This window comes from Lampetra fluviatilis, chromosome 34 (genome assembly GCF_964198595.1).
Source record: "Lampetra fluviatilis chromosome 34, kcLamFluv1.1, whole genome shotgun sequence".
Classification (NCBI taxonomy): Eukaryota; Metazoa; Chordata; class Hyperoartia; order Petromyzontiformes; family Petromyzontidae; genus Lampetra; species Lampetra fluviatilis.
In genome coordinates, this window is record NC_136308.1 from 5475511 (window position 1) to 5713033 (window position 237523).

Consider the following 237523-nt stretch of genomic DNA (forward strand, 5'->3'; position numbering starts at 1 on the left):
TGGTCCCTTTTGATGCCTCCTTGATTACACTGAACTGGATGGCTGCTGTACGAATGTGCACTTCATTGGAAATGTGTGATCTTCGCCGAACAATTTGCTCCCTCCGAAATGTTTAGCTGGGTTGTGTGCCTCTGCCGGGTGGAACTGGGATTCAAAAAGTATCCACTCCCGTGGAAGAAGGAAGGCTCCGTGTTATTCGGCACGGCGAAACTCCACGGATTTCCAGCCACACTCGCGAAACCGCCGATGGTTGCTTCACCAATAAACACCGCATGCTTTGCCACATGCTCACAATTCTTTCCAATGAATATGCTCGAATTGTTTACTCGGCTCCTCTTCTGGACGTGCCAAGGATCACAGTGCAGGTAATTCCAAGCAACATGTGTGGCTCTCTCAGCCACAACACACGACGTTACTGTTGCACATTAGGCATACGTTTCTGGCAAGTGACCTACTTACTCTTTAGAATGATGTCACATCGGGTTTTTTGTGTGTCCACTTTACACTCGACTGCACGTTTGGCACATGTGCAGACAGGTCTTAATTTCAGACCAGCCTATTCGGGGTTGCTGATCTGGGAAATATTCCCGCACCCGGCATATCACGTCCAGGATCCCTCTCAATATATTTGTGGCTACCAGTCATGTGCCTATTCTGAAGCCTAACAGCAATCAACTAAGCCCTCTGTACATGTAAATGTGTAAGTATACATAACATGTTATCAATCCACTGCTGGATAAGGGCCTCCCCACTCCGGTGTAGGGGGGGGAGTTATTTGATCATACCTCACCGTTCTGGTCAATGTATGTTGCTGAAGGCACGGGAGCATATGGAAGCAGAATTTAGTATTGTGCTGATAATGCACAATACCAATTACTGCGAGCCTTCCGACATCACATAGTTCACTTAGACCAAATAAAATACGTTAAGTACGTTTAACTCAGGTTAATTTTAAAGAAAAAAAATAGAAAGATCAGTCTGCAAAGCTGGTTATAACTTGTAGGCTCACTGTACTGCATTCCACTTAATGCTTAGGAAAGTGCTTTAAAAATGTATGCAATTTGTAATTCATAGTCGAAATGGAATCTAAATTCTTGGATTTAATTTCCATTCGTAAATCAATTTTCTCTCGTATTTATTATCTGGGGCCTTGGAAACGTCTTGGACATATCTAAGCACCTCCTAACAATAACAACGCTCAATCACTGACCCATGCTCGCTTGCAGCTGACGTGTCTAAGCAGGTTATTGCCTGGTTCAACAGATTAGAACCAAACGCTGCTGGAGGAAGGCCTCCCCACGCTGTATAGTCGGTCATGGAATTCGCTCGCCCATACTTCACAAAGCTGGTCACTGCAAGTTGGATAGTGCCGGATTAAGGTAGTGCAGGGCCTGTAGCATATATGTTATAAAGGGACCCTCAATTAAAAGAAACACGTAAATATTCAAAACACAATTTTTTACTTGCATAGTAAAGTAATTGTATTTTTTTATTTGTTATACAGCCAGATAATACAACAAATCGCTAACCTTAAACACCCAGTCGTTCGTAAAAGTTGAAGGCAGTATAGTACTATGGTAATAGAGCAAGTGCAGAATCACTGAACCGGAATTAATAGCTTGAAAGCGTTTAGCGCGGGGCCCTTGAAAGTTCGGGGCCCGTAGCTACTACACATGTAGCTACATCATATGTCGCTACTGTTGCTACGAGGATAATCCGGCACTGAAGCCATGATGCGACGCCCAGGATCAGTTCCAATCCAATTCGCCACCGGTTGATGTTGTTGTTGTTACAGCCGCTGCTGGGCATCGAACTCTGCTTGCCGGGTTTAGAGCGTAAGTGGCTCGAACCCGCTGCACCGCCGCCGCGCCCCGCTTCAAACAAATGACTCCACTATTCTTGAATACAATGACTCGCGTATATACGTGAACGCACGCTAGACCCTGTCGCCCGTCGTCACTTCGTGTGTACCGAGTCGTAAGCTGCAAACAGAACGTCCAAGCCCAGGCACGCTCAAATATGCACCTGCAATTACCGCACTTTGAGAATACCGCGGAAATATGTAACCGGTAGTTACTTGATTAATTGAAAAATGCCTGTTATGGAATAAGTCAACGAAGCGTTGCGTGTCCTTATACCCGGAGCGGGGCGGGCGGAGGAGTCGTGGCGCAGTGGTTAGCGCACCGCGCTATATATGAACCCAGCCGGCCACCTAAGTACGACTCCCGGCCACGGCTAACGTCATTAACAGCGTGGTGAAGTATGGTCGAACAACGCCCACGACCGATATGGCGTGGGAAGCCCTTAGTTGATCAGTGGGCTGACACGAGAGCTGTAATCATCATACTAACCTGGTTTCTAGGCAACATGGCTTCCCATACCTGAACTGGTTACATAACTGTCCACCTGACGTACCTGCTCGCAATATTAATTAGCACGTGTTCCCGCGACGTGAACTCGCTTTCATGGATTAGTTTTAACACGACAGAGCCAATGTACAACATAGCGTTCGTGATGCGAGATTCGTTTCCCGATAGTCTGCAGACGAAACAGGTATACACACAAGCACACACACACACACTTGTAACAGACCAGATCACGTGTACAGACCAACACACGTGTACACACAAACACACCTGTACAGAACACACCACGTGTAGGGACCAACATACTTGTACACGCCATCACACGAGTACAAACTAACACGTGTGCACATAGACACAAACTAACACGTGTACACATATAAAAACACACGAACCGACCAACTCGCACACACCAAACACGACACGGTTGTCAATAATAAGCAATAGCAAAGACAAAGAACCCCTGTATAACCTACACCGACTGCTTGGGCAAGTGCCGCGAGAAAACGCCCCGTTCACGCTGGTCCAGCGGGTGATGTGGCCAAACGCCGCGCCCGGCCGCCTTTGTCTCCCCCACGCTTATGTTTCGACCAACAACACCAAGCGCCCATTTGAAGTGGAGCCGACCTATGGGAAGCTAAGTTCTGATCTCATGAGTCACTGATGTTAGCCGTGACCGGGAATCGAATTCGGGTTATCAGCTTAGGAGCCCAGTGCCCTAACAACTGCGCCACCGCTCGTCCCCACCACCAAACGCATTCGATAGATGCATCGGTGACTATACAGCATATACTCAGCATGGGTGTACATATGGGTTGGTGTACATATGGGTGTTATTGCCAGTGTCCATACGTCACACTCACAATGAACGAGAGCTGAAAGGTGTTCAAAGGAACACAGATAGAGAGGGCGGGGAGGGGAGCAGATGCAAGCTTGGAATTACACCCCAGCAGACGGAGAAGAATGCATGGATCAGAGATCAAACGCAGGTTACAGACAACGTGTAACGCAAGGACGATATATACCTTGTAGATTACTCCATACAGCTCGCAGCTACTCTAAACATATATACAACACGCAAGGTGCTATACAGTATAAACTACGTGACATGCAAGTATGAACTATACAGCTTGTCAGTACTCCATATATCGAAACTGCGCAACGTACAAGTCCCACACATATATAGCAAGTATACTCGATAAGTATATTGCATTAAAGTACTACACAGCAGCGTAAGCGCCATGTACAGGTTACGCACGCAGCATGCAATGTCACTCGCATATCACGCGTCCCCTGCGCAGGTGTGCAGGTGTGCAGGTGCTGTACCTGCGAGGCTAAGACGTTTCGTGGACAAGACCTCCGCCGCTTCGCTGAGTGGCAGCAGCAGCACTACGACGACGACGCGAGGCGAAGTGCATGGGACGTCTCATTCCCGGTGCTTGCCTGCCCCGTGTGCCTGTGTGTGTGTATCGATATATGTAGGAGTGTGTGTGTGTGAGTGGGTATGTGCGTGTGTTGGGTGAGTGTCTCTGTACGTGTGTGTTTGTATATGGGAGTGGGTGGGTATGTTTGTGTGTGTGTGTATATATGGATGGGTGTGTATCTATGTGTGGGTGGGTATGTGTGCCTGTGTGTCTATATCTTCGTGCGTATGATTGATTATATCTGTCTGTATGAGTTTGTGGGTATGTATCTGCACGTGCGCCTGTGTGTATGTTTACATACGTGCGTGTGTGAGCGTGTCTGTGTGTTCCTACATATATACGAGTCTGTGGGTATGCGTGTGCGTGTGTGTGCCTGCGTGCGTGCGTGCGTGTGCGTGTGTGCCTGTCCTCGGCTCTGTTCTGGGATAATCGAGGTTGACATTTAAGAGGGGCTGGGACCCGACACCACGGGGCGGTGTGCGCGTGTGTGTGCGCGTGTGTGCGCGCCGCCCCTTGGCCACGTGGACTCGGCGAGGAGGAGGAGGAGCGCGCACCCAGGAGGAGGGAGGCCTTTCGAGCTAGCAAACACAAATTCGTGGGCTGGCCTGGCAGCAGCGGTTTCAAAAAAAGCGCTCGGGCATAAGCAAAGTAAGCAATAAAACACGCTCAATGGTCTCAAGTGGGGGCTCTCAATCGGGGAGAGGGGGGGGGAGTCCCAGATTTTGTGAAGAAATAAATAAAAACAAATTCACCATCAGCCGTGGTCAATCCACCTGCTTGATGAAAGCCACACTCAAATGTTGTACCACCCTTGCGATAACACATTCCTGCGGAGGGAGCTGGTAGGAACGTCAACGGCGGCGTGGTGTATTCCGCAAATATTCCCGACTGTGAGGGCGTGCACAAGCCGGCGTGAGTAGGTTAAACGTTGAGTTTTACAAGGGCACCACGGGGTGAGCAGCCCCTCCCCACCCACCCTCCACCCAGCCCCACCCTCCCCACCCTCCCACCTCTCCCACCCCCCACGCAGCCCTACCCTCTTCACCCTCCCCACCCAGCCCCTCCCCACCCAGTCCCTCCCCACCCTCTCCACCCAGCCCCTCCCCACCCTCCCCACCCAGCCCCTCCCCACCCAGCCCCACCCTCTCCACCCAGCTCTCCCCACCCTCTCCTCCCCACCTAGCCCCTCCCTCCCCACCCAGCCCCTGCCTGCACGACGGACGGACACAATAATCCTCTGTGGGCTGGTGGAACCAGTGGGTTCCTACCAGTATAACAAAGACAAAGATACTCGGTATAGCCTTGACAGACTGTTGGGGGAAGAGCCGTTCATGAGCAAATATGAGGTGGGTGACCAGCATCACGCCCTGCTGCCTTTGTTTCCCCGGTGGCAATGTTTTCACAGACCCACCAGGTGCTCATTTGAGGCTGAGTCGACCTAGGAGAGGGCCCATTACCGGTTCAGATAATCGTCACTGGTGCTCACCCGCTCCCCACAATATAACAATCCACCCATCACATGCACACGGCCAGATTTCGTCGCTCCGTCTCCCCGTTGGACGTGCCCTATCGAAGACGTTCCATTCCTTGGCTGCCACTCCCGTCTTCAGTATTCTTCACCGTCGCCCATCAACATCAACCTTCAAACGACGTGTCCTAACCCAAGACCACTTGTCTAAACAGTTTTGAATAACAGCGCCGTATATTTAATCTGCGCGTGTGTTCTCTTATCCCGTGCTTGGCACCGCTAATAATACATCCCAGGTGTGTCGCGGCACTTTCGAATTCATCAACAGACACGCAGACAATGAAATAATGTCATCAACAACAACGATAACAACAACCGCCGTTCACCGCTCACATGCACGTGACATCAACATGAAGCAATTGAATAGACAGACACAGATACATTGAAATGACCACAGTCGACAGTCACTGGGATCCAGATTAAAGCATGAAAACCGACGAACCATTCCTAACACTTACCAATAAAACACAGAGACACAAAGACAAAGATCCCCCGTATAGCCTTAACAGACTGTTGGGGCAAGTGCTGGTTGACAATCACCTATGAAGGCCGGCACGGCAAACGAGGTTGGTGGGCAGCACCACGCCCACACACAAAGATCCCCCGTATAGCCTTAACAGACTATAGGGGCAAGTGCTGTTAGCGAGCACCTATGAAGGCCGGAACGGTACACGAGGGGGTGGGTGGCCAGCACCACGCCCGACCGCTTTAGTCTCCCCAAGTGGCGATGTTTACACACCGCACCGGATACTAATTTCAGGCTTAGTCGACCTAGCGGGGGGGGCAGGACCGGTTCAGATAATCGTCACTGGTGTTGGCCGTGAGCGGGAATCGAACCACCGGGTCGCCGGGTTCATAGCGCAGCGCGCTAACCGCTACACCACCGCTCCCCTACTACACACGTACTGATACACACACCAAACACACAACTACCCCCCCTCTTCGTGATTAGGCCGAGCCGGGGAAGGAATTAAACCCAAGAGTTATAGGTATGCGGTTCTAATTTGAGTAGCGACGAGGTCGTTTTGATTCCGGTGCAAATTCAATAAGGGGCTGTCCATAAATGACGTCACGCGATTTTGGACGATTTTTGACCCCCCCCCCCTCAAATATGACGTCACAAAGCTCTGCCCCCCCCAAATAAAATAGGCTTCAAATCGCTTTAAACTATTGTCATTGTAGTGCGTATTTAATGTGGCACTGCACTCTGATGTTGTAGGAGAAACCATGTATAAAAAAGTCTATTTAAGTAGAATGTGTTGTCTATATTTATTTAAAGTTGCGCATTTTGATGTGACGTCACATTTCTCACCCCCCCCCCCCCGCTTGTCACACATCGTCACAAATGTCTGACCCCCCCCCCCAGGTGCGTGACGCCTTTTATGGACGGCCCCTAACGTAGGGCATGTTCTGCAAGTTGTGTACGTGATTTAACAGCTCAATTTTGTTCAGTGAACGAATTGCACTTCACTTTTATTTTTACTGTATTCACATTTATGCCAAGCGCAAATTTGCAGAACGCTTTATTACCTTATTATACTCTTTGGTTTTTACCTTATTAAAATATTTCCTGAAACTACATTTCAGTTGGACGTTAAATCGTCAGAAAATATGAGACGAATGAGGGTTTCCCAACATTATGTATCCATTTGTTTCCCCAAACCAAGTTTCGGAAGGTAAATTCTGCTGCTGTGAATACATTTAGCAAAAGCGTGACACTTTGCGTGACTACCCTTTTAGTATTTCCTTTGGTACATTCTTTATGTAATCTTCGTGTGGCTGTTGCTGTTGAGTACATGGTATTATTTCTACATTTATTTTACGTATAGCTTTGTGAGAGCTTGAATGATTGCATCAACTTCTACAGTTGAACTCTTTTTTCACAATCTGCAAATAGGAAAAATAGGAGTCCATCGATTCCATAATCTGATTAATAGTATTCAGTCGGTGATCAAGGAACATGTCTTGAGTCGTTCTTACTCACCTGGTTGGTTTTCATTGTTCCCAATGATCTTCGCGAACAATTTATACTGCACGTTTAAAAATAGGTAAATATATCTGTAAACCGTCACACTCAAGTTCCGTTTTTGTCACCTTTTTTAATAGAATGACTAATGTGTAATTCCATCATTGTGGTATGTAACTTCTATGTAAAGATTTAGTGAAAAAACAATGTTTGTTCGAACAATTAGTCCCTCTGCTTTGATGATGTCCACAGGTCTACCGTGATATGTATTCTTTACATCATGATAAATGTATCAGTTCAGTTTTCGCAGACAATATTGCTGACATCCCGGGTTTTCCTGAAGTTATTGGCATAAATTTTTATTTAAAGCTTTCGTGACTAAATGGATTCATATTATTGGTCCTTTCGGTATTTATATTATTTCATTATTTCTCTTCTACGTAACTTTACCGAAAGAACCAAGAATATTATTGGCATAGTTTCAAGAAAATAATCTAATAGCGAAATTTGGTTGAGAGAATTGTTCAACTTACCGGTGAGATAAAACAATTGGTACGTTAAATGCTTGTTCACTTGACAGTTTGTTTGGCTATGTTGGGGGGGGGGGGGGGCTGTCCAACCATACTTAACACAAATTCGGTCAGATCATCACGTGACCTAATTCAGAAATGTATCTATAATCATCTATTCATAAGCTCACGATAAGTCCATCAAATTGTGAAAGCATAACTTTTTCCGATTCATATATTGTACAAAATAAAACATTTATTTATATTGGAGGAATCCGATGAACTATAAAGCTCTTTTGTTGACAGATGTCCACTAATAGGTCCATGTGACCTCCGCAGCTACTAGGGGCCGATACATTCAATAGAATCGTAACAAAACAAAAAACAAATCATCCTCGAAACGAAACTGCGACAATTCATCGAATCGTCGACGCCGTTGTACATCCAAGCTCTCTCAGCACGTGGCCCCATGGTTCTATGCCCCCCCCCTCCCAGAGCAGTGTTCGCGTCCGCCCACGTGGTTGGAGGAATCCCACGAACTATAAAGCTCTTTTGTTTACAGATATCCACTAATAGGTCCATGTGACCTCCGCAGCCACTAAGGGGCCGATACATTCAATGGAATCCTAACAAAAAACACCAAATCATCCTCGAAACGAAACCGCGACAATTCATCGAATCGTCGACGGCAAGCTCTGTCAGCACGTGGCCCCATTGTTCCATGCGCGCCCCCCTCCCTCCCAGAGCAGTGGTCGCGTCCGTCCACGTGGTAGAAAGCGGCGCGTGGACCCGGAAGTCCGTGGAGCTCCTTCACGAGTCCCACCACGCAGCCCGCATTGTTGACATTCGCGGCCTCATTCTCCCCGATCACGACAGCTGCCGCAAACGCGACACGTCGCCGCCGCCGCATCCCTTGCCTTTTGTCATTAAACTCCTCATCCCCCGCAGCGCCTCCAAATAACAAACAAACAACAATCGCCAGCAAACGGTAATTCCCCACCAACCACAAAACCCACCTATGAACCCACCACATGCCAATTGCATTTCGTAGACCGGACGCGCAGAAGCGCGCTGTGATTGGTGGGCGCGGGCGCGAGGTGGCCCAACGCGCGCCTCCCATTGGTCAGCGTCTGCGCGCGCAGCCAATGGGCACGCGCTTCGCTCCGCCGCGCGCTTAAGCGCTCCAGTAAATACAAACGGTGGCAGCGGATAGCAACAACAAGCCCCACCATCGACCCATCGTCGTCTTTCTCTCGCCGCCGTCGCAGTCACCGCCGCCGCCGCCGCTTCTCATGGAGGACTGGGCGCTGCTATCGCTCATCGCGGCGCTCTTGCTGCTGCTGCTCGGCTCGCTGGTGGGCGTAGCGCTCCACTCGGGGCTGTGCGCTGCTGTGGTGGTGCGTACCGGGTCTCCGCCCGTGCGCGGCCTCACCGTCGCCTACAAATACCGCGTGGGGCCCTACCGACAAAGCGGCCGCCTCTACACCGAGGCGGCGAGCATCGCGCCCAGGCTGCGCTCCATAGGAGTCTACTACGACGACCCCGCGCAGGTGAGCGGGGCGGATGGTGCTGGGTTGAAGGTGGTGGGGGTTGACCGGTGTGTGTGTGTGGGTGTGTGTCCACCGCATGCCTAAACAGCTTTTGTTCGGCCGGATCGAGGGGGCTAAACGGGCGCGGCACGGGCTAGAGAAGAGATGGAGTGATGTGGTACAGGAGGACGTGGAGCTGAGTGGACTTGCCGATGACTGGTACCAGCGGTGTCAAGATCGGCCTCAGTGGAGGAGGCTCGTGAAGGACGCTACTGGGCAGTTGGAGGCAGTCGCCCTCCAACAACAACGGAGGGCGGAGGAGCGACGCTCACAACAACGAGCGGAGCGCCGGGTGGCTAAAGCACAGCAAGTTGGCACAGTAGGGGGCACAGGTGGTGCATCAGCCAGTCATCTCGGTCATCTCGGTCAGTCGACCCGTGGCACCTGGGTCTGCCCCGTGACCTCCTGCCAGCGGGCGTTCGACACTTCACGTGGCCTCAAGGTGCACATGGCCTGGCACAAGCGTCGTGGTGACGTCACCGCCACTTAGTGGCGAATGGCGGTTGTTGTTGTTGTTGTTGTGTCCAGTGGCTATAACACAGCTGGTTGGCACAGTAGGGGGCACAGGTGGTGCATCAGCCGGTCATCTCAGTCATCTCAGTCGACCCGTGACCTCTTCTGGGTCTGCCTCGTGACCTTCTGCCCAGCGGGCGTTCGACACTTCACGTGGCCTCAAGGTGCACATGGCCTTAAGGTGCACATGGCCTGGCACAAGCGTCGTGGTGACGTCACCGCCACTTAGTGGCGAATGGCGGTGGTTGTTGTTGTCCTGGGGGGGGGAGGGGGTTGAGGGGTGATTGTTCGTGCTGATGACCCTGACGACCTCCACGGGCCAGGGGCCTGGGTGGTTGTCGAGGGGTGTGGGATTGAGCGGTCAGGTCAGAGGTCGCAAACGGGTTTTGATTCCTTACTCGTACCCGTACCCGGCCGCACCAGGGTAGCCGGGTATCGGGTAGGGTACGGGTATCGGGTACCCGGTTGCGACCTCTGGGTCAGGTATTCGTGCGGATTTCTGATGCGCCTGCTCAACAAACCGCAACACGTAGGCAATAGCTTCGGTCACCCACTCAACAATTGGGCCATCATCTACTCATCCAGCCACCTGCCACCAACCCATAGTTCCAAACGCCTACCCACCCACCCACCCAACTTCTCAGTCGTCCTCTCCAGGCACTCACTCGTAGACTTAGTCACCTACTCATCCAGTAACCCACACCATACATGTCAACCCCCGTATCAGTGCCTAGCTTATTACAGGCCAATTCACACACCTCATTGGTCACCCCGTGGTGCCCTTATGAATCTCAACGTTCATCCTACAAAGTCCCATCAGAAGGGAGAAACACAAACAAATAGACAAAAATTGGTTTGCCCTTGCCCGTATTGAAACGGCTGTACGCCGTATGGACCTGAAAACTCAATATCCCTGCACAAGAATACGGGGTAAACCGTATGGGTTGACAGGTATGCCACCCCCACCTAATCAATCACATATCCATTAAATCAATCGCTTACGTACCTTCACACTCGAGCGTTTTTGCCCAACCACCTACCCACACACCTAACCCAATCACTCACCTTCCCGATCACTTAACCCCCCCCCCCCCACACAATGTCTGCTCACCAAGTCAATTAATTTACACACTATCCAATTTCCGTTATTCCACTCATATATTCACCTACCTGCTGACTCCCTACTCATCACCCACCCCTCCACCAACCTACGTATCTGCTAGACCATCCCTTCTCAGCTCCAGTGCTTGCGACCTCCCACGGTCCCGTCTTTTCGTAATAGTTAATTTTCATTCTCCAAATTGATCCGCTCCACCTGATGGTCCTGATGGTAATCACGGAAAGCAGTACCGTGGGCAGCATTGCACTCCGAACCGCCCACCCACTCCCTTAACCACTCAGCCAACCAATCAACCACCCCCATCCCCATGTCCTTAAGGGTCTCACAGGTCGACGCAACAGGCTGTTGTTGAGTCTCTGCCCTTAGGGAAAGACCTTTCGTGCTGATGACACACGTAATGGGTGTGATGAGCTGTCATGAGGTTCTTTGGGGCCAATCTGCCACACTGCAGTATTTGGCATGTGGTTTATTGCGGCCGCTAAAAAAGCCCCTGACCACAATTTCGTGGAACCACATGTGCCAAACTGCTGCTGGGCAATACTTAATCTATAGCCGTTTCTCATGACGTACTTGTGACATCTGTAATTTATGTGCAATCAAGAAGGGCCATTGCCAGAAACGTTGCCTCACTAGTCTAAGGCTGTGTTATTGAGGAATGCGTCCAGTTTATTTGTGCATATAATGGTTAAATGAATGGTGTAATTAGGAAAATGTACTTAGGAATAAATACGCAGCAATTGTTTATTGTTCCTTATTTCATATCTCGATGTGGTGGGTGAAAATATCACGTTGGTTATTTTTCCCTATGGTTGGGAATGGGAGACATTGATACGTTTGTGCCAAAATTCGCCAACGTGTGAATGGAGCTCACTGTTATGTTAATGCGCGTACGCATTAACAGCCGTGTGGGCATGAGCGCACAGAACCTGGCCTCTTGGCAGTTCAGAGTGCACGCATCACTACCTGCCCAACAAGTGCAGACGTTGCCTCAAATAGCTCGATCCATTTCCGCTCCCCTGGGCGATAATTAACTGGTAGGATTGAGCGTCGATTGCCACCTTTATAAAACGTGATCCGCATGTGTTGCGGTTGACGCGTTCCGTTTAATGAATGTCAGATCTTTAGCCACGAATGCATCCTTTATACGAACTCGATCATCGTGGTAAATCATGCTCCGTCAGCTGCTGGATTAAGATCTTACCAATCCCTCACAGTCTCTCAAAGTCTTGCGATGCAACAGTTCATCTCGCGCCTGGACATGCGCTGATTTCATCGCTTCTGGCCCAACACACCTGCGATATTTCAGGTGCTATATTTGCTCTCGAAAGAGTCTTCAAAGTAATAAAATAACCTTCCGGTGTAAAGCCACTGAGACATGTAAACGCAGTTTATAATAAACACGGAACTGACAATACACAACCGTATGGTCTCATTAACGCCATCGTGTGTCCGCTGCCATAATGCCCCCCTCTTTAACCGTACAGCATTCGACAGGCATCTGCCAATGCAGCGTGTGTGCGCATCGTGAGGTATGCTCGCTGCCTCTTTAAGTGCCACGCTGTACAGATGACGTGATTCCTGTTGGTGAGGCCCCCTTGGCATGAGGGCTCAGCGTGCGCCCAGCTGTGGCTAAGATTGAGGCCAAGTACTGCACATATTGACCTGTTTGCGCAGTCTCTACCACGCATGTGCACACGCACAACCCTTTCAGACACTGCTACTCATTTATAAGCCATGGAAAAAATTTCCATTGCCAACGTGCAGTGTTCATTTTTTCATGCTCTTGAAATCCGGTCAGGTGGTACTGTGGTCAAAGTTCCGGGCTCTGGTGCTGGGCATTTAGGGCCTTTCGGCCTGTGCCAAGCAACTTTGTAATTAAAAAAAACTAGGATGGTTGTGGTTTCACATCCTGTTTGGGATTTTATAGAAATATTTGAGGGGGCACCTCATGATTATTTATGTATTCATATATATATGAAATACAGTATAGTTATTTGAGGTGGAGTTGTTGTTCAGTGGTTAGCATACTCTGCTATAAATCCAGAAAACTGATTTCGATTCATGGCAGTGGCTGACAGCAGTGGCAAGTGATGTCTCAAACGGTCCTGGGCACTGCCTTTCACCAACCCGCACTGACCAAAGTGGTGAAGCATGGTCAGACAGCCCCCGTGATCGAAACTGCGTGGGGATGCCTACTTGCAATAAAAAAATATAGAGACCCTCCACTCGGTCAACCTATTCATGATAATGATCATCATCATGTATGGTTTATCCCGGAGAGTGTTTCTTGATCCTCAACTTTTTTTTTCAGAGGAACCTGCATTGGGAAGTTTGGGAAATGTCACTAATGACCCGCATTCCAGGTTGAGGGCCCACACAGCCCTCGTTCACCCCAGGGATCTATAAAATTAGTACCACTTTGCGGCAAGTCGACAGTGAGGTTGTTCCGTGGAATGGTTTATTCTCCAACCATAGGAATGTGGAATTTGCGCAACAGTCTCAGGGCTGTCGAACATATGTTGAGTGCCTCCCCATTCTAGTTGTAACAGGACACAACAGGTTATTTTTTTAACTATGAAGAAATAAACTCCTAAAAAAATATATTTTTTTAAAACAACGGTTTTATTCACAAGTTCGTTTAGCTCACGGTCGAGAAGTACATCGATGATGCGGCGCCTGCTCGAACATCAATGCTTACTTGAATTAATTGGTTATTTTATAAATGAATCTTCAATGTACAACTTTTGTTTGTGTGGAGTGAGGGTGCCCGTAACTCGTTCACACGGAGCAGGCGCGCCTGAGACACGTGGCGCCTGCTTTTTGGGTGAGGCGATTCGAGAGTTTAGGGACCGCGGCGTTTTTGACGTACACAAAAATATATAAATAATAAGGCGTCCATACAAAATGAAAATTGCTTTAAAGTAGCGAATTAACTGATTAATCGATGCCGATTTTGATACAGGCATGCATTGTCACCGCATCTGAGTACGTGTGCAAAATTTGGAATTGATTGGACAACAGGAAGTAGACTAAATTTTGATTACAAGATTTGACCACGACACACAGACAGGAGTCAAGTTATGTTAAACCGTTGAAAAAATGGCAGTTTCTATCACTCGTCAGAACGAGTGGTTTTGTTTGTTTTTTACATTGATTCCAGCTTGATTCTGTGTATATACGCCAAGATGAAATCTGAGCATATGCTGGGTGAATTTAATTTAAGTTTTTAAATCATGCGTTAATGCTTATTATTGTAGCACTCCTATATCTTTTTATTCTTATGTTTTTTACAATTGTAAATGAAGCTGCAGCCAGTGTACTATATTTAAGACCTAATGTTTAAATATACTTTTAAATGTATCCAGAAAAAGTGTCACTGAGTCTCACAGCTCGCTTTCAGAAGAGTCCAGCATTGGGCTGTTTGACCAGTTCCATTAATCAAGTGTTTGACATGTTTATCAACCCCACACACTTGGCAGGCCCTGGTGGGTCACCCATCCGTGGTGATGAAGCTTAGCTTCCGATATCTGATAAGATCGGATGCATTTAGATGGAGTGTTTTGATCGTAGGCATGACATCTTATGAATAGTTGTGAATGGTTATTTGCACCCATTCAATAATTTAATTTCAATGGAGCACAATTGCCCCGTAATATAAAACCAGTTTGAATATGCTGTATTACACAAGCAAATGTAATGAAAAGTGACCATACTGGGGGTGCTTTAAATGATTTTCGGTTATTGTTTCTGTCTTGTACTTACTCTCACACAGTGCTGCAGTCTGCTCAGATCAATGATCACAAGTCCAGGCCCCCCTTTAGCCCCACTTGTGGCCACTTGCCATGTGTGACTATATGACTGTGCACAGCGGTTTGGTCAATACGGGAAAGTGCATTTTTTTACTGCTTTATGCACGTGGCTTCACAAGCTTAAGATCCCTGCTGAAACTTAAGTGTCCCCCGGTGGAAAAAAAAAACCCTTTGTGCTTTAAAAACAAAACGTCTTGTAGCAAAATGCGATAGAAAATATTATCTTTGGACAAGTGAAATAAATCGTTAAATTGAGTGACATGTTGCATTGATGTTTCTATTTTTCAACTGAAGATAAAATTTAAAGTGCCCGGAGGTAGCCTTTGCATCGCCAAAGATAATCAATTTTTTTTAAATTTTTTGGGTTAAACAGATGCAACTTCTGGTCGGCATGTAATTATGCACACCTTCCCATTGATTTGATAATTAGTCATGGTTTGAGGCCACGGTTCAATTAAATAATCAATAATTTTTGTCTTTTTGTGTCGTTTCTTTTTCCTCCTGTCTTGTTGGTACATTTTTGTTTGCTCCGTTAGCCTGAATGTAAAATGTGCATATGGTCTGTGGATATTTTGCATAGGTAAACATTTAGAAACATGCGCTTAGAGTATTTGTCCGGAATAAATTTCCACGTAATAAGCCACTTCCTTGTGTTATCATTTATCGCCAGATCGCTTCTGAAAAAGAGCTTTCTAGCTCGGTGAGCCTTGCCTGGTAAAATTTAAATAGTTTATAGCTTAGTAGACATTGCATGTTAGTTCCCATTCTACGTAAAAAAATTACTCTCTATAGTGTAAGTAACTGTGAAGCCTGTGCCTTCAACTTCGTAGTACATCACTATTTGTATTTATTTATTGAATGTTGCTTCATTTAATCAAATACATATTAGCATTCTGTTTACATGATTAGATTATAGCTGTACTAGCTTCGCCCGAGACTTGGATTCTTCTCTTGGATTAATACACGGCCTACGCGGAGGGTGGGGGGAATGCGTGACGTCAGCAGGCACACTGCGTCACGCTGCCGCATGCGGGTGACATCACAGATGTGACGTCACCGCTCACTTGCCGTGCAAAATATATCCATTATTGTGCCCTCCCGCCCCCCCAAAATACAAAAGTCTATTTTTATACTTATTGCGTTGTGTACAGTCTGGAAAACTACCCACATGCCAAATTTCAAGTTTTTTGCATGTTGGGAAGTATGCTAAACATTTCGAACAGACACTTATTCACAAATTTCCCTTTTATACTAGCTGTATAACCAAAAGTACAATTATGTTTTCGTAGGAACAAGGATATAATACAAGGACACTAACTGTACATATAAGATGAACACATTAACAGCTCATTCTCATTGAACAAAGCAATAGCATTACAATTTAACTGTGTTAATACCCCAACACAGTAACTATGATATGATAATAAAACACCAAGACTGCAATAGCTATTGCAATTACAGTACTATAAAAGTACAATAAGATCAACACTACAAACAAAACAAACGAACATTTGCAAGTTTAATAGTTATTAATATTCTATACAATATAATCTGGGTTTTTGTCAACAGTGCATTTCGAATATATATTTTAATGAAAATAAAAACATTGCTTTAAAAAACTATAACAATTTCACAGACAGTGGTTCACGTGAAAATCACAATCACTTAGAAATTACTTCCCGCTAATAAGCGCACACTTGATTTACATCAAATGCAAATATATATATATGACGCCTCGCCAAAACTAAATGAGTGAATGACACTTTCAATAATGTGGGGTTTGAGTGCTGCCTAATTATAAATGATGCTCCCCGTGTCAAAGACCCCCGGGAGCGTTTGTGCGTTCCCGTACAGCTATGTTGCCCGCTAGGCGTGTTGACGATCGCGTGTCATCGGTTGGGAGCTTGAAGGCACAATCCTGGCCATTTATCTTCCCAAACAAGATTGCCCAACAGGTAAAAGGTTCATTTCAACGCGCCACCCCGCCGGGGCTCCTGTGTCTTATTATTCTTAGGCAGTGGCACGACAATACCGCTCGCTCGCATTCCGTCTGTAAGTGCATTCCCTAAATGATCCCACATTACCCCTGAATGAGGTGGATAACATTGCTGGTGTTTATAGACAACAGCGCAGTGGTGGGCCGCCTAATTGGAATACCATTAATTCTAGATTTGAAGCTTTCGTGACTGCAAGGAATCATCTTCTTAGGTTTTTTCGGTAAAGTCACGTAGGTAAAACATCAAAATGAATGAAAATAAAATAAAATAAAATCAAAATTCACCGAAACCTCGTGAATTTTGATTTTATTTTATTTTATTTTCATTCATTTTGATGTTTTACCTACGTGACTTTACCGAAAAAACCTAAGAAGATGGAATGCCATTGTCTTAAGGAATAAAGACAATGGGCATTTCTGACATATCTGAAACGTGATACTTTTCTCTGCTGTGCAGGCATGTCAGCAATAACTTGCATATCAGTTGTGACCTTGGGGTTAAGGGGTAGCCTGAAGTGCAAGGACCATGTCAAACAGACGACCGGTAATTATTTCTGTCTAACATTATTAATAGCTTCTTGGTTTTTTTGACTAGTTTCTACCAGTTTTTTTAAAGGTTAAGGACACTTGCCAGAAAATATCTGATAGAGAGAGTGTAAAGATGCCGACCTTTTAAAAGAGCTGCCAACTTGTTTAGCTATTTAGACTTAAAAAGCAAGATTTTATCTGGTTGATGAAGGTGGCATACCTTATAATTGTTACACCATAACTTTGCTTTTTTGGTCATGATGGGGGGGTTTAAATTTTCAGTCTATAGTCTGGCCAAAAATTCCTCAAGTAAGTGCTGGCTTTCAGAACAGGCCATATGGGAAAGCCAGCGCTAGTGCATACTGCGATATACGTGCTTTAGCTAGATAGCCATCATTCCTCGGTTGGGTTAACGCAGGATCGCGTTATACGTGTAATGAAACGTAATGGCAACGCAGTCCTCAATTAAGTGATGGCCTGGGGATGTAAGTTAGTGTTTTGCAAAGTTGACAAGAGGGAACTTAATGCATCGGTGCGTGCAGTGAGAGCCAATCAGGTTTCGATGAGGTACAAAGTGGGCGGAGCCGAGGGCACTGAAACCTTTGGAGCAGCTGCCATTGGTTAAGTGACACGAGTGGGAAAGTGACGAGTGATTAATAGAAGGCAGGGCATTGCCATGGCTGTATAATTTTACAAGACCTTAGTTCTAAGGGCACAAGAAAACTTAAACTATTCCAGAGACGTCGTTTTTATTTATCAAACTAGAGTTCACTGGACGTTTGTTGTGTGGGGGGTAGGAGATGTTGAAAGGCTGAGCATGGTCAATTGGAAAGAAAAGGTAATATTTTGTAATTAGTGCATTTTCTAAACACTTAGTGAGAGCGAATTATATTTTGCTGGCTGGAGGGAGAGGGAGGGAAGGACAGACGGATGGTGATAATAATTTGTGTAAAGGAACATTATTGTAATTTGTTGTGCGTGTACACATCAAGTTATCCACCATACGACCCTGAAGTTAAGAACCTACGCTGTGGTGGCACAAGCACGGTGTCGCGTAACACAAGGCATGTGACGTTCACTAAACCTGCCTAAACAAACCTGCCTAAACTCCTGTGAAGACCCAGCATTAGCCAGCGAGGTTAAGCGTAAGTGCTGTCTGGTAATTCCTGACATGCCTTGGCTTAATTGCACAGCCTGCCATTGTTATGTTTACACGAGATGGGTGGGGGGGTTCCCTTGTAATATAAATGCATGCCCTGCGCAAAACATCAACACGGCCCTACAACACAGAGCGTTCGTCGTAATGGCTTTCGAGAAGCCACATTTGTGAATTTGGTCACTCAGAAGAGCAGGTTCGCTGCCAAAATAATTTTGTTGAGAAGGTTAGACTTTAGCCTCGCAGCCTCTCGCTCGCTCCCGCTTCAGTGAATACACAAAGCCGAAGCTGCGGGGCTGTATTAGCAGCTTGATGAACACGGTGCTGACAGCAGGACGCTTTCCAGTAGCACAAATGTGAACAGCGGCGCTTGTTAAATTCCAGCCTCTCATAAATAACAGTCGTTTGGGTCCGGTTCAAAAATTCACTTATCTGTCACTTGCATCTCGCTGAATTTCCAGCAGCTGAATGTAAAGTTTCAGGAGTGGCGTTTCATTAGCAATGATCTATATTTGACCGGCCTCTGCAGGTTTTTGCAATTACGTGCATACTTTCTCACGTTACGGTTGTACTGTAATGAATTATGTAAAAATCCGTTTCCACAACACACATGCTGCGGTGCAACGCAAAAAGAAGGTATGATTGAGTGAATAGTGGAAAAGCGTGAGTGCGTTGCTTCCTCTCTCCTGTTAGTCAGCAGTGTGGACAGGAGAAACCCAAGGCCGACTCTGCCGCCCAAAGCTCTCGTAAATTGTCTGAAGCGGTTCCAACAGCTGGGGCACATTTCTATTGGTCACTTGTGCTCGGCCTGCCATGCACATTAAAAAACAACAACGCAAAAAAAGTTGCCCACGCTTGGATGGTGGTGGGGGCGATGGGTGGGGAAGCGGTCACCACAAACAGGGAGGTCACTATAAACCTGCCAAATATTTTGAGGCACTTCCGAGGCAAAACGCAAGCGAGCGAACGAGCGCGAGAACGCTCTATCCGGTCCAGAGCGAAGGGTGGCTGTGGGTGGAGGAGGGAGAGAGAGAGGGAGGGGGTAGTGCGGCGCATTGCTCTACACCGCTCAGAAGGTGAGGTCGCAACCGGGTACCCGATACCCGTACCCTACCCGATACCCGGCTACCCGTACCCGGCCGGGTACGGGTACCCGTTTGCGACCCTGGTGCGGCAAGGTACGGGTACGGGTAGGCCATGAGTCACTGGTGAGTAACCGTTTGTCACTCATTTCGGGTAGGGTACGGGTACCCGTACCCGGCCGGGTACAGGTACCCATTTGCGACCCTGGTGCGGCCAGGTACGGGTAAGGAATCAAAACCCGTTTGCGACCTCTGCTCAGAAGGTGACATGCAAAGCTGGGGAGAACACCTGCATTCGCGCCGTCCCAACCACAGTTCAGCCGACACGTAACGGCACGAACCTACTGCTCGGCAAAACGCTGCCCAACGTTGTCGGCACAAACCTCCGTAAATTTTTTCGTCTTTTTTTTTATCGCACCCAATGAGCTCTCGTGTTATTTTTCCATAAGCGTTGTTTATTTTGTTTTTGAGCACAGACCTCTCGTGCATTGTGGAGGCATGGCATGTGGGGCTGCCTGCCTGCGTTGTTTTTGGCAAATACAGTCTTTGCCATTAATGTGTGGACTAGCGAGAGTTGCTGCTCAGCCCAGAGGCATTCATTATACGTTGGACTCGCCTCTGCAAGGTATCCATATATAGCATTTCTTCAGTACTCTTGACTTCACTTCAAGAGATGATCGCCGGCGAGATGGAAAGATGAAATTCAGGGCGCATCGTTAAGATAATATACAGCTGTGTACTTAACTAGATTTATTCACAATATAGTAAGACCTCGTGTAGCCTGCCAGCTGGGTACACAGAGAGGTGAATGTGTGAAAAGGTCTGATATGTGAACATCTGTCAGGCGATGACGACAAGGGAGATGGAAAGAGGACTGCACACAAACGATGTATTCATGTTGTACGTATGTATGTTGAACTTATTTCGCACCATCCGTAGCCAACCGTGCCAATCATAGGTGGGAGGGGTGGGAAAGGACAACAAACTAAATAAAAAAAATAGGCTGACTGCGCAAAAAATGAAGCGCAAACTAGCGAACTTACGCGAGATTAATAGTACATGTATCTTTCTCAAATGAAAGCTACACCATGCACGAATACTACACTGGGTGTGGGCTGTTTATTTGTGTGACGGTCGGATATGCCACATTGTGCCGTCGCCAAGAGGTTAGGCGAGGGATCGCCGGAAGTAAAAAGCAATCGGATTGCCATTTCTTTCAAGGATAAAATAGTGTTCTCTGCCGATACCGGTGATCCATGTGAACAACAAAAAAGATCAGGTGGGCCAATAAAATGTGTCAAGTTGTCACTGATCTATGTCCTCCTGCTTTCGGGGCTGTGGTATTGACGGCCATGATTGTGCACCCGCTGAACTATGCTTCGGTGCGTCCTGCCAAGTCGCGGTTGTTTGGCCTGCCAGGCTGGGAGTGCAGCTCGTTGGGGTGTCCTTGCTACCCAAACATAAGTGGCCCGGCCCTGGCCCTCTGGGAAACAGACTTTTAAGAAGTTATGCAAAACACTCGCCCTGGCTTTTCACGGGTTCCATAGACCTTTCAACGATCGCCGTGCGGTATGAATCGTGTGGGATCGTTTGGCCGTACCCGAGCATGCTCATGTTGTGGGTTTGTAAAGGGTGTGGGCCCCAGGAATGGAGCGCATACCACTTGCCACGCAGATGTCAGCTGTGATTGGGAATGAAACTCAGGTCGCCAGGTTCATAGCTTAGTGTACAAACAACTATGCCAACCACTCTCCCTCCCCACCTCGGTTATACGTTCATCTTGACTTAAAGCTTTCGTCACTGCAGGAATTCATATTCTTTGGGTCTTTCGGTAAAGTCACGTAGATAGGTTCAAATTAATAAATAAATATAGAGGGGGGAAGCTGCTTAGGCAGTCTGCCTCTGCAGCTTTCTCCCTGTTTTTATCCTCCTGATGACGATCGCTTGTGTTGTGAACCTATCTATGTGACTTTACCGAAAGACCCAAAGAATTATACGTCCATGCTCGTGAAACAATACGTGCTTTGTTTTATATCTCTTGCCTTTTAAAAAAACGTTCTATTGTTTCTTAAATGTATTCGTGCAATGGGTGCCATTTTCATGAGACCCAAGCGTCAATTGAGAACTCTCACCGATCAATGTGCACCCTCTGTCAGAGAACGTCCCGTTGAAGATTTCGCAAGACTATCCGTGAGATCCATTCATGTAGCTCCTTTCAACCTGTCCTGTTATCTAATCATTGTCGTGTGGCGTACGATGTCTTTTCTCCAAATTGCACACAGAGAGAAAATAAGTAAAATTCTCGCAGGTTTTTTTCCGCGTAGTCATTGGTGACCAGTTTGACATTGATTTAAAGTCAGTTGAGAACCCATTTTGACACGGAGGCTTTCACGACCAATGTTATTCAATATAACGGTGTTTTTAGGAGTTAGATCGCGTAAGTATAAATTTGTCGTTAATCCGCCACCATCAGACACGGCCAACCAGTGAGGTTTGTCGCGTAAGCAAAACGTGCCGGTTAGTTACCACTTTTATAAATGTGTCGAATTGAGAGCAGTTCTGGCAAAATCGCCTGGTGATGCTGGATGTAATTTCCAGCGAAAAGTCGTACTCGCGTTGTAAATGTTGTGGATTTACTCTTTAACACACTTAAGTAGGAACTTATTTGCACATTTTGTTTACGTGACAAACCTTACCAATTAGCTGTGTCCGGTGGTGGTGGGATAACGGCACATTTATAGTTACACGATCTAAACCAAAGAAACTGTATTATTATGAATTGAGAACCCAGTTTAGTCGTGGGTGTCTGAAACCCAGATTCAAATCGAGGATCGCAGAGTGTCTTGACCCAGGATCTTAGCCGCTCTGCCATAACTTTTTACAATTCTAATTTTTAACTGCTTTCAAAAGTAACCTGGCAAAAATTAGAAAACACTAATTTCCACACACAAGTGATTTTTGAAACTCTTCCACAGTTTACATAGCTACGACGTACACCTTGTGAGTACTTGGCATTATATGAATAAGCCGCTTCAGAACAAAAATATTCAACAGAATGTTACACCGTGCACAGACTATCGTGTTATGTTTTCATGTACTTTACACGTGCAATGCGTTTTCCTCCAAAAACACAGAATCAAAAATTAATTACCTTTGCAAGGTTGACGACTTAAAACAATACGATTAACATGCACATACACTATTTTATGTGCCAGCTGTGTGTTGGCTATAAATATGAAATCCCAATTGCTCAGTTTTGTAGAAAACGTTTAATTCCCGAGGGCTATGTTAATTTGAAGTTCAAGTTGAAAGAGAAAAAAAAACACGTTCCGTTTATTTTTTTTCGACATCCAAACCTCAAGCCAAATTAATTTCTTGGCAAAAAATGAAAAACTCCCGATCCTTAGCAGCATGCGAGCAGATTGGGATTCCGTTCTTGCTTACCTTTACAGCGATGGAAACACTCTTCGAATCCAAACGGATCTCACCAAGGAAAACAAAACGAAAAACACTTGCACAATTCCAACTCGGGTTTCCAACCCCGGCTGGGTTTTGTTAAAGTTTACCTGCAGCCGGCGAGTCGAGCAGAGGAAGAGTCCCAGCCAACCCCCCCTCCCCTCTTTCTGTCAGCTCCGCTGCAGCGGCAACGCTCGTCGGCACCGCGTTTGGGAGCACAGTCACGCTGAGTGCTCGCCAGTTCTCTTGGCTGGTGCCATTTATGGAGCTTGGTGTGGGCTGATAAAACAACACCCGCCCCATCACCAACCACCACCAACCACCAAACCACCACTACCGACCACCAACCACCGTCGCCGCCAACACACAACCCCACCCCACCCCGAGGGCTCGGGCTGAGTGGCATTCGCACGTGCCTGCTCGCAAGACGGCACGTGGCTCTTTCTCTGTGGGCTCCAGTGAGAGCGCGGACTACGGCGCTGCTCGATGTGGCTTGGCAAGCAGCGCCGTAACTCATACCGTCGAGCTCTTTACAAATGTGCACGCGCACAGCTTGCTTAAATACAGCGGCTGCGAGTGGCAGCGTTGCTCGCGAAACAATATTTGTAATGATTAGGCCTGCAGCTACATGCGTCTCCACCCCCCTCCACCAGTTCCAAGGATTTGATGAATTGTCGCGATTCCATTCAAGAGTGTTTAATTTTTTTCATCGCCTCCGATTAGCCACGTACGGTGCGAAAGGAGTTCAACGTGCATACGTATGGTGTGGCAGTCACGCACGCATCGAAAATAGTCGATTGTGACACGCACTGTTCGATGCGTGAATCGTGACCGTACGGACGATCTGAATCTTAGAATCGTCACGTGTGATAACGATGGAGCGAGTGCACGTTTCGTGTGTATTGTACGCATTGCTTCAAGTGAGTAGCCGCATCTTTACAATATTTGATATTTAAATAACATGTCACATAATATTTAAAGAAATATTTGTATAGCCCCCCCTCCCTTGTCAGTTTACCGCAGCATGAAGGAAGACCTCCCCAGGACGTGTCAGTTATGGGGATTTGTTTGACTGTACTTATAATATATGCCAGTTGACATTTAATAGGCTATCCTATTAGAGCAGTGTACGTGCACATGGTGGATGCCAGGCTGTCGGAATAAACACAATGTGACGACGTTTGCTATGCCATCGGTTATGCATAACACAGTTACGTATGCTCTCGCGATTGTTCCTTTTTGTTTTTCTTTCTCCCGTGTATATTCTGCTGTGTGTGCTTTCGGCACCGTGTCGTGATATTCACGATTAATTTCATTCCGAACATGAGCCGCTTACAGCACACCACCACCTTGTGTCCGGGAAAGGTCTCAGAAAATGACACACGATAGAACTGTTTCTGAAGTCGCTTAAAAATAAAGGTATTTTTTCTTTCTGTAATCCACACTTTAGGGCCACGTTTTTATATACCCCGGAAAAAATGTTCCCCGGAGTTGGAATGCGGTTAATTCATGAAATAAATCATTTCATTGAACCCCTTCTTTTTTGCTCGGTCAACAGCGACCGAGCTGAGGCCCAATGTATTCGTCAACTCGGTGAAATTGCGGGTGGCTGCCCGGGTTTGAACTCTCGCGAGTGGTGACTCCACGATCTGAAACAGTATGAGCTCCCCTGAGCCACTCGTGTGCCTCCGTTCCCTATTTGTCGAGTCGGTAAACAAGGACCTTCTTGAGATTGTTGTGTGCTCCTATATTGTCTGAACCTCTTGCAAAGGGCGTGTTCCTAAAATCGAAAAAGTGTAACCCGTGTGAAACCCACGCGACACGCGTCGCGAGCAGTTGATCGGTGACGGTCAGAGATGTCACAATGTGGTTGGTTTTACAAAGTAAGGAAATAACACAACGCAGCTTTCGGTGAGTTCTGGCACAGCGTTATGGACTTTCCATTTCCACGTGCCCACAAAGACCACCCATAGTTGGTGTCAACAGCTACACATCGCACTGTCAAGTACGGCGGCCGGTTCTGTAGTGTTTAAAACATTTGTTAGAAATGAACCGTCGAAATCCGCTCGCGTCCGAAACATATTCCACAAAGATGCTTTAGTAGCCTTTACACAAAGCAATTGCAGTTCTTGAAGCACGATGCGGGCCAAGGGTTTTACATGAGTCCACGTTTATTTGTTTCTTCATTTTACAGGCCGTTAGAAACAAATGAAAAATCCCCGCCTTGGACAAACAGCCGTCTCTTTCATGTGGTTAGGGCCGGTGGTTGCTGGCCCCTTGCACCAGTATGCCAGTTGGCTCGCCAAAGGGAAAAAGACATCGGTTGCTTTGCAGCTCCTGCAGTCGCGTGCGATGTGCTATGCACTACGCCCCGGCAGTAAATTAGCGAGCGCAGCTAAGCAAAAAAAATAATTTTTTTTTTACTATGGTTTTTCTAACTAATTTTTTTGTTTTACCAGGTAAGGCCCACTTAGCTATACAGCTTTTTTTCTGAAGCGAGCTGGCCACAAATGATAGCCCAATATAGTTGGCTTATCACATAGAAATGTAACGCAACCAAATATTCTTTAACGCATGTTTCTAAATGTGGAGGGAAAAAGCAGTGGACCCGGAGAAAAATCGACGCGAGCACAGGGAGAGAGACATGCAAACTCCAAATATACAGCAGGCATCAGGGTCGGGATCGAACCCGCGATCTCCTGCATACCAGGCGAGGTAGTCAACATCTCCTAGCCACTGCGGAGCTTCAGTGAGAACCTTTGGGTTTGGGGAAGAAGAGGATGGTCAAGCAGCAGTTCAGTTGAAGCTGAAAGTGGAGAAACCCCTGTGTCCTGTCCTCCCAGGACCGAGCAAAAGGGATGCCATGCCCGCACCTCTTAAAAGTTTAACCCCACTTCGCCCCTGCCTGAAACCGTACCCTGGCTCAAGGCTCCGGGGCTAGCCTATGCAGCAGGACGAATGACTATTTAAGTGAAGACCTTTTACACGGCGCAAGCCCTTTTACCGGAACGGCGACGCCGGAGGTTGAGAAGAGAGGTTTTTTTACAAATTTCTATCAGGTTTGGTGACTTAAATTAATGCATTTATAATGCGGATAAGCTTATTTATTTTACTTGAACGTTTTAAATGTGTGGGGAGCTCACACGTTTGCGTTGGGGGGTGAAATTGAAACCGTTCCAAGTTTACTGTGGAGCCCTCCTTAAGATCACACTCTCACTGAGACAGCAGAACTGAAATTGACATGAAGCAGAATGGACATCGCCTTCGACTCACTTTTTAGCGCATTTATTTTTTACACGTGATGTGAATATTAATCAGTATAATAATGAGAGTGTTCTCTTAACATTGTGATATGCTGTGTGCTTTCTTCGGACCAGCAGCTCGATGCAGTAAAAAAAAACCCTAAGACGTGTTGACACCATATGTTAACAGGACATATGATCGCGATTGCTTTGAATTATATATATAGAGTGCTGCTGTGTGTGTATATATCGGCTGCTTACATTCGACACGGTCTTCGGCAAACACCAAATAAATCTACTTTTTTTTTTGCTGACAACGCAAGTCCCTCGATCCTCATCAATCTCAAAATGTAAGAGCCCATTCAGTTTAATTCATTTTTTCACTTAAATGCTTTTGGATAACCATGTTATCTTGGAAGTAAGCTTCCAAACCCCACAAATGCCAAGGGGATGCTTTTTGCCCAGCGGATTGTGTGTCTAAACACATTATCATTCTTTATTCCGTACATGTTTACATGAGATCCTTTCTATATTGGTTGTTGGCCAGCCTGTGCCAGACATTGCATTTTACCATCTGTTGCAAATGTCTTGAACTGTCTTTTTTTTTTAAGGCGGCGTACCAATGGAGAGTTCTAATTTCCTCTCCGTGATTCCTGTTAAGTTTGCCATGCCTCGGTACCGGGAGAATTCTCTGCAATATGCCGATGTGCTCATAAATCCTGACCTTTGTTTGAATGCCAGCTTTTTTTTCCCAGCAACCTTTTCTATTCTGTTCTCACAATTCATTGGCTTCGTTCCCATTGGAGGGTATCACCGTCTTCTCTTTGTTTTTGCCCTGGTTACGGAAACTATCCTTCAGTCTTGAGTTTATGTTCTCAATTAAATCCCATTGTATCTTTTATCACTCTCCTCCAGTTACCTTGGCCATGCACGGGGCTGGAATGTAGTACCCGAGCACGTGTTATCAGATCATCTGGATCAATGATCAATAAAACCTTCACTGGTGAGCCCTTTCCTCCATAAAGTAAATACAAGAGAGGAAGAATTAATCCTTGTGGACATTAGTGAGCCTATTTGCTCAAAGCAAAGCTATCCATTGTGGATATCATTGTGGCGATTTGATCGAGCAGCACAGCGAGATTTTCCACGTTTTGACACGAGTACAGTCACTAATTATAATTGCCGGTGATATTACGTTTGCATTATGGAGCCGGCACACAATTGACTTCATATTGAGGGCAAATTAAATCGCACCTCGTGTTGTTCGGCGCCGCGTCCGGCGCTGCGTCCGGCGTTTCGGTCCTAGCCGTACGCCGTGGCCATGAATGGCATGCGGTGAAACCTGAAAACGCCGTAGGAGAGCTACGCAGCACATCCGCAAAAAGCGGACGCGCGAGTCCTATAAATCACATCCGATTGTGAATCTACGAACGTTTCTTCTCCCTCGTGGCTTTGCACAGCCCTTTATGGGTTACCAGCTCTGAATATACAGCGATCGCTCGACCTAATGAGAGCAGGTGCCCGCTGCACTGAGCAACCCTGCCGCTAATTTCCAAAAGCCTTGACTATGTGGTATTTAGTGTCCGTGTAACAACAAGTGACAAGCTGTGAAACCACCGCCACAACCACCAGGAAATCCTGCAGCAGCTAATGAGCCGTTTGCAACTTTTGAATCCACAAGGACAAATTGTAAGTGCAAAAAATACATCGAAGAATCAGGATGGAAACTACACTAAAATTGTTATCAATATATCTTTTGGTGAAGAAGCACGGTGACAGTTCAGCGTCAGGATTATGCAAATCTAAACGGGCAAATATTTATTAATAACATGGCAAATGCATACACAAACCCGCACTGGCCAGCGTAAGGAAGTATGGTAAAATAAACTCTCATGTAACACACCGCTCGGTGAGGCCTCCATCCAGCAGTGGATTGACAAAAGGGATGCACATGTACGTGATGAGTTATGAGGCAAGGGTCAAAGAGAAAACAATCGGGAAGGTAATTGCGATGGCATCACGTGTCCATAATATTTTTTGTTTTAATCACGTGACATGTGACTCGGTTAAATCATCGCGCAGTCTTTTAAACAAATAGAGAGACAGCGCTGTACTGTTTTGCTGCTTCAGAGGACGTGAAGCCGAGCTGCGCTGCCGCGAAATATCGGTCACCGCGGCACCGTAAATCGCGGGGCTTGAGAGTCGCGTCCGCCGCTCGGCCCATCGATCTGCAAGTCGATGGGCGGTCGCGTGGGACTCGCTGGAAATGTCTCCACCGGCCCTCGTCGCAATGACCGGGGGAGACCCACGGCAGAGGAAGCCACGGGGGCGCAACACGGCGGCTCGGAAATCACCTTGACACGAGCGCCGCTTCCGACGAGCTTTATGGAGGAAGAGCACTTACGCGCGGCACGTGGAAATACAATTGGCAGAAGACCAAAAAAAATCTTTCCGCCGAATAGGAAAGAATGTACGGAGGGGTTTTTTTTCCCTCCGTCGGCAAAGAAGTTCTCTTATTTAGTCGTAAGGATGGCTCGTTTAAAAAAAAAAATGTCTTGCGATATATTTTTTTGCTTGCTAATAAAATAACATCTCTTTTCCTTTTTTTTCGATGGCTATTTTATTGTTCCGTCTAAAAATACAAACTTTTATTGGACAGAATGAGAAGAAGCCGAGACATTCCGAGAAGGGAAATGGTAACTATAATGCACCGTGCGGGCCAGTGTGCTTACTTCACAAATGTAGTGCTGCCAAGAAAGCATGAGATTGACGTCCCATAGAATAGGTACAATATTCTTGGTTCTTTCGGTAAAGTCACGTAGAAGGTAAATAATACAATAATAATAATTGAAAAAAACTATAAAATTCTCACGACGTTTTGGCGACAACGCAAGCAGCCGTCCTCAGGTGAAGAATATAGCTGTCCCTTCTACGTGACTTTACCGAAAGAACCAAGAATATGAATCCCTGCAGTCACGAAAGCTTTAAATCGAAATAGGTACAATGTCCATTGTCTGTCACATATCTGCCCTGGCCATTTAACTGCCTGCACCCAGTGCAGTGTTTATGCTCGGTGTAACCATAATTTTCAAACGGACGTTCATATATCCAACATTTTCACATATCCGCACCTATACCTCAGTACCCATCGAGTTGGATATGTCACATTGTACTGTATACAAAAGCGTTTTGAAACCCAGTACACACCAAGCATGATGTGCATGTGCAATGTACTTACACGAGTGGTGGCTAAATGTACATACAGCCCTTTCGTCAACCCACTCTGGAATATGGGCTTCCCCGGGCTTGTCTGGGTGGTGGGGTTACCGTGGGGTTATTTGACAAACTTCCCGATGCTGGCTGTTGAAGGCAGGCTGATGACGGCGGGGAGCATTTTTATGGGGAGCATAGAAGTACAGAACAACATTGTCGTTGCGCTGTCCTCGACCGCACACAGCATAGCCTCGCGGTCACCTCTGGCAACTTGTTTGTGCGTGGTGGTCGCCCATTCCAGCACAATCTCAAGCTTAACCCATCTTAGCTTCCGATGCTCTGACGATACCAGGCACATTCCGGGTGATTTGATCCTCGGCAGACAGTGAGTGTACTTGTGCGTGTATAGAAACATATGAAATATGCTACCCCCATCACTTGCACTGCAGCCTCAGCCGTGTAGAGCCAACCGTGAACGTCAGCCTGGCACTGGCTGACTTCCCTTCCTGCCACCTCTCGTTATATTGTCTGAGTTTGGTGGTCTAAATCCGAGACGTTTGGGTTGAAAAGTTAAGAATTCTAAAAGCAGAAAATCTAATCTCCTTGCTATATTTCCAGCAGCTACATGTTTTCAATAACCGCATATATATGTATAGATATGGCCGGGCAAAGCTTGGTAAACGCTTCAGCATGTCACTCTCGAGTCCAGTATGAAGCCACCGATGCACATATTGCCAATTATGGATGCTTCTCAGCCCGACGGTTTCCACCGCTCCGTTCCGCAACCGAAAACGTGGCTGCCACATACCCCTCTTGATGAAGCAGGGCTGCAAATCGATATCGACAATTGAACGTGAAATTGATATTGAGAAGCTAAAGTGATCCCGATGTGCCTTTCAGTTATTTGGAATGACGTGGTTTTGTTTTTGCTCCATTGACAGTGGTCCGGTCTGGTGGGCTTGTCTCCGCACGATGGTGTCTCTGCCGAAGCGTTAAATGTGATAGGACACTAAAGAGAGCAGCACCACCGTTGTGTTGTGAATATCATTTGTGAAGTGTTCTTGAAATGGACTTCTAAGGCGTACATACAGACACACGCGCGAAGGGGATTCTTTTTTGTTGCCATCACCATTGCTTGATAAAAATTTCTTCTTGCCAAAGATAAGCAATGACTTCAGTGCACTTGGGAATTTGGTTTTTATTAAATCCAGCTTGTTTGATGATCGCAGCCAAGTCATTCACCACGTGTTTATATACTGTATTAAACAAAAAAAAACTGCCGAAAATATGCGAGTCTACTGCATTGCCCGTCTTCGGTAAAAGCGAGTGTTTGTTTCGGTCGGGTATAGAGAAGATACCGCTCGAAGAAGGAATTTAATTTTCACGCGACGATCCGTCTGCTCGTGAAATTGGTGGCTTCATAGCCCCAACAGTTCAGCAAAATCACCCACGAATTGGAAGGCTTGAAAGGGTTCAGCGGTTCAGAACATCTGCCAGCCAAGTAAATGCAAAGCCGACGATGTTATTACGAAGTGGTCATTAAACAAGCCCGAAGGGCATGAGTTGTAATATGAAGTGAATTGTGTGCCGGCTCCATAATTCAAACGTAATATCAACGGCAATTATAATTAGTGACTGTACTAGTGTCTAAACGTGGAAAATCTTGCTGTGTTGCAAACTTAAATTCGGCGCATATGGCCGGTGCCTGTTCATCTTGCATCACTTATGATGGTGTAATGACGATCATCATCCTGATTATGATGGTTTTCATTGCCAGCATCATAATTAGACCTGTAACTATTGCTTCGCCCTCCCTCCCACCCACACCTCCACACTCCCTTCCTCTCCCCCTCACAATTCTATTCTATACGTTGCCACAATTGCATTGAGGAATAAACACATTCCTGCGGAGGGAGCTGGTAGGAACGTTGGGTTGCTCGTTCAATGGCCAGGGTCAACGGCGGCGTGGTGTATTCCGCAAATATGGCCGACTGTGAGGGCGGGCACAAGCCGGCGTGAGTAGGTTAAACGTTGAGTTTTATAAGGGCACCACGGGGTGACCAGCCCCTCCCCATCCAGCCCCACCCCTCCCACCCCCCCACCCAGCCCCTCCCCACCCAGCCCCTCCCCACCCACCCCTCCCCACCTAGCCCCTCTCCACCCAGCCCCACCCCTCCCATTTTTGGATGTAGGACGGACGGACACAATAATCCCCTGTGGGCTGGTGGAACCAGGAGGTTCCTACCAGTATTATTTTTGTATTTACATTGCAGTGCATGGTAGCAAACCTCTAGTGGTTGCAGGGGTCATGTCAACCGATTACTTGCCAAATATATATACGAACGAAACACAATTGATTATCGCTGCACGAGTCAATGTGTTGCATGTCATGAGCAGAATAATTAATATCAGATGACGACTTGATGAATTGTTATACCCCTGATCATCATCACCTTCAAGTATACTCTTTGGAATTTAGATTTACATTTTTATACCACTGTCTGCACAAGTTCTTGTGAATCTGTCAAAATGTAAACGTAGCTACGATGAGTGGCTGCAACTTTATATTATTTATTCGAAATTGCTATTCCTTCAAAACAAGTCCAAGTTTTAAAGTGATTTCCTGCTCGGATGAGCAGTGAGCTTGGTGCTTCTCTCCCATTTACAACCCTGAGCCAGTGGTGGACATTCCTCATTACTGTGACGGGAGCGAGTCTATCCACAGGACAAGCACTGTCGTCTTCCCCGACAAAGTGGCACCCAAATTTTGATTTAAAGCTTTCGTGACTGCAGGGATTCATATTCTTGGTTCTTTCTGTAAAGTCAACACAAGCAATCATTATCAACACCTGATGATGATTGCTTGTGTTGCAGTCGAAACGTCGTGAGAATTTAATCGTTTATTATTTTTAACATTTTATTATTTCCCTTCTACATGACTTTACCGAAAGAACCAAGAATATAAAGTGGCACCCGTTTTATCCACGCTGAAGGGATGATGAGCCCATCATCCCTCCAGCGAGGCGCTCGCTCTACCGCTGAGCCACCTGGCTGGGTTCCTTCAGTGGGCCTCAAAATTCGTAATTTGTAAGAACTCGTGGACAAGAACCCAAGCTTGTCAAAAGTTAAGGTTGTCTTGGAAGGCTGCTTTGACACGGGATCTCGAGAAACCGCACGATGCATAAATTTACCGCTCCACCTTCACTCAAGTGCATGTCACTAATTTAATATAGGATACTTCTACGCCATAATGTCCAACTCAATTTGTCTTTGAGAGCACGCTCTCTTGTGTGTGTTTTTTTATCCTCATCATGAAGAACAAAAATTTGTCATTTGATAAAAAAAAAATGTTATGCCACGATTATGAAAATGAGATTTTGCTAAATCTTTTCTTTTTATGAAGATTTGAATGTAACGTAGAGGAATACACCTGGCTTGGACACGGTCTTTTGTTCCTTGAGAATCCTGAGTAGGTTACGTAACTAAAAAAAAATACCAATCAAAAAAGCAATAAATACATTAACACAAGGTTAAATTGTAATGTTAAAACATACAACCAAAAACATCTGCCTTTATTTATATATTTTCTGTTGCGAGGTAGCATGGTAAGTTTTTTGTGCGTTGTCAAAAATACAAATGTTTCTGATATCTAATAACGAAAATAAAGCTTATTAAAGTATTAAGCAATACATACATTTGTTGCTTTTGCATTAAATTATTTTCTACAATAAGTTCCATATGTGTGGTCAACTTTTTCATCTGAACATGCGGTGTATAATTTCATTTCTGCAAACGAATTCTTGGCAAATAAATTTCTTATAAAAGACCCATGCCTATTACTACTACCACTACTACCTGTTGAATTCTTATCACGGGCCAAGAATTTATATTGAAAGAAAAAAAACACATGCAAAGAGCGGCGGTAGGATTTCACACACACACACGTGCGCGCGCAAAATATAGACAGACATGATTTTCAGGCAGAACGCTGGAAATTTATGACCCGGAGTTCACAGAATCGTGTGATTCAAAACGCCCCAGGAAGAGGGGGGGGCGGCTTTTCTCTCCGCGAAGGCAACCGGAGGGGTTCTTCGCGCCGATTATCCACGCCCAATGTTTGCGCGCGAGCGTGCGCGCGTTCCCCGAGCCAGCGGACGGGAATCCGCGCGCAGGCGCCGCGTGCCCGCTGGGTGGGTGTGCGCTCGACGGCGGAGACCACGGGGGTCCAGATGTCAGGGCCACGGCGCGCTCGCCAGAGCTGCGGGACGCGACTCGTCTCCTCCTCCTCCTAGGCCCGGGAGCCGTGCCCTCCGGGGGCCGGCCGCTGTAGCTGCCCTGCTAGATCATAAACAGCCTGTTCCCGCGTTTGCTATCTAAGCATTCGTGGATTTTTTTAACTTTCTTATTTTAACTTTCTTTAGGGGGTGTAACGTGAAACCACCGCTCACGTCTAGCGTGCCCGTGCACTGTAAGTAGTGCGCGTATAATAAAGTCGGCGTACGGAGCATTGCCTTGGAGCAGTTTGGCGCAAAAGCTGCTCCTAGCTTGGAGCAGTAAATTCTCGGTTCCTTCCAGAAGGCGCCCACGCACCGCACCGCATATGTTCGTTCGGCCGCGTGAAGTTCATGGCGTTCCTATCTTTTTCGCGCAAGTATCTGCTGTGTGAGGATTTTTTTAACGTGCGGAAATTGGATAAGTGCATCAGGTTGGCAACTTGAAAAAAATAAACTTGACAGGTTTTAGACCTTCCCATGCGGTAACTCATGAATGCGGTTCGCACATTCATGGCGTGCAGTTGTCTTGTAAAATCTAATATGTCTTCTTATTTTATTTCAGATAAGTCGTACCAATATAACGATGCTAAAGCCCAAGGCTCGGAGCTTGTTAATTTTGAGTGAATCCTCGTTTGGGGCCGCATTCATTTCACCTTCAGTGCTAAGACAACGTGGAGTAAGAAAAAGTTAAAAGCCTGTGTCTTTTGAATAATGTATTTTTACGAAGCTGAACGTCTTTAAATGTGGAGCACGACTGCCGTGGGTATAACATTTTTCCTGTTTTTTTGAAAATATTTTTTTCCTGTTTTTGCCTCTCGCTTGAGTTACAATTTTACTGTCAGCTTCATGTCAAGAGACATTTCTATTGGCAACGCTCGCAGCAAGGGCCGTGTCAACCTTGGGAAGGTGACGTCACAGAACTACTTCTGAAGTCCTGTCAATGGCCTCTTGTCCACACTAGGTGGTGCCTAATTATCACGTGGTCTGCGATAGATATGTTTATTCATAAAGCAATCACGCCAATGTGTTGTGTCCACAGAGCTGGGAGCATATATGGAATTAAGTGACAACGTGGTGTTATTCTTTGCAGTCATTTGTGGTCGGGCTGCAACGATGAGCTCTCGCTACACGTGAGAACCCGGTTTAATCACAGGTCGGCTGAAAGCTCGATTCGAACCCAGATTTCAGCAGCTCAGGGTGGCCCCCCTGAGCCAAACCTGCCAGCTCTGGCAGACAAGTAGAGAGTTAAATTCCATTTTATCCATACTGCTATTATCTTCCTGCGATCTTTATCCCTGAATAAGGCGCATGGACAAATCCTGTTCTTGATTACTGTATTCCTATTTATCTCTGCTTGTCTGGCGGATTAGAGGAGAGACCCAGAAGTGGTGGCAACTTTATATAAATGTCCACCTTTACGTGCATATATAGCCATGTAGGTAGCAGGATTGATGTCTAAATATAAAGCCACCAATAGCAACCCCATCTCGGCACGAATTTGAAAGGTTTCGCCACATTTGAAGTCCATACTTGAGCAAAACAAAAAATAGCAGTGACTCGTGGAGTTTATGGAAAATAGGCAGAAAAATATCGAGATTTATTTTGCACCCCAGAGTTTCACTTTGTAACATGTAAGCGGCATAATTGTGACTTTACCGAAAAACCCCAAGAATATGAATACTTGCAGTCCTGAAAGCTTCAAATCTATAATGTCCATTATATAAGTACACTTTTTCCCCCCCATCACTGAGCGTGTCCAAACTCGCGATAGCTTAATTAAAATACGCGTCGTCCTACGTTTTGTGGAAACAATTTTACTTTCGCGGTTCTACTGAGTCAGCACTTCCCCCTCTGCCCCCCCCCCCCCACAAAAAAAAAACGCGCTCACAAAAAAAGCGTCCACCTACGCGAGCGCGCGCCGTGCTCAACGCGCGCAGGAGAAGACGGCCCCAGTACTGACTTCGTGCTGGATCTCTCCGCTTATTGTTCTTGGCGGGCAGAAGCGTGCGGCCAAAACATCCAAAAGTGAGGCAGACCGTGGAGCGCTTCCTTGACGAAGGCTTTTCGCTCCAACGCGAGGCCTCCCACGTTTCCGCCCTGCTCCGATCGTTATGTGCGTGCGCACGTACGTTGAACTTCTTTCGCACCGCACGTCGCCCAACCGTGTGCCGTGCCGACCTTCGTAGGTGCTTGCTAACAAAATTTGCCCTAACAGTCTGTTACAGGCAATACGGGGGGGGGGGCACTTTTGTCTATGTATGCATGTATGCATGTATGCATGTAGGCGTGCTTATGCAATTTATGATGTATACATGCGTATTTGGGAGCGGGTATCTGCGCGCACACGACTGAGAGTACATCCACCGCAGAGCTGGAGTCATTAACGCCGCATGTATGCGTGTTGTGCTTTTTTTGCGCCGTACGTAGCCAACCATGCTAATCGGAGGTGTGGCGGAAGGACAACAAGCGGAATTGAAAAAGCAATTGGAAAGAAATGAATTTTCAATATAGATTTAAATATCGGAAGGAAGAACGTTCCAGATGGCCCCAGAAGCGCCTGGAATGCGCTCAAACCAGTCAGATTATCGAAATCTTAGCAGGATTGAGCACGATTAGTCCTCGGATAAGTGACGACCATGCGCAAGCAGGTTGTTTCAGGGCCTGTGGGGGTCCTAGCTGTCAACAGCAGAGGGCACTGCAGCAAAATCCATCACCGCTCTCTCCCAATGTCCGTGCCTGCCCACCGACGCGCGCTCGCCAGCGCGGCGAAGCATGGACACGCTGACCTCCTCGGAGCCACACGGTAGGCGGAGGCTCTCGTCGAGCGGTGGATCGTGCGAAAGGGCTGCAGGTGGTAGCCCTTCTTCTTGGTTCTTTCGGTAAAGTCACGTAGAATGGAAATAATAAAATAATAAAAATAAAACATAATAAAATAATTCTCACGACGTTTCGGCCACAACGCAAGCCGCCGTCCTCAGGTGAAGAATGAAACACCACCAAACATCTATACACTTGCATTGTTCACCTGAGGACGGCTGCTTGCGTTGTGGCCGAAACGTCGTGAGAATTATTTTATGATATTTTTTATTTTATTATTTCCCTTCTACGTGACTTTACGGAAAGAACCAAGAAGATGAATCCCTGCAGTCACGAAAGAAGCTTTAAATCGAGTGGTAGCCCTTGTTATAGCTCGCAGCGGAGAGCTCCCGTGACCACCGCAGCTCATTATGAAGAGACGGAGTGGACGCGCGTGGGCGGTGTGCGTCGGGAGCAGTGTGAGGGGCCACGAACCCCGCGGGAAATCTTCAGCGTGTCCTTGGCAATGCTGCTGGACCTTGGAGGATATTGGGGCTCTTGTTAAGAAGGCAAGGGGAGCGCCTAATGGCCCACAAGGCGTCGCGTTGGCTTCCAGTGGTGGTTGCGAGTCGTCCGAGGGATTTCAATCAGCGGGTGATTTTTCTCACCTCTCGTCGTGAGTTACAGTTGTCTCTCTCTCGGCCCCCTCCCCCCCCAACGATGTTTTCACGGAAATACTTCAAAATTACTATGACATTTTTTATACAATACCAACCGTATCGATTTAAGCGTGTCGATTTCTTTAAATCCACGTTTTCATTACCTGCGTACCGATTTGAAAATTAACGTACATATTGATTTACATTTTTTTATGCAGCTTTCGGTACATCCTAAAAAGGGGTGTTAAAATCAGCAGCCCACTGGTTAAATTGGTCAGGTTTTCAAGTATTGTATGCCTATGCCAACTTGCAAAGCTGTAAACGATCCCACTGTACAATCTAAAAACATCTATACACTTGCATTGTTGATTTACATTGAAGTTCTCAAAATGTTTTGACATATTTTTGCCTCGCTACACTGTTGTGTATTCACGGAATCTTGGCGTTCGCAGAGGTTGTAATCAGAAATAATTCCAAAGTGGCTTTGTGCTAATTTCTCCTAACTTGTTTCCCCCCCCCTCACGTTAAACGTTGGCACGTGTGTTCATTGTGATCGCGAGAGGGAGCTCGAACCTCAGCTTGCCTTTTGCTTTCTCTTGAAGCGAAGCCAGTTGTGGCAGCCACTCAGCCCGGCATTTAAAGTGTGCACTTTCAGTACGGTGTGCAACAATGACAACGTAGCAGGTTGTTGGTAAGAATGACGATCTTTGTATTGACGCTTAAATTCCTCGGCAACTCAAAGCCCCTTGGGTCACAACTCATCTCAAACATTCAAAGGGCACCCTCAGTGGCAGTTGTCTCTATGCGGGATATGGTGGCTCAGCACCGGCCTGAAAGTGGACGTTAGTCTGGCGGTAGTAGGCGATAATATCTATTTGTAATCTCAATTGAATTTAGAAAATTTGGACCCTGACACCCAAGCGCATTGCCCTGCTCGTTTCCAATGACATCACGGGATCTTTAATAGCCATCGTGAAGCAGACGGTGTATATATTTATGGTCAATGCACCCGTGGCATTAACCATGGCATCCTGCCGGGTTAGAATCTCGGACAATTGCAACAAGCGTTGAACACGCCTGCTGCTGCTGGGCCCTGCTTGTCAGAACAGAGGCATGTTCCAGCCAGAAATGTGATGTGCAAAGCAGCAGTCACTGTCCTGAGTAGTGGCAGGGTGGCACTGTGGTAAAGTTTGGTACCGCAGAGCAAAAAGGTTCTGGGTTTGACTCCTAACTTGGGCACCTTTCTGCGTGGAGTTTGTATGTTCTCCCCCGTGTTCTGCAGCATGGTTTTCCACTGGGTTCACCATCCCCCCCCCCCAAAAAGACTAAATAAATAAACAATGTAACTGCTTTTGGCTGAAATATCCCAATGATAAAATAACTGCAAATTACTCGATTGTGATTACACGGAGAAGTATGGCCCCCTACTGAGAACTTGGCAGGGCCATCCTGAAAGAATTGTAAATTATTGAAGCTTTCCTGGGAAAACGAGCATATTAATAATAAGAATGCCAGTTATGACTAACGCCAATCGGCACGTGTGTCTTTATAAGAACACTTTCTCAGTTGGGCTTGCGTAACAAGGATGTAATTAAATTCTGTCTCCCAATTAAGCTGCAGTTTTCTCACTGCAGCCAAAAACCATTATACTGTGAAAAAAATTACCCTTATTCTTTTTCTATGTAGAGTCGGAACATGCAATTACACTTCCGGAGATGAATGTGCTGCATCTCCAGTGAAGATTTGTACTTAAGATTGGAAGTCAGAGGTGCCACATTCACATTATAATTTGATAGAATGAGCCATTGTATTCCAAAATCAATTTGGTGGGTAGAATCCTGCAACATTTAATTTTTTTTCTTTGGCATGAAGCCGCCACTGAAGAGATAAACTGTGAGCGCCGTTCTTAACTAAAAATCCTTTGCATAGACGAACCACATTAAGTTCTGCCTGCTAGAGATAGTCTTGTTAATATTACTACAGCATATTCTTTGGGTCTTTCGGTAAAGCCACGTAGATAGAACAAATAATAAAAATAATAACAATATCACGACGTTTCCATCGCAACACAAGCAATCGTCATCAGGTGAAAAATATAGCTCCTGAGGCAGGAAAAAATATATGGTGGGAGCGCTGTTAAGGCCGGGAGTTGAAAAGGTTTGAGATGGGTGTAGCCCAAGGGTCAGCGGGCGGCGCTAGACATGAAATTTGCATGTAAATGTAAGATCGGAAAAATCTTGACAAACGAAGCTGTGGGGGTGGCCATTGTATCGTGAGAGATTATCGTGTCAGTGTAAGAAATGTGCTTGTAAATGTAAGCTCGGAGAGAGCTCCGAAAGAGCCATCGCCACACTACTACAGCACTGACACAGCATTCTAGACCACCAAGGAATCAATTGTACCCATAATGTGACAGTCAAACAAAAATTTCTTAATATTGCTCAAATCTGTAAAATTTTCCCGAGTAGATGAAAAGCCATGTTTAATATGATACATGTAATAAGTTTATGTGCTGAGATCATCAACACACTATGCTTGAGAACTCTATTTAATAACAGGGGGTTGCCTGGATTTTAACCCAGGATTTTAGTTGTGCCAGACCCAGCGCTCTAACCTCTAAGCCACCTGGCTCCTCCCTTGCACTCTCGACAGTAGTCGAGACCTCGGTTTCATCACTGGGGGCTTCAACGAGGATCCGAACTCAGGTTTCCAACGATGCAAGCATAGCGTCCTGACCCCCGAAACCACCCAGTCAACTTCCCTGAACCCGTCCAATGTTAAGTGCAGTCCACTACAGAGCTAACGGCACGAAAACCCTCTATTAATTGGTGCAGCGTGTCCGTTCCCCGTCTGTCTATCCCCTACCGTGTATAAACGGTTGAGTTTATGTTGACGGTGGTGTGTACGTGCGTCGCAACGCGATGTAACGGGCCCGCATTGCCTCAATAACAAAAAAAAATCCCTGCTAATTAACCTTCCCTCACCTCCTCACCACCAAGTCCACCGCCACCCTTCCTCCCTGTTTGACTATGAGGTCACGCTCACACCCCCACTCCACTCTCTCGCCCACACCAGCCCAACCCTCGCCCTGACCCTAACCGCTTGGGGGCGTCCTCGCCACGCGGCAAGCCTGACGCCCCGCCAAGCCATCGCCATTCTCTGCCTGCCGGATGAATTTCTCCACGGGTTTTATCCATTCATTAAAATCAATCGTGCTTGTCATTTTTTTAGGCTGCGCATCATTTTTTTTTACCTCTTCGCTCCCCACGGGAATGACAACCTCAGCAAGTCTTTTCGCTTTCGTCCCGTGAGGGTTTGGAAATTAGAACGGCGGCATCGCTCATTAGTGCAAAATTTCGATTTCTTGCAGTTTTGAGCTTTTGCGAAATATTTTCCTTCCAGATTTGTTTCTGAATTCTCGCCCACGAACAAATTACTGGGAATGCACCCCGTACCAGACGATAAGTAGATGTGAGCCTGGAATGGGCTTGGATAGGCAACCACCATACGGGACTGGGGGGCTACGTGGTGGGCAGCAGAGCACGTCACTTCAAAATGCATTGTTGTCCTGTACTTCTGTGCTCTCGCATCTTATCCCGCCACCATCGCCAACCCACACTGACCAGCATGTCGTGAACTATTGTCACATGGCTCCCATGACCCATACGGTGTGGGTAGGTCCCCAATGCAGCAGTGGATTGACTAATGGGCTGCACATGAAGATTCTCAGAGCTGCACGATGCCAATTTAGGTCTTGGATCCGGTCCCTTGTTATGACTCTTACGGATGTCCCACCGGGAGTGAGCGACGACTCTCGTAACCGTCACGCACGAGCGAGGCACGAGCATGGCCCGTGCTCGTGCGCCCTGATGGCGCAGCTGCCTGCCGACCCCCCCCCCCCCCCGGGATCCGTGGAGCGGGGAAAACCCCCTCGCCTTGCCTTCCCGCACCCCCCGCCGGCAGTACACGGCAATGCCCGCCGAGCCCAGCTGTCCTGCCTTGCCACGAATATGAGTGACCGCGCGATCAGTACAAAACTGGGCCCCACTACGTGTGGCTGTCGGGGCCGGCGTAATGACACGGAGCGAGCGAGCGAGCGATGCATCGGCCGGTGTGTTTGAGGAATGCTGCTGCAAATGAGTGCACTGCCGCTGCTGCACCTATGTGCTTGTCAGTAAAATTGACTTTCAGGAGATGGATGTCAAGTGAAATTACTTTGTTCCCTACGCGTTGCGTCCTTGTTAACGCCCGCTTCCTTCCTGGCATTGAACGGGGCAATTCAGTGAAAGGTGTTGTTGCTTGTTTACTGTTGGTGATGGCCACCTTAATGTGAACCTGTGCTCCCCATCAGTGCATCCAATCGGCAATAATAATAATTACTACGGCAATTTCTATAACGCCATAATGTGGCAAGCCATTTTAAGGGGCCAGTGACCTGGGAATCAAATTGAATGCAAGGAAACAGTATGTGTTAAAAGCGGTGTATAAATAGACTGCGGGGCTATGTTGTGGCCTGCAGAGGGCAGGTCTGCAAAATCCATAGTTTCACTGCCATCGACTTTCGCCAGCCCACGACCAGCGTGGCAGAACACGGTCGATTAACTCCCACAACTCTCACGGAGCAGCGAGGCCCTCATCTAGCAGCAGATTGACAATATTATCTGACTCTTCTTCTTGACTTCTCAGTCCAAAGCCTGAATCTTCGTCTCACGATACCACAACTCCACGCTGTGGTTGTTTTAGCCATAGCTCACGAAAAATGGTTGTTTCATATTCCTTCCCACCAATTTTAATGTGAAGCATCTGACCGAGCTAATTCATAATCATCATGATTCGCCATGATCTACCCACTGATGGACAAATGCCTCCCTTTGATGGCACCATCCCTAAAAATCATCCCACGAGGCCACAATCCATTTCGCTGCTGTGCACAAGCTGATCTCGTTGCTCCATACCCACCGAAACTAAATCACCGGCTGGAATAAAAGGCACATTTCCGTGATAATTAATCATTACTTATTTATCCAGGAAAGCCACACTGCATCGTAGGGCTCTTTTTCAGGAGGGTCTTGCATTGGGTTTTATTTTAAGATGTTTCCAAACAATTAATGATGAGTGTGTCCGTACAAGTATGGGAGGAAACCGGAACACCTGGAGAATACCCACACGAGTGAGAGGGGTGCAACGCTCTATCCACGTACAGATGGAAACAGATGGCAATTAGTCCACTTGCTCTCTTGCTTTCCCCTGGCGAGCCACGGTATGGCACCTCGAAGGCCACGGGAAGGGAGATTCACAACTTCTGCGCGACGATCCACCTACCAACCCTCGCTGACTCCATGGCGCAGGGTTACCGGCGTGCGCCACCCAAAACGATGGCTCGTTGTTGTTCTTGACTTTTCCCCCATACCCCCTGCACAGGAGGCCCTCGTGGTTGTCTCGGTTACGCCTGGCGAAACGAAGACGGCCCAACGCCTATGCGCAATCGCGCTCTTGTGAGCCATCGGTTGAGCTGCCACCTCTTGATGTATAACAACGACCGGGACATAGGAAGAAAGAATATCTCGCACAATACCCAGGAGGGTGAACCACGTGTAGATGCATTGTCTCGTCAAAGTCAACGTGATTTATTTTCAAATAAGCTTGGAGGCGGCGCTTTTCTCCTGTCTGTGGCCCTTAGCCAGTGGTGGAAATTCTACATTTCTTATTGCGAGGACAAGTATATCTATACGACAGTCACTGTTGTCTTCACCACAAATTGGTACTCGTTTTATTGACCCCTGAGGGATGTTGGACTGTGTCCACCCACCCCCAACCAGGATTTGAATGCGCTCGCTGCCGTTGAGCCGCCTGGCCCGAGTGGTGCATTAATACCGCGCAACAAACTAAAATCGGGGGAACCTGTAAACGTCCCGGGAAGATTGACACTTTTCCCTCGGGTCATCGGCCCCAGAAAACCAAAACAGGCGGAAATGCCACTCGAGATTGTGCGGGCCGCTGGTGCCAAGTTGGGTTGCATTTAAGGAGACCAGCGGACATAAATCTTTTGCACCCAAGAGCTCTTTTTCAATCGCGGATTTTCATAATGAGGAAACCCTCCGGTGCAGTAGAACGCCGAGTGGGTGCTGATGGGCTGGCTGATGAAACGCTCGGTTTACTGCCTCCGGGCGCATGCTTCTGGTAACATTCGTAGTTTTATCCTTCGGCGACTCGCTTACAATTTCCATGGGCAGATTTGCAATGCTGCTTAGTAGTGTTAGAGGATATTTTTACTTGAAAAAAGAAATCTCAATTACAATAACAGTTCAGATGCCAGGAGCATCGTTCTATGGCAGGATCATGAGAGGTGGCAGCTTGGGCGAGGCCATCATCCAACAGTGGATAAACCATGGCTGATGATCCAGGAAAGCTTGACTGTGAATCAAGACTCATTTTAAATTGGGTCATGCCTTGGGATCTTCGGTCAGTTCCATTACTGAGTGTTTGGCTTTACGTCGGAGGAAATCTGATCAGCCAGAGAAAACCCGCATCGAGTGCCATCTTCTGCCCCCAATCTGAGCTCCATGCATACAACACCTGGTAAGCCTCAGTGGTCACCCAGTGAAGTACCATTCGGGCTTAACCCTTTGCTTAGCTTCCAAGACTGTAATCTATTTTGACGAGCCAAGAAAGTCATGGCAAGAATAATAATAAAGGCTACATGTGCGTTGCCTTTGCGTTTTAAAGATATGCGCGCATCGTAGAATCTTTGCTGTAGATCTGATGGCAACGATGGTGGCTGCGATCGTTTCACGACAACAATGTGCAAAGAGAAGCCACCATAGCAGTCCTTGTGTTCGGGGACACGTATGTGTGAAGGTGACCATGAAGAGCAACTCGCAGGAGGGCTTCTTCTGCTGTGTTTAATCCGCACACTGCATGTGCCGACGTGCATCGCTTGACAGTTTCGTGCAGGTGGCCGCTGCGATGAATATCCACCGGCTCGCCAAGAGATGGTGTGACTCAGGTGCTAATTAAAGACGGTCCAGTATACATAGGCGTGTACGCATTCACACACGGCACCAGCAAACGGCTCGGTGGGAAATGCACAAATTACGGGAGTTTCTGCGCGGCACTGTGCCTCTCGGTGCAATCGTTCAATATTGTGGCAAGTTAAATGTTACGCTTGCGCGCAGTTATTATTATTACGTAGCATGTGCAAATAAATTATATGGGTGCGATGGTGTGTCGCCCGCGGCCAAATCACCTGCAGTGCCGCCGGGTCTTGTCAAATCTCGGAACTTCAGCAGGGTCGAGCCTGCACAGTGTTCGGATGAGTGAGCATAATGCATGACGGGTGTTAAGAACCATTTTGAAGATCCGACGGAGGAACATAGGCCACTTGGTTCCTCTCTGCTGCCACGACGACAGAGTGGGGACCGCTCCCAACCGTGTCCCAACCGTGTCCCAACACCAACCACATGCACGGGAGGAGGTCGTTGATATTTCCTTCCATCAATGAAACGATCAGGAGACTCGCCAAACTGCGAATGCGGTGAGGTGCAAACCGTCAGGCGTGTCACTGATGGCCGCCCAACCGAGACATCGCGCGTGGTCTGGTGGAAGAAGCGGACTACACTCTGCTATCGCCCCGGATGCTGTGCAGTGGCTTAGAGAATAAGAAATACAGTTGTAGCCTGTTGTGCTTTTTAAACGTCATGAAAGAAGAAGAACAACAGGCTACGTAGTGGGCAGCAAAATCCATTGTTCCTGTATTTTTTTACGACGGCTCTTGGAGTGGCCTGCCTAGCTGTGGCCCAGGGAGAGATGTAGAGAGCACGTTAACGAGATGAGAGCGATAACCAAACCTGTGGATATTGGGGAGCTGCAGACCAGAGATGAAGATGAGTGAAAAAGGTGGTCCACATGTCCAGACATTATTACATTGCAATTCAATATTATATCATAACATCTGTATACGCGACGCTATGGCGTTAAGACATTGCGCTAATGTGATACATGAGGTTGCGTGACCTGCAAGCATTGGTTAGTTTGGTGTTGTGTCAGGAAGGTAAAGTTGTGACCCTGGAACTGCTTTGCTCATGCCTCCGCTGAAGCAAACTTTAGAGAGTGTTTGGTCTACTCATCCACGTTGATCGGACATGTTGGAAGAGGTGGGCATACCCACACTAACGTAACATAGCAACCGTCGTTCACCACTAAGTGGTGGTGATGTCACCACGGTGCTTGTGCCATGCTCGGTGCATTTTGAGGCCACGTGAATTGTCGATGGCTCGCTGGCAGGAGTTCATGGAACAGACCCAGGTGCCATGGGTTGTCTTGAGTACGATGGCTGGCACTCTACTCACTGTTGTAAGCATCACTCCCCTGCCCTCCACCGTTGGATTGATATACAGTGCTGTACGTGTACATGCATTAACTCTTAGCAAAGGCCATCATAGTCTCTTGCTTGGCAGAGCAGCTCAGACGCAAGCATGGGCTGTAGTAGTTGTGTGTTAAGCAGATGAGTGGAGTGCTAGAGTCTGGGGTAAGCTTTTGTCCGAGTGTCATCCTCCTGATTTGTTCCACTGTGCACGTCGACAGCCTAAGAGGATTACAGCGCATTTTTTTCACCGCCACTGCCATCCTTGAGAGGCTTAGTAGGGCCCTGATCTCATTGAAAACCTCTTCATCCCCAACAATGCTGGGCATTATTTACAAGTGAAAACTACCGAATTAATACCTGACTCAAGATCACATGCGTTTGCGAGTGTGATAAGAGATGTCGCGTCGGTACGGCAACTGTGGGTCGTCTCTGTTCGAAGGCCACATTCTGCATTGCGCAATCGTATGGTTTACAGGGAATCTCTCTCGCTCTCTCAAAATTCAAGGGTCCTGCCCCTGGTTTGTTGAGGCCCCAAGCAGCGCAGTTAGGGTCGTCTTTTTTTACTCTCGCATGCCTTTTCAAAACTAGACATTTGAACCTCATGGCGGGACCCCGGGGGTCCCATAAGCCCCCGGCTCTCGCATGAACTGCAATGCGATGTCATTTTATGTCTATTGAAGGCGAACGATACCGCGATCTAGTCCTCTCGACGAGCTCTACATGACGCGCTAATCAAGGTTTTGTTTCTTCTGCGCATTCGTCCTCGCTTCGCTTGGACGAACAGAATGATCCACGCTCGGTGGGTCGCGGCGTTCATGTGCGCGTTGGGACAGAGTCGCCAAAAATAATTAATTAACTACGATTTTGACTTCCGTTTTTTCGGGACCCTGGGGTCCCGCCATAAGGTTCATATCGGGGCACCAGGAGTGGCTGGCTGGCCGAATAAATCTACTCATGGAATTTTCGAGGAAGCTGTGCTACTTATTTGCAGTGCATTTTGAAGATTTATCAATACAGTAGTCCCTCGGTTAACAGTGACATTGGTTAACGGTTTTTCGGTGAACGCTTCGCCTCCCATGGGGGACCTCCATTGTTTCGACTGACGTTAATTTTTTTATTAACGGTTCGTTTACGTGATGCATGCGGGGCGCCAATTTTGGCCAATCCGAGAATAATGCTTCATGCTTTTAACATGTAATTCCTGTACTCGATTGACAGTTATTTCGGTTAACAGTAGTTTTTCGTGGAACGGTTTGAAAACATTCACCAAGGGTCTACTGTAATACATGCAACTCGTTTATGAAATGTCTTTCGCTTGTTGAGCGAGGTAACATGGGAAGATTGCGTGGGGCGGTAACCTGGCCGAGCATCTGGCGCGCCGTTCGCTCAGCGGCTGCCTTGGTTAATACCGTGGGTGTCTATGCAATAAAACCTGCGCTATTTGCTTCACAGTAGGCATTCAAGATCGATCCAATGACATTATTAAAAGCAAAAAATAGTACACCATATTACGCCGGTGTCATGGTTCAGATTTTACCGAATTTTATTAATGACTCGCAAATTGTTTAATTTTAGTAAAGCCAGACGAATGCCCCGCTTGCAGGGACAGCTGCCAGCGAAGGATACCCTGAGATGTACCGCATGGGAGCCGACGTGTAAACACCAAGTGACAATGACGATGAAAGCGTGCGTGGCGCGTGCCGTGTCTGGCAGGTGTCCCCAGATAAGACCCGCTATGCCGTGGGCAGCATCCTGAGCGAGGGAGGAGAGGCCCCGTCGGAGGACCTGTGCAAGCTCTTCGAAAAATTCGGCTTCCGGATCGTCTCCTTCCCGGAGGTCACGCACGTGGTGAAGACCACGTTCCCGTACACCACCTTCCTCTCCATCTTCCTGGCCATCTACAGGGTGGGCCCTGCGCTGGGCAGCTACATCAAGGTGAGGCGGCAACAACCCTCTCCCACCCAACCCGCCCCACCCATCGCATTTGCTCTTTGCACGTTCAGTTGGGTGACCTCCAACTCGATCACTTCGCTGATAATCCTCGCAGTGCTGTGCAGTCACCTCCCAGTTTTCATCCCAGGTGCACTTCTGCGGCCGTCTGGAGCACTCTTCCGTTCTATATTAGGAAGCCACTGGAGCTACGCACTTTAAAATCTAGATTGAAAACAAGTTTCTTTAGAACTGTTTTTTGTGTTTAGTCGGTGTTGTCCTTCCTCCGTCCCTCTGATCAGCACGGTTGGCTAAGTACGGTGTGAAATAAGTTCAACATACATACACATGTACATAGACATGTTGGCTGGGAGGAGAGGGGAGGAAAGGATACACTTTTTATGCCAAGGTCACACATGCGACCTCTTTCCTTTCTCTTCCTGCCTCTGCCCTCGTGCTTCTGGGCTTTGGAACTCCCTTCTACTGTCCCCAGGTGCCTGTAATCCTTGCTGAATTCACAAAATATATCAACTCTTCACTTAACTGCTTCAACAAGGAGTGCTGTTGTTTCCGTTGGTCTCTTGGAGTTTTGGGTTTGTGCTAAAGCAACTGTGATTGACAAACAATCACAGACCCTGAGTTTGGAGGATTTTAATATTCATAAACTTATCTTGTATTAACAATTTAGGGGTCTTCAATTGTCTTGTGTCTGTTATGTGTCCTTGTACAACAGTTTTAAGTGGCTAAAATTTGCTTTCAACATATTCATAAATTGCATTTATTTGACGATACCATTTTTACTTTGTGCAATTTTCCCAAAATTTCAGTTACAATTTTCAAACGCCTATGACCATTTTTTATCCGATTGCTCGATTTAATCGGCACTTGGGAGCCAAGCCAAGCAAAGTCTCGCCTGATTCGTGCTTGGATCGTTGACCACCAGGGCTTTTCCAGGTGTTGTTCACATGGAGCTGCAACGTGGCCATGAGATGGCAATGCTGAGTATCTCTCCCCTCGTGTGCTTGGGCCTTGCAGTACCCCAGTTCCCTGCCACAGGCCAAACCCTCACTCACGGCAGTGGCCTAACATCCGAATGCAGGACCCTCCGGCGAGAGTTTCTCGGCTAAATAATTGGCTTCTTAAATTTTTTTTATGAAATCGACCGTTTCATTATATAGCGAATGCATTCAGTCCATTGAGCAGAATTTTCATTTCGCAAAACCTTTTGTTGCAAGGTGTCATGAGAATACACAAGCTTGAAAACCTGGATTAATTGTCAGAATACATCAAAGAAAGGGAGCCCATTCTCCCACCACCACCACCACCACCATGCAATTGCACCCAAGTGAAAAATGTGCGATTCATTCAGGCAGTAAGTCACCATTATAATTGTGTAAAATTGTCACCTTTGATGAATTTTTTCATTAGTGCATGGAGAAAATGACTTAATCGGGAACCTTTCTTGAAATATTTGCCAGTGGGTTCAGAAAGGCACTGCTTTTAGTCAGCGTTTTAAATGACTGAGCCACTCTGAAATTGGTGCGCAATCCATCCCCGGAGCTTTTACAAATGTAATGGTTCACTTAGCAGCAGAGTGATCACATGCCACCCAAGTGCCCTCTGAATACAATGCGTTAAGTGAGCAGTGTTTTGACATTTGGCTTGCAAACCCTGTAGCGATTCTAAATTGTTATCACCATTATTATGAAACGCGGTGATGAATTACTCTGCAGGCTTTGCTGTGTGTCGTGTTCAAGGCTTGCCAACACAAACCGTTGGTGTTCTGTACTTCAGAGATGCTGTCTTAACAGCGCCAATCTTTGACAAGGCAATGGAACCTGCAGTCATGCCCGCTCGCTTACAAGTGAAATTGATTTGCTTTTTTAAGAAACGTACACCCTCGACCGACTCTGTGGCTTTAACTTTCGCACCAAATTCATGTTCACGGCAGAGAAAAGCATTAGGGGCCTGGCTGTCCAATTACTTCGAGAATCGATTACGCGACAGATTGGATAACGCAAATATAGTTGGGGGGAAAAAGGTCACACTTCTGTTCTAGAATGTTCCGCGAGACGCGAGGTGATGGGCGGGGCTCCGCGATGACATCGGCATCATCAGGCGCGTCAAGCTGGGCGTGGTTTTTCTCGGGGGAAGGGGGGGGGCTTCCCGCTTTCAGGAGGCAGGATGTTGGGGTGGCCTGAGTAGTGACCGACAAAGTAGTCGATTATAATTTCTGATTGATTAATCAACATAATTGACTCGTGGGCCCAGCTGTAAGTAAAAAAAACATTTTCCAAACAGTGAGAGAGGGAGACTCTGCATGTCCCCAATGCTTTGCCTTCTGCAAGGATCGTGCTCAGTCGCACTCCGGCACGCGGCCCTCCCTTGCAACGACGTCTCGCGTGACTGCCGAGCCCTCGGATGCCCCTCGACCGTCAATGGCGGGGCGCGGTGGCACAGCCGAGTGCCAGCGTTGCCGGCTGCCGCGGGTTAAACGCTCCATCGCCGGGGCCTCGTCCTTCATGCCGCGTTTTTTCTGCTCTCTTATGGCCAAGTCAGCAGCTGTTTCGGGTGCATCTGTTTTTTGCTGAGCAGAGGAAAGTTTGCTTTGCCAGTGCCTACGGCGCTTGCGGGCAGAATCTAATCAACACGCGGGTGCTTCTGCGCGAGCCATAAATATTTTAGGGGCACCGCGTTGAGTGTAGGCGCCTGCTTTTGGAGGTGGCATGTTTTGCAAGTGAGGCCGTGCTTTGCGTCTCTTAAGCTATGCCGTGTTGCATGAATGGGAATTATTAGCGCCTCGTACGTGATTTTTTTTATCTTCGAACATTTGCTCTATTGACTTTCTACTGTGCAGTGTTGCTGATGTAAGCAATGTTCCAGTGAATGGACTGACGTCCCCTTGAGTGTTAAGCCATTGCAAATTGTGGTATTTGGGTTTTACTTCAATGTTACTGCACGCTTGTCAAAAAACCAATGCATTGTTTTTACAGTTAAAGTAGATGCATATTAATGTATACATTCAGATATCAACTCACTGTGCGTTTTAGTGAAGCTTTTTAAGTAATAGACAAATAGATACACCTCTTTGCCCCCTGGCTTAAATTTTTTACGTATTTCTTTGGGTCTATCATCAATCTGGTGTTTCAAGCATATAAACACGCCGTTACAGGTCTCATCAGCAGTCAGGCTTTCTAGAACAGATACAATTACGTGGTGTGTGTCCACCACCACTTCGGTGGACGTCTTCTACGCGTTCCACGGATATATTTGATGAATTTGGTAAGTTTTTGTTTGAATAGATGAACCACCCGCTGCGCAGCGGTAAACCGGTTGGAAGTGCCTCCGCAGAGCGACATTGTACAAAAAACAAAAACGGTCGAAAAATATTTTCCCCGTCAAGGACGGCCCGTTGATCTCGTAAGTTGTTAAGCTTCATCCCGCCCTGCGTGATCGGTGCAGGCGTGAGAGGGGTGCACCTTCTGAAGTCCCAGGAGGAGGAGTTTGGGCGAATACGCTCTGGGCCACTAACCCAGCACTGCCAGTTGGTGTTCCCAGGGATTCTTATAATTAGTGCACTGGCAGTGATGCATCTGTTGCCCGTGTGCTCGAGGGCGAGAAAATAGCCAGCTATTGCCCCCCGCCCCTCACCCCCCGCTGCCCGCCACCTCCCCCCCCCCATTCACGATTCTATACGTTGCCACAGTTGCATTGAAGAATCATTGTTTTTGTATTTACACTGCAGTGCATGGTGGTAGACCTCTAGTGGTTGCAGGAGTCACATCAACCAGTAACTTGCCAAATATATGATCGAAACACAATTGATTATGACTTGCGCGAGCCAATGCGTTATATGTATTGTAAGCAGAATAATTGATTTCAGATGACGAATTGATGCATCGCTATACCCCCCGAGCATCGTAACCACCCCACCCCCCCCCAACTTTGATCTTTTATCCTCCTGGATGAAGGCCTCTCCCCCCCCCCACCTCCCCCAAGGTCACGTCAGCCGGGGAAAGCTTGTTTGAGCGTCAGTTGGTGAAGAAGGGAGACCCAGAACCCGTTGAGAAATGTCACTCTCCACTGATTAGAGCCATGGCCCAGAATCAAACTCATGGCGTGTGGTTTGTAGTGCAGTACACTAATAATTGCGCCACCACTCCTACCATCATTTGTAAATACTTTTAAACATTGTGGTCGTCAAACAACAATGACTTTTGATGCACTCAAAATGCCGGTGACAGATTTATTTCCAAGGTAACATTTGTGTTGATAAACAACTTTTCAGTCGGCCTAGCATTTGCGGTAATTGCTTCGATTGTGCCGGGCACCGTCACGGTCAGATCAAAGGCTCCGGACCATCTTGAAGCGGCTTGGTTTTGTTTTTTTGATCTCACAAGGAGGGAATTGCGTACAGCATTGGCATTTGGGCTAAGGTTTCGCTAATTGCATTGCGCGCCATGTCGCTTTGATAGTGGTGTTGCTTCACGATGGCCGACTCTGCGATGTTTATTGATGCAGTTGTATTCAGACACCTGTGTAAGTCCAAAATGGCGATTGTAATTTCTGTAGGTAAATAATAACGTAGGTGGCTTTGTTCAACAAGCAACTGTGAAGTTATTTCCTCTCCAAGGGTGTGCATTGGGAGAAATGAATCGCGCAAGAATCACTTCACCGCACTCGAAGCCATTCCTACTTAAATGCAGAGCAAGATGCATGCTTAGCTCTCCCGTGTGTTTCCGGATTGCACCGCACGTCTCTCCGCATGATGTCCAACGTTTTGTTCCACATGCTGGGAGCCTCTTCCGGAACTGTTTAGTTCCGATATAGCACAACGATGCAGCACGACAATGCCGTGTTTATTCATCGGTGTCGGCGTCCGCAGGACTCCGCTGTCTTCTTAACATTTAGCATTTCCCTTTCGGGCCACAGGTCGTGCACAGAGAGAGCTGCCACCTGACTCCCCTTGCCAGCTACCCACAATCCCCGGTGAATGCTTAGCTCTCCGATGTGTTTGTGGGTTGTACAGCGTGCTGCTCGGCATAATGTCCAAAGTGTTTCGCTTCACATGCTGGAAGCTTCTACCCCCCAACCATACACCCCTATCCTCGCGATTCCGTGAAAAGTCACGACATTGTCTGGTGTTTCCATGACCGCTCCACAAACTTTCAGCCATCTGCCATTCGTTTACAAATGGCTTGAACAGAAAGTGCAGCTTAACCCTGGCCGACTTATTATTACAGTAATTATTTATTTCTAATGTTTCCTGTAGTTAAAGTGTGTGTATCTGAAGATCCCAATCTGCGTAATTTCAGTGCAGTGACAATTTCTATCCAGCCAGGTGGCTCAGCGGTAGTCATTGGCTTCAAAGGTTGTGGTTGACCTATGGATAAACTCGCCCTTACCATGGGAACATGGAATTTTCCACCGCAGGCCATCAGAGCTTTAAAAAATATTTGAACACCACCCCATTGCTCATGCGAGCAGAGACATCACTTTGACAATGAACCGCAAAATTATCGTCTGAAGCATCAACGAAGTGCAGCTGGGCGACAGCAAAGCGAAATGCAGATCCAGCAATTTGTAGGCAGTTGGAAACCCGCCGGGGCCTTTCCCACATGGATGAGTGCACATCTTTTGAGTTTTGTCTTTGATCTCCTGGGATGCCCGTCATGGCTACCTTGGCTGAACCAGCGGCCCCTTTGCCCTCGATCCTACTCGAGCAGAATCAGGTGCCCATCGCGTGCCACTTGGGAGTGCGGTGATGGGCCGTTGTTGAGTTCAAACGGCGCAAGATGCGTTTTCTCTCCTGCCACACTTGTGGATGGGCCGCAAGTGCCGTTCGACGTTTAGACGTTGGTCTTTCGTGAAGGCCTTGATATCGGCATCCTCTGTCATCTTAGAGTGTTTGGCTGCTTTACATTTCCACATGGTAATCCGCTTCATTGATCTCTCGTTTGTGGCCGGGTCGTTCCTAAAAAAGAGCTATATAGCTAAGTGGGCTTTACCTGGTAAAATATTTTTAATAGTTTGAATAGTTTAATCTCATACACAAGTGGTGGACTCGAGAGATGCCGCCACTTGTGTGGTTTGAAGAATGGCAGGCTCGGTTCTTGCGTACAACAAATAAAGTTTCCACGTACGTGGTGCCGTATGACTTTACGCAAACCCTCATAGGCAGCTGCCTGTAATTAAATTAAGTCCTCAGTGACTGCACAAAAGAAAACACTTATCAAGTTACATTTATTTCTGCACTTAATGTGGCTGGATGCTAGCTCTGAAAATTAAAACATTCCAGTTTGAGTGTCATGTGATGAACATTATTCTCACTTATTTACTGTTTTAAGTTCACTCGTTTCGGGTTAGTTTGTTTTCTTTGTGCACGTTATGATTTTAATGTAAACAATTGATAGTGGAATGTATTACAAATGTAAACTTTGTATTAATATGATGGAATTAAGCTACGGTAACGGCGTTAAAGATATGAATGCATGCGGGGTATATGGAGGTGCGGGCTATCTGAAATTTCGATTTAAAGCTTTCGTGACTGCAGGGATTCATCTTCTTGGTTCTTTCGGTAAAGTCACGTAGAATAATAAAATAATAAGTAGTACTAATCACATATCTGCATTTCCCATAAATATGCTAAATTCCTCTTGATATGCAAATTCCTTTGTCAAGGCGCTCTTCCCCCTCCAACCCAGCTTAAATATACGCTGCCAAGCCTGGTGGTGTTTCATTCGGACGCTGTCTTTCTGACAGACCTGTTCTTCACCTGAGGACGGCTGCTTGCGTTGTGGCCGAAACGTCGCGAGAATGATTTTATAATGTTTTATTTTATTGTTTTATTATTTCCCTTCTACGTGACTTTACCGAAAGAACCAAGAAGATGTATCTGAAATTTGTTTTACACAAAACGCTATTTTTGCGGGGTATCTGCGTCTGCGGGTTATATGCGTATGCGGACTATGTGCGGGAAAATACGGTAAGCATCACGGGATTTATCACGTTTCCAAGTGTGTGCACAGTAGTGTTAAGTATTTCCTGAGGTCAGATTAGTCAGCCGTACATTGGGGGAGAGACAGCAGCAGAATGGGTTGCATTGCAAACCAGAAGGGGTTGGGGGGCGGCGGGGTGCCTTGCCGAGGCAGATTCGCGAAGATAAATGACCTTGAGGGAGACCCCATTAGGGAAGGACGAATCATGGAAGTGAAGTTTGATAGCCTGAGGTAGTGCAGGAGCCTAACAAGCTGATGAAGCATTAAATATTCCCCTCTATTACGTGAGAATCTAAGGCCGCGGTGTTTGTAAATTCTTGACAAGCAATTAATTGAGATGCAATGAATATTTTTTATTTATTAAAAATGCAAACGGCTATTATCACCGTGCTGTTGAAAGAGCTGCAGACGAAATAGCCACAACTCTGCCATTCGTGCAGGAAAAGTATACGTAACAAAAATAATTTCTGACCGTACAATTTCACATGCATGTGGTGGCAGTGGTGCCAAAGGGGGTCAAAGCATGAAGTAGTGCAGCAGATCAGAATCAGAATATTTCTTTATACTGGAGGAATCCGATGAGCTCTCGAGTTCTTTTTCACAGATGTCCAGTAGCGATCCTGGGTTCAGCCGCACGTGGTTAAACCTTCTCAAGTTTAGTGAGATGATTATCTCAGCCCAGTAACAAATAATGACTTCACTAAAAGCTATCGCATTCAACGTGGCGTTTTACTTATTTGTCCAAATGCCAGATGAAAAAAATATAAATCTTTGATTGTTATTGATCTGTGTAGCAGGGTGTGTGGGAAATTACATTGCCGTGTTTATGGATAAAACGTCTCTTTAAGGGATCTCAGAAGTAGCTCTGTCATGTGTCCGTCTGTGGGCCGTTCTCTGCTAGGGTTCTGAATGGACACTAGGCCTCACGACACAATTCTGATAACACATGTGGAATAAAATCTGTGAGCAGATAAAAATAAAAAAATCTAATTCACAAGCAAGTTAAGTTTCCACTGACGAAGCTCTGGCTACCCTTTATTGAGGCAGTGTGTCAACCAATTATGGTGTTCGCTGGTGACAACAACAAAAAAGCAGCACTCTCTTTCAAGCAACTTAGAAAGAGAACATTCAAACTGCAGAGCAGTCGCGCTCTGTTGAGTCGGTGAGAGCTGGCTTTCCTGGCTAAACAAGTGTTAATGAATAATAACTACTGCCACCATAACTACTGCCACCACAGCAATGGGCCGCCAACTTTGGGCATCTGTCATAATCGCTGCTTTCATGAGACAGTTTTGCTCATATATTTACAGAGCCACACTCGGCCTTGTAAATAAACAGGCAGATAATGGGGGAGCACGCTGCTCGCTTAGTGCATGCTCTGAGCATTAAAACGGCATGATTTGTTGATAGTTACTTTATTTAAAAAACGTTCTGCTTCATGTAGGTCTCCCCAAGCCGTTGCCATCCATCATGACCAATACAGTCCAATATGTGTAGCTATTATGTCTGGCTTTGGACAAAAATAATTTTTAAAACATGTTGTCATGAGGCTGACTGAGCAATTAAGGATTTACTGCCAAGAATCGAAATATGACTTGAGGATAATGACTGAATGATGTATGCAGACATGTTTCTGTCCCATCAACCCTCTAATTGTTTCCGTTATTTCCCGCTGACTGTTTTGGCAGCTGGGCAGACGAATGCACATCAAAGCAGCTATCTGTTCGTTGCTATACATTACTCTCATGCAGAAGGCCAATTTAATTAGTGGTGCAATGATGACTCTCTCCCTCCTCCGGATTCGATTCATTTTTGATGATTTGGGGTGGTGATTCCATTCAACAATAAACACCCTGAAATGCCTCAAGCGGCTATAGGGATGGCATTAACCTATTAACTAAACCGTGTCATAAAATATTACAATTTACAGCCCTTTGTGAATCTACTGCGGTCATAGTCATAAAACATACGTGAATTAAAAAAAACACGTTGATTCTGTTGCACGCACATATAGATATCAATGCATGTATTTCGAGGTAAAATAATATATGAATTGATGAATCCTTTCTACTATCTTTTTTTCTGAATATGAATATTTGTGTCTGGTAAGCACAATACGGGGGTAACACTTTTCTCACCCGATCTGCCACTGAAAATAGATATTTGTAACTATTTTCAATATTTTTTTTTGCTAGGTAAGGCCCACTGAGCTATACAGCTCTTTTTCAGAAGTGACCTGGCCACAAATGATAGCTCAACGAAGTGGCTTATCACGTGTAAATGTATTGCAGCCAAAATACTCGAAATGCATGTTTCTAAATGTGGAGGGAAAAACCGGAGGACCCGGATAAAAATCCACACAACCACGGGGAGAACATGCAAACTCCAAATATACAAGCATCAAGGTTGGGATCGAACCCACGACCACCGTGGCACCCTGCTGTTTGTCATGCGACAGCCAAACCAATACTTAACATTCCCAGGGCTGGAGTTTATTTTAATTATGTTCAGAGCCAAATTAATGTGATGGGTTTTATTGTGCAGTCGTTTGTGACTGCACTGAGACCTCCTTTACGGAGATCGTCAACTTGCTGCACTTGAGAAACCCCGGTTTAATAGCAGGCCTTACATTCGAATCCAGGATCCGATTAGCACGCTCGGCTACGTACGATTTGCGGAATAAGTTCCAAGTTCAGCGACCGCAAGCTCAGCGCTCTGACCTCTGAGCCACATGGCCACCGTTCCCACCCTTCACTTTTTAGGTAAGCATATTTAATGATTCAGTTCACCCAGGCATGCCAGAGGGCCTTGAAGCCAATTGCATGAGAGAGCTTGCCACGTGGCTCCTTAACTTTAAAAAGATTATTGTCACATTTATATTTTAATGCAATTGCTAACACCTTTGTACTCTTGAAAAAATTTTGGTTTTATTGTTTAAATATTTTTTAACCGCAGCTTAATTCCATCATATTAATACAAAGTTTCACCGAATGCCACATGCGATTGCTCGAAGAAATATCTTACGTTGCCAAATAAATGCGCTCTTGAATTGTTCAAAGAAAGAGGATGTTTTTGAAACTGTTATTCAGTTTCCTTTCCCCATATCGTATTTGAGCTGGGCGCAGTGGTGCTTGGCTTAGCAGGCACGAAGTTGGTGAAGCACTCGGATTCGTGTTTAAATTTGATTTGCGACAGCTGCTGCACAACTATGCTCGGCCCATAATTGCAATTCCATTCCGCCGTTTCTCACGCGCAGAGAAAATCGCCGTAATTTTAATTTCGCAGTTAAAATGCCACACGCTTCACGGGCGGCAGTCAGGCGTTTGAATTTCTGTAAGCGACAACAACTGCGGAACGCGTTGGGGGCGGTGTTTTTTGTTTGTTTGTTTGTGCCACGAATATATCGCGCACGCCGATCGTTGGTCGGTGGCATTCTGAAGCAAGTCCTGCGCACCGTGGGGTCACGTCGCAGTGAACCTCGAAATTTTGCCGACATCCAGCGTGACGAGAGGGAGTTATTCCCCGAGCGACGCGCAGCTCGGCACTGAGAATGCCTTGGGGTTATAATTGTTTATCTTAAATTTTGCACGAAAGATTCACGCAGATGTCGGGCTGCTTATTTGAAATGTGCAACGTATGCAAGCCCCTCTTAAGCTGCGCCGTCGTATTTTATTCATTCTAATTAACGGCTTAAATCTTCCTCGGTGATTACTCTATTGCTTTGCCCAATGGTTGTACCTTAATATCCATTTTTTCTTCGACTAGCTGATCTCCCGAGACTCATTGGTTTAATTACAGAATTGAGGATCCAGCATGCATTGCATTGCGGATGCTGGAAAAGGCTTTCGACCAAACACTAAAGATGTAAATTGACTGCAGGGAGAGAGTTGAATGTCACTGACAGTTGTCGAAACTTGTTGTTTACAGCAACGCAGCATTCAAGCCATAGCAACAGCAGAAGAGAGATATTAGATACTCTAAAATAATAATGATGTCCATGAACAGCCCTCTTTTAAATCCACTGCTTGATGAGGGCCTCGTCACATTTTCGCTGTAACACAGTTCTTCAATTAGGGAACACTTTTCGCACAACGTGGAACGCACCCGTTATAACTCGTAACGTGCCCGTTATAACGTGGAAGGTGGCCGTTATAACTTACAACACTCCTGTTATAACGTGGAACGTACCCGTTCTAACGTAGAACTCGCCCATCATAACGTGGAAAGTGGCCGTTATAACTTAAAACACTCGTGTTATAACGTGGAACGCGCCTGTAATAACTTACAACACGCCTGTTATAACGTGGAACGCGCCTGTTATAACTGTTATAATGGGGTTTCTGAGCGATCAAAGGCAAAGTACTTTCTGGAGCTGCTTAACTGAGCGGTATTGGAAATCTGGGTCTATGCACGGAATGATACAGTTCTTTGTTCTGCTATGGGATGGCTGCTGGATGATTTTATAGTGCAAATGTGATGCATATTTTGATAGATTTTATTCATGTATTCCCTGTAATGTGCATGCAAGTAATTCCTCACTTAACGTGGCACTTTCCAGGAACGCATCTACTCCCGCATTAAACGAGGAATTGCTGTATATTGAATCTCGGATCGAATAGTGAGGTTGAATCGTGACAATTTCATGAATTGGGTAGGAGGACGGATCACGTCATCCCTATGAATAACGGCCAATGTGTCTTAAGTTTGTATTTAAAGCTCTTTTTTCAAATTTTCTTGCTGTGGATTTCACACCTGATGATGATTGCTTGTGTTGCAGTCGAAACGTCGTGAGAATTTTTATTGTTTTATATTTGTATTATTTTATTATTTCCCTTCTACGTGACTTTACCGAAAGCACCAAGAATATTTAAAGGCTAATGTGTCGTTAAGTGTGCTTGTTGTTCAATAACGAAATAGCATTGTAAAGTTGCCTTTGCTGACTGCATAGGTGGAATGATTGGGCTCTTAAGTTCCACTCGCACCTTTTTGTTTGCCCGTAACTTTCAAATCATAGGAATATTTGTGCGTTTGGATAGATGAACTCCGGAATAAAAATCAGCTTACCAGTGTTCAGGACTTTTTCCCCATTGCACTGCCACCTGCGATGGGTTTGAATCACGGACACGGGCGAAGAAAATCAAATGAAATCTGAAGGGTTCGTGAAGAAGTGTTCGGTGATGATTTTTTTTTTCGGGAGTGCAATGAGAAACGAAGAAAGTAACACGTGGATCATGGACGAGATGCGAATCGGATGCGGTGTGCCGACCTAATGAATCTAAGTGCTTGGGTAATACACACGAATCGAAGGGGATGATGGATGGAGGACAAAGACTGGTGACGAAACGGAACGCACCCGAGAGGTGTTCGACCATCACGGAGATGGAGCAATCGGATCAGTTGATGTGCAGGAGTGAGATGGATTGTGGCACCAAATGACCATGACGGATGGCGATGGTGTGCGTACGTACGCATGCATGCGAGGTGCATGCTCCTTTGCATGTTGCACTTCTTAAACGCCGTACGTGGCCAACCGTGCTTATCGGAGGTGTGAGGAGGAGGCGTTCATGCAGCAGTGTATGCACGTTTGCATTTTGCACTTCTTTCGCGCCGTACGTAGCCAACCATGCTAATCACAGGTGTGGGGGGGAAGGGGAACAAACTGAACACTTAGAGTAATTCCAGATAATTGAGTTTTCAATCAAATAGTCTACTGACTGCTGCTCATGGTGGTGACGATTCATTTATCATTTTACGCACGCGTCTTATTTTGTCACAATATTACACGTCTAATTAAATCCGGTGCTTCCATATTAGTCTGGAGAGGGTCAAGCTTCTTCCATGGACCCCAATTTTAATTCTCGAGGAAGCAACCTGGCATTCAAAGCGCCACTTGGAGAGCAGGCTTCTCTTCAAGGCATTCACGTGTTTAGGATGGTGCGTAATTGTTCAAAGCACTTGACGATCGATCTCGGATTCATCGACCGTCTAGGTTTTCTCAAGCCCGTCGCCGTTTAAAATCGAGGACCCGTTTTCGTTTGAGGGCCCGGCCACCTACCTTTGCTGCCAAATGAATTGCACGTTGGCACGACGAACCAGCATGCGCGCTGGTTCCAGCATGCCGCTCGTTCGTGACCAAATAAGATGGCCTCTCAATAATCAAGCGTTTCTGGGCTCCGAAGCACACTTTTCCTTCTTCCCGATATCCCCCGGGGAAACGTTGTACCGCATTAATATTCCGACGCAGAAACATTCGAAGGAGGAAGAGACGAGGAAAAAAAGCGCAATACTGTAGTAGTTTCCCCCCCCCCCCCGCTTTCAGTCCAACCCCTTTGTGGAGGCTGCTAGGTCCACATACTTCTGGCAGCATTCCTCCACCGCCGTTGGCCATCAACGTCACATCCCATCTGCTGCCGATGTTTCCATGTCATTCCTCTCTTACGCTCCCATCGGTCCCGTCTCTTTATCAGTCTCCCCCCGCATCTGTTCACCCATGCAGTGGTACCAGTTCAGATGTATTTTCCCCAGGACGTATTTATCTGGCACGTCAGCTGTAATTGAATTGATATTTTAAAGTATGGATTCGGTGGCTGTGAGGGCTTAGCAGGCCGAACTATTGTGTTGGATGACAAAGCAGCAGCGGCAGCAACAGCAACAACAACAGCGGCATGACGGTGTCTTAGGCTGCATTGCCATCTCTGAGACCTGCTCTCTGGAGGTGTTGCGGTAAAAAAAAAAATGTATATAAAGAAACGAGAAAAAACACAGACACATTCAAGCGTGAAGCGTGATGTGGGTGGGCGTTGATCACCTTGCCGGCGATCCTTGATGCGCGCTCGAGATGGACGTTTCTGAAGTGGCATTGTGTCAGGTCCCTCCAATGGTTATTTCGTTACACGCTACAAGCATGACACATGTTTCGCATTAGGCTACCGCCGGCCCACCCTCCAATTGATCAAATTTCCAGCCCGCTGCGTGGTGCGGTGCAGTAGCGGCTGATTATGTTACACGTCAGTTCATGTAAATATTGCTAATTTGAAATGTAAGCAATACCTTAGCGGAGCCGCACAAACAACGCGCGTCTGCCAAGGATATTTTCTGGCACTCTCTTACTCGTTAAGGGTGGTAACGATGCATCAGCTAATCGATAAATAATGATTCTCAAGCCCACGATACGTGCATTGAAACGCGGGCGTAAGAGTCGGTTGTCCTTCTTCCCCCGCACCTCCGATTAGCATGGTTGGCTACGTACTGTGCGAAAGAAGTTCAACACACATTAATACAATGTTACTTCATTCCTATGTACCTGCGTGTACAATGCACATGCACCACCCTTCTCCTAAGCCACTGCTGGATGAGGAGCCTTCCACTCCATGTTTCACCATGCTGGTTGGTGAATGTGCGAAGCATAGATATTGGAGTATCATACAGTACAACAATCTTGTATGCTACACTGCCTCACGTTGTATGTCATGGGTTTTTTTTTGTGTCACCTCTTCAGGCACTTGAGGCGCAACCATTCACCGCAAAGTAATTAAGAACATTTGATTAATTTGATTCATTAATTGAATCTTGACCGTGATTCACAATTCATCAGATCACTGCAAAGTGGCAGGGGTGGTTCAGGGGGGGGCGGAATAAATCCACCCCTAATATACTGTATTTTCTGGATTTTAAGATGCTCTGGAAAATAAGACTCAACACAAACTTGTGCGCAGATCTTTCTTCACAATTTGTGGAGGAAAAAAATGTATCTTCTAATCCAGAGAATACGGTAAATGCAAACACAGTTTGAAAGTGGATGGACATTAATAGTAGGTTTTTACCCTTTTAACTGGTACAAAACTGACACCTTTATTCAAGGCATCATGTTTGCAATGACCACAACACAAGTAGTCAAAAAAGCAAACAAAAAGAAGCAACTCTGATAAGGATGATAATATGCACTGTCCTTGAAGTTGATTGGCCCACACCCGAGACGGCTTTCTTTAGAGCCTAGTCCCCATTGGTGTAGGGCCAGATGACACCAGAAGGCGTACAACTCAAACACAGTGCAATATCAGAGTATTGAGAGCTCGGGGTAAGCATTTACACTATGAGATCTCTTTTACCAGTGGCAAAATATAATAGTAGGTTTTTACCCTTTTAACTGGTACAAAACTGACACCTTTATTCAAGGCATCATGTTTGCAATGACCACAACACAAGTAGTCAAAAAAGCAAACAAAAAGAAGCAACTCTGATAAGGATGATAATATGCACTGTCCTTGAAGTTGATTGGCCCACACCCGAGACGGCTTTCTTTAGAGCCTAGTCCCCATTGGTGTAGGGCCAGATGACACCAGAAGGCGTACAACTCAAACACAGTGCAATATCAGAGTATTGAGAGCTCGGGGTAAGCATTTACACTATGAGATCTCTTTTACCAGTGGCAAAATATAATAGTAGGTTTTTACCCTTTTAACTGGTACAAAACTGACACCTTTATTCAAGGCATCATGTTTGCAATGACCACAACACAAGTAGTCAAAAAAGCAAACAAAAAGAAGCAACTCTGATAAGGATGATAATATGCACTGTCCTTGAAGTTGATTGGCCCACACCCGAGACGGCTTTCTTTAGAGCCTAGTCCCCATTGGTGTAGGGCCAGATGACACCAGAAGGCGTACAACTCAAACACAGTGCAATATCAGAGTATTGGTGTCATCTGGCCCTACACCAATGGGGACTAGGCTCTAAAGAAAGCCGTCTCGGGTGTGGGCCAATCAACTTCAAGGACAGTGCATATTATCATCCTTATCAGAGTTGCTTCTTTTTGTTTGCTTTTTTGACTACTTGTGTTGTGGTCATTGCAAACATGATGCCTTGAATAAAGGTGTCAGTTTTGTACCAGTTAAAAGGGTAAAAACCTACTATTATATTTTGCCACTGGTAAAAGAGATCTCATAGTGTATATGCTTACCCCGAGCTCTCAATACTCTGATATTGCACTGTGTTTGAGTTGTACGCCTTCTGGTGTCATCTGGCCCTACACCAATGGGGACTAGGCTCTAAAGAAAGCCGTCTCGGGTGTGGGCCAATCAACTTCAAGGACAGTGCATATTATCATCCTTATCAGAGTTGCTTCTTTTTGTTTGCTTTTTTGACTACTTGTGTTGTGGTCATTGCAAACATGATGCCTTGAATAAAGGTGTCAGTTTTGTACCAGTTAAAAGGGTAAAAACCTACTATTATATTTTGCCACTGGTAAAAGAGATCTCATAGTGTAAATGCTTACCCCGAGCTCTCAATACTCTGATATTGCACTGTGTTTGAGTTGTACGCCTTCTGGTGTCATCTGGCCCTACACCAATGGGGACTAGGCTCTAAAGAAAGCCGTCTCGGGTGTGGGCCAATCAACTTCAAGGACAGTGCATATTATCATCCTTATCAGAGTTGCTTCTTTTTGTTTGCTTTTTTGACTACTTGTGTTGTGGTCATTGCAAACATGATGCCTTGAATAAAGGTGTCAGTTTTGTACCAGTTAAAAGGGTAAAAACCTACTATTATATTTTGCCACTGGTAAAAGAGATCTCATAGTGTAAATGCTTACCCCGAGCTCTCAATACTCTGATATTGCACTGTGTTTGAGTTGTACGCCTTCTGGTGTCATCTGGCCCTACACCAATGGGGACTAGGCTCTAAAGAAAGCCGTCTCGGGTGTGGGCCAATCAACTTCAAGGACAGTGCATATTATCATCCTTATCAGAGTTGCTTCTTTTTGTTTGCTTTTTTGACTACTTGTGTTGTGGTCATTGCAAACATGATGCCTTGAATAAAGGTGTCAGTTTTGTACCAGTTAAAAGGGTAAAAACCTACTATTATATTTTGCCACTGGTAAAAGAGATCTCATAGTGGATGGACATTCGCGAGTGTTTAGCTATTCCCATGCATATATAGTGGTTATGTCGCATCGCATGGGCAGAAATCATTGTACATTCAGCCACAGTTCACAAGATTTAATATTAATGATCGGAAGTTAACAGCTGAGGGCCATAGCAATTTCCCCCACATGTGTACATTGTACGTATTGCATCCACGTTTTTATCAAAACGTCACGGTGCGGTGGCGCAGCGTAGCGGTTAGCGCTTCGCACCACAAACCCAACCACCTGAGTTTGGCTCCCTTCCACGGCTAACGTGGGTGGCAAGTGACATCGAAGTTTGGCCCTGCCCCCCCCTTTCCCATATCCACACCGTCCAGCAATGGTGAATCGTGGTCAAAACAACAGCCTTGACTGGCACAATGTGGGGAGGCCTTGACACAGAAGTGAGTTGACAAATGGCTGTGAATGCTTGGGTGTGCGTGTTCTTTTTTTTTACACAGCACCGTGCATGCCAGTTGATCGTCAACGTGGACAAATGTATCTCGGCAATCGTCTTGCTATGTCAGATTGAAAGATTTGAACGTGAATCTCTAATTGGTTACATGTGTAAAGTAAATGTATTTATGCCACAAGCCTGAAGAGTTTAACTGAAAATAGGCAGTTGCGTCGCCGTGCAGAATATTAATAACAGACTAGATAGGCAGACAATGTCGCCTTCATAAATTTTGTCTCCACGTGAAAAATCTCAATATTTATTTGACGACACATCTGCCCCACGGTCTTCTGGGAGTGCGTAATTTCATTAGCATTGATTTCAGCAGTCTAAGAAAAACTCGACCGGTTTCAACATTACAGTGTCTCATCAGCAGAGTCTGGCTTGCTTGAATCAATGCTGCTGAACTTGTGTTATAAGCAAGGACCATCTCTTAAACCTATGGGTCCTAGTTCGACGCAACATTGCATTATACGTGTGCAAATATTTGATACAAAAAACGTACTTTAATATGTTTCAACAGTCACTCATAATTACACATTCCTGCGGAGGGAGCTGGTAGGAACGTTGGGTTGCTCGGTCAATGGCCAGGGTCAACGGCGGCGTGGTGTATTCCGCAAATATGGCCGACTGTGAGCGCGGGCACAAGCCGGCGTGAGTAGGTTAAACATTGAGTTTTATAAGGGCACCGCGGGGTGACCAGCCCCTTCTCACCCAGCCCCACCCCACCCAGCCCCTCCCCAACCTCCCCTCTCCACCCATCCCCACCCCTCCCATTTTTGGATGCAGGACGGACGGACACAATAATCCCTTGTGGGCTGGTGTAACCAGGAGGTTGCTACCAGTATTACACAGGTATCGTTATATTTGATTTAGTCTCAGTCGGCGATTCTTAAGCTTATGGTACGTGAATGTAGCTGCATGCGTAAGAATAAGTGTTTTTCGATTTGTATATGTCGCATGTGATGGGTTCACGTGACATCTCGAGCTCGTAGTCTTAAAAAAAAATCAATTCTTGAATCAAATCGCCGCTGTAAATTGCCACCATTCATCGATCGGTGTCGGTTGGGGGAGGGGGGTGAATCGTTGCAATGATGAGCAATGCCGTTACCGGTGGCACTATAGAAGTGTGCACACGCATTTACTACACAATGACAACAAAACCATATGATGATCACAATCCCCACCTGTACTATAATCACAATCCCCACGTCCATTCTCTCCGTTGGCATCACGCTTCTCACATTCTTCGCTTCCAACAGAGGAAATGTTACTACGTATGTACATGATTTTGCACCTTCGGTCATTGTGTTTTTTGTACCTAAAGCTTCCGCCGTGTGCACAGAAATTATCCACTTGACGTAAACCGTATTCTCCAGATTAAAGGATGCTCTTGAAAGTAAGATAAACCTTCGAACGTGTGCCCGCTGGGAATAATGTTACCGAAAACCTGGTCACACATACACACACTGGATTATAAGATGCACCCCGAACATTTTTTGCTTTAAGATACGGGGGTAGGGTGGGGAGGGGAAGAATGCAACTTATAATCTGGAGAATACGGTAGTGGTGTAGCTTGTGAGTCTGCCTGAGGCATATCCCACTGGCAGATTCCACAATGGTAGCCCCATCCAGTTCCCCTGCCACCACCATCATGCCTTCTCACAGTAAGAGGGAATTGTCAATTTGCGATAATGGGTTGCATGGTTTTGCATTTATTTTCCCTATTAGTATTTTTTAGTCCTTCACTGCTCTGGTCTTCAGGGCGAAACTGGCAGAGATAAATGTCTCCGAGCTGCTAAGTGTGGCCTTTGTGTGGGGATGCGTGCCGATGTGGCAAACTTCCCGCCCCCCCCTAAGGCCACTTTGGAAAGTATTGCAAGAAGTGAATTGCTGCAGTGCTTGGTTTTTTTAGTGAGCGGCAGCTCTCGTGTCGAGCGTACGAATATTTTAAGAGGATCCCTCATGCCTTCATGAAGATGTTATGTGCCATTTGTGAATTCTAGTTTTGTAAAACTATAAATATTTATTTTCGTTGTTTTTTTTGCCATGTTTATCATAAAGATCCATTCGGATCTCTTGTAGGCAATGCAGACGTTTGTTCTATAAAAACGGACCACAGAAGCAGATACGACAGAGCTACTTCTGAGATCTCTTCAACTGACCTCTGTTCCACAGAGTTGCGGTGGCAGCACTTTCCCACCCACCCTGCCACCAATTGTCAAAGCTGGAATTTAGTTAAATGAAGTTTGGAAACAATGTTTTTTGCATGTGCAGTCGAGACCATAAACTCGGTACACTTGAGAACGCAGTGAAATAAAAGGCAAGCCACAAGGATTCAAATTCACATGTGCTAGCTCAGTGCTGTGACCTCCCATGCCACCCAGCCGGATTACAAACTAAACATGTTGATGAGCAATGTTGTCAATCCATTATCTCGGCACGAGGTAGGGGGAATTTAATCATGAATTATTTGTCATGCACATTCCATTGTTCATTCAGTCGAAGAAAGATCACATTGAGTCAAGTCTCCTGCTAAATGACTAGTGTTCAATCCATAGCACATCTTGACATTTGGCCATGTAATTTTTCAACCGTCAGGCATTGCTCGTTAATAACAGCAACTGTAAACATATTTAATCCATTTCTTCTACGAAGTCGCCGGTGCGATCCCTCATAATTTATTTTAAATGCTCGCACAACTCTTGATTTAATTTAAGTTGTCTGTTATTCCACTTTTGACTCGTGAACCAATGTTTAGTCCGCACCTCCGATTAGCACGGTTGGCTACGTACGGTGTGAAAGAAGTTCAACGTATACATATGTAGTCGTACAAAAGCTGAGCAATTCACCAAAACTGATTTATAAAATGCCTTCCCAAAGCGCAATTTTGCTTCATTAAAAGGCTTGACCTGACTTGGATAGTGGGCAAAAACATTTAACGGATTCCTTGATTCTAATTGCTCACGAGAGACGCCTAGTAAAATTATAATCATCGTACAGGATTATCTGGATATGAGCACACACCTTGGGAGCAATGCCAAGTGTGCTTATATCAGAAGTTGCCCTTGCCTTCTACCCACGAGTGTAATGTAAGCATCTGTTGCTTATATCAGAACTGTGCTGTAATTAGATCTGCTTATATTCAGCTTACTGCTGCCCTGCCATTGCTGTTTTGACGTTTGTCCGTCATTTCAGCTTCTTTAAAATATGTCCTGCAGTTTCCAAAAATATTTCCTGCAGTTGGAGAGCAAATGCGTAGATTTCTAAGACTTTTTCTCAATGGGGGCAAATGTGCCTCCCTAATTCACTGCCTTTTCCCCCTCGTTAAATTACCGCTTTTTGACGCAAACCTCCCGTTAGCACGGTGCGAGAGAAGTCCAACAATCATACACGCAAAATGCGATGCTCTCCTTGAGCAGCCCGACTGCTTAAAGCATATTTCTAGATTTGAAGCTTTCGTGACTGCAAGGATTCATATTCTTAGGTTTTTTCGGTAAAGTCACGTAGGTAAAAAATTTAAATTTAAATTATTAAAAGTTAAATAAAAAATAAAATAAAAATCACACGATAGCTGATACAGCTGATACAGCTATTGTGCTGTGACGGTTCCACCTGAAGACAGAGGCTTGTGTTGCCTCCGAAACGTCGTGATTTTTATTTTATTTTTATTTTACTTTCATTAATTTTAATTTTTTGCTTAAAGCATCCTTCGTTGGCCCAGCGGCGGTGCCAAGCGGGTTCACCGGGGTGAGGCGATCGGCGTGTGGTTTCTCAAACCTGTGTGGCCAGTGTGGAAGGGAAGCCCAAATATCCTCCAGAGGGGCTCTCTGGAGCTCCCTCTCTCGCGGGGAGGCCCTTGGGGTTGCGGTGGAGTGAGAAATACATTGAATGGCAGTATTTTTTTTTTTATAAAAGCGTGTCTTCTCCCCCCCCCCCCCCCCTTTTTTTCCAATGTTCTTCCACTCTCCCCTTGAATACACTGCTCCTGATTGTTGCCCCTCCCACGGTAGGGCAGCGTGTCTGTGTTACCTCGTTTGTTCCTGAATGTTGAGGAGGGTGCATTACGCCTGGCCTGTTATAAGTTGCATGCCGTAACTCCCTCCTTTTGAAATTCCCGCTGCATTCTGGGTTCTTGAATGACAATGAAAAAAATGCTTATGAAAAGAAGTGTGCATTATAATGTTACAGAGGACCTTCAATTGACTCGGCTTCGCATGGTATATATATTTTTGATCACGTATATGTATCATCATCATAATCATCCTTGATCTGTCCACTGCTGGATAAGGGCCTCCCCAAACCATCACCATCTGTCACGGTCTTGTGGCCTGGCCACTTACACGTGTACACTTCTTGAATGGGCTCAAATTAAGAAGAAGAAGAAGAAGAAAAAAACTTGCCGCATTACTAATTAACGCTGCTTCATCACAGCATAATATATTGTAAGCTGATATTTCGGACAATGTAACCTACACTTCGTAACACAGAGAGGGCAGAAATACTGATTTGTAGTTACATTTTGATTTAAGTCTTTCATGACTGCAGGGATTCATATTCTTGGTTCTTTCGGTAAAGTCACGTAGAAGGGAAATACTATAAATATAAAACAATAAAAAAACAATAAAGAAAAGTAACAATTATTTTTTAGAATATGATTTTTTGTTAGTCAACTGGGTTTTTATTAACAAAACCAAACGGATGCGTCTAAATATCTCTTTGAATGGGAACTGCCATTCTTTGTACATTTAAAGATTTGTCTCCTGATAGTTTTTTCATTACCTCGCTCGGTGCTATATCGACAAACTAGATTCGACACTTGCATCAAAAATAAACTGAATACTTTGTGAATACTACTCATCCTAAAACAACCTACAAGAATGTTGTCAAAAGTTCCACCGGTATTTTAGTCGAGTCGAAAATGTACAACTGTCATGTAAATAAAACATTTTACCTTCTGCACAAAAATGGCAAACTGAAAGTTGGTGCCATCTTGCCCGCTTGGATTCTGATCTTTCATTGCAACGCTCAAACAGACGAGAGCCCCTTTTGCAGGATACGACACATTGGGGGGTTAATCAGAGGCTGCTCGGTAGAGCGCTAAATTAATGCATTCACTCAACGATCCCTTTTCCTCTTCTTGGTTCTTTCGGTAAAGTCACGTAGAATGGAAATAATAAAATAATAAAAATTTTACATAACAAAATAATTCTCACGACGTTTCGGCCACAACGCAAGCAGCCGTCCTCAGGTGAAGAACAGGTCTCTCGAGAATCCCTGCAGTCACGAAAGCTTTAAATCGAGATCCCTTTTCCTCTCGCACGTGGATTTTGACGTCGTTGCTTCGCGGAGAGCCAGTGATGACAGCGGTTTGGCATTCGGGCAGGCGTTCTCCTCGTGCTGACAAACTTGAATAGTGTGGAATAGGCGAGTTTTCCTCTTTGGAATTTTGCAGCCCGTTCGGTTGGGAGGGGGAGGACGCGCAGGTTGATGATCAATCATCAATTTCCCTGGTGCCGATTGCTCGCCTTGGTAGAAGTAAGCGCAGCTGGAGTGCGACCTCGCTACCCGTTGCAGCCCAGCGACGGCGAAATCTTAAAGAGTCGCGGCCTCTCGCAGGTTCTCAGCAGAGAGACGTGTGGAGCATAGGCCAGGGGAAATCATCCTTGCGCGTTTGAAATATGTTATTTCAGATCGCTCTCTCCTCTCTGCACGCTTATGTCAAATTTAGATTTTGGGGGGGGTATTTTTTCCTCCGCCTTTTGAAAAAAGAAGGTTCGTACGGATGTTGAATAATGATGATATTTTGTATTTAATTGGATAAGCATCGGGTGTTATCTATTAACATACAAGGTGCACTTATTCTCCCCTTTATTAATAGAAAAATCGGGGGTGAGTCTTGTCAGGTGTGTGTGTTAGCGCGCTGTGCTACGAACCCGGTAGGTTCACGTCTATTGAGGCCATATCGGGGGGGATCTTTGTCTTTTTGTGTCAACCCATGGCACCTGGGTCTGTCCTGTGAACTCCTGCTAGCACGCCTTCGACACTTCACATAGCCCCAAAGTGCACCTCGCCTGGCACATCACCACCACTTAGTGGTGAATGTCGGCTGTTGTTGTTTATTGTTGCGAGACCGAATTTGGCACCAGGCACATGCCCGGGGTGCATCTTACTTTGCAGAGGACATTAATCTTTACAATTTTGTTGCTGATAGTATATTTTTTTATTGTGATTTAAATGTTAGCAATAAAAATGACAAATGACCGTTACTCAGAATGAAATAAAAAATACCAGTTTGCAATTTGGCAAAAAAGAATCTGTATTACAGGAAAAGTACAGACTGCCAGAGGGGGAACTTTTTTGGAGAAGTTTCCTTTGAAATCCAGGTTGAAAAACTCATTTATTTAGAACCACTTTTTGTGTTTTAGTTTTCTGTCCTTCCCCCGCACCTCCGATTTGTTCGGCTGGCTACGTTGCGGCGCAAAAGAAGTTCAACACGCATACATACATACATTTACAACTATCGATGGCCACAAGCGGTGCTTTCTCTTACAATGCGTCCCTGCTTAGAGCAGCCGACCGCCGCATTAAATGTCGACGCGCGAACGTGTATCTCGGCAAACCATCCTCGCAGCGCGTGTGCGACACGGGCTCCCCGCCGCACTTACGCTCCGCCGTGCTCGCAACCGCCGGCCAATTAGCGCGCTCCATAATCACACGTGCTTAATTGCCTGCGGATAATAATAGCGCCTTTAATTGCACTTCGCGTATTGAGTGGAACACGCACACACTGCTGCTGATGGCCGCCGCCACGATCCTCCTCTGCAGGCAAGCAAGTGTCGTGATGGGCGAATGGCCGGAGAAAACATTATCTCGAACCCGCAAGACTTTGGCGAATGAATGGGGAGAGAAAGCTGCCTGTGCAGGATAAGCCGTAGTACGTACTGTGCAGTTTATCAGAGTGCAGATACTGGATACAAAGAGCTTCCGAGGATGAAGATGAACACGGGGTTGGTGGGGGGGGGGTCACCGAACACATTGCTTGACGGCCTTGTCCCCCATGTAGGGACGAGCTAATTTAATATCAAGACGTATCGAAGCTACTCAGAACTTTCACTTCAGTGTGGCTCGAATTCCTGAGTAGTACGCCGGCCTAAAACCGCGTCTGTTTTTGTAATCGCAGCGTTGTACCGTCGATCATTGAATATGGAATGCATTTGCCTTTCCATTCATTCAATTACGGCCATCCTCAGCGGTACGTTACAGTGACATTAAAAAGCAATTGCGTGTCCGTGGACCATTAAAGGTCGAGTTAGAATCTCCACAGGAGTCCTCTGGGTGCCAGTGTAAGCAGACAATATGCATTATCCATACGCAAGTAATTATTATGCCTCTTAAACACGTTACACGGAGCTGTGGTTGGAGTTTAACGCACACTGCGCTACGAAACCCGGGCCATGGATCTTGAGCACGATCCGTCACCCATCCCCCACTGACCAGCATGGTGAAATATGGTCAAATAAATCCCTACAATTCTACGCAGTATGGGGAGGGTCTCTCATCCAGCAGTGGATTGACAAAGGGCTGTACAAACATGCTGCTCAAGATTATGCACACTGATGGAACCGTGTGGGATGCTCATGTACATGTCTGCATTCTAGTGGTGTGATTAAATGTCAGTGTGCAGCGGTTGTGATTTGTTAAAGGGTTTTGTTAAGCCTTGCAGAAGCTGTCAGTGTGATAGGCAATTGGCCCTGGTTAGGACTCCCTAAGCTATTCGGCTGTGCCTCGGTCTATGACAGATCCAATTGCGGGGCCCCCGTTAAGGCCTGCATCTTCACGGGCCGGCCAGAGATTCAGAAAGCATCACTTTTCAAGCACGATACCCCAGCGAAACAAAGTGTGGCAGATTTATAAATATTCACAGGCTATCAATTGATTTGAGTGCCCGGTGTAATTATCACATCGATAGCCTGTGGCTGCAGGGCCAAGTTCGTAGTTCATAAACGCACGAGACGTTCTGGACGAGGCTTTTATATTTTAACTTGTCAACACATCCCCAGCCGTTGCGGCTAGTTAACATTTATACATTTAGCGGATTATTTTGCACGCCTGTCGGCGGATGGATGCGTCTTACAAACGGTACGAACACAAGTCTCGCTTAACCCTCGTGGCAATGCGCAGCGGCACTATTCCCTTGCGCTTGACCACAGTTCTCAACGCCGCCATGTCTGATTTGCGGCCCACTGGAGGTGGTATCGATCAAATGTTCGCGTGCGTGCTTCTCCCCAGAACATGTAGAGCTATTTCTTTATTTATTTACCCATTGACGAGCACTTTCTTACTTAAGAATAGAATAACGTGTTGCGTTTTTTTTCTTTCTGTTGGCTTCTTTTTACAGGGACGATAATCGCGAAAGGTATGTGCTTTAACATTTACACAGTTTGTTCTCCCACATTAATGAGATAATGGAGCACAAGTACAAGGAAGGCAATCTCAGAAGGGTGTCAACTCGTTGTAAGAGGCAAACAACACATTTGATTTAACTAGAATTTCCGTGGCCTGCTGCCGCCTTATTCTGACTCCTGAGAAGGACTTCTCGGCGTTTCGTGCCTCGCCCGTCGCCCCCACTGATGTCCCCCCACCCCCATGTGTACAGATACTACTGACTATTGTGTGTAGGGTGTGTAGGCATATATGTAGACATTATACTGACTATTGTATGTAGGGTGTGTAGGCATACATGCCTCCTAGATATTTTTTTTTGGGGGGGGGGGGGTGGAGGGATTGAAATTTGTTTTGTTAGATAAACTTTTTACCCCCACATCTGGGTAGGGGGGGTCCACTTTCTATACGTTTTGATTCAGGCTTTCTTAAAGGTTATTACAATTTAGTTGACGGACAAACGGAACGCCGCGCTTTTGTAATAGATCATCGTGATTCAGCATCGCAATTTTATTCCAAAATATTGTCGGTAATTTTTCATTGGCTACACTGTAGCGCCTCCAGTAGCTGCAGAACACCTGAAACCCAATTACGTGCAGCATCATTTATTTTTACACGTGTAATTTCATGCTTTTATTGCGAGCATAATGTTTTTTCTCCAGGTCCTCCGGTTTTTTCCTCCACATTCAGGAATATGCATTTCGAGAATTTGACTGCTCTAAACTTCCACGTGATAAGCCACTTCGTTGAGCTATCATTTGTGGCCAGGTCGCTTCTGAAAATTGATAGCTCAGTGGGCCTTACCTGGTATAAAAAAATTGCTTAGTTCAAAACAATTGATTTTATTTACTGAACCTCCATTTTAATGTGCAAATTTGAACATTAGTTGTTTACCCAATAAAGCAAAGCTGAGATCTTCCAAGACTCTTTTTTTTCTGGAGGGTCCCGCTGCAGAGAGATATGTACTGGACATCTGTGAAAAAGAGCTTCATAGCTCATCAGATTTCTCCAGAATGAATGAGGATTCTGATTCTGGGGTGAACCCATTTGTACCGCTGAGTGGGCAGAGTTGGGGATTAAACAAACTTGCCCACCCATTTTTTTAAAAATATTCTTGGTTCTTTCGGTAAAGTCACGTAGAAGGGAAATAATAAAATAATAAAAATATAAAACAATAACATTCTCACGACGTTTCGACTGCAACACAAGCAATCGTCATCAGGTGTGAAATCCACAGCAAGAAGATTTGCCCACCCATTGTTTCAACTACCGAGACAGGGAGATAAAACTAAACTTTTTTATTTTACCAAATAAGGCCCACTGAGCGATATAGCTCTTTTTCAGATGCGACCCGGCCACATATGACAACTCAAAATAGTTGCTTCTTACATGGAAATGTATGGCAGCTCAACACTCTAAACACATGTTTCTAAATGTGGAGGGTTAAACCGGAGGACCTGGAGAAAAATCCACACGGTCACGGGGAGAACATTCAAACTCCAAATATATAGAGGGGTCAGGGTTGGGATCGAACCCACGACCTCCTCCTTACCAGCGAGGTAGTTAACATCTCACCACCGTGGCACCCCAAATAGAATCGAACTGCCGATCTCTGCATCGCAAGTCCAACATGGGAACCATTGCACCATGGCAACATCCTTTGGCATTACGAAGCAGAATTTATTCCTCGTTCAATGTAACCAGTTTTTAACCTTTGCAGCCTGTAGATCCCGGATTGCTTCAAAACATCACATTGCGCAAGGAAATCGATGTTCCGTGCGCACGCATGCATGCTCGTTTCGAGTGTGTTTCTTTTTTTTCCGAGTGGATGTGCGACCGTTTTGCCAGAACTTTAAAATAACCATGAGTAGTAACATGCCTATTTATGTTCGAATCGTTCATGGCAAATGAGCTGGCACAATCCAAGCAACGGCTTCCTTCGCTTCGTGAATCTGTTCGGAGGAAATTGCTGCCGTTGTCGAATCACTGAGCAGCTGCTGGAAACACTTTAGACTATACGATGAATTATTTCTATCTTTGTGCTCAATATTTACGTTTTTTTTGTTGAAGGAGATTTAATGATTTTTTTTTTGTAAAGACAGCAGGACACTCAGCTCCTGGTACAGTATAAAGTAAATGTATATAAATGTCTTACAGATAAAAGGCATGTTTAATTTTCATGAAGCCAGTTTCCACACTCGTTAAACTCCTTCCTTAGTGGTTATAGGCAGTGGCGTGCTTGCCATGGTTGGCATGGGCCCTGTTGCAATCAAATCAAGTTGGGCCTTCCGTTCCATATCCCTTCTTTGTAGTCTGGCGAATTGGGGCACCTCCAGCCTGTGGCAATGGTGCAGTTGTACCGCCTGCGCTCAAATAGCTTCGCCACCGATCATAGGACGCTTCCGATGTATTTTACATCGATTCAAATTCGATGTGGAAGGAAAAGTCACAGGGGAGGAAAGCCATCGTGATGGACAAGAGGTGGCATTGCAAATCTATCCGGGAGGACAGCGTAGAAGTGTCGTAGCGAAGCTCAGCGTCACGGAGAGTGGAGTAGTGGCTTCATTGTCAAGGTCACAAATACGCAGCTGGGAGTAGAACGAGAGATTTTCTGCAAATGTTGCGCTGCTGGGGGCAGGTGGCGGCTATTCTCTGGCGTGACGCGTGACGCAGCAGCGCCAGCAGCGTGAGATCGGCCCAGGCAGCCGAGCGATACGGATCCTGGTGGCTTCCAACAGATGTTCCCATCCTGATTGGGCATCCCGGGCATCCCGGTTTGTCACAATAGCCGCAGCCGAGGTTGAGTGATGTCGAGCCAAAAGCACTGTTCGTTTAGACATAGCAGACTGTTGGGGCAAGTGTTGTCAGCGAGCACCTATAAATGCCGGCATGGTACACGAGGGGGTGGGTGGCCAGCACCACGCCTGGCGGCCTTCGTCTCCCCAAAGGCGATGTTTACACACTGCACTGGGTACTCATTTGAGGCTGAGTCTACCTTGGGGAGGCCCAGGACCGATTTTGATGATCGTTACTGGTGTTGGCCGAGAGCGGGAATCGAACTCAGGTCGCCGGGTTCATAGCTCAGCGCGCTAACCGTTGCACTACCCATACGCAAACCACACGCTCACGCTCCTTTATGTCGCACCGCATTCCCCTTGCAACAAAATTCAGCATGGCACAATGTTAGTGTACGGTGTAGAATTAATATACGCGTTCAGATTTGGACAATGTAAGGGCGTTATTTTCTGTGTGTGACTATTTTCGATCTGTATTTGTTCGAGCCCATGGCCAAATCACATGGAACGGGGCCCGATCTCAGTAGATGGTGGAAGCTAAGCGGGTTTGGGCCCGGGTCGTGCTTGGATGAGCCAACGCCATGCACCAAACAGGTTGTTATAGGCTGTTTCGGCATTACGTGAGCAGCATAGGGCAGCGCTGCGAATATACGCGGTCGTATTATACCGCTGTGCTCCCATGTTTATGCCCCCCACGCCTTCAGTCACCCGCACTGATCAAGCATGGGGAAGTACGTCCAAACGGTACCCATGAGCCCCGCCAGGCCCTCATCTTCAAGTTCAAGTTCATTTGTTAGGTATAGCCCTGTGAGCCATTCGGCTCTTGAATCGGGTGCAACCGCAACAAACAAAAAAAACAAAAACATGAACAAAAAACATATTTAAGTGACTATGTGACTGAGTGCAAACAGAAAATCCAAGAAAAGACAGTAAAATATTGCAGAAAAAGCACCGTACAGTGGATTGACTAACAGGGGCTGTACGTGCACACGTAGGTTTATACGCATTTATATTTTTCCAACTGCATTATTTATATACGTGGCTGTTTTGATCAAGCTACGTTGGGTGTCCACGGGTATCCTACCGTGATACAATAACACTTTCAGATTTGCGAGGCGCAATAAGAGTCTGCAATGCGGGGTTTGCTTGTAACGTATGAGCCTCAATGTTGAGCAATAGTTTGTGATCAAAGTGTTATTAAATATGTTATGACTGCATTGCCCACTTTAAACACTTAATTCACAGGAGAACATAATAATGATTCTTATTCATTGATTATTATTGTACATTTGTGGAATGGAACATGGGGGGGGGGGGCATGATTGGTGGCTTGTATTGCCCACTCTTACACGCAAAAAATATTCTCCTTATCTGTGCAGTCACCCACAGATAACAGGACACATTTGCGACATGTGCCCTCTTGTCCTTGGATATCGATTCGACTTCACAACCACAGATAGTAAGATCGCAGATTAGTGTAATATCCTTTTAGTTGAAATTCTTCAGGTGTGAATACTGCATTATGTTTTGTCAATTATGAATCCCTTATAGCTTATCTGCAGTGTTCATACTAGTAATACGATCCTTTATAGCTAATCTGCAGTAGTCAAACCACAGATAAGTTATAAAGGACTCTGCTTTGTCATGTATGTATGTATACAGTCTTGAACTTTCTCACCGTACATAGCAAACCGTGCTAATTGGAGGTGCGGGGGAAGGACAACAAACTAAACTCAAAAAGCAGTGGATAGATGTCCTTAAGAGTTGAGTCTAGATAGTGCTTGGATGAGCAACCATCTTTCATAAAAAAAAACAGTCATTGTAGGCGACTGTTAGGACTACATTGTCAGCAGAGGGCAGTGCAACAAAATGCCTTGTTGTACTGTACTATGCTCCAACTTCTTTGATTTCCTCCTTCACCAACCCACGCAGACCAGCGTAATGAGGCCTTCATCCTGCAGTGGATTGACACGAAGAAGGTGCCCTTAACATTCTCGTAAAAAAAACATCATCCCAAATTTAGCCCGTCGCTTTTTTGAGCAAGACCGATCACGTTAAAACATGTCAATGTGCAGGCTGGCAATGTTACGATCCAGATGCGTGTTTCACCGCGGCATTAACCCTCCATTCACACCGCCGCTGGTGAGTGAGGGGGGCCAGGCGGGGGAGTGGGAGGGGGGGAGCTCAGCTCTCCTGTTAATTGCCGTCGCATCGTGCGTGCACGGCCGACGCTCCGCGCCATTCGTTGCGTTAACTATTGAGCGGCCCGCCTTCGCGTCATCACGCTTTCTCGCGGGGACGAAAGCTTAGCGGAGGCTGAGAGCCGGAAAGAGAGGGGCTTTGCTTGAGCAGTGCCCTTGATTGACCCAACTTTTGCAGGCGCCTACGCTAATGTGCGGAAACTGTGCGTGTGTGTGTGCCATGGATTCATTGGTTCAGCTCCACCAGACATTGCCACTGCACCCACGTGGTTCGACTTTCTACATTGGTGTACCTTCTCTGGACAGAAAGACGGAAATATATATTTTATGACCAGGTGAGAGACAACAAGTGAACACCAGATGGAAATCTGACGTCTGTCGGTATGTCTAATAGGATTTGTACAATCCAGACAATCGTTCATGGGTAGACGCTGAATACTGGGTCCAGTCCGTTGATAGGGAGATGTTTTATAATTTTCAGCCCTTTGTCAATCCACCCAGCATATGCTGGGTGGTGTGGGTTTGTAAAGGCGGGGAGGGACCCAGGGCGAGCTCCGGATTTTACTCACCACTGATGTTAGCCGTGGCCAGGAATTTAACTCGCTCACCGGTTTACGGTGCGGTGTGCTAATCGCTGGAACGGTGCTTTCTTCTGAAATATTTTTCAGCAACATGCGACAATTACCTATTGGTGAATATGCCATTATTAGATATGCCGCCAAAGAATGTGTTGCATCAGCTGACGTTGGTCCACCGGCTGTGTTAATCCCTTCCAGGCTTGTAAACAAAAATCATTGACGGGCACCCTATCGCTATCCATCTGTTTTTTTTACCAATCTCATCACTGCAAGCGTCCTTGTGCAGCCGCTGTCAATACGAGCCACTTATCGGCGCTCGTCACAAATGCACACAAGGAACGGGCGGTGCCCTCCTACAGCTTTGCCAGTGACCCCAAATGTTAGCGCGAAGGCCATTGATGAGTATGGGCGTTTGAATTTGTAGCGAGTGATGCGATGCTTTTGCACAATGTGAATCTGCGCCGGCCAGTGTCCAAAATACATTGACCAGCAACAACGGTTCCAGCAAATCTCGAGGATATTGGAATGTTTTTTTTTTGTAAAGCTCAATATCGTTGCTTTGACGTATTGTGCAGTTGTTCCTGACTCTGATCCTACACCTTTGGGCCTTCCATTTGTCTATGCCATAGCTGTCGTAAGAGATCAGCGTGCAGAGTATTGGAAAGGGCTTTTCAGAGAATATCAGGGTAGTGATCAGCTAGCGTGTCTCTAATGTGTGCTCTGCAGAACACACTCCCAGTATCTTTCACTGTATTGATTCTTTCCCGGGCTGAAGACCCTTTATTTCCATTTCATAGGAGACACTTTGGCTGCAAAGCCCCAAAAAAATCCAGCTGATGGCTTGCGAGGTTTCCGCAGAAATTGAAGGTGGATGCGTATTGCCATAGCTCGTGGTTTTGAGAGGAGATTTTGTCAAGTTATTAAGCGAGGTACAAACGAGACGCAGAGATAAACGAGGCGAAATAACGCCAACGAGATTGTACAGGCCCTCCCGTCCGTGCGAGAGTGGTAGCCAGGCTCGGCACTGCTTGGCTGCTGAGATCTGCCGAGATCGGGGGCCTTCGGGGTGATTTGGTCACGCTTTGGTGAGCAGTGGGCAACGTGAGGAGCCCAAAGACCCAAGTCCGCTTGTAGAAATTGATGTGACCAAGGGCACTGTTGCTATGAAAATGATTCTTGGCACTGCCAGCAAGCGTTAGCCAAAGAGCGATGCCAGCACTTGGATCTCATGTGAAGCGCCCAGTGGTCTAGTTCCTGTCTGATGGCAATAAATATCAACAGACTCGGTGTAAACGATGCCAGCGGTTCTCACTCGCGACCCTCAAGTGAATCTGTAGAGGAAATCATAATTGTGTTTCGGTTACTGGGTTATGGCTTGATGGCGATCTGCTGTCATCATAACATGTCTTTTCAATCTGTGGGAGAATCGATTATTATTCTGATTTGCCTGTGCTGTACATGCTCACGTGATATCTGCAGTCATAAGATGTGCTGGATTCACCACATTCTAAATAAAAAAAGGTATTAATTGTTTGGAATTAACTGTGAATCGTAAAAAAAAAGATCATTAGTTCGCATGGTGGAAAAATCTTTTAATCTTTCGTGGTTATGTATTTTTTCAGCGAGCACTCAATCTATTGAAATGAATGCTAAGCACTTCTTTTACACATACCGTACTATGAATTTTGTTAATAGGAAGTATTTTTTACAATGAGGTGAGAAAGATGAAGTCAAGTTCACGCTGAGAGTTGTCATCATCATTGATGACAGCGGCAAATGTCTTGACTACATTTTGGACAGGTCAAAGACTTGTGGAGGTTAAGTGAATTGCAGAGTGCACTGCATTCCACAGACGAAACGTGTCCACCACTTTGCTGCACCTGATTATAAAAATCATACCATTGAGATCATCCAGAATCACAGTAAATGCAGAAAATAACAAATCACTCCGACTTCTGTGTTTCAGATGAAGGCTGTCTGATGATAAAAAAAAAATTGTCAATAGACATATAGCAACAACAACCTGCAGAGCCTTATAAAGCAACGTTGAGATGCTCAAATGTTCCGTCTACAAAATTTAATTTCTGGTGTGAGTGGTTTTGTTTTATTAATGGGTGTAAGCTGTTTGCGTTGTGACCTGCGGCAATGAAATCGAATCCACATCTCACAATCCCAAAAACTCTGCCGCGGTAAATTTATTCCAGTCGTTAAAACCACACGATCGGCGACTTGGGCGCTAAATTTGACGAGGCAACAGAGACGCAAATTCCGAATCCATGAGAACAAAATGCAGCAACCGAATGCCTCGCTGGTGAAATTGGAGTGTCTCTCGAGTCGTGGGTTATAATCAACCGTGAGAACATTTTCACGCACACTTCCGCCATCCTCACAGCAGCGGTATTTGGCCAACCATCGAACAAAGACGGTCAACTCCATAGCGCGCTTTCAGATTCGCTTTTGCGGCCATCGGAATGCTCTTCCCTCCAATATTATGAAGCCACTTGAGCTGTGCACTTTAAATCATCTAGATTGAAAAATCATTTATTGAGGCCTCCTTTTTGTGTTTAGTTTGTTTTCCTCCCTCCGCACCTCCAATTAGCACAGTTCGCTCCGTACGGTGCGGAATTTGTTCAACATTCGTACATCCATACAATCTCGACCATCTGCTATCATTTTCCAGCGACTTGTCCTACGCAATCCCCTCTCACTTTCATTTAGTGGTCGACATGTCGGTGGCTTGGGTGAATATCTATAATCCACGTGTTCTTCGAGATGTCGTGGTTCATATTATATCATTATAATTTTTCGGTTCATGTGTGAATCGAACTATATGTATATTTAATTTCATACTAAACATCGTTGGTAAACACCCAGTGGAAATAATAAGGACGACGTAAGGAGTGAAAATGGCAATTCCCATGGGACAAAGTGATTGTGCTCTTTAATAGAAAGATCCCAGTTTTACCTAACCCCGGGCACAGTCAAACTAGTCATCCAGAAGCTTCAAGGCTTTAGACCCATACCTGTTCCCATTAACTCTGTTGCACGGTTGAGAAATGGCATGTACCGGTTTACATTAATGCATCTGCAGACCTGGACCGTAAATTTATCACGAATAAAATTGCTTCAGCTGCATAAAGAAATATAGATTTATTTATGACTCCATCGTATTTTTTTTTACCCTCGCACTGCGGCTGCATCCGTAAGTGTCTCTCACAATGTAGGTAAGTTTTGATTCAATGCAAACTCCACATGGCAGACAGCCCTGCAAAATTGTGTTTTTGCCAGATTATCAGCGCCGTGAATAGGGGACAGGTATAATTTCCTGTCGACATATGGCGCAAGAAGAGTGGAGGTGACAGCTCCCCCTTACTAGCGCCTCCCTTCAGCATCACCGTTTTCTTACCCAGCTGATGATTTGCAAGGGTTGTGAAGCCATGGGTAAAGTGTGCATTCACTTTGGCACCAACAATTTAGATATGTAACCTAGAAAAACCCTTGGCTTGTCTGTCGCAGGCGATGAGAAATTTTACGGGGTGGCAAGGGGGTCCGTTTGTTGAAGATAACATTTTTGAAGATAATGTTCCGAAATGTCCGGTTCCGACTGTGTCCCTAATATACGGATTTGGACCACATTGGCAATATTTCTGCGAATGGTTTAAAGATTAAATAATTAAATGATAAGTGCCCAGACTTGCACATAATTATTTTGCACCTCAGTAAGCCACAACATTAATAGATATAACGGTGTAGTATGTACATAAAAGTGGACACTTCAAGTTCATTACTATCCGCATTTGCAAATATATTTTTTGTTTAGGCCACATAATGATATAGCGAAAACATTGTTGTGAAATCTTCTACTACCCGACATAGTCAAACTATTTCAGTTGTCACCTTCAAAAGCATGCAACATGAAAAGTATTGTTTCATCCCACTGGTAATTTGAAGAACAATTCTCAGAACCAAATTTCCCAAATAGACACGACCTTAAACTTGAAACTGCACCAAGCATCTTCACGCCAGAGCCCAGGAAGACAGAATAGACATGTACAGAAAAAAATGCTACTCTCCATAAATTTAACAAATTCTGGTTATGGCTGACTGTAAAACTCGACATTTTGGCTGGTTCATTTTTTTTACGTGGAAAAGCCAATCTGGCAAAACACGAGGTCTTGTCAGTGGTGGGTATTTTTTTTTGTGCAGGTGGGAGTGAAGGCCTTGCCCCTGCCACACAGACCAGATGATGAGCGTCCACGCTCGTCCATCACGCAAACAACCACATAGCAAACCTACTCCCAGCCGCAACAAATCAGCACCACAGGACGGACCAATGTGATTGCCTGGCTGCAAAGGTCTCTTTTCCTCTGAGCCTTAATCGTTTTGGTCATGTGGTGACCGTAACAACCACATCTATAGTTGTCAACTACTAGCAGCAGGCAGACTCCACTGGGATTCAACTGATGAAGGAAGTCAAATTTGAGTTAGTCAACGTTTTGGTCAGTATTTCCCCAAGGAGGGCCCGTTGGTCAATGTGCCCCCAACTGTTTCCCACTCCTCACCTATAAAAGGATAAACTAAACTACCTTTTTTATTTTACCAGGTAAGGCCCATTGAGCTACTCTTCTTCTTGGTTCTTTCGGTAAAGTCACGTAGAATGGAAATAATAAAATAATAAAAATAAAACATTTTTATGTAGAATGGAAATAATAAACTAATAAAAATAAAGCATAATAATGTTTTATTTTTATTATTTTATTATTTCCATTCTACGTGACTTTACCGAAAGAACCAAGAAGATGAATCCCTGCAGTCACGAAAGCTTTAAATCGCTACATAGCTCTTTTGCAGAAGCCACAAATGAAAGCTCAACCTGTGGCTTATATCGTGGAAATATATAGCAGCCAAATACTCTGAATGCGCGTTGATTCTAAATGTTGAGGGAAAAACCGGAAGACCCGGAGAAAAATCCACGTGACCATGGGAAGAACATGCAAACTCCAAATATACAGCCGTCAGGCTCGGGATTGAACCCACGACCACCTGTATACCGGAGCGAGGTAGTTAACATCTCGTCATAGTGGCACCTCACTCTTGCCTTCCCACTTGTCCTCGCTGCTCCTGGCAGCGTGATTCACTGCCCATTAATTTTTTCTCCCCTTCAAAAACGGTTGCGCAGCTCTGACAGAACCAGCAGTTACGGTGAATTACCTTTGAAACTTAATTTTTTATATTTCAAAACCTGCCTTTTTCATTCCAATTTTGGCTTTTATAACGCCGTGCTTGAGCAGACATCACCAGGAAATTGTTATTGCTGAAAATAAATTAAAATAAAAACAGTGCGACACCGACTCAAAGTGCAGCCTTCTCGTCGCAAAAGCCATCATAGTGCAGACGTTTATCGCTCGGTCATTCTGGGAAAGGCTTGTTCTCGGCACTAACAATGTGGTATTGAACCAATAAGGCTGGGCTGAGTGGTAACCAAATTGGTCTTACGGTGGCTTCATTGTTACCAACCCATGCTGCACACTTCCCCATGGTAAATGTCACCAATGTGGGCCTCGTTTTCTCAAGCTTGCCTGTCCTCCCGTGCGCCGGGATGCTACAAATGTGACCTGGGAATGAGACATCTACTCAAGTGTAGTGGAATATGTGTTCCCGTGGGTTTCTCGTAGGCCGCAGGCTTCAAAGCTTCCTGCATAGATTTCCCACCGAAGACATGAACCTGTTTGTCATTGAATTCATCTACTAAGTCCTTTATTTATACTTGACTTCGAGTTGTTTTTTTAAAGAAAGACAGGGGTTATGAACGAGGATAGCCTAAAGATATAAAACAGAACACTGTAAGAAAAAAACCCAAGTATTGCCTCCACAAAAGAGGACATTTGCAGTGTATCTCAATGGGTTTATTTAATATACTGGTTACAGGTTCATCTTCTTGGTTCTTTCGGTAAAGTCACGTAGAAGGGAAATAATAAAATAATAAAAATAAAACATAATAAAATAATTCTCACGACGTTTCGGCCACAACGCAAGCAGCCGTCCTCAGGTGAAGAACAGGTCTGTCGGAAAATAATTCTCACGACGTTTCGGCCACAACGCAAGCAGCCGTCCTCAGGTGAAGAACAGGTCTGTCGGAAAGACAGCGTCTGAATGAACACCGTTGTGGCGGAAACGTCGTGAGAATAATTTAATAATGTTTTATTTTTATTATTTTATTATTTCCCTTCTACATGACTTTACCGAAAGAACCAAGAAGATGAATCCCTGCAGTCATGAAAGCTTTAAATCGAAATGATTACAGGTTACTAACTGGCACACTTAATTAAATTACCATAAATGTACACAGTCTAGCTTGGTCTCGGAATCTAAGCAGGGTTGAGGCTGGTTAGTTGTCGGGCGTGGGCACACCACAGCCTACCCAGTGTTTTAGTCACTGGGCTGAGAGGTGGCCATGAGATGGGGCAGTGTTACCACCTCCTCGTGTGTGGGTTTTCTCCAGGTCCCCCAGTTTCCTCCCACATAATACCAAACACTCGGTCATAGAATTGGTCGAACGTCCCAATTCATGGCCCTCCGGAAAAAATTATCTTGAGATACAGGACAGTAAATGCTAAAGACGAATCATTAATTGCGTTTATTTCACAAATGTTTATGAAAGTTGTAATTTTAAACATATGTAAAAAATAATTATATAAATCTAGAACTTAGATAACCATTAATGTGTTTTCTATTGAAAACAGATAAATTTAAATTTCATAGGCAACGAAATTTAGCTGAAACTACAGAGCTATGGTTTTTAAAGCTTTGTCTGATTTGTCCAATTATAAAATTGACCATCGGATTTAATCAAAGTTTTTTTCCTTTGCGTTGATTAGGAACGGGAAATGTAGAGCTGCTCGGACAAGTTTTGGCCACCAAGTGAGAAGAGACTCAAATATTTCTGTTCCATCGCCTCATTGATTTGATTATGCGTGCCTGCAAAATATTGGCTCAGCGTGTGAAAAAAAAAACCCCATTAATAAATCATTACTGGGCCACGAAAAAAAAATACAAAGAGTGCCCCACACTCACGCCGAGTGCCACCGAATGCCCAAATGCATGTGGTAATTTGTTCAACCCCGGCTATAATTCACCGTGCGTAGACAAGTTAGGGGACTCGGCCAGCTGTGCATCTAAGTGTAATATGGATTTGATCCCCTGAGCCATCCATTCCCTTGGCTTTCATTATTAGGCACAAGGTCACACAAGGGTTCCACTTGTGTGTTTTTTTTGTAGCCGACGTTTTTATTGAATTTTATGGACAAAGAGGTGCTCTCCGTGATTGTGTAACACGCTGGAATGCCTTCCCGCAGCAGGGTGTGGGGAAGGGGTGATCTTCTTAAAACCTAGCGAAAATACGTTTTGTAATAGGGGGGAAATAACAAAATAGAAAAGTGACAAATGGGTACATCGGTGGTGGAACATTTCATCACAACCTACCTCCCGGATGCCCCCCCCCCCTCCCCAGGGATTTGGTGAATTGTGATTTGATTCGGACACCTGTTTATCTTCATAACATTGCAGTAAGTAAGTCTGAACACTTCTTATCGTGCACTCTTACAAGTCCAGTCTATCACGAATGCTCACTGATCACACGGAGTAGGCTCTTTGGCACGACACAATTTCAAAGTATTAGACTCAAAGATGAATCCTGAACCTCTGGCCCGCCGGTTAGCTGGTTCCAGGTCTTCGGGCTGGACACCCCGGTGAAACTGCTTTGGCCCTATCACCGCACAAGGTTTGCACACGGGTACAGCAGATCGACAACCTGGATTGGGGCCCATTGAGGCTGGTACACACTCCTCGGTGAGATAGGACTTAGTGGATTGGTGCAGATCCTCGTAGACGTGTCGGCGTAGTTTGTAAAAAATCCTATGTTTGTTGGGTAGCCATTTGAACTGGTCTCGATTCGAGGTCGCGAGACCGGATCGTCACATTTCCGCTTCCGAACTATCAGGCGAGCCGCGCGGCGTTCAACACCGTCCGGAGCGGACACGGCTGCACCACGCTGGCGCAACAGCCGAAGGTGCCGGTTGCGGTCATCCACGCGTCTGCTGACGAACGCGCGGACAAGCGTGTCTCCTCTAGCCGTCTCGACGGACGGCACGCAGTTGTCGACGCCGATAGCACCGTCAGGTCAAAACGCATGATGCGAGTGGCGTACGTCAGCTCGACGTCAACAAGGGCTCCGAGACACATTTTTTGACTCGATACTGGGGGTGGTGGGGGGGATGTTACAGCCATTTAGGTGGATGGGGTCCCGAGCGTGTGAAGTCAGTCTTGTCCGAGTTCAGTTTCAGACGGTTTGACGTCATCCAGCTTGTAGGCTTTCGCGACCAATATTATTCATGATAAAGGTTTTTTTTTGGGTTACGATCGCTTAACTTATAAATGTGTCGTTAACGCACCACCACCACCCGATACAGCCAATAATGAAGATTTTTGTCATGTGAACATGACAAAAGCCTTCATGTCAGACCGTGAGTTGAGTTTATTTAACCAAGAGCACGATGTGAACATTATCTTGGCCTGAACAGCTTTTCATGACGGTAATGCTGAGTTACGTCTTACAGATGAATGCGCATATTCTGCTTAGAGGCCAGGGAATAAGAGCCAAATTCCAAAGTTAAAATAATACAACGTACAAATTTTGCTTAATCCAATTCACGTAGACCAGTTTAATAAGCTTATAAGACCTCTTGAAATGGAACAACCCCATAATAACATTCCACAACAACCTATTTCACCACAAACCTAAGTTTATTATCATCATTATTCTTAACAGGATGTGTTGAATCACAAAATCCTGCCCTATTTTCTTCTGCGATGCCAGAAGTCTGTTCTTGTATGGGGGCCACATCGTGCCTTGCGTGGTATATTTTCCTTCCTAGCCGGGGTTTTTCATTTCACCTTACCTGGGGCTGCCCATTAAAACAACAATCTTTGAACTGAATGAAAGGGATAACCATATGAGAATAACTTATGTAACACGTGCTGTAGGATCATATATAAAAAACATGTAAATGCAATGCGATAAAAGATGTTACATTGGATGTGTCTAAAATATTGAGAATATTTAGAATTTAAAGTGTATTCAATGCACCGCATTAGTTTGAGGGATGCCGGGAGGGGTGGTGAGGGTTGGGGGGGGAGGGCTTGTGGGAGATGGGAGACCAACATACCCCACCAAACACCAGAGCCAGTGATAGTAATTCAGTACATGAAGTGAATAGCGAACACTTTATGGCTTTTGGTTTGTAACAAAGACAAAGATCCCCCATATAGCCTTAACAGACTGTTGGGGCAAGTGCTGTGAGTAGCACCTATGAAGGCCGGCACGGCACACGAGGGGGTGCGTGGCCAGCACCACTCCCGACCTTTGTCTCCCCAGAATGAATTATTTTTAAACACCGCACCAGGTACTCAATTGAGGCTGAGTCGACCTAGGGTGAGGCCGAGAATAGCGTTTCAAATAATCGTCACTGGTGTTGGCCGTGAGCGGGAATTAAACTCTGGTCGTCGGGTTTGTAATGCAGCACGCTAACCGCTACACTACATATAATAAATATTAACATGTATGCACGTTTTTTTTGTCTTTATTACGTAGGCTTTCATAAGATTGGCGGCAAGCCGTACTTTTCATCTGACCGGATGAAGGTTCCCCCTGTATTAGTGCGGCTACTCGAGGTTTCACTGAACTTGTATTCAGTTCCTCCTCTATGGTCACATCGACTCTCCTTGTATCTCATTCCTCCCATCTCATTCTTGACCTCCCTCTACTCCTTCCTCCGTGCACCGACATCCTCCATAGCCTTTCTAACGCAATCCTCCTCTCCATTAATGATGAAACGAGGCATCACCTTGCCCCTAAATCTCAAGCTACTAGCATGCGGTTAACCAGTGTCAGCCAAAGCATTGTGCCACTTGCCAACATTGACTTAAAGCTCAGATTTTAATCTCGTTTTCTTGACAGATAATTAAAGGACCGCTGTGCGTCGCCAGTGGCGCTGCACCGAATCCCAAAATTTCTCATGAATCGTTAATGCACGCACCGGTGCCTCTGCAAAATGTAACCTTGTGCTTAATTTGGCACCGGTGCCACACGGCACCCACAACTTGGCAGCTGTGGCGGGGCGACGCCCACTGTGACCGAGACGGGAGAGAGGCATCTGCATATGGGCCTCAGACCCCAACTGGACCACAGCTGCTACCCGTATAGTTCTACTTTGGCTCTGCGGGTTTGTACCCGGGCAGGCCACCTGTGCTTAACCGGGTTCCCAAGTGAAATGAGCTGATGGCCTCGGCCTGGTCGCCAATGATCGCAACGGCAGCGACTTCAGCCCGATGTGACAGTCCCCTGGTTCAGCGTCTCAGAATCTGAATTTTTATTTTAGACTGGAGGAGGAATCCGATGAGCTATGAAGCTCTTTTTTTAACAGACGTTCCAGTTGGGAATGCAAAACGCGAGAAAATTGTAAGCAAGTTACCATAGGTGGGACAAAGTCATTGTTATGCAAGTCCAAGTCGAGTCGCAAGTCATCAAATTCATGACTCGAGTCTGACTCGAGTCCAAGTCACATGACTCGAGTCCACATCTCATAGGTGGGACAAAGTCATTGTTATGCAAGTCCAAGTCGAGTCGCAAGTCATCAAATTCATGACTCGAGTCTGACTCGAGTCCAAGTCACATGACTCGAGTCCACACCTCTGCAAGTTACTAAAACTAAATAATTAAATGCACTAATTATGACCATTGGTCAAGGCAGAAAAAAGGTGACGAAATATAAATAAATAAATAATCCCTTTATTATTCCGATTTATCAACATTGGACAAGGCAGCCCAAACAACAGCAAAACAGTCCCAGACCACTCCAAGCTAACACCATGCAGTAGTCCCGCAATATAATGGCATTGTGCCAACAAAAATAGCCCAACTAATCGATTTGCATTGACCCATCAAGCCCCTTGGTCTGGGACGGGCTCCTTCCTCTCTCTCCAACGCTCTTCTCCACCTCGTCACGACTTTCTGATGTCACCTTCAAGGCTGATGCGCTTGTCACGCGAGACACCAGCCACAAATGTGCGTTTCCACTTTGCGGCGCGCGTATCTCAAATATGTACGTTGAACTTCTTCTGCACCGTACATAGCCAGCTGCGCTAATCGGAGGTGCGGAGGCGGGGAGAATTTCTCTGAAGCGTGAAGTATCGATCTCCCAGAATGCGTGTAAATGTTGAACGGTGGCATGGTGGTGGTCTGTGACGTTGCGCTGCGAACACACAGCGAGAATACCGCCTGAGTTGAAACCCTGGCCACGGCTAACATCATCAGTGGCGGGAGGTGTCGGAACTGTTCCTGCCCACCGACTCCTCACCAACCCGCACTGAGAAGTGTGGGGAAGTATGTTCAAACCGCTCCCAGCCCCCCCCCCCTCCCCCACCATGTGGAAGCCTCTTCTCAATGGTGGATTGACAAAGGGGTTGTCAATTTATTTGAAATAAAATTATCTATATATATCAAAGGGAAATTTGTGAATGTGTGTGTCTGTTCGAAATGTTTAGCATACTTCCCGACATGCAACAAACTTGAAATTTGGCATGTGGATAGCTTCCAAGCTGTACAAAATGCAAAAATTATAAAAATAGACTTTTGTATTTTGGGGGGGCGCAATAATGGTTATATTTTGCACGGCAAGTGAGCGGTGACGTCACATCTGTGACGTCACATCTGTCACATCTGTGACGTCACCCGCATGCGGCAGCGGCACGCAGTGTGCCTGCTGACGTCACGCATTCCCCTCCCCCCCACGCTCCGCGTAGGCCGTGTATTAATCCAAGACAAGAATTCAAGTCTCGGGCGAAGCCGAGTAATAAAGCTAGTTTGAAATAAAATAAATTGACACGTGAAAATTTCTTCTAATTATAGCCAAGGGCTGTTATGCATAGAACCGATGTTCCCAAGTGCTCGGCAAACACACGGAGTGCAGGGTAGTTTATATATTCAGTAATTTATTTCCACCCTTGAAAGGAAAACTTCATTTCTTCCGGTGCATCAGAGACGTTTGTTTAGCTACCTGCTGTGCTCTGGCCATGCACGTGTTCCCTCTGTGTGGTTTTTTTTCACGTTGTTTTTCCCATCAATGATTAATTTTGGTTCAAAACTGAGACCTGGGATAAAACTGCTGATTGGTGGAGCAATAAAGTCGGGAGTTTGTTTTTAACGAATGCGTGTTTTGTTGTTGTTGGTGGCAGAGGTGTGGACTCGAGTCATGTGACTTGGACTCGAGTCAGACTCGAGTCATGAATTTGATGACTTGCGACTCGACTTGGACTTGCATAACAATGACTTTGTCCCACCTATGAGATGTGGACTCGAGTCATGTGACTTGGACTCGAGTCAGACTCGAGTCATGAATTTGATGACTTGCGACTCGACTTGGACTTGCATAACAATGACTTTGTCCCACCTCTGGTTGGTGGTGGTGGTGACGGATTAGGTTTGATGATTTAACACGCGTGCACGCACATAAGGTACAAAGAGCACGCCGTTCATTATGCACCCTACGAACTACTTCAGTGTGTTTGCGCATAACGATAGTTAATGGGATCGCATGTGTAGGATTTAATTAATGCATGCTCGTTATTTGCGGGCCGAGAATAGCATTGTGCTTTTATTATTTATACACGTTTTTTAATTTGATCAATGTTTATGCAATCAGTTTTCACGCGATGTGTATTTCCTGCAGTTTCCCCTCTTACTCGACGACCCCTGTTATAATTTCACTTCATAAACACCACGTTCTTTAATTCCTCAATTTTTTTTATTGTGGCGCTAAGAATAATGTATTTGCGCTTAAAAAATATATATATATGCGCTCACGCCAAAGGCTACCAACATCCAGGAAAGACCTACTGAATTATTAATACTCGTGCAATATTTAGTAGCAAAAAAGGCAATATTAATTAACATACGCCGTAAGCTTGGTCATCGCACTGCTGGACGCACTGGCGCGGGACCGCGTATTGAAATGAGGGTGTCAAAAAAAGCCAATCAAAATGTCACGCGTATTGGAAGAGCCCAAACCCTTGTTGTGTTCGATGTATTATTTAATGACCCACGTGGCTGCATTTTGAAACGCTAACAGACTCGAATTGGTTTTTCCTCGCTGCTTGGATGTGTTTCGCCCAACATCGGGAGCTACGACTTTAATAATGTACACTTCCCCCCCCCCACCGCTTGGTTTTGCGGGGTCATTTCAGTTCTCGTTCGCCACACAAATGCCATGCCCAACCAACCGTACGGCCCCCGTACGAGCTGTGGCTGGCAGAGGACGTACCACAATGCGAAACAGTCGTGGCGCAGTGGTTAGCGCACTGGGCTATGACCACGGCGGCACCGAGTTGTGACTCACGGTCGCGGCTGGCTCTCACATCAGTGGTGAGCGATGACTGAACCAGTCCTGGGAGTGCCCTCTTCACAAAACTGTGACTGACCAGGGTTGTGATTCGATTCAATAATTGATTCTCTTTTTTGGTCTCACTTTAACTGTGAAATTCCGTGATATATATTTTTTCTATCTTGTTTTGTAAAGTTTTCCTTGCTCCCTTTAGCTCACCGTAAGGATTTGCATAATTTTAAATGATGTATCCCCATCGACACAACTCCCATGCATGTTTCATGAGCATGAGAATCGATGCGCTCGTTACATGTCTGGCACGTAGCCTTATAGACTTGGCAAATGCATTTCGTAAGCGCCTATTAAGACCTCCGTGACACACGGAGGTGGTATAGTCAGCACCATACCCGACTAGTTATCATTCTCTTTCCATTACTAGAAGTTGACCACAGCACACAACTCGGCAATCATTTAAGGCAGAGCCGACCTGGAGGAGGCCAATACATGTTTGTATACCAATTGCCAAATGGTATTATGCATGACCAGGAATATTTCCTGGGTGATGGGATGAATGAAGAGTGGATAATCACTGCGCGACCACTTCCTCTACACCGAATGCCCGTAGACATTTGTGACTGAGTGAGTGACTGAAATTAATTTTAACGGCGATCCCTTTCGAGGAGAGAAGACATCCGGCACAGATAAGAGTCGAGTCGATGCTTGTGAGATGGAAAGATCCAACAATCAAACATCTTCTGTTTGGGGCCCACAAACATTGGGGCAAGGAGAGGGGGGTGGGGTTCTTTGGCTTCATTCATAGCGGTCGGAGAGTCAGTCTGTAATTTTTACTTTATTTAAGGTCTCTCACGTTTGACCACTTAATATAAAATATCCCCATCATAAGTACACCGAGTAATCTGTCACCCTTGGAGTGTGATGCCACAGCTTGCACAAAAGCTCGCTAACCTCTATATAGAAAGAGCCCCCGTATACCCTGAACAGACTTTTGCGCCAAATGCTGTTAGCGAGCACCTATGCAGGCCAGAACGGCACCTGAGAGGGGGTCGGTGTTTACACACCGCACCAGGATACTCATTTGAGGCCGAGTCGACCTCGGGGTGGCCCAGGACTGGTTGAGATAATCGTCGCTGGTGCTGGCCTTGAGCGGGAATGGGTGCATCGCACATAGCGCGGCAGTGCACCGATCTGTGCACTACCGCTTCCTGGTGCACTACCGATCGGTGCACTACCGCTCCCCGAATATGGACCTAAACACCGAAGCGTGCACGTAACATTACAGCGCTAACGCTCGTGTGGTGAAATCGCTTGATTTGTTTTATTCCGCATAATAAGTATTCGGTTACCGTCCCGCGGTGTTTTATGCACTCAGTCCTTGAGCGTCGTCGTCGCCGCCGCCGTCGCGACGACGCTCTACGGCGAGGCGCGGTGCCGGGGATGACCTTCTGACAAGGGGCTATGAAATCGAGTGCAGCAGATCAGGCTGATTTGTGGCGCGTTCATCTGCAAGCGGCTTCACCTCCCCCCCCCTGCCTCCTCACGAGAGCGACATTTCATCCTCGTGCCTCCACCGCCACTCCAAAACCACCACCTGCTCCCCGTCACGTTTGCGACTTAAATTTTCTCTCGGTTTTCCCTGGAAGTATCGAGATGCCGGGGGGGGGTGGGGTGTGTTGGGGGGGAACGGCAGACGCGTGAAACGCGGCCACGCCGCGTCGTGAAATGTGCTCCGAGAGAGCCCTGTTCGGTGGCCTGTGACCAAATCAATGCAATTGAGGTGAACCAATAAAACCGGGAGTGCCAAAGGACGCCTGTGATCCAGTGCCTTGGAGCTGATGTAGATTTGTTAAACTCCATAATCTTCGTGGCTTCAGATTCGCCATGCAATGGCAGTGCAGCAGACGAGTTTCTGACCCGTTTGAGTTCAATCTCCCCTAATTGCGAGTGGGTTTTCTCCAGTCTCACCAATTTCCTCCCGCACACACAGAACACTCTTCATGCCAAACATCCCGATGCAGAGATTCGTTGAGGCCTTTCTGGATAGGCACATAATTGACACAAGAATATGCATTTAAATGGCTATGCTCAAATCACCTGGGTTACTCGTAATCTTGTCAGAGCTCTGAAGCTAATCAGGGGTAAAACCTGGCTAGCGCATGTACGGGTGACTACCATGCACACCAGGTTGTCATAGGTCGTCGTGGGGCACAACAGTGGCCAGATGTTAACTACCTTAACCAATGGAGACTAGGCTCTAAGGAAAGCTGTCTCGGGTGTGGACCAATCAACTTCAAGGACAGTGCATATTATTATCATCATCAGAGTTGTTTCTTTTTGTTTGCATTTTGACTACTTGTGTTGTGGTTATTGCAAACATGATGCCTTGAATAAAGGTGTCAGTTTTGTACCAGTTTAAAGGGTAAAAACCTACTACTACCTTACCCAGTATTCAGGAGGTCGTGGGTTTGATCCCGACCCTGACATGTGTGATTTTTTTTCTCCAGGTCCTCCGGTTGTTCCCTCCACATTAGGAATCAACACACATTTAGAGTATTTAGCTGCTATACATTTCCACGTGATAAGCCACTTGGTTGAGCGATCATTTGTGGCCAGGTCACTTCTGAAAAAGAGCTGTATAGCTCATTGGGCCTCACCCGGTAAAATAAAAGATGGTTTAGTTTATCAAAACATTTTACACAAAGTGGTCGACAAAGGGCAGCACATCATAATAATAATAATAGTTCAATTTGTAACGCGCGCAAATTTGCAGACGTAGTGGCCGCAACTCAGAGACGCGGAGCCAAGCTCAGAGTCGCTCAAAAGCACGTGGCTTGTAGAGGTGAGTTAGTAAGTCTCTCTTGAAGGAGGCGATTGAGGTGATGCTGCGAATGTGCAGAGGGATATCGTTCCAGACTGTTGGGGCTGCCACCGAGAAGCGGCGCATAGGCATGACCATCCTGGATCTTGTACTCATTTTCTATGCTTCCATGCCTGCGCCTCCCGCCTTCACCAAACCGCACGAACTAGCGTGGTGAAGTATCATGAAATAATTCTCGTCCAGCAGTGGATTGATAAAAAGATCTCTGCACGCACACATTTTAGTTGTGAGCGTGGGCACAGCATGGGAGCTGGTCTCTCATTCCAAGGCCCAGTGATAAATGAGCATTGCGTATTCTTTGATATTCGAGCTATGGAATTCATTAACAGCTCGCAACGTTTGAAGCTTTGTTCATTTACAATTTCCTTACGCCCACATTTTGATTAAGCAAGTGCAAAAAAGTAAAAATAGATATGCTGATTTTTTTGCATATTGTCTGCATTAGCATTATTCAAAAGCTAATATAAAGGACGTTAAAGTTGAAATAAATAACCAGGATTAATGCCGCAGAACAAAATAAATGAAATGTATGTAGGATATAAATATAACCTTTTGAGCGAACACAAAAGAGCACAAGCCTCGTTTTTTCACTACCTCGGTTGTATTTTAATCGGTTGTCTGAACAAACGGAACGAGCTTAAACACCAGCTCAATAGCAGGTGTGTGCGCATTGGCGTGTGTGCGCGTGTCTGTGTGTGAGCACGCGTGAGTGTGACGTTTATTTGAACCGGTCCTGGGCCTCCCTTAGGTCGACTCAGCCTTAAATGAGTACCTGGTGAGGTGTGTAAACATCAGCACTGGGGAGACAAAGGCGGTCGGGTGTTGGCGACCCACCCACTCGTGTACCGTTCTAGCCTTCATAGGTGCTCGCTAACAGCACTTGCCCCTACAGTCTGTTACGGTTATACAGGGGATCTTTATCTCTTGTGTGTCAGCTGCAGTGCAGTGGTTAGCGCGCCGCACTACGAACCCGTCGATCCGGGTTCGATTCCCGCTCACGGCCAACGGCAGTCAAAAAAAAATCTGATCCGGTCCTGGGCCTCCCCTAGGTCGACTCGGCCTCAAATGAGGACCCTGTGCCAGTGTGTAAACTTCGCCACTGGGGAGACGAAGGCGGTCGGGCGTGGCGCCGGGCCGCCCGACCCCTCGTGTGGGCCGTGCCGGCCTTCGCAGGGTGTTCGCTAAGAGGAGCATTTGCTCCAAACAGTCGGTTTGATGTTCAAGGGCTCTTGTTGGCTCGGCAGGTGCTGCCATCGTCGGGAGCCGCCGTTTTGAGTGACGATCTCCCGCCCGAGCCGCCCCCGTGTCCCATTCCCGATTTTAATAACTTTAATTGGTTTCCGCAAACATATGGGTGACTTGGCCTCGTACTGTTCCGGGCGATGTGGATTCCGTGCTGCTCTTTCAAGGGGAATGTGTGGATTCTTTTTATTTTAAAGACATACAAGTGTATTGAAGTGTGTGTCTTATATTATTATCTTAAAGGAATTTACATGGCGCCTTAAGCAAGGCACTTCGCAATACATGAACAGTGGTACATATGAATGTCACGGTGGAGATCAGGTGGATGAAATAGATGAGAGGAAGCAATGGGGGCGAATCTGTGATGGTGCGCGAATTCGGTGAAAACAAAATTGATGACAGTGAACGACGACGAATGGATGGAATGAACGGGGAATGAGTGAAAGCCATCTGAGAGTACGAAGAAGCAACGGTAGCTAGCGGTGGCGGTTATGAGGGGGAGATCAAGGGGTCGTGGGGTGAGCTAGGAAACAATGAGAGAGTTTTTGAGTGCGGAGCGGAAAACTAGCGAGCGAAGGTGACTGTTTAATGTGGAGGAGGAAGTTTGTTCCAGTGAAGGGGAGCAAGTAGAGAGAGAGAATGAAAGCGTGGATTGAGCGCAAGGTGAAGTAGTAGCAGAGAAGGACAACAAAGATTGAGAACGTAGAGGGCGAGAAGGAGACGTAGAATGATAAGATAGTGGCAAGATAGGGTGGGGGCAAAGCCATGAAGGGATTTGTAGACCAGGGTGAGGAATTCGAACAGGCAACGGTAGTGCCGGGCACCTTATCACGTTTGTGATGTCAAATGGCACCTGTACTTTGCTCTACTACTGGATGAGTGCTTCCCCTCCAAGTCACGGTTGGGGGGGTTATTTGACCATGCTTCACCACGCTAGTCAGCGTGGGTCGGTGAAGGGGTAGAACATAGACACGGCAGCATAGAAGTATAGTACAACAATGCATTTTTCCTGCGTTCCCGCCTGCTGCCCGCTACGTAGTCCCGTAGCTTATGACAACGTGTTTGTGCGTACAGACAGGTGCTATCTAGGCCCAAACTATGCTTTGCTTCCGAGATCTATGACGAAATAAACTGGATCGCACCTGATATTTTTTGCTAAATTGTCGTTAATTGATGAGATAACCTGGTTATGCCAAATATCTTTCTTGATTGGTACGTACTTTCAGACATAAAAAAAAATCTGTTCTCTGTAAAACGCAATAAGATGAGACGTTTCCTCTTTAATTACTGGAACAGGCTGAGTTGGCATCTGCTGCTTATTAAAAACATTCGATATATTTGGCAATTTTTTTATGCCTTGCGTCCCTGTGGAAAGCGTGCCATATGTGCTGACATTTAAATCCCTTCTGAGGCACGGGATGCCAGCCGAGAGCAGAGCGTTGTTGGTGGCAGCGTTGCCTGGGTTTCACCCGGAGCCGGGCGGCTGACTCCGTGCTGAACTCAGGCGTGCGAGGGCCCAACTCTCACTCCCGCCCTGTTTCCGTGATCCAGCGGGAGCTGAGCAGTGCATGCCCCTCCCGTGGAGCACTGTGCTGTCGGCGCCACATCGTGGGCCGAATGAACGTGCTATTATATTTCGATTTAAAGCTTTCGTGACTGCAGGGATTTATCTTCTTGGTTCTTTCGGTAAAGTCACGTAGAATGGAAATAATAAAATAATAAAAATAAAACATAATAAAATTATTCTCTCGACGTTTCGGCCACAACGCAAGCAGCCGTCCTCAGGTGGAGAACAGGTCTGTCGAGAAGACAGAGGTCTGTCGAGACGTGTGAGTCTTCAGATGCTGTCTTCTCGACAGACCTGTTCTCCACCTGAGGACGGCTGCTTGCGTTGTGGCCGAAACGTCGTGAGAATTATTTTATTATGTTTTATTTTTATTATTTTATTATTTACATTCTACGTGACTTTACCGAAAGAACCAAGAAGAACGTGCTATTATATTGCGCTATATGATGTAACGAAACGAGACGTCTCTGAGTACGGATCCTCCTTCCGATCGGCAGCTGCCCCTGTGCCGGCACAAGGTACAGCAACAACATCTGGTTTGGCGATGAGCATTAGTCTGTCATGAGGGGCAACGATTGCTGCGTGAGTAACGTGTGAGCAATGTGCGAGCAATATTTCAGAGCTTTGAAATTTGAAACGTGATTAGTTTTGGGGGGGCAACTGAGAGAACCCAGAGAAATGCCGTGCGGAACGAGTGGTGAACGTACAAACTCCACGCAGAAAGGCACCCGAGTCGGGAATTGAAGCCAGGGCCTCCTAACTGTGAGGCATGAGGGACTACCGCTGTGCCCCCCCCACCTACCCCGTATCCATTCAAAACACAGGCAGAGCAGTGCATCACCCCCGCCTCGTGGAAGAGGAGATCAGAACTACTTCTGAGAAATATCTCTTCAAGCGACCTCTGGCATGCACACTAAGGGGCGCGACACCTTGCCGTACACGCTGCTATGCAGGGTTAATGGTCACCGCGTGGCAGCGAATCCGCGCCCTCTAAATGCGCACTCGGGGGGCGCTACACCTTTTGTTGCACCCCCATCTTGCTGGAAATGTAGCCCCTCAGCCTACGACAACCCCCCCCCCCCCATCTTGCTGTATATGTAGCCCCACAGCCTACGACACCAATTTTATGGGTGGTAGCTACCCGTCCGAGCACTCTGCAGGCTTAAGTCTGCTTAGCTTCCGAGGTCTGACGACATTTCAGACTCATTTCAGATGATTTGCTCGAAAGATACGATGGGGAGTATTGTAAAAAAAAACATCTCATCGTCTCTCTGCTTCCAAGGGTCCAATCATAGTGTGGAGCGTGCATATCAAGCGCGCGGAAGAGCACACACCCAGTGAGCAATCAACGGGGGATAGTTGCGCTGGGCGTTATTCAAACAGCCCGTGAGAGTGTGTGCATAGGCAGGAATGCCATACACCAAAAGACATCTCTTCACTGTAACCTTGGGGGTTGAAAAAAACTATTTTCCCCTCTCCCACCCACCAATACGTGTAGACATCCATGCAAGATGCTGTGTGTGCCGATCTGGAATAAATCAGCACTTCCAAAGGACAAAGTGCAAACATTCACATCTCGCTTGAGGTGTGAGTGTGTCCTCTGCTCGCCATCGCACATGTGTGAATTTAATGGCTACTTGAAATTTTGGCTGAAAAAAAACCCATTGAATGTCATAAGAAGAGAGCGATAATGCTATACTGCCACGATTTAGTTAATTAAAAAGACTGGCTTAATGTTTCACCCATAAGAATAATTATTCATAACGTACTGGCCCTTTGTAAATCTGATCCTGCATGAAAACACGCTGTGTCTGCCCTGGGGGTTGTTTGACCATACTTGACCACACTGGTCAGTGCGGGTTGGTGAATGGTGGGAGGGGGGGGGGGGCAATCAGGTTGAGATATCTCTCAGTTAGCCGTGGCCCAGTATCGAACTCGGATGGCTGGCCTTGTCGTGCAGAGCCCTAACCACGACGCCACCGTGACCAGGCCCCAGAGCTCACGAAAGATCTTGTTGGGAGGGGGAGTGTGGCTCGGCATCAGTCCCTCAGCCACAAATGGCAGCAATTAGGGGCAGGGGCAATGTTCGCTATACTGTGCTGATGAGTTCTAATGCGATTGAACCCGATACGAAGTTGTCTTGCTGCTGCTACTGCTGCTGCCTATATTAAACATTTAATATATGTTAAGATATTTCAAGCTGGTTGTTGTCACGGGCAGTTTGCAAGTAGGGCACTGTCATCTTGCCATGCAAATAACGCTGAGAATTCCTGTTGTGCTTTTTTTCTCCGAACCATCTTTTCGGGTAAATTATTCTCATTGTTATCATCGGATTATCGGCAGCATTGCGCAAACTGCAATATCCACAGAAGCAAGAACAATATACGTGATTGTGCCAACTTTGTCCACCGCACATATTGCAATAAATCCTCTCCACTGGTTGACAGTCTTACAATCAATGGCCGTGTACCACGTATGCCTGGTGGAATTTCAACGAACGGTGAATTTCCTGTAAATTGACAGTGCCATCTTTTTACGGGAAAGCAGTTCGTCAGGAGGCCCGTCCGCTACATTGTGTCATATCGTGCGTGCGCCTTTCACTATTTCTACGTGAGCAGATGCTGCATTTTTTTTCAACGTTTTCAAACGAGTCGAGCGTTGCATTTTGGGAAGCAGGCCTTGGAGGGCTATTTATTTATATATTTTACACGTTATCTTTTTTTCCCCCCATTCTTAAGAAAAAATATATAGGACGAGACTGCCGGAATTAGCCTTTGCCCGGTTGCCCGCCCCTCAGCCTCTGTCAGGGCAGCGAGTAGTCCATGATTTACCACATCCTCCATTTGAGTCATTACAACATCATTAAAAACAGCAGGTGATGTGGCCCCGTTTCCGTCTTGAGTGTCACCAGCCCAGTGACCTTTCATCTGTATACCTCTTGCCGTTAACATGCACGAATCAATGTGCATTCCGGCGGGTTGACTTGGAACACAGGGTTTACATACGTAACAGCACATACCAAAAAAAAATAACCCCATGGCCAAATCCTTCTATTCTACTGTACTCTGCTGTCTAGAAATAGATGCGCATATTTATTTTCGTGATGTTTTATTCAAATGGCCCAAATTTTAACGAAAAGTTCATTTTGTTTAAAGCCAGTATGTGATACTGTACCGTTACGGATATTAGTTGCCTTCAGTTATGTATCCTTTGCAAATATTGTCAGTTGTTATTTCAATTAATATGACAGCAATTTATAGCCACTTTGTCAATCTGCTGGGGGGGGGGGGGGGGGTTTATTGACCATATTTTACCACGCTGGTCAGTGCGAGTTGATAAAAGGGGGTCACAGGTTCAGATATCACCGAGCTAGGAGCATAACCCCGATATGTTTTCTGTCCACACAGCGATCGATGGGACCCGTCAATGTTTATAGTGTCCCCGCATCTGCAATGCAGAAACCCAATGACAAGGGGCAATGTCCTACTGAGCCATCTATAATGCCAACCTTTAGGTTGTCATTGCCATTGAGCGAAGAATCGGCACATTGATTTAGCCTGGAATGATGCGTGAATGGGAGCCATTGTGGTGGCTGTGTGAATGTGTAGTGACTCAACTCGGAGACAGTAAGACTTGGAGGCACTTCTTTTATTTAATACTCTTTTATTTAACAAGCACCATCGGGGTAACACACACCCTACGTGGGTGCACACTATTATTATTATTAAGACCGTCTATTGTCGGTGGCACTACTTAGAACAGTTGGTAGGCTGTCTGAATAACAGCGCCCCGGGACGGTGAAGACAGAGACGACGACGAGGAGATGGTGACGACGACGAGATGGTGACGACGACGAGATGGTGACGACGATGTACTTGAGCAGCACGACTGGGATCCCACTTCCAGCAACAGCCCCGAGCTCCCGCTCAGGGCCCCCTCTTATACTCCCAGCGTGGCCTCGCTCCGCCCTGGCCACGCCCCCTTTCTGGAACCTTCTCGCGGGTTCCCGGGACTCCCCGATGGGCCTCTTTCTGTGACATTTGCCCTAGATGTCCCTCTCTCGTGTCTATCGTGGCCTGCTGACGCGAGCACTGTCGTACACCGCCATCAGCCATCGCTATACCACTACATATGTATATACACACATGCAGTTTGTCACATGCACGCCGTCTAATTTGTAATCTCTTGCCAATGTTTATTTACTATGTGTGTGATGTCTCTTAATTTGTGTGTGTTTTTCCTAACTATGCGTTCTTCTCGCTGTCTCAATGCAATTCCAAGAATTCACCGCACCGTGCTTCTTCATGACGCACTTTTCAGATTTCGTCGCGTAGTTATCTCGACTTTGCTCGGGCGGGAGACATTGCACAAAAGGGGATCTGGGCTGGTGGTCAAACTATTGACAGACAGGCGGCCACAGGAGGGGAAACACACCCAAAGAGGTTAGCCACTGTGGAGATGGAGTAATGAAATCAACGCGATGGATTGTTGCAAATATGGATTGTTGTACCTCGAGACTGCCAGAGACGGCGACCATTTGGGGATGCTTTCATCCGGCACTGGATGGATCTTAGCTGATGATTATGATCTCCGTTTACTTGTGGGTAAAGGGCGCACCCAGACGTGGCCGTGTTGGGTTTTTATGCGGATCCAGAGGAATTGCACATCACATTAATTGTGCTGTCACTATTTATCTGCGCGTATATGGATAGCAGGGATTATTTTCACAGATAAGTGTGGCTAATAGGATGGCGACAATTGTTCCGGCGCTATTCAATTAATCTCTATGTGGACCTGAACAAGGAAACGGCGATGAAGATTGTGGCACATAAAAAAATAAAGCAAAATTAAGATTGGTTTCATTCACATTGCGACCTATATCAACACTATTAATTTCAAAGTGTCCTAGGCAGGGCCCCATGAATAATCCTGGTCATGCTTGCCATTGTAACCCTTACGCTGCCTTATGTTGGTCACACATCCACAAGTGTTCATGTACGAAGAAAAACAAATCTTACATTCCCTTAAAGTCCAAAGAGGTCGGCTTAAAATCAATACGAGGTTTGATGAGTCTTGCGATGGGCATGTCACACGCCTGCAAATGTGAAAGTTGGATAACGATGGCGTTCTTGTACATTGGTCACTGAAGACTTTCAGATTACTTGACAGAGAGTGCTCATTGACACACTCGCATTTCATCAACATGCATAATAACTTCCATTCTTCCGTTTTTTTGTCCTCTTCATAAACAATCCAGACACGTGGTAGGTAAAATGGGTCTGTAATTCTTCATATCAGTTTTTATCTCCCCCTACTTGGACAGGCATGCATTCAGCAGTGGATAAACATTAGTCAGTGATTTTCAACATACGTGTATAAATTGACATTATTGACTGATGTTAAGCAAAATTATGCTATTGGCGTCATGTCATGGAACAGTGAGTTTAACACGTAGGCTTTCGCGACCAATATTATTCATAATAAGCGTTTTTGGGTTAGATCGCGTTATTTATAAATGTGTCGTAACCATCCACCACCCGACACGGCCAATCAGCAAAAAAGTGTCACGTTGACAAAAGACAAATAGTTCACTACTTTAGCCCACCGGTGTGTTGAAGAGTGAAACCACAACATTTACAGTTTTTTTTTTAGTACGACGTTTCGCTGGTAATTGCATCCAGCATCATCGGGCAATTCGCCAGAATGGTGAGGCTCTGCTCTTGCTCCCGGTCTTAAATAGAGCAGCAGCAGTTACCCATTTGCATCTCTGGCGCAACAGCGCAACCTGGCATGTTAAATAACGGCCCGTTGAAGTGGATATCACAGAGCTGCCTAGGAAATGCCTTGAGTTAAGATCTGTTCCACACAGTAGGCATCAGCAGCACTCTCTCACCGACTACTATTGTGCCACTGTGAGTGATGTTTGTGACATGACAGTCTCAACCAGTATTTTTATATCTTCCAGTTTGAATTTCGCCAAAGTGCAGAACCTGGTGTCATCACATGCGGCTGATGCCTGAATCTCAGTCCAGGATTCTCAACGGTGAATTCTGAGCCGCCTTGTCACTTCAATGATGATTCTTTTAAGCGCATTGGAATCCTCGTGTGTGTGTGTGTGTATCGTAGGTGACGCATCACAAACTCTCGCTTTGAGTGTCAATATTCTCAGTGGCCTGCGGTTCGCCAATCCTTGTTTGAGTTCGCAACGCCGCCATTGTCTCCTCCAAACTTGTGATTAAAAGACCGCTCCGTACCTTTTGAGTGTAAAGCACAAGTTGTAGGCGCTGCATTGCCTCCCATAGTTTACATGCATTTAATAACCCCTCCCACCACTACCACCAACTCCCCACCACTGCCACCGCACCATCATAGTGAAGAGGAGACTTGAGCTGGTCAAGAATCTTGACTTAAAGCTTTCGTGACTGCAGGAATTCATATTCCTTGGGTCTTTCGGTAAAGTCGCGTAGATAGGTTCAAATAAAATAACAAAAGATTATCTTTATTCTCAACGCCAACTCACACCACACTTCCACTCGTTATCCAAAACGAACCCCAAATCTCCAACTCCGTCCCCTTTTATAGCCCGTCTTCCCCCTTTCCTGCCAATCCCCTTCGGTTTTACAGCCCTTTTACAACCTTCTCCACACTAATCTGATCAGTGTCCTCCAGTCAATCATCGCATTGCGTGTCGTGCACGACAGTGCTCCCGTGACCCTTGAACCCTTAGCCCGTGGTTGTGTGGCGTTCGTGTGTGAGGATGTCACGAACATCTTCCACAAAAGTGTTTTGCCGAATTAAGATTCATGGGCAATCACGTCCACGAACGATGCCTTCAGCACAGAGTCAGCAGCGCCATAAAAAAATCAGACTACAAACTTTCAAATCAAAGGGGAGGATTTTGTGAAAATGTGCCGACTTGCACCAGGTGTCTCTTAATGAGCACATTACTAATTAGCTCTATTAAGCGGAGTCGGCGTATTGGCCGATTGCAATTACTGAAAACTACATAAATACCCGTGCAAGTTTTGTTTGAGAATTGATTGAAGGAAGATTATAAAATCAATGCTGCGCGCGCTGATTAATGTTCTCAAGCCAAACTCCCTATTAGTCTCTCCCAGTGTGTTGTGATCCCAAGCTAGGAAAGCCTTGGGTGTAGTTTGAGAAAAAATAAATGTCTATGTATGTTAGTCATTAGGATGCATCAATGAATTGATTAATATATTGATGCTTATCCTCATAATATTCGCATCATAGTGTGTTTAAGAATCGATCATATTTTAATTGTACTTGTTATGCCTCTGAGCAAATCGGCTGGAAATGTGCCCAATCTCATCAGATCTCGGCAGCTGGGCACGATTGAGCCTGGGCTTGGATAGTGCTTGGATGGGTGACTGCCATCCGTAAAGGGGGTACTGTAGGCTGCTGTGAGGCTACGTAATTGTTATACGCGACCCTTGGCTATACTCATGAGGAATGATCATGGAAATTCATTAAATCGCCATGGATAACTGCACGCTATTTTGTGCAGAATACCCGTACCGCATTTAACGTACGGATTTCGCAACTACTCGTAATCCAGATGTGGCCTTCTGAGTTGGGTTGCGTGTTTTAGTGTTCTTATTCTTTCTAACTTTTGCCACGCACTCCTGTGGGCATCTTCATGGCGCCGATGCCCACAGCAGATCGTAGCAAACGCCGGAGAGAAGAAATGCTTACTTGCTTCGCTTTATTTAACTTTTTTTAACTAGGTGAGAACTCAAGAGACCAGGATGAAGCTCAGTTACAAGAGTGACCTGAGGGCATTACTTGACCAGTAGGGGGCATTGATTGATGCTGTGTGTTTGTGTGTGTGTAATCCCGATTTCAGTAATTCTTTTGAATGTATCAAATTTTGACGACGATGCTGGCACGCGATGCCCTACTCTTGCGAACGACGTCAGGCGATTAAAAACTAATTTCTTTAGAACTTATTTTTGCGTTTAGTTTGTTGTCATTCTCCCACGCCTTCGATTGACACGATTGGCTATGTACGTAGCGAAAGAAGTTCAACATACATACATGGGATCTTTGGTGTCCACTGTGAGCAGAAACAGACGGTGCATATTATTATTATAATCGTTAATACGCACTACGGTATTAATCAGGGCGGCCGCTGGATTAGAACCGTGAACCTGTGCGACAAGCGGTGAACGCGCTGTCGCCGTGCCGCGTCACCACTCAACACGCAGCCTAACACCCGGGAGGCCACACTTGGAAGCGCACGGGTATCCCTTGCCATTGATGTTGCAGCGACGACAAGCTCCGCTGTTGGCGATCACCAAAAACACCATTCTGACAACGCGCACAGTGGACGTACCCGACATGCCTTCTTGTGCCCACTCGATATCAGTGATGGCAAGACGGCGCTGACAGCGCATGGTATGTGGAGCTGACCCCCCTCCCGCGGAGGGAGCGTAGAAGTTACGTTCTCCGTTTGTCACCGCCGTGCATGACTGGGATTCTATTTCAACGTTGATTGCTTGTCAAGCTGCTAGCGATAACAGCGCTTGTGTGTCAGGTCTCACAACAATTAAGGCCTCGACGTTTCTCCACGTCGCCTTGACTTTTATTTATTATTTACTCGTGGTAAAGGGCAGCGTCATGGTGCTGGACACGGTGGTTATATGTCTACGGCGGTCCCAGCCTATTAAAAATTGTGGAAATATCCTTACTTTGTTTCTGTTTTACAGTGCAAAGTAACATGATGCAAACGTACGAGCGAACAAAAATTTCCACAAAAGCGTTTGGATTCGTTAACAAAAGAGCTTTGAAAAACATTGCATCGTTTAAACAACGCTCTGAATTGTGTACGCTTTCTCAAGTGAAGCGCATACACACGCAACTCTACAACTACAATCCAACATTAGAACTTCTGCGCTTGCAGACCCCCAATAGGGCCCTGAGGCTAGCGGGTATGCGGAGCATCTCATGATTTCAGAAATTAATGACGTAGCCGCTCGGCTAGAATTGGCATCAGGAACAGTGGTTTCAAACACTTTGGCTTCAAGACGACTTATGATTATCTCGTGTAACTTTTTAGTTCCTATAGTTATATGTATGTTAACATTCCTTCGTGTGTATGTATGTTGAACTTCATTCACAACGTATGTAGCCAACCGTGATAATTGGAGGTGCGGGAGAAGGACAACAAACAAAACACAAAAGTCAGTTCTAAAGAAATTAGTTTTCAATCTAGATGATTTAGAAGTGCGTTGCTCCAGTGACTTCCTAATATCGGAAAGAAGAGCGTTCCAGACGTCCGCAGAAGCACATCTGAAAGTGCACGATGCGGTGACCGTCTTTGTTCGATGGTTAGCCAAAAGCGGCTGCTGTGAGGATGACCGGAGTTTGCGAGATGGTTTATGCTCCTTGACGAGATCGGCAGCATATTGTGGTTCATTTGCGGCGAGCATTTGAACGTAGACAACCATGCTCATCGGAGGTGCGGGTTCATGAACACAGCTTGCAGCGGTGGCATAGCTATCGAGTATGCTGGTGGAATAACTGCACCGGGGCCCATGGGCCAGACGGGCCAAGACGCCAGGCTACGAGAAGAGGGGAAATTGGACAGGGAGTGGCCCCATATAATTCCTTGCACCAGGACCAATGCCCGACCACACGACGTCTCTGGCCAGGAACTCGGCTAAAAAGTAATTGTCACCAGAGTCAACCATTCCAGGATAAGCGAGGCACCTATGGAGGACACTTTAGCTAGCTGGAGATGGAGCAGAATACACTGGCTGGAGCCCTCTCTAGCAACCTTACCTAGACATCTAGACAGGGCGGAGCGCCTTCAGGATGTCAACAGTAGGAGTAGTGGTGCTGCGGCTGCTGTCTCTAATTTGAACTCGAGCAGAGACGATCCTTTACCAGAGCCCTCTCCGGCAACCTCATCGGGACATCCACAATGGGTGGAGTGCTGTCGGAATGCCTGTAGCAAAAGGAGGTGGTGGTGGTGGTACTAATCCCAAATTACTGATTGGGATTACACATAGCAATCATCGTCCCCTACTGGCAGACTAATGCCCGCTTGCAGGCCAGGTGCTGAGTCACTTTGTGCCACCCGGGGATGGCTGCTACCGTGGGGTGCAATTTTAAAAAAGCTATTGAAGCTGTGATGTGAGATGTAACTCGCTTATCGGGCGTGAAGTGCTCTGAGACGCCCCAGAGTATAAAGCGGCTCTACCAGAAAACAATTCATTGTTATTCCCAGCATCTTCCACCTTTAAACAAATGTGTATCGTTCTAGAATACGTGGGCTTCGAGACATTAGCGAGCACTCGTGAAGGACAGCATGACACACGAGGTGATGATGTGGCCAGCATTACACACCAGCTGCCGCTTTTGTCTCCCCGATATTGATGTTGATGCCGTAATGCATCAGATTCTCATCTGAGCGCTGGATCGACCTTTCGCGAGGTCAAGGCAGGTTCAGATAGCGATTGACAGTGGCGTTGTACTTGGTCAGAAATTGAACGCGGGTCACCGGGATCGTCGCGCAGTCCACTAACCCCTGCTGCACATTTCCTCCTTATGAATGTAGCTAACAGAAGTACGCTCGCGCGCGCGCGCGTGTGTGTGTGTGTCTTTGTGTGATTGGTTCATTCAAGATTTTAATTAGGGATGTAACCGTTGCATGATTAATCGATTGAAGTCAATTGGTGCGCTCAGAATGATTTATGCATGGATTGGCTTGTACCATTAAAAAAATATTATTGTATTCATAGAGCTGTAATCCCTAGAGGGGCTATCTTCAGCTTCCTCTCGTGGAGGCCACTCTGCCAGCAGCAGGGTGAGCATGTAAATTCAGCTTTGCACCTCTGCGTTCATACCTTTTACGTAAATGATTCATGTGCTGCCACTCGAGGCCACTACATTCACATTTGGTCTGAATTGATTTGTGAATCAAAATCTTCCCTCTGAATTGTGTCAAGTCGCCAAATTACCATTGCAGCGATTTGCTGAAGTCCTGCATTATACAAACAGATTAAAAAAATTAAGTAAGCACTTCTTTCTATAATTTTAGTAAATAATTAAATTCCAGTCACTCGCTCAATGGTGGCCAATCACCTCCATATCGCTCTTCTATCTCTACTACCGTGGCTACTGTTCTCGTGATTGTCACTCATCGATTCCTCCTCCCACGTTGAGGACTCGGTCTATCAGACCGTTTAATCTCATCAGTACTGTGTCCGGCCACCACTTTGCAGGTCACAACAACATACTCACTCACCCACCGACCCACTGACCCATCACTCACCCACTCACTCGCTCACCCTCTCTCCACACTGTAGGTCTCTGTCTGCGACTTCTCACGCACTGCCCCCACTTGGAATTCCCTCCTCTCATCCCTCTCTTTTCCCGAAGTTCTCGCAGGCAAGACCTCGCTCGATTTCCAGAAATGCGTTCACACACCCTTTGCCTCTTGCAACGTTGAGCATGCCATTTGTTGCTGGCTACCTGGCGTTTATATTCTGCCAGCGCTCAGCGATTTAGCACGGTGATATTTTGGAACTTTGAACTGGGACAGCCTGGATATGAAGAACTATCGAGTGGACGTGGAGATGATGGCCTGGGCTGGGAATGAGTCCGGGGGGAAAGGCAGACCCCCACACGAGGGGAAGTTTGCTAAGAAGAAGTTGATCAAATACCATCTTGGGATCTCAGTGGTATCCAATCTATTTCTCTGATGAAGGTGTTGTCGGGACACCCGTGTCTACCCGTAAAATGTTTGGGCAGGCAGATAGGCAGACGTCAGTGCCACAAAGCTTTTGTTACAGCCGCCTTTGTTTGGCAGCCTGGCAAATCATTAGAAAATGTGAAGAATCTCACGTCCCGTCCTATTCCATTTCGTATAAAGGAAAATAATATCCAACTCCTCTGGTGTTTTTTTTCTTGTCTTTTGAAGCATACATTTTATACACGAACAATTCCCCCGGCAATTTGCACAATTTCTGTGAACAAAAAAAGATTTAAAAAAAAACTATAAGCAACTGTGTGGCCAAAATGGCATCCGGCACCTTTTCAAACAGCAGTCACACAGACCAAGCATGGAGCTGCTTGTATTCTCTTTTTATAAATGTGTAATTATCATTTTACTACCTGTAGGAAAATAATAGAATCTCATTTGTCAGGCGGGGACTGCGCGACATTTTTCTTATTACGGCTCATGGCCAGAGGCACAATCAGCCGAAAATCAGGCGTGACGTGCAATCCCACAAAACCTAGGCCGAGACAACGAAAATGGCGATATTTTATAATTTAGAAATTTAACAATATGTATTACAAAGTATAATGGCATCGAAAAAACCTGCAATAAAATGGCAATCCTGTGAATAAAACATGACATTCCTCGATTGTGACTTTAATTTATATCGGTTAAGTTCGGATAAAACCCGACACCTCGTACACCTGCGATTTTTCATTCGAGCAGTGATGCATTACCGGCGCGGAAAATAAATGTTGGTTCCATGTTTTTACCACCTCGGATTATTTATTTTTATTCATATTTTTTGAGCCCCCACGCACACACGGGTATTATCCTCACTGACGTCATGCGAAAATTATTATTAAAGATTTTATTTTCTGTGGAGGCGGCGGCGGCGGGGGGGGTGTTGAAGATTGGCAGGTTGGGTGAGAAGTCATTTATAGATCTGCTTTAGTGTTAAATTATTTGTTGTTAATGCAAGCCGACTGCCCGAGACATTTTCACAACCCGTCTGCTGCGTCAATTTGCCGTCTGCACGTTTTTAGTTTTTTTCTTAAAACCACTTATCACTCCCCTCAATTATTTACAACAACAACAACAACAAAAAAACCAAACTACGGAACAATTTCCATTAAAGCAGGAGGTATTCATGTAAACGTGACTTGAAATGAAAATCGTGCGTGTCTGTCTCGGCGGGCTGGTGAGAATTGCTAGTTAGACGGTAGTTGAGAACTCGGGCTATTATTATTTCTCTTCTTGGTTCTTTCGGTAAAGTCATCACGTAGAATGGAAATAATAAAATAATAACAATAAAACATAATAAAATAATTCTCACGACGTTTCAGCCACAACGCAAGCAGCCATCCTCAGGTGGAGAACAGGTCTGTCGAGAAGACAGACCTGTTCTCGACAGACCTGTTCTCGACAGACCTGTTCTCGACAGACCTGTTCTCGACAGACCTGTTCTCGACAGACCTGTTCTCGACAGACCTGTTCTCGACAGACCTGTTCTCGACAGACCTGTTCTCGACAGACCTGTTCTCGACAGACCTGTTCTCGACAGACCTGTTCTCGACAGACCTGTTCTCCACCTGAGGACGGCTGCTTGCGTTGTGGCCAAAACGTCGTGAGAATTATTTTATTATGTTTTATTGTTATTATTTTATTATTTCCATTCTACGTTACTTTTCCGAAAGAACCAAGAAGATGAATCCCTGCAGTCACGAAAGCTTTAAATCGAAATTATTATTTCTATATTTGCTGCCACGGCACGATGATTCGCACACGCTGGACTCGCTATCCAGAGGTCGCCGCTTCGACCTCCCGGGGCACGATGGTTTAAACATTGGGCAAGTTTAATAAATTCTCCCCTCTGCCCCGCAGTACAAATGAACATCATCCCCACAGTTGGTGGATCGGGCAGGTCACATGTGGTGGCATGAAGTCTTGGTTATAACCTCTTCCAAGGTGTGTGACCAGTGTGGAAAAGTAGGCCAAATACCCTCTAGAGCTCCCGGCAGCCGAACAGTGTTAAGCTATTTGTGAAATCTTACGGTCGATCGGGATCTACGCGACCGATGGAAAATGTGACTGAGGTTGCCAAAGACGATGTATCACATGAACACTTGGCCTCTCAGATCCTTCAATGATAGGTCTTCGCTTGGCAGACAAACTATCTCGTGGCTTCACAAGCTAGATTAATATTTTTAATCTTTGCTAATCAAATGCAGCCATACGCAAGAAGAAGCCAGTGGCATGAGCAAGCAATTGCAGGGCTGCACCTGTAGCCTTGACAGAATGTTAGGGCAAGTGTGCCAGCACTAAGCCTAGTTGCCTTTGTCTCCCTAGTACTCATTTGAGGCTGAGTCGGCCTAGCGATGGCCCAGGACCAGTTCAGATATTACCGTCCCTGGTGTTTGCCTTGAGCGAGAATCGAACTCTGTTTTTTTAGCGCAGCGTGCTAACCGCTACACTTGCACTCTCCCCATGCAACAGGGACAAAGAACCCCCCCCCCCCCATATAGCCTTGACATACTGTTGGGGCAAGTGCTGTTAGCGAGCACCTATACAACAAGCAGACACGCGCGCGCCTACATCGAGCCCAAAACAGAAGACTGAGCGCCAGTTCCCGCTAGCGACGCGCTCGCACGTAGCACGGGCGGGATCGCAGAGCCGTGCCTCGCCAGCGAAGGTCATTGTCGCTTCACGTCACGCCTAAATTACCGGCTGGCAGTGAGTAATGTATCACCACCCTCCTCACCGCCGCCGCCCCCCCCCCCTCTTGTCCCCTTACCTGCACGGGGGCTCTTTTCAAATTAGCGCTCAGCCGTACCCACCGAGCCTCCGGCTGGAGCTGCGTGTGTCGAGGCCAACAGAGTGTGCGTATTTCCATTCGTGTATCGCACGCAACGCCGGCAAAGCAACAACAACAAAAAAAAACCCAAATAAAACTTGAATATCGTCCGTGGTCATTATTCAGTGCGATGAACTCTCTTTTCTTCTTGGATCTTTCGGTAAAGTCACGTAGAAGGGAAATAATAAAATAATAAAAAGAACACATAATAAAATATAATTATATCACGTAGAAGGGAAACAATAAAATAATAATAAAATATAAATTTTATTTTATCTTTTATTATGTTTTATTTTTATTTTATTATTTCCCTTCTACGTGATATAATAATATTTTATATTTTATTATGTTTTATTATTAAAACTATATTTTATTTGTATTATGTTTTATTTTTATTATTTCCCTTCTACGTGACTTTACCGATAGAACCAAGAAGATGAATCTCTGCAGTCACGAAAGCTTTACATCGAAATTTAACTCTCTTTTATTAGCCACTGCCGAGTGTCTTGTGCGCATGCTTTGAATAAATGACCGGCGTGTGTCATTAGTAGCCAGGCTGTAGCCCTGCTCAGTGCCCCGTTATCGTCAAGATCTTGCCAGCTGAGCTGGAGTTGAACCTCCGCAGTGCTGAGATGGTTCTACCACCGTAGGCTGTTCTGAGCCTGCGTCATTAGCAGGGGGGGGAGTAGCGCATCGAATCGCGGAGTTGTACTCTACTATGCTCCAGCATCTATGCTCCTCGCTTACCAGCAACCAATGTTGACCTGCCTGGTAAAAGTGTTGTCGAATAACCCCCACAAGCCGCGCTGAGGCGGGGGGAGGCTCTCATCCAGCAGTGGAATGACTGAAATGAATATTCGTGTAACGATGCACAGATCCATCGAATGAAAGCAATTCTTGTGCTCGCGATAAATGCATACAATTATTTCCAATTTACGGAAAGCGTTTTCTGAGGATATGCCAACGTTGCATTTTGGCTGACGGAGCAAATAAAGCTGTACACGCAAGACACGGCAAACAATAAACAATGCACATAACGTATTAAAAATATATAATAACTTGGATTTATAAGGCACCCTTAATGGATCTCAAGAGTGCCCCATGCGGTGAAAAAAATCAACCTCTTCTCGAATCGAATCACGGCCCCAAGATCGTTACGATTCATCAAGCCACTGAAGGGGGGGTGTGAGTTCGTGCATGCCCTAATCAGTGGGACCCACTCTCTTGCAAGGGTTAAGGTATACTGCTGTGCTGGACGGATGGGATTGTATGAGGTTGGGTCTTCCACCCACGCTGCTGTCAGTCCAATGTAAACTCGGCACATTGCACCCTGCCCTTACGGCTTCATCCAAATAACCGGAATCAAACCTGCTGCCTTCTGATACCCGCCAGCATGTCACCTCGAACATGGCAGCCTTCGCAGAGACAAAGATCCTCCATATGTAGCCTTTAGCAGAATGTTGGGGCGAGTCAAAATCAGAATGTTTGTTTACACGGGAGAAATCCAATGAGCTTTCAAGCTCTTTTTCACACATCTTCAAAAGCTGATAGGGAACGACCAAAAGGTGGTATGGTCAGCACCACGCCCGGCCGCCTTTGTCTCCCTAGTGGCGATGTTTAGGCACCGCACCAGGTACTCATTTGAGGCTGAGTCGACCTAGGGGAGGCCCCGCACCGGTTCAGATAATCGTCACTGGTGTTGGCCGTGAGCGGGAATCGAACTCGGGTCGCCGTGTTCGTAGCGCAGCGCGCTAACCGCTACACCACCGCTCCCACACATCCCACACACACACACGGTACGGCCACGGTATTTGACAATGGCGAACAACAACGACGACAACAACACACCGTTAAGAATCATTAACGACGGGAGGTATTTTTTCCTCTTCGTAATTTGGAATATGGCTGCCAGTTGTTGCCGTTGGTTACGCCCAATGCGACACCACTGGCTCCCGCTGGCAAGCCCTTGGGTGGATTTTGGTGCCGAGCTGTAAATTGCTTTGCCGCGTTTGCAGCTGTAGTGTCTGCGACATTAGCCGCCGCCGCAGCGGCAGCAGCAGCAGGTTCCCCACGTTACTTCGGAAGCCGCTGCAGTCATTCTTGAATTCATTCTCGCTCGCCCAACCTGCCACCGCGGTCATTATATTCTTTGCCACCTTGCCGCAACAAGCAGGTCAACACCTGCATGCACAAAGTCTGTTTTACGCGTCCCGTCGGCAGCATTGGCGGTTCACCGACATTGTTCTGAAGTCATCTTCTTGGTTCTTTCGGTAAAGTCACGTAGAAGGGAAGTAATAAAATAATAAAAATAAAACATAATAAAATATGATTTTATTAAAACATAATAAAATATTATTTTATTATGTTTTATTTTTATTATTTTATTACTTCCCTTCTACGTGACTTTACCGAAAGAACCAAGAAGATGAATCCCTGCTGTCACGAAAGCTTTAAATCGAAATTGTTCTGAAGCTCGTCTGACATTAGACGGGTTTAGGTCGTCGATGATGTCAGGCGATAAACCGAATCGTCAGTGTTTGAATATTTTTTTTTTATGAATTTCAGAAGGTAGTGTGTGTGGGTTGTCTCACTCGAGTATAATTCGTTTTTCGAGTGCGGCATAAACCAAATTTCCTTCATCCCTGTTTTGAAAAAAACACAGGCTGAAATCTGTAATTGAAGATGTGCTTACAAATTTGATCATTTCAAATGTCACATACAGTATTGCACCTGCTCTACATTTGTTTTAACGTGCATTTAATCTCATTCAAGCTCCTGTATGCTATTAGATTTCCATCTCTTCGTGATCCACCAACCCTGCCTCCCAGGTAGACGTGCATCGTCGTCGCCGCGCGAGACCAATTTCTCACCACCAGCTTGCTCCTCCGTCAAGCAGCGGATTTATATTTAGCTGTCACCCGTGTCACGGCATTATCTTTCGTTGTTTATTTAATCTTGACACGAATGAGCACTTCATAATAAAAAGACAACAGAAAGGAAATTGGAAGCAGGAGCAGATCGTGGTGTTAGAGGTGTAACGACTGAACCCAATTGTCCCAGCTACTAGGGGCCACACTGCCTTGCGGTGAATGCATGCAGTGGTTCTTAAGACCCGATATTAATTGATGCATCATTACGCCTCTTGTGTTAAGATCCCGGGATTGGCAATTTTGAGCCTCCTGAAAACATGCACAGGAACCTCGGTGCGTCCTCCGATACAGAGTGATCCGAGTTCACTTCGGGTTTTGACTGCACGTCGTAAGGCATTGGAGGTTCTCAGAATCAGAATCTTTATTCACACTGAAGAAATCCGATGAGCTATGAAGCTCTTCTTTCACAGATGTCCGGTAGGAGTGGGTCAGAAAGTTATAACAATACAAACACGATAGGAGTGCAAAGTGTCGGAAAGGTAAGGAAGTCACTAAAAAATATATGTAGCGGTTAATTTTACCAGGTAAACCCCCACTTAGCCATCCGCTTCATTTTCAGAACCGACCTGACCACAAATGATAGCTCATTGAAGTGGCTTATCACGTGGAAGTTTGTTGCAGCCAAATAACCTAAATCATCTATTTCCACAGCCAGCCAAAAGCCAATGCCGCTGGCACCTGCCCATTTGTAATTTTGTAATCAAGTGGTGCAAAACTCTACAAGAAGCGTGCACTGTAAAGCCGGGTTATCACAATCGCTTAGATAATAATTATCGATTATAATCGGTGGAGTGGTCGATAATGATCTGTTATCGGCTCAGTACGCGACTCGTTGGGTAACTCGAGGCAGCTTGAGGCCTCGTGTCGGCTTTGGCCGCGATTGTCAAAGGGACCCTTCCGTAATCGACAACAAACGGAGAGAGGCGACGAAAATCTGGCTTCGTCTTTCCGTCGTCCCAGCTCTCGATGCACTTGCACTCTCCTGAAGCACGGATCGGGGACCCCTCACAATCTGTCTGCGGATTTGCCTGTTGGATTCTCTCCAAGGAGAGAGGGAGGAGGAGGAGGACACTCTATAATTTGGTGTCACCTTGAGGAGCTCAAGGAGCATTGGTCCTCAATCACCCTTCTGCGTCTTCTCCCCGGGCGTTAGTTTCTGAATACCTTTAACCTCTCACCTTGTGGCCACAGCCCGTCGGGGAGCTATGCATCCTAGGAAATGTGCGACAGCCCCAGCAAAACGTTCGCTCATTTGACATCCTCAATACATCACCAACTCGGGGGGGGGGGTGGGGGGGCGGGGTGTTCAGAAATCCTTCAATGTGATTATCCGCGCTGCCGTGCGCTTCAATTTAACATCCGAGCTGAAAGCGCAATACGGCATGGTGGAAATTGCCCTGCAATAGTCGGCCGTCCCTGATTACGCATTGCTGGCTTAAAATTGCATTCTCTTTAATCCATAAGTCATAATTAATCTCCCATTGCCTCACCCGCGATTTAAAGCGATGAATGTATTCATGAACCCTTTGGATTGGTTCACGGCTCCCGGCAGCAGCGGGCACACGGCCTACTGCAGGCAATTGGGCCTGCTCCTGTCTACCAGAGGTATGCTCCCAGGGACTCCACGGGGCATTGGGTAGCGAGAACTGGCAGTACACGACCGAGGTAATTGGCAGCTTGTTTACTCAGGGAAGCTGTGGTTGGTGGTCCCGCAGTGCCGGTGTACGCGCGTCCGTTTTAAACCGGCTCCCACCAGACCCCTTGCCAAAAACCCGACCTCCGTTTTGAGTCTAATGATACGGCGTGAGCAAGACGGAGTGTTGCCGCATCGCAAGACGGTTAGAGATGGCGACGGCTTTGGGGAGGAGTTCGTGCAGCGGTGGATAGATCATGGCAACTACCGATGACGGTGATGTGGATTATGTATAGCACTCGCAATCTGGGGAGGTTTGTGAAGTAAAATCTCGGCCCTGGAGGTGACAATAGAGGTTTAACGGTGCAGCGATTCATCGATTCATATAGTTTGTCTACCACCATTGTGGTGAAGTATGGTCAAACAACAAAGCTGGCTGACACGACAAGGGGAGAACTGCATCCCGCAGTGAATGAATTATTCATCTTCATCAGCCGTGATGTATGCACTGCTGGATGAAGGCCTCCCAAAGCCGTCACCATCTCTTGCGATGCAGCAGTCTATTTAGCACCCGCACACAGGCTGATGTAATTGCTCCCATTGGTGGACATCGTCAGGGGGTGCATTCCATCTCACGTTTTGCCTAAGCACACTTTTCAAAACAGGTCATTATGACGTCTCTGACTTGCTTGCGTTCTCTGATCCACGTGTTCATCTTCTGCCTCCCAGTGTAATTCCACACATTTACCTCGGCCTGCTTCTGGTTGCATTTAGTTTTATTTTGTGACCGTGTTGAGCCGGGAGGTGCAGCCGACTTTGATGAGGAAGCTATCATCTCCGTTCCTGGTGGTATGATGGTGTATCGGAAGTGCTTGTGCCTCACAGCAAATGCATGGGGTTCGATCCCTGGTTCAGGCACCTCTCTGTGTGCAGAGTTTGTGCGTTCTGTTTTGCATGAGCTTCCTCCGGGTCCTCCGGGTTTTCTTCCGATAACTAAAAAAAACCACACAAACAATGTAACTGGTATTGACCAAATATTGCAGTGCTGAAAAAAATACCTGCAAATTACTCAACCGGGGTCATACATAGCAACATCGCCGCTCTTGCGCAAAAAATTGCGTTGAGATTCAGTGAGACTTTTTTTGGGGTGATTTCATAGTAATTTTGCAGTTACAACAATTGTCCACAGTGCCATAAAATATCCAGTTCGCAGGGTCTCTTAAGTCCACAACAGCCTGTGAGGGGAGGACGCAGCGCCAATGCTTGTGCACAACGCCCAACGTTGCCTGGGAAGATAATCAGTGTTCCTCTGTGCATTAATACTTAACAAACATGTAGGCTTCATTAGCGCGGGGCAGAAGGATCCGTTGACTTAGCGCAAATGAACGTGCCGTTAACCCTTGCTTGCGCTCCGCGAAGCCCTAACCAACCGGTCCTGCTTTGGCTGCGCTAGACCTCGGTTTTAGAAAGCCTATACCGGTGGCCCCAAGCAAAAAAATCGGACACTTTTAGAATGTGCGGTGGCCTCGTGTTCGACTCAACGATGCAGGCTAAAGGCGTGTGGCTACCCTGGTAAGAGGCAGAGTTGGCAGATGATGCGGCGGGGCCTATGAAAGGTTGGCAGTGGAGTCCATGTCAGAAACAACTCCGACCACGTGTTGTATAACCGGCACTTTTGATTGAGTGAGTGTAGCTCGTTAAAAGTTGAGATAGCTACAGGCTAACCCCCCCCCCGCCTTCACGAACCCACACTGACCAGAGCGGTTAAGTACGTATCTTGAATCTGTCACGCACCGTGCGTAGCCAACCGTGCTAATCGGGGGTGCGGGGGTAGGACCACCACAAACACATTCCTGCGGAGGGAGCTGGTAGGAACGTTGGGTTGCTCGGTCAATGGCCAGGGTCAACGGCGGCGTGGTGTATTCCGCAAATATGCCCGACTATGAGGGCGGGCACAAGCCGGCGTGAGTAGGTTAAACGTTGAGTTTTATAAGGGCACCACGGGGTGACCAGCCCCTCCCCACCCAGCCCCACCCCTCCCACCCCCCACCCAGCACCACCCTCCCCACCCAGCCCCTCCCCACCCTCCCCACCCAGCCCCACCCCTCCCACCCCCCACCCAGCCCCACCCTCCCCACACAGCCCCTCCCCACCCAGCCCCTCCCCACCCTCCCCACACAGCCCCTTCCCACCCTCCCCTCTCCACCCAGCCCCACCCCTCCCATTTTTGGATGCACGACGGACGGACGGACACAATAATCCCCTGTGGGCTGGTGGAATCAGGTGGTTCCTACCAGTAAAAGCAGTTCTGCATGAATGAGTTTTCAATTTAGATTTGATCCAATGACCCCCATGACCGGACACGGTGTGGGAGAGGGCCTACATTCAGCAGTGGATTGACAAAGTCTGTGAATGACCATGATGAACGATGAAGCGAGTTATAGTAGTTGCTGTAAACCGCAAGTCTGTTGACATCTCGGCTTTGGCCGAAGTGCAAATTGTGAACGCACGTTTCGTTTCGCATGTCATCCCTTCCTTTTCACTCCCTCACATTGGAGCTTCAGTTATTGTTGTTCTTTCTGCTCCACATTCGTACCCACCCTTATCTTTTCTGCTCCCTGTAAACAATGAAATCAACTGATTTACAAACATGGAAATACTCCCTGGCACAAGCAAATGTCACGGCAGTTGCCAAAGACCAGTCACGACTTATTGTGTCTTCAAGGGCCGATGGGACGTATCGTTGTGAGTTAAAAAAAAAAACTCTCCAGTTGTGTAAAATATTAAGGGGTTTTTTCATCTTCTTGGTTCTTTCGGTAAAGTCACATAGAAGGGAAAGACAAAAATAATGAAAATAAAACAAAAAATATATTTTTTATTATTTTATTATTTCCCTTCTACGTGACTTTACCGAAAGAACCAAGAAGATGAATCCCTCCAGTCACGAAAGCTTTAAATCGAAATATTAAAGTTTTGTTAATATACAAAGACAAGTATTAAAAAGAAAACAGTTGTCTTAAAATGTTATTATTTTTTACCTGAAAATTACTGTAGTTCCTTGATATCCGGAAGGCTGGATGTGAGCAGTTATTTCTGCAAAATGTAATTTACAAATCCTGCATCCATGTTCATTCATGAGTAAATGGTAAGTTCACTGCATTATTTTTTCGTGGTATTGAGCAGCTATCCATGACCATCTTCTTGGTTTTTTCCGGTAAAGTCACGTAGAAGGGAAGTTATAAAATAATAAAAATAAAACATAATAAAATGAAACAATTCTCACGACGTTTCGGCCACAACGCAAGCAGCCGTGTGGCCGAAACGTCGTGAGAATTGTTTCATTTTATTATGTTTTATTTTTATTATTTTATTACTTCCCTTCTACGTGACTTTACCGAAAAAACCAAGAAGATGAATCCCTGCAGTCACGAAAGCTTTAAATCGAAATTTATCCATGACCAATTCGCCCAAAATGAGTCCAATCACTTCAGACCCTCGGAAGCTCATCAGCGTTGAGCCTGGATAGTTTTGAGGTGACCACCATGCGGATAACAGGTGGCATAGGCTGCTGACGGACCATATTATTGTCAGCAGAGGTCAGTGCAGCAAAATCAATTGTTTTGCCGTACTATGCTCCGATGTTCGTGCTTTTCGCCTTCACCAACCGGCGTGCGTGGTGAATTATCGTGCTCATCCAGCAGTGGAGTGAGAGAGGGCTGCACAGGTATGTGTACATTAAGCAGTCGCTGCTGCTTATTGGGTCTGCCACGGTGCTGTTTCAGGGAGGTGCCATGTCAACAGGGGTTGATATAAATTGCTTATTGACAAGTTTGTAATCTTTAAGTGGGAATGACAAATGCTTGTGCGTGCACCCCTGCATCATGCTGCGATACATCAACAAATAAAAGCCAATAGCATAGCACTGATTGAACAGTTACATTTATTTATTTTTCCTTTTTTCGTTATTTATACGCATATTGTATTACCACCATTGTTCATACGTGCGTATTCTGTTACAGTTCTTGATGGCTTCATTTATTTTACTTTACAAGTCTGTTTTGTCTGTGAGGTTTACCGTGCCTTTGGGCAAAGCAACTCGGCGGAATATACACCCTGCGCATTTGTCGAAAGTATCATTTCGCTACCAGACTAAAGTGTTTGGGCAGAGAGACGCCATTTGTGTTGGCGATCATCCAAGAAGCTCTGGATGCTGCCACGGTGTAATGGCCATCACGCTGGACTTGCAGTCTCGAGGGCCGCTGGTTCAATTCCACCTCATTGCCCAGCAATTAAAACAATGGAGCAAGTTTCTTAACCCCCTCCATCCCACCTCTGTCCACCCAACAGTATAAATAGGTGCATTACTACTCTTCTTGGTTCTTTCGGTAAAGTCACGTAGAAGGGAAATAATAAAATAATAAAAAATAAAACATAATAAAATAATTCTCACGACGTTTCGGCCACAACGCAAGCAGCCATCCTCAGGTGGAGAACAGGTCTGTCGAGAAGACAGAGTCTGAATGACAAGCCCCAGGCTTGGAGCGACTATTTAAGCTGGGATGGAGGGGGCGAAGAGCGCCTTGACAAAAGAATTTGCATATCAAGAGGAATTTAGCATATTTATGGGAAATGCAGATATGCGATTAGTACTACTTGTGAAATGCGTAGGGTTACAGCAGCAGAGGTTAGTGTAAATGCGATTGGTATTACCTTAGAGTCGCGGCATCTCTTCAGAAAGGTGAGAGACTCGATTAGCTGAGCCTTCTTATCCCGGAGTTTGTTGAAAGATCTTAAAGTTTTGTGGAATCCCACCCCGTAGTGGCGGTTCAATTTCGATTTGTGCATTACCGTCGATCGGCAATTCGTGCACGGTGGGCTAAGGTGTGGGTACTCCCACCTTTTCCGAGATGTTTGACCACGAGTGTGGGAAGAGTAGGGGACAAAAATACCCCAACGAGAGAGAAGGGCTCTCTCCAGAGCTCCGTGTAGCGTGGAGTAGAGGCCTTTCCGCCAGCGGGTGGCCCGCGCAGGCAATTGCTGGGCTGCACCTTTACCTTCTGATAACGAGTTGCGGTGGAATTATTAATCTCCTGGCTATTCCGTGAATGTCACGACTCGGTGGGGGGGGGCGGCTGGGGGGGGGGGGGTCATGGTTCGATTTCAAGATTCGTTTTGCGCCTTTTTTTTACATCAATAGCTGCACGGGAGACGTGAACCCATTGCTGTATGTACATTATATTTGTTCAACTTGAACTTCTTTCGCACCGCACATAGCCAACGGTGCTAATCGGAGGTGAGGGCAAGGACGTTATGTTGCACATACAAATTATACGGATGATTGAAAAACGCACTTGGTTTGTTAGCTCAAGAATGGGTATTGAATTGACGAATCGATGATGCTGTTCCACTCCCAATTCTACCAAACCAAGCCGTGGTTCACGTGACATCATTGACTCAACGAGTTCTATCAAGCAAATTACTTCGGAGAGGGAAATTGATGTTACCCAGACACTGTTTTTTAAATCCCCCCCCCGCCTCCTACTTCTCACCATCTTTATCCACTCATTCCTTTTAATAAAAACTTCCGTAATCACTGATTAAAAATTACAGGTCTGTCCCCTGCGGTAATGGGAAAAAGGTTCAGAAACAAGATTCTGTTAATTAAATTTGCTCCCTGGATATATCACGTGGTGGCAGAGGGAAGATTAGAAACAGGGCTGGGCATGCTTGTAGGATAACAGAATTAACCATTTTTACTTGCGATGTAAAGAAAACCCGCAGGTGTAAAAATATATAATGATGCTAATTACAATTTAATTCATCACCTTTTGAAATCGGGCAAAAGCAGCCGTGCGCTCGCCTCCAACCAAGTCACCCTGCATGTGCGCCCTGTCTTGTCACGCCTCAGAAGCTGAGCAGAGTTTGAGCTCGCTTACGAACTGGATGAGTAATCCACCAGGTCTCGCCTGGTGTTGCAGGTACGGGTTCGGGAGGTGTCACCAGCAGATGGCAGTGTTGAGTGTAATCCCATTCTGGTTTCTGGAGTTATTCCGGCACACCAAATATTTTCTCATGGAATTGGCCAAACATCCCAATGCAGGACCCTCCTAAACAAAAGAGTCGTGACTCAAGTGAGGCTTTTCTGAGCAAGTAATAATTGGCACCTATTAAGCTCTGGTAAAGAGTTGTGATGATCCCTTCTTGGTATCCCAAATGCTGTTTCAGGTATTCTTCTTCTTGGTTCTTTCGGTAAAGTCACGTAGAAGGGAAATAATAAAATAATAAAAATAAAACATAATAAAATAATTCTCACGACGTTTCAGGTGCTTCAGAGTCACTTGGTTTCTTGGGTTGGTTTATCTGCAGAGTCGTGGACACGGATGTCCCAACGGAGACGTGAATGTACGAGGCCAGAAGAAGGGCAAGTAAAGCAGGGCAGACCGAGCCGCACGCGTAGGAAGCTCCGCTCAGGACAAATGAGGTAGATGGTCCGGGGGTGACCTTCACCGAGACCCCAGGTAGAAACGACTGCCCTGTGATGTCGGCACCGCTAGTCCTGGGAACAATATTTATATCCTGTCGCCTAAGGATTAAGGCAGATTTTGTTGAGCTGGCAGTCCATGTACTTGCAGCCAGACTTGCTGATAAAATCCCCGATTGAGTGACCGGTGCGATTTAAATTCCAAAACACAAGCGGTGTTCAGGCGGTGTTATTGTTCATAGCGCTAGAGCCGGCACTGCTGAGATCCTGAGTTTGAATCGACTTCAGGGCCGTATATATGTTCTTTTTTAAAAAGTGGCTGAAAATTACGAAAATAACTGATTATTTCTCGTGATAATGTAAGTTGACTCAAACACGCAAAACCTTGTTTTAAATAAATTATGTTTACTTGGACCTCTGGCTCTGGAGGGAGGCAGAGAGCAGAGAGTCTTCTTGAAACATTATGTAGTTCTATCTTGACTTAAAGCTTTCGTGACTGCAGGGATTCATATTTTTGGTTCTTTCAGTAAGGTCACGTAGAAGGGAAATAATAAAATAATAAACATACAACAATAACATTCTCACGACGTTTCGATCACAACACAAATGATCGTCATCAGGAGGAAAAAAGATGGCGATCGCTTGTGTTGTGATCGAAACGTTCTTAGTTTATATATTTATTTTATTATTAATTTGAACCTATCTATGTGACTTTACCGAAAGACCCAAACACTATCATGTAGTTCTCCCTTCTTCTTCTGCCTATAAAATGCCCTGGTTTTTTGTACCAATCCGAGACCACAGGTCCATGATATGAGGATAAGAACTTAGCGGTGTCACACCATTCCAGGAAAGGCTCAGCTCGTCTTGGTTCCGATGTTTTAATGCCAATGGAAACGCTGCATCACATCGCCTTGCCCGGGTACAAGTGTGCGAGCACGCCTGGACTGTGAGCCCTTTCTGGCCAACGCATGGCCCTGCACGGTGAAGAATACGACATAGCTGCTGGGTTTTTTTTCTCTTATCTGCAAGAAGGCTCACATAATATGATGAATTTAGCACTTCTGGGAGATAACTACGAGGCGAGTCTCATCGACACAAAGGCACAGATATTCGGAATATTTTGCCACAGTTCCAGGTCATTCCGTTTGTCTCCATGAAGGCTCAGGTCGTAGGCTGAATCGTCTCCCGAACATTTCTGATTTTGCGCGGATCAATTTGAGGCCACTTGATAATCAGAATTCCGGCTAAGAAGTTTGGAGGTTTTTTTTTTTCTTTCTAAAAAGTGTCGACTGAATGATTTTGTTGTCGGGTGCAAAGACCGATTGCCAGCTTTCCACCCTGCTGCATGATCTAAGTACTTGTGTCGGCGGGGCCCATGGTATCCCCACGCCTTTTTGACTTCCCATTGTGTTTGTAATTGAATTTCCAATTGCTGGTTACGTATTGGTAACCTATGCCTCCGAGCTCATTTATAATTCACAAGACTTCTCCGTAATAGCTGTGAAATTGAATATACATCAGCTCTGCCTGAATAGGAAGTGTACATGTATGGCCGCCGTGTATGTAAATTGAAAAAACTAAACGCTTGAGAATTTGAATGTTTGCAAAACGCAGGTCACAGTTTGACATTGCAACCTAATTGGAGAACTAATATTTCTTTATTTCAGAGGTAAAATGTTAACACCGGATAGTGCAGCATGTGACCTTATTTTATGCGCTTCATTAAACCTAACATTTACTTCTAAAAAAGTAAGTCCTTTTAATTGGGTTTTAGGTCATCACTTTGTATATTTAAAAAAAAAAATTGCCATAGCTCATGTTACAAGTCCAAATGGTATGGTGATTTTTTTGTTTACTATAATAATGATAGCAATGGCCTCTTCTTTAAGCATGTGTACTCCTAAACGATGTGTGAATCTGCCGCAAGCTGCATGTCGGCATTCACGTGAAACCAATATTCCCCACTTCACCTCTTAAGAGACCGTGGCATTAGCGTCTGGAAAGTGATCTGCTGGCATCATTGTATTTGACATTTTAAGCCCGAATGGCCCACGTAAGGTGGCGGTAAAGATGCAGCCCTGCAATTGCCTGCTCACACCACTGCTGGCAGAAGGGCCTCCACTAGAGAGAGCCCCACAGAAGTGGATAGCTCAGAGCTGTTTGTGCCACGGTGGCGAGATGTTAACTACCTCGCCTGGTATACAGGAGGCGCGTGGGTTTGATCCCGACACCTGTATATTTGGAGTTTGTTCTTCTTGCGGTGGCGTGGATTTTTCTCCGGGTCTTCCGGTTTTTCCCATCCACGTTGAGAAACGTGCGTTTTAGAGTATTCGGCTGCAACACATTTCCACGTGATAAGCCGCTTCGTTGACCTATCATTTGTTGAAAGGTTCACTTCTGAGAAAGACCTATATAGGGCAGTGAGCCTTACCTGGTCAAATACAAAATAGTTTGTTTTATAGTTTAGTTATCTCTGTTGGGGAGGGAATTGGTTCACGAGACAATGTTAGCACTGGCTTGGAATTGAACTCGAGTTTCCAGGTTCATGCTGCAGTGTGCTCAACACTCAGCATCCCATATTTGACACTTATTAAATTGGGATTACATTTGATACAGTAAATCTAGCTGTGACGGTCCCACCTGATGACGGAGACTTGTGTTGCCTCCGAAACGTCGTGATTTATAACTTTATTTCTATTATTATTTCTATTATTTTATTTGTATTATTTATTTTTACCTACGTGACTTTACCGAAAAAACCTAAGAGTATGGGATTACATTTGCATAAATATTTTATTCCTTGACTATGGGAAACCGTAATTCCTCGAATTAACATAACGGTCATGGCTTATTATGTTATGGCTCTTGGTGTTAGATACTAACATAAATGACTGCATGTGAAACATTACAGTTGATTTACATTAGATTTGGCAGGCGTAACGGTTCATCCAGCGTATGTAAGTAAATTAACCGTATTCCCTACCCTGCAGACAATTGTTGTGAAGGCAGTAAGGAATTGGTGGGAAAGGAATAAAAAACACATTTACCATTATGAACTATGGCTATTCTAGTACAGACAGCCTGGCTAAATGATTGTGAACTACGGCTAGTCTAGTACATGCAGCCTGGCTATACAATGATGAGCTACTGGCCTTTTGCCTGTTCAAGGGTGGACGTATTGCAGTAAATCTGAAACTTGCAAGCGAACAGCAGAACGTGATGTGATATTAATTGTATCAATTCGTGTGCAATTTGTAAGGCCGCGGTGACACAGACCTATTTAATTTAAAGGTTATAATCCCTTGTTCATCATGACGTCCTTTTTACTTTGATGTCTCAACAGCGTCACGGAGATCACGTGACGTGAGGGTTCTGCCCTTGTAGTGAGGGTTGTAAGTTGACGCCGAGGAGGGGGGAGGAGGCGCCTCGGCCCCCCATGTGGAGTGACGTCAGCCGCTAATTATTATGAAAGTCGGGGGGGTGTCCATTTGGAGGACGTCACCTTATAATGATTATTAATGAGGGAGGGGGGGTCAATGTGGAGGCCGTCACCTGTTCATGATTATTAATGAGGGGGGCGGGCCGACGTGGAGTGACTTCGCGTGCGGGACACACAGACATTTTTGGCTCATTATAGTAGTAAATGGCTAGTCTCGTACGTACAGCCTAGCTGCATTTGCCTGGGATTGTGTTGAATGGAGTCGTCATGAGAGATAAAATGAGTAGTTAACAAGGACTCAGTAACAATCATGATACATTTACAAACATCATGCCATACATGCAATATTGTCTTGATGAGTAAACTCTCCATTTTTCGCCATGGAAGGATTCTGTGGTAGAGGTGGAACCGTGCATCGATTCACTGATGAATATGAATTGCTAAGCTCACAAGACATGCATTGAGTTACGTGTTTAAGAATCAATGTTTTCCTATTCGTATACATTGTATGTAATAGGTTCATGTCACCGCTGCAGCCACTAGACGCCTTGAGACATTAGTGGAAGTTCCCTTACAAATAAGAGTTGATTAGCACGAAACAATTGTCGGCGCATATTGACGTTCATAATGAAATGTTGATCATCGCATTTGATTACGACATTTCTACTATTGCGATACTGAAGCGGTGTACCATTGTGATACTGAAGAAAGCAGTGTTTAAATTTCGATTTAAAGCTTTCGTGACTGCAGGGATTCATCTTCTTGGTTCTTTCGGTAAAGTCACGTAGAAGGGAAATAATAAAATAAAATAAATAAAACAATAAAATAATTCTCACGACGTTTCGGCCACAACGCAAGCAGCCGTCCTCAGGTGAAGAACAGGTCTGTCGGAAAGACAGCGTCTGCAGTGGTTCATTGTGATTCTGAAGAGGAGAGTTTTCAATCTATTCATCTTGCCATCTAAGGGATGGATCAGAAACACGGACGCTGCCAAAGAGGATGTAACACATGTTGGAGGGCGTGCAAAGAGGCATGGAGAGACACATGCTCTGAATTACACTGAGAGAGAACCAGCCACACGAGCGGCTTGAAAGAGCGCGGTGGAGACGGCGTGGCGAGGCCTTTTTTAATGAGTGGTGGGAAGACGACGGCTGATGATTGCGATGATTAACATTAACCTTGGCAAATAGATATTGCGTAGCATTTGAATGACGCCGAGATAGAGGCAATTACTTGATGGCCAAAGGCAAGGGAAACGATTTATTTTAAAGGCGAATTGGCACTTGAGTTCATTTATATTGATACTGCTGCCCTTGTGAAGACGTGGCTTTCACGGGGGTTTTGGAGTTACATATAAATTGGGCAGCAGGAATAAATGACAGTCATCTCTTTGAGAATTGACGGCCCAGGGCATTTGTCTTGAGCGCTGGTTACCGATCGTGACTCTTCAGTCTCGGCGTTGCTTTTCAAAAGTCCGAAGTGATTTCCTGCTCAAGCGTTCGAGACGGTGCTCCTCTTCTATTTTGCAGCTCTGAGCCGCCAGTGTAAATTCCTCATTCCCATGGCGGGGCAAGTCTATCCGTAGGAAAACTCGTGTTAAATTCCCCACGAAGTGGCACATATTTTATTGACACGGGTGGGATGATGGGCTGAATCAGCCCCCAACCAAGATTGAAACTGACAACCTTCTACAACGACTTACTACTTTTATTTCACCAGGTAAGGCCCACTGAGCTATTTAACTCTATTTCTGAAGCGACCTGGTCACAAATGATAGCTCGACGAAGTGGCTTATCACGTGCACATTTATCGCAGCAAAATACTTTTAAACGCATGTTTCTAAATGTGGATGGAAAAACCGGAAGACCCGGAGAAAAATCCACGTGACCACGGGGAGGGAGAGAGAACGCATAAACTCAAAATATACAGGCGTCAGGGTCGGAAGAACCCATGACCTCCTGCATACCAGGCGAGATGATTAACATTCTGCCACCGTGACATTATTGCGAGCCACTACTACCACCGAGGCACTTGGCCCGATCGGCTTCTCTCACGCAAACCGGATCTGGGTCGATGGCGGCACAGCAGCGTGTCATCGGCGACCGCGCACGCCGTCGCCCCGTCTGCGCGTGGCACTTCGCCGGCGGAGCCCGATCGACCGCCCCGGTGATGTGACGCGAGGACTCGACGAGCGCGCAGCTTTCTACCGCCAGCCGCTTCGATCCAGGGGCCTTGGCTCGAGTGCGTCCTGACGGTTGAACGCCGATGGGAGCTGGCACTGAACGCAACGGCGGGGTCAATCGATTAATGCTTTTGAGATGTTTTTTTTTTTTTCTTGGGGTGTGAGAAAATGTGAGTAACCAATTCTCTGGCTGCTCGCAGCGGTTCGAGATGCACCGGTAAACGACGGTGCGCCACGCAGGAACCTTTTCGGAGCACCGAGCGTGCACACCGGCACTTTTGTGAACGGTTCCCATTGTACGGTGTTTCACACGGAGGGCAAGCGACAGCCAACGAGGGCTACAGGACGAATAGCTTTCACGACGGGACCCGTGAATTGCGTTATTGCCGACTATCTTTGTGAAACACACGCTCCTAGTGCAATGTCGTCTCCAATTCCTTTAACAGTCGACTCGCTCAAATCTTTCAAACAAATAAATATGTATTCATACTAGACTGGAAATGTTTACTCCTGTTTATACAGCGGCTTGAGATGATGTCACAATTTCTAGACTTTATAATGCAACTTTAAATACGTCATACATATAATAATTATTTAGATTAGTACATAGTCTTAATATGAGGAACTTCTCTATGCTCTGTACAAGAACAGCTATTTGCGTAACATAATGCGGTGGGAACATCAAATAAACACAAGGATACTAGCCACAGTAACCACGTTCACAACAGTAAAATACGGTGTCAAATTAGAATCGGTTAAAATATTTAAACCAAAACACACTCTCTGACTGGATGTATGAGACCTCATAATAAGTGTAGACATTGCTTTAAACACTCAATAACAATTACTTATTACTTGGCAAAGCAGAAAAAAATTGCAGCCTCAGACTTGTTTTGGCAAACTAGTTTCAGCCAAATGATAGCAGGTTGAAAACAACCCAGTAATTTGACACTACGAATTCATTCTTTTTTTAAATGTATATACTCTGTAAATAGCAATTGAGCACAAGTTATATGTTTGTTAGTGTGTGTGTGTATATATATAGAAAATCTTGCGCACTCTCTGAATTTAATAACCGTCCAATAGCGCTCTAGTGTCTGCGTATAGCTTTGTGGGTGCAATATTGCCACTGGCAAGGGTTGCCATCGTATCATCGGGAAAAGAATATCTCTTTACCGGAGAAGGAAAGAACGACTTGTTAATGGCTTGTATTGCGTGCAGTATTATTATGCAACTGGCAACAAAAACAACAACACTTGACTTTTTGTGACCCTAGGAAGACTCAGATTTCCCAGGGCAGCTACCCTGAACAGGACGACGATCCTGGGAAAAAGTGGGACAGGTGGCCCAACCGGCTTGCCTGCGTGAGGCCGTGGACAAAGTATCGTGTTGTGTGATGCATAGGCTAACCTGAGAACTTATGCAGTCGGATTATGATTGAGCACCCCCTTTACACGTGGCCGTTATTACCAATCGGCCAGCCGGCATGCGCACACACCCGAGACCACAATGGGCCAAAGGGCGTGCGGATCAATCGCTGAGCACGGCAATTGCCGCCGGTTACTTAACGCTCAATCGCAACGCTTTTGACAGCCGTCACCTCGAGCCCACACCCGCATCTCAGAAAGCCAGAGGCCTTTAAAACCTCCCAAACTTCTCGTAGGTTTCCGAAACTTTTTAGAGTCCTCTAAGATGACAAGGGCATGGCCACCGCAGTAATTCAGGTGATTTTACACGGCTTTTGGAGGTTGCTGCCATTGACCTGCGTTCCTGGGATGTGTGCCCAATTACTAGCGTAGCCCTTTTCCGACTGTAACACTTGATGCAGGCGTGGTCGGTTGGCGGGCAGCGGGGTGGTTCATAAGTATTTCTGCGGACCCACCGTGCCAGGGATGTCGGTGGTGGGGATTGTGTTGCAATTCGGAGTTGAGATTGGATTCCGTTTTCATTTCTTCGTCTAGTTTTTACTCGACCCTGTAATGATACCCCCCTCCCTTCCCTTCCACTTCCCACAGTTCAATGAATTGTGATGATTCGAGGTCATAATTCAGGGTGAATATAGGGGCCTGTAGCAGTAGCTGGGGTGGCCTAAACATTCAAGCTACATGAATAAAAATGCATAGAATCTTACACACATGGTTCATTTCAGCACGTTGGAATAAATGTCAATCAATTTTGATGAATCGGTTGGATTGTTTTACCCCTATGTTGTACTTTTTCGTTTGTATTGTTTCTCATTTGTTCAGTCTAATTTGTACAGGTTTCATTCCATTAATGCCAGTGTAAATATTTGCTTAAATAAGTAAATTATCAATGTCCATGCATACATCGATGTATATATTGTGAGTGGAGGTATAACGACGTATAGGTCAATCAATGTTATATTCTTAAGCCTTCTGATATGTGCATCAAATCGCTGATGAAAGAACACATCTTCATGGTTTGTATACATTGTTTTTAACAGGTTCATATGATCCCTGCAGCCACGAGTGGCTGCTATATTCGCCGCAATAAAAAAAAAGTTTTTAAAATGAATTTTAACGCCGACCCTTGACAAATCACGGATTCTCCAGGATGGGCGAGTCGAGATACACCTCCGGTCGTGGCCGTACGAACCTGTACTCATTCGACGAATCGACGCGTCGCGTGGCATGGCCAGTGGTCACGGTGCAGCGATGTGAACACGCGTGTCCGCATGTGCGTGTCCGCGTGCAGGAGCGCAAGCTGTGCGCGCACCCCTGGGTGGAGATCTACTGGGACGATGTCATCCACTACTTCTGCCCGCTGGCCAAGCAGGTGCAGTTCTACGTGCCCGAGATGGAAGAGGCAGCGCGGCAGCAGCGCGAGGAGGCGCCGCGCGCATCCGACGAGGCCACGGGTACGTGGCGGCGGTGCGAGCGCAAAAGGCGGCGCGTGCGCTCCGTTTGTGTGGCCTGATTTGTTTTTTTTAATCTATCTTCGGCCCACGAATTATTCCATGAGACGAAGAATCGTATCAGACCTCCCGCGGAGTAGTGCAGCTGCCCCTTTTGGAAGCGGATACCGCAGAGCTACCTCTTGAGATGACGAGAAGCGACCTCTGGTCCACACAGTAGGGGGGCAGCACTTTTGCCACCCACTCTGCCAATGAGAGTCATGTACATCGCACGACAGACAAACCAATAAAGGATTGAATTGTCAATTTTGCCCAGAATGTACACAGATATTGGCAGTGGCATTGAAAATCGGTGTACTTAGTTGAATATCGATTGGCTTGGGGTTTTATGATTATCACGTCCTTGGATGGATAGTCGAACAGACGGATGGACTGAAGTAATATTCCCCGACGGTAGCGATAAATAACCAACCGGCGCCCTTGACAATGGGTGCAGCCTTGGCATGCGGTGGTCACTTCGCTGACCCCAAATGAACGATGGTTATGGGGCCGAGTTGACCCTGGCGGGGACTTCAACTCGTGAACTCGTTGTTAGCAGCCCTGCCGAGCACCGCGAAGCGGCAAGGCGAAGCGGACAGTGATTCATGCCGTGGCAGCGCTGCTCATTTTCCCCGGCTATTGTTGGTCAAGAACGTGGCTCGGTTACTCTCGCTTCCCTGAGACATCAGGCTTTGCTTTTCAGTGCACTTGGCAAAATAACAAGTGATTTACAGCAGCTCCGAGGTCAAAAAAGACGAACTTAGAAAACATTATTTTTTTAACAGCCGAGTCTAGCCTTTCTCAGTGGCCTGAGAAATAGTTTTCATGCCGCGTTTGTCGTGCTTTGCGGCTGGCTCCGTGTTGTAATGCTTAGAACACCGGAGCTGCAATGCATCGGATGGACTCTTCGCGTAATGGCTTTCCGCGCCGCGTGCGGAGTATTTTACAAATGCGTTTCGCTGTCTGCCGCCGCGCCGTCGGGTCGGGTCCGTAACTCGCGCGGCCCCCTCGTGGTTAATTTTGCGGAAAATTAAAGGGGGTGGGGGGGGGGAGGAAATGGGGGGGGTGGGTGTGGGCGCCGTACAACCTGTGACAATGTTTCATCTCCGGACTTTTGCGCTCCCGGTGGCATCGATTCGCAGTGCGAGTGGCGAGTTCCACGTCGGTGCTTCCCAGCGCCACGGTGGGGGGGGGGGGGGAGGTCTCCAGCCGGAGAATAAGCGCCAGACGCCCAGACGGGATGACTCTGGCGCGGGAGTATAGCTGCTGCGTTCACGCTTGTGTCGTGATTTTTGTCGAGCACCGAGAGCTCCCTGTGAGTTTTCTGGGCCCACGAGCCTTTCGTTGAATACACGTTGAGATGTTGCGTTGTCTTGGACGGGTAGCATGCGCGGTGCCGCAGCTCTTGGCACACTGCGCCGCACACTGGAGTTTAATTGCCAGCCACGGCTAACATCAGTTGGCGAGAGTGATATCTTGCACCGGTGCTGTCCTTTCTCCGTCACCAACCTCACACTGACCAGTGTGGTCAAGTGTGGTTGAACCACCCCCCACTACTGGCATCGCATGCGGTAACTGTTATCTAAATAAATTGCACTTATTCAAATAAGAGGAGCGGGGTCACCGCAGTTAACGCGCTGTGTTATACGTGGCCTGGATTCGATTCCCAGGCCATCGTTGGCGAGTGGTATCTGAACTGGTGCTGCCCCAAACACTTCCCCCACAACCCACGTCGACCATCGTGGTGAAGTATGGCCAAACGGCCTCCGTGACAACGCAGCGTGGGGGGGGGGGAGGTCTTCATCCAGCAGTGGATTGACAAAGGGCTTTAAATAATTCAAACGTAGAAGTGAGTTCTAAGTTCAGGAATTGTCCGGCGGCGTTTTTATTCTGTGAGCGTTACGTAAAAAAAAGAGAATGGCTAAGAGTGATCAATTGAAATTCAGCCTGCGAATCTTTTCCGTCAGTGGCAAAGGGGACGTGAAAGATTGCCGTCTTGATTCATGTAATGGTCTGGGCTCCAGCCAGATCATTAATCACAGCGTTGACAAAAGGCCCCACTTAATGTTCATAAATACATCAGCACACGGTTCATACGCCTACTTATTGGAATACGCCAGTGAAAAATAGCATTTAATTCCTGAGTGACACCGGTAGCCTTCTAATCGCAATTAGCTTAGGTGGTAGCTTGACTGCAGAGGTTTTTTTCCCAAGTAGTTTACAATTGCGTTATAAGCTTCCTGCCTCTTAAGTTGTATTGTTTATTTACGAGTCAATTACTTTGTGCCCAAAACCTTCACACTACCGGCTGCAGATTATTACATCCTCAACAAAATAAATATTGCCTCGCATATGTCACACTGTACTTCCACAGATGTTGCACGGACTTATAGCAAAGGTTCATATTTTTCTTTGAGCTTTAAGTATTACGATATATTTCATGCTCTCAGGGCCATCTGTAGAGGGTGTGCGAGGCTCGGGGCACATCACGCCGTGTGGGCCTCCCCTCCCGACGCCTTCAAACTAAACCGGAAGTGTTTACGTTTGGCACCGTGACTTGGAAGCACCCCCCCCCCCGAAGTGCGGGGCCCGGGGCAGTTGCCCTGATTGGCCATGTACCCTGGGGAACGGCTCAGGTCACGCGAATGACAAATTGGCTTCCCACTCACACAAGTGTGCGTTTGAAACTGCTTGTTTTATAGCTTTTAACCAGTGGTGGAAATTCCATATTCTTATGGCAGGGGGAAAATATATCAAACAAGCAATCACTGTGGACTTTCAACCGAGTGGTTTTCTTTATTGACAGCCAAAAGGATGAAGCGCTAAGTTGATCCTTTACCACGATTTGAACTTAACCCCCATCCGATTATGAGCAGCACACTAACCATTGCACCACTAAATGACAGAGTAATGCATTCATGTAATTGTGTGATCCACTGCATACCATCATAACTCACCAGAAGGATTCATCATCATGGTTTATTAATTATTCTGTGCCTCCCATGCAGTATGTCAAATTAAAACCCTCATTGGCCTTTAGGAGCCACTGTCTGATTGTTTAATGTCATATATTTATCTTGTAACATTGTGATCTCTGCACAACAAACTCAAACCAAAGAAAGTGAAGAAAGTTAATTTGTGATTTTTCAATGATTGGTGATGCCCGGCTTTGTGACAATGGGAGATAGCTATTTTAAGATTAAGAAAATCTAGTTGCCTGAAATTATCTCTGCAACTTTAGGAGCCCTATTTCGACAAACTCAATTTTGTGGATCAAAATTAAGTTTGCCGTGGACATATTTAAAACCAGAAATTGCCTCTTCGACCGAATTGGGGCCACATTACACGTAACACGATCACAGCACGCATCACGCTGTCCATTTTATAATTTAATACACACGTTCTATTTTAAAGGCACTCACGGGGAAGGTCTTCACTGGTTGACTCGCACGCCCCCTCTCCATTCTACATTGCACAGCTGTCCTAACTTTCCCGCTCAAGGGGGTTTGCATGCAGAAGGGTGCTGGTGCAGGCCATGCTTGATCCTACTGGGCCAAACGGCCGCCCCCTAAACGCTTCCAGTAAATGCATCGCGGCACTCGCTAGTTACTTCGGAGCCTCACTCTGCTACTCTGCTCACGACTACGGAAACACCGATATCTATTTTGGGAAGGGGACCTTGTTAAACAGTCTGAGCCCTCTGCGTAGCGTGGGCATGAGAGACAGAATGTGCCTCTGCTGCGACTGCGTACGGTTTCTCTGCCGCGCCGTACAGTTCTCCGATGTCCTCTCGGGTTCTTACCGCGTGTTGTCCGGGTACGATGTCCAAAGTTTAGCTTCGTGTGCCCGGGGCTACCTTCAGTAAGCGTCGGACATCACGCCGAAAACAGAATGTGGTACAACCAGAACACGCATTGGAGTGCAATGAGCTTAACAAATTTTTACTTTTACGGATAAAAAATCCGAGTTCCTTGGTGCTGAATTATTATAATTTAGACCAACTGCAGGACGATTTGCACCTCGGGCGATTCATTTATGGACATTGCGCACATTTGGTTAATTAGCAATTTAAATAGCGAGCAAAGGAATTGTATGTATCGCAGGCCATATACTAGTATGGCCAAAATATTGAAGACGCCCCATTCCATCCATCATTGCATGTTCTGTGATGGTAGGAACACATCCGTGATGGATTTGGAGGGGGGAAATGAGAAATTAAATTTTGACATATTGGTGACAGTCACTCAACAATAGCTCAGCATAATGGGAGGCCTTTGAACATGGCTAAAGGGTCCAGTAGCAGTCACATTGTTTTACCCTTATATTTTACTCGGAAGCATTGTTGTCAGTTCATAAGAGTCTGTAGCCAGCGGCATGTCCACATGTTAAACGGCGAGCACCAAAAATCGTGTCGGGGAAAAGCAGACGTGACCCACGGAAATAACTCGAGCCTTCTGACTTTCTCCACAATTCCAAATAATGACCACTGCTCAAGTCACACATCTAGAAATGAACCAGAATATAACCCAATGAATGTGCCACTTGCGACAGTAAAACCGACAGATGTTATCATTTCCTGAGCCTATGACCAAATCAGCTGCAATGTTCCCGACCTCATTAGGGTCCTGGAAAGCCCTTGGATGGGCGATCAACAGTCACAGCGGGTGTCATGGGCTGCTGTGATGCTGAGCTGTGGACAGCACAGGGCAGTACAGCAACATCCATCATGACACTGCATCGTTTTAATTCTGACGTCTGTGCCTCCCGCTCTCAGCAGCCTGCACTGACCAATGTGGTAGAGTATAGGGTAATAACTCCCATGACCCCCCACTCAGCAGTGTTTTGACAAAGGGTCTGTACATGTACATATCTCCATGGTGTTTGGTCTTACAATGAAATAACAGTTGATGTTGACCCTACGGGGGCCTGCATCTGATGATTATTGTGAGACAGCGGTGATTGGAATAGGACAAATGTTAGACGTACGCTGGATACATTTCCTTTAGATTTAATCTGAAGCTTATAAGACCATTAGGCTTCTCTTTCATAGCACAGTCGCTGCTCTTTACAACTCCTTGCTCAGCCGCGTGACAATGTTTTGCCTTCCAAGCAATATCAGTGCATCATTGCGGAACGATTGATGACTCTCAAATTTCGTTCCGCGTCGGAGAGAGCGGCGACGGCACAGTGGTTAGCGCACCGCACCGAACCTGGTGTCCCTGAGTTGTGATTCCCAGCCACGGATAGCGTGAGATGGGCGAGTAACATCTGAACAAGTCCTGAGCCCCCCCCCACCTCCTCTACAAACCTGCACCTATTGGAGTGAATTGCAGCATTAATAGAGGCCGAATGTAATGGCATTCTACATTTTAAAAGTAGGTTAATTGTTGAAGCAGTATTCTAATGCACTATTGGAGGTGACCGGGTGGCTTGGCAAAGGTGGGGGGGGTGTGGATAATCCCATTTGACAACAGTGACCTGGCACCACCCGCCCCATACTTGGACATCTGTGAAAAAATAAAGCTTCATAGCTCATCGCATTCCTCCGGTCTAAATAAAGATTCTGATTCTAATATTCTGGATTTTGAGTCCAGGCAGCCATCCGTTATTAAATTGTGGGGATCTCTCCCAAGTGTAGTACCTTGATGGTCTCAGCCCCAGTCACCAAATCGTAAAAAAAATAATCTAATTCAGCATATTCCGTTTGTGGAAATTAAACCTTTTAACGAAAAAATGTGTTGTATTGACATGTGATTAACATGCCTTGCGGGGAATAAAAAAACACAGTGTGTGAAATCAAGGCTAGAATTCTATGCTGGCGGAACACGTGATGTGCATATTTTTAAAGAGCACATCTTGAAAGCAGACTAGAACAAGGTATATATATATTCCTTTGTCGGTGAATCACACTGAGGTGTAAAAGGAAATTCCACTCTAGCCAAGAGCTGGAATTATTCCACTGTGAAGTGGCAGATCTGAAAAATGTCAAAAAAAGGTAAAGTGTGAAAGACAACCTTTGTATGTTTTTTTTTGCCTCTTCGCCAATTTTATTCCAATTTGCGCAACCAGCATCAGCTCTTGAGATGAAGACACTTCCACTCAGAACTCTGTAGCTCGCAGTGCATCACCCCTTGTCAATGAACGACCCTGGACGATGACATCAGAGAACTACTCCTGAGATCTACAGCTGATAACCCAGTGTAATCACAGGTGGCTGTCTGGCTTTGAACACCAGAATATCAGTGGTGCTGGGCTACACGCTCTGACCTCTGAGCCACCCAGCTACTATCGTGGCTATTTATACACATGTCACTATAACTATGCACCTTCTGAGCAATAACCACATTGCAGTATCACGCGATATTCTCAACACGCAACATGTAAGCATATCCCCGAATTAGGGAACCATAATACCCTCCTGATCAGTAATGGGAGTGAAATTTTACCTTAAGGAGAATCCATGCATTAGCCTGATGTTCGGTCAATACTATGGGCCCTTAATGAGAAAGGAATCACCTGAAAGCGCCGCTCATTCGCCGGCCGAACGATCAATAAATATTGGCCACTGGGAGAGACCATGCTGGAAAATCCAACCCAAATCCTCTGCTCCCACTGGAAATTTCATCATCTTTCTCTCCAGGGGAAGAGCAGGAAATGCCCTCAGCTTTCACATCCAGGGTCTTGTTTTGTCAAGGCCGTGCAGTGGACATTTACTGCTTAAGGTTGGAAAGAGTCGCTCTGAAATTCACAGTGCCAGTGTTTTGTAATGTTCACAGATAGATGGCCTATATGTATAAGCAGGTAAGACCCCGTTGAGAAGTAGACGGGCATGAGCAGGACATGTCCTTTGAGGGGACGATGGCCTGTGCCGGTCAAGGTTAACAACGGAGTCGGAGCCAAAGGAGGGAACCGATCAGAGTGGACTTAAACGGCGGAGATGGAGCGATGAAATCGGCTCGTGGTGTGCAGCTGCTTAGAGGATTGTTACATCGCAGGATCGTGAGAGGTGGCAGCAGCCTTGGGGAAGGACTTCATCCAGAAGTGTATATGCCTTGGCTGATGATCATCATGATGATGAGGATTGACACCTGAATGCGAAGAATATCTTTGAAAGTACTTACATTCATAATTTACCAGTAGTGAATCCAGCTGCACGTTAACAAACCAACCGTTACGACAACGATTAAATTATTTCTTGAGAACAAGACACAATATCGCCGGGGCAGGGAGAGGAATTATGCGGACGACGCTATAGTGCAGCTTAGCACAGCCTCTGGATCTTTCACTTTCTACCCTGGCATTCACATAAAGCCTGGATAATGTCACCAAACAACTGAGCAACGCTCTCATTCCAGCCTTTAGCAGGCAGAGTATTTTTAACAACAGAGCAGAGTTAATGTTGTGAAGTCCCAAGGGTCTTCAGGGCGCTTAGATCTCTTTGGCTCGTGGTCATTCTTGATCTTTTATCAATTTGATGGCGACTATAAACATGTAAAAAAATATGAACAAGAAAGGCGCTACATTGCTTTATTTTTGGCAGGGAGTGTATGTATTTGTTCTTTTCGTCTGCTTTTGTTCAATAATTGCGTCACGCTGGTGCCAGTTACGATGCAACAAATATAATCCGATCAAAAATTGTAATTCTCGGATAACTAACACTTAATTCAACATAAAGTTTCTCAGCTTCTGTGCAAAAAAAAAATCTGCTCTCACTCTTTCGAGGAAACATGAAATATGTTGTTGTGTCCTATGAATAGACCGCCCCTGCCAGAGTAACAAGGAATTTCCACCACTGTCTCAGCACTGTAAGCAGCAGATGAGTGCCTGTCTCAGCGCTCATTTGAGTCGAATATCACGGATTTTTAAAAATATATATACTGCCAGTCTTTTTCATCTTCTTGGTTCTTTCGGTAAAGTCACGTAGAAGGGAAGTAATAAAAATAAAACATAATAAAATAATTCTCACGACGTTTCGGCCACAACGCAAGCAGCCGTCCTCAGGTGGAGAACAGGTCTGTCGAGAAGACAGACAGACCTGTTCTTCTCGACAGACCTGTTCTTCACCTGATGATGGCTGCTTGCGTTGTGGCCGAAACGTCGTGAGAATTATTTTATTATGTTTTATTTTTATTATTTTATTATTTCCCTTCTACGTGACTTTACCGAAAGAACCAAGAAGATGAATCCCTGCAGTCACGAAAGCTTTAAATCGCCAGTCTTTTGTCAACATTCACAGACGTAACGAGTTTATCCTGCAGGCGCTGCATTGCGTGTTAGAGCGACATTAACTTAAATGGCCAATGCAACCTTCGGTTATCCCAGTGGCGTTGTTTTAATCCCACACACTCACCCCCCACGCAGCCTGTGTGACCGAAGAGGTGCAAAAATTTCGAACTGCTTCAGTTGGCAATTTACACACACACACAGAGCCCTTCAGGATCATCACAACACATGCATCTCGCGCATGCTGTGGCCTGTCCAGCCGACATGAATGTGTACGTTCAGCCCGGTGATGATTACCATTCCCTTCAGTTCTAAATAAAGCTGTAAATATCTAAGCTTGTGATTAATATATGTTTACCGAGACAAAGATTCCACGTATAGCCTTAACAGACTGTTGGGGCAAATGTAGGCTGGCGAGCTTCTATGAAGGCCGGCACACGCGGGGGTGGGTGGCCAACACCGTGCCCGAATATATGTTTAAAATATGTATCAAATATATAGACGCAATAAGGTACCTTCAAGAACAAAACAATATACTGAGCATTCTGTGCATGGCAAGATGACATCACAAATCTCGGCCATGTTCAGCACACAGCCTTATTGATAGCCCAACAGCTGTTTCAGCCGGAAATATACACACCGCTGAATGTACAAAGAGGTGCTTGCAGGACCAAAACAAAAACACGAATCTCTCTGCGTCCTGTGCACGTCGAGAGGACATTTTACCATTTCTGTGCACATGTGCACATGCTTGACGACAATGATGATGATAGCCACCACCTTGCTTCAGTTGGCTTTTTTACTTGATGGATGCCTGCCCCGCAGTCCATCATAGGGCCCGGCGAGAGAAGCCAACGGCTGTAATCACGGACGACGCTCTGCGGCTGGGAGGGATTTTGCGCGAGCGTTCCATCCCTCCCCACCCCCCCACCACCCACCACCTTCTCGCGTTCCGCGGTGCGCCTCCCGTTATGAAATGAAAACCCGCGGGTGGTGAGAGAATAATGTTGCCATACCTGTTGTCGACTTTCAAAAGCAATGATGTGCACTCGCTCGCCGTCCTCGCCGTTCGTGACGAGCGGACGGCCGGAATCCGTGGGACGGCGCCGGCGGGCGAAGAGTCGTCTCGTGCGGGCGCCAAAACGACGCACGTGAAATATGTCGGCCACTCGAGAGGCAATTGGATCGCAATTAAAATAGGAAACGAAGCAAAGTGGCTCGATCAATGGTGGTTTCATCCCTAACCACGCCGCCTCATTACCTAAAGAACAAAAACGCTTTCAATAACGTTTCAACTTGCCACAGAAGCAAAGTGCGATTCGTAGCCGATTTTTATGTGTGTGACCGGTGGAATGAGACGATGACGTTAATTTGCTTTCGATAGAGAATCCCCGTTCTGACGGGGAATCTCTAAGCACTCCACATGCGATGAGCGACTTATTGATGATTGCTGCGTGTATCCCAATTGAGTAGTTTGCGGGCAATTTTTTGTTTGTTCGAATCTGACTTGTGTAGGGGTTTCCCGCCTTTGAGAGGCCACCATTTATGTAGGTGGCCCAAGTAATTGACCACAAAAGCAGTCGTCAACTTTTCTGGCGATTCATCGATTTAACCAACTAAAATCGCTCGCAGTTCTAGAATGTACCGATTACATGTTACGTGGAAAGAGTCAGTCCTGCCTGTTTCACTTCAGCAAATGCAGGCACTTGCCCTCACCCTTCATAGAGCAGTAAGTTACAGTGTGTGTGTGCGCGCGTTTGTATATGTACGTGCGTGCTCACAATCGGAGCGACAGAGGGCACAGGAGCGACGCTCACAACAACGAGCGGAGCGCCAGGCGGCTGAAATGTAGCAAGTTAGCGCAGTAGGGGAGCACAGGTGGTGCATCTGCCAGTCTTCTCAGTCGTCAACCCATGGCACCTGGGTCTGTTCCGTGACATTCTGCTAGTGAGCCTTTGACACTTCAAAGGCTCTTCAAAGGCTCTCCTCAAAGTGCACCTTGCCTGGCACAAGCACTGTGGTGATGTCACCACCATTTAGTGGCGATTGGCAGCTGTTGTGGTTTTGTTGGACTCACAAACATTAGCTTGTTTGTAAATAAAACATTTCATTTTTAAATTTTGCGTGCGTTTTTTAGTGCAATTTGGGCTTCCTGCTGCCAGTTTTTTTAAGGACACATCACACAATTACTACGTACACCCCCCCCCCACACCCAGCAATCACACATTCCTGATTTCTTTTTGCTTTAATCGTTGTGCAGAAGGCCGTTCATTCAAAAAACTAACTCCTTTGTGGACATCACCATCGGACCGTCTAAAAATACATCCCGACCATTGCCATCACGGATCACGTTAGCTCCATTTCAGAGGTTTTTTTTTTTTGCCAAACCCCGTCGGGAGAGGGGGGTGCAGGGGGGGGGTCCCTGCCTCATGCACTGTTAAAAGGCTGACATACTCCTCGGCAGCACAGCCAGCCCTTAACACTTCCACCTACTGTGGGAATTTCTTTTCCTCGCCCTGAGGCTCGTGCCAAATTATTTTGCTGTCATTTCAGCCGTACGGGGGGGGGGGAGGGGGGGGCAAACAGCAGCGGTGTTTTTCTAGAAACCCCTGTTTGCAGGCGCACGTTACGCCCGCTGCATTTCTCGTCTCCACCGCCCGCCAGCGAAATCGGAGGCTCAAATTATAGAACGGACGCACGGGGAGACTCGCGCACGTGGGCAACCCATCCTGAATTTCGCCGTGAATTTGCCGAGGATCTGCGGCTCTTGGGGGGGGGGGTTAACAGTGTTCGGTTGTCCGCGAGGGTTCGGATGTCCAGTTGCAGCCCTTTGTTAAAATATTTATGAAGCAACCTCCTCCCCCCCACACACCATGCCTCGCCACAAGGATTTGCTGGCGGCCACGCCGACATAATGGGAGTGGTGTTTGCTTCGATAAATTCTTGAACCTCATCAAAGAGGGCTTATTGTGACGTTTTATATGCTCATTAATTTTTTTTCACAAGTAAACATCTGAAGCAGGAGAAAAACAATGTTTAATTCCACATGTCTGCATGTACTATGTGCCATTTTACGGTGTAACTTTTTTTTTCAGACAGTTTCAGTTTTAGGCGGTTCCCATTTGGTGCGAAATAGTAAATTCCAGCCCTTTGTCAATCCACTGCTGGATGAAGGCCTTCCCCGCCCCGTGGGGGAGCTGCATATATTTATATTTTTCAAAAATATTTCGGTGAAAAACTCTGAATCACTTTTGAGTAAAAAATTGGGGTGTGGCCAATGCTGACCAAGCTGAGGCCATCAAGCTGGGCTTAATTACCCAATACTTTAAACAAATTTAAGCACAGGTGGCTGATGTGCCCGGGTTCAAAGCCAAGATCTCAGCGACGCTGGCTCCGTGCACTGATCTCTGATCCACCCGGCCACTCTCACAACCAATAGAGCTTGTTGCCAACATCAGTCAAGTCAAAGACAAAGATCTTAACAGACTGTTGGAGCAAGCGCTGTTAGCGAGCACTTACAAAGGCCGGCACAGCAATTGTGGGAGTGAGTGGCCAGCACCACGCCTGACCGCCTTTGTCTCCCCAGTGCTAATGTTTACACACCACACGAGGTACTGATTTGAGGCTGAGTCGATCTAAGGGAGTGCCAGGACCAGTTCAGATAACTGTCACACTGGTAGTGGCTCTGAGCGGGAATCGAACTCGGGCCGCCGGGTTTGTAGCGCAGCACGCTAACCCCCCGCCACACTACCGCTCCCCACTCACACAAGAACATACACATATACACACATACACACACATTGGCGTGATTTCTTTACGAGCAACTCGTGCTACTTGTATTAATATCCTCACTGCCGGAGAGATATTTGCTGTGCAGTATTGTCTGCATGTGATGCTCATGGTCGACAGAGATAGGGGGGCTTAATGTCCTCGCTGTGCCCATCAATCTTGCATGCTGGATGCACAGGGTTAGTGGCTTTGCGAGATCTCGGCAGGAGACGCCGGGGATAGGGTACCCAGTTCGCAGTAATCAATAACGACACTCCAAACACCCAGCACGTACCGTAATTATCCCACTAACTGTGCACCCTCAAATAAGCGTTAAGTGCACGCAGCTTGATTTTAAACACCCGTTGCTCGCTCGTTTGCTTCCGCAAAACTGCATTCCTTCGCGTTACGACGCAGTAACACTTTTATAACTGACAGTTAAACACGATCAAAATTGCATGAACTCTGGGCTACAGAGCACAAGGGGTTAGGCAGAATGGTTTTCATAGCGGAATTGAAATCTACTCCCACCAGGCTTCCTCTTGCCAGTTTGAATCAGTTATCATAGCTCTCTCCGTTGTGTGATCATGTACCGCGTGTTGTCTGGCACGGTGTCCTGCATTTTACTCCGCGTGCTGGGAGCTTGTTCGGGAAGCTGAGCGGTCCCTGCACGTGAAGCGAACACGTCAGACACCTTCTCGAACAATCCGCAACACAACCCTGACAGCGTGTCCGCCACAACCGCACAAACCCTCCACGGCAGTGCCAGTTGCCGTTGTTCCTGCAATATTGTTACAAAGTTAGGCATCATTCGATGGTACGAATTGATGATCGTAATGCACATCCTACGTGGGTTAAAAACTTAAAAACACTCCGGCTCATAATTACCATGATGCAGAACTCCGCGATTCTCTCCCAGTGGGAAATCATCCTTTGATGCAGATGGGGAATAGTGATTACAACTTGATTGGAAGGAATTAGGCAGCCGCTAAAATGTTTATTAAGGCGCGTGTAAAACTCTTGTGCGGCGCTGTCCCCACAGTGATTCGGTTCGCGGATAACGTCGATGGGATGCGGCAGTCATCACGCCCACCGGCAGCCACAGGTGCTGCCGATTCCGTCAAAAGTGCCATGCGCCAAAAGCCAAGGAATCGTTGCATTTATCCGGTGAAAACTCCAGAAGTTCAGATAGCCATACAAAGACAATGAGCACGGTTGGCTCCGTACGGTGCGACAGAATTTCGGCAGACATGCATGCGTGCGTACGAGCCACCGTGACCCACAAAAAAGTGAAAGCGACGTGGAAGAAAAATTGACAGCCGCCGCAACAAACTTCGGGGCTGCGTAAAGGGACACGTGCATAGAGGTGGTAACGGGCGCTTTAAAAAAGAAAATCTCTCGAGAGAACGGCAGGCGATGGGGAGTGCATAGTGCGCTGTGCCATAAGGGAATTCAACCACATTTAGCTTTGGTAACTATACTAGGCTTGAAAAAGTAAGAATTGGTTTTACCCTTTCTGGCAATAAAACAGGTGTTAAGATGTTCAAACACCAGATAGACACCGTTTGCAAGGAATCAAGTTCGCATTAACCACACGTACTTGTGGTGAACATGCAAACAAACATGCTCTGACAATATATGACATTGTGTTTGAAACTGGCCTACACCAGAGACGGCCTTCTTTCGGGCCTCGTCTCACCAGTGTGAGACCAGAGAACGGCAGAAAGGTTGAAACCTATTCTTCTTTTTTCATACTTTGATACTGGCAAAAGAGGTCCCATTTTGTTATACTCGGCTTCCTTGGGTTGGGTTGTCGGGGGAAAAACTCCCTTCCCGTGGGCACCGAGGTGCGATACCCCTGGCTCGCCAGCAGAATGCAGTCCAGCAAAGTGTGGACCGATATCGTTCGTACCTTCTGCGTGGGATAAAGTATTGCCCCCCCCCTTCTCCCTCGCAACGCGTGGGTTTTCTCTGGGTGCTTCGGTTTCTTCTCGATTGTATAAACACTTGCTAATTCATCTTCTTGGTTCTTTCGGTAAAGTCACGTAGAAGGGAAGTAATAAAATAATAAAATAAAAACATAATAAAATAATGTTTTATTTTTATAAAAAATAAAAATAATAAAATGTTTTTTTTTTTCTACGTGACTTTGCCGAAAGAACCAAGAAGATGAATCCCTGCAGTCAAGAAAGCTTTAAATCGAAACTTGCTAATTCGTTGAAAATATTTTTTATAGGGATTGCATCGACGGGGGGGACTGGGGGGGGGCAGACGCATCTCATTGCTGCCGCGTGGCACTCCCGTTTGGTTGCTCTTCATCTGTTGGAATAAAGCGTCGCCCCCTCTTTGTGATCCCACAAACGTCGGCCCCGTACTTTACGGAATACCGCAGCTTGCTCAGGACGGGCGCACGCGTGCCGTTTGTCAGCGGCGCGAGGGAGCTTGATGCTCGACTCGACAACTCGCTAAACATGAACCCTGACCCCGCAAGGCATGCTGCTCAAGACTACCTGCCCATTGGCGTATCAGCCGTCGCCGCTGACCCTGCCGCTGCGGCACAGTTGCGGTTGGCAGCCCTTGCTGGACGGATGTGGCCTTCGTGTTCGATTACGCTGGGATCTGGGTACGGGATCTGGGTACGGGATTTGTGTGCAAGGCGCACGCTCGTTAATCCCTGAAACTTACATCCGTTGAGGAACTCTGATCGGTACTTTGGCCGCACAGCCCATCGGGGTTTTGAGATGCTCGGTTATTTTTGAAACTAATGAGGTGTTCATAATTGATTGCTTTAAATGCGTACGCTTTTTTTTTCCTATCTTGGAACCCATCGCTGCTACCAGTCGGTGATAAATTATTTCTCGCCCTGCTGCTATTTTTGGAATGAAATTCTGCCACTATTTAATGACTTCTGCATGCAAATGTATCACTTTTTTTTGTCAAGCAAAAATCATTGTATAAGTGCCAATTATACCTTTGAAAATCATATGCAAAGCCCTGTGGAAGGAAAATTAATCCGGAGAAACGTGTGACACGCGTATGCGTGGAATAAGTACTGTTCATTATTTTTTCCATTTATTGTTCGTGGCAGTTCGAGCATCTTATTGTGGAAACACCCGTTGACTGTGTCGCTGAAAATCCATGTTTCCAGTTGTGAAAAACACAAGGGAATTTCGCACGCGACACACATAACCGCGAGCACAAATTAAAATTTCCAGTGCCGGGGCTACCAGAATGCCTTTGAGCAGGACATCAATTTTTGACACAAATTTCTTTCATAACATCAAAGGGCACATGTAAATAAGACTGGGACTTCACATCCTGGAAAATCCCTCTTTAAATATTCAATCGTTTTCTTGCCGAGAGAAATCCCGACAGGTGGGTCACATCAAGCATCTCTTGCCCACCGGCCGCCAACCCCACTGCTGTAAACACCTCGCCACTGTACTCCACCGCCCTTCCTCCTCCCCCCCCAGCAAAGTGAAAAGCCCGCCTTGCTAAGCCGAACACCCCCTCCGAATATGTCAAAAATTCATGCCGCCCTGGACTCGCAGCGCATTAAACCTTCATGCGCGGAAAGCACCCACGCCGGTGCTCATGCCTGCGCTGTCTTTTTCGCTCACCCGTAAAGATGCAGATGCTTGCAGATGCACGTCGGGCACAGTCTTGCACAACCCCGAGCATTGGTCACTGACGAACCTCAATCGCACTGGCGGGGCCATTTACGAAACCGGCTTGGCCTTGCGGCTCACGTGCATAGGTTTGAGCCCGTGCGGTTGTAAGTGGGGGGAGTCACCAATGCTGTTGCAATAACAAAAGAGAATCGAGTGTAAATGGGCTGCACACGTGATGAGAACGACTGACGGGAGAAATTCATCACCAGGCCTTTAATCCAGACCCATGCCGTAGGCCCATGACAGGTCTACCAAGACTGCACCAATCTTGGGTTTTTTCCGGCGTCTGGCCTTGATGATGTGCGTTGCAGGGGCCAAGACTTGGTCGCAGCAACTACGTTTAGGCCAGGATCGCGTTTGTTCTGCGGGGGTCACTGCTTCGATGAGAGGGCTGCTTCTCTCGAGCATGATGCATTCCAGGAGTTTGTAGGTCATGTACAGAGATTATATCAGCCTATAGCTTCCCCGGGTTATCGATCGGTTTTGCCCAGTTTGAAGATGGCACTAACTGTTGCCTCGCGCCATGCCTTTGTGATGGATCCGGATTCCATGGTTTTGGTGTAGAGTTTTGCCAACCACTGAAGGCCCACAGGGCCTATTTGATGGAGAAATTCTGAGGGGATACCATCTCCACAGGCCGTCTTCCCTTCTTCATTGCGGCTAAACTGGTTGGTAACGGATATGAACTGGGTAACGACAGTGGTGGATTCTGGTAGTAGTAGTAGTACTCAGTTCTCTGCCCTGCGATGTAAAGATTTTGAGCGTGATATAATTCATCGAATCAAATCGATTCATATGCTCACAGTACGTGCATGGGATCCGGCAAGTAAGAATGTATCATTCACACTTTGTGAAGATTAGATGCAAACCATATGCAAATATTACCTTTTGGCTAATGGAACATGTGAGAAAGAACGAAACAGACTGTACAGGGCAGAAATTAGAACGAAATGTGAAAACAAGGTTGGAAAAAAATAGTCTCTTCTGGAATGCTATACGGGCAAATCATTGGTTTCCATAAGAATATTGGCCTCCGCATTTCATGAAAGGTGAACGTGCATCCCTGCAGTTTTTTGTTCAAGCCACTGCTGGCGGAATGGCCTCCACTACAGGGAGCTCTAGAGGGTATTTTGGCCTACTCTTCCACACTGGCCACACATCTTGGGCGCCGCGGTGGCCGAGATGTTATCTGTCTCGCCCGGTGTGCAGGAGGTCGTGGGTTCGATTCCTACCACGACGCCTGCTGTTTATTTGTAGTTTGCGTGTTCTCCCCCGTGGTCACGTGGATTTCTCTGGGTCCCCCGATTTTTCCCTCCACATTTAGAATCAACGTCACGCATTTAGAGTATTTGGCTGCACTAAATTTCCACGTGATAAGCCACTTCGTTGAGCACTCATTTGTGGCCAGGTCACTTCTGAAAAAGAGCCATATAGCTGTGGGCCTTTAGCTGGTAAAATATTTTTTTATGTGTAGTTTTAGTTTATTGGAATCGGTGGGAGTATCCACATTTGATCCCACAACCAACACGCGATCTGCCGATCGACTGTGGCCTACCCACACATACTTCTGACCTTAAAAAAAAAATTCCTTTGAAAGCGCCAGTGGGGGGGAAACAAATGCGTGTAATACATTTCAAGCTAAAAGTTAAGCTCCTTAGTTAGCATTACATGGCGATGAAATTTTCCGCAACAATAAACGGTGAGATGGCATTAGGCGCCGCGATGTTAAGCTGCCTCCGCAGTAATTGAATCACACTTTACAGCGCACTCTGCCTGATGCTCGCAGAAGCTTCAACCACGTGGCAACAACTCCCAGCGGCTCAGCATTATTATTATTATTTCGGCACGGCTCTATTGCCGCGCGGCACAATATCGCCACTTGTGAAAAGGTTACGGTGTCTCATACTTTGTCACTGTGCCGTCCCGATTTTTCTTCATTATTACATTACCATACGAGTTTCAGTTAAATAGTAATATGTGTGAGTGATGTGAGGCTTATCCCCTTCCTCTCATGCCACTAGCATTATTTATTTTATTCAAATACCCCCCCCTCCCTCCTCCTCCGCTGCCCCCCACCACTGAAAGAATATTCTATTATTGCCACCTTGAACGCACATTTTGAATGTAAAGCAGTCAGATCGTTCGAAGATTCGGCGTTCGCGGTTCGCTTGAGTCACTCGCTCGGCCAGCCTCCTCGTCGCCGCCCTTTACCACGTCGCTGTGACCCTTCTTTCATTGGCTTCCTCCGCCCGTTTTGAGAGTGCTCGGTGCTGCCGGACGGCCTCGTCGCGCCCGCGCACACACCGCGTTCAACCACCAGACTGGGGGGGGCACAGAAACTCGCTCAACTCGCCCTTCACTCGCCCGCACACTCACCCCCCTCTCGCCACACTGCAGGTCGCAACGCAACCTATTTCTGCTGCCTCCCTCGCACTGCTCCGCTTGGGAATTCCCTCCTCCCGTCTTCTCTTCTGATCGCCGCTCGATTCAAGACCTGCGCTAGTGCTCGTCTGTTATGCAGCGTTGACGGTGCTGTTTGTTGCTGGCCGCTTGACGCGTGAGATCTCTGTGCCTGTGCTTGGCAGCTGTGTTTAACAAAGGGAATGTGTATCTTGCTCGAAGACCTGTACGCCATTCGTTTTTCTTCCGATTTCGTTCCGATGACATCGGAACGTGACCGGGATAAAAACTTCAATTAAATAACTTTATCACTTTTCGATTTAAAGCTTTCGTGACTGCAGGGATTCATATTCTTGGTTCTTTCGGTAAAGTCACGTAGAAGGGAAGTAATAAAATAATAATAACTTTATCACTACCGAGGCTCCCACAAGGCCATGCGGGAGGGCGTGTGGCCCGGTTTGGCACCAGCTCTCATAGTGCGCGGTCGTGTCCGTACAGTTCTCTGCTGTGAGTACAGTGTCTTTAAAAACAGCGGCGCTATGCCTCTCCAAATAAAAAATAATGCTGAACCGCTTGCGCGTTCCGAGTTTCAGTGGTAAACGGGACCCACGCTGAAACTCGCAGTCATCTCGGAACGGGAAAGGGTTAATATATATTTTTTTAAATGCATGCCTATGCGTGGCTTGGGTTTGGTACCAGCCTCTGTCGATGGTTAAGACCTAATAATGAAAGGTTGTCTATGACCAAATCACCCAGATTTGCAATCTCGTCAGATCTCGGAAGCTGAGCAAGGTTGAGCCTGGATAGTGCTTGGATGGGTGTTCTGATAGGCCTGAGCGTCAATGTGGCCGCCATCGCTGCAACAGCAAAATGCTTTGTTGTACTCTCTACACTCAATCTATGCTGCCCGCCGTTACCAACCGGCACTCACCGACTAGCATGGTAACGTATGGTCAAATGACCCCCATGACCTGCACGGTGTTGGTAGGCCCTCATCCATCAGTGGATTGACAAAAAAAGGCTGGTACGTGGAATGGTTGCCACTTCTTACCATTACTAGACAAATGTTTCAGTCGTTCATCATTGCAGCACACCGAGCATTTCTATAACATGTGTAAATGCACGCAGCCACGACTAAAGACGCCATACACCTCTACATAACAAAGGCTCAGTCCCATTTACAGCAACCGCACCTTAACTACTCTTGGAACCTCCCATTTCAACCAGTCTACACAACAAAGGCTCATTCCTGGCAGCGTGCTTCAGCCGCACCGACCCTCACAATAATAATATCCAGGTGCCTGCCTTGACTCCTTTCACCCTCAACCAGTATATATACACAAGTACTGTTTTCTTGGAATTTCTCTTACTTGAAACAGCAATCGTGCTGTGATGGTTCCACCTGAAGACGGAAGCTTGTGTTGCCTCCGAAACGTCGTGATTTTTATTTTATTTTTATTTTACTTTTATTAATTTAAATTTTTTACCTACGTGACTTTACCGAAAAAAACCTAAGAATACGCCATACAGAGTGGGCATATTCATTTAAGAAAGGTAGGCAGAGAAGCGGGGGGGGGAATGGTCTTGAGCCTGAGCTTGAACAGGGTAAGGTGAGCCGACGCCATGGGCGGTTGGCGGTGGGAGGGCGATCCGGACCATTGGGGCCGCAAAGACGACCTCCTACTGGGCTTGCGGCGTTTGCGACGGGTTTGTGTCGTAGTGCCGCGCCATTGCTCGAGCTGCACACCCCGTGGTGTTTTTATTTCCATGCGTACTCTTCACGTTGATATGGTTGCCTCTGTATGGCCACTCTGTGTCCTTGATTTTTTGTTATTCAAATTCTTGTAATCGTTTATATTATCCGAAAAATATCGGTGAGAGGCAGACACTTTCCTACATTCACTGGGGACTCAATACAAATTGAGAAAAAAATTATTTCAGCTATTGTGCCATCCGTCCATCCACCTACATCCACCTTCTACGGCTTTCTATAGCGGCGAGCCTTTATCTGCTTAACGTTATCTGCTTATACACACACACTCGGTAACACTTATTTGCACATTTCTGGATGTGCGGTGTGTTGGTTGGTAACCCCCCCTGCCCCCCACCTCCGAGGTGCATCTGTCACCACTGGGAGATCTCAGTCCTGGCCACAGAGGTGTTCAGGTGGGGTGACTACATTTCAAAGTGCGCCGTCCTTTTGTGGAGGACGCAAGGCCAGCCATCGGCCACCTGTCACGGTGCTGAGATGTCACTATCCACCTAACACAAGTTCAGGGGTCGACAACCAACAAAACCCTCAATGTTTCTAAGAGCCGCATTGCGTGTGAATACGAGACGGTGGCGCTTAATAAATAACGTCACGGAGTCGTCCTTATAGAGCCGCAGGTTGCAGACCCCGATCTAACACCAGTGGCGAGATTTTAATGACCTCGTCTGGTACACGGGAGGTCGTGGGTTCGATCCCAACCCTGACGCCTGCTGCTCTATATTTGGAGTTTGTATGTGTATCTTCCCGTGGTCGCGTGGATTTTTCTCCCGGGTCCTCCGGTTTTTCCCTCTACATTTAGAATCACGCGTTTAGAGTATGTGGCTGCCATAGATTTCGACGTGATAAGCCACTTCGTTGAGCTATCGTTTGTGGCCAGGTCGCTTCTGAAGAAGAGCTACATAGCTCAGTGGGCCTTAGCTGGAAAAATAACAAATAGTTGTATAGGTTTACCTGCAGACGATTTAATTGCTCCATCTCTCTTGATTCCTCCCTTGTCCTTTTCTTTTTTGTCACTCCATCATTATTCTCGAGCATTGGCCCTTCCAGCGACGCGTCCTGGCCAAGCCCCCACGTGTTTGGGTTCATTCGTAGCCCGTCGAGCTTACCGCTGTGCAACGATTCCCCCCCCCCCCCCCCGCGCGTTCATTCTGTACGCTATTGAATGTAATGAAAGCGTACCCGTAGCCTTTTACACGCTGTGAATATTATTAACACATCATAACTAACCACAGGTAGGCAGGCAGAGGAGGGGGATCATATATTAACCTTAGCAAATGCATTGTCGCTTCATAAAGTGGGCCCGCAGTCCTCCCATTTTCATGAAAAATCACCCGTCCGCAAAATCCTTTGGAGGAAGGAAAAAAAATAATTACACTACCACTTGGCTAGAAATGTAGACCTATTTCCGACACTGCTGACATTTGCCGGAACAGCTGATGGAAATTCTGTAAGGGGAAGTTTAATTGGCATCGCCGTTTGGCGCGGAGGGGGGGGGGGTGGTGCAGGGCTGATGAATGGCAACGTCGCCCCGTTGCTGCTGCTGCAGGTATTTTCCTGAGACGGGTGGCCGCGAGACTGACCGCGCTCATTAAAACCACTCGAGGTGCAGCTCTGTGCGCTGGGTCATTTCCCCCCGAACAACCGCGCCACTGTTGATGCAATTCACACGCTCTCTCGCGGACGTTTACTTTTTGTGCTCGGCTTTTAATGGCCGTTTAGCAATGGCCCAAAATTTATTCTGATCTCGCCCGCTCGAGGAAATGAGTGCTCTTTGTCGCGGCTGCGTTTCACCGCACGGGGATAAAAATCGTGTCAAGCGGCCGGGGGGGGGGGGGCGCTCTTCCTTTAATAAGAGCGGCGGAATAATTGAAATGAACGGCGCAACAAAAGTCGCGGAAATTTATTGAACAAATCCACGAGGTTGGCGCTTGCCAACATTACGACAAAGAGGCTCTTCCGTACCCCCCCCCCCGTGGATCTTTAAAAGGGATGTGTGCGAGTTTGCTCCAACGAAGGGGGGGGGGTCTTGCAAACTCAGCCGATTAGCGGCGTCCACAGACGTCTTATTTTCCTTTGCCACTTGATTATTTCTAACCAAGTTCACCCGAACAGTCGGATTACGTGGCGCATGCACCGCACACGCCGTGCCGTGTCAGATCTTGCGAGGGTGGAGGTGGGTGTCAAACCAATTAGAATCACGGTGCCCCACCTCCTTTGGACAGCACTCCAAGTTGGAGGGCGATGACCTTAAACACAGTGGCCCTTGTGTACTGCGCCCACGGCAAGTACACGGCGACAACGTCATCGTAAGTGCTTTCATTTATCCGTCTGTGCGTTTATAATTCGCCGTTTGTGTAGCAAGCACGAGCATCTGCCATGTGGGTACTCGATGCACGAGTGTAAAATGTAAGACCCCCTTGCTGTGTGCGGCTGTGGTCACCATGGAACATACAACGACTCGATGAAGGGGGCGTCACAGCGAAACACTTCGCTGCTCCCGACGCAATTATTTGGCTCAATAACCTCAATGTAAATGTCTAGTTGTTCTACATCAAAATTAGCCGTATGAAGGAAAAGATTGACTGACTGACAAACAGCTGAATGTGATGTTGCCGACATATACTTGTCGCATAGTATACGGTGCTGCTGTGTTTAAGGTTGTCATCCTCTCCAGCTTAATGTTCTGTCTAAAGGAATTGGCATGTGGCTGGAATTCGTCTGGCAATAACACCACTTGAGTATTTTTTGTCTTAGAGTCAAGTGAAGACTCAAGCTGCAGGAAACCAGGGCCAATGCTATTGGTGACAATCAAACTGTGACCTGTGACTTTGGTAAAAATGTAACAAAATGTTTGACCGTATTAGTCTCATTCATTCTCTCCCTTCTCATTCTTCCGATAAATGTTTTTATTAAGAGTTTTTGACGGTTTTGTAAAAATGATAGAAAATTACTTGTAATGTGGGAAACAAATTGAGGCTTGGGGAGCAGGGGGTGGGTTGGGTGGTGGTGACTTTAAATCCCTACCTGTATAGCACGCTTGGTGACGTACTGTTGGTGCAAAAGAAATTCGACACACATACAACTGTGACATTTCATCGACATTGTCCAGTACAGGGGTTGGCAACCAAAATAACAAGAAGAGTCATTTTTCTCGAATTCGGAAAAAAATCTCAATATTTCAAGAGCTGCAAATGCACGGGAATGCGAGACGGGGTGGGTCCTTAGTAACTACCCGCGGCTCTGGAGTCGCACGTTTTCTGACCGCTGATCCCCATTAGGTTACAGATGTTGTGGCTGTCCTGCAGACAAACCGGTCCCTGCTATAGGAGTGTGGATTTCACCCACTGGCCCGGCGAAGATGCAGGAGCGCCATTAGAGGGCGAGCGGCTTCCCGATGCTTTGTCTGACCCCACGGCAAACGTCTCGAGGCTTCGGGCACACGCCTTGCTCCCACCGCTGCCCCCCTCCCCCACACGGTGTCCCACATCGAAACAACGCCGTCAGCTTTAATGAATGCGGCAGCGGGATTTAAATGAAGAATCTCATTAGGCGACGGAGTTGAGGACGAAAGATCGTCTGGACCTCAATTGATTGACTAAATGGGGACGCAAATGTCAGTTTGGACATTGTGCACAGCCGTGGCATTTCACCTGAATGTATTATTTTTACGCTTATTTTTCTGTCAGTTTCTTCTTACAAGAAAAAAAACACTCCCTCGTTTTCGCCGTGCTGCGCGTCTTCAAAATGGAGGGCTCCTTGAAGCGTGCAGGTGGCGGTGGTTGACAGTTTCTACCATGAGTGAAGCTTTTCTAAGTTTCTTCTCACTTTGGCCACAACTTCCATCAGTGGGCTTCGCACGAGACCACCGGCCAAGCCGTGCTGATTATTGAACAGTTTGCAGTGTTGAAGGGTGCTTTTTTGTTTCTTTTCCATTTCATCCAGTTGTGTGGGAAGCTCACAGCGATAAAAAAAACTCATTGGGTCTCGAAATATTGTCAGGAGGTGTTTGCTTGGCACAGTGGGTTGCGTACGAAGTTCAACTTTACCGTTTCTCTTTATTTCTATTGTACACCCACATATATTGTTTGTTTGTGTGTGGGAGAAAAACTGAAGTGGTTCTGCAGAAAAGAGCAATCTATTTGCTGTTACCAACTTACATGTCTGATTTATGGTTGCATCAGGTTTGTTTTATAACCTGTCTGCATTTAATGCCTTTGCATGTGGTATTGTGGGATAAGCTGAAGTGGGGAGCTACGAAACCGACGATCCGAGTTCCATTCCTGCTCACGGCCAACACCAGTGATGATTATCTTAACCGGTCGACCTAGGATCTAGGGCCTTCCCTAGGTCGACTCAGCCTCAAACGGGTACCTGGTGCGATGTGTAACATCGCCACTAGGGAGACAAAGGCGGCCGGGCGTGGTGTTGGCAGCCCACTTCCTCGTGTGGCGTGCCGGCCTTCATACGTGCTCGCTAACAACACTTGCCCCAACAGTCTGTTGACGCTCTTTGGGGAATCTTTGTTTTTGTAAGCTGAAGTGTGAACATCAAGCTTGTGTGCATATATGCAGTCAAAGGTCAAAATACCTTAGGAAGGATTTCCCCCCTTCCTCCCATTTTTTTCACTTTGATCGCTCATATGAGGGTGCTAATCTATCCATTGTCTGTGTTTATCCCGAGTGTATTGGTGGTGCAGTGATTGGCATGCTGTGATACGAACACAGCGTTCCGAGTTAAATTCTCGGTGAATTACGGTCAAACAATCCACGTGAATTACCACGCTATGTGGAGGCCTTCACGCAGCAGTTTATTGACAAAGAGCTAATGCTTATATTTGTGTTGTTGCAAACTTACAATAATTCCAAACACATGGCAGGACTTCTCTTTGACCGCAGAGTTCTATTTCATTGTGCACGGCAAATTTATCACGGCATGGGATAGTGGAATAATTTAGCGCACAACTCGGTAATTGGCTAATGCGGACCCTTTGTACTGCAAACCAGCCATCCTATTAAAGATGCTGACACCAACATCTTTTGGGCCCGGCTTGCATCTCACAACACACAATGTACATGAATGCAAATGTCTCTTTTTTAAAAATTTCCGGTTCCCGAATGGATTACACCCACACTCCTTTTTTTTTATCACCTCCATTAATTCTCTCTTTTTTCCCAGCACTACACCCGAACCGTATTTATTGTAATAGTTTTCCTAAGCCAGCGCTTGCAAATCAGCATCGGGCACGCGTTCGCGTGTCCCGCAGCGCCGCACTTCCTCGCTCCAAACTGGGGCACGGCGAACGGGGGGTCATCGGTGCCGCTGCGAGCACACGCGTTTCCTCGTCCCCCCAACTTGGGATCTCGCTCCCAAGAGGCTCTTCCGTTTGGCGTGTGCGGCCGGGGCGAGCGGGCTGGCGGGCGGGTGAGCTAACCAGAAAAATATTCCAGCGTCTTGAGGCTCTGCCAACAATCGACGCGCTCGCTTTGTCCTGGCCTCGGCGGCGGCGGCCGGGGTGCGGCCAGCACGTGCGATGCTGCGGGTGGGGCTGGGCTGCGTCGTGGCGCCGTGGCTCGGTGTGCAGCGCAGGCCGAGCGTTGCTGCTGGCGCATCCGTAACTGTCAGCGTGGGTAATGCCGCCGCGGCCTGGCCAAAGTGCAGCGCTCCGCCAATCACCGCCGCCGCTGCACCGTGGCGATGGGAGGCGGGGGGCATACATGAATGCGTATGAGGGCCTTCGCCAGCCGGTTTGTGCGCTTCGATGCCAATAACGGCTAAATCCGAGAATGTCAACGCGTCAGGCTCGCGTCTGTGAAATACGCCGTCCATCACGTGATAACTGTGTTGTGCTTTTCAAAAAGACGATTTGAAAATGCCTTCAAAGATCGCGACGCGTTTGTGCTTGCAACAGACGGTGTCGAATTTTGAAAAAAAAAATGTGCCTCTTCCCCCTTATCTGGAGATGATTGGCACCCCCTTTTTAATGAGCAATGTAGAACGAACTCGATAGAAGCTTGAAAGAATACTCGTCGCGTGCATTGCTTTTGCTGACAAGCCTTCAGCGGGATATTATGGGAAAGAATTATGCGGCTTCAATTCACGATTTCACCCGTCAGGTTGAAGGGTACGTTTTTGAATGTCTGTTTAAGCAATGGATATTTAAAAACTGTAGCTCAATTGTCAAGAGGCAAGGCCTCTCAAGGCCCTCCCAAAAATGATGAGGTGAAAAAATGCCATCATTAGCCTCTTTCACTGTGAGTGGATTCTCTGGTGGCCGAGATTTGTATTCCAAGTGCCGTGAATAAAGATCGCACAGAAAACAAAAGCTCAACCCACGTTTCATAACGAGGGCCAATTTTATCATGTAAATTGGCACAGCTCCCAACACAATTCTAAATCACAGCGATTATGATCCAGGGTCTGTGGGATGGGAAAGTATGTTTCACGTCCAAGAACGGAGTGCTTTTTATGTTTTTAACATGGTGAAGAGTTGAGGGATGTTGACAGGTTTGCCTCGTAGGAACACAATGTCCTCCTCATCTCACTGTCGGCTTATCCCCTGTTAAGGACACCAGCCTGTTTCAGCCATACCACTTGCACCTGGAGTTCACCGACCGCTTCACATATTGAAGAAAATAGCACGAGTTAGCAAATGTACCAATTCGCAAATGACGCAATTAATAATTTAATGAACAAATTAATGAATAAAGAAATACATTAACAAACGATGAAATTCATTTAAAAAATAATGAATGTACGATTGAATGTCTCGCGATGTGGACATTGCCTCACGTCCTGCTGTGCACCCCCCCCCCCCCCCACAGGAGACACATCGAGCGAGGCCAGCTCCTTCACCTGCGACTCGGGCACCAACGCCACGCGGGACAGCGTCTCCACGGTGACGCGGGACAGCGTCTCCACGGTGACGCGGGACAGCGAGAGCCAGGCCTTCGCTCCCCGCGGGCCGGAGAGCGAAAGCGGTGACAGAAAGGAGGAGGACGAGGAGGAGGATTACGACGAGGAAGCGGGCGCATCGCTGTCGGCCTTGGCGGCCGCGGCGGCATTGGCCGCGAGCATCGGGACGGTCGGCAAGGCGGCGCGGGACGCGGACGGGGACGACAACAGCGACCGGAGCGAGTCGGGGGCGAGCGGATCCTCCTTCGAAGAGATCACCGGCGAGGAGGACGGCGACAAGACGGAGGCGCGAGCCAAACCCCCGGCCCCGCAGAAGGACACCGCGACAGAGCCGCCCGAGCTGCCGGAGGTGCTGGCTGAGCTGTAGGAGCGTTCTCGCCTGCTCGCTCGCAACGCGCGCACAAGCACACGCACACATGCACACACACACACGCGCGCACGTATCTCCATCGCAGTTAATTTTCGCAGGGGACGAGTTAGAAAATTGTAGTGCGTATACCTGCTTTTTATTGTTGAAACGAAACCGCAAAATGCATTTTTGTCAGTCTTATTTGCCCAGCGAGTGAGGGTCTTGCTTACAATGATGTTGATGTGCCAGCAAGGGATCCTAAACAAGTTCCTAACACAAGGGATACGATGCTCACACAGTGTCTCTTAGAGATTCCAACTTTTAGATCTATGAGAGACACAGAATAATACCATTCAATTTATGGGGTTAATGTAACAAAAAATAAATTAACCCTTTCCCGTTCCAAGATGTCTGCAAGTTGCAGGGTGGGTCCCGCTCACCGCTGAATCTCGGAACGTGCAAGCGGTTAGCGTAAATTTTTTTTAGAGAGGCAAAGCGCCATTGTTTTTAAAGACACTGTACTCACCGCAGAGAACTGTAGCAACTCGACCGCACTCAATTATAGCTGGCCCCAAACTGTGCCACACGTCCTCCTGCATTGCCTTGTGGAAGCCTCGGTACCCATAAAGTTATTTTATTTTTTATTCTGAAAAAAAAATGATGACGTTCACGTACGTCATCGGAATGGGAGATGGTTAATGACGTACCATGCTCGGCCGTCCGTCAAGATTATTCCACATTTCTACTTGGTTTCCCACTGTCATTGCAAAAAAATTGTTCGTTTGTTGAAATTATCTGGCATGGGCCTGAACCTTTTGCTTTCTTATTGGACGTTAATGCCGGTGATGGCTCTTGACATTTCCACCTTAACGGTGGTGTAGCTCGGCTCTGTAGCATCGTCACCCCTGAGGTCCTGTTGAGCATTTTATTCATTTCTCTTCTTTGCTTGCTTTCTTTTGTCATTTCTCAATTCCCACAGCCAGCAGTGGCTGATGGCGTGGGGGGGGGGGATAAACGACGGCGCGGAAGCGGGCGGCTGTAATATCGGCGGCAGTGCAGAGCGCGAGGACGCGAGTTGTTTACTCGAGGCGTCTCTGTTGGGTCACACCCGTCGTGCGGAAATTTGCGAAAGACCTCGCAGCAAACATCGGCACCGTGTCCCCACGGAGCCCAGCCGCAACGCCTTTGCACTGGGCTGCAGTGGCTTGACTGGCATAGCCACCTTGGGGGGGGACCGCTGTTTTGTGTGACGCACGGCTTTGCCGGCACATGCCTTCGCAAGTCCCACCGTGCCCCTCTTTCCAATTGGTGGCAAAATTGTTAATTAAGCCGCAAGTGTAACAACGATTTACCCGCTGCCAAACAATATATATTTATCAAGGGCCGGCCATTAAGCATGACCTGACATGCAGGTAGCTCCTTCGTCGTACTCACAGATGCCCTAATTAAGTCGTCTCTTGTTTTGGCAATGCTTAAGTTAAAAGTACTGCCCCACTGCAAATTCGCAGCCATCCGTTGTTTAATAACTAATAATATTAGAGTACATTTGATATTTGCCCAATTCTTATAGCGCTCGGCTATAATGAAGGGGCTGTGTTGTGCAGAGACACGGTGTGCAGAAGTTTTGCATTAGGGGGCGATGTTGCAACGTGTAATCTAAATTGAGTAATTTGCGGGTAGTCTTTGAAATATTGCTAATTTGGACGTTGACACTGACACACAATGGCTGGGTATATTTGTATGGTAAATACACACCCCAGTAATTACCACGGCAGCCTGTCAGATTTGAATCGCGAACCTCTGCAACAAGCGTCGAACACTCTTATTACCTCTGGGCAGTGTCACCTCCATATGCCGCCGTTGTTTGTTGCGTTGTAGGGGTTTCCGTTGTAATTCGGTAGAGAAGCTTTAACACAGCTTCATGCAGCGCAGCCGATTGGGTTGAAAGCTCTTGTCTTACTGGAGTATGTGATTGGCAGTCGGTCCTCCGTAGAGAACCCACGGTTTAGTCTCTGCAGGTGGGAGGGGCGCGCAAAATTAGGGGACAATTTCATTTCACGCTTCCAAACAACACGAAGAAAAATCATAGCAGAGCTTCAGCTTCCGCGGTCCTGTAATAAACCATCGGATTTGAACGCAGCCTGCGAGTCTGGACACTTTCCAACAGAATGTTCCTGAAAAAAGGAACTATGCGATAGCAGCGCATTCACAATGTTTTGCTTCATCACGGCACGGACAACATCTGTCCTGTTCAGGATTATTAGCAAATTCAAACAGGCGCCGTGCTATAAAAGAGTTGTTATCAGCGTGCAAGCGAGTCGTTTCCAAAATAGCTTTGTCCTTTCTCAGGGTTGTTTGGACAATAGCTGGGAATCATTGTTACCATCATCATCATCATCACAGCTTTTACCATTCTCATTTCACACTCAACTTTGTCTACCCAAGCCACCCTGGCAGATATTACACACCTGCGTTGTCTCAACGAGCTCGCACTGAGTGGATGAAAGTCTATGATGATGAACATCATAATGATTGCACAGGTCACTACACAAGCACAGATTAAAGGTAACGAGTGGAAATATTGAATCTCCTCTTTGTAACCTCAATGGAATCACGCGAGAGCCTTTTCCATAAACTCAACCTGGTGCATTATTCTCCAATCCGTCGTTTTGCAAATACGAATTTGAACATCTTTTTTTGTTACTGCAGGACTATGGAAACTTGCAACTGTTAACGCTTTGCTGCACGCACCGGCTGAGCAGTGCCAACTGCAGACACATCGATGATTCCATCGGCAGTGCGGAGGTAACGCGAATAGCTGAGCGAGGATCATGCAGCTGTTCAAGCCACAAAGAAATGTAGACGTTCAGTCTGCACCTCCTTAACACTTCTCCTGTCCGGTGCAACTCATTTGAAAGATACATTACTATTACACTCAGAATGCTTGTGAATTAGTGCCATGTGGCGTGACAAAATTACTAAATGTATGTAAGGTGTAAAAAATACATCATCGTCATCAGCCATGGTCAATCCACTGCTGGACAAAGTCCTCACAACCTGGCACTACCCAACCACAATTTCAATAGCACCGACACATGAACTGGATTTATCGTTTGGACTCCTCGGCCTGCCGCGTCCTCTCGTATGCGTTCCATTTCACAAATAATGTTAAATAATCATTATTGTCGTGGTCGCTCATTTTAGTTTGTTTAGTGCCGTTTCATGTTCAGTGTACGTCGAGTATTTTAAATGAGCTCGGTTCACGGCGAGAGGGATTGGAAGGTGACTGACACGTGGGGGGGCCCACGTGGTCAAACTCTCCGTTGTATTTCAGGCGGCACAACTCGGAACAGAATCACTTGAATTGCTTTTTTTTCTTTTTAGTTTTCTTCGGGTTTTAAAGAAGTGATTAAGCGTCGATAAATGGCATGTTACACGCGAATACATATTTAAGTTAGATTTATTTAATTTGACACTTTTTCAACGTGGCTTTTCAGAGTTATCGATCGACAATGTAACACGCGCCACCGCTATTCGGGACACTTGAAACCCAGGACTTATGGGAGAGTGTTGCCAGTGTTGGCCACCCACAGAGAGCGGTAGCTATGCATGACCACCATGTGGACCTGGGGTGGCTCAGCAGTGAAAAGAGCATGTAGCTCACAATCGGAAGTTTGCTAGTTTTGAATCCTGGTTGGGTGTTGACTAAGCTCATCGTTTCACCGAGGCTGAAAAAAATATTACCACTTCGTGTGTAAGTTAGCAGTGGTTGGTTGGCCTATGGAGAGACTCAACCCCGCCAAAAGAATATAGACATTCCGCCATCGGCTCGGGGCAATACATGGAAGACGATCACCACCTCAATGCTAAATTCAGTGAGCATTCACTTTTATTTATTTGCCCATTGTAGTCCGGTGCCGCTGTTGGGAACTGGGCAACGCGCGTTCAGCGATACGGGCGCGATGTTGAAGCAGCGTGTTGTTGCGTGTGGGTGCGTGTTGTTGCGTGTGGGTGCGTGTGGGTGCGTGTGGGTGCGTGTTGTTGCGTGTGGGTGCGTGTGGGTGCGTGTTGTTGCGTGTTGTTGCGTGTGGGTGCGTGTGGGTGCGTGTGGGTGCGTGTGGGTGCGTGTTGTTGCGTGTGGGTGCGTGTTGTTGCGTGTGGGTGCGTGTGAGTGCATGTTGTTGCGTGTTGTTGCGTGTGGGTGCGTGTGGGTGCGTGTTGTTGCGTGTGGGTGCGTGTTGTTGCGTGTGGGTGCGTGTGGGTGCGTGTGGGTGCGTGTGGGTGCGTGTGGGTGCGGGTGCGTGTTGTTGCGTGTGGGTGCGTGTGGGTGCGTGTTGTTGCGTGTGGGTGCGTGTGGGTGCGTGTTGTTGCGTGTGGGTGCGTGTTGTTGCGTGTGGGTGCGTGTGGGTGCGTGTGGGTGCGTGTGGGTGCGTGTGGGTGCGTGTGGGTGCGTGTGGGTGCGTGTGGGTGCGTGTGGGTGCGTGTGGGTGTTTGTTTATTGAGTTTTAGAGCCAGCTGGCCAGGACTGGGCAAGGAGATAGCCCCCACCCCCCACTCTTCACCCAGGCGACCAGAGAGCACAGACATAGATATTCCGTCACTCATCACTCCAACAACAATTACACATTGAACAATGCTAAAAAAAATCACAAACAATTAACAAGACGAAAAATGTGAATAACTTTTATTTTTACTAAAACCTTATAAAAGATATTCTCATACTGTCTGGGACACAGGCCCTCCTCACGTCACACAGACCCTCCTCACGTGACACGGACCCTCCTAACGTGACACTGGCCCTCCTCACGTGACACGGGACCTGCTCACACAACGCAGGCCCTGCTCTCCTTGGCCAATTTCATTGCGAAGCTCTGCACTGGGCCCCATGCCGACCCCAATGACCTGGATAGCCGTACGGCGCGATGTCAGGCCCATGTGGAAGACATCGATCAGCCGGAGGGATGGGGGTCGAGACGGCAGATGCACATCAATCCGCAAAAAAAGAAATTTTAAACCCACTTTCAATTTACAGCGTCTTTGTCATTCCACTGCTGGATGAAGGCCTGCCCATGCTTTATCGGTCATGGTGGTGGTTTGGCTGAGCTTCGCCATGAAGGTCAGTAAAGGTTGGTGAAGGGAGTGTAGGTCCCAGGACTGGTTCAGGTATCACTTGACAGCGATGTTCGCCGTGGCCACAAGTTGGAACTCGGGTCGCTGGGTTCATAGCGCAGTCCGCTAGCTGCTGCGCCACCACAAACCATAATACAAATATTTAAAAAATGATGACACTTATTTTAACACGGCGTATCAAATGCTTTGTGGCCATGAAAAAGGTGTCATAATTGGCATTCCTTTTATTAAATAGAATCACGATTTATTTAATTCAAAATTATTTAATCTTTGCGCACGCAGCCCATTAAAACGAAGCGGCGCTGCCATGAATATTCAATGGGGGTGATGTTCGCAACAGGATTACATTTGAAAAGGATTATTCAAGCAAGCCTTTCGAGCCAAAACCTGTTGGCATTTAATACGATTCAATAATTAGTCGCTAAATTGCCCTCGGTTTACACACAGGTGTCTGCAGCAGGACGGCACTCTTGAAGGTTACACAAAAATCCGGGACACCCCGCATTAGGCAAAATAGTGCCATTCATATTTTAAGACAAATGCAATGTTATGAGCTTTTTGTTTTAGGCGCTTGGCCGGTATTTGTATTGCTTTTCTTGAAATGTTGGCAGTGCCTCAGTGTTCCTTGTAGCTGCTTGGCTTTCGTTGTGTCCCCCCCCCCTCCCGCGTGTCTTTGTGTGGCGTGTTGTTGAGCACGATGTCCCGATGTTTCCCTCGGTTCCCGAAGAAGCCCGCCAGCGTGCGGAGCGAATCGTCGGACGTCATGCAAAAGCAGCCCGCGGTACAACCTGAAAACACGTCGGGTAGTTGCGCGGCACAGCTGTGAGAAACTGAACAGGAGCGTCACTGTCGCTGCTATCCACAGTCTATGCATTTCTTGTACGGATTTAATACGCGATGTTATTGCTAGCGTCGCTTGCACAGTAGTACTCGAGTCACAAGTGCGGCCGTTACGCAGCCAATCGTCGCGCACGCATGGGTCCGACGGGCGTCGGGTTAATGCCAGACGGCAGTTGGTGGGTAACCCGCGTACCGTGGTGCCCCTCGTGGTGGCCTGGTCTCGGCGTGACGTGCGGGGGTCACGTGCACAAGCAATGACGTCGAGCTTGCGGCCCCCACCAAGGGTGGAGGAGGGCCGCTCACGTTGCCCGCCGACTCGTCCGGGCGGCCCATCGCTGCCGTACGGCCTTTACTAGTTCGTGGTCATCGCAGCCTTGCGTGTTTACAAGCGAAGCTCACAACACTTTACCGCACTGGGCATGTAGCGACGCATCGATTTGTCGTCGTCGTCGGCCATAATCTATCCACTGCTGTGGGTGAAGGTCCCCCCCAAACCATTGCCATATCACGGTCCTGTGTGCAGCAATTCATCGGTTAAAGTTGGTGGAGTTTTGTCTTTTTTTCCCCGCTCGAGATGCACGCATTGATTCGTGCACGTGATGGCCAATTATTGACAATTCACATTTACTGCTGTTACATATAGGCTAATCGGGTGAACTCAACTCTTCGAACGAGATAGAGTAAAAAATTAACCCTTAAAAACAAAGTTTTTCACTATAAATCCTTTATATGCGTGGCGGCTAGATGATTGCCTGCCACCATTAAGCAATTGGTAATTAAATATTTTTAAAAAATTCCTAAAAAGTGTAAAGTTATGGAAAAAAAATTTCACGAAAATAAATTGTCACGCACAACGAGTCTGTGTGCAAAATGTCAGCTCGATTGGATCACGGGAAGTGGGTTAAAAAACGACCGAAAGATTTGCACGGTCGTAAGCACGCAAGCAAGCAAGTGAACTTAATATAAAGGATTTAAAAATGGGACAGCATTTCCATACCTGTCAACCCCTTACCAGTGCCTACCTTATTACAGACCAATTCAGATCTTATTGGTCACCCCGTGGTGCCCTTATAAATTTCAACGTTCATCCTACCAAGTCCCACCACAAGGGAGAAACACAAACAAATAGGCAAACAAAATTGCCCTCATTTAAACGGCTGTACGCTATATGGACCTAAAAACTCAATTTCCCTGTACAATACGGGTAAACCGTATGGGTTGACAGGTATGCATGTATTCCCGGGTTGAATCGTTCCCTCTGATTCGTGATGATTACATGAATCATTACGTGCCCTCGTCGGCACATTCCATCGACACGGGATGCAGTGGCATCTTATCAAAGATTCAGATCCCATTGAATCAAACCTGACTGACCACTTGTTTCTGGAGCTGTATCTTGTACCTGTCACTTGGTTGAGCTCTTCGGATAGCAATCAGAATGATTTTGAGAATGCATTCATCATCATGATTTACAGCCCTTTGTCAAACCTCTGCTGGATGAAGATCTCTCCACACCCTTGATGGTCTTCGGAGGTTAATGGGGGGGGGGGCCTGGGACCGATTCAGATACCGCTCTTCACTGTTGCCACCTGTGGTTGGTAACAGAAACTCGGGTGGCTATGTTCTTAACGCATGTTCGTAGCGCATGGTGTAAAATCCGCTGCACCGCCTCTCAAAAAGCAGGGGGGGTCCCCCTTATGTGGAACATTCTAATTTTGACATCAAAATTCCACAAGAGCATTGCTTCATTGGAGGCCACTTAATTGCAGGAATCCCCCACGATGCACGAGGCATTCGTTGCTGGAAAATGCTACTAATTTCCCATGAACATGTTAAAATCAGGGGTTGCATTCCTAGCCGATCATTTCTGGAAAATAAATACGTCACTAAATGTGATTAAGTGTACAAAAATGCGTATTATCGTTGGGATACATTTAAACTCGTAATAAATACGAAGAATTAGATTAAACTTGCTCGAGATGGTTGAAGATCTTGCTGATCGAGGCTTCTTGTGGGGTGAGTCGTGGTTGGAGTTACGCAGACGAAGGGGCACAATCTCCTGCCTCCTCGTCTGATTACGACACTGTCGCCACGGTCATGTTCACCAGAAGAAGCTGGCTCTCGTCTGGCCCTCTTCTCCGGACCTTCTGGCTATGATTGCAGAACGTTTAAATAATACTGAAGTGAGTATTATTTATTTGTACCGGTTGTGCCGGGTCATGGTGAGCACTGCGCCCTTTGACCTCACAACAAAGCCACCTCCCAAGCAGCCGGCCATGTTAAATATGCGTCGAGTTTTATCCCGAGTTCGATTTAAATTTGTGTTTTTATTTTTTTTTCACGAGAGCACAACGTGATTTTCATGCGTTAGGCAACTTCGAATTGAATGCCGTTATTAGTATGTTGTCCGAAGGTGATAACACGTGTGTCAGTAACACGTGTGTGTGTGCACGCGCGCGCACACGTGGCGGAGATGTTTGTGTGTAAGCACAGACACAAAGACAAAAACACACGCACACATTCATGAATTTATTTCGGGATGAGTAGAGATAAGGTTAGTGGGAGAAATGTTCACTGCATTTAGTCTTGCTGTGGACTCGACAGGAGCTTGGTTATTGTCGGCTAACAGTAATTTCCCGACAATAACTGTTACCTTATAATTGCCTTGTTGGTCAGTAATATGTGCATTCCGGAACTGCTGCCCGAGACACAAAACACACACAAACAAAAGCGGCGAGAAAATCGGTTTTCGAAATTCGCTAACAATGCAAACAGCTGCGTTGAAATTTTTTTTTTTTGCCCGCAAAATCGGCCGTAAATTGCGGGGCCAATTCTTTCCCATTAGCGCGGACAAGTGGAACGCGGGCCCCTTCATTGCCGCTTATTTATTTATTTTGCGACAGACTATTAAAACGGTGGCAACAACGAAAAAAAATGTGCTCATCGCCTGTCACGACACCCGGGGGGGGGGGGCGGGGGGGCGTACGAGCCGGGAATAGTTTGCTATGAGAAAAGTGGAGGGGGGACAATGTTTTACAATCAGCAGCCGCGTGTGTGTGTGTGGAATGTCGTTGCGAGATACGGCGTGGAGCACGCATTGGCGCGTTCTCGGAGGGGTGGCGCGTTGGTCAACCCGCGTTCGTAGTCCCTTTGAGGTGCAGCAGGACCCGTGAACAGAGTTTGTTCAGCCGGCACGCGGCAAATCGCGTGTGCAGGCTTCCAGAGCCTTTATTTTTGTTGTTGTTGTTCTCGTGATGCGGCGGAATCCATCACCGACCGCCGTGGTAGTCGCTACCCAGCGTAGAGTCCGATCGCGTTGCCTGTTGTGTAGGTCCCGTCTTGTTGTGCGATGTTGGACACGCTGTGTTGGCGTGGGTGGGTGGGTGAGTGAGTGGTGTGCAGTCCTTTCCCTGCCGTGCAGCAGGCACTGGTTGAAAACTCGCTTCTTTCGAACTGCTTTTTTTTGCCTTTAGTTCGTCGTCCTTCCCACGCACCTCCCATGAGCACGGTTGGCTACGTACGGTGCGAAAGAAGTTCAACACACAACGCACTCGTTAGCCGTATCGGCACTCTCAAGTCATGGACACGGGCGGGCGGGCGGGCGTTGGCTATGAACTAGCGGAATTGTGGAACAAAACAATAATGGCTGGGTGAACGCGGTCGGACGTTCGAGATGAACCTCCGACTGCGGATGGGTTGATAACACTGGTCAACACACTTTTTCTGGCATAAGGTATTCCAACGGTTTAAAATTTAATTTTGGGGTGCTGATTCCAAATCTGGCATCAGATTTTTGTTTTTGTCTATCACATCAGGTTTTTGAGATATCAAATATTGCATTTTCAATAAAAACTGCAGAAGAAAAATATTAAATAAATGTGGATATCTACATAAAATTCTATTATAAACACACTGTCCAAAAAATACAGCACCATATTTTAACACTAAAGCAGTCACTGACTCGCAACAACTTGCAATCATAAGTGACAGAGTTAATTTCGGGTAAAATCAATGAAAATGGGGTATGCCGATAGCATAAAAATGAGATGTGATAGAGCAAATCTGAGATCAGTACCCTGAAATTAGTCTAAAACAGCTGCAAAAGTCCGGGCCAGAAATTTTTTTTTTTTGACCAGTGTTATTGGCGACTTTGGCTGAAACAACGCGGGGGGGAACGCAACCCCCCCCCCCTCCCTCTGTGACTGATTTGGGGGGTGCCGACCGTCGCTGCGTTTGCGACGACATCGTTCGCTCGTTGTGTACATCGTTAGAACTGAGAGAGACTGGAAGATTTGAGAAAAAAAACGGTGGAAAAAAAAGATGTAAAATAAGTTAAATATAAGATGCTATAAAATAAATGCTTTCTTCGTTGTATTGCCTGGAGTTTAACAAGATTGTTATTCGCTAGCCCTTCAGATTTATTCTCTAAGTAAATGTTGTCATCGTTACAAACATAAAAAAAAATCCGTGTGATTGATGTTGAAACGAATTTAATATAATTCGCCGTGTAATGTGTTGCAACCTTTTTCTTGAATAAAATAAAATTATGGTAAGAAACCTGGCGCTTTGGCGAGTTTCACTTCGTTGAGTTTCACTTCGTTTAGATTCACCTCGTTTAGTTTACACCGTGTTGTCTGTTTACGAGGCGCGTGGTGAGTCGTCGGCTCGTCAATGAAACATGAGGATGCTCACGATATTTTTGTGAATTGTGCGCGTGAATTCCGGTGTTAAAAAATCTGTGCAGATGCTGTGCAAATGTGTAACTTTTGGACGGACACAAACAAGACGGAGACACACGCGACACAGGCAAGACAGACGATGCACTCGGTACAAACGACTACAAAAACATCAATTCTTGATCCTGAATTGTCATCAAATGGAAGCGGAGGAAATTCATCGTGAGCCTAACATACAATTCACTCACCAAATAGACAAATTACTGCGTAAGCAAACACATCTATAGCATTTGTACATATATATAGAATCTTCAGCTTGCTCTACTAGAGATGTTTTAACTCCCTGGGGGAAGTATGCATGCATAAGGAGGCCATACAAGGCGGCATTGCCAACAGCCAACTCGGTAAAACATGAAAATCCCCCAGTGTGAAACACGCAGATGCCAAGTGAAAATAAACTTCATTATTTATTTCCCTTTTGTGACAACTGAATAGCGCGAGAGAGGGTGGGGTATAATAGAATTAATGAAAGAGGGGAGTTTAAAGGTTTGCATAGCAATCATGTGAAACGCATTTATCTCGGACCCGGCTGGAAGTTTGGACAGCGTGGAAGGGGAAGACCTCGATTGAGCGGCGAATAGATGGGGCGAGCGAGCGAGCGAGCGATCTGAAAGACCCCCCCCCTCTCTCCCTTTCGCCGAGGGATTCTGCGTTGTTCTTCGGGAGCGGTACGTGTGCGGTGGGCTCGCGAAAGCGCTCGCTCCCATCGGCTTCGCTGCGTACGTCCCCAGTGATGGCTTGTCGCATCCGCCGGAACGAGAACAAAAGGCCCCTTTCTTTCTCGGTGGCCTCTCTGGCACCCGAATCCGACGATGGATTCCGGAATCGTCCTGTCGCCTTAATCCAACCGGTTTACAAACGGCGCTGATGTCGCCGTGGTGGTAATGGTAAGCGCGGCGGGGGTGGATTTTGCGATGGAGAGGTCACCGGTTCGATCTCCTGACGTGGCCGTGAAAGCGATGGGGACATGGTTATTAAATACGCCGGAGCTTCTGTCCACCCAGCAGTATCAATGGGTCCATCACTGTCGATCAGCGGGTCGTGTGTGGTGGGGTAAAGTGTGGGTATTCCCACTTCTACCAAGGTGTAAAGCTTTAGCGTGAAAACCCCATGTAATTAATCGGCAAAGGCTTTTTTTATGATATTGACACGGGGGCGCAGGCATTTTGGCACAGACCTCTAATCGGGAACTTGGGTACAAGATGGTTGGCGGCAGCGGCGGGGAGTTATTTGCGATCGTTTTAGATTTTTTGAGAAACTTCGCAAACCTACTGGGTTTGCGAAGTTACTGGGTTTGCGAACTTTACGAAATGGCAGGGATATGTCAGTTTCAAGAGGGCTCGTGCGCCTGCCCGACCAAGCCTCGGAGCTTTGTGTATGTGTGGGGTGGTGTTCTTTTTTTCTCGCCCAAAGGAGGAAATAGCACCAGCGAAGATGTCCGGCATAGAGAATGTAACATCATAATTAATCATATAACAATTTCCCATGTAATCAGGAAAGCCACACTGAGCCCAATGGCCTTTTCAAGAGGGTCATGCTGTTGTAATCACCAGCGAAACGTCGTACTCGACTGTAAATGTTTGTGAGTCTACTCGCCATCACATCGCTAATTGGCGCGTTTTGTTCACGTGACAAACCTGACTAATCTCCTGTGTCGGGTGGTGGTGGGGTTCACGACACATTTATATGTATATTTACGCGATCTAACCTTTATTATGAATAATATTGGTCGCGAATGCCTACGTGTTAAACCAATTAACGAGTGCTTATGCGGATGGAAGGAAACTTGAAAAAAAAACGCACGGTGCACCACAATCTATCCCCGTACCCATGGGACAGCAAGGAGATGAAGTCCACACTTGCCGCACCGCCTCTCTCCGGCAAGCCAGCGTATGTATGGCAACCTCGACGCGCCTTTGCAAAAGGTCAGGGAGTTTCAAAACATCCGTGCGGTCCACCAAACGTTGCCCGAACGGCTGCCGGAACACCAAGAGCGCCCACGTGTTTGCAACGAACTCTCGTGCAGGAAGGAGCTCGATGTATGTGTTGCATCACCTGCCCCGTGAGAGACGTCAACAGCTTGAGCAGGGCTTCGTCCAGCAGTGGATTGGCAAAAGACCTGTGATAGCATGTGACAAAAAAAATAAACGATGACTGGTGATGATGATGATGATGACAATGACATCTCCCGATTACCCGCACGCGACGTCATTGCAATGGGATTGGCCGGGCATCTCAAAAGCAAGATCCTCCGGAAGTAGTCTTGAGACTTAGTGAGGCTTTGCTGGATGTTTCCCTGCTAAATGGATCACAGTCACGAACGGCGGCGGCGTACCCCACACCAGACGGTCACCGCATCGCGCCCTTTCAGATGCGCTTCTGCGGCCGTCTGGAACGCTCTTCCCTCCGATATTAGGAAGCCACTGGGGCTGTGCACTTTTAAATCATCATCTAGATTGAAAAATTAATTTCTTCAAGACTGCTTTTTTGCGTTTAGTCTGTTGTCCTTCCCCCGCTTTCTCCGATTAGCACGGTTGGCTACCTACGTTGCGAAAGAAGTTCAGCTTACATGCAGATACGCGTGTGCATTCTTGCAGCTTCCTTCCCGTTTGGGTTACATAGATGGTGTCCCTTCTCAGACGCTGCTATTATCATTTATCAGTATTCGCCAAGGATTATCGCGGTTGGCTACGTACGCTGTGAAAGAAGTTCAAAATACATGCATACCATACCACCTCTTAAACAAAAAGTGAAATCATCGTACAACCCCACACCGCATCGGATTAGAGTTTGTGAACCCTCCGTGGTTGATGGCGGTGGTAGTGGTGAGGGTCAATTCTCCCGGCCCGCGGCCCTCTCATCTGCCCCGGTGGCAAGCAGAGTTTAAATAAAAGCTGCCAAACCGCCGGGGTTGGGGGCGCAATCGAGACGCGGTCGTCTCGTGAGATTCACGACAATGGACACGGATACGGCACGAGCTCGCTTCGCCCGTGTCGCCATCGCAGTCACCACGCCATCGAAATCGTTTGCGTGATACACGCGCGCGTGCGTGTGCGTGCGTGTGTGTATGTGTGCGTGCGTGTGTGTATGTGTGCGTGTGTGCGTGCGTGTGTCTGCGTGCGTGTGTGCGTGTAAAAGAAACCGCGCGTGCCATCGCAAAACAAATTCTCTTTGACAACGTGTTTATCTTCCCACGTCATTCGTTCTACAAACATTACGCCGTTCGCACATCCCATTGCTTAACCCACGCAGCACATTATACACACTATAAGTAAATATGATTCGTGCAATTATCCCCAATATTAAAAAAGCGTAGGATTATTTAGCCGCTTTAAATTTCCACACAATAAAGTCACTTTGTTGAGCTGTCGTTTGTGGCCGGGTCGCTTCTGAAAAAGAGGCGAATGCCTCAGTGGACTTTGCCTGGTCGGGTGGGCATGGTTTAGTTTTACTTGTAAAAAAATTTTGGGTGATCTGTTTACCCTTCTTGCACTTTGCACTACGATAGTGTTTGTTGTTGTAACGTTCTTACCCCGTGCCCCTAAGAGACATCTGTGAAAAAGAGCTTCATAGCTCGTCGAATTCCTCCAGTAAAAATATTCAGATTTTGATGATTTACGACGAAACCAATGGAAGAAACCGATCAAAACAGCTTTTTTTTGCAAGATACACGCGAGAAAAATGCATTCGAGTTTTATTTAGCCAACGCTTGCTGCACGTGACTAAACGGTGACACCGCTTTTTATAGCAAAAATGATAAATAAATGTCCTCCCGAGTGAACGTCAGCCCACACAGCCCCACCACAACCCACACAACCCACACAGCCCACACAGCCCACATAGTCCCACCACCACAGCCCACACAGCCCACACAGCCCCACCACAGCCCACACAGCCCCACCACAGCCCACACAGCCACCACAACCCACACAGCCCACACAGCGCACACAGCCCACACAGCCCACACAGCTCACACAGCCCACACAGCCCACACAGCCCACACAGCCCCACCACAACCCACACAACCCACACAGCCCACACAGCCCACATAGCCCCACCACCACAGCCCACACAGCCCACACAGCCCCACCACAGCCCACACAGCCCCACCACAGCCCACACAGCCACCACAACCCACACAGCCCACACAGCGCACACAGCCCACACAGCCCACACAGCTCACACAGCCCACACAGCGGACACAGCCCACACAGCCCCACCACAGCCCACACAGCCACCACAGCCCACACAGCCCACACAGCCCACACAGCCCCACAACAGCCCACACAGCCCACACAGCCCCACCACAGCCCACACAGCCCACACAGCCCACACAGCCCCACCACAGCCCACACAGTCCACACAGCCCACACAGCCACCACAACCCACACAGCCCACACAGCGCACACAGCCCACACAGCCCCACCACAGCCCACACAGCCCCACCACAGCCCACACAGTCCACACAGCCCACACAGCCCACACAGCCCCATCACAGCCCACACAGCCCACACAGCCCCATCACAGCCCACACAGCCCACACAGCCCACACAGCCCACATAGCCCCATCACCACAGCCCACACAGCCCACACAGCCCCACCACAGCCCCACCACAGCCCACACAGCCCACACAGTCCCACCACAGCCCACACAGCCCACACAGCCCACACAGCCACCACAACCCACACAGCCCACACAGCCCCACCACAGCCCACACAGCCCACACAGCCCACACAGCCACCACAACCCACACAGCCCACACAGCCCCACCACAGACCACACAGCCCACACAACCCACACAGCCCACACAGCCCCACCACAGCCCCACCACAGCCCCACCACAGCCCACACAGCCCACACAGCCCCACCACAGCCCACACAGCGCACACAGCCCACACAGCCCACACAGCCCCACCACAGCCCACACAGCCCACACAGCCCACACAACCACCACAACCCACACAGCCCACACAGCCCACACAGCCACCACAACCCACACAGCCCACACAGCCCACACAGCCACCACAACCCACACAGCCCACACAGCCCCACCACAGACCACACAGCCCACACAGCCCACACAGCGCACACAGCCCCACCACAGCCCACACAGCCCCACCACAGCCCACACAGCCCCACCACAGCCCACACAGCCCCACCACAGCCCACACAGCCCACACAGCGCACACAGCCCCACCACAGCCCACACAGCCCACACAGTCCCACCACAGCCCACACAGCCCACACAGCCCACACAGCCACCACAGCCCACACAGCCCACACAGCCCCACCACAGCCCACACAGCCCACACAGCCCACACAGCCACCACAACCCACACAGCCCACACAGCCCCACCACAGACCACACAGCCCACACAGCCCACACAGCCCACACAGCCCCACCACAGCCCCACCACAGCCCCACCACAGCCCACACAGCCCACACAGCCCCACCACAGCCCACACAGCGCACACAGCCCACACAGCCCACACAGCCCCACCACAGCCCACACAGCCCACACAGCCCACACAACCACCACAACCCACACAGCCCACACAGCCCACACAGCCACCACAACCCACACAGCCCACACAGCCCACACAGCCACCACAACCCACACAGCCCACACAGCCCCACCACAGACCACACAGCCCACACAGCCCACACAGCGCACACAGCCCCACCACAGCCCACACAGCCCCACCACAGCCCACACAGCCCACACAGCCCCACCACAGCCCACACAGCCCCACCACAGCCCACACAGCCCACACAGCGCACACAGCCCCACCACAGCCCACACAGCCCCACCACAGCCCACACAGCCCCACCACAGCCCACACAGCCCCACCACCACAGCGGCACGTGACGGCCTCTCCTCTTCCTCAGCATGCGCAGCGGCAGCCCCTGTCCGTCGAATTTCATCGCGGGAGACGATGTTGCGACATCAGTCGGAGAAATATCGTAAACAACAACAACAACACCACGTATTCTATGGGTATTGTCTTCACCTTCACCTGATGACGATTGCTTGTGCTGCGATCGAAACGTCGTGATTTTTTAGGATTTTTTTTTTATATCTACGTGGCTTTACCGAAAGACCCATAGAATATGTATTCCTGCAGTCACGAAAGCTTTAAGTTAAGATTTAACAACAACAACACGGTTGTTTACCTAGATTGGTGTAAAAAAACGCTTTGTAAGGCTTTCAAAAGAACATGGGAATACAGAAGTATTTTTTGAGGGTTTGTAAATGTTGTGGATTTGCTCTCCAACACACCGGTGTGCTGTACCAGTAACGAATTGGCCACGTTCTGTTTACGTGACAAACCTTACTAAATTGGCTGTGTCGGATGGTGGCGGTTTTAACAACACATTTATATTTACGCGATCTAACCCACAAAAAAACACCTATATTATGGTCAAATGTCTTTCTTAAAGATTTCAGTAAAGACCGAAAATATTGTACCCACAACCCAAAGTCCACCAAAACAATATAACATTTTTTATTTATTTAAAGCTTTCGTGACTGCAGGGATTCATATTATTGGTTCTTTCGGTAAAGTCACGTAGAAGGGAAATAATAAAATAAATAAAATATAAAACAATACAAATTCTCACGACGTTTCGACTGATGATGATTGCTTGTGGTGTTGTCGAAACGTCGTGAGAATTGTATTGTTTTATACTTTTATAATTTTATTATTTCCCTTTTACGTGACTTTACCGAAAGAACCAAGAATACAATGTTACATATTGTATGTACGTCCAACTTCTTTCGCACAGTACGTAGCCACCCGCCGCTAGTCCGAGGTGCGAAGCGGTGACGCAGTGCTTAGGGCACTGCGCGTTGAACCCACCGGTGACCTGGGTTTGATTGCGTAATATATGAAATCTGAAGCCGTTCTTGCTCCACCCCAACTCTTAAACAACCCAGAGGTATGATCACCTCCCCCCTGCCCACCCTAACCACACCGAGTGACAACCTTCATTCAGCATTGGATTGAATAACGGCTGTGAATTATCATCACTGCAACAATGCAATGAGCGTTCAAGGATAGCAACGCAAAAATGAGAGGGACGACTCAAAATTAAAATGTACTTTGGAATTATGTGTGCACAGTAGCTGTACGCACGTTGAACTTCTTTCGCACCGTACGTAGCCATCGGAGGTGCGGGAGTTGTTCGTATTATCAACTTCTAAAACATTTTATTTCATAATTGTTTGATATTACATTTTACCTACACGATCCAACCAAAAAAAATATTTACGAATCATAACATTGGTTCGTCAAAGCCGATGTATACAATACCTTTTTTAAAAATATTTTCCAATCATACGGATACAAAAAAACAACACGAAAAATGATTCATGCGCTTCATCGGAGATTTCAAAAAGCACTCCGTTGTCGCGTTGAAAAGTTGCTGGCCGCCACGATGTACGTATGTTGAACTTCTTTCGCACCCGAAACGTTTCCGACCGTGCTAATTGGCAGCCAACCTTGCCGCCACTGTTTGTATCCCAGCGTAGAAGATGTGCACAGACTTGCCTCGCGCGTCACGCTTTAATTAGGCTCGGTGGTTAATTTGTATTTTAAAAGTGGGCCGCAACAGGTACAACTTTCATTGGGGTTTTGTTTTCCGTTCGAGTCTGACATTTCCCCTCCGTGCGCCTGCGACAGCCGGCTGAGTGCCAGGTGTGAAAATATGATAGTAGCACTGGAAATTAAATGTCTACCAAGTTGTCATCCTTATCCGTACAGGGGAGATGGGGGGGGGTTATCTCCGTCTAAGACGTTGGCATGAGATTGTGACAGCAACGGTGCCCCCCCCCTCTCCCTGCGTGATGAATTCTGTCGAGCGGTCGCGCGGTGGTTAGCGCTCTGCACTTTGAGACTGGCAACCCGAGTTCGATTCTTTGATCGCAGCTAACATCCGTGGCGACTGATGCCTGAGCCACTCGTGTTCCATGCCATCCTCCTTCACTGACCACCATGGTGAAGTATGATCAAACAACCCCGTGACCAACAGGGTTTGGGGAGGCCTTCGTCTAGAAACAGATTTACATATGTGTGTGTTATAAATAACAGTGTGTAATCTACTACTGAGTGAGGGCCTCTCTATACTATGTAAATTATGGGGGGGGGGGGGGGTTTGGGGGTGTGGGTATTTTAGCATGCTTCACCAAGCTTGTCTGTGTGGGGAGCATAGAAGTACAGTACAAAAATTGACTGCTGATATCGTGGTCACCGACATGCTCTCGCTCGGATCGCAATGCAGAGCGGGTCAGTGGCCACCTATCAAACCGAGATTTAACGCAAGTACTAAAATACGTTTTACTACACTGGACATAACGTAGCCATACAGCACGTATGGCTATCTTTGCCCGGTGGTCGGGCCTGATTAGAATCCGAGAAGTGATGAGGTCGGTTATGGGTCAAATATACTTTATATATACACATCCTTTATTTTAACGCAGCTCAGAGTCCGTGCAAACCGAAGGGCTCTCTCTCTTTTTTTGTTCAAATGACACGGAGCCGCAAGAAAACATTACAAGTAAATATGTAAACAAAATCGCGCGGACGCATCCAACATCGTAAACTAGACATCAAAGATGAACGTGAAACAACAATCGACAATGAATTAGCGATGAGAAATTGTGCCGAGATATATATATTTTAAATAATTGCAGCTTCGTTTCTCGTGAAATACATTTGGGTTGTGGAATACCTCTGAAGACATTATTTTCATCATCGCCAGGCAAACGAATGCAACGCATCGACTGTGTGGGTAGCACCCGTTTTTAAATGCAACGGGAAAGCGACGCTCCTCTAACGTGTGCAAGAAGCGTGATGTTTCAAAAGAACACATTTCCCAAATTTAGAATATGTACTCCTGGGACTCAGTCGTGGGAATGTTGTGGCATGTCCTGACATCGCAGAAGTTTCAATGTGAAATGTAAAAGGCAGATGTGATGCCCTGGACCAGAGCTGAAATAATTACCACCTCTGTTGTCAAAGCTACAGTCGTACCGAATGACCGAAACGTCCAATAACAGTGAATCCTTTAATAGCCCACTCATTCCAAATGGTTATCACCATGTTTTACTGGCTACACCAGCCCACAGGGGATTATTGTGTCCGTCCGTCGTGCTGAGTGGAGAGGGAGGGGCTGGGTGGGGGGGAGGGGCTGGGTGGGGAGGGTGGGGAGGGGCTGGGTGGGGAGGGTGGGGCTGGGTGGGGAGGGTGGGGAGGGGCTGGGTGGGGAGGGTGGGGAAGGGCTGGGTGGGGAGGGGCTGGGTGAGGAGGGTGGGGAGGGGCTGGGTGGGGAGGGTGGGGCTGGGTGGGGGGTGGGAGGGGTGGGGCTGGGTGGGGAGGGGCTGCTCACCCCGTGGTGCCCTTATAAAACTCAACGTTTAACCGACTCACGCCGGCTTGTGCCCGCTCTCACAGTCGGGCATATTTGCGGAATACACCACGCCGCCGTTGACCCTGGCCATTGACCGAGCAACCCAACGTTCCTACCAGCTCCCTCCGCAGGACAATGTGTTTTTTCTCACCGTACGTAGCCAGTCGTGCTCATCGGCGGTGCGGGATATCAGGCCTGGGCTCACGGACTTTGTGGGTCTTGCACGGCGGTCGACCAGGCTCATACCTGCTTAACCTCCGAGATCTGACGAGGAGGTTGGGCACAAATGATGAAATGTTAATGTGCGTTTGTCATTCATTTAGGGAACAGTGAACGCTGCGGTCGTGACGCGGCGCTGCTTAATTCATTGTTGTGATTGCAAAAAATGTGTTTGGAAAGGTTCGTCGTAAACAACAACAAATGGGAATAGTTTCCTGTTCAGTGTGTTTCACCATAAAACGAGAATGACTTCATTCGTCTAAATAACACTGGTCAACAAAAAAATCTTTTTTATTTGGCCTGGACTTTTGCAGCTGTTTTAGACTAATTTCAGGGTGCTGATTCCAAATCTGATCTCAGATTTGCTCTATCATATCTCATTTTTATGCTATCGGCATACCCCATTTTCATTTATTTTACCCGAAATTAACTCTGTCACTTATGATTGCAAGTTGTTGCGAGTCAGTGACTGCTTTAGTGTTAAAATATGGTGCTGTATTTTTAGGATAGTGTGTTTATAATATCATTTTATGTAGATATCCACATTTATTCAATATTTTTCTTCTGCAATTTTTATTGAAAATGCAATATTTGATATCTCAAAAACCTGATGTGATAGACAAAAACTGATGCCAGATTTAGAATCAGCACCCCAAAATTACCTTAAACCCATTGGAATACCTTATGCCAGAAGAAGTGTGTTGACCAGTGTTATCAAAGCGGCCCGGCAGTGAGCTAAGTGACAAGAGAAGGATCCATCGGTGTACAGTCAGCTGACAAATTTACTGCCAAACCTCAATGTTTGCCAGCGCCGGCGGCGGTGTAAGTGTGAGCCGGGGAAAAGTGCTGATAAAATATTTCTCACACACTTCGAAAAAAAGCTGCTAATTTTTTGTTAATTGCAGACGGAACACATTTTGTTCAAAATGGACCAGGGGCTTTTTTTTCTTTTTACAGAAACAAATCTACAGGGCGAGTGCAATGACGTTTCCCTTCACCTGCGCGTGTTTAGTTTGTTGTCGTTCCCCCGCACTTCCGATTAGTACGCTTGGCTAACGTACGGTGTGAAAGAAGTCCAACATGCGGGCTAAAGGGTTCCCGTCACTAGATGGTGTCCCCTCCTCATGTGCTGCTGCTAGTGCAGGGTGCTTCTAAAAAATGTTAACACTTTTATGCGATGATCGTTTTTAATGGTAATCGTAGCTTCATAGCTTAAAAAAGTCAAAGAGTCTCCACTTTTCGATTTAAAGCTTTCGTGACTGCAGGGATTCATCTTCTTGGTTCTTTCGGTAAAGTCACGTAGAATGGAAATAATAAAATAATAAAAATAAAACATAATAAAATAATTCTCACGACGTTTCGGCCACAACGCAAGCAGCCGTCCTCAGGTGAAGAACAGGTCTGTCGAGAAGACATAATAAAATAATTCTCAGGTGAAGAACAGAGTCTGTCTTCTCGACAGACCTGTTCTTCACCTGAGGACGGCTGCTTGCGTTGTGGCCGAAACGTCGTGAGAATTATTTTATTATGTTTTATTATTTTATTATTTCCATTCTACGTGACTTTACCGAAAGAACCAAGAAGATGAGTCTCCACTTATTCGCCATCGTTGTCAACACGTGCCTGGAATCTTCTCCAGGTGGTCTCCAGAGCCCGGAGGCACATTTCTCGTGATATCGTTGCACATTTTCAGAAGTGTTAAAACATTTTTGAAGCACCCGTATCGTTATTTTTATTTTTGCACCAAGGAAATCCTGAGACTCATAAACTTTTTTTTTCGGAAGGGTCCTGCCACCTATTTCGCAGCTCGCTATGTTTCATTCCAATGGAGCAATTTTTTGGGGTTTTTTTATTTTTACGGAGAGGACCGAGGTGGGGGGGGGGGAAGTGGATAACGCTTATAAGGGTGATGAGCTGTGGCGTGCTTGTTGGGAAGGATCCCGTGTGGTGGTGAAGGGCCTTGGGTTCAATCCGTGTGTGGCTCTCTTTGAATGTCGTTGTATTAATGCCGATTCCGATTCCACACTTACTCCACTCAACGCCGCAGATAAATAAAAAACACAAAAAAACATACATCGTTTCTACGGGCTATATATTTACTGTATATGGACAAGAAACTAAAACAAACGATGTCCTGTTTTATTCTTTTTCTACATTCTCGTATTTTGGTGTCCGTATTTTCTCGTTTTACCGTCGCCGTTAACGCATCCGCTGGGTTTCGCCGAATCTCTCTGTGTGCACGTTCGTGTTTGTGTGTTTGGAGTTAAGTCGACTCAGCCCCAGGTGAGTGCCCAGTGGGCATGTGTAAAACATCGCCACTCGGGAGACAAAGGCGGTCGGGCGTGGTGCTGGCCACCCAAGCCCTCGTGCGCCGTTCCGCCCTTCATAGGGTGCTCTCTAACAGCACTTGCCCCAGCAGTCTGTTGGAGGCTATACGGGGGATCTTCGTCTTTCGTGTCGTTTTATTTGATCCGTCTGTAACGAGAAGGCCACGAGGGGACGGTAGGGGAGACTGCTCGTTGTTATTCCTGCCAGGGTACGCGTGGGTTGGAACGCAGCAACTGCCTACTTCTCCATATAACAATCGGTTTTACCGTTTCTGGCAATAAAACACATTCCTCCTGCGGAGGGAGCTGGTAGGAACGTTGGGTTGCTCGGTCAATGGCCAGGGTCAACGGCGGCGTGGTGTATTCCTCAAATATGCCCGACTGTGAGGGCGGGCACAAGCCGGCGTGAGTAGGTTAAACGTTGAGTTTTATAAGGGCACCACGGGGTGACCAGCCCCTCCTCACCCAGCTCCACCCCTCCCACCCCCCCACCCAGCCCCACCCTCCCCACCCAGCCCCTCCCCACCCTCCCCACCCAACCCCTCCCCACCCTCCCCACCCAGCCCCTCCCCACCCAGCCCCTCCCCCCCCCCCACCCAGCCCCGCCCCACCCTCCCCTCCCAACCCCTCCCTCCCCACCCAGCCCCTCCCTGCACGACGAACGGACGGACACAATAATCCCCTGTGTGCTGGTGTAACCAGGAGGTTCCTACCAGTAACAGTTGTGTTAAGATGTTAAAACACCAAACTGAAACCTTTTGCAAGGAATCGTGTCTGCATCAACCACATAGACTTGTGGTGAACATGCAAACAAAAAAACATGCCTGGGTAGTATATGATGCATTGTCTTTGAAACTGATTGGTCCGCACCAGAGACAGCTTTCTTTAGAGCCTCGTCTCGAACAGTGTTCGACCAGAGGACGCCACAAGGCGAACAGCACAAGGACTATGCCACTACCAGGGCATTGAGAGCTCGGAGTGAGCAGCTACATCATGGGACCTCCCGTGCCAGTATCTCTCCCCTTCTTCCCCCGACACCACAGCGCGTGGCCTCTGCCGTGTGTCACTCTCCCGCGGATCATTTCGGAAGTTCGCCGTTCGCAAGAAGACGGGGAGGGAACCGCTGAAGCCGGCGCTTCCCATCCACTACTTACGATGAACGGCCAAAGGCTCGTTGCAAGCCCGTTGTAACCACGATCCTAGTCTCGCGACTGTGGAAACTCGCATCCAGTCCCCCACGCTTGCTGCAAGGCGCCGCACCCATTGATCCCGCACCACCACCATCAGTTACAACCACCCATTATTCCACCTCCTCTCTACCCGTTCTCTCGCTAACCTCTCCTTACTCTGTCACGATGCGGCCCCTGTCCATCAGCTGTCGAGAGCTTATTGACTTTACAATTCGAAGATCCTCCCAATTTAGTTCGCATTCTCTGCCAAAATCTGTTGCACGCCTCCTTGCCCCACAGTCCGCGGTGTGGCTCTGCCACGGGACACTGGCCACTCATTGGCGTGAACTATCGAGTGTGCAGGCGGTGCAGCTGCAACCGGGAGGGGCACTGTCCAGAGTAGCCAGGGCGCAGGTCTACGATGACCGATGCCAACCAACTAGGCTACACCCACTGCAGACCACGTTCAACCGAGTCAATTAGAAAGACGCCTCTTCCCTAGTATCACACACACCGGGCGCTCTCCCCCATCTCCTCTCTCCTCCTCCTCCTGCTCCTCCTCCTCCTCTACACGTTACCAGGGCGACACCCATCCCGCCGGCACCATGGCAACGCGCTCCGCCTGATGGCGAAGCTGCTGATGCTGCTGCTGCTGCAGCAGCTGCGGTGTTGCTACAGAGGATGCTGCGCAACGCGCGTGTCCGGGCAAGCAGAGACTCGGGCTGAGACGGCGTTTAAGTGCCCCGATGCGGGATTTGGGGAGGCGAGGCGAGACGAGAGAGACGAACTGGCTCTGGCAGGCTAGCCAGTGGGGGAGCGTGATCGCCGGCCTCCGTATAAATAAAACGCGCACTTTGTTTGACTCTTCCGAATGAGTGGAACGTCACTCGCGCCTGGAGAAAGTCGGAGATGCAGCGAAACGGTGAGTGGAGGTTGTGGATGGAGCGCTTGGCGTACGGTACGCATGTGCACCCCTCCTCCGTACGAGTTGCATTGTCACTCGCTCTCATATCGGTATTAAAATCGTACCACCGAAACGAATACTGTGGCCGAGCCGTTTGCATTGAGGTTACGTTGCTGCGCTTAACATGGAGAGATGTCTTAGTTTGGTAAAAGTGTGCACGTTTCAGACGGTCACTGGGACAGCTCATAACGATGCATTTTCTAAATGATTACGTTTGAGGTTTAAAAAAAAAAGTATCTAACATCACACTCAACACGTTGCTTTAGATGTCCGTGCATAATTCATGCGCATCCGTTACGCATTTTCTGTTGCCGTTTTTGCCAAGTCAAAGTGCCGTTTGCTGTCACGAAATCAACGAATGATATCTCCATTTGTCTCTTCGCGTCAAAATAAAATGTGTGCATCGGTGTCCATCGGGCCCCTTGGCTTCCCAGACAAATTGTACGCAGCAGCTTCGACGCTCAAGGTCTCGCGGTCGGCAGAGTCCGGCTGGTTAAATATATGCCGCTGGCTTTCCAAGATGTTTATGGTCAAAAAGACTCCCTCCATCGACGAGACGAATCGCCAGTCAACGCTAGCGAGCAATGTTGGTTGAAAACGGTCTATGGGAGCTAATGGCATTTAAAATATCTTTATTGCTGGCGAAGGGGTGGCGACCAGATTGGCGCCCCTGCACTGTATGGACCTGGCGATCAGGAGTTCGAAACCCCTGTCACGGCTACCATCAGTGGCTCTAGCGATATCTGAGCCAGTCTCAAACGCATCCGCAATAAACGTGCTTTGCCGAACGTGGTGCATTAGGGCCGAACAAACCAACCGCTCAACGATACACACGGAGTAGGGAGGAGGCATTCGTCCGATCGTGGATTCAGAAAAGGACTGTCAATTATGACGACGACGCCCTAATGTCAAAGTGTACGTTTATTGCAATGTAGTAGCAGTCGAGATTTTGTTTTTGAAAGAGATTCGCCACTCGCGTGGATGACATTCTGCCTGCAACGGCAAATGCCCACCATCTGCACACACTGTCTAGGATACAAGCAATAGCGTCTAAATAAATTATAACTACACAACTAGGAATTGATCGCGATGACGCGCAGGATACTCGGGGGAGAGGAGCTGGCAAGGACGCATTAATGCGTAAATCCCAATGTCAGCAACATGTGCTCTAAATCTGCAGCAACCCCATACGATTTACCCCGTATTCTTGCACAGGAAAATTGAGTTTTCAGGTCCATACGGCGTACAGCCGTTTCAATACGGGCACAGAAATATATATTTGTCTGTTTGTGTTTCTCCCTTGTGATGGGACTTTGTAGGAGGAACGTTACGATTTATAAGGGCACGGGGGTGACCAACAAGGTCTGAATTTGTCTGTAATCAGTTAGGCACTGATATGGGGTTGACATCTATGTAACCGTCTCCGTTGCGAGGCAAGGGGCAAGGGAAATTAAGTGGCCGAGTCGGTTGGTAGCGCAGCGTTTTCTTGTTTTGCCGCGGTCAGTGTTGGAAGCAGCGTGGTTGTTGGAGCCGTTAGCGTCGTGGTAGCGTGCACCGCTGCCGCTATGAAATGCCACCTGAGTTTTAAACTCATTTTTTATATTGCCAGATAATGCTCAGCGAGCTATGTAGCTTATTTTTTTTAGAGAAAGCGACTTGGCCACGTCTGAACTTCTTTCGCGCCGTACGTAGCCAATCGGAGGTGCAAATGATAGCTCAACAAATGTGGAAATATCTACTGTTTGGTTCTTTCGGTAAAGTCACGTAAGTAGGAAAATAAATATCGACGTGACTTTACCGAAAGAACCAAAGAGTATGAATTCTTGCAGTCACGAAAGCTTCTCATCAAATGTGGAAATGTATAGCGACCAAATACTGTCCTCTAAAAGCATGTTGATTATAAATGTGGAGGCGGTGGGGGTGGAAACAGAGGACCCGTAGAAAAATCCACGCAGGCGTCAGGGTCGGGCTCGAACCCACGACCTCCTGCACACCAGGCGAGGTAGTCAACATCTCGCAACCGTGGCACCTTGCTTACGGCAACACATTAGTGAGGAAAATATTAATCGGTTCTGGGTCTCCTCTCGTGTGGAGCCAGCCTTAAATGAGTGCACTTGCTGCGATGTGCAAATATCGGCGCCGGGGAGACAAAGGCGGTCGGGCATTGGCTCCGAGGTCAACGCAGCCTCGTGCTCTGCTCGTTGACAACACCTGACCCAACAGTCTGCACGACTATCCGGGGAACCTTTGTCTTTGGTGGTTATTCTCTGCGAGTGAAATCCGGCGTATCCTCTGTTTTTCTATTGACTCCCTGGCTCGATGGCTGCGTATTGACCGGATCTATAATCGGGTTAGCTGAGGCAGGGGGCGGCGCTCTGAATTCATAAGCTAATAGCCAAAAGGGTAAGGCGATAATCGCGAGACGGCCGGCAAATCCAGAAGATTAATGAATGAACTCCGTGGGCTGATGGTTTGTGAGGAGTGCAAGGCACCTGCACACAATTCCACAAAAGTCAAAGATTCCCCCCTTTCTGTATAACCTTAAACAGACTGTTGGGGCAAGTGCTGTAAGCGAGCACCCATAACAATCGGGGGGGGGGGGCTGAGTGTGGCCAGGAACACGACCGGACGCTTTTTTCATTTAAGGCCGAGTCTACCTAAGAGGATTCTCAGTATCGGTGAAAATATTCGCCACTGATTATATTTTATTGGTGGTGAGTGGTGGGAATCGAACTCGGGGTTACTGGACCAACCGCTACGCCACCGCTCCCCACATCGCCCCAAAAACCACCAACAACAACAACCACCATTCGCCACTATGTGGCGGTGACGCCACCACGTCGCTTGTGCCAGGCTAGGCGCACGTCGAGGCCACGTGAAGCGTCGAACGCCCGCTGGCAGGAGGTCAAGGGGCAGACCCAGCGGGTGCCACGGGTCGACTGGCTGAGATGACTGACTGGCCGATGCACCACCTGTGCCCCCTACTGTGCCAACTTTGTGTGCCGCAGGACCATACACTTACAAACACGTGCTCACAAACCAACGCAACTAAACGCTTCACATCAATGTCGGTCTCACATTTGGTCTCAACGCCTGGGCTCGATTCACGGCCGACGGCGAACACCGATCCAGAGTGATACCGGATCCGTTTCGCCTTTCCGCTCTCTATAAATATACATTGACCAGCGTGGTGAAGTATGGTCCATGATTGACACCGCGTGGAAGAGATGTTAATCCAGCATTGACATTACAAAGGGTTTCAAACATTGCACGGGTGTGTACGTACACGCGCATACAAGTATCACACACATACTTGCACAGATACATAACACAATCACACGCGTGCATCACCACACTGCACACACGCACACATGGGACGAGCAACACAGGGCACTTGTACAGCCATGACAATACGTGAATAAATATTGCATCGCTCTGTAACCTTTGTTCCACGCGTACGTCAGACAGATTGACGGATGCATAGACGGCACAGACAGACGAGCAGACACACGGACGTACACACAGACGGCCAAAAGGGGGCAGAGAGAGAGAGAGTGAGCGCACCAGGCAAAACATACAAAGACAGAATATCGCACGTATTGCTTTGAGCAGACTGTTGGGGCGAGCAGAGAGACAAGCAAGCGGACAGGCTGCACGGACACACACGAGACCCACAATACGGTCAGACGGAGACACAAACCGGGCGGACGCAGAGAGACACGTTGGTGTGGGGGGGGACAAGGTGCATGGCAGCGTCAACGCCGTCGCGTTTCGGCTCGGGTTAGCCTGCGAAAGGCCGCCCCTATGCATATGCATGACGATGCTAATTCGGGCGAGATCTACAGAGCGCTCGCTGGATCATCACACGGGGGCATGGAGGGGTTTTTTTTAGCTGGACGGGAAGTGCGGAGAGAGCGAGGAGAGAGGGAGCGAGAGAAGAGAGAGAGAATCGAGAGAGAGCGGCATGGAGTAGAGAGGGGGGGGGTAGAGAGAGAGAAGGAGGGGGGGGACAGAAAGAGCAGAACGTGAAATCTTTCGTGAAATCTTTCATTAAAAGGGGAGAGGGGGGTTACATAAAGCAAAGCATTAAAAAAAAACAAATGATGAACGAAGCAAAGTGCCGACTACACCGATCATTTTCTTGTTTCCTCTGATCGTAAAAAAAGAAAACGAGAAGCTGTGGAAGTGGGGAGGTTGAGGCGGTTGTGGTGGGGGGTGGGGGGTGTGGGGTGGGATATATTTTGCGTGATGTGCAATGTGTTGGAGAGCGCTAATTGGCTTTGTGTAGTCCCTCCCCTCCCTCCCGCACCACCACCACCTTCCTTGGCCCTCGTGTGCCTCCTACGGATCCGTGATGTTGCATCCTCCGGGCGAGTCGAGGCGCTTGCAAAGCCTCGGCGTCTCTGGTGCCTGAGATCTGCGGAGGCGCGGGGGGGGGGCAGCAATCGGCAGGCACTGCGCTAGCGTGGAGAGGTCCTGGCCTGACACCGCTCTCTCTCTCTCCCGCTTCCAGTATCATCCTCGGCATCACCATCATCATCACTCTCATCCGTTAGAAGGAGGGGGGGGGACGCCGTTAGTTAATGGCTAGATGGGTGTTATCGTTCTAGTATTATTATCATCATCAACAACAACACACATTATAATAATCAGTTTACAAAAAAAACAATATTAGCTTATGACTACATCAGTCATTTTCATAATTCCATTATAATAACCATCATCCTAATCTGTATTGTTATTTGTAATATTGAATCTCTGATTAATTGCAAAAACCTTGAACGTGCGGCGTTGACAACTGAAAGAGCGCTAGCGAGGCCAGCTAATCGTCGTGGCACATACCGCGATTATAATGATCAGTATGAATGACGACACTTCGCCGTTACTGTGCCGGGACCTCGCATGGAGTCGTATCCTCAGAGTGGGCACGGAATGGTGCTGAAACGGAGCCAAATTGCCTCGCTCCTCCGGCGCTGGACCAGGGATCAAACACGTGAGTGGGTGTGTGTGTGGGTGGGTGTGTGGGTGGGTGAGTGTGTAGGTGGGTGAGTGTGTGTGTGAGTAAGTGGGTGAGTGTGTGGGTGAGTGTGTGGGTGGGTGGGTGAGTGGGTGGGTGAATGGGTTGGTGAGTGTGTGGGTGAGTTGGTGGGTGTGTAAGTGGGTGAGTGTGTGAATGAGTTGGTGAGTGTGTGGGTGAGTGTGTGAGTGAGTGAGTGGGTGAGTGTGTGGGTGAATGGGTTGGTGAGTGTGTGGGTGGGTGAGTGTGTGGGTGAGTGAGTGAGTGGGTGAATGGGTTGGTGAGTGTGGGTGAGTGTGTGAGTGAGTGGGTGAGTGTGTGGGTGAATGGGTTGGTGAGTATGTGGGTGGGTGAGTGTGTGGGTGAGTGAGTGGGTGAATGGGTTGGTGAGTGTGCGGGTGGGTGAGTGAGTGTGTGGGTGAGTGTATGAGTGAGTGCGTGAGTGAGTGGGTGAATGGGTTAGTGAGTCTGTGGGTGAGTGTGTGGGTGAGTGAGTGGGTGGGTGAGTGTGTGAGTGAGTGGGTGAATGGGTTAGTGAGTCTGTGGGTGAGTGTGTGAGTGTGTGGGTGAGTGAGTGTGTGGGTGGGTGGGTGAGTGTGTGAGTGAGTGGGTGAATGGGTTGGTGAGTGTGTAGGAGAGTGTGTGAGTGAGTGGGTGGGTGAGTGGGTGGGTGAGTGTGTGGGTGAGTGGGAGTGAGTGGGTGAATGGGTTGGTGAGTGTGTGGGAGAGTATGGGAGTGAGTGGATGGGTGAGTGAGTGGGTGAGTGAGTGGGTGGGTGAGTGTGTGAGTGAGTGGGTGAATGTGTGGGTGAGTGAGTGGGTGGGTGGGTGAGTGGGTGAGTGTGTGGGTGAGTGTGTGGGTGAGTGTGTGGGTGAGTGGGTGAGTGAGTGTGTGAGTGAGTGTGTGGGTGAGTGAGTGTGTGAGTGAGTGTGAGTGTGTGGGTGAGTGAGTGGGTGGGTGAGTGTGTGAGTGAGTGGGTGAATGGGTTAGTGAGTCTGTGGGTGAGTGTGTGAGTGTGTGGGTGAGTGAGTGTGTGGGTGGGTGGGTGAGTGAGTGAGTGAGTGTGTGGGTGAGTGTGTGAGCGAAGGGGTGAGCGAGTGGGTGAGCGTGTGGGTGAGCGTGTGAGTGAGTGGGTGAGTGGGTGGGTGAGTGTGTGGGTGAGTGGGTGAGTGTGTGGGTGAGTGTGTGGGTGAGTGTGTGAGTGAGTGAGTGGATGAGTGAGCGAGTGGGTGAGTGGGTGAGTGAGTGGGTGAGTGAGTGGGTGAGTGTGTGGGTGAGTGTGTGAGTGTGTGGGTGAGTGTGTGGGTGAGTGTGTGAGTGAGTGTGTGAGTGTGTGAGTGAGTGGGTGGGTGAGTGTGTGGGTGAGTGTGTGGGTGAGTGTGCGGGTGAGTGTGTGGGTGAGTGTGTGGGTGAGTGAGTGGGTGAGTGTGTGAGTGAGTGTGAGTGTGTGAGTGAGTGGGTGGGTGAGTGTGTGGGTGAGTGTGTGAGTGAGTGTGTGAGTGTGTGAGTGAGTGGGTGGGTGAGTGTGTGGGTGAGTGTGTGGGTGAGTGTGTGGGTGAGTGTGTGGGTGAGTGTGTGAGTGAGTGGGTGAGTGAAAAATCGCTGTGCACGACATGTAACTGTGCCTGATCGCAAGAAGTTGCTCCAGTCTCCTCTCCGCGTCTCCCTGTATTTACGCTATTAAGGGCATGCATATTTAATAACGCCCCGGTGCCGACAATTATCACTCAGCCGTGTTTCACTCGAGCAGCAATTACTGCAAAATAACATGACGTGGGGCTCTCGGCGCTTTGGTGATGCCAGATGCGCGCGTGCGTGTGCGTGTGTGTCTACAGTTCCACTCTATACTGTTTGTGTATGTGCGTGCATTCCATGCACCGGTGCGTCGCCCCTAGGGAGAGACAAAGGCGGCCGGGCGTGCTTCTGACCCACGCACACCTCCTCGTGTGCCACAGTGCCTGCCTGTCATAGGCGCTGCTCGCTCGCGGCACTTGCCCCAGCAGTCTGTTGAGGCTACACGGGGCGTCTTTGTCTTTGTAGTCGCTAACAGCACTTGCCCCAGCAGTCTGTTGAGGCTACACGGGGGATATTTGTCTTTGTTATCGTTAACAGCACTTGCCCCAGCAGTCTGTTGAGGCTACACGGGGGATCTTTGTTGTCACTAACAGCACTTGCCCCAGCAGTCTGTTGAGGCTACACGGGGGATCTTTTTCTTTGTTGTCACTAACAGCACTTGCCCCAGCAGTCTGTTGAGGCTACACGGGGGATCTTTGTTGTCGCGAACAGCACTTGCCCCAGCAGTCTGTTGAGGCTACACGGGGATCTTTGTCTTGGCAGTACAGAGCGGTGGTGTGGGGGGGAAGAGGAGGTCGTGGGTTTCGAGCCCGGGGGATCAGAGTTCGATTCCCGCTCCCAAGCATGCGATGAGGGTCGCGAATAGTTGAACCCGGTCCTGAGCCTCCCCTAGGTCGACTCAGCCTTAAACGAGTGCCTGCCGGGGCGGTGTGCAAACATCGACACTGGGGAGACAAAGGCGGTCGGGCGTGCTGCCTTAACAGGTGCTCGCTGACAACAATTAACCAGTTAGTTTGTTGATGACTATGGGCGAGATATTTGTGCTCTATTTTGTATCCAAACCAAGTGACATAGTAAGAATATCACCCGTGTAGCCTCAACAGATTGTTGGGGCAAGTGACAACAAAGACAAAGATGCCTCGTGTAGCCTCAACAGACTGTTGGGACAAGTTCTGTTGGGGAGCACCTATGAAGGCCGGCACGGCACACGAGAGGGTGGGTGGGCCAGCGACCACGCCCGCCCGCCTTTGTCTCCCCCAGTGGCGATGTTTACTACACACCGCACCAGGTACTCATTTGAGGCTGAGTCGACCTAAGTGAGTCGACCTAGGACCGGTTCAGACGATCGTCACCGGCCTTGAGCGGGAATCGAACTCGGGTCGCCGAGTTCGTAGCGTAGCGCGCTAACCGCTACGCCACCCCTGTTAGCGACACACATGCGTGTGTACATGTGTGTTGATGGGGAGCGGTGGTGCAGCGGTTAGCACGCTGCTCGACTCGAGTTCGATTCCCGCTCGCGGCCAACACCGGTGACGATTATCCGAACCGGTCTTGGGCCTCCACTAGGTTGACTCAGCCTCAAATTAGTACCTGGTGTGGCGTGTAAACATTGCCACAGGGGAGACAAAGGCGGCCGGGCGTGGTGCTGGCCACCCCACCCCCTCGTGGGCGCCGCTCGCTAACAGCACTTGCCCCAACAATCTGTTGAATGCTATACGGGTGACCTTTGGCTGTTGTGCGTGTTTGCGCGTGTATGTTTTACACACTGCACCAGCTGTACTCTTCACTGAAGGCTGAGTCGACCTCGCAGGGGCTACGCACGCACGTGTATGTTGAACTTCTTTCGCACCGTACGTAGCCAACCGCGTGCTAACCGGAGGTGCAGGGTTGTCCCAGAAACAAGCGACAGGCCTGCGCGGGCTACATTGGGGTGTGCGGTGGGGAGGGGGGGGGGACACATTTGTCTGTGTACGAGGTGTCTGATAAGAGCGGGGGCTTCCCATCCTCAGGCGGTTTGGGTCGGCGCGTGGCGTGTGATTAAATTTGCGACGGGAATATTAAAATGCATTTACATTTCAAGAGCTGGATAGTCCTTAAGCGACGGAGAGACGACGAGTCACTCGCTCCCCCTTCATCAGCCGCTCCTCAATTATTATTAATAATAAAAACAAAGACAAATATCCCCCGTATAGCCTGAACAGGCTGTTGGGGCAAGTGCTGTTAGCGAGCACCTATGAAGGCCGGCACGGCACACGAGGGGGTGGGTGGCCAGCACCACGCTCGGCTGCCTTCGTCTCCCTACACACCGCACCAGATACTCATTTGAGGCTGAGTCGACCTAGGGGAGGCCCAAGACCGGTTCAGATAAATCGTCACCGGTGTTGGTCCTGAGCGGTCATCGAACCTGGGTCGCCGGGTTTGTAGCGCAGCTTAGCGCTAACCGCTGCACCACCGCTCCCCACCCAATTAATAATTAACACGACCCAGGTCGCGCGCGTTTCCGCGGATGGCGAGACAAAGGTGCGCGCGCTCACAAACGGCACAAGCGCGACGTTTCGGGCACTAAGCTCGCGGACGGGGTTCAAGATGCGAACTCCGAAGAGGGAAGACATCAACAAAAACAACAAAAATCGCCTCGCTTCGAGCAGAACGCGACGGCTCTTGGCGTGAAACTCGGCATCGGTGTGGACCCACGATCGATGATTGCAATCACGATCGATGATTGCAATCAGACTTCGTGTGATCCGTGTCCGTAGCGAATTCACGCGCGGCGGGATGGGATGGTTCTGTGTGGCACGGCCACTCGATGGGTTCTCTCACCTGGCTGAACAGTGCTGGGTCTGCCTGTCTGCCTTCATGAGACCAGATAATTCACTATGTAACACGATTTTTGTTCCTGGGTAGTGTTATTTTCTAATTGCTTATGCCTCATAGGTATTTAAAATGGCTATTATTCCCCACAAACTTTTTTTGTGACCAGGGCTTTACGTGAAGGAATTACACAAATGCACACCACGTTTTCTTATTGAAAATAGGTCAATTTCAAAATATCACTGTCCTGGTCACAAAAGCAAAGTTTGTGGGGAATAATAGCCATTTTCTGTACTTTTGAGGTAAAATCAATTGGAAAATAACACTTACTACCCAGGAACAAAAAAAAATTCGTGACACAGTGATTATTATAATTAGTTGGGTCGTGGTGGGAGAATATAAGTCATGCAGTAGTATAAATAACCAGACAAAACGCCTCCCTCTGTCCACGTAAAAAAATACATGAAAGCAGTTGAGACGTCTCATCAATTAATCTTCAACAGCGTTTGTAGAACACAAGACACCTCTGGAGCGATTTCCACTTTCATTGTCTCATCGGCGGAATCAGGATTGCTCCGAATCACAATTCTGGTCAATTCCCCAGACCATTAGTTCAAGCAAGTCCGACGAGACGCTGAATGCTGAGCTGAAACCGCTAAAAACCTGGGTTCGAATCCATGTAGCCACTTGTGACTTCATGAAACACTATTGGTATAGGGGTATTGCAATTAATCGATAATAATCGCTCACGAAGCTCACGATGCATTCGTTTAATCGCGTGCGTAATAGCTGATTTAAAATGCTGTACTCGTAAATGTCGCATGCAAGATGGTATTGTCACCTTCGTAAATAACACTGTGGCCTCAAACGGAAATATATAATCGGCGATATTTCGCGAAATGGCCCTTCTACATGGCACATTATTTGCTCTGTGCAGCCTGAAGAGAAACAATGGAATTGTCGGGGGGGTGGGTCGTGGGGGGAGGGGAAGGGTGATGAGGGCCACCTATTAAGTTAGTGCTGGGCATGTAGCATATGTTATAAAGGGGCCCTCAATAAAAAAAAACACGTAAATATTAAAAGACATTTTTTTTTACTTGCATAGCAAAGTAATTGTATTTTTTTATTTGTTATAAACCCAGATAATACGACACATCGTTAACCTTAAACACCCAGTCGTTCATTAAAGTTGAAGGTAGTATAGTACTATAGTAATAGAGCAAGTGCAGAATCACTAACCCGGAATTGATAGCTCGAAAGCATTTAGCGCGGGGCCCTTGAAAGTGCGGGTTCCAGTAGCATGTGTAGCTACTTTTGCTACGTGGATAATCCGGCACTGCCCATGGCCGTGATTGGCCACAACATTTACGCAGACTGTTGGGGCCAGTGGTGTGGCCAGGATCGAGCCCACCGAACAGCCTTTGTTGTCGCCAGTGTTGCGGTTCTACACAGGTACTCGCAAATCACTCGCCAACGAGCTCAGGCCGCTGGGTTAGTACGACAACCAACTACTGCGCCACCGCTCCCCCCCGCGCTCCCCACAAAAAAGACAAAGATCCCCCGTACAGCCTTCAACAGATTGTTTCGGCAAGTGCCGTTAGCGAGTAAGCACCATTGAAGGCCACAACGGCACACGGGGAGGTGGGTGGCCAACACCACGCCCGGCCGCCTTTGTCTCCCCGGTGCTCATGTTTACACCCCACCAGGTACTGTTGAGTCCATCTCCGGGAAAGCCCAGGACCGGTTCAAATATTCGCCTCTGTTATTGGCCGTGAGCGGGAACTAGAGTGCAGTGTGATAACCACTGCGCCACCGCTCCCCCTCCCCTACACACACACAGTCGCTGCTGGTGGCGAGACAAGACACGAGCGCGCCCACGCACCCTACCCAGCTCACCGTTTTGCACAAATTGGATGCCATCCCAATTATAACGCCTCGTCTTCAAGCGCGTATTTTTAGGAACCGCCGCACTGGTGACAACTGTGAGGTCGACGGAAAGGATATTTCGGCGGACGAGCGGGTTGTAAGGCGGCGAATCGATTAGCGGTGAGCACACGCGAGTATTTGGTGGAGCAGAGTCTGGACAGGGAATTATTTCAGCCGGAGCTATCCGAGGGCTGAGCTCCGGAAAATATTTAGCGTGGGTTTTGGGAGGTTAGTGGGTCCCGGCAAATGTGTTTAACGACAGATGGGAGCCGTGATTGTGGGTAATTAAATAAAGAAGTCGAGTGCCATTTTTTTGTGTATACGTGGGAAGGTGTACACGCACAACAAACCTTTGATCAATTCCACTGCCGGATGAGAGCTGCCCTACGCAGCTGTGGGTGGCGGGGACATTGGACCGTACTTCGCCATTCCGATCCGTGCTGGTTCGGTGAAGGCGGAGAGCAAGTACGTGGAAGCATAGTGAGGCACAGTACAACGATTGATTTTGCCGCAACCGCCTTCTGTTGGTCACCGTGTGGCCCCTACCAAGCCCTAAGGCGGGGGTCGACAGCCCGCGGCTCGGGAGCCGCGTGCGGCTCTTCAAGGGACCGCTTTGTGACGTCATTCATTGAGGACCGCCGTCTCGGATTCACCACGCGGTGTGCATTGCGGCTCTTGAAATATTACGTGGGGGTTTTTTGTTTTGACCGAATTCGACAAAAAATAAATGGCTCCTCTTGTTATTTTGGTTGCCGATCCCTGCCCTAAGATGACCTCTTTTGTGCGTGGCGGTCACCCGTCCCAAGCAGCGTCCAGGCTCAAGCCGGCCTAGAAATAGGTCCTCAAGGGAACGAGCCACGCGTTAATGTGTCGCCCTGTTGGCCTCCTCGGTTGATGCTCACCGACGGCGTTTGTTTCAGCAGGCACACTCCGGGCAGGTTTCGATCGTCTGAGGCTATCGGGCTTTCGTCAACAAGTACTCAACGATGTAAAGCTTTCGTGACTGCAGGGATTCATCTTCTTGGTTCTTTCGGTAAAGTCACGTAGAAGGGAAGTAATAAAATAATAAAAATAAAACATAATAAAATAAAATAATATTTCTATTATTTTATTACTTCCCTTCTACGTGACTTTACCGAAAGAACCAAGAAGAAAAAGGTACTCAACGGTGATAGCGGATCTCATCGGTGGCAGCAATTCCTCTAAATGACACGGCTCTGGCCGCGGAAACAAAACAATGTAGCTGCGTTAAAAATATTGCTGAGCCGTGCATCAAATTACACGGCTAGTACTTGCCGAGTTCCTAAGCTCCCCCACGTTTACCGATCCGCACAACGATCAGCGCGGTAAAGATACGGCCAATCAACCCCTTGCAACGAGAGACGCGGCGTGTGGGACTGCGTCATCCAGCAGTGGATTGCCAAATTGGGCTGTACAAGAACTACTGTTCATTCTTGATTTGAAGCTTTCGTGACTGCAGGAATCCATACTCTTGAATCCATACTGCTGTTCACGTTTGAATTGCCTTCTGCGTGTTTGTGTGCAATCATTGTGAACCGGGGGTTGAGCATTAAAACATAATTGTCTTATTCTATCGGCCCGTTGGCTATCATCATCATCAGCCATGATCAATCAACTGCTGAATGAATCCTCCCCACCGCACTTCCATCTCGACAATATCAACGGACAGCATTTGTTTAAGCCAACAAATAATATCAGACGCAAGCACGAAAAAAGCCGGTGCATTGGAGGGGCATTGAATCTACAGAGGCCCCTAAACCATATCCCCCCGGGTGTCACGGCCAACGCTTGAGTTATTTTGGCTCTCTGCGCGTGGTATACGCATTAGTTTATCGCGTGTGTGTGTGTGAGAAGGGCCCCTCGGTATTGGCTCAACATGACAGAGGGAGGGAGGTCACGCGGCACTGTGCCGGAAAGCAGCCCCCGCTGTTGAAAGAGAGGTGGGTGGTGTTGGGGTGAGTGAAATCGCGTTTTTGAACTCCCACGCAGCCAGGGATCATCAGGCAAGGCTGGGGGGGGGGGGTTGCTCCTTGCCGTTGCCTTTACAATGCAGAGGCGGCCCCACTTCGCGGTGCCCCCCCCCCACTACAACTAAGGCGTTCACTGCGTTGCAGGTGGACGTTGCCAGATGGCACGGGCGAGGGAGATGGCGCTCGTGTGTCAGAGAGCAAACCGTCCTGGCACTGGGTTCAAATCTAGGATTCCAGCAACCATGGTTAATCTGGCTTCTCAAGTGTAGCGAACGTATTGATGGACTCACCCCAACCCTCCCCCCCCCCCCCTTGTTACAAGTGACTGCACAAAAGTGATTACATTTGTGGCGTGGAGTTTTTTTTTTCAATTAGCTCGCATTTTTTTTCCCCTGCTGTGATGAATAACAAATTCTAATATTAAGTTTGATCGACGTGCCAGAAACGATACCGATTAGCAAGACGAATAACCCGAACTCTAATAATAATATAATAATAATAACGGATGAGGCAACTTGCAGAGAACTCGAAAGTCGTTCTGTCAACTTCCAGTGGCCGTCCTCGTCCGCTGCACTCTCTCCGCATCACGATGGAGGTCCCTTGCCAGCAGAAAAATACAAGAATCGGTTCTAGATTTGAAGCTTTCGTGACTGCAACGATTCATATTCTTAGGTTTTTTAGGTAAAGTCACGTAGGTAAAAAATTAAAATTAAAATTAATAAAAGTCAAATAAAATAAAAAATCACGACGTTTCGGAGGCAACGCAAGCTTCCGTCTTCAGGTGGAACCGTCACAGCCCGACAGCTGTATCAAGTACCCTTTTTCGGCAATAAAACAGCTGTTAAGATGTTCAAACACCAAATAGAAACATTTTGCAAGGAATCATGTCGGCATTAACCACACGGACTTGTGGTGAACATGCAAACAAACATGCTCTAGCAATAGATGGCATTGTGTTTGAAACTGATTGGCCTACACCAGAGACAGCTATTTGGTGTTTGAACATCTTAACACCTAAATTTCGATTTAAAGCTTTCGTGACTGCAGGGATTCATATTCTTGGTTCTTTCGGTAAAGTCACGCAGAAGGGAAATAATAAAATAATACAAATATAAAAAAACAAATTTCTCACGATATACTTTTTTATATTTGTATTAATTCTAGATTTGAAGCTTTCGTGACTGCAAGGATTCATATTCTTAGGTTTTTTCGGTAAAGTCACGTAGGTAAAAAACATTAAAAAGTAAAATAAAATAAAAAATTAAAATCACGACGTTTCGGAGGCAACACAAGCTTCTGTCTTCAGAAGATCGATCTTCTCCAACCATTATATTATACTGTGCAAGTAAAAAAATGTGTGTTTTAATATTTACGTGTTTTATTTTTATTTAGGGCCCCTTTATAACATACGCATCAGGCCCCGCACTAGCTTCATCCGGTACTGCTTGTATCGTCTGAGATGATATATCTCTCGACTGGTACGCAGGAGGTCTTGGGTTCGATGCCTACACCGACGATACCTGTGGTATATTTGTAGTTGGTGTGTGGTGCTTGCGTGGATTTTTCCCCCGGTCCTCCAGGCTTTTGCCCTCCGCAACTTGAAATCACATGCGTTTAGATAATTTGGCTGCAACTATACAGCTTCACGTGTGATGACAATGTAAGCCACTTCGATGAGCTATCATGCGTGGCCAGGTCGCCTCTGAAAAAAAACGAGAAGCTCAGTGGGCTTTACTTGGTAAACAAAACAGTTTATACGTTTATTATTAATGTACAAGGCCTATGACCAAAGCGCCCAGAATTCACCCAACGTCATCAGACGTCTAAAGCCTGGCTAGTGCTTGGATGGGTGACCACCAATGGACGTTTGATTGTTGTTGTTGGTGCAGGCTGCCGAAGGGCTAAGCATGGTGGAAAGCGCAGCGACATTAATTGTTGTACGTTTGGGGGCGGGGGGGGGATGCGTTTCCTGAAATGTGCGACGACGAATATCGAAAACGACGTAAAATCGAAGAGTACGGTGGTGGTGGTGGTGGCGAAGGCCGAGAGGCGACGGATAACGAGGAAGGGCGGACGATGATGCTGTCAGCGCCGTGAGCGTGTGGTGTAGAAGCGACGCAAATCAAGTCAGTGGTGTTAATCACAAAGTGACGACGTATTTGCGAAACGACGTAAAACGGAGGCGGCGGTGGTGGGGGGGGGGAAGAACTCACTAACCCGCACTCACCCTCGTCCAATCACAGGCTGGGGAGGTTATAGTCGGGGGACACCGCTCCGCGGAGGGAAAACGCAAAACAAGGCGTTCATCGGAACAAAACGACGACTTTGGCGGAGGCCAAACACTCTCCGGGCTGGAGCCTGCTCGAGCTTCTCGGATCTGACGAAATCGAGCGAATTCTGAGTGATAGATTTAAAGTATTTTTCAGGACAAGATGTCAATTATGCACACGTGTTTATCCTGTGCACGAGCTGGACAATGGCTCGTGGCGGTAGTGCCCATACGACCGCTCCCCACCAAAAAAGACAAAGATCCCCCGTATAGCCTCAACAGACTGTTGGGGCAGGTGCTCTTAGCGAGCACCTATGAAGGTCGGCACGGCACACGAGTGGGTGGACGGCCAAGACCACGCCCGGCCGCCTTTGTCACCCCAGTGGCGATGTTTACACACCACACAAGGTACTCATTTGAGGCTGAGTCGACCTAGGGAAGGCCCAAGGCCGGTTCAGACAATCGTCACTGGTGTTGGCCGTGAGCGGGAATTCGAACTCGGGTCACTGGGTTCGTAGCGCAGCGTAGCGCTGACCATCACACTACCGCTCCCCTACAAAGCGTCTCCGCCTTAATTTGAATCAGGCAATCATCTGCATTCTCTAACGTGATGTGGGTCTCACTCACGTATCTACGCACACGCATGCAAGTTGTAGATAGACATCGACATTTGAATCTGGCGTTCTCTTCTTAAATACATATAATTGTAGTAATGTTTTTGATTTACTCACTAAAGCAACGTTTGAATCACAATGCCCCGCCCAAACTAGACACATTTAATAGTTTATTTCAATGTTACAATTAACTTTAAAATAAATATAGACTTAAAACTTTCGTGACTGCCGGAATTAATATTCTTGGTTCTTTCGGTAAAGTCACGTAGATAGAAAACAAAAATCGAAATTAAAAGCAAAAAACCCACGACGTTTCGATCGCAACACAAGCGGTCTTCATCAGGTGGAGATAGATAAAAGAAATAGATTATAAAGAAACCGCGATTCCTATAGTGAGGGACAAAGCGAACCTCCCCCCAATACAGGGATTCCTCTACTTACGAACGAGTTACGTTCCAGAGCTCTGTTCGTAAGTCCAAACATGTTGTACGGCGTGTACACTAAACGCGAGGGATGGCTTTAAAAGTTGTATAATCTCCTGTAGATGTAGATGTCACTGGTTCTTCACGTTCTGCAGATGTAGATGCCACTGGTTCTTCACGTTCTGCAGATGTAGATGCCACTGGTTCTTCACGTTCTGCAGATGTAGATGCCACCGGTTCTTCACGTTCTGCAGATGTAGATGCCACTGGTTCTTCACGTTCTGCAGATGTAGATGCCGCTGGTTCTTCATGTTCTGCAGATGTAGATGCCACCGGTTCTTCACGTTCTGCAGATGTAGATGCCACTGGTTCTTCACGTTCTGCAGATGTAGATGCCACCGGTTCTTCACATTCTGCACATGTAGATGCCGCTGGTTCTTCATGTTCTGCAGATGTAGATGCCACCGGTTCTTCATGTTCTGCAGATGTAGATGCCACTGGTTCTTCACGTTCTGCAGATGTAGATGCCACCGGTTCTTCACGTTCTGCAGATGTAGATGCCACCGGTTCCTCACGTTCTGCAGATGTAGATGCCACCGGTTCTTCACGTTCTGCAGATGTAGATGCCACCGGTTCTTCACGTTCTGCAGATGTAGATGCCACCGGTTCCTCACGTTCTGCAGATGTAGATGCCACTGGTTATTCATGTTCTGCAGATGTAGATGCCACTGGTTCTTCACGTTCTACAGATGTAGATGCCACCACCGCCATCTATTGCGCGGCGGTTGAACTCACGACTCTCGGTCCGAACAGGCAACTGGACATTCGGACAAGTTTGTTCGTGTCTCTGAAAGTTCGTCAGTCGAATGTTGGTAAGGAGGGGTCCTGTATTGGGATGAGTGGCCAACACCATCAACGCTTTGCTTGGCTTCATTGCTGTACCCGGAGGAGAGAATGTGGGGGGGGGTAACTTTACACTCAAATAGGAGTGCACAGATCAACTCCGTCACTGCCCTCGTCTGGTCACCTCGCACACCCAAGCAAGCCCACCTCATCCAAATGACATAACAGCACCAGCCAGGATTTTTCATCTCAGAAGATCCGACGACGATTTGTGGTCGTAGGCGACACACCACACGATTTATAATAATAAGAATAACAATGTTGAGCTACAAATTGGAATGAAAATACAAATCCGTGACCTCGTATAATAATAATAAATGCCATTTACCTGAGTAAGTCTCACTGCATTTTAACGTAAAATTTGTTCAGGGTGGCCCTGAATTAAAGATATTTAATCAATTCCATTAAGCGTTTGCAAAGTGGCAGGAAATCAGAATAAAGTATCCTGAGAAGTAACCCCGGGCATGCACCCAATATTTTCTGAGATGCTGCCAGGCCGGCTTGGAGTTACGGGTTATCAGCGTGAGGCACTACCACTAGAGTACAGTAGAGAGTACGCCTGTCCACAATAATCCTACATATCCCTATAGTTCAAAGAGGACACAAAATAAGTGTGATGAGGACGAAAAGAATGACGAGACGGGCGTGTGGAGCGCCAAAAATAATAATTGGAAACGATGTTTTCCGAACCGTTCAGGCTAAAACGAAGCACCGGTGATCACTCTGGAAGATACGAACCGGCTCGTATTGTGCCAGCTGATTGATCCCACCGATACCATTGATCCCGTCCGAACGAGAGATCCGCGGACGGAGGGAGCGACAGCTGACACGAATTCGAACCACGGCGTGTTCAACGGACAAGGGACGGGAGTGGCGAGCGGCCGTGTCAGAGCGAGGCCGAGACTTGTAAGATGCTTGCTGGAGCGTGTCGTTCAATAACGGCAGCCTCTTCATTTCTTGGCATGCGCGTGACTCCCCTTCACCACCCGCCCCCCTACCCCTCTCTCCCGTTTGGCCAGTCGAGCGGCGCAGAGGAAAGAAAAACAAAGCGAGACATCAAAACGCGCGCGCGTCAATCCAACTCCGCTTCGCCTGTCGCCGATTACGCGTCGTGCATTCGAATTCAATTCGGCAGCCGCAGAAGCGGCGTCGTCGTCAGCGGTGGCCGTAGAGTGTTTTTCTTTTTTGCCATGGGCTATGCGGACAGTCCGAATGAGCCCCCTCTATTCGTAGCCCCGGGGAGCCGGAGCCCTCCCTATCCGTGGGCTCCAGTGCAGTTGCATCGCCGGCAACATTCTGCAGCTGTGCTACTTGCGTGGTACCCACAATATTTTTTACTGGCAAATGAGGTACCAATAGTGTAAATGCTTACCCCGAGCTCTCATATTCTGGTGGTGCATTGTCTTTGAGTTGTGCGCCTTTTGGCGTCTTCTGGTCCAACACCATGTGAGACCAGGCTCTAAGGAAAGCTGTCTCGGGTGTGGACCAATCAACTTCAAGGACAGTGCATACATTATCAGAGTTATGTTTTTTGTTTGCATTATGACTGCAGGTATTGTGGTCTATGCAAACATGACTCTTCGTAAAAAAAGGTGTCAGTTTTGTTGCCAGATTAAAGGGTAAAAAAACAATTATCATATTTTTTACTGGCAAATGAGGTACAAATGGTGGTACCCACAAATTTACGCCACCAAAAGTGATAAATCAATGGGCAACATAAAGCAAATCTCTCGTGTGATGGGACAGAAAATCCACTGCATTTGTAGGGAGGAGAGCAGAATGTACGTGCCGTAGTTTTAAATCCCAATGTGAGAAACATGAGAAAAAGGGCGTGCTTAGAAACCAGCAGGAAGGCAACAACTCCCATAACGGCACGCCGTGCGTGTCACGTGAACGGCACTCAACATGTGTACGACTCTCAGCCTCGTTTAAACCACTATCTCGAAATGTTGTGGTCACATGACTGTTGGGACCAACTACTAAAAGAGTTTACGATCTATGTGGCTTTGCGCCCATCGGGCAGCGGTGTGTAATATTTACAATGAGCAGGTCGGGACGATGACACGGTCCGTTGGTAGAGCGCTCACCGTATGTTATTCTATAAGAAAAAAAAGTCCCATAAATGACTCAGTTAGGATTGCGTGTAACTATCGCCCCTATTTTTATTTTATTTGACCAGGAAAGGCCCACTGAGCTGCATAGCTCTTTTTCAGAAGCGATCTGGCCACAAATGATAGCTCAACAAAGTGGCTTATGACGTGGACATTTATAGCAGCCAAATACTCAAAATGCACGTTGATTATAAATGTGTGCGGAAAAACCGGAGGTCCCAGAGAAAAAATCCACACGACCACAGCGAGAACATGCAAACTCCAAATATACAGCCGTAATGGTCGGGATCGCACCCATGACCTCCTGCATACTGGGCGAGGTAGTTAATATCTCGCGACTCATCTTGTGCGGCGAAGGGACAGCTGCCACTGGGGGTGCCCTTCGAATGTTTGAGATAAGTTGTGATATTAGGCACTTTAAGTTTCCGGGGCATGTAAGCGCAATTTTTTTATGTTTCGTTTTATGCAGCGTCGTCCATGTAAATTGCATCTCACAATCTCTGAGGGAGACAGCCAAGCTGGAGGCAGCCAGGCAGTGAACCAGCCACCAAAAATTGGCCAAGCTCTGCAGTTCTCGTTATATTAAGATGTTTTCAGTAAATGAGTGTTCCTCTGGAGACCGGGGCATTGTTGATCGATTTTCGACCGCCGCGTTAATGACGGCATTAGCCGTTGATTTCTCACTTAACAGAGTGGACCGCATGCAGGCTGCTATCTTCCACTCAGCCAATTAATTAGTTTGTATACACGTGTAGTAGAGTTCACGACTCTTGGACGCCGGAGTTGGAGGCACACGGGTTTATTACACACAGCACGGTTGTGGCATACAACTCTAGAGGGGGTGTCGGCCCCCTCACCCGGCTAGCTGGGGATACACGCGCTAGCTACTCCTAGCCTGCCTCCTAGTCCTCCTCTAACGGGCTAGGGGAGGCTATCTGGCCCGACACTGGTAAGTCGGGCCCGGTACCCTGAGTCCCAGACCAGCGCTGACAAGAGCACCGGCTCTGGATCTCGGGACCACGCCGCTGGCTCGGTCCTGTTCGGCCCTGATAAGGACGGCGAACCAGGGGAGTCCAGGGCTCTAGCTAAGACGTCTGCAGTCTTCACTGGTTAGCTTAACAAGACTCCCGAGCCCTCCGATACATCCCCTTTTATACCCAACCCCCCGCTGAGGGGTGGGGCCCCGGGGGATCATAACTCCGAATCAGCCCCCCCGGGGTGCCTGGCGCGGACGTCGTAGAGAGCACCTCCCCGTGCACTCACGTAGCCCCGCCCACTGTGTTTGTTTGCCATAAGCTGCCATGCATAACGGGCTCTCTCTCTAACACACGTGAGAGAGAAGAGAATGCAGAAATATGTCAAGATTATTAGCATTGTTATTTTTAAAAAATATATACAATTATTACGTATCGTTAAGGGTTAATTTGTATTATTCTTCTTCCTCTCAATGAGGCACCTCCGATTAGCCACGGTAAGCTGCGTACGGTGCGAAAAAGGTTCAACATAGCATACACGCATCCGTGTGCAAACGGCGAGGCCACCCACGGTAAGCCAAGCCAGAACCTGAGACCCGGCTTCTCTGCCCTTGTTTTGACGATTTGCACCTCGCAGCAGCGGCAGCGAAGGCGGCGGCAGTAGCTGTACAAGGGGCGCCCCCCCCCACCCCGAGTGGTCTAAAAGACTTCAAAATATTCCAGGTCAGCAAACTCCATCGGGGGGTGGGAGGGCGGGGGAACGACTTATTTTTTGGGCAGCGATCGAACGCGACGGCTCCGAGGATGACGTTCGATCGATAGCGAGTACGGAGCCCAGGTGTGCGATGGCACGCCGCTTGGAGTCGAGGTTGCGGCTTTCGGCGAGCGAAGATCGGCCCCAGCGTTTGGGCAAGTGGAATGCGCGACCCGCCAATTCGGGCTGCTTTAAAACAATTTCAGCGGGGGTGGGTGGTGGTGGGGGTGGTGGTGGTGGTGGGGTGATTGTGGAGGTGGTGGTGGGGTGTTGGTGGGGGTGGTGGGGGTGGTGGTGGTGGGGGTGGTGGTGGGGGTGGAGGTGGTGGTGAAGGTGGTGGTGGGGGTGGTGGTGGGGTGATTGTGGAGGTGGTGGTGGGGTGTTGGTGAGGGTGGTGGTTGAGGTGGGGGTGGTGGTGTAGGTGGTGGTGGAGGTGGTGGTGGGGGTGGGGTGATTGTGGAGGTGGTGGTGGGATGTTGGTGGGGGTGGTGGTGATGGTGGGGGTGGTGGTGGGGGTGGTGGTGATGGTGGTGGTGGGGTAGTGGTGGTGGTGGGGTGGTGGTGGCGAATGAACGACGGCGGGTTACGGTTTGAGCGTCGGCGGCGGTGGTGTTGGGGGGACGGGGGTGGGTCCAGCGCAAGGTGGTTAGAGGGAAAATTCAGAGACGGGCGTTCGACTGCCTGGGGTCACGTTAATCAATATGAGCTTTGTAACTCGCTCACCCCCTTCCCCCCGTCTCTCCTTCGCACGCGACTTGTCCGAGCGTTGCAGGGCTGTTGAGCGTCTTGACTTCCATTCTAATGGCGCAGCATCAAGCGACACGTTTAAAACACGTGGCTTTGAGCGCGCCAGAGTGCCCGACAACTCCAACGAAGTGCAATTGCGACGAAGTGGCGGGCTTGGAGGAGAGAAAAGTAATTTTAATGTGTTAGCAGAAGGTTGCGTCACATCTGTGTCTTAAAATACATCCTCCGACAATCTCGAGGAGAGCGTTAAGGGTTGTGGTTTTTTTCTTTTTGTCCACGCGTCTGTCTCCGCGCGATGTATTATTTATCGGTCATTAACAAACGCAACAGCTGCATGTGGCAGTGTCAAGGTTGAAGTGAACATTTCACGATGAGAGTTGTCGAGGCGCCTCGAAGCTGCCACGCTTTGAGACTAACAAATGTACCGGGCCTTCTGGGCAGGGCAAAAACAATACGGACACAATGAATGCTCATGGCGTTCGCCATTAGCACTGCCTTTGTAATGGAAAAATATAGACGGATGTTTCGGGACATGCCCCTCCTCTTCAGAGCAGAGAGGCCAGAGAGTTGGACTGAATTTATTGTTGGAGGTCACATTCGACAAATTGTGGAAGGTGAGAAATTAACACTTTTGAGTGGACATATAAGCGGGCTGTTTCAGTCTGAGACAGGTATTCATTTCAGCCGGAGCTATCTGGGGCTGAGCTTCACAAAATATTTCTCTGGGAGGTCCAAGGGGGACGTGACTAGGGAGGGGGTCCCAAAAATACTCCATTGGAGACACCGAGCATCAGTCAAATATGTGGGGATAAATTGGTTTCAATTAAGGAAAATATAATGTGATTTTAGTACTACATTGTGGAAAAAAAACAATTACTGGTGCAACGCAGATTGCTTGTTTGAAAGAGTTGTTTCCTAGGTGAAGTCATGGATACTGTGAAAATAAAAAATAAAAAATAGTTATCCAGAGAAGCCTCATTCAGTCTCAGGACCCCTTTATCAGTATGGGAAGATGCAGCCATCTCATTTGAACAGATGGACAATTAAGAATGGTCTTCTTGGTTCTTTCGGTAAAGTCACGTAGAAGGGAAATAATAGAATAATAAAAATAAAACATAATAATTCTCACGACGTTTCGGCCACAATGCAAGCAGCCGTCTTCAGGTGAAGAACAGGTCTGTCGGAAGACAGACAGACCTGTTCTTCACTTGAGGAATATTTTTATTATTTTATTATTTCCCTTCTACGTGACTTTACCGAAAGAACCAAGAAGATGAATCCCTGCAGTCACGAAAGCTTAAAATCGAAAAATTAAGAATGGCTCACGATGCGACTGTGGTCACCAAATATCAAAGCCGCGGACCGCACCGCAGCACCGCTACCACGTGGCCTGAGGCATTCTACACGAGGCTACTCCTGAAGCCGTCCGCATGGCTCACCCAGTCGCTCGCTGACACGACACAGACGCGTTTACTCATCGACTCCGCACCGTACAAAAGACGGCGCTCGGTAGGGCTCTGCCTCGGTAAATATTTCGGTCGAGTAACATGTTTTTTTGTTCTTCGGAATTCCGTATATTTCCTTTTTTCTATTGCGAGCGGGAACAAACTCGTGCGCTCCTATACAAAAACAACAACGACCACATCAACAATATCCGTGTCAGAAAATAAAACCCAAAGTCAACAAAGGTAGACTGTGCTGCCTCCATTTTAATTACACGCTTCTGGCTATTGATCTGATATTCCCCCGATGACAGTCATCATCGCATGCCGAATGCTTCACGAAACAGGGTCCGTGTGCACGACAGTGCCCATTACCCCGTCCATAAATATACCGGGCAGTGCCGAGCGCCGGTCTCAATTTGGCAGAGATTACTCGCGCGCGGACAGCTTCCTTCGATCCAAAGTCTCTCCGCGCAGAATTCACGCCGCGCTTTGTGCCCGAATGGGATGCCGGTGAGCGCAACCGGTGAGCGCAACCGGTGAGCTATGATGCCACGTGGCTATGATGCCACGGGACTTGCAATCCAGAGGAGCGTCCCGTTCGATTTCCAGGAGCGGCAGTTGAGACGAAGGACGCGTTTGTTTGTTTGTTTGTTTTTCCTTCCGTTCTGACTCGAGCCGCCTATCGGCAGGTCGCGTGTGGTGGGGTGAGGTGTGGTGGGGTGAGTTGTGGTGGGGTAAAGTGTGGGTACTTCCGCCTCTTCCACGATGTCCGGCCAGCGCGGACGAGTAGGCCAAATTCACGAATTATGTTGCGTTCGGTCGCAACGTTTTCTCTTGTTTTGGATCTTTTGATTGGACGATTTTGCTTCGTGCTGTTTTCTGTCACACGATGGGACGAGTCGTCGCCCCGTCAGTCAACTCGCACCCGTCTGATTGCGATGACCGTCAGTACGGCAGCGTTCCCGATAACCCCCGAAATTATAATGGAATGATATGAAAGCAAGCGTGGGGCAGTACTAATAATTATTGTCATCAGCCACTGCTGGACGAAGGCCTCGCCACGCTGCCCCACTTACCTCTCACGATCCCGTGATGCGATAATCCACCCAGCGCCCACACGCAAGCCCATTTCATTGCTCCATCTCCCCAGTGGACGTACCTCTCAACTGCCTTTCATTAATTGGCTGCCCACTCCGTTGCTATAATGACGATGTTCATCCTTCAACATTCACCAACAAACCCAGCACGAGGCAACAAGAGGTACAGACGAAGCCTTGAAGATTTTGTGCGGGGTTTTTTTGTTGTTGCTGCAAAATTGGGTCAATTCCAACATCGCCGGTGAGGCCATCAAGCGGCTGACCTTTGCGTGACCCCCCCCCCCTAAGCGTGGCCGGACAAGGGCGAGTGTCACCGTCAAGCCACGCCGACTCAATTAGACGAGCGCATGGAAACGGTCTGGGTCGGGCGGGGTGGGGGGGTTGGAATCACTCTCTAACACGAATTTAGCTCCTGTGTAGTAAGTGTTATTTTCTAATTGATTATATTCCTCAAAAGAATAGAAAATGGCTATTATTCCCCGCAAACTTTGCTTTTGTGACCAGGAATGACACAAATGCACACCACGTTTTCACATTGAAAATAGGTCAATTTCAAAATATCACTGTCCTAGTCACAAAAGGCAAAGTTTGTGGGGAATAATAGCCATTTTATGGACTTTTGAGGCATAAGCAATTAGAAAATAACACTTACTACCCAGGAGCAAAAAAAATGTTTGTTTCACAGTCAATTATCGCTTCGTTAGCGCGCCACGGACATCGTTTGCCTCCCAGGAGCGACTACCACAACTGCAGCAGGCAACTTCAGCAGGCAACAGTAGCGGCAGGCAGATGCAGCAGGCACAGCAGCGAACGAAGCGTCCCTCGATCGCATCACAGGCTCATTTCTGGAAGTACATCGCCGGATAAGCATCTTAATGCCTATGATATTTTCCCCAGTAAACATTAATGATACAACACCGCGAGACATGAATTGCTTTTAAACGACGCAGTCAATGCCACCTTTGCTGTTATTGCTGCTGCTGCTGCAGTACACTCTCTCGCAATTATAGACCCTGAAACTGCTGACAAGCAAATGCTTGTTTTCGTTTTTAAATTGGGCTATCGTTGGAAGAGGGGGGGAGGACAAAAACTTTTGTTCCCTGGCGGGTTACAATCGCTGTGTTTTTTTTGTTGTCGTAGCGTTTTTATTCTTCTTCCGTCTCACCGACGAAACTTACTTGAGTCGCGCGGCTGAAAAAGCGGAGAACTTGCGAACATCAGCGCTGCGGGTACGTGCGTTCAGATGGCCCCGCTCGCCTACCGCTATTGTTGCTACACAATGCAGGGGATGGAGAGAGGGGGGGGGGGAATCCATCGCCGGTCCAGTGTGGCGCACGGATTGCACGTGCTCTGTGCCACGTGTCCGGTGACCCGAGTTCGATTCCCGCTCGCGGACACCGACGCCAGCGACGATCGATCGATCGGGACCGGTCATGGGGCCGCATCCCTCTGGGTCGAGTCAGCCTCATCGAATGAGAATCTGGTGCGGTGCGCAAACATCGCCACGAAGGGAGACAAAGGCGGCCGCTGCGGGGTGCTGGCCATCCACCCTCGCTAACAGCACTTGCCTCAACAGTCTGTTAAGGCTGTACGGGGGTGGGGGGATCTTTGTCTGGTTACGCAGCCCTCATCCCACAGCGGCAACCTCCCTCCACGCCTCTTTCACTCCCTCGCCCTCTCCTCCCTTCCCACCACCCCCGCATGAATCTTCAACAGCAGCCATGGTCAATCCATATCCTTGTTTCTTTCGGTAAAGTCACGTAGAAGGGAAATAATAAAATAATAAAAAAATATTTTTTATTGTTTGATATTTTTTTATTTCCCTTCTACGTGACTTTACCGAAAGAACCAAGAATATGAATCGCTGCAGTCACGAAAGCTTTAAATCAAAATGGTCAATCTACTGAAGGCCTCCCCGAGCCTTATAATTAGTGGAAGTGGGGGTATATGGGGGGGGGGTGGGGTGGGAGATTTCACCACGTTTTACGGAGCCCTTTGTCGACCCGTTGCTGGATTAAAGCCACACTCCAAGCTCTGTCACTCACATGTGGCCTTGTGTTCTGCATCACCACGCTGGTGAGTGTAGGTCAGTGCAGGAGCAGCAGCAGGAGGAGGCTAGCGAATTGCACTCGTGGTTCGGGTTTTAGTGTTAACCACTGCGCCAACTCTCTCGCAGATACAAGTCATATTTGTTTTTATAAAAAAAGTGTTGTTGTTGTAAACGTTGCACGTGCGAGGGAACCGGAATTTCAGCGTGTTGAATTAAACCTCCCACACGTACGGGGAGATGACATACATATTTGGCGTGTTTGGTAGTTTGTGAAAAATTCTGTGCGCGAATCAAACGCAAATGTTTGAAAACGAAAATCAAAGATTGGAACGCGGTGGGGGGGGGAGGGGTTATTTTTGTTGTTGTTGCGTTATCTTTGATGGTTTTTTTCTCTCTGAAAAACAAATACGCCGCTCGCTGATGTTGGGGTAAGAGGTTCTGTTCAACGTAACTTGAGCCAAAATCGCCGAACGAAACGCATCGAGATCATTCGGAATCAACAATATCAGCTGCTCCGCCATGCCATATGGCAAAATATTCGTTGCGACGTTTGATCCGTATTGTTTGTTGAAATTTGACCAACGTTTTACACGCACATCTAACATATGCCGTTTGTTAAATAATTTGCAATGGATTGCACAATGGTTATGCAATTTGCATGTGCGTTTAATTCATGACAATGCATGTCGTTGGTTATTCTGTAATATACAGTTAGTCATTGCACGTATACAACTGGTTGCATTCCAATAGTGTCATGTGTTGCCACTAATTAAACATGTGTTAAATGTATATTTTTGGTGAACATTTAGCAAACAATTAAATTTAGATTTAAAGCTTTCGTGACTGCAGGGAATCATCTTCTTGGTTCTTTCGGTAAAGTCACGTCGTGATAATTATTTTATTATGTTTTATTTTTATTATTTTATTATTTCCCTTCTACGTGACTTTACCGAAAGAACCAAGAAAACAATTAAATATCAAACTTAACAACAATTATCACGCAAAAAATATCACGCAACAATTATCAAGCAACAGATATCAAGCAACATATATCAAGCAACAAGTATCACGCAATAAATATCACGCAGCAAATTTCACACAGCGTTTAAAGCGACACACGAGCCAGATTCGCATTTGTTTTAGGACAAGAGGCGTGGAGGTGCTGGAAGCGAACGCGATGTTTCCGTTGAGCGTTGTTAACTTTAACAAACTGCTAAATTTAACAAACTGTTAACTTTAACAAAACTGTTAACTTTAACAAGGCGGGAGACTATCTGCCTCTCGCTGCAGAGAGATTTATCAAGCCGCGTGATGCACCACCACATGAAACGTATATTGATTTTCCCCGTGGCGAGAGAGATTATATTTTAAATTGGAACTAACAGCGTGCTTTATTTTCATAATATAGGTTGATATATATAAAAAAAATAGAAATGCCACTTATGCTATATATATACATCATGATACGAATTTAGTAGTAGGTTTTTACCCTTTTAAACTGGTACAAAAACTGACACCTTTATACAAGGCATCATGTTTGCAATAACCACAACACAAGCAGTCAAAAATGCAAACAAAAAGAAGCAACTCTGATAATGATAATAATATGCACTGTCCTTGAAGTTGATTGTGCATATTGTTATCATTATCACAGTTGCTTCTTTTTGTTTGCATTTTTGACTACTTGTGTTGTGGTTATTGCAAACATGATGCCTTGTATAAAGGTGTCAGTTTTGTACCAGTTTAAAAGGGTAAAAACCTACTACTCTATTTTGCCACTGGTAAAAGAGGTCTCATAATGATACGAATTGTATAATATCCTGCCCTTGTTTGACAGTCCGCTGCCAGATAAAGGTGTCCACACGCCCTGCCAGTTATCGGGTTGATTGACGCGCAGCATCCGGGACCAGTTCCGATAATCCCTCGCCACTCATGCTAGCCACGGACGAGTATTGAACTCAGATTGCAGGATTCATGGCGCATTGCACGAACCACTGCGCGACCACTCGAGCACAGGCTACTCGTGGAACAAAACAATGCAAAGAAACCGCGTCGTGTTGCATATTACAGCATGAGCCCCGAATAGCCCTGTCAAGTGCTTCAGTGCACAGCTAATGGCATCGATGAAGTCAGAATTGACCGCAACGTTTAATCGTGAGGATACACGGCGATTGGAGCCACCGCTCGCCTGACACGAGGTGGACAAAAGGGAACGTCGCTCGTGTACATCACCAGCACGACTTCCACATCAGCCCCGATCACACGCAGACTTGTGCGACCATTTGCTCGTTACATCGCTACCTTCACGCGCCGCGCCTTCTGCGCATTTTCATCCGCGCATTTCGATCGAGGCCCCCTTCCACCACGTTTTGTTTGACTCGCGAGCGACACTGAGCTCGGCTCCGCGCGTCAAGAGTCGCGGTCATTTATGTCCGTCAAAGAATATTGCGCGCGAAATAAATCGGGTTACTATTTTGATTTTTTACCGTCAAGTAGAAAACATCGGCGAGGCGTTGCGGCATCAATGGCTTTGGCCACGGTGACATTTGGGGCCCCTTTTCCCTCATTGGGGACACCTCAGCCTCTGCCCGATAGCCCGACGTTGGCAGATGCAAAGGAAAACCCCGAACCTGTGAGAAAACGACACTGCCAGGGGGGATCTGAAGCTTGAGCAGCTCCACACAGCAGTGGCTTCCCACGGATTTCCATGCAAAACTTGCTCAGGCCACAACACAATGTCATCCCCCCCCCCACCACCACTTCGCGCAAGAAGAGCACAAGTGATGTCATCACATCTACCACTCTATTCAAGGAACGAAAGAGGAGGATTTCTCCACAAATCTGGTTGTCGCCTGATGAAGCTGGTTGTAATTACTGGCGAAACGTCGTACTCAGATTGTAAATGTTGTGGCGTTGCTCTCCAACACACCGGTTAGTGCTGTACTAGTGACGAATTGTCAACGTTCTGTTTTACGTGACAACCCTTACTAGTTGGCTGTGTCGGGTGGTGGCGGGTTTAACGACACGTTTATATTTACGCGATCTAACCCAAAGGAAAACCTGTTTAATGGGTAATTTTGAGCCTCGCAAGAGAACACAACAACAACAGCAACAACAAAATCAAGATTCCGTTTGTTCCCCCCACCCCCTCCCACCTCCCTCCCTTGGCCGTAACAAGCCCGGTCTTTCGGTGACAGCCGCTATTTGACAGTCGCCGTCGCCGCCGCCGCCGCTGCTGCTGCTGCCTTGCAGAGAGCACAGCAAGTGGTAGATTGCTACTGACCTTCACAGGGACCTTTGTGTCAACTTGTTAGTTTTGATCTTGAATGTCTCTCGTCATTTGCGCCCTCTCCAAGATTGGCCTTTACCTCGGCCCGGGTTTCGTACGCTTCCTTTTCAGGCCACGTGTAACGAGCGTCGAATGCGGTGCACTTAAAAGCGCAGAATCAGTCTATACAGATAGTACGTCGACTGGAAGCATCTAATCTCGCAGATGGTTTCAGTTTTTTAGGGGAGGTTTTTTTTCTTCCATCAGACTGAAAAGTGTACGTATTGCCCAGCCAGGACAACGCCTAGCAGCCAATTGCCGTTTGCCTTTATACAATTTGCATGGATGTTGTGTACGGTTCTTCTTCAAATCGGATGAAGGCATCCCCCCATGCTGTGTTGGTCATGGGAATTGTTTGGCCATACTTCACCACGCTGGTCGCTGCGGGTTGGGTAAGGTGGGGGGGGTCTCTGACATTTATGGCTAACATCGGTGCATGCTCAGTACCTAGTCCTCTGTGCTGTCGGCCAAAATGCCCCCTGTCATTTGCGAATGTGTTGCATGCATGAATGTTGAACTTCCTTCGCACCGTACGTAGCCAACCGTGAGTTTTTGACACTCGTGCGTATGCACCACTCGGAGCGATTTCCTGCTCAGTTGAGCAATGAGGTGGTGCTCGCCTCCCGTTTACAGGTCTGAAGCAATGGAGGAAATTCCATATTCCTATGGCGAGGGCGACTCCATCCACCCTTCACCACAAAGTTGTCGTCATTATTTCAGCCCCGGAGGGAAGCATTGCTAAGTAACCCTCCAACCAGGATTTAAACTCGCAACCTCCCGAATTGCGAGCCGCTCGCTCGCTCTGTCTCCGTGCGTCGCCACTGCCGACGCAGAATCACCGACGAACACCGCTTAACCGTCCGTGCCCGTAACCGCACCAGCAGGTGAACGCGCGAGGGGCGCAAGCGTCTGGGCCGCCCGCTCCTCCGCGCTGGTCTAACCCTCGCATCCGCCGCCCGCCATCGCGCACGCACGCCCCTCCGCGGCCGAGCCATGCCTCCTCCGTCGCCGCCACCGCCGCACCGCTGCCACCGCCGGCACCACCACCACCACCAGCAGCGCCGCCGCGCGTTCCCCCTGCTCCTCGCGCTGCACGCCGCCGCCGCCGTCGTCTGCTCGGCCTCGCGGCCCGAGCCTAGCCCGGGCCGCAAGGATGCGGAGAAGGAGCAGGAGCTGCTGGTCGGGGGGCTGTTCCCCGTGCACGAGAAGGGCGACGGCTCCAAGGACTGCGGCCCCATCAACGAGGCGCGCGGCATCCAGCGCATGGAGGCGATGCTGTTCGCGCTCGACAGGATCAACGAGGACCCGCGGCTGCTGCCCGGAGTGCGGCTCGGCGCGCGCGTCCTGGACACGTGCCTCAAGGACACGTACGCGCTGGAGCAGGCGCTCGAGTTCGTGCGCTCGTCGCTGCAGAAGGTGGACGGCACGGACTTCATGTGCCCCGACGGCACGTACGCGATCCACGGAGGGAACGCGCAGCCCATCGCTGGCGTCATCGGGGGGTCGGACAGCAGCGTCTCCATACAGGTGCGGTCGGTCGGTCGGTCGGTCGGTCGGTCGGTCGCGGACAGCAATTGCATTGGAAGGGGGCTTTGTAGTTTCGTGAAAATGTGTGTGGAGTGTCCTGGGGACAGACAGAGAGATGGACGGATATTTTTTTCCCCAGGCAAAGCCAGAAAGTAGCCTCCCCACTCCATTAAGAATAACACGTCAACATGCATTTAACGCTGGGCTCAGAGGACAGAGCTCTGAGCTTGCATCGCCGACATCCTGGATTCAAATTCAGGCTGCCGCCCAAGATTAAACTGGGTTCTCAAGTGTCGCAGGTGCCTCAGCCCATTTATCAATAACTGCACAAAAAGTCCCATCAAATTACATTTTGTTCTGAAATTAATGTTTCTTAATGCAAGCTCTGGGAGACAAAAAAAAATATCGGTCTGACTATTGTGCAACACACATTATTGTCGGTGGCAAAGTTGGCATAAAAGTGTTGCCCCCTACGGTGTGGATCATAGGTCACTCGCAGAGACCTCAGAGGTAGCTCTATGATATCCGCTTCCATGGGCTGTTATCAAACATGAAGGGTTGCACTGCTCTGTGATAGATCTAAAAGGATTCTTTGTCTCGGCATGACACCGATCGCTTTAAAAAAAATTGACTCAACATTGGCAACACTACAAAAAAGTTTCTATTTTCTCACGTGCATCTTCCCACCTTTTGATCATCGTCACACCTCACCCGCTACCCCTAGGTGGCCAACCTGCTCCGGCTCTTCCAGATCCCGCAGATCAGCTACGCGTCGACGAGCGCCAAGCTGAGCGACAAGTCGCGCTACGACTACTTCGCTCGCACCGTGCCGCCCGACTTCTACCAGGCCAAGGCGATGGCGGACATCCTGCGCTTCTTCAACTGGACGTACGTGTCCACCGTGGCGTCGGAGGGCGACTACGGCGAGACGGGCATCGAGGCCTTCGAGAACGAGGCCCGCTCGCGCAACATCTGCATCGCCACGTCGGAGAAGGTGGGCCGCTTGACGAGCCCCGACTCGTACAAGGGCATCGTCCACAATCTCATGCAGAAGCCCAACGCCCGAGTCGTCGTCCTCTTCATGCGCAGCGACGACGCCAAGAACCTGCTGGCCGCCGCGACCAGCAACAACACGTCCTTCCTGTGGGTGGCGAGCGACGGGTGGGGCGCCCTCGAGAACGTCGTCAAGGGCAATGAGAAGGCCGCCCTGGGCGCCATCACCATCGAGCTGTCGTCGTTCCCCGTGCAGGAGTTCAGCGAATACTTCAAGTCGCTCAGGCCCACCGCCAACGAGCGCAACCCGTGGTTCCGCGAGTACTGGCAGCACAAGTTCCAGTGCACGCTCCCCGAGCTGCCGCACCTGGAGAACGAGTGCAGCCAGCAGCGGAGCCTGAACGACAAGAACTTTGAGCAGGAGTCGAAGATCATGTTCGTGGTGAACGCGGTGTACGCCATGGCGCACGCTCTGCACAACATGCAGAGGTCCCTGTGCCCCAACACCACGGGGCTCTGCGATGCCATGAAGCCCATCGATGGCAAGAGACTCTACAAGGAGTTCATACTCAAGGCACAGTTCGACGGTAAGTTCGTGCGTTGCGTTCAAACGTGGACAATGTTTATCATCGCCTGCCGACAATTGCATTGGTGTACGTACGTACGTATGCGTACTCTAGGGGGTTTGTGTGATTGGCAGGCGTGTCCGTTATGTTTGTTGTCATGTATTGCACCAACAAATAACTTCTGGTTCGACGGCCCGAGGAGCACTGCATGCCTGTTAACGCCTGTTGAGCATCGTCTCTTCGCGTACTCCTCCCCTAGAGTTACGCGTTTGACAGTTTTTCTTCGTTCAGCATTACACACTGCACGCACCTGATGATTGGCAAATACATTCCACGTGGAGGGCACTGTTTCAGATGACGATAAATATCTTGTGTGTGTGTGTGTGTGTTCGTCTTTGGTGACCCAAGAGCGCTGATTCGAGTTAAGATTTCTCTACGTCTTGAGGAATGTTTTGCCAATCATCAGACATGTGCAACTTGTACTGCCTTGTTTTCGAATATGGAAGACTGCGGACCATGGCAGGTCATGCAACGCACAAATTCACGTGCCGTATATATATAATGCATCTCAAATTTGTTTTGTGTTCACTTTGTTGGCCGTTCCCACACCTCCGGTTAGCACGGGTGGCTACGTACAGTGCGAAATAAGTTCAATACAAAGACATGCAAGAAACTATACGATTAAAGCCATAGGCGGAGTTTGACTTCTTTATTTGGAATGTGGGGGCATGGGTTCGCTTTCTCCCGCACATTAGGAATAGCGGGAGCATACAATTAATTTTTTTAAGATTAGTTGTAAACTACTGAAAATAAATTAATAAAGGTGTCCAGTTTGGGAGGGGGCATTGCCTCCCCCTCCTCCCCCCGGCAAACTCAATCCATGGATTAAACCTAAAATGAATGCAATGATTAAAAAATGATGATAAATACATCAGAATTGACAGCCTTTTGCTAATCCACTGGTGCAAGAAGGCCACACCGCAACATGTACGTCTAAAGTGGTTTGTCTGGCAATAGGTCACCGTGCCGGTCAGTACCGAGGGGTCAAGGACTAGTTCAAATCACTCTTTGCCACTGACCTCTAGACCTGGCTGTGAAGCAATCTCGGGGTCACTGGCTTCATAGCGGAGTGCACTCTCCACTCTGCCACCATTCCACGTTAATTTACAAAAATCAAACGATTGACTGCTAATTCATACTTATGTTACCTGATGTTTTTGCTGAATTATATTTCACGATGCCTTGCCTGTGTTTATTTGACAAAATATATTGTCAAAAAACGTAATTACGTGCTGAATCTTTCCACCAAATCTCATCCAAAAGAGCACGCGTGAGGACGCTGGCATATTGTATTGGGTGTAAATCAACCAATTCTTGTTTTTACTCATTTAAGCACAAATTGGCTATTGGCAGAAGGCACGTTGGCATTGCCTTTTGACGAGGAGTACTACGCGCGTGACGGTATGAACAAAGTCTACATCCACAGGTGATCCGACCATTTATTATGAGATGATCACAATAGGAGTGCATGCATTGGGTAAATTAATTGTGTATAGCTCCTCGTGGTAGAGCAATTAGAATAATTGCCCATTATGTTACCCTGGTCTAATTACGATAAAGAGTAAAGCTATCTTGCTTCATTAACCATTATATATAATTGCACCTTAGGTAATGTTATTTTTTTCGTAATTGGTTAATAATTATCACTGCGCTATTAAACAATTACGCGAAATATTTACTTTATATTAGTGAATATTCCACCACCGTTTAAAATGTAAGGCTAAGGATGCGTGTCCGGGGACGAAGATCCCCCTGTGGCCTGCACTGTTGAAGCAAGTGCTAAACCCAAGCAGCTGTAAAGTATCGTGATACTTACCAACACATCGTGCTCATATCTACTCCATCTACTCGGCTGATTCTTAAATGCAGTGGTTCATGACCTTTACTGCTGTCTTGCAACCCATTGGTTCTCAGTCGTCCAAGCAATTTATAATGTGAATGAATACATAGGGTTTGATGAAAAAACGTAGTTGTACTATGAGACCTCCTTTACCAGTGGCAAAATATAGTAGTAGGTTTTTACCCTTTAAACTGGTACAAAACTGACACCTTTATACAAGGCATCATGTTTGCAATAACCACAACACAAGCAGTCAAAATGCAAACAAAAAGAAACAACTCTGATAATGGTAATGAGGACAGTGCATATCATTACCATTATCAGAGTTGTTTCTTTTTGTTTGCATTTTGACTGCTTGTGTTGTGGTTATTGCAAACATGTTGCCTTGTATAAATGTGTCACTTTTGTACCAGTTTAAAGGGTAAAAACCTACTACAACGTAGTTGTAATTCGGTGCCCGTGCGTTGTTTGTCTTTCGGTGATTTACCTTCTAAAAAAAATTCCTGTCGTGTCTCGCCACCCACAGAAAGGGCCTCTCGCACCCCCAGGGGGTGCGTACACCCCAGGTTAGGAACCACTGCTTTAATATGACCCAAAATGTATTCGACCACCACACTGCAGGTTAAAACACTCCTCTGTCTGCTTCTTCCCAAGTTCTCATAAGGTTGCTCAATTAAAGACACGTATTCATTCTCATCAATTACTCTTTCAAAAGTGATGTGTTCTTGCAGGCTGCATGACGTTTTGGCCCTTTGGTAAACAATCGTGATTGTTAAATAATAACGATATGTACACACTGTGGTCAATTTTTTTTTATTTTAACATTTCAGATTTTAAGGACAATTTCTGATACTTTTTGTATCTTCGGACCAATTACATCGTGTGATCATTTAACGTGTGTCTTTGTGCTGACAAACACGACATCGGCCGATGCCACGTGACTACTTTTGGCGGGAAAAAAGCGCGGGATTAAGGCCTCGACAGTGACCTCACTTGCGAAGTCATCATGTTTTCGGATCAATCCGACATTTTTTTTGTTTAAATCATCCAAAATGTTAAATCTCGGCCCGATTTCATATTTTTTAGATCAATATGAAAATCTGGGAACACGTCCCTGTCCCTGATACACGCGCGTGTGATCATCACGCCGAGCAAAGCTGTAACTGCAACGCACTGAAATTCATCTCCATTACTAAACTGCAGGGTGTACAACATTCTTTGGCACGTGTCATAAAGGGTAGTACTGCAAGATCCGACCATGTCCGATTAGCACGGTTGGCTACGTACGGTGCGAAATAAGTTCAACATACATACTATTATAAGGTAGCACTCATTACACACAAAATGCTTGCCACAAATAAACCACAAGTGTACCTTGCTGATATCGTCAAGGAGCATAAACCATTACGGAAACTCCGATCATCCTCGCAGCAGTGGCTGTTGGCTCGTCATCAAACAAAGATGGTCACCGCATCGTGCACTTTAAGATGCGCTTCTGCGGCCGTCTGGAACGCTCTCCCGATATTAGGAAGCCACTGGAGTTATGAACTTTTAAATCGTCTAGATTGAAAACTAATTTCCTGAGAACCGATTTTTTGTGTACAGTTTGTTGTCCTTCCTCCCGCACCTGCGATGATCACCGTTGGCTATGTCCGGTGTGAAAAGGTTCAACGTACGTACGTACGTATATATGCATTTCGTTCCCGCACGCAGCCCCGTTCCGCAACGACTCGAGGGTTCGCTTCGACAAGTTCGGCGACGGCATCGGCCGCTACAACCTCTTCAACTACAAGCAGACGGGCAAGCGCTACACCTACACCAAGGTGGGCTACTGGGCCGAGGCTCTGCACCTGGAGACGAGCCGTATCCAGTGGGCCAAGAACTCCGTGCCCGTGTCGCAGTGCAGTGACCCATGCGCCAAGAACGAGATGAAGAGCATGCAGCCCGACAACTGCTGCTGGATCTGCATCCCGTGCCAGCCCTACGAGTTCCTGTACGACGAGTTCACCTGCTTGGAGTGCAAGCTGGGCAGCTGGCCCACCGACGACCAGACGGGCTGCTACGACCTCCCGGAAGAGTACATCAAGTGGGAGGACGGCTGGGCCGTGGTGCCCGTCACCATCTCGTGCCTGGGCATCGTGTGCACGCTGCTGGTGGCCGCCGTCTTCTTCAAGCACAACGACACGCCCATCGTGAAGGCCTCGGGCCGCGAGCTCTGCTACATCCTGCTCTTCGGCGTCTTCATGTGCTACAGCATGACCTTCTTCTTCATCGCCAAGCCGTCGCCGTCCGTGTGCACGCTGCGGCGGCTGGGCCTGGGCACGTCCTTCGCCATGTGCTACGCGGCGCTGCTCACCAAGACCAACCGCATTGCGCGCATCTTTAACAGCGTCAAGGAGGGCGCCCAGCGGCTCAAGTTCATCAGCCCCGCGTCGCAGGTGCTCATCTGCATGGCGCTCATCTGCTGCCAGATCCTCTTCATCATCGCGTGGCTCGTCGTGGAGCCGCCCGGCGACCGCAGGGACACGTCGCTGGAGAAGCGCAACGTGGTGACGCTCAAGTGCAACGTGCAGGACTCCAGCATGCTCATCTCGCTGGGCTACGACGTGATCCTGGTGGTGCTGTGCACCGTCTACGCGTTCAAGACGCGCAAGTGCCCCGAGAACTTCAACGAGGCCAAGTTCATCGGGTTCACCATGTACACCACGTGCATCATCTGGCTCGCCTTCCTGCCCATATTCTACGTGACCTCCAGCGACTACAGGGTAACTCCGTCGTTTCGGCTCTTGCCTTTACCCTAGGCCCCATTCTGCCCACGGACCATGGAGCAGTTGCACCGCCTGCACACTCGATGGCTACGCCCACTGCCAAACGTGTACATAATTGTCCACGTGGCAGATTTTACTCAGGATCTCGACGAATCTCGGTAGCTAAGCAGGGTCGAGCCTGGAGAGTGACATTGCCCTCCGAGGCCCACATCATATCCCCGCTCAGCAGGTGTGTTGAAGCGTGAAACCACAAAAATTATAAATGTTGTGGTTTCACGCTTCAACACACCGGTGGGCTAAAGCAGTGAACTATTTGTCCTTTGTCAACGTGACACTTTTTTACTGATTGGCCATGTCGGGTGGTGGAGGGTTATGACACATTCATAAATAACGCGATCTGAACCGAAAAACGTTGATTGTCACCTTTTTGTATGCACAGTGAGTTTTCTCCATGTCCTCTGGTTTCTACCAACAAAACTAAATATTCACAGAAATGGCCAAACATTACAAATTCCGTGAGTTTTCGTGGGAACATAAAGGGAATTATTTGGATTATTCTTATTATAAGCTTTGTGGTAACAAATAAACCACTCTGATCACGCCATGTACTTTCGACCAGCTTTCCCCCAATTTAATTCTCTTTCCTGCCCTTGGTAAGACACTCACATTGGCCACCCACCCATCCGCCCACCCATTCATCCACCAACCCACCCATCCATCTACCCACTTGACCACCTGCCCATCCATCCACCCACCCACCCACCCATTCACGTAACCACACATTCACCCACCGACCCCCCCGCCCCCCTCCCCAATTCAATCGTCCACCCTCCCATTCATCCACCCACCCATTAACAAATCTACTTAGCCACCCACCCATTCACCAACTGCCCATTCACCCACTCACCCACGGCGGTGTGTTGAGCAGGTGCAGACCACCACGATGTGCGTGTCCGTGAGCCTGAGTGGCTCCGTGGTGCTTGGCTGCCTCTTCGCTCCCAAGGCTCACGTCATCCTCTTCCAGCCACAGAAGAACGTGGCGAGCCTCCGCGTCGTCACCAACCGCTTCAGCGTCTCGGGCTCCGGCCCCTCCAGCTCATTCAGTGAGTCACCGCCGTCACCGCCGTCACCGCAGCCACCGCCGCCACTGTGTGCTTAAGAGTTTTGGCACCAAAGTTACATAATAGCAAACCTGTCAACACCATGTATTAGTGCCTGTCTTATTACAGACCAATTCAGACCGTATTGGTCACCCCGTGGTGCCTTTATAAATCTCAACGTTCATCCTACAAAGTCCCATTACAAGGGAGAAACACAAACAAATAGACAAACATGTGTTTGCCCGTATCGATACGGCTGTGCGCCGTATGGAGCTGAAAACTAAATTTCCCTGTACAAGAATACGGGCTAAAACGTATGGATAAACAGATATGGAATTGCTTCCCCAGATACATTATTAGTGCATCCACAAATCATCGATTCTATACTAAAGACATTTTGTTTTCAAACAGCATGTGAATATCTCGAATGAAGGGCCCAAAATAAGATGAGACCCGAGCATATTTTTTGTTTCAAATAATTGTTTTCTGATATGTGTGCGTATTGTCTACAATGCGGTCGTGTCGCGGGAAGCGCGCTGCGCTATGAACCCGGCGACCCGAGTTCAATTCCCACTCACAGCCACCAACACCAGTGACTATTATCATAATCGGTCCTGGACCTCCCCTAGGTCGACTCAGCCTCAAATGAGTACCTGGGGGTGATGTGTAAACATCAGCACTAGGGAGACAAAGGCGGCCAGGCATGGTGTTGGCCAGCCACCCCCTCGTGTGCCGTGCCAACCTTCATAGGTGATACTCGCTAACAGCACTTGCCCAAACAGCCTGTTAAGGCGCTACTGGGGGACAGACACAGCTCAGCCACTTCTGTCACTGCAAGAGGCCGCATGAAGTGAAGTCCTGAGCAAGAGGTCCTTGCAGTGAGTGAACGAAGTGACCAAGCATGCCAAAATTCCAATCAATGTTCTTGCCATGTCGAAAATATTTTCCTCTGGAACCAGATTAGTGTGGCTACGAAGCTGGCGACGATGGACGGATATCGTTTGTGAGCTGTTACGAAGTGGTAGGTGTCACGTGGCAGCAGGCCGCATGAAGTGAGGTCGCAAGCCACGGCCATGCCATGAGCCTTCGGTTCCCCGCCCATGCATGGATGGAGTCCGTTGATTTTCATCAACAAGACGGGAAAGAACCCCCACACCAGAGGCTGAAATCCTGGAAGCTCTCTCTGGACACGCACCCCTTTGCTCCGGCAGCCGAAAATAAAATACCGACGTCAGCACTCGCTGGACAAATCGTGCGCGGTTATGGAGGTGGCAATAAATGCCTCGTCGAGGACCCGACCGTGGAGGCACCGAGCCTCTCTCTCACACGACGACCGTGGACCTCGCTACGCCGCGCTCGAACGCAGCACGGGAGATGCGCGTCCACCTATCACAAACGGAAGGTCGCAGGTTCGCCGACCTGCGACGGTGGTGAAGTCCAAAGCGTCAAAACGCGTCGCCGGCGAAGGCGCCATCCATGCAACGTCCTAGCGGTGCCGCTACGATCCACACAGCGTCTACTGCCTCCTTGGATTGGTTTAAAAAATCTTCTTGGTTCTTTCGGTAAAGTCACGTAGAAGGGAAATAATAAATAATACAAATAAAACATAATAAAATAATTCTCACGACGTTTCGGCCACAACGCAAGCAGCCGTCCTCAGGTGAAGAACAGGTCTGTCGGAAAGACAGCGTGACTTTACCGAAAGAACCAAGAAGATGAATCCCTGCAGTCACGAAAGCTTTAAATCGAAATGGTTTAAAAAACATAGCATTTCAAAACTGTTCCTTTTCCCCCCTCCTGCTGTACGACAGAAGAATGATTATTTTCAACCTACGTCACTTTACCGACAGAACCAAAGAGTATGGATCCCTGCAGTCACGAAAACTTAAAATCTAGAAGAAAGAATTGGCTCTTCGTGGATTGTTTTAATTTGTATTTTTATCAATATGGAATTTCCCCCAATGTTATCGTCAAGTGGAACCGTCACGTGGAACCATCGCAGAGCAGTGTCAACGTACGGAACAGCGGCAGTGTGACGCCCCGCGCTATACAACAACGCGTGGCAGGTGGTGGGGCAATTCTTTTGACACGGGGTGCCTGGCTGGCTGTAAGCCACAAGCCCACCGCTGCAGCTGATTGACAGCCGGCCGGCGAGAGCGACGGACTGGGGAGAGCTCGTCTGGGAGATTGTGTCAGCGGGGGTTTCCGTTTGGATTGACATTTGAGGGCGGGAGATTGCTGCCACGCTCTGCCCGTCTCGAACGGGTGCCGTACGCGATTGGTCTGAGGACCCTGTCGACGTGAAGTGAAGCCCCCCCCCCCCCCCCGTCAAGATCAGGTTGATTTGATTTTTTCTCTTCCCCCCCCCCGTCCAGTTTGAGTCACCGAGGCAGAGCAAAGGCATGTAAGGATCGGACGCTGAGTGGAAGGAAAATGCTTTGGCCTCATTGCTTATTGCAGTCGTTTAATGTCAATTAGTGCTGCTGGCCGGTCATAGAAAATCTCTGCATCACAGAGCAACTCGGCTGCATTTTTAAATGACACTAGCCGTTTCTTTTTTTTTGGGGGGGGGGGGGAGAAATAATCTAATGAGCCGCGCATTATTTGACTCTCCTAACCAATTTGACCGACTTTCCCGACGAAATAAAGGCAGTTAAATTATTGATTTAAAGCTTTCGTGACTGCAGAGATTAATATTCTTGGTTCTTTCGGTAAAGTCACGTAGAAGGGAAATAATAAAATAATAAAAATATAAAACAATAAAAATCCTCACGACGTTTCGACTGCAACACAAGCAATCGTCGTCAGGTGTGAAATCCACACCTGATGATGTGAAATCCACACCTGATGATGTGAAATCCACACCTGATGATGATTGCTTGTGTCGCAGTCGAAACGTCGTGAGAATTTGTATTGTTTTATATTTGTATTATTTTATTATTTCCCTTCTACGTGACTTTACCGAAAGAACCAAGAATATAAAAATAAAGGCAGCCTACTGTGGCTCTGCATCACGAAACTCACTGCTTCTCAAATCGTATAAATATAATCAATCTGGACGTTGGACATTAATCGACGCTGGCAAAGGGCAAAACGTTTCAAAAACGATCTGATTGCAGAAAGCTGAAGCCAGGCTTTATCATTGTTGGATGTGTAAGCTAAAACAACATCCCTCAATCCTGGTTCCGAGTGCAAGGTTGTGCTGCTGATCCGTCGGGATGTATCTTTCGAGACAAATAATCCGTTATCATAGCACAGTGCTAAGCGACATCGTGCCGTGCAAGGTAGTATAGTGGCACTTAGAATTGATAACAAACTAAACTACCAGTCTGCTCGTTGTACATTCATAATCTCATTGCGCTTGGTAATAGAGCCGACAGTTAATCCTGGTGTCCTGTTAAAAGTCCCGCTGCGGGTCGTTGAAATAAAAGTCACGTGGCCCGCGCTAAATTGATTGCTCCTACCTGGCTAAATTCTGAATGGCGAAGTCTTCACCTGCGGAGGCAAGGGGCCGTTCATAAATGACGTCACGCACCTGGGAGGGGGGGGGGGTGTCAGACATTTGTGACGATGTGTGACGAAGGGGGAGGGGGGTTTGAGAAATGTGACGTCACATCAAAATGCGCAACTTTAAATATAGACAACACGTTCTATTTAGTTAAATACTTTTTAATAAATATTTTCTCCTACAACATCAGAGTGCAGCGCCACATTAAACACGCACTACAATGACAATAGTTTAAAGCGATTTGAAGCATGTTTTATTTTCAAAATGGAAATATGGTTTGGGGGGGGCAGCAGAGCTTTGTGACGTCATATTTGAGGGGGGGGGTCTGACTTTTTGTGACGCCGTGTGACGAAGGGGGGGGGGGGGTCAAAAATCGTCCAAAATCGCGTGACGTCATTTATGGACGGCCCCCTGCCACACGAGATGAGAGTTTGTGTGTGGCTCATGAATCTTGTGCCGAGTCCCCTACACCGAGCGCATTTCGTACGATTATTTTTTTCGAGTTAGCTCACTTTCTCGCGTCCCTGTAATCACAAGTGCGTGCCTCTTAATGAGGAAGTGACGTCCGTTGAAGCTCAAGTCAACAAACAGCTTCAAAGGTGTCACAGTTGCGGCAGAGGAAATGACCGGCGCACTATTTTAATACCACGCATAGCTGCACGCGCCACACTTAAGAACGTCACGAACGTGCGGGCGTGATTCAATAAGCACAAAGCTCCAGTGTCTCTTGAAGCCATCGGACATTGCCGCAGCGGTGCCAACGCTCGCAAGGAAAAAGGTGCCTGTTTTTCAGCCCGTCCTACACGCACGCAATGACGAATCCCTGTTACGGCCACCCGTGGCGAACAGACCCTGAGGTCTGGCCACTTGCTGTGAGGGGACGGATCTTATAGTACGCGTTTCTGTGAACCGCAGGACTGGAGTGTAGCCCACAACACCTTGCAACCATGTCCATTTGTGGCTAGGTCGCTTCTGAATAAGTAATATTTAAAAAAACTTTTTATATAAACACGCTTTTATGAAATGTACTAGTAATGACAGAACTCCACGACTCCAGGAAGTGGCCCCGAAGCTTGCCACAACGTAAGAGGCCGTGGTCATTTACAGCCAACGTCAGTTGACCGTGGACAATTAGACCCAAGCCGAAACATAACATATAAAAAAGAATGTTGAAAAATTATGTATTTTTTAATGATATATAGTATTGTCATCAGTATGACGTAAGTATACCAAGTTTGCAGTCGATACTATATTGGGAAGTGGGTTAAAATTGAGCTACAAGATTTGAGAATACGACAACAACGACAACAACAACAGACAAACAGAGTTAAATAAAAGAGACTATGTTGCACAGTGGGCCTTACCTGGTAAATAAAACAAAAAAGTTGAGTTTAGTTTCGGCTGCAAATTTAGGGCAGAAGAGGACCGAATTCTCCCGTGACAACTTTGCTTCGCAGGCTCGCCTCGACATTCCGCGTCAGAAATTCGGGCCGAGCAGAAATATTATGAACTTGGGGAAGGCTCTGCCCAACTCGTGCAATATTTCCACTGACGACACTCGAGTTGCGCCGGGGCGCAGTTGAAGCCGCTTGTTGCCCATGCACCCCAAGTTCTCCGAGAGAGAACCAAGCCCACGGGGGTGGCTGCACCTGAGTAGGTGCGAACTGCGCTGGCCGTGCTTACAATGGTATCCGTGGCATCTTGTCTCACTGCCGCCCTTCCTGTGCCAACCGACGCAAAAAACCTCCGAGAATCGAGAGTCCTGATTGTGAACCAGCGCACGAGCTGTAAACAACGAGCATTTGTTTTATAGGCAGGATGATTGTGGCGGAGGGGGGGAAGGATTATTAAATCGTGTACGGTTGCACAGGAGTTGGAGAAGTGGTGCAACTGGTTGCATGCTGCAATGTGAACCCGGTGACCTGAGTTCAAATCCAGGCCCCAGGGCTATCTTCAGTGGCGAGTGACATCTGAACCAGTCCTGCCTGTGCACTCACTTCTTCACCAATTGACAGTAACCAGCGTGGTGAAGTATGGTCAAACAGCTCCCACCATGACGGACATTGCATGGGGAGGCAGTCATCTAGCAGTGGATTGAGAATAGGCTGTCCATTGATTAAAACTGCTGTGATGAAATTGACTCAACACGCACATGCGTTACACTGAATTATAAGTGTAAGGGAGAAACACAATTCCAATTTTAAATCCCTTAGCCATGCAACAGCTTTTCCCCATTTAGTTTTTTTTTTTACAAATAAACACAACATAATTTTAAAAAAAATTCATAGCATCCGAATGTAATTGCAATTTCAAGACGCTTTACAAAACGAAAGCTGGGAGAGACAGGGCAGAACATCACTGACGAATGGTTTTAAAGATTTGCAGAAAGTATGAAAACAATGCGTGTCTATAAACATGCTCGCATGAAAGCTTGGAATTTCAAAGGTAGCAGCAACATTGACAAGATGTGCCCCCCCACCCTGCCCCCCCCATTCTAAAGTGATCCATAAAACTGGTTGCAACAATAAACTTGGCAAGAAAAACAGACGAGAAAGATATCGACGGGGAGTTTATGAAGTTGTATCTTTGTGAGCTCTTTGTTTTCTCACACTGTTGTTGTGTATTTGCACTGACTGTCCGTAGTAGCCGCAGCTCTGCCTCATCAGATATGAAAGCACCCCTCGATTAGAACGATTGGCTACGTCCGGCTCGAAAGAACTCCAACATATTCTAGATTTTAAACTTTCGTGACTGCAAGGATCCATACTCTTTGGGTTTTTTTTAATATTTTCTCACTACTACCAAAGATGTGTTCATGAAGACATCCAGATATACAAACATAGACACAACTTCAACCGAGAGGATGGTTTTAAATTAAGCAATCATTGGAAAGATGTCATCAACCAAGCCAAACTCTAGCTGCCTTATAATTGTACAGCCATAGTAGTTGTTTAGCGTTTCACACACTGCTTGCCTGCAATCCACCGGCGTGCATAATAAAAGGCGGCTTAATCCTAGCTTGCTTCTAGATTTGAAGCTTTCGTGACTGCAAGGATTCATATTCTTATGTTTTTTCGGTAAAGTCACGTAGGTAAAAATTTCAAATTAAAATTAATAAAAGTAAAATAAAAAATAAAATAAAAATCACGACGTTTCTGAGGCAACACAAGCTTCCGTCTTCAGGTGGGAATATCCAGGGCCTACCTTGGCTCCTCCCACCCTCAACCAGTATATATACAAGGACTGTTTTCTTGGAATTTCTCTCACTTGATACAGCTATCGTGCTGTGACGGTTCCACTTGAAGACGGAAGCTTGTGTTGCCTCCGAAACGTCGTGATTTTTATTTTATTTTTTATTTTACTTTTATTAATTTTAATATTATTTTTTTACCTACGTGACTTTACCGAAAAAACCTAAGAATATGAAACCTAGCTTGCTTATGTACTTCCGCCATCTACATCACAAAGCTCCAGGCGTTGCCTCCGAAACGTCGTAATTTTATTGATTTGTTTTCATTTTTAAATCCTTTATATTAAGTTCACTTGCTTGCTTAGGACCGTGCAAATCTTTCGGTCGTTTTTTAACCCACTTCCCGTGATCCAATCGAGCTGACATTTTCCACACAGACTCGTTGTGCGTGACAATTAATGTTCGTGAAATTTTTTTTCCAAAATTTTACACTTTCTAGGACAAAAATATTATATTTAATTACCAATTGCTTAATGCTGCCATGCAATCATTTGACCCATAGGTGGTAGCCATCTCAAGCCAGAGGACGAGAGGACTCTAGCCGCCACGCATATAAAGGATTTATAGTGAAAACTTTGTTTTTACGGGTTATACTTGTCCTTTTTTAACTCCAACATACACTGCACGTGCATAGGCGCTCGACTAGCAGAACTCGCCCGAACATTGTGTTCAGCGCCGCACGGGGAATCTTTGTCTTTGTGTGCGCCGCAGGCCAAGTCCCCTGCCGAGGGGTGCCTACCGTGTGCAACGGAAAGGAGGTGATCGACTCCACGACCTCGTCGCTTTGAGGGCCCCCTGTCGCCAGGCACGAAGCACAGCACAAACGAGCCGCAAGTGGTGGAGTTTACTTTGATTTTGATTTCCAGAGCACCTCCATCCACTGCCCGCCTAAAAACGGCGTGTCCTCAAAAAGAAATAGCGGAGTGATTCAAGGGAGTGAAGTGGTGGCACCTCCCCCCCCGGTTACAAAGGTTGCCATCAGTTCTGGTCTTCACAGGAATGCCCTTTTTTGTTGTAGGGTTGTCAAATCTGGTTTGCCAGGATATTCAAAATCTTGTTTTTTGTCACTTGCCTAATAATACACTGCTCAAGACAATAGATTGACATGTAATATCCCATCTTTCCCTTATTTTTTAGATATTTTTCTCATGTCCCACTTTTTTTTAAGTTCAGAGGTGGCAAACTTATGCTGCAATATATCCATTTTATTAACAAAACCGCGGTTGTTTCCATGAAGATCAACTTTTGGAATTTAATTTTTTTAAGCGATAAACAAATAACATCGGAGCAAAAACACAAATCGTATACAATTATCAAGATATGCCATCACTTTTAAAAGTAAGAATATTAACAAAAGCCTGACCTGGTCTGGAGGTTGTGAACGAGCAGTACTGCACTGCACTGCTCTCAGCACAGTACAGTTCAGTACACAACTAAAGTAAATGTAACACATTGCGGTGATGGAGGTACTGCCCGGCGCTGCGTGGAGACCAAACGACGCACCGGCGTTGCTTTGCATGCCGCTCGCTGTTTAAGCTTCGCGAGTTCGAGTTCAAAAGTTGTTTTTGTTTAACCCCGAGGACGCACTTGGAGATGTTTTAGGCGTGCGCCCACTTCGAGGGCGATGGAATGGGCCGTGAGGGAGCGTAAACATGCGAGCCCGCTGCCACAAATTGTCGAAAAGCAGTCCGGCATATTTTTGATCATCTCCGCGACGATTTGAGATCAGCTGGGTGCAGAGTGAAGCAATTTCACCTTCGCCGACACAAGAGTTTGCGGTTCAGAAATTCCACAGGTGCAGTTCTGATGAGTTTAACGATGCCCTGTGCTAACCCTCATTCTGAACTCTGTTGTAGTGGTGTGATGAACGGAAGCATTGGAGCAGCAAATGAGTTGCGCAGAGGTTCAGTTAACGGGAGAGGTTCGTTTAGAGACACACACAAAAAAACAACTCTGGAAGAAATAAGCGGCGTCTTGAAAAAAAACCGTGCCAACTCACGGGAAAGCTTTGTTGTCCTGCAAGTAGTGTTTTAGTGATCGTAGGAAGATGAAGTGAAGTTAATTTGCGTGGCCATACAAATACAAAATGACCACATGTAAATGGTTGTGTGTCAATGAAGCCGTGACAAGTTATCTTGATTAAGACAAACGTGGGTTATCGAGTTTTTCCAGGACCACCACTTCATAACAAAAATCATTCAGGCCATCAGGTGCCCAGCATGGGTATTGTTTTCCTTACATTTGTGCTACCACTAACAGCAATGTATAGTTTGGTAACGTATTGTATGTTACTTTCCTTTTTACTCTGAATCAAACTTAAAAAAAAATGACATTAGAAATATTGTCACTAGTTTTTGGTGCCGCCTATATGATTGCATCTGGTAGACGACACGCTATGAAATGGAATACAAATTGGTTTTATACAGAACTCCAAGCGTGAAGAGAGTGCAGTTATATAAAAGCCCGCACACAGGCGCGCACAAATCCACACTTGCTGTCACTGCGATTTTTACAGTATCGGGGGTAGCAAATGACCTCTATAAATGTGCCTCCCTGAAAAATCAATTTTCTTAACACTGACCTTTTTTTAAAAAAAGAAAATGGCATTAAAAATGTATACGGTAATGTAGTGCAATATCCTGTCTGTACAAAAACAAACACACACGCACACACGGACTCGGCAGTGGTTCTTGCCACAGCGTTAGCCGTGGTGCCCACTGACCTAGGCCGGCTCCGTCACTGACACATTGTCGGTGGCACTACAACGGCACACGAGTACAATAAAAGCCCCACGATAAAGCACGGCTCGTTACACCGCGGAGTCGGATATAGCGCGGGGGGCAAGTCGTGGGCCTTAGCTGGTTATTAAAAAATGTCCCAAAAAACAACAACAAAGGAGGCACGAGGAAGGATGCAAGAAGATGAAAATTAAGATGATTTGTTGATCAGGTAGATCAGCTTCTTGGCAACCGGGTAGTGTGCCCCGCCAACGGTGCAGCCCCAGGTGTCCAGTGGCCGATCCAGCCTCCGCCACCTGCCCTCCCCTCTTCATTGGTCGCGCGTGCGCAGTCCGGCAGCGGAGAGCCGTCAGCCTCCAACCCCGGCCCTCTCGACTCCAACGGTCACGAAATTGCAGAATTTGGCAGCAACCAAACAAAAAAATTAACGCGCATTATATTTCGCGTTATGACGCGGGTAGTTAGCCCACAACGCGGGGTGCCACGTGTCCTGACCGAGGTATACGGCCTGCCGCTTCGTTTCGTTTGGCCCGCGGCCTGTGTCTGACATGTATCCGTCGCTGCAAGGCATCTTAGCCGCTCTAATCGTGTACTAGAGGGAGAATTTAGGCTGACCCATTTTATCGGTACCCCACTGATTATACACTGGTCAACAAGAAAAAAGCATTTTTTTCTGGCCTGGACTTTTGCAGCTGTTTTAGACTAATTTCAGGGTGCTGATTCCAAATCTGATCTCAGATTTGCTCTATCACATCTCATTTTTTATGCTATCGGCATACCCCATTTTCATTGATTTCACCCGAAATTAACTCTGTCACTTATGGATTGCAAGTTGTTGCGAGTCAGTGACTGCTTTAGTGTTAAAATATGGTACTGTATTTTTAGGATAGTGTGTTTATAATATAATTTTATGTAGATATCCGCATTTATTTAATATTTTTCTTCTGCAGTTTTTATTCAAAATGCAATATTTGATATCTCAAAAACCTGATGTGATAGACAAAAATGGATGCCAGATTTGGAATCAGCACCCCTAAATTACCTTAAAACCGTTGGAATACCTTATGCCAGAAAAAGTGTGTTGACCAGTGTTATTATTGGTGATTATCTAAATTATATTGTGAAAGTTCAATATTCTACAGAGGGGTGTTTTAAATATAGACTTCGCTTGCTCTATAATTTCTGATTACTTAAGTGGGGTATTTATACATGGATCACCTTGTATTTACAACATAGCAGCACTCTTTATCTTAATTTCAGAGCACTTAGTCACAGTGGAAAGGCAGACTAAATATGTTTCACATGACTACTTGATTATGATGTGTTTGTTAATCATTGGTTCCCTGCCAAAGCTACATGAAAGTCCTATTTGGCGCTTAGTAAGAACAGTAAGGAAGAGATTCCACACCTTTGGAGTTGGGGGAAGGTCCACACATGAGTTGCGCTCTCCGATTATTTAAGTGCAGTAATCGATTACTCTATCGATTATCGGTTCGATTGTTTGACCAATTGGAAACAATTCGTTTCCAAGCGGTACCCTCTGTACGGGAGGCGATGGGCAGGACTTGGATGATATCTCTGGCATCACCAGCCACGTTACAACGCTGGGCGTGGTAGGGGGGTTGCCCGCATTCAGGAGGCAGGGTGATGTCGGAGCGGCTATGATTTCTAAGAGGCCTGAGCAATCGACCACGAAAAAATAGATTACAGGAACTCCTCTACTTACGAACGAGTTAGGTTCCAGACGTCTGTTCATAAGTCGTAAGTCGATTTGTTCGTGAGTCCAACTTTACTCCTGTCGATGCCAAACGTGTTGTACGGCATGTACAGTACTACTATACATTATACACTACTATACTACATTATACACTACTAAACTACAGTATATACTACAGTACAGGGACTCCTCTACTTACGAACAGTTATGTTCCAGGGCTCTGTTTGTAAGTCCAACTTTACCCCTGTCGATTCCAAACATGTTGTACGGCGTGTACACTAAACACGGGGAATGGCTTTAAAAGTTGTATAATCTCCGGTAGATCTAGATGCCACTGGTTCTTCATATTCTGCAGATGTAGATGCCACCACCGCCATCTATTGCGCAGTGGTTGAACTTACGACGTTCGGTCCGAACAGGCAACTCTACATACGGACAAGTTTGTATCTCTGAAAGTCCGTAAGTCGAATGTTCGTAAGTAGAGGAGTCACTGTATATGTCTTTTTTCTTGTCAATCGGCGTAATTGAAGAATTATCCATGCTCTAGTTAAGACTCCCATGTCCATACCGGTCCAGTCTTCTGTCACTTTAATTCCACTGTGTGACTCTCATCCAGGCAAAGGTCATTCACAGGAGAACTACTGAAACTAAACGATGCCAAGATGAGATCGCCTGCGACTAGGCTTGAACGCAATTTGGTACCATAGCTGGTGAGAGGAGGTTACTAAGGTTCTGGTGGGCTATGCATAGCTCATAGAAACTCTAAAAGCACATTTTTCTGATATTAATATTTCTACTAAAGTGGGGCATTTTGTGCTCGGCAAATGCATTTGCAAAAAGGAGCACATGCGACAGGGAACAAGCACAAATCAGAGGCATCACGTCAGCTGGTAAGAAACGTGGGCTCAGGCGGAACACATCGTCACGAGGACGATGGCCAACCACTGGACAAGACAGGGGGTGGAATTGCAGTCAAAGGAGGAAAACGGCGAACGAGAGGATTGCAGAGACTGAGTGATGGGATTGCGGGATCCTGTGCAGGAGCGAGATGGACTGTTGCATAGCAGGACCGAGAGGGAAGGCATGGCATGGTGGAGGCCTCCATCGTGCAGTGAATAGACAATGGCTGATGATGATATTTGCAAAAAGGAAATAAGTATTCAAGTGAGCTAGAACCTCATAGGATCAATACTCATGTGGGTACTGTGTCAATCTGTAGTTACTGAAGCACAATTTCTGGTCACTCGTTAAACATCTAATCAATGAACAGGCATAAGGAACATAGGGTAGTCAGGAATGCAGATCATGTCAAATAACTCAATTTGCTTACATATGTTGAACTTATTTCGCACCGTATGTAGCCAACCGTGTTTATCGGAGGTGCGGGGAAGGACAACAAACTAAACACAAAAAGCAGTTCTATAGAAACGCTTCGGCTTATGCAGTGTTTTTTTTGTAAAAATCCTGAAAGGGTTGGTGACACGTAAACACGCGGTGGAATTTCCAGACGCAATTCAAGACGATCCGTAACCAACCATTGGCGTTTCCCAACGCGCGTTTGAGCCTAATGATCACCAACGTGGAAATGCGTGACTTTAGTAAGTGGCTTTGCACCACACAAGCGTTGATACACATTTCGATAACAGCCGCGAGGAAAGGGAAAGGGCATGCGCTCAGACGTGGCTCTGACGTTGACTTAAAGCCGACATTCGCCGACGAACGATTTGTCGAGAGCGAAATTCGCGGCGATGGCTCGGTGCTTCCAACAAGAAACCTCGCGGTAAAGTCCCGCTCGCGCGAGAACCTCCTTCGGCGATAGAATTACAGAGGGCCAAATGACCCTGCTGTCTCCAGAGCAGCCGTCACGTCAGCACTGGCGGAGACAGTGGGGGGTTGGGGTGGCACGTGCCCCCCCCCAATGATCGTGATCGAAGTGCCTAATTTCGATCGGATCATTGGGGTTTATTAGTAATAAATCGGCATTTTGCGACCCCCACTGCCACTGTGTAGCATATTATTATGTGCCAGGGACTCTATGAGATGATAGGACAATAGTTTGAGTCCACAATTGGCAACAAGTAACGGCAAAGCGGTTATAAGTGACTCAGAATTGTGCGCAGTTGCGAGCGCGATGCCGATCACACACGCGTCGAATAAAAAGCAAGGGACAAGTCTTTACTTACTAACAACTCCTCTATAATTTTTCATTGCTGGAGGGGTTGCCCCCCCCCCACTACCTGAAAATCCTGGCTCCGCCATTGGACTCACGTGGACGCTAAACCGCGACGGCGTGCCAGAAGGTGGTCGCAGCCGCCATTCAAAAAGCCTGTTGGGGGTTAGGGTAAAAAATCATCACCATCATCATCACATTTTGAATTCACCTTACCAGACAGGGTTTCCCCTCCTAAGATCAGAACTAATGGCAGATGTTGATTTGCGAATTTGTGTGCGGCGTGCGTTGGGCCTTCGGTACGGCACTGAGCACATTTGGCAAGAGGAGAGACTCGAGGATAATTGACGACGCGCGGATTATTGCGACGGTAAAGGATCGCGTTCTGATGGGTGACTGATAAACGACGCGCATTTAATGACTGATGGTGAACGATTGACGTGAGCAGTGAAAACGATCTCACCAGACATAATGCCTGAAATGCATTTGTCATTGTAATCTCTTGAGAACCCGCCGAATGCATCTTACATGCATACCCATAATACATCTCTGTGTCTATTCGCCGACGCGTATTGCAGTGGTCTCTGCAGAAAGTGTACAACTTGGCCAGCACCCTTCCAACAAACAACGCAACTCGAGCGAAGATTTTAAACGTCGCATCACTTGGTGGAGTTTCAATGTTTCTAAGATATTTATAGAACCGTATATCAACATTTGTGCAGGCAAAATGTTGTGATGTCCATTCGAGAATAATGTGAAAGATGTGTGTGTGTGTGTGCGATATCGACTGTTTTACTAGGGCAGTTACTAATGTTGTGCTAAAGTTTCAGTAATGTAATGTTTTGTACATAAATACATTGGCATTTTATACGTAACTTTTTGCTCTATATAATATACTTTATATTGTAAAATGTAGGCTAACATTTACGCATTGCAGTTTTATGAATAGAACAACTTTTTTGATGAGACCCGTGCACACAAAAAAAAAGTTCCCCGACAAACTAAAGGGGACGCTGGTCTGTGGGTATCATTGGAATAAGTAGGGAATTGTCATGCAAAGCGATCCATTTACAGACACCTCACGGGATACCCAACGTATTACACGCGAAGTCTCAACAGGCGAATGAATATTGTGAAGGCAACGGCTCCA

General features: G+C 47.4%; 2 protein-coding genes across 2 annotated transcripts; both read left to right on the forward strand.

Moving 5' to 3' along the window:
- Positions 1 to 8922: 8922 nt before the first annotated feature.
- On the forward strand, positions 8923 to 169819 carry TEX264 (testis expressed 264, ER-phagy receptor). The gene is made up of 4 exons (XM_078872380.1): positions 8923 to 9340; positions 47302 to 47523; positions 132014 to 132176; positions 158867 to 169819. Exons 1-4 carry the CDS (start codon positions 9083 to 9085, stop codon positions 159322 to 159324), a joined length of 1101 nt encoding a protein of 366 aa, XP_078728506.1. The 5' UTR covers positions 8923 to 9082; the 3' UTR covers positions 159325 to 169819.
- Positions 169820 to 183721: 13902 nt separating this feature from the next.
- LOC144944315 (metabotropic glutamate receptor 3-like) lies at positions 183722 to 234802 on the forward strand. Its single transcript, XM_078872379.1, is given in 7 exon segments — positions 183722 to 184059; positions 215018 to 215101; positions 215103 to 215663; positions 216388 to 217243; positions 220836 to 221887; positions 222819 to 222993; positions 230460 to 234802. Coding segments are annotated over 7 exon segments (2856 nt in total). The 5' UTR covers positions 183722 to 184008; the 3' UTR covers positions 230537 to 234802.
- The last annotated feature ends 2721 nt before the right edge of the window (positions 234803 to 237523 follow it).

What these genes read in the sequence shown, in the direction of transcription:
- TEX264 (XM_078872380.1), top strand. Translation starts at nt 9,083, where the DNA reads ATGGAGGACTGGGCGCTGCTATCGCTCATCGCGGCGCTCTTGCTGCTG. An exon ending in ACTACGACGACCCCGCGCAG is followed by an intron (nt 9,341 to 47,301) that starts GTGAGCGGGGCG and finishes CGTGTCTGGCAG; the next exon opens with GTGTCCCCAGATAAGACCCG. An exon ending in CGCTGGGCAGCTACATCAAG is followed by an intron (nt 47,524 to 132,013) that starts GTGAGGCGGCAA and finishes GTCCGCGTGCAG; the next exon opens with GAGCGCAAGCTGTGCGCGCA.